This window comes from Ammospiza nelsoni, chromosome 1 (assembly GCF_027579445.1).
Source record: "Ammospiza nelsoni isolate bAmmNel1 chromosome 1, bAmmNel1.pri, whole genome shotgun sequence".
Classification (NCBI taxonomy): Eukaryota; Metazoa; Chordata; class Aves; order Passeriformes; family Passerellidae; genus Ammospiza; species Ammospiza nelsoni.
This window is the reverse complement of record NC_080633.1, coordinates 132,891,146-133,179,503: the sequence shown is the minus strand read 5'-3', so window position 1 is coordinate 133,179,503 and position 288,358 is coordinate 132,891,146. Positions and strand designations below refer to the sequence as shown.

Genomic DNA, 288,358 nt, shown 5'->3' with positions numbered 1-288,358 from the left:
ATGGAGGTGCAGAGTGGCCGAGAACACCCTTGGGGGGCTCGGGAGTCCTGGAATGTTGCCAGAAGTGTCTGGTGGCAGGATTTTGATCCTACACAGGAGACGACGCCTGTATGAGGACTGGGAAGGTTTCACTGGGTGAATGGTGAAGGGATAAGTTAGTTAAAGTGTAAAACACAGGGTTTAGGATTTTGATACAGGGGGGTCTAAAGAAGTAAGATGGAGGAATTGGGGCGTGTCCTGTCCTTCTTCTTCTTCTTCTTGGCCTCCATCTTCTGTGGTGGTGGTGGCACTTGGGGATTGGTTATTACTAAAAGTGCACCGGTTAATAAGGGTAGAAGGTATTGGGGAAAAATGATAAATATTGTACACGTAACTTCGGGTATAAAGATAAGTGACTGCCCAGGGACTTGTGCAGTGTGCCCATGGCTGACTTGCTGTGCAGACCTCTGTCGGGCTGAAAGAAAATCTTTTAGATAAACAATTAATAAACACCAAGACCGAGACAAGATCAGAAGTCTCTCCTCGTCCTTTGACGCGCCGGGCTCTTCAAGGCCATCTCTGGGCCTTTCCAGGCCACCTAAACAGCACCGTAAACCTTACACTTGAGCACCTCCTTCACAGCTTGAAGATCAAAATCTGACATAGGAGATGATCAGTAATGAGGAGATGGAGAGGAAGAACAGGAAGAAGTAAACTTGTCTGCAACATCAGTGACCTTTGTAAAGCTGGACATCCCATGTCCCTGGGCAGGTACATTGAGGTTTTTACTAGAGAGTGAGTGCTGTTTTTTTAAAGATGTTATTTCACACTGAACCACAGAATCAGCTAGGTTAGAAAAGTCTTTGAGATCACCAAGTGCAATTGATGGCCTAAGAGCACCATGTCAACTAGACCGTGGCACTGAGTACCATGTCCAGTCTTTTCTTCAACACCTCCAGAGATGGTGACTCCACCACCTCCCCGGGCAGCTCTTCCTATATCCAATCACTCTTTCTGTGAAGAACTTCTTCCTAATGCAGAATTTTCCACTGGGTAGTAATTAAAACCAGTCAACATGTAGATATATATATATATAACATATAAGAAATATACCTGAAATTATCCTAAGAAGTAAGTTTATTTCAGGATAGCTTTAAGTTCATAGGGTTTATATTCCAGATAGGTAAGAGATGCATTACAGTGCCTAAGTGGAGAAAGATTATGCAATACTTAGCTAGATCTAGCTAAGTATCTATCTATCTAGATCTAAAGTTAGGCCTTTTGTTCTTCACAGTTTAATGTCTTAATTTAAAAAAAAAAAAAAGTTTGTTACAGTATGTGAAAATATAAAAACATTCACAACAAACATTTGTTCTTTGCTTTTAGGATTAAAGCATTATTCCTCTCATTATATAGCTGAAAAATTGGATCATAACATAAACAAAATGAATACTGTAATGCCACTCCTGATTCCAGCTGCCTCCATCTGTTCTCTGCCTGAAATACAAAGTAAAAATCCACCAGTGTAAGTAAATAGCACTTTTGCCTGATCCTTGCTAGCTTCCAAAGCACCTTACAGCACATGTAACCCTTGTTGAGAAGAGCAGCACAAGGCCCTGGTATCACAGGTGTCCCAGCTTTCCCATCTGCTGGACCTCACTCTCAGCTCTGTTTCAAGACACAGATCACTAGAGAAGGTGCAGATGAAGGTTATTCATGGTTCTTTTCCAGATGCATGGCCCTATCCAGTCCCAAAGGATGAACAGCCTCAGCTGCCTCCTAGGCCAGCAAAGCTGCTCTGTTTTGAGGCTGCATCTGACAACTCTCTTAAAGAGGAGATCTTGGGGGTGTATCAAAAACTTAACTAGTCAATCATAATCTCTTCAGCCAGATCATAAATTCTTGATTGCCTCTACTTATAGCCCAGTGGCAGAGCAGGATCCTTGCATGCCCATCCCATTCCTCTGGGCAGTCTCTCACCACATCCCGTCTTGCATGATGTGGTACCTCTCCCCTTACTGAGCTCCATAGTGCATTTAATGTGATGTTCTCTGATGAAGTCCAGACCACAGAGGAGCTTGGATGGAAAACAGCTGAATTTCTGCTCCTGCAACTAATGGAATATTGTAACAATATTTCAAAATAGAAGATATTTATGGTCAAAATGTGTTTTTGTTCCTTGTCTAATGGCATGAACATTTTCCATGGTGGCCACCTATTTCTTTGTGATGAAATTTGTTTACTCAAAACCCTAGTATTCTCAGTATTTTTTTGAAAATGAGAGACCAGTTCCGAACCATTGCATTTGTTTACTATGGACTGCGTTAGTCCTCTTTGTTAAATTTAAGCATAAAAATCTTTGAGATAAGGATAACATATTTGGCCTTCAAATTTTGAATTTAATTCCCTGCTTCACTGAAGGCTGTTGTACTTCCACCAGGTTTTTCCAACCACATCCACTCAGCACAAATACTGTGATGGAATAAACCATGGGCTGCTGCAGTCAGCCTTTTCTGTGGATATATTAGCCAGTCAGCCCCTGTGTGCACTATATAAAAGCATTTTAGATTAAGAGTTTGAGTCTGGACCCTTCTGTAGTTTCTAAGAATCACATAAAACTGAATCATGTTTTTGACAAGTGATCTTAACATCACAGAAGAATGTAAATGTCTGAACGAAACTAAAAAACTTTTCCATTTTTGGAACTCCCTTTCCCATTATGCCTCTGGACCTTTTGTTTTGCTAGTCTGATTGCAGGGACTTTAATAGAATCACAATTTTATTAAGCAATTCCTTTCTTTAAAAAGAAAACCTCTCTCTTTTAACATTTGCTGAGCCCTAATCTTGATAAAATCTTGTGCTCATAAAACTAAGCACTGCAGCACTGCAGTAGGAATTTTTTGCAAGACTGAGTTATTTCTTCCTGCTGAACTTTCAAATTGCAAGAAAAATATATTGCCCTTTTCTAAAAATATATTCTCCAGTTAAATTCAAAAATAAATCTGTCAGCAGGTGTCCTGATAGATGCACACTTTACTGTTACTAGTTAATAGAAAATTAGTTTGTCTTTTTAAGTCTTACAGTAACTTATAAATGGCCTGTTTATTTCACCTCTGAGGTTCATTGTTCTGTTGTTAGATAAGAAATTATAACTTCTGTTTATGTTCCCTTGTAGCGTATTGATTTTTAATACCTTACGAAGGGCACCTAATGTTCACCTACAGAAAAAATTTGGTTGAATCAGTACACATTCCCTTCCCTTCCCTTCCCTTCCCTTCCCTTCCCTTCCCTTCCCTTCCCTTCCCTTCCCTTCCCTTCCCTTCCCTTCCCTTCCCTTCCCTTCCCTTCCCTTCCCTTCCCTTCCCTTCCCTTCCCTTCCCTTCCCTTCCCTTCCCTTCCCTTCCCTTCCCTTCCCTTCCCTTCCCTTCCCTTCCCTTCCCTTCCCTTCCCCTCAACACCACAGGACTCTCAACATTGCCTGGCTTTATTCCACTTGGAAATTAGCAGCAGAGAAACCTGCTGTCCATTTGAAGTGATTTACCTTCTTTTTACAGTGACTACTTTGTGCTTTTTGTTATGAAAACAGGTTGAGACACATCTTGTGTGAGGTGGACACCTCACACCTGAGGAGTTGGAGTTGTTCAGCCTAGAGAAGGGAAGGGAGAGCTTACAGCACCTTCCAGTACCTAAAGGGGGAGGGAGATGGACTTTTTGTGTGGGCCAATAGTGACAGGACAAGGGACATGAAACTGAATGAGTGCAGGTTTAGATCAGATGTGAGGAAGGAATTCTCAACTCACTGGGCACACTGTGACACACTGGAATGGGTTGGCCAGAGCATTTGTGGATGTCCCATCCCTGGAAGTATTCAAGGCCAGACTGGATGGGATTCTGAGCAACCTGGTCTAGTGGAAGGTGTCTCTGTCTGTGGCAGGGAGGTTGGAATTGAATGATCTTTAAGGTCCCTTCTAACCCAAACCATTCTATGATAAAATGGCACTAAATCTCATTTTCATTTCCATATTGTTTTCGTCTAGAAGGACATTTGCTTCTTTTGCTTTATGTAATGTAAATTAACCATAGCAACTATGAATTTGCTTTACCTAATTTCTCTTGTAAAGGTTTTTCCAGAATTCATAAACTGCAATACTTCACAATGGCACAGGAGGTAGCTTGAAAAATTAGTTGGCAGTAAAACTGGGCAAATATAACCACAAAGGGAAAGGCTTTGCAGCGGGAACAAAACACCTCCTTGGATCCACTGAAACCCAAAAAAATGCAAAAAACCATAAGGCAGCCTCTTGAGATCCAACCCACCCTTTTCCCAGCTTATTTAATGATCTTCCTTTTGCCTAGATATGAAAAGTGATAAATACTCTCAATTACATTTTAAGATCTCCCTTTCAATCCTTCATACCTTTGATTAAGAAAACTGAGTATGCCTGAGAAAGTCCCTCTCTGTTTAAATAGCTAAGGGATATTTTTTTTTGTCTCTGCAATTTTTTTAGGAAATCTTTTTGGCCAAGACTTCATTAAAAGTGATTTTCTTCTGGAGCTTATGGTAGCAAAAATAAATACCCTTGTTGTACACAGCTGTTGTTTCAATCTGTCAGTACAGCTCAAAACAATTTCTCATGGAATTAGATATTACAAGGAAGAGTATGAGAAATATCTGTAGATAAAAAATTTTTGTAAGACCAAATGGGAGAGCAGTTCTGTTTTTTGAAGTTGAAAACTGACACGGAAAGCCCTTATCCTTTCTCAGTTTTTGCTTCATTCTCTTGAAGAACCACTGTCAAGATCAAGATTCATGGTTTCTCCCATGGCTGCAGAGGAAAACATTATGTTTTTCATCATCTGATAAAGCTTATTAAAATGTTTATCTACAGCACTTTTCTTAGATTGTTTGTTCTGAGTGGCATGTTACACCATTTTAAATTATTCCCAAGGGAAATAAGGGCCGTATTATCCAGCTGTTGCAATGAGTTAAGAGACATTCCAAATGAAGGGAGATATATTAACAAGAAAAGAATGGACGAGTGTTCTGATTCTCACTAATCTAAGGCTCCTTTCCATTGTTCTTTTTGGGAATAATATTTGATTAAAGACTGAAAGACTTGATCCAGCAAACTTCTATTTAATGAATACTCTTGGAGAAGGCAAAATCTACTCAAATCTGTGTTTCTGACTGTACCAAATCAAGGATGGAACCAGTTAATGGCAGGAATAGCCTGGTACTGTGTGGCTGCTCTGAGAGGAATCTACAAAGCTCAGATGTGTTTGCCCCAGACAGTCACTAAGTCACCAGGTACAACAGGAAATGCTGCTGCAGCAAGTCATACACAACCATCAAGGTATTAGTAATAAGAGAAAAATCACAGAAGAATTTTTGAGATATCAGTCACAAAAGCACTTCATAATAGTGCAGTAACCAGGTCCCATTAGTTCCTAAACAAGAATATGTGTTGCTGGATGCAAGAGAACGAAGTATGGGAAATAAATGCCCTTTCATCCAGGATAATTTGGGTCTGTAATTGCTTGTATTATTGTTGATAATTTGTCAGCAAAAAAACCCAAACAAAAGCAAACAAAAAAACCCACCAAACAAACTAATAAAAAACCCCAACCAACTAAACCCTAAAATCTACAAAAGTATAAGAAATGTTTAATTCTTGGTCTTTCAGCCATTTTTACTGCTTGAGGCCAAGAGGGTCACTACGTGCAGATTCAAGGGACCATGACAGCTTGGAGAGAAACAGACTCCAAATGGGATGGAAGAGAGTATGGCAGGGAGGGTTACTCATGCAATCCTACTTTTGTATGTTGGGGTTTTTTCCTGTAAGTCATTGGTCATAACATCTTAAAGTGGTGTTTGTCTAAAGTGGTGTCTTCATTAACGTAAGTCCTTGCAGAAATAAATGTTGAGCCAGAAAGTTTTCACATCAGGTGGCTCCTGAAAGAATATGCAAGCTCCAGGGGTGGCATTAGGTCTGCAGCCATGGCCTTTAAATTGTGGGGCCTTGTCACTACATGGAAAATGTAAAGTTGGCCCTGGCTTCCTTCAAGGAGTTGAGGCCCAGGATGGACGGAGCTGGCACTCAGCTCCAGCAAGCCAAGGGCACATGAAATTCACATGTGCATCTTATTGCTACAATCCTTGAGAGCCTGAGGAGAAGAAAGAGGGCTGCTCAACGAGACCTCTGACAGGAGGTTTGTTCATTCCAGTTAGATTTAGTACTAGATGTCTACCAATGTTGTTGTTTCCATCTGCGAGTGTGTCCCAACCCTGGAATACGTTTGGTATTGTCAGGTTTTAATGTCAAATTAACTTGCCTCGAGTTGAAGCCAGGCTCTTGTGGTATCTAAGCAACTGTTCCAAAACAGTGGTTAACAGGGGGCTGGGATGTGCAGAGCTGGAGGCAGGCAGCTGCACATCCACTGTCTCTCCCTGTTCTGAGCAAGGTCGTGCGTACACGTGCACCTGAGGGGCTGCATGACCATCTTTGGGCTGGAGTCAGCACCCTGCTCACTGCAAGGCTTTTTTCTCCCAGCTTCCTGTAACAGCCTTTTCATGACAAAGCACATTTGGAAAATGGTGCTTTCACATACGACAAGGCACCGAATCCAGGATCAGAAGCTATAAGCCAGAGGCAAGTTTTTCCACCCACACACAATTCCTTTGCCCTTTTGCCTGGAACCTTTCCTGATCCTGTTTTCCCTTCAGTTGAACCAGAAGAGCCAGAAAATACCTATGAACTGTCTCTGACCTTGAGAAGTCCCCTTTTACCCTGTTGATCTGGCAGCAGACATGGGATGTTAATGGGTGTTTCTGCTGTTCTGTTGATCCTGCTGTTCTTTTCAGGGGTGATCAAACTGCCTGTTTCAGTTTCCAACTGTCTCTGAAGAGTAGAGCTGATTTAAAGGGGGGAAAAAAGCCTTTGATGAGCAGTCAAAAGAGAAAGATGAAATTTGCAGAAGGTAATGTGGGATGCCAAGGGAAGGTGACCATCTCTGTACATATTACCTGGGTGGGAAACCCAGTGTGCAACATCCCTGTCAGTCACTTGGGTTTCCCCAGGTTGCAAATTCTCCCTCTTTACCTGGCAGTTTCTTGCTCATGATTTACCTTGCTGACTCATCTTGAAAGCCTTCTTGCTCCCTAAAATGGATGCATGGATGTATTGTTTAATTTAATCTACACTACATTAAATTAGAAATGGGGCTTTGATGTGTGGGTAAGAGCAGAGAAAGAACCAGCTAGACCTCAGCTTGCAGCTGCAGGGGCTCACATTCGTTAGTTCAAGTAGTTTGCCTTCATAAATCATACACAGTTGCAAAATGTCATGATGCTGTTGAATGCATACCATGACACCTCATCTGGGTTCATAAGCAATTCAGACCTCACACTAAATGGAGGGAATGGCTTACATCAATAAAATCATTCAGGATCATTTAGGAAGAGAACAGCACTGAAAGCTGCAGGCTATTTTGCTCTCTGCCTAGCCCACAGTAACTCTCAAATAAGAATATTGAACTGAACTAGATTGACTTGTGTCCTGTACTGTGCTCAGTAGACTGCTCTCCTGACTGGCATTTAAATGGAAATATCACTACCCTGCAGCATGGCACAAAGGCTGAACACGACCACGTCCCTGCTGACTGCTCAGTGCAGGTGACTCACCTGGATGATGTGTCAGTGAGCACCAAAGTGCACACACCCCCAGCAGTGATTCCCAGAGATGTGTTTCACTCATGACTATCAGGGCCACAGAAAATGGTCCCTGAACCATAAGGGATTCATAAGGGCCTCATGTTCAGGGAGGACAGTGCCTGCAGAGCCACGTGGCTGCTTCTCCATTGCAGGACAAGCTTCTCCATCCTGCAGAACTGTCCCTGAAAAACAAATAGTTGAGGATAATGTGTTTCTCCAGTACACACAGACCCAGCATGGTGGCTGGACACAAAAAGAGGAGGTAGTTGAGGCCCACTTCCACCCCAATCTGAAGCATTACTGTGCCTAACTACGTGACTAAGTATCACTTTTTCTTCCCGACACAAGAGATCAGATTTAGTTTTGCGTCTGATTCATCCAAAATAGCTGACAAGCGCAGTAAATCCTGGATTTTTTTTTTCTGATTTATTTCCAATGCTGCTGAGTAATTCCCTTTTACAGAGCTGTGTAGTTGAGATACATGTCTCACTCTTAATTTCCACTTCCTTTTACTTCTCTAACTATTTTCTTGCAGAAGATATAAGTGGAAAAGTGAAGTAGATAGGGACATGGCGCAAAGGCAGAGGTTCCTACAAAACCCTCCCCTACTTGCTGTAACTGAAGATATGTGAAAGAAAAGACAAGTACAAAGCTGGGTTCTACACAGTATTCTCAAATGTTGTTGAACTCCCACTTATTACAGTTTTGACTGCATTCTTTCTCCTGCTCTGAGTTTAAACAATTTTTAGTGGGAGTCCTTTACAGTGGATACTTCCAAGTAGCTGGCACTGATTTTGCATCTCTTATATTCCAGTCTCCTATTCATGGGAAACAACATGTCCTCAAAAAAAAGTCTGGGCTGATCTAGAAATCTCTAATTTTAACATAAATTCATATCATATTTACATCTCCTCCTCTGTATTCTTTTCAGGATTTTGTGTCTGAGGTGTGAGTCTTGTCAGCCCCCAGCCTATGCAGGCCTGAAGTGAGACATGGCTAGCTCAGGGAAATGCTAATGCTTGCAACCCTCAGCCCTTGCTATTAACACTGAAACTTTGATAATCAGCTTTAAGTGATCTTTCTGCATGCCAGTCTTGTAAGACATTTGCTTTGGTGATCTTGGTTATTACTTTCAGGGCTGTAGCATTATTGTAACTTGGTTTATCTGTAATTGACACGACACAAGCCAGTCTGACAGCCTGACATTGCCAGTGGGACAGGGATGGCAGCTCAGCCACCAGAAAGCAAAGTTCAGCTGCCTGAGGCTGTCTGTAATAGGATAATTGTGTTACCACATGTTGGTGACTAAAAAACCAATAAGAGAACGATGGGGCAATGCAAACCCCTGCATTTGGGAGAGCCTCTTCCCAAAACCCCAGTGCACTGGCAATGATTTTCTTCACAGTGTAAATGCCCTGAGGCCATTTTACAAATGATTCTATAGTTCCAAATAGAATGGTGGTATTTTGGAAGCTGAACCCCATGAAAACAACTCAGGAAAGTATCTTTAATCCATTAGTTAATACATTTTCATTAGTGCCAGCATCATCCTTAATTATCCTGAACTGTTACTTTTGGTGCCTCTTTGGTTTTGCCCTGTGTTTTGAATATCAATAATCAGATATACATGGTCCTGAGCACTGAAATAATTAATAACTGATAAATTTCATCCTTTCCTTAGAGAACAAAGTGTTGTCCTAAGAACAATAACTTACGACAGCAACCAAAACTTCATAGAAAATGTGAGACATGAGAGGAAAAAGCAAAAAACCTACCAAGCACTGAGGCTGAGCCATGCTTGCTGAGGATGGGTGCCTCCCAGAAATACAAACCCCCATGCCTCCCCACCCAGTCTTTTCAGATGATGTTAGGAAAGGGCTAATAAAACATTCCTGTTGTTGTTAATCATTCCTTCAAGCTCTCCCAGCCAAGCTGAGTTGCACTTCATGAGGTCAGCACACTCCTTGTACTCACAGCCAACATTCCCTTTTTTTATTAGTATATCAACAGCACAGTTTACTCCAGTAACACAGTCAGGGCCTCATTTTCCATGGCATGAAACTGTTCCCCCTTCACCTGCTAGCAAACACAGCCCTGGCTTTTTTTGAAGTAGACAGACTGTTCCTATCTTATATGCCTTGACTTTGTCTTGAAGGTTTCTCCTGACAAGGTGCAGGCCAATTTGTGAGTTATTACCCTGTCCTCCAAAGTAGCTTAATGTCTTTCCCACGGTGAGGAAGGTAATTTGGAAAAAATGTTCTCAAAGCCTGCTTGGTTGCAACTGAGTTATTATCTTCAGTTCTTATTATTGGCTTGTCATATGTGGGCACTGTAAGGCTAACAGCAAACTGGGAGGCATGAGTTTAAAATATGTCAGTATTGTCAGTGTCTAACAAGTTCTAAAATATCAGGGTGGTTTTGAAGGTCTTGGGGCTTTCTCAGGCTGTCAGAAATATGCTAATTAAGAAATCCAAAGGAATTGCAGAATCAGAGAAGCCCCCAAGGTGAGGGGGACAATCCTCCTCTTCCCAGCTGTCAGTGATGGGAAGAAACTAAAAGCAAGAAAGTATTTGAAGGCTGGAAAAAATAAGTAGGCCGAACAGTTCCTCATCTAACAGGCATAATAAAACAGCTGTGGGCTCTAAATGGCCCTGGAAATCTTAGGAGATAGGAGAGATTTGATCCTGGTCTCTGCAAGGTAAATAAAGCCCCAGATCAGCTAAGGAGGAGCCTTGCTGATAACCAGGGTCTGTAAATGCATTTCCTTGCTTGATGTTTTTCACTTGCAATGCTTGCAATTGCAATGACTAAAACATCATTCTTAGCCTGTTCATGTACAGTAAGAAGTGCTAATTTCTTCTGATTTTCATCTAGCATTAAAAGCAGTTTCAAAGAAATGTGACACACAGTAATATTCCTGGAGATGATGTACCCCAGATGCCATTTTTAGTATTAGTCACAAAGAAAGACACATTTGGGGCTCCCCTGCAAGAAAACTGTGTTTGTGAACTGAATAATCAGATGTTTAGTGAAGGAAGGAAGAGAAATCTTCCTCACTGGTCCTCACCATTCTTTCTTCTGCTACTAGGGAAAGGCAACTGCACAGCAACCAAAAACTTTGCAAAGATGATAAAAGCAATGGCCCATAAAGGTGACCAAATTTTTGAAAATTTAAAAGTAGGATCTGTGGGGAAATCTGAAATCAAAGAGGCTCCTAATCAGGCAGAAGACTACCTGAGAGAGACTCAGAGATTACTTATCTCTCCCAAAGGACAAAGATTTTGTGTTTCTATGGGGCAAATCAGCATGGATTCAAGAGCATGGAAAATATGCAGGTCCTGCAAAAAGGCAAGGAAAGTTACCTTGGAGCAGCCTTGCTTTCATGTCTTCCTTCAAACTTAGTAATAGAATTCCAGAAGCCAATAAATATTTGAAGGTCAAAGCAAGTACTCTTACATTTCCAGAAAACATAGAATTAACAAGAACATCACAGCAACTTTTTTCCTAAACTAAGCAAGCAGTGTTGAGTGTTTTTCACGTGTTAGATAATGAATCTTGAAATAAAGGATAATTCACAGACTACTTTTCTGAGAAACCAGTGGGAGGATGGTTGGTTGGTGGTTTATTTTAAAATTCTTTGTATGGGTTACATATATCTCCCTCAGTTTCTGCCTGGAGGGAAGCTGAGAGCAGAATATTCTATTGCAAATTCTTCTGGAACTGTATTTTCAGCATTAGCTTTTTAGGGGAAGAAATTGCAAAAGGGAGGCAAAATTTAGCAATATGTTAAATTGGTGGTTACATAATTTTTTTTAGCTGTCTTTTTATCCCAACATGCAAGACAACACATCAGGAATTCTTCTAGCTTGAAAAGGCTTAGGCTGAGTCTTATAATTTTAGGCTGAGAGAGTCTCACTGGTAAGCATGGAAGTCTTCCCAAGGTCTTCCCAAGTCCCCTGGGTCTTCCCAAGGTGTGTGAAGTGCAGTTAAATTTACATTTCCTAGGGTGCTTGAAGTGGAGGGAAAAAAAGAGGTGATTCGTTTGGAGGGAGGAGAGCAGCCAGACACAGGGATGGCTCTGGGAGGAGCTGATCCTGTTCTGGCATGGTTGGGAAAGAGCTGGGGCTGAAGGGCACTGGGGAGCTGGGCCCTGCCTTGCTGAGGGGCTGCAGGTACTGGGAGCATCATCTCCAGGAATATTACTGTGCGTCACATTTCTTTGGAACTGCTTTTAATGCTGGATGAAAGTCAGAAGAAATTAGCACTTCTTACTGTACATCAGCAGGCTAAGAATGATGTTTTAGTCATTGCAATTGCAAGCACTGTTGCAAAAGAAAAATACCAAGTAAGAAAACGCAAAGGACACATTCTCAGACTGCTTTCCCAGACTGTTTTCCCTCTGTGCTACCAACTCCTTTTCTCCCCAGCATCCAGTTTCCTGGCCCTGGGAGCAGACCCTGACCACACCATCTCCCAGTGTGCCTGGTGTCCCTGGTGGGGATTGCAGGGTGCAGGGCATGCACCCAGCTCTACAACAGCTCAGCACAACCTGGTCCTGTCCAATCTACATGTCCAGCCAGAGCCCACATCTCTGCCAATGACAGATGGAAAATAGCATGAGCTGGACAGAGAGCTGTGCTTTAAAGTGGTGTTAAATAAATGTCCAAAGTGGTGCTTGCATGACTGCCCCCTTCAAGCTCCGTTCAAATTGGCTGTGTGTTGACGGTGGCAGGTCACTAGTTTCCATTGAGATTTCATTGTTGATCAGTGAATGTACAGACTAGCCACAGGGTAATTTCTTCTCCTTATTTAATCAAATGGAAACTTTCAATCCATTTTTGTGTTCACAGAACAGCCATTGCAGTTTATTTAAGTAGGTTAAATATAAACCAACACCAAAAAACAGCCCAGCAGCATAACAATGGACTCCCTTTTATTTCTTGATAATGATTTGATACAATTGGCAATAATTTATATTATCTTTATTTTCCTTGGTCTTGTGACTTTTCAGAAGCATTTCCTATAGTGCCCATTGGCATGTGTTTGCTAGTGCACAAAGCTCTCTGATTTATAGGCTTTGACTTGGTGCTGGGGCTTCAAGGGCAGCAGCTCAGCAATTACAGCTCCAGCCCAGGAAGGAAAAAGTGACATTATCCTCCCCATGTTAAAATCAGGAACAAAGCTCTCCGTGGATTTAAATGGAGCACAATGTGGACAGTTTTATTTTTTCACTAAATATAGACAGCACATTCTGTCCTCCAGATGTACAGAAATAGGAAAGAAGAAGATGTAGGTTTTATACAGTGGGATTCACTTGAACACAGTGTGATGGAAGGAGGGTGGGGGTGGCTTTTCCAATGGCACTGGGGAGCTCCATGTGGGTCACAGCCATAGTGTGCATCCCATAGGAGCGCAGGTCAGGGACATCATAATGGCATAGGGCATTCACCAAAACTGACTGACTGGTGCTGTGGATGATACTGGGATGCAGGTGCAGCAGGGCCAGGCAGATCTGAAAGGTTGGAAAAATTCCTCTTCACAGGAGAAGTTTGGGTTGGGGATTTAGTGTTGTTTTCTCATTTTCACATTCCCTGTAACAGCTATACACATGGAAAATCAAAAGTAGGAAGTGAGGGAGCAGGAGGGATGTCATTTACTTGAGGAGGTCTGGAGAAGATTCCTGTCAGCACCTGACACGGCTTGGCTCCTTGAGTTCTGTAAAACAGAAGAGATGGGAGTAAACTCTTCCCAGCTAGTGAACACTGAGCCATTGCAGAATTAAAAGAAAGTCAAACAGCTCTCAGGAAGATGTGATTGTTTGATAAACAAGAACATTTTATGGTAATCTCTGTATTTACAAACACAAGGATGGATCAAATGTCTGCTCTTGGAAATTTTTTTTTTCCTAGCAGAAATTTCCTTTAAAGCCTAGCAGTAGGAAAATGCTTGTGCTAAAAATAACTTGTAAAAGGGCAATATCCATCCATTATCTTTCTCTCACAAAATTTAGTATTTTGCAAATATTGCTGGTTTTTAGATCACTCTATTTTGGCAAGGTAATCTAAGCTTCTTCATATCAGATCATAGCATCTGTAAATTTCAAAAACCACCTAACTTCAGGCTCATATGGGAAAGATTTCAAATGTAATGTCTGATGCTGAAAACTCAAAGCTACCAAAACTGAAGAGGATGTCAAAGACATCTGCTTCAGTAGCTTTGGTGACAATACGTCCAAGTGTACATACACAAATGGATATATATTGACATTTATGACATTTTCCTTGTAGATGCCATTTTAATTAGCAAAATGTCAGTAACAAATGTCAGAAAAATTTACAAAGCCATCATTGAAATATATTCACAGAATTTGATGTTACATCTTTAATCTGTGATTATTTTGATATACTTTGCTGATCAAATTATAAATAAGAAGGTAGAATTTTAAAATCTATCCTGATTGCTTGGAAAAAGTCTTTACACTTCAGACATCCTGGCTATGAGAGGTTGCAGGCTGCTTAGTGTTTTTCATTATTTAAGAAAAATGCAGACGGATGAAAGGATCAAAATGCCAAGAAATATTCCTCTAACTACCGCGGTCCACATCCCATAGTCTCATTTCACTGAAAATTCTCATTGTCTTCAGTTCTGCAGTAGAAATTTCATGGAACTAGAGGGAATCCTGCATACTAGGACTATGTAAAAGTCAAGCCAACTCGGTAGTGCTTGCCTGTTTTGTTTGCATTATGTGTTTTGGAAAGATATTGGTATTGATCTGAAAGACCTTTATGAAAGTTGCCACTGTAACCAGATATTGAATCCAGCTCTGAATCTGTAGTACACAACAGCCCATAACAATTAAAACTGAATATCCTTTTTGTGTAACAAAAAGGAAAGTCCATTACTACAGAAAAACACTGAACAAGACTAGACATAATGATCCTCTCAGATTTGACAAAACACATTTTTGTTTAGAAAAAAGCTATTTTGGACTGTCCTGCCCTTTCACAATAATTTCTACTTCCAGCTGCTAAGGTATTTTTGTTAGTTCTAATGTTTTGCAATGAGGATTCTGTGTATCTCATAACTTTTAACAGTGAGAGAGAGAACTAAGTGTGAGAGAGAACTAAGCATTGTGACAGCAAGAAATAGCTCAAGAAATAGTGGTTTTTAGTTATCCACTAGGTCTCCCTTGCCATACACCAGTTATTCCTCTGGAAAGGATTTTGTAAGTTAGCAGCTGGGACTAAAATTTTTGGAGGTCTGCTATGAAGTTAAACTACTTGTGCTATATTCCCTCTCAGCCTACTAAGAATGTTGCTGTATTGAAAATATTCTCCTGCTTGTAAATTTCTCCTCATTATTTATAATGCTCAGCTGGAAGATGGAAATAGAACACCCTTGTCTATTGATACACACTCCAGTAGTTGGTGACTTCAGTGAGGCTTAAAATGAGCGTCATCTCCCTGCTGATCACCTGCCTTCATTACCAACATTTTTGAGAGGAAACTATATTCTAAATTGTTACAAAAGCAGAATAAAAAGTGGAAGAATTATGTTTAGTGATCCTGAATACCGTGTGACTTGGAGACATTTGCAGTAACAAAACCCTCTTTTGCTCAGCAGTGGCACTCTTTGTTTTGTTGCCTCCTGAGTCTAAGAAAATAGTTTCCTTAAAGATATCACCAGAGCAACATAAAAGACTTAGATTCTGTGTATCTCATAACTTTTAACAGATTTGTTGTTAATTTGCTATTGAAACAACAAATTATGTCATTAAACAACTATATCACAGCTTATAATATGTTAATTTTAATGTCTAATGTATGAACAAGTTTAGGAGTTAAGTCTAAGTCTTGCTAGAGGGCTCCAAAATAAGATTAATGGGATGAGTAAGATAAATGCTAATTCCAAAATTGCAAATTGCAAGCTTTGATGCAGCTGATGACTCAAGAACATTACCATTCATTTTAATGTTGCATGTAGGCAAAAATAATTACTGTTCCAAATATAGAAACCTCAGAAAAATATCACCCATTTGAAAATGGAGAAGTAGAAGATTGACATCTATGTTTCCCACCTATGTTTCCATGGTAACATTGCCATTGTCCAGAGTCATGGGTATTCCCTGTTTGAGTAATGTTGCCTGGTGTTAACAGTGAGCAGGTAATGTGCCATCACATGCTGTGTTCCTCTCCACACCAGATGTTCAATCACCATTATTTAAATAATATTTTCATGATAAAAATAATAAAAATTATGATCACTAAGCTACTTCTTATAACTGGTGTGGTGTTGGTGAGATGCTGATTTTAGGAAGATTGCAAAGACAAGGATGAGGTTGATGGCAGCTAGATCCAGTCATCATTCTTTTTTGGCCCATCTGGGTACTGGTGTACCTCCAACTTTGCCTGTACTGTAAATTATTTGGAATAAGATTAATTTCTAAGGGTTAAAGAAAAACTGATTTTCCATCCTTATTTATTCTTTCGTGTCTCTTCCTACAGGCATGCTGGTTTTGATGAGGGCAGTGATTTTCAGCTGCAGGCATCTGTATTGTGAAAATGTAGATTCCAGATGCCGCAGCTGAGTTCACTAATTCTTCTGCACAGTGATCAGAGGTCAACACCTTCTGTTCAACACCAGTCTCAGCTGCAGGAGAAGCAATGATGTGGCAGATGTGCTATTATTGTCACCAACATTCAGTTAACTATCACTTTCCAAAAACAATTTGAAACGTAGCCATAAATTGCTTGGATATGTGCAACAGAGAAATATAGTGAGAGGGCGAGAGAGAAACATACCATTCTTCATCCTACTCATAATCCTGCAGAGCTTTATTCACTTCCTTGTTGCCTAATATAGTAGGAGAGCTCAGCATCTCAGGCCTGCTCCTACCTCCTCCCCACAGCCCTCCAGACTCCTTAGCCCTTACAGCTTGAAAGCATGATGCTTACAGAGATAGACCTGCTCCTGCCTGTCATTTCTCTCTAGTGTGGCCAAACTTTTTTAGTGAGATTGGCTGATTGAGGCACTATGAATTTATGTTGGACACCACAAAAGCTAGTTAATAACATTCAACCAGTATTCCATTATATGTTGGTAAATGTTTCCTTTATGACAAAGAAGATCTGAATGACAGAAAACTTCTCCTTTGAAGAAGCCATTGTTTCCTTCTTGTCCCTTGTGAAAAGACGAGAAGAACACACTAGTTTGATTGGCAAAAGCACCAAATCAGATGGAATGTACTCACCTGTGCCTGCTTTTTCAATAAACTTCTGGATGTTGCTTTTTCCACACATTAGGTAGTATGGAGATGACTTCTCTTCTGTGAGGTTCTTTTCTTCATGGGAGGTAATAATCTCTTTTGCTGCTGTTCACCAAAGTCACAGGCACAGGTTTTGTGGGTTTTTTTTCAATGCCACAGCTCAAAGTGTGTTTGATGGTCTTTAGTGACTTAAGAGAAAGGGTCTCTTTGCTAAACACATAGCCAAATCTGCATGGCTGAGCAATGCCAAAAGCCAGAGCTTTGGATTCTGACCTGGCCCAGCTGTGCAGTGTCATTTACAGCAGTGTCCCTGAGCTGTGGGCAAGGAAACCCAGAACTGGAGTCTGTAGCTGTGTTTACCTCATCACAAGGAAAAATAAAGCAACACTACAAACATTACAAGATCTGGGATAAGTACATGTAGCAGAAAACCCCACCAAATCAGAAGGCTCCCTAGTAAAGAGCAATCTTATCTATGAAATGAAGCAACAATCCCACACGTGCATGCATCGTGACACAGAGTTAACTTGGTGAAGCTCCAAGAGTTATGCACAAACACTTACAGTAATGTATTCCCAAAATGTTAACAAGGATTTTGCTTGCACTTTTCACCTCAGCCACTTTTCACCTTGGCCACAGCACATCCCCAGGAGGAAGGGAGCATGGCCATGTGCCAGAGGTACTGGGGAAGAACTGAGAGCAGGCACTGGGATGGCAGCTGCTCAGAAATGAGTGCTGGCCTGGGATCCCCTAGCAGACCCTGAGAAAGGAGTTGGTAAATGAAGACACTGCAATGGGGGGAAGCAAGCAAAGAGTCATTGCAGGAGTGCTTTTGCCACAGGCAGAAGCTTCAGTCCTTTCCAATGACTCCTCTCCAGGATGGGAGCTAGCATGACCTGAGCTGGGCAAGGTAAAGGGGAGTGGTGGGAGAAGTCCCAGACATGAGGCACAAGGGAGTTGTGCATGATTTGCTGTGGGATGAGACATGACTTGTGCCAAGAGGGCCCAGTGACACATGGGAATGGAGCAACCCCAGGAAAGAATCCTGCACAGCAGCAAACTGGCCACAGGGCTGAATGCATTTAGAGAGTTCTTTCCTATAGTTTTGGGCTTTACAAGACTCTGTAAACTAGTTCATATTTCAGAGCCATGGTATTTGATTCTGAGATGGAAGATAAAGTCCTTCACTAGCCTGACTGCCCTACTGGTCTTTCCTTGGAGCACGCAGTGGTACAAAGTCCTAAAGAGTGAAAAGGTCATTGTACTCTTTGACTTTTTGAGCTTGCCTTGAGATTGCTCAGGACTTCAACTCAAACAGAATGAAAGGTCTGATATCTGGTTATGTGATTCAGAAGGATACACTGATTCCCAAAATTAATATCTTCTGCTGTCTGAGACACAGGAAAGGAGGAGCTCTCTGCTTTCTTCAGCCCTATCATGGTACCAGAGAGCCAGGGGAGCAAACTCCCTTGTTCCTATTCCACCACAGGCTGGTACAGGGATAGGCATGACTTTCACCCATAGCTGATAAAGCAGTGACTCAACCATAAAATTTATCTCAACAGCCTTGATTGATTCTTCTGAAATATATAAAATTATCAATCATGTCATGATAAAACACAAGTTCTGTACAAACATGAACTTAAGCATTGCCTGACACACAAGCTCCTATTTTAAGTAGCCCTGAAGAGGTAGAAAGAAAAGCATAAAGACACAGTTGAAGGAATTTATTTTCCCTGTTCTCTAGTGATCTAAGGTTCAATGCCCTACTAACAGACTTCCCCCTTTTAAATAATGACTAACATGCAGGAAGATGCTTCTCACATGTTTTTTCAAGCAACAATTCACAACAAATTAAGTTTGACACTAGTATGTGCATGCAAAGTCAATTAAATTCCAAAACACATTTTGTTTAGGAAAGATTTTGTTTTTTTTCAGTTATAAGTCCGTCACACTCAAAATATTTATTTTTCTCTTTAATGGAAAATTGTAAAGTCACAACCCTGAGTGAAGATCAGCAAGCAAATCTCTCTAAGCTGCCATGCCCTGTGAACAGAGGCCATGGTGCTGGCCAGAAGGTTGAACTGCTGTGCAGAAGATTTTGCAAGATCTCTGCATCAGTCCCAAGAAGTTCAGACCTGGTAGATAACGTAGGATGTTGCAGTCAGTGGATAAGGAACTGGGAAATACATTTTTTCACATGTATGTCATACTCACAGAAACCAGTACTCAATGTATACAGCTTCAGTGTATATTCCTGATGGTTGGGTAACTTAGGATGGTACTGCACAGCTCACAATGGGCCTTGCTGCCCTTTAATTCTTCTGAGAGACCCCATGGGCCAGAGGGAGGGAGATGTACCGCACCAACACACACAGCCATCTGTGTTAGTCCCTGGGAGCCCAGAGCATTGACACAAATGCCCTTAGTGCCAATATCAGTGTCTGTATTTGGGGACCAGTGAAGTTTGCTGTCCCACTGGCTGTTTTCTATTTAGCTTTACAACATGACAGTTCTGGCCAGGCCATTGTTCCCACTGTTATTTTTCCACCAGCTGCATGTTGAAAATTACTCCTTACTATTACACTGAGCCAAAGAAATTCACAGCTGATACAAGAAGTTCCTGGAATAAAAAAAGCAAACTAGAAAGACAGTAGAAATTGTAATGGGGTATCATAAAAGACTTACACCAAGGAATGAGTTTGTTGGGTTAATCCCAGTAGCAATTTCCCTTTGGAGCTCTTGTGGAGAGCATTTTCCACTGCACACACTGCACACATGGTGGACAGATACAATTTCAGCCTCATTGCAGCTTCTGGAGAAGGTCCTTGATGATCTTGGTGACCCTCAGGTTCCTTGCTCCTTTTGAGGTTGGTATGGTTGGACAATGCATGGATACCTGCACGTGCTTTCCATTTCAGTGTCCCCTGGAGATTTTTGTACGGTGAATGCTTAAAGCACAGCACCACTGAGACAAAGCCAGCTCCTGATTTGAGGGCAACTGCTGAGCTGATGCACATTGCAGTGCAGCTTGGGTACAGAGTACCCAGGAGAAAAAAAAAAACTTTAAACTTGACATTAGACAAACAGAAATGGTCATGATAAACATTTCACAGCTATCTCACTATTTCAGAAGCATGTAAATCAAGTCAGTGATGATAGGACATGAACTGGAAAACTAAAAGAAGACTGTTTCAGTGGAGCTCATGTATGAAAGGCTGCCTGGTGTCCAGAAAGTGCTATGCTGGACACCTGATGCTGTCCCCAAGCACAGATCAGTATTACTGCTTTTCTGTGGAAATCATATTCTAAATATGAAAACAAACATGAGGACAAGACAAGATACAAATTAATTTACTCCACGCAAGGCTGGATTTTTGTAATGATATGAGCAGGATGTTACAAACCAGAAATGATCTGATGGTGCTCAGCAATTATTCATCTGTTCAGCAGAGATTACAAACAAAAGAGACCTTTGGCTTTGCTGCTGTTGCTGGCCAGTGCCAGGATAAACTGATGAGCATGTCCATTGACAGAAAGAAAAGAAACACGTAAAGAGAAGGATTTGCAGAACAGGCCCTCTGCCTTCCCCTACTGAATAATCCTGCCAGCAGTTCTGGGTGCAAAAATCCCCTGTGGGCTTTGCTCTGTGCTGTACTGCTGCTGTGTCACTGCAAGAGATGGCAACACACACATGGTTCACACTGGAAATCAGGAGCAGATCCTAAAGCCTGGTTTTGTCTGCTGAGGGCTCCCTGTCAATCTGTAAAACCTCAAGCTCTGCCTCCTCTGCCTCCCTGGTGTTGATGTTGTTCCTTGCATGGGTGATGCTTATGCCCTATCTGGAGGTAGAGGAACGGCACCTCTGAAACAGCCCCCTTTAAGTCCCAACAACTTCTCCTCCTTTCCCTGCTTTGGGGGTGGTTAAGGAGAACTACTGACCCCTTCCCATTGTGCAGGTGCCCAGCTCTTCTTGGAGGTGGCCGGCAGTGACAAAAAAAGACATCACTCATTCTAACTGGGTTGGAGCATCCCCAAGGCACAGACCAGGGACACTCCCAGGGCACGTGACCCTGGGAGCTCTGACAAAATCAAAACCTCTGGTGGGAATGGACTCTCTGGTGCTTGGAGAAGAGACAGCACTGACACAAAGGAGTGCCTGTGGTGTGACACTGATCCTTGAGTGGTGACACTGCCTGTCATGATATGGTGTTTTATGAAGCTTTGCTTTCTTCAGACGGGCTTTCTTCTTTGCCAGTGTTTCTTGGGTTTCTCTTCAAAACATGTACTCAAGGACAAATGCTACAATAAACATGCCAATTATAAGGGATAAATATTGAAAAGCTTTAAAGATTTCTTTTGGCAGAGAAAGCACCTGCTAATTTTAAACTGTTAGAGGATAAGAGACCCTTCTCCTCACATTGTTAAATAGAACCATGAATTGATTACTGAACAGCTCTTTTGGTTTTAAGCAGCTACAGACCCATAAATATTTCTGCCAAGGCTTGTCATCTCCACAGCAGTTCCTGCTGCTGTCCTACCATACCAGCAGCAGTTCCACAGAGGTTTGCAGGAGCAGTGTTTGTGCTGTCCAGCCAAGCTCAGGCAAGCTGCATGACAGCACTGTTCTTTCCCCTCTGTGGCACTTGCAGAGTAGCCACTGAAGAGTGGCCCTCTTGTCAGGGCAGTCACCCACCATCCATCCATGCTGGAGCTGGGGCAGTCCATGAGATGGCTCAAGGTGCTGAGCTGTGTGTGAGCTGGTGAGACATCCCACCCCAATCCTGACCCCCTCTTAATGTCATCATAATCTGAAGCCAAATAGCAGCTGAGCTCTGAGTGTTGTTTAGCTGTGTTTAACTTTTCCATAATAGACATTATAAAATAAACTTCTGCTTTCAGTGCAGAGTTAAAGATCATTCAAGAGTCACATGGGGACACTCAGTGGGCAGGGTCCCCCCCCAGCCCCTCAGCTCCTCGGGCTGAACACAGTTCTGCACTGTTGATGATTTTTCCACTGCATTTACTGGAATGACCCTGTTCTGCACCGGTGCCCAAGCACTCTGTTAATAAATCTTTCTAGAGCCCAGCACCAGTGCTGCCAGAGCTGTGAAGCCACCTGTCTTGGGATGATGAGAAATTAATGATGCACTTAGAGCACTAGAAACTTAGACCTCCTATGTGCAATACCACTTTTCCTGACCTGGTGTACACAGCTTACACAGAACCACCTTGGCTGCTCCTCCTCAGAAACCCTCCTCAGTGCAGAAGCAATTTAAAAATTGCTCAACCCACTTCAGGCCTGCGCTGTCAGTGTTGTTTGTACACAGTATTCCTTTGGCAGTAATCAGCACTTGTTCAGTACTACTCAACTCTGAGGCAGCTAAAGGAGGGAACAGGACAGGCAACATGAAGCACAACAAAACATGCTGTGTTTATTGAGGACCAGAGCCTGCCTGCTCCAGCTGGGCTGCTCCCTCTGGCCACAGAGAGGGTGAGGATGGGCTCTGTGGTTTGATCCTGCCCCAGTGCACGCGTCCTGCAGAGAGGGAGGGGGCAGCTGCCCTGAAAACTGCATGCTGCAGGGTCTTGGTGGAGAAAGGGTTAATGAGAAAGGGTTAATGTGAAGGAGCAGAGGGTGCCCAGAGCAATGCACAGCAATGCACAGAACAGCAGAAGGTATGTTCTTGCTGCTCCTTTTTCTGGTGTGCAGAGCGTTTTATCAGGGGGTAACTGATCAAGACTGGGAAAAGATATTGGGAATAAAGAAAAGGATGTGAATGGCCACATAAGAACTGGCAATTTTTTTGCCAGTGGAAGACTGATGTTTTTCTGTTAAACTGTGCCATTCATGTTAAAACTGAAAGAAAGTTTCCATGGAAACATGGAGTATGTTGGAAGCATTTTATTTTGGAAAAGGAAAACCTCTAGAAGCCTCTCAGGAAGATGAAATATTTCAATTGTTTGGGGGGTTTTTTTGTTTGTTTGTTTGGTAGGTTTTTATTTTTTTGTGGGTTTTTTTGTTGTTGTTTTTATTTTTGGTTTGGGGGGTTTTTTGGAGTTTTTTTTGTTTTGTTTTAGTTTTGTTTGGTTGGTTGGTTGGTTTTTTAAATTTCAATAGTCAATTTTAAAAATGCAGTGGTTTTCTGTTACTTCAGGATAATATTTTTCAAAATATTTGAGGTTTTTCTTAGTAAAAATGAAAAAGTCAATGTGAAATATTCTTATGGACAGAAAATGGTGGGTTTTCAGGATTTTAATTCACTTTGTGAGAATTTCATGGTGCTCTGTTTCAATTAGTTAAAGAAATTTCCCAAAACAAATATTCTGAATATGTTCTTAATCTGACTTCTGCTTCAGGATGGGATCAAAAAAGAAATTTGGTTTGTGTTTAATTTTAACCTGTGTTCCAGCACTGTGTCCAGGTGCCCAAGAAGGCCAATGACATCCTGGTCTACATCAGCAATAGTGTGGCCAGCAGGAGCAGGGCAGGGATTGTCCCCTGTACTGGGCAATGGTGAGGCCACACCTCGAGTGCTGTGTCCAGTTCTGGGCCCTCAATGCAGGAAGGACACTGAGGGGCTGGAGCATTTCCAGAGAAGGGCAGCAGAGCTGGGGAAGGGTCTGGAGCACAAGTGCTGTGAGGAGAGGCTGAGGGAGCTGGGGGTGTTTGGCCTGGAGCACAGGAGGCCCAGGGGTGACCCTTATTGCTCTCCACAACGACCTGAGAGGAGATTGTAGCCAGGTGGGGTTGGCCTCTTCTCCCAGGTAAGAAGTGACAGGACATGAGGAAATGGCCTCAAGTTGTGCCAGGGGAGGTTTAGATGGGATATTATGAAACATTTTTCACAGAAAGGGTTATCAAGCATCAGAACAGGATGTCCAGGGAAGTGGTGGAGCCACCATCTCTGGAGGTGCTCGAAAGGCATGTGGATGTGGCATTCAGGAACGTGGTTCAGTGGTGGACTTGGCAGTGCAAGGCTAACGGTTGGACTCAATGATCTCAAGGATCTTTTCCAACCTCTATTGTACCATTATTCTATGATTCCATGCTCCTGAATGCACCTAGGTGTGTTTTAAGTTTAGCACCTGCTTTGTATGGTCAGCAAACTCTGAAATCTTCTGTAATTTTGTGCCTTCTATTTCTCCTCTCATCCAGCTCCTGGATGGGTGACTACTTCATGTCTTTCTCACTCACTCAGCTTTCTCACTTCTTTTCTTTTCTTTTTCCTTTAGTTGCCATCCGAGGTCTCTAGCAAGATTTCTAGCAAGATTCCCCTGCTTCTCCTCATGTCCTATATTTTCTGCCACAAGTATTGGTTTCTCTTCTTGTTTTCCTAAATCCTGGGCCCGGTGAATCTCAAGTTACTCACACACTTGCAGTTAATGTGAAACATGATCATCTGACTTTTAAGGTCCTGTGCTCTGGAGTGGGCACTAGAGCAAGCCCAAGGCTCTTGGGCACATCCATTGCTGTGCAAGATGAGGAATACACAGCTGCCTGGTTCCCATCAGCCCCGAAGTATATTTATTTGCTTTAAAAGGCACAAACTCTTAGGGAGCTGAAATGGAAGAACAGCAGTGACATATAAAGAAAGAAAAATATTTGCTTCCTGTGCAGATTAGCTTCATCCAAGCTTAGACTTCAAAAAGGTTTTGTAACTTTCAAACAAAGCAGTTCTCCTAATCACATGTCTATGATAAAATGATGGTAGCACCTAATCCACTGTAGGCACTAACTTTAGACTGGTTTTGGTATAATTCACTCGCTGTACTACTCAAGACATTTGCTGTTACAAGGAAAATACATTTTAAAATTTTGCACAGCTTATAGCTTTATTATATAATGCATGACCCAGGCAACTATGATTTTTCTGATTTTTCTGTAACTTTTTCTGTAACAGATAACCTTCCACTGCAAGAAGGTGGTACTTCAAGGGAATACATGTTTCTGGCAGCCAAGAGACCTGGCAGTCCCAAAAAAGGGAGCACAGTATGTATTCCCCCACTGTGGAATGGTGTCAGTGGTGCATGTGCTGCCGTGATATAGTGTAATCACACAAAACATATAATAACAATGCATAAGGCTTAACAGCCAGGTTCACATGGGGAGCTTCTCAGTAAAATGGGAGGAATTAATTGCACTGCTAAAGCAGAACAGGAGTGAGGGGAACTGCTGGCTGCAGAAGGTGAGCACTTTTTGATTTCCACGCATACAGCATTTAATTCAAGGCCTAGGGAGAGCTGCAGGGCTCCAGTTAAGCCAGGCTGACTGCTCACATGTAGGGATTCTTGTGGTGTTCGTGCCACCAGCAATGGGGCCCTGCCTCCTCCTCTGGGAGCACACAGGACCAGGAAGCACAGCATCCTGCTTCTCAGGCAGCCCTGTGGGGAGCAGGGATCCCTTCTTTGCAGGATCCTGCTGCATGTATACCAGGCAAATTTCTTGTTACAGTGCTGCTGCTGGGATGACATGCCAGTCTTGGTCTTCTGAGTCATGAAAGCCAAATTCTATAATCTACATTAATGTTGTTTGTAACTAGTTTAGATTTCCATCTTATGCCACTTTCCCTTATATAGATATTTTCTTCTCCTGGTGTTTACTCTTTCTTGATGTATTTTTAGAAACCTTTTGTATTCCTTTTCTCTTCCCTGCTAAGCAGGCGCCGGTCCCTCCTGTAGGATAGTCCCCATTAGTCTGACCATTGTCTCATTTGCTCCTGTTTCAATTAATCCTTCTTGACAGGGATGCCCAGCAATGTCCACAGTGTTTCCGATTGGACCTCACAGTGTGAGACTCCAATATTCATAATTTGCTGGCTTCACATCTTTGCTTTTCTCATGGCTGTGTGGCAGCAGTGGCTCACTCTCATCTAACATCATACCACTATAGCAGGCTTCCCCTTAAGCCATTTTCTTCTGTTGTTTTAGAATCAGCAAAAATTATTTTTGATCCCCAAGTGATAGTGCCCTTCACAATATTAATGTTCAAAACATTCTTGCTACCTATTTCTTAAGGTCACCTTTTATTCCTTTGTGATACTCTAGTTCTGCATTGTGCTGACAATCACAGACTACTTGTGTCTCTAGAAAAGGCCATTGGAAAAATACAGTATTTGCTGAAGTCTCAGAGGAAAATATTTAATTAGATGAAACCAAGTCTGATTTTTTTATAAATCCTAACAAGGTACTTCAGCCCAGTAATTTCCTTTTGAACATAATCTGCTTTACCTTCTCGTGTGAAAGCCTGCTTTAATGTTTGATCCCATTTCTATCCTCTACCTTTCTGAGTTATATTAAGCTGAGTTATATTTCCCATCTGACAGTGTATCAAATTACCAGCTGATACTCAGTGGAATTCAATCAGTTGCGTTCTGTTTTTTGCTTGGTTTTGGTTGTTGGTGGTTTTTGTCCCAGCACACTACTTTTTCCTTCCTGAAAAATCATATTTGCTATTCTCTACTCATAATTGCAACATTTTTAACTTGATACCAAAACTGTGGCTACCAAAATTGTCATTCACTGTAACTACTTCTAGAATTTAGGAGGCAGAACTCCATTATTAGTTTTGTTTACACCTCAAAGGCTACAATTTTCTTGCTTGTTTCCATACTTTATTTCATTTTTCTAATTGCAAACTAAGTCAATGTATGGATTGAATTTTTAAGTTTTTTAGTCCTTGCTCTTTCTGGCTCCACATGTTTCCTTGTTTTTTTTTTTCTAATTATACTACTGAAAAAATGTTTTCTTTTTCATTTTCATTAGAACATCTAAAGCTATTATGAGTTTTGGCTTACTTTACATTTCCACATCCCGATGTACAAAGCTTGGTTTTATTTGTTCCTAAGAATTTGTTTGTGCTCTTTAAGGACCACAGCTTCATATGCTCATAAGTATTTGTATTCTGAAAGGACTATTCCTACTGTCTTGTTTGAGAGGCTATTCAGTCATTTAAGTCTGGAGTGCTTCCATGTATATCTGTCTCCCCCAACAGAGAGAGCCAGCCCTGTCTTTGGCTTAAAGAAGTAACAAGATTAATTCTCATTCAGGTCTCTGAGTTTTTCAGTTCAGTCAGCTTCACCATGTTTATTTTTTTAACCAAAACTCATGATTTAGGACTTGCATTTTTTGTTTATTGCCCTATATTTGGCAGTCTTCCCAGAAAATATGAATGTTTAATATTTTAGCTAAAGTTATGTTTTATAATCAGGCCTTTTATAATTTCCTCCTACTTACTGAAGTCAAGTCTAAAATAGTATTGCTTTTGTAAATTGATTTTGTTTGTTCAGCAGCTTTTTGAAAGCATCTCCTGGCTAGTATACCCAGGAGCAGCTAAGATCCAGTTCTTCAAGCAGAACTTGGGAAGTTCATGATTACACCACTTTGAGTCACCACATCCTAAACTCTGGTTCAGTTTGGTGACTAAGATAGACACTGATGGTCTGTCTTAGGGATAGCTCTACCTGTTCTCTGCTCTGTTTCTGGAGATCATATCTTTTCTGTCTTACTCTATTTTTTGTCAATGAAATTGCTCTTCTGTTTTTCAGTGTAACCATCTCCTCTTCAGTGCTTTATTTCTGCTTTGTACTCCTGTATAAACTTTTTCCTTTACTCTTCCTTCCTCACTGTTTGTTTTCGTCTCTTGATACCACACTTCTCCTGCTCCCTTTCTCCGATGGCAACATGTGTCCTGTCCACATTCAGTGCTACTACTTGTCTGTGGGTGCTCTGTTCCATCAGCCACATCAGGTGGGGCTTCATGCAAAAATAACTGCTGTCAGGTAACTCCTCTTGCAACTTATGTCATCTTTGTCATCACATCCATTCCTGGCAATATCTCTACTCCTGCCCTAAGAAAATAATTTAAATTGCCATCATTGAATTTCTTCATCCCTTACATTTTTTTTTCGCAGTTGTTGCAGAAAAGTCTAAATACCCATTTTATTGCCTTTATTAATTGTTTTCCTCTTGTTTGGCCCAGTCTCAGCCAAAGAAAATCCTTTCCACTCCCTGTATACTGCAGCTAAGTATCATGATCTTAGAGCTCCTCTCAGTGCCCTCACATGTCCCACAGGTAGTGACAGATCCTGACATGTGAGAAGTTTCCTCCTTGCAGCCTCTCCTGATTCCCATGCAGCTGTTGTTGTTTAATGCCATACCACATTACCACAGCCAAGACACTTGACACCATGCCCAGGCTAGAACGCTCCTTGGCCTGGGTTTAAAACACGAATCAAAACATTATTTTGGGGGATGGGGAGACACTGCAGTTATTCTGCCAAATCTTCGAGCAGCTGATGCATTACCATACATAATATCATGTGGCTCCATTGAGTTAACAACATTAAAGGCATGGCACTCTATGAAAAAGAAAATACCATTCCTTGCTGGTGCACCCAGGGATGTTCTGGAGTTTGCTAGAGAAAGGTGAAGTTCATATTAAGGGCAAGTCCAGGCTTCTGTCATTGATGCAGACAATGACATTCTGCAGCCTTCAGAAATTAAGTACTTCAAAGATAGCAGGAAGTAGTACAACGTAAGTCGGCTTTCAGGGAACACGTCTGCATTTATCAGAGCAATAAATGGAAAACGATATTCTACTCCTCATACACAAATTTTGGCATCTTTATATACCCAAGTGTCTTGGAATGCTTCAAGTATGTTTCAAGTATTTTCCATAATAATAATGTAATATTTCAAATAATGTTTCAAGTATTTCCATAGTGTTTTCACTAAATTGCTGTAGAGCAACAAAATACAATAATCACCTATTTTCTTGAAAAACAGTGATTTTTGTATTCCCTTTGCCCTGGGACATCTTTTTCAATGTAATCTGTCTATCTAATCTAAAGTGACAGAATAGCGGTATAAGTGGTATTTCTGCACAGTATCTACCAAGAGACCATAGACATTCTTCTTCTGGATCATTATTTTGATACTGGGAGCTTGGATGCTGATCCAATGAACTGAAAAACAAAGTCTTTTTGATGTGTGTTACCAGTTCATCAAAGGCTTTTCAAGTGAGTAGCCCCTCTAGTTGTAGTCTCCCAAATGGAGATTTCATGTTTTGGGGAAGTCCATTTTGCCATGGAGCAGCCAAAGCAGCTGATTATTTCACCCCTACATGTACACGTTGAAACCCATCAGAACTCTTCTTGTGGGAGCAGACTCGTCTAAATCTGGGATATCAAAACAACAGGCAGGATGGTCCTTGCTCTCCTCAGTGTTTAGATTTCTTTAACTTATCAGACAAGTAATCAAAACATCAGGACAGATGCTGAGTAAAGGGAAAATGCAAGTTACACTCTTCTGAGACCTCCCATTTCCAACAGTGAAAAAATATGCAATTTACAGAGGTCATTCTGCTGGAGTTATCCCAGTAAGAGAGTTCCAGTAAAACTCCTAGTGGAGATCTGCCCCATTGTGGCAGACTAAAACAGCTACCTGTGATTTCAATTAAGACTTGAAGGCTGTTCTGTTATAATAAGGTGAGCTTTTATCCTGGATGTACAAATTGCATTAGAAATCCTGGAACATGGATAATTTCTGGTAGCCAGGCATATGAACCAGTGATCTGAATATCTATTGGCTCATGTAATACCTGAGATCAGATCAACCCACAAAGACCTGCAGCACTCCATTCCATCCAGACATCAGTCTCCCTGTTTTCAGAAATCATCTTTGAGCTGCCTTCCTCACAAGGCCATACCTGATGACACCATCCTTGGAAAAGGATGGCTGCATGCAAGGATTCCCCACCGCCCTTTAGGGTGCCCTGTAGTGTTGGTCAGAATCATTTCAGATTGATTTCTTCTTCCTGGTGGTAAATGCTTATTCTTCTTAATGTCATCTGCAAATCTCTCTACATTGTTCTGTCAGCTAGTTCCCTGTGTTGGAAATCAGTGTTAGGTGACACCACCATATGCTGAAACTTCATCAGTATGATATGCTGTACACCTAACCCTTGGCCAGGCTTGCCTTGGCCAGGACAATGCTTCCATGTCTTCATTTTCCAAGGTGCTTCTTTGTCAGCTGGGGATTTTTCCTTCTTCCACTCTGAACTTACTGGCTGCATCTGAATCCCCAACAGAGCACAGCTGATCTGCCACTGTGTCAAGGAAATTTGTCAAGAATATTTGCATTGCTTCTCCTTTAAAGCTCTTAATTTTTCAGCTGAGTATTGGAAGTCCTCAACACAGAATGACTTGTCAGTGTTATCTGAACCTGTTTTCAGCTAAAGCACTGGTGTATGCTGTGTTTTCTTGCCTGGCAATACAAGGCTCCAGGAAAGATTGTCCCATTACTCTGCTGAACCCTTTTCTGCCTGGTCTCATCTCCTCATTTCCTCTCCCATTACTCATGGTCGTGACTCTCTTTATATGACACCTCCCATGGTCATGATGGCTTTATAGTTCCACGCATCTTGAAGCCCAGAGGGCACTGCCACCAGCTCCCACATCCACAGGCCAGGAAGGGTCTGCCCAGGCTTTGTGGGCATCCCCAGGAGCTGCTGAGCCCTGCCCTGTAGGCCCACAGGACACTCAGTGCTCCTCAGAGCAGGCTCAGCACTAGGCTCAGGGCTCACAGGCATCAGGGACTGCCCTGACCAGCCTGTTTACCCTGCTCCAAATGCTCTCTTCCCCACCTGTTGTATTCATACTTCTAGAGTCCCAGCTCTCAGGCTGCCATAGCTCTCAGTACATACATTTCCCTAGATCTTCTCAGGCTCCTTTCCTCAAAGGCCATGCTTCTCACAGCTCTCTGCTGTCACAGCTCCTTGATTCAATAGCCATACTTCTCCACAGCTCTCAGGCTGCATATCTCCATCACGTCAGGGTCACTTGTTATATTCATATTGTTATTATCATATTTCTAGAGTCCCATACCTTCTGGGTGGTTTTCTCACACACAGCTCTTCACAGCAGTGTTGTTCCTGCTTCTTCTTCAGGGCTCCTCCAAGGCTCTCCCTAACCACCCCACCCCCTTTTATCCCAGCCACCTCTACGGGCTACAGCTGCCGCCCATTTACAATAACTAGAATTGGGGCAGGGTCACTTATACAATACAGAGATCTTTTACTGCAATACATACATCTACTCAGGCCCCTATACCAACCCTCCTGCTTTTAAGGTTTCCTGACATTTTTGTTACTCCCGACTGCACTCCTGCTTTACCTTTGGATGTACCATGCTCAAGGCACACTGAAGTTTTGAATCATGACCTGATCCTCAAATGTGGACTTACTTTGTCCACAATTCCACCCTGGCTTTGGTCCCATCTTGTTCTGTTGCAAGCCCTGTCTACTTCCATTACCTCGGCTTTCCTCTGGTTTCATCTGGTCCACTGTACATTCCTGGTAGCAGATATAAATTGCCACTTGTTTGCCTGTCTTTTCATGCCACCAATCTCTGAAGGCATAGTGGTGCACCCTGAGAAACAGTAATGCCCCTGGCAGGCTGGTTATAGTCATTCTGCTGTAAGCATTATGTGATGACAAAAAATGGCACAAGAAGTGGCACAGGAAACAGCATGATGACAGAGAGCTGCTTTGTCTCCCTTAAATGCTAGTTTTTACAGGGATGTTTCTTGTGAAAGTGTTTTATGGAAACACTTCTTTGTTAAGACTCCCTGCAGCTAACATTTCCACATGCAAATCTGCACATTTTAAGAGCACCTTCAGACTATAATTGAGTTGTACCTTTTTCTGTTCCTTCTGTTGTGTGCTTTGGTGGCACCCTCTGACTCCTCTGAGGGAGAGGGAAGCCCTGTTTTATACTGCAGTGTTAGAAAATGGGGCTTCACAGTGGGTGCTGGCAAGAAGTCAATTTTCAGATGAATATTTTGTGTAGTTGCAGTGATGATGGTGGCTAATTTCTGAAAATAAGTCATAGGTTCTTCTGTGGGAATTTTTAACTCTCTGCACCATGGTAAAACACCAGTATGCAGTGCAGCAGAAAGATAGCAGAGTTTCTTTAAGGCTCTCAGTAATGTGAAAACTGGTTTAAAACACTGGTTTAATAGCCACAGGCCTGTCTGAGGGGCTGAGAGATTTCCTAGCAGCAAATGAAACACTGGAAAAGGAAATGAATGTGCTTTGTGCATGTGCAGGAACACACATCAAAGGCAGACCAAGGCTGGGTGATAGGCCCTTGCAAATGAAACAGGCTCTGGAGATTGCTAGTATCAATAACATTTACTATCCAGGGTATCTTTCACTCCCAATATTCTGGGAAAATAGCTATCATCAGAGCTCTGTTGTGATAACACCTCCCTGAGCTTCTGGGAAAACAGCTCTTTCCTCTTCCCTGGAATCTGAACATCCTTTACATGGCACCCACTGAGTCACTTGGCATTTCAGAGTCTGGCCAAGCTCAGTCTCTGCCTCCCTCCCTCACTCCCTGGCTCTAATGCTTTCCCAGGCAGGGCTCTTGTCACTCTGGGGTGCTCTGCTGGGGCACCTTGGGCCACCATGGCACTGCCACTGTTGCTCCCTGCTGCCAATGCCAGGCTTTTGCCCAGTCTGTACAGAGCTCTGCCATCAGAGATGGGGACACCATCCACACAAACAGCCTGGAAGGAGCTGGTGGTGGATGAGCTGCTGGAGGCTCTGCCTGAGCCAAGAGCCCAGTGAGGGCTCTCCAGGGCATGTCCACAGCCCCAGGCAGGTGATGGAACTCCATGAGTTCACTTGAAACGCATTTCTTGTCAGGTTTGGCTTTTGCAGATGAGGTGTGCACCTAGCAGAGAAGAACCTGCTTCCAGCTTCCAGGAGCTAGGCCTTAAAAATGGCACTCACACATGGGCTGATGACTGCAAAGCAAAAAAATGACCAATACAAGGGGAAGACATAATAGCATGCCCCAGCTTGGGGTATTCACCTGCTGTCCCTGGGGCCGTCCTGTCCTGCATCATCACAGAGCTCTGGAAAGGCAAGAGGCATTAGCAAGTGACCAAGCTACAGGCCCAGCATCAGGCTGTTCCTAAAATACAAGGTATTTGTGACTAAATTACTTGTTCGCACAAAATGGTTTATTGATGCTCAAACCCACATAGCCAGAAGAATGAGTAAAAACATGGGACTTCACATGTGTCCCCTTCTCTTTTCCTTCCTATTTTAACTAATTAGTTAAAATAATTCATTTAGCTTTCTTTTGGCCTCAGGCCCTTGATGTAAGCACATAAGAATATGCCCTGTTTCTTACGCATTCATCCAGTCTGCTAGCCCACACTGACAGTCAGACTTACACAGAAATAATAAACCCCTCTTAGCTGTGCCTCACTTAAAAGAAGTGCACTGTGCATCATGGAAAAAAAAAAAGGAGCCCAGCAAAACACTTAACAACTGGGACCTAAGACAATAAACGTAAGGTTCTAAAAATTAGACTTGGCAAAAGTCTAATGCAGATAAAATCAATAAGTAAAGGATAAGAATATATTAACACAAAATATTTCCTGGGGAAATGGAAAAAGTTTCATAAGAGTACATCTCAACATCAACAGAGTTATCCAAAGGACAAGAAAAAAAATCTGTAGCCTTTCAGATGTTGGCCAAAAATGAAAGAAAAACAGGCGCCTTCTCGGTCAGGTCTGGCAGCAGCAGCCACCAGCAAAAGGAGCTCAGGAGGGGTGGCAGCTGGAAATCACTTGGCTTCTAAAGTCCCTGGCACTTTGCTGCCTCTAATCCTTCTGCGGCCACCAGATCCAGAAGGATGCATGTGCAGCCTGAAGTTCCCTCACATCCTTCCAGGCAGGAAGGACAGGATGGTTCTGAGGGGCTGCACAGCCTTCAGGCCTGTCCACTCATTCAGGTCTTCAACTGGAGCCCCATTTCTATGCTTCTTTCTGCTCTCATTTTTTCGGTGTATCTTCCTTGGTTCTGCCTTCCTGTTCCTTCTGCCTGCTGATCTCCCACCATTACCTCTGCTGGTAACCCTTTGCTGTCCAGACTGAATGTGTGAAAGCAGCACAGCAGCAGCTCTGCCAGTCCCACCTCTTGTCAGTCTGCTCAGCTGGGTGGGACAAGTTATATCAAAAGTTTTCTTGAGTTATAACTAAGGCAAATCAAGTCAGTAAATCATTACTGGCATTACTCTGGTACTACTTGTCCTCCACTGCTTCTCCACAATGGCCTTTCTGTGTTGAGTGAGCACAGACATGTCACTTTGCTGGAAAGGGACAAGCAGCACAGGTGAGCTCAACTGTACTGCACAGAGGGATGGGATAAACCTTCTGTGAACCTCACAGTAGGAAATGTCTTGTGGATTCAGCTGTTGCATCACTTCAGCTTTGCCAAACAATGGAAATAATTCAAATGTAGGCATGTAGTTCTGCAATGAAGGCCCCAGGGTGTGAAATCTTCAAAGGGGCTGTTTCTGGCAGGTGGAGAAACAACAGGATGTGTGTTCCTGTGCTGGCTGCCAGCACTAGACTGCAGCTCTTTTCACTTGGTGATGGGATTAATGCAGTAGAGGGGTCTCTCCTAGTCTCCATATTCCACCTTCTTTTTGGTCAGTTCTGAGAGCCAGGAATCATGTGCTAGATCTACACCTTCCTTAGAGGATTTTCATGTTAATGTTAGTCCTGAGGAATAATGAACTGGAAAAGGAGGCTGTAGAAACACATTTCTTGACCATATTCAGCATTATGGAATGATTCAGGAATGGTGAGATGGTGCTTGCTTAACCCCCACTTTTAGTACTGATGTCATAACCTGACGTAAGTGGGCAATAAAAGTTGTCATCTTTTTAGCTGCAAACACAAGACACTGCTTCCCCTTGAGCTCATCTGTGGCAGAGTATCTTTTTGCAGCTGTACCCATCACCCATCTGTGGCCCTGAAGCTGTAAACAGAACAGGCTCAGCAGTTTGTGTCCCTGTGCTGTGCAGTCTTTCACTATCAGTGGAGGAACATGCCGTCCAGCAATGAGTTCAAAGAGCTGCTGCTGGTTTGCCTCTAATCTTCTGTTTTTCTTTTGGAATATGCAATCAAAAAACTGGAAGTATTTTTCCTGGCTGAGGTTCCTTAGCATGATCATGCTGTCCATCTTACTGAATGTTTCTGTGGTATTTTACTGCACTAATGGATGCTCATGTACATCATTGCAACCCTTTGGTCACAGCCTGTGGTGCTTCATTTTTCTGAGCTCTGTCCATAGAGGATCACAGAATCAGAGTATTTTCAGCTGAAAGAATGGTCTCTTGCTGTGGCACAGACTTGTAGCTCTGGGACTTTGTCTGGCAATTGAAGCAGCAGATTTCTGAGTCCTCTGCTCAAGACCTAAAGCCAATCAAGAGGGAAGGAGAACTTCTCTGACTGGGTGAATGGCATTGGAATGCCATTTAAAGACTGAGTGCAAGATCTCTGGTGTCTAGAAGCAGTGGTGACTGTGGATTACATTTGCTCCTTGCCCTAGTTTGTATAAGAAGTTAGCTAATTTCAGCTCCCAGTTCTGGCAAATCTGTGGAAAATAATACTATGAATAAATGTGTTTATTTATTTTGAAAGAAAGTCTTCTCAAACTCTTAGAGAGGTGCATTTAGGATTAGCTGCTGCACAGAGGGATTGGAAGAGTACTCATCTGCTTTCAGCCAAAACCAGTTGCTCTTTATCAGTCAGTTTCCCAGTCCCACCTCAATTCCCTCTCTGCTCCTGCACGTGGTGCTTGCCTGCCCCAGCAGCACAGCTCACTGCAGAGCCATTTTTTGGGTGAAAACACATTTCTCTCTGCATTCCCCAGGTATGGGGAGAGTTTGTTCCCCAGACACGGGAGGGGACATGCCGGTGGCTCCAGCCAGCTGCACGGCACAGCCACCCCAGCCGTGCTGAGGGCACACAGCCCTGCCCACCCATCCCCAGGGGCTGCCCCACCTTGGTCCCCGTTACCAGGCACTGCAGTAGCTACGTGAGGTGCTACAGCCTCGTACTGTGAGGGCTGATGGACTCTCCTTCACAGCGTGGAATCAGCACACATTCCCCACCCCCCAAAGCTGCTGTCCTGTGGCATTTGTTCTATAAACACAGATAAAAATCTGTTTTTATAGATTTGTTCTTACTTTTCAAGTTTATATTTACAAAGGGTGGAAAAAGAGGCATAATGACAGTTTAATTAATGTATGCCATTAATTCTGGAGATAATCAAAAGCCTGATAAGTCTCTAATCTTGTAAAAAAGAATTAGAAAGCACTGAAACATCTTTTGCCATCTGTAAACGTTTTAATGAGATGCTGCAGGCTTGGAGGAGGAGCCATGGAAAGGAGCAGTGCCAGAGGACATATTCTCAGCAGATTTCATCACTGGACTTCTTGTGTGATATTATTCTTGGCAAAACTGGAGTCCAAAGTCATCAACGTTGTTTTTAAAATTTGTCCTCCTGTCAATGTATAAAGCTATTCTAAGAATTTGTGGATATAAATCAGGAGAGCTTTCGCATGTCTACCCTTTTCTTGTAAGAATCATATATTTAAAGCACTGCTTCAGCTTTTCCTAATTACTTCCTAGTTATTCCTGCAGGTGTGAAAGTCATGCCAGTATACAATATATATTATTCAAGCTGAAAAAAAGAAATCGAATTAATAGAAGGGAATATTTCCAAGGTGTTTAAAAAGTAATAATGTGGCCAATTTCCAAGAACTATATATTTGTTTAAATCTTTTTAAACAAGAAAATTCTTGCTTCAATGCTGTCCACAGCTTTGCACTTTTATATGTAAAGTGCAGTTTATGCTGTCCAGCAAGTGTTGATGAAACAACTTTGGAGGATGCAGTGACTCACAGACATTGTCCAGATTTTGAGGAGCTCAAAAAGTAATGCTCATCCTTGAACTTGGAGCAAGTACAAGGGCAAAATGTCCTAATGTCTGCCACCCCTGCAGGGACCTGGGAACCAGCTGGAGTTGGTGGGAAGCATGATGGGAAGGAATAATAATAAGTATTGCTTCTCTTCCTCTCCAGAGACCCAAAGAAAACTGAGTTTGTCCTCTGGAGCGGAGGCTGGGGGCAGCAGTCTGACGCAGGGGGAGAGTTAAGGCTGGGTGAGAAGTTTTGTCTGGCTCCCAAAAAAGACTGAACCAGTGAAGGAGCCAGAGCAGGACTGGGTTAAATAAACCCTGGAAGAGAAGTTCTGGCAGGCAGGCAGAAGAAAGTTGAAAAAAATGAGAATATTTGTGTCAGGATTGGAAATGACGGGGTTTTTTTGGTTTTGGTTTTTTTTAAAATTTTGTTTAAGTTTGAACAGTTTGAGCAGCACTAAGAAGCAATGGTTGCCCAGGCACAGGTCAGCCAGCAGCTGAACTGCTTGGGTATGCCCCTGCAAGCATGAACATCCCAAATCCCTTGAGCACAGAGGCTTGTGGCAGGTGGGCTGGGGAAGGGGACAGAGGTGGGTGAGGCAGGCACGGTGCTGCAGGCCCTGCCTGTGCCCTGGAGCAGGCAGAGGTGTGGGCTGTCAAGGGGCCATTGCAGCAGCAAGTGTGCTCAGCCCTGGGAATGTCACCCCAGGGAGATGCCAGAGAAGGAGCGCCCCGAAGGGGTTTCCTTCAGACTCTCCTACCTCACGTGAACAGCATTTAGTAAATACCTGCAGGAGGGCTGATTCCCAGTGCACTGAGACTGAAAGTCTTCAAGACTGAAAATGTGTTCCTGAGGAGGGGGAACATTTTTGCTGGTCTGAGGGGCTCTGCTTTCAACCAGTCTGTGGGCAGGTGGCAGAGGGTGCAGTGAATTACCCCATGAGACACAAGAAACAGAGGAAACGTTAGGCTGGGGACAGGGACAGGTCCTGCTGTCAAACCAGTCCTGAATGTAGGTAAATGAGGAAAAGAAAAATTTTGACCCTTCTCCAGAAAAGAAATAGTTCAAAATAGGAGATGCACTCGAGTAAACTTAGCAAACACAAAGAGAGGTCAGGGAGACAGAGCAAAGGGGAACTTCTGCACATTTTCCCCATCTTCAGATAAAGCCGTGTTGGTATACACAAGTACAACGACTGCTGATCTTTGGCTCCTTTATTTATAAAACAATATACTAATCTTAATCCCTGGACACACTGACGTAACTGAATGTCATATTTTCCAAATATAATGAATTACATTCCCATCATAAAATAAATACATTCCAGCAGTGAGCCCCCCCAGCAAATAACAGAGCTCCAACAGCTGGGGAAGCTGGGGCAAGAGGTACAACAATTGGGCTGTGTTGCTGAAGCCCAAAAGCAAAGTTTTTGCTGGCAACATTCTAGGAAAACCTATTATAAGTGCAACCCTACCAAAAAAGTGCTCTTTTCTTTCTAGTTCTGTGCTGCATGCAAAAGCCATTAAAAAAACCCTGGGTAAACAAATATGCTCTCTTCCATATGACCTTTTCTTGAATGTTTTCAAAAGTATATTGTCTTTTCGGTTTAACACAATATTTTTCAGCTTTTATTTATAGCTTAAAAGAAAAGCCTTCCTCAAACTGTCACCAAAAATGCCCTTCTATAGGCATGCTATCAGGAGAAAGGCTTTTTTCTCTGGGTGTAACTCTGGGTTCAAATACATTTTACTGTAACTATGATAGATGTGGCTCCAGCAATCATTGCATCTGGAATCAGCTGGACACATAGTCTGGCCTAAGAGCCGTTTTTAATCTGTATTAGGTGAAAGTAAGGGTTAAATACAATAGAGAACCAAGCAGCAATGGTTTGCTCTCATGCACTCTCTCATTTTTTATTTATTTTATAAAATAAGCAGGGACTAAAATCTTTAAAGAAACTTTTTATTCTTATCTTATTTGTAAGGGGCAAGAGCAATATTTGCAGCAGTATGATGAAACAGTATATTACCTACATGACTCGGCATAGGAGTTTCTTTTAACTTGGAAACTGTAATGAAAGGCCATGGTACTTCACAAACTTGTTTTACTTTATGGGATATCAAAAAAGAAAAATTGAAATATCACATTGATGGTACAAATTCAGTATAATGTCAGCAGGCAAGGCCCAAGACAGATTACAGATTGCAATAAGTTTGGGATCTCCTTTGCTGAGAGTCAGAGTGATTCCTACAACTTCATGGAGTATCTTCAAATGTAGCACAGGACTATTCCCCAGTCTGCTGTTCAGTGACTTACAGAATTGGAAAGAGACAAATATGTGCAGGTCAACAAAATGTAGTCCTCTGTAAAGTCCATATTTACATCAGCAGTCAGATGAAGGAGACTGGTCCAATGTATAGATCCCTGAAGGAGCTCAGCATTTGGTGCTGTCATAGTTAACACTTTAGTCAAAGCTGATAAGCTCGTTAATGGCTAAAGATTACATATGTTTTATGTTTTGTGACTAAAGACTATTATGTACAAAAGTGAGGCCAAACCCCTGGGAGTCTACTTTTGCATGATTTTTTTGTTTTTGTGATAGCACATCTCTGGGCTTTGGAAGCTTCATAGTTCACTCATTGACAAACCAAAGGGCGGTTTTGTCTCTTGATGAAACAGTCATTAAGTCAGTCTGTTGAGTTCAGCATTATCTTTTGCATCCTTGGGATTGCTCTTTTCTTTTTTCTCTTTGTATCTCATGTGGAAAAACACACCTGCTAAAATGGCACCTGAAAAAGAGAGAGTGTTTGTCAGTAAAGGGGAGAGAAAACTTTCTGAAAAATTGTTCCAGCAAGGGCCATGACACTGCCCTGTAATATCCACAGTGCTCTTGAACAGAAGCAGCTTTGAGGAAGGACCATGCAGCATGAGACCAAGAGCATCAATCCAGTCAGTGCTAGGCAGGATCAGATGCCTTGGGGCTCAGAGACCTTCCCGCAAAGGAAAACTTTTCCTCTAGGGTCTGACCAGATGGCAAAGTGTCTGTTTTAGCCCCCCCCTCCCTCTGTGCAGGGATTTGTATGTTTGTCTTGAGGTGCAGTCCCATACATATATATATATATATATATATATATATATATATATATATATATATATATATTGATATTGATATAATGTATCATTTGATCTTTTAAAATTATTATGAGTTTGTTATACTGTATATAAATTTATTTCCTCTTTATCACTGTTAGAATGAATATGAAAGATGTAAACCTGTAAAGCTGGAATAGGAAAATAAAATGATGACTATAAGCTACAGGTACAGATACTATAAGTAGGAAGCTTCACTATTTTTACTATAATCTGGATGCCCAAGACAAAACTCATATCCCCTCTCTGACAGGCAAAGGGCAGTAAGTAGCAATGAAATGACACTATACTAGAGGTTCAGCAGTTTCTTCTGTCCCAACTGGTTGTTGTGCCATTGGATATTTTTCTTACAACCAAAACCTTAGAAGTTTGCAGCCATCATGATACACAATCATGGGATCTTCTCTCTTTCACTCATTCTGCAACATGCTTGACAAGTCTTCACCCAACACGTGACTTCCTGTCAGAAATGCAGCAGCACCATCATATCTCAGAGGTCTGGCTTCAAATCAGCCAGGAATAAGTGACTTACCAATGATGATCAGGACTGCAAGCAGAATCCCAATTGCCTGCCCAGCGGTTGGCCAGGAGTGCTGACGGTCTATGTCAATAAAACATGAATTTTCACTGGAACACTTGCAGATGCTTACTGCAAAAGGAAATGCCATGAGGTTAATGAGAAGTTTAGTGGTCACATTTGGTTATTTATAAATGTAACTGCTCTCTTGAAGGTAATAGTTGTGTGCATAGAATACCTTTAAGATTCACTTTGTTTTCCAAAGGCGGTTTTCCATTGTCATTAAGTATTATTGGAACATCATACACCTTCTCTTCAAAGTTAGCATGTTTCAGGGACAGGTAAGCGTGAGTAGCTGTAAGTAAGAAATGGGACATTCAGGTCAGCACAAGAAAGAAAATTAGTTCAGCTTTCATACCTGAAAGTATGAAAGTGGACTTTTTTTTTTTTAAGGCTGCTTTGCATATGATAGTAATTCCTGTTTTCCTCAATGTCTTTCAGGATCTCATTGGTTTGCAGACATTAAGTAAAAAGGGAACACCTGCAAGCCTAGTCTGGCTGTCATCATAATATGACTATAAAATTTCCTTCCTAATTTCTACATCAGGCCAAATCTGATCTTGGGTAGTGCTACACTGATAGCATCCCATGTGAACCTGGAATAGTCCCCTATGCACACAGAGACCACAACCAGCTGAATTTGTTCCCAAGGAAATGTAGGACAGACCATCCTTCTAGTGAACTTACACTGTCACATCTAAGACTCTTTAAAAACTGGAAAAGGTAAAACCAGCCATTGGGATCAGATCAAAAGTCTGTTGATGTAAGTATCTTGTTTTCAGAATAAATGGAGATTACGATGAAAAAGAAAGCATGTGTTTTACTTCCTCCTCCTTCTCACCCTTTAAACGTTTTCAGCTCAAGGACTTCTTGAGCAAGATGTAATTTCTTGCTTTGAACTTGTACAAGATTTTTGCACACGCAACATCCTGCAATAGCAAGTTCCCAAGTCAGCTACCTCCTCATTCTATCTGCTGTAAATAACTCCACAAACTTCACTTGAGAGTCCCAGGTTTGTGCACTGGAAGAGAGAGCAAAGGATGAACCTTGGCCACCCTGACCAGAGCATTCATAATTTTATATCTCTCTATTACATTCTTTCCCTACTGTCTTCCATGATTAAAAGTAGTAGCTTACTTTGCTGCTCCTATACACTTCCTTATATCAGGCCATTCTATAACTCTGATTATCCTTGTCACCTTATCTAAACCTGTTTCCACTTATACTGCATTTTTATGATAGAGATAGAGGGACTGGAGTTCAAAGCTTGAAGAAATTATGGATTTATACAGGGGCATAATGATGTCCTCAGGTTTCTTCTCCGGTTGTTTCCTGGTAATCCTCAATATTTGACCTGTTTATTTGAATACTGCTGATCTCACATTTCCATGGAACTGCTTGTAGTTCTCCTTCCTGATTCATAATGGCCAGCTCAGCACCCATGATTTCAAAAGTGAATTTGGGAGTCCAGGGTTCACTAGCACCTGTGAATTTTATTGTTCAACCAACTCAGTCTTGGAAGAATTCTTCACGCTTGGCTCCTACTCAAATAACTTTGTATAATGAGTAAACTTTGCCTCCTCATTGCACATCCATATGTATTGAGTTATGCAGATCCCAGCAAAAAACCTTTGGAAAACTACACATGAACTCCCTTCACTGCAAGAGCTGACTGTTTACTCCAAGTCCAGAATTTTAAATTATTATTTATTCTTTCATAGCTTTAAATTTGTGGCAACCCAGCTTTCTCTAGTGGGACAATTCATCAAACATGTTTTATTAATTCAGACAGGCTCTATCAGCCAAGCACTTATTCATGTGCTTACTGTCCCCTTCAAAAAGCTCCATTCACTTTGTGAGGCAGGACTTCCTTTTGCATGAAATGTCAGAAATGTACAGTTTGCAAACTGTTCTATTTCTTTTTCAGTAGTGAATTGTATTCATTAAATACACATATTTCATATTTACATTCTTCTTCTCTCAAATATACTAATGAAATTATAGCTTGCAACATACTGGATTTTACCTCTTGCAAAAAATAATTAATGACTTTGGTGTTCTCAACAACCCAATTTTTTTTCTATGTGGGACACTGGTTATGCAATAATAACAGTGAAAAGGAATTCTGTAATTCTTCATATTCACCAGAGTACCAAGTGAGTCCCATATCATTGTAAGAACAGCTGAATTAGCTTACCATTGAATTTTGAGATTCCCCAATTATTTCTTGCATTCATGTCATCCGCAAGGGAAAAAGTAAATTTTGAATAAAAGAATTGTTCATCAGCATCAGTAGCTCGAATGAGAGTTCTCTCTCCTCCGCTGACTGGGTAGCAGAAGAAAGCAGGATAATCCGTAGCTATTTGTGGGTAGTTGTCATTCACATCACGTAAGTGTAGAGTCAACAATGCTTTGGATTTCTGAGCTGCATTATCTGTCGAGTTTAACAGAATGCAAAGTTACATGCACATCTTGGATTTACACTCTGGGCTGTTGCATTTGCAGCTATCACACAGGTACATCATCAGATAGGCACTGAAAGGTGGTGTTCTGTATAAAGGTGGCAGAAACAAGGTCTCAGGAGGTCCTGAGGGATTTGTGGCAGCTGCCACTACTTTTTAACGAGCATTGTTTATTTACCACCAGTTCTTGCAAGCTACAGAACGCTAGCAAGGGAAAGGAGGCAGATCTTATCTAGTAATCTGTCATTTCCATCATGTCTAGCAAGCAGTCACGTCCAAAGTGACCAGTGCTCTTTGGAGTGCTCTTAAGCATGAAATGCCTTGAGTTTCCCACCCCTCTTCTATAGACAGAAAATGCAAGCCAAAATTGAAAGATTTAATGGCTGGAACTAGAAGTCCTAATATATTTCAGATCTGACAGATTATTCGTTTTTACTGTAACAAAATGAAATTCTGTAGAAGGTTACAAACTACTCTCTGGGTATGTTTTCAGGAAGCCTAATCATACCTAGGAGAAAGACTAAAATCTTCAAAGCTCTAGAGAAAAAAGCAGCAGAAAATATTGATACTGAAAACAGTGAAAAAATTTGAATCTTCTCTATATGTCATATGGTTCAAGCAAATATAAGACCATACCCAACTTCATGGAAGCTATTTTAATCCTTGTTATCAACAGCATCAAGAGTTCTTCAGGAAATTAAATTCTTAAGAAATATATACTTCTAAGGATACACCACAGGATGTATATCTGAGATTACATGTTCGAGTATTTTTCATGGGTTTAGTCATGGTAGGTATGATAATTCCTCATAAAAGAGTAAGGACAGGGGATTCCTCTGTGTGTATATTTAGTTGTTTCATCACTTACTTAGCTCTGATGCAACAACCTCTATTCGGTATATTTCTTCAGTTTCTCGATCCAAAGGCAAAGCAGTGTATACCTGCCCAGTGGCTGAATCGATTCTCAGCCATTTCCTCGCGTCACCTTCCAAGGAGTACCTTTGGAAAGAAATAGGGAGGGGAAAAAAATCATATATACTGTTCCAAATTGGGAAAAAATTCCAACAAAGCAAATACGTCTTTGGTGACTTTATGTAAGAAGCTTGATTACAGTTGTACTGAAAGAGAAGGTTCTTGGAAGAGTCACAGTACTACGATACTGCAGCCAACCAGGAGACATAGACAGAGAAAGAGAGGCCAAAATCATCCAGAATAAGAGTGAGAGCAGAACTACAGAAATGCCATCTCTGCTGTAGCCTGTGTGCTTGCAATTCCACTTTCCTTCTAAATGGGGAACATGGGATGGCACTGAGATTTCAGTCCAGAAGTGTGATTTGTCCAAGCCCCATGTCCATCTCACCCCATCACATCTCCCATACGTTGGTTTTGATGGGGCCACAAGCCAAGGGCTGGGGAACAGAGGGGCCAGTGCAGCCAGGAACCCTTCTGTGGATTGAGGAGGGACCAGGACCCCAAGGAGAACCATGGTGATTATCTTCTGGCAGTCTGGAGAAGCCAATGTTACTACCATTGGGGCAGCCTTGGAACAGAGTGTGCTTTATGCATCACCACATAATTGCATTTATATAATTGTTTAAAAAATCACCAAGGTCCCTGGGTATTTACTTACACAAATTTAACCATGAACATATGACCCAGTTAAAGCACAGACACTTGCTTGAATAGAAGCGACCAGACCTTCTCATTCAATGTTTTTGTTCTTTCAGTACCCTTTACACTAGAAACAGCATGCTTGTACATCTTCTACTTTTCATACTTTTTATTTTATGCTCTTTAACCTATTTTTAGCAGAAATGTGGTTTATGTATAGCTAAATTCCTGTCATATGTCTCTGTCATCATCCCCCAGAGCTTCTGGACTATGTGGCTCCCTTTCAAACTAGTTTGACAGAAGGCCAAACATGATAAGTTCCCAAAAGTTAGGGCCAAGTAGAAAGCCAGATGAGAAATCTCTGGGAATAAGAACCCACAGGAGGCCTAAGAGTCACATTGTGCAACTCCATTAACCACTTGGTGTTTTGCTGAATTTCAGTTAAATTTCAAGAACTGTTTATTTTGAGCTGATCTGTTCAGAGTTCCAGCTGGGAATTGTACAACAAAAGTCACAAATAACTCCTCCATCTGACTCTGCTGTGTAAGGTACATTTACACCATGCAACACAGCACAGGAGTTGTCTTACACAGAGCTTTGCATCCACAACAGAAAGAGATGCATCATTTCTGACAGCTAGGAAAGAAAATGAATTCTTTTTCAGTTGTAGACTTGAGGATGTGTATTTTGGTGGAGAAAAAGTTGAGGTTGTGCATTTTGGTTGTTTCCTGTGTGACGTGAAAAGCAGCTACTCTCCTACTGGTTCAGGGGTACACAGTATATGCCTTATTTTTTTGATAAAGGCATTGTGGACACGGAAACTTGATACTCTCAGTCCAGCTCTACCTTTTTCCTGGACATATAAATTAGCCTTCCTGGACATATAAATTAGCCTGCTTCCCTTGTGGTTTCCTGTTTCAAGGCAGATGTTTGGCACAGTACAGAGACAAATCTGGTCAGAAAAGTACTACCCAGCTGCAGGAGTGTCGCTGGCCCCTACCCCACCACACATCCCCCTCCTACTAGGAGATAGGAGTTCTGTAAAAGCAATATTTTTCCACATGCCAAGTATTAGGCATCTTTTCCTTGCATGTCCTTTTGAACCATTTTTGAAACCCTAAATTGAATTAATTAATCACAGTCACTGTTTTTTACCGTACAGAATCCCCTTCAGGATCATAGGCCTCCACCGTCATGACCAAGGTATTGACAGGAATGTCTTCAGACACCTCTGTTTCGTAAAATGGCGTCCGGAAAGCAGGTGGCTCATCCACATTTGTCACAGAAACTTTTAACTTGGTGAGAGAGCTCGAGTTGTACTTCACGCCTTCCACCAGCGGCTCGGGGTTTGTGGCATTGATCACCAGGTTGTACACAGGCATTGTTTCAAAATCAAGAGCCTGGATGAATTAGGAAAAAAAAGGGTTTGTGAAGCAATGGCTCTGCTGCTGTGGGGACCTCCAATGAGAAACTAAAATGTCCCCCTCTTCTCAAGGAGGAGATTGCATCCCAAATGCAGGCAAAATAAAGGAGAGCTGACAGGAGAAAATTACATTGGGAATGTTCCATTTAAATGAAACCATATGCCTGTTTAGAGGCCTCCTCAGCAACTGCATTTTCTAATAATGTTGCCACCTGCCCAACTAAGTTTAATAACAATATCCTGTTTACAGAAATAGTATTTATAGCTCTGTATGAGAAGGCCTCAAATGACCTCCGGGTGCCAAAAGTCATACAAGGGTTGTTACACCACAGAGTTTCTCACAGCTTCCTCCTTGGGAAAAAAGGAGGCTGATGCTGATGTTGATGCTGAAGATGGTTCACCAAACGCTGCCTCTGCCTGCACTTGGCCAGCACACAGGCTGGAGGCACACAATACAGCACCCCTTGGAAAATGAGTGGTAGCTTTCTGGAGCCATAGTCCAAGTACCTTTGAGAAGGTTCACTTCAAAGGGAGAGTGATTTCGTTATTGAAATTCATGGATGCAGCAAAAAGTGTTCCTTATATTCCTGTCTCCAGCATTCAGCATATGGGCTGTGCCACCTACTGCAGCACACGCTGTCCTTGGCTTGGTCACAGTTAATGTTCCCCTCATCAGGAACAAACTACATCTCCATGCTGACATTGAGACATGCTGGCTACACTTGCCCCTTGCTTTGCAAAGGCCACTAATGGCCAGAGCAACTGCAGGGAGGAGAATCTGCCCCTTCACAGCCCACCACTACCACCACAGTCGTGGAAGCATTAGCTGGCTTTCTCTTGTCCAGAAATGCTGCTGCAAAATCACTAAAATAACGTGGGGTTTTTTGTCATTATGGTGCATAAAGACCTACTTCATAGGCCAGAATCTGCTCTTCTGGAGAAGCAGCCAGCAGCAGAGCCAGTGGAGGGAGATGCTGGTGGTGGTGAGGGCACAGCAAAGGCAGGAGGGTAGGTGTGTGTGTGTGAGCACTGCACAGACACAGAGCCTGAGTCCAAAAGTAGAGCCTCCTGCAGGCTGCACCATGCTTAGGATGCCCCTACCACCAGTCCTCACCTCCTCACAAATTCCACAGGGCAATAACTGTGTATAACAAATAAGTAACACTAAAGGAGAAGAATAAATCCATCTATTCACCTTGTTAATCCTGATGAACCCTCGGTTTGTTTCCGAGTCTGTCTCTATGATGAACGTGTTGTTTGGATCACCTTCCTTCACTTGGTAAATGATGAGGGAACTCCCTGTGGCAGGCTCATCTCCATCAGTTGCTTCAATTTCTAATATCAGACTTCCTATTGGGATATCTTCTGCCAGAGTCACACTGCCATACTGAAGAGAGAGAGGTGTCATTGAAACATGACATACCGTTTGTGGATAAGAACTTCTGCACAACCATTTGTGGATAAGAATTTCAGCACAACCACAAGCTTGTGACCCACATGTGTGGATTTATTTTAACCCACAGCAGCCACACAAAGGAGGGAAGCTTTTTAGCCACACATTTATCGTAGGTAATGGGATCTATGTCAGTGCCACTAGTACAGCACCAGTCCCAAATCTTTAGTTCCGCTGTGAAAACCAGCCCATGATCATGCAGAAGGGATAGTACAGCTTCTCTGTACCCTGTGAGCACCCTGGCCACTCATTGTTAAATATTTGATTGCTTCATGCACCATAGGTCGTTGCCACATTGGCATCCCAGCTCCTCTGACTGTTTAATGTGTGCCCTTGCCCAGAAGCCTCACCTTGAGACCAGGTCCTGGACCAAGACCTTGAGGTGAGATGGTGTAAAACCTGCGCTGCAGGCACCTTGTCTGCATGAGACTGGGCTGCCATTGCCATCAACTGAGAGACCGGCAATACAGTCTGCAAGGCCCAAAAACCAACACAGCTTCCCTGAAAGGACAACTGCGCCTGACAGGCCAGACAGCTCTCCTGAGCCCACCACCTACAGGGCCTGCAGGAGTGGTGGGAGCTGGGACACCTCTGTGTAAGTACTTCAGCCACTCCAGTGTCTTCCAGGAGGCTTGGGCCATCAGGCAGAAGTCATGAAATGTCTGCAGGTCTCTGCCAGATGCCAGCACCTCCACCAGAGAAAAGGCAGGAGCCTGACACCCATCCCGGAATCAGGTTTGGACATGGATCATTGGACCATTGTTTCTGGCCAAACCACACAGGACTTTTGATTCCCATTTCTCTTCTGGCTGTTTTGGGTACACTAGTGCTGTGTTTGGAAAGGTACTTGGGAGACACCAGCATTTTTTTCCATTTAGCTGTTTGATTAATTTTAAAGCCTTTTCTTCCCCATTTCCCTTCAGAACTTGCATTTCTGGAATAAACTAATTTAATAGAAAAATTTCTTTCTGTACACAGTTTTCCACCGAGCAAATTACCTTAAATTTCATAATTAGCTGTTAATCTGTCCCATTGCTCACTGTCTAGATAGAGCTTATATGCGGACTTGCAGCAATATTTTACCTTTATTTTTACTAGTATTTACTCTATTACTTTGTCTGTAAAGGGCTAGTTTCCTGCTGACATCCTATAAACATTGAAGGCATGCTCAAATCCTTGTCAAAAGTTATTGGAACATCCAAAATGGTGTTAAAAGTACTCACATCTGAATTGTTAAAGATGGGAATTTGATCATTGATGTCGATGACGTGTACTTCCACATTACAGATTGTTTCGAATTCTGCATGGAAAGAGACAAACGATATCACACCAGCCTTTCTGCCAAAACTAACTCTCCTCCAGAAGGGTTCCCTGTGAGCAAAAGTGAGATTGCCAGATTGCCCAATCTAAGCACTAAATTGAGAGAAGCACTTATCTCAGATATCTCTTAGTCAATGACAACCTCACTTCTTACCATTGATCTTCCCCATTTCTCCAGCACTGTCCCATCCTGTTTCATTTCCCTCACTTTTTAAAACCATATCTGTTTTCCAGGATGATGATAGCTATGAATTGTGTTAGCTGTCTCAGTATAACTTTTCCATGTCAAAAAGTAAGCCCTGGGTTGTTAATGCTCCCTTGTCCTCTTGGTCATCAGGCAGCACCCCCAGTTTTGTTACAGGCAGATTTCAGATTCATGTAAATCTAATCACTACCTGAGCAGGGGCACCCAAACCAAAATGGCAGGTTGTGATTTTAGAAGCATCATATACCCATATATAGATGGATTTTAGTGTTTTACGAACATGCCTCATGAGCTGAAAGTTGAGGAAAATTCTAAACAACATTGTTTGGATGGAGTTCAAATAAGCATTCAAGACAAATCATCAGCTTCCTCCCTCTGGAACGTTTTCCACCATCTGCCAAAATGATACCACTTCATTTACAGACATCTTTCCATGCCAGTTCCTTCATGCACAAGTTTTGCCTGACTGTAGGGATTCCAGCACAAAGCTTTAAGCTTTGGTATGAAGTTTGATTTCCTTTCCATTCAGTGAATCACAAAGGACTCATGAAAATTTACATAAGGGACAAGATAATTCTTAAAGTTTTTTTCAGCTTAATATTCTCCTAATGTTTTAAAATATTATCTGGACTGTCTGAGCAGCTGTGTTTAATTTCTTGATTTTTTTTTCCAGTTAAGTCCCTTTGAAAGATCTGGGGAAAACCACAATCATGATCTCTTCATTTTTTTCCCCCTGTGGAAGGAAATCTCCTTCTGAAGTACTTGTTAACAAGCTTCCCAATTTAGCCACACTCTGTCCTAGAGCTGGTTCCCTTCCATGCTTGCATTGTGAATCATGATTCATCTCCCTGCATCTCAAGAACAGGACAAGTACCATGCCAGAGCAAGACAGCTCTCAGTGCTACTGCCTATTCAGCAAATCCTCCGTGTCTCCCCACATCCCTTAGACACTGAACACAAGTCCTGCCAGTGTGGACAGAGTTATTCCAAAGTGTAACAGCAGGCATTACTTACGAGGATCTGTCACCAGGACCTTCAAGAAATACTTGGCTGATTCACGCTTGCTTAAGGAACGGCCAGCTAATAGCAAAGTCCCGGTGTCTTGCTGAATATAGAAGAGATTATTTGTGGGGAATTCAGGTTCCTGACTTTGGATTTGGAAATGCAGACGAGAGTTAAGGCTGTCCTCCTCATCCATGTCCGTAGCAAACACGGTGCCGATATTACTCCCTGTAGCAGAGCAGAGATGGGAATCAGACAGAGTGCAGTGGTTCCATGTCTCCACAGAAATGCACAGTGACAACAGTGATGCCAGTGTAAAGGGTAGAAGGCCAATAAAAATAAAGCTGTATGGAAAACACTTTAATGGACATGCAACCTTTTCACTATTGGGAGTTTTTGCTTTAGCCTCCCAACATACTGGTTTGGGGTCAGGGCAGTCCAAAAGACTAACAGCAGACTCTTCAGTCCTGAAACCAAATAACTGATGTCAAGACATTGGAGGATTTTGGTAATGGTCCATTGAAGTCAGAGGCTTTATGCTGGAGCTGCAGCTGGATGAGGGAAAATGGGCTCATACCACTTTAAGAACAGTATTTCTTGTACTGGTAATAAAAGAGGTGTTTTTCTTTACACAGTCTAAGCAGTTATCCAAATCTGTGGTTGTGGGAAAATGCAGTTTTATATTTTAAATAAAACAGCATTTTTAAAGTAGGTGTTTTGTCTCTGTCCTTCTCAGGTTCTTGAAATCCTTTCCATAGGAATTATTGAAGGGAAAACAGGAGGGCTATTTGCACAGGAAAATATTTCCCTGGGACAGTCATGTTTTAATCTTTGGGATCAGATTTTTTAGCTTCCTTCACACACAGCTGGAAACAGCATGCATACAGTGAGGCATATAAATTAACAGAAATTCTTTTCTTACCTCCATTTTCATTTTCTTGAACTTCAATTATGGTGAGCTCCTGCTGACACACAGGGGGATTGTCATTGATGTCTTCCACAATAATGTGAATTTGCAAAGGCTTCTCCACCAGTTCTCCTGTGTTATCTTTTGACACCACATAGAATGTATACTGCAACAAGAATATGGCAATTAGAAGGTTTGAATGTCCACTGTGACAATATTTTGCATCTTAGTATCTAACTACAGGAATATGAAATATCCTCTCATGAGTTTGCTCAGTGTTTTCTGTTTAAATCAGAGCTCTTCCATCACCCTTTAGCTTCTGAGGGCTGAGTTCTCAAAGGATTTTAAAATCTGTGGTCCCCAAGGTCTGAAGTAGATCTGAAACCTCCAGATCTCCTTCACTCCACTGCCTATCTCTTACTCATGCACCTACAGCCCTGCCATAGCTGGTCCATGCTGTACATTGTGCATATGCTGTGGGCAGGGATTGCTACTGCCAGACCCACTCTAGGGTAAGGACCTGAAGCCTCTTTACAGTATAATAGGTGGATGAATTTTCACATATATCACATAATTTCCAAACAGAAGTGACAAGAGACAAAACTTTTATCTATTCTCCCCTTTCCCGTCTCCCTTCCATTCTGTTGAGCTTTGTCATATTTACTCCCACACCAATAATCAGCTTCCTGCTGTGCTCTCTGCCATCAGTGAAGCTTTATGTGTTTACTTACAGCATCCTTTTCTTCCCTGTCCAATGGCTGGGTCACATAAATATCCCCATTCTCACTGATGGAAAATGGAAGCCTTGGCAGCTTTTCTTTTTCAAAAATGCCATAAATTACATCTGGTTCATTTGACTGCACCTAAAAAAAAACCCCAAAAAATAAATCAGGATAGGAAGTCAGAAGTGTAGAGTGAGATTTAACAGGGATTATTTCTGGACCACAAACAGAAACAACTGCATTCCTGTTAGCTTCATAAACCAGAAAATTAACAGTTTGGTGGGCTCTCAGGATGAACTGCAGAAAATCAGACTGATAATACACCTCTGCTCTCTGAATTGTGTGCTGAAGCTACTTTGCCACAGTTTCTCCATCTGTCCAGATGGGATACAACACATACCTTTTTATAAAAGGATTTGGTGATGTGGAGATAAAGAGTGATTATGAGGAAAAAAGCATTATTTTTGTTTTAATATCTTGATACTAATGATTTCCTATCCTAACACTCTCTATTCCTGCCTGTTGCTTGGTTTTATTTCCTTCAGAGAAATGGAACAACAAAACAGCACTAAATTAGAAGGAGCTGCCAACTCCTTCCAGGACAGAGAGGCCCTGCAGAAAGACCTTGATAAATTATAGAGATGGGCAGTCATCAACTGTATGAAGTTGTAACAAAGTGCCAGGTTCTGCCCCTGGGATGGGGCAATCCTGGATGTACAGACAGCCTGGGGAACGAGAGGCTGGAGAGCAGCTCCACAGAAAGGACCTGGGGGTCCTGGTCACTGGAAAGGTGAATGTGAGTCAGCAGTGCCCTGGCAGCCAGGAGGGCCAACCCTGTCTGGGGGCATCAGGCACAGCATCACCAGCCAGGCAAGGGAGGGGATTGTCCAATCTCTGGGGCAGCCTCACCTCCAGTATTGTGTGATGTTTTGGGCACAACATTATAAAAAAGGCATTAAGCTATTATAGAGTGTCCAAAGGAGGGCCACAAGGATGGTGAAGGGTTTGGAAGGGAAGCCTTAGTAGCAGCAGTTGAGGACACTTGATTTGTTCAGCCTGGAGGAGACTGAGGGGAGACCTCAACATCCTCATGAGGGGAGGCAGAGGGGTGGGACTGACCTCTTCACTCTCATGACCAGGGGCAGGACTTGAGGAAGCTCAGTTGGGGGAAGTCTATGTTAGATATCAAGAAAAGGTTTTACATCCAGAGGGTTCCTGGGCACTGAAACAGGATCCCCAGGGAAGTGGTCACAGTACTAAGCCTTCATTAGTTCAAGAAGCATTTGGACAATGCTCTCAGGCACATGGTCTGACTCTTGGGGTGTCCTGTGCAGGGCCAGAAGTTGGACTCGATGATCCTGATGGGTCTCTTCCGATACAGCATATTCTATGATTCTGTGATACTGTGCAAACAAATAGCTGGTACCTATCTGTAAATAGGTGCATGCACACTCTTTACATTCATCAGCGCTCATGAGAAAGGCTCTTTTTTGGGGTGCCGCACATTTAAAATGAAATTAAATACACAGACTGTTTAGTTAATGGAGTCAGTATTAACATTTATGTTCTATATAGCAGCAGCTACATTTCATTTTCCCCTAGGCAGAATCAACATGACATTGGCTCCCAAATGAAATGTATATACAAGTGACCCCAAAATGGGTGCATCCTTACATGTTAGTCTTCTTTCTACCTGTTTTCATTCTGTATTTCCTTGGGCAGCCACTGAGAATAGCACCAAGCCAGTTACTCTTGTGAACAGGATCCATGGAATCCTGCCATGTTCAAGGGATGACAGCATTAGGGGTGTCACTGCCAAGGCATTTTTCAAAGTCAAATATTTCTGAAAGGCTGTTGGCTTGTTAGTTAATATGTACTCATGTATACACTGCTATTGGTCTGCAGTTATCAGCAAAATATTTTGTGCTTGAACTGTGAAAAGAGGAATATTGGGAATGCAGGATGTGAAGGAGGGTATTTCAGTCCTTTCAAGGTACTTTTGGTGTAGCAGTTGTGTTGCATGATACAAAACCAGTCACAGCAGGCGTCCCTGAGTGTGAGGGACTGTCCACAGCAGGGCTGTTATGGACCTGGTTCCCTGACCTGCTCTTCTGCAGGTGGAAGAAGCTAACCACAAAATAAGCTCTAAAAATCTCTTGGTTTGCTCAAAGCCTGGAGGACCCATAACTGGATTTTGGTCCCAAACTGAAAGGCAAAGTTCAGTCACTCTAGTATTTGTATTGACTGTATCTCAGTCACCTCCAAACTATTAACTTTTGTGCTAACAAAAAATCAATGAGACCTCCACTAACAATCATTTCCAAAGGATGCCATATTAAAAAAATGACTGGGAGGTGTCAAAGTCCTTCTGAAGAACCTGGTGTTGGATGCAGCGGGGACACCTTCACAGTTACTTCTGAGGAAACAATTGTGTGGCACAAGGAGAAGTTTATGGAGTGTGGTCAAGGACCCTACCTTGCTGATGTTGACAGGGTGGACCTGGGTTGAGTTTTCTTTGATGTAGATGGTGGGGGGAGCTTTCCACAGGCTCTCCTTCACAGTGATGCTCACATCAACACTGCTGGTGAAAGCATTCGCTGTTGTCCCTGCCATGTCCCTCACAGAGACAACAAGTATGAAGTTGTCCTGCTTTTGAGGATCCAAGTAAGAAGAGCCTAGAGACAGAGCAAAGAGTCAAGAGAAATGACACAGAGGCTGTGGGGGCTGTTCATCTGCCCATTGCCTCCTACATGCACTATGGTTCTTTAACTGCCTCAGACTTACTCCTTAGATGGTCCTTTGGGACAAACCTCAGCAAGCCACTTCCTCTGGGTTCTCTCAACAGCCTCATGTGCATGGAATCATATGGGACCTCTGTGCTGTGGTCTCATTTTGTGCAGAGGCATCCCTGAACAGCTCTAGACCCAGTTAGGCACTTGTTCAGCCCAGCAGAATAGATGGGAGTTTCTAATCATTGAAATGCAGTTGGGATCACATGTCCAGCTGAGTTTTCTCGGCATTTTTCATGTTACTGCTTTTGGGTTTCTAGATTTCATGGCAGAGAATTAATTCCAAGATATGACATAGTGGAGTCCTGAAGGCCAGAGGATCTATCTCTCTTCTCAGTGTACTTTTAGATCTCAATCTCCATTTCTGCTAGCTTCCCTTGAATTTGGTGGGACAAAACACCAGTCCCCCAAAACTAGGGCTTTAGTGGAGTATGTCCCACTGACTACATTTATTCACAATGTAGCATCAGACCCATGTTGTTGCTTTGTTCCTACTCATATCCCAGAACTCATGCTTGCTCTTTGCAATCAAGAATCTTTTTACGTACCTTTCCTGCTTGGTGAGATTGCTCCGGTTGCATTATCAATCTGGAAAAGCATTTCTTCATAAGGGTTGGGAAAATGATGGAGAATGCTGTAAGACAGCTGTGCATGGAGAGTTGTAGGATCATCACGGTCAGTGGCATGGACATACATGAAGGGCTTGCCTTTTTGGATTGGAGAAGAAACAGTGGTAAGAGAAGAGACTGAACCTTAACACATAATCCATTTGAACAGAGCTCTCAAACCAGGAAAGCAACTTATGGGGAGCTGCCACTGTTCCATAATGCATCTCCCAGGGGAAGCCACGTGCAGAGGTTACACTGCTGTATGCCATCCCACAGTCAGCCCTCCACCAGCTCTGCTTAGTAGGATCACAACAGGTGTGATGACCAGCTGGTGAAGAAGGCGACAGAGTTAAATCAGCAGAGAGCTATCTATCACACAAGAGTGCCTGAACCCAGAAGTCAGCTCACTGGGATCTCTCCTTAAGGCCACTTTGCAGTTCTTACACAAATCAGTGAAACCCAAAGCACCTTGATAAAAATGGTGCATCACCTGTGGCACAGATACAATAAAAGAAGAAACATACAGTGAAAAAAAAATGGAAATACCCAGTAATGTAAGTCAACTTTTACCTTTTGCATACCAGGGCAGCATTCAAAATCTTTTTGACTTGGATGCACTGAAGAGTTTGCAGTAATATGTTTCAGAATAATTTTCGGACTCCATGAAGGTTTATATGCATATTATTTAGCAAAAGTTTTTTCTTGAGTCCATAGCCACAGCAATAACAACTGTATGAGTCCTTTGTTTTATTTCCAATATGTAAGTCCCAACTTACTGATCTTTGATACTTGCATGACTTTTGGTATAGATCAGTACAATTCATAATCCAAGACTCTCTTCTAAATGTTGAGGTTTAGCCCATGTTCTGAGAAGCATCACTCATGGTAAGCACATACCCTATATCTACCCTGGTACTTTCTTTCACTGATATGTAAAGACTCAGATAGTCTTAGCCTTCTCTTTCTGTATAGTCTTTGGTAGCCTTTAAATTTTAAACCCCTTCTAGCATAAGGTTTTGTTATTTTTTGGTGTTTTTTTTTTTTTTTTCCAGAGCAATGGACAGAGCAGCAATATTTGTCTGTTAAATGACACTTGCAAAGAGTAAGTAATAAAAAATATTTCTGACTGCGCTCATCCCTTCACACCATATAGTGGTCACCTCTTTGCCCTTTCATTATATTATAGAAGCTTTCACTCTTATTTTTTACAGTCCTGTGGGAAGAAAAACTGATCTTTTTCCAGCTTGTATAGCAACCACTTTACCTTTCTGCTTAATTTACCTACCTTCCTATTAATGATAATATTTAATTATGGTGGCAATTACCTGGACGAGAGTTCTGCCTCACTACTCCATAGTACTTTGTCTGGTTAAATTCTGGGGGGTTGTCATTGATATCCTCCACATGTATTGTAACAGCATATGGACCTTTAACTCTCTCTCCATTCTCATCCAGACTTTCCACCTGATTTGATAAAAGAAGGAACAGCAAGTAAATATTTTTATGCAGACAGGTTAAAAGGCATAAATTAATATCAAGGTGTCAGATGCCAGGTCACTCTTACTGTCATGGAAATCTGGTGAGAGCCACCACTCGGTAGCTGCACATACCAGGACAAATTTGCCACTGTAGCTCCCTGACAAAAATTTGTCACAGTATACAATGCCAACAAAATAAAATAACCCACTCCTGCTTCTGATAACACCTTTCAGAGGACAATTTCCCACTTCCAGTTTCAGCAGACTATTTGTATTTTTGTACATCTTCGAATTAATGTTTTTCTTTAAATAGCAATATGTACTTTCTAGCAAACAAGGAGAAAATCCAACATGATCTTGCATTTATAACTAATTGCTATTATAAATATAAATCAGAAAAATAGTCTGATATAAGGGTTAGTAAAGAAAAATTAATTCTTAATTCTAATGACATTTTTTCTACACAACTTGACTTATTTTCCAGCCTTCTTTACCTTTAAATCACCAAGAATATATTATATCTGTCACACTTAATTTTGTTTGCACATAATAGATAAAATCATGATTATTTATGCCTAACCAAGCATAACTTTTTCATTCTGTCATCACTTTTTGTCTATAAATGATTCACACGCTTTGGGTTATTAACTTCTGGGGCTAGGAAATTGCCCTCTCTACTTCCAATCCAAGGGTGCTTTAGAGCTGAGAATGTGAAACCATGAAACCTAAAGTGATAGACTTTAGAAAGACTGCTAAGGCTGGCTAAAAAAATCATCATGTACTTTGTCTGTTCAGATACTGATCCTCTCATGATCATTTTTTTCTCAGCTGCTACTGCCTCAGAAAAAGACAGCACCATTTCTGACATGGTTTAAGAGGACAAGGATGCACTGAGACCCAAAGACTGCCCATCCACTGCTCCATTCCCAACAGCGTTTGCACTAGTGAGATCCTCATGAAAAAGGTTTAATAGCAGGACAAGCACACAAAGCTTTTTCCTCTCTTGGAGTTCAACATCTGCCCAACAGCTTTCTGCTGTTATCTGACAGAGGTTAGATCTGTGCCTCTCTGCCTAAATGTCTTTCACTCACATTGTTTCACAGAGTCACAGAACGTTCCAAGTTGGAAGTGACCCACAAGGATCATTAAGTCCAACCCTGAAGTGAATGGCCCATACAAGGATCAAACCCTGGCATTATTAGCACCATGCTCTAACCAACTGAGCTGATCTCAGCTGGTCACTGTGTGTGTTGTAAGCTTTCTAAATTATTACAATAGTTCATTTTTCCACTCCAGAAACAGAATTCACATTATCAGCCTTCAGGGATAACAAGAAAAGCTCGTTCATGAGGTTAGATTTTACTTCCAGTCAAGTATTCCCCTCATATTAGGAGAGCTAAAGGGTTGTGTTGGCATCACAATTTTTGTTTTCTGAACATAGCCTTCTTCTGCTAAGAAGCATTTTCCTGTTCAGTCTTTGAGAGCTACAAAACCGTATGTCTTCCAGTAAATCTTGGTATTAAAATGAAAAACCTGCCTGTAAACATAGGCAAAATTAAGGATTCCAAATTCCAACCGATTTCTCTTACTACCAGGTATACCCAAAGAGGATAAATGTGAATACTTATCCCTTCCTATTTTTTATTGAGTTTTTACCTGCAGCTTGTGCACTTGTTGGGTCTCCCAGTCCAGAGACCCATTGATATACAGGATGCCTGTCCTCGGCTCAATGTCAATAATTCCAGCTTTTTCACCAGATGTTCTGAAACTCACAGCAGGTGGCTCAAGTTTGAACTACAATGGAAAGAAAAAGAAAAAAAAAACCAAACCAAAAACAGAGGGAAAAATCATAATTTTTTCAGCATTTTCACCATAATAAAAATAATTTCATGCTTTTGTGACTTTTAAAATCTATTGCCAGCAATGTGTTTGGCTGGAAGAATGATATTCCAAGAGTCTGCTCAAACAAGTCTGCTCTTTTCTGATCCTCAGCAGAGGAGTTTTCACATTGTTTCCTGAATGCTGCAAGAAATCCCGACTGCAGTTTGTTTCCAAAGCAAATGTCTGCTTAGGACAGACTTTGTCTGAGCATGGGAATGGAAAAAAATGACACACATCCTCCATTTGCCTGGGAGCTGGATCTGTCCTTCTGTGGTTATGGCTCTGGGAGGAAAAACTCAGAGTCAAAGGAAAATGATGACACAAGTTACATGGAAAGAAATTCTCCAGGAATGTTGATTTTATTAATCCCTGTCTTAGGATATCCTCTTAAATATGTGTTTGAGAGGGGGTTGTCTCCTGCTCTTTGCATGTAGCCTCTTGAATTCCCAGAGAGAGGAATTAAAAATTAATTTTGGATCCCCTTGAGGGACTGTTCTTCCCACCAGCACAGAGACAACCCTTCACATGTGGTGTCTGTGTGCAGGCTGTGGGGTGCTTGACCAGAGTGGATAACACGAGACACTTGGTTACCTGGTGAAGGATGCGTGGACCTCCTCCTTCCTGCACAGAGAAGTCCATGTCCTTCAGAGGCCCAGTTACACTCAGGCCCTCCAGACCAAGCCACATGGCCTGTGAGAGAGAGAGGGAGAGAGGGATGGAGGGAAGCACATGAGGGATGTCTGCTGCCGCCACACACAAACAGCAGTTTCCCACCCCTGAGACTCCTTGAGCTCTTCTGCTACAGTACAAGGGCAGAGACTCTTCCAGGCTTGCACTGAACATCTCCAGGCTCTTTAGCATACATAATTTTTAAAAGCAGTGAGATTTATTAATTAATTAGAGAACAAAGGCTTGTGCCCTGCCCTTTTTTGACCACTACATAATTAAATGAGATTGGATCTACCTTCAAGAGGAAACAGAAGAAGAAAATAGATTAAAGTAGACTAAGAGCAAAAGGGAATTCATAAAATCATTGCTGGATCTCCCCTTTGTCCCCAGCAGGACCATCCATGACCTATCCAAGAACCACAAAACCCTGTGAAAACAAGTGTGTCTGGAAATCAAACATCACACCTGGGGATGAGGAGGAGCTGTGGCTGCACCCCTTGTAATTTCCCCAGTAAATCAAATCTTTTAGGTATGGGAATAAGGCGACCCTCTCTGGGTTCCTACAGCACCCCCCTCATGCCACAGCCATCTGGGCAAGCCACTTGGGCCCTGTGCCTTCACATCAATTGCATGTGAATGCAAGCCACAGAGAGAGCAAATGTGACCTTCAGATTTTTGGCTTTTACCTGCTGGCAAATCTGTCACACAAATCTGTCTCAGCCTCTGTCCTCCTAAGGGCTAGCAATGTCCTAACATCATGGGTTTTTACCACCAAATTTTTATGAGGTTTTTAACCCCACACTCCCCAGTGCCCAAAGACCTCCACACTCCTGCCCTAACATTTCAGGGCTGTTCTTGCTTCCAAACAAAAAAAAAAAAAACAAAGCAAAATGGAGCTTCTCAGGGCAGGCCGTGCACACAAGACAATTCACATTATGGTTCAGATAATCAGCCTGTTTCTTCAAAGGAAAGACCAAGATTCCCCAATTCCCCTGTCTTCACCACCTATCTTGACAACACTGAGTGTCTGCCTGTCAGAATAAGGGCTCCATTATTTGGCTGAACAAGTAAAGTTTCTTTTCTTCAATAGTAAAAATTAATTTATTTTGCTTTACAGACTTAGAGTACCATTGCCACCCTGTCCATCACACCACAGATTTGAGTGTGTGTTCTCTGCTGCATGACTTTTCCTCTGGATTTGATCCTATTGCTGCTGGGACAGCTATTCAATTTCTCACAGAAAAGCAGTCTGCATATTACCAAGGGAAAACTTGATTCTGCCTATGACAAAAACACAGCGAAGTTCAGCACAATTCACCCTAAAGCACTGCTCTGTGTGTGTATGTCACAAGTTGTGTTTCAATAATTCCATATTGTTCTTAATAATAGCCAGAGATGCCGTCCCGCTCGCCTACAAGGCTTTGTGACTCCTTTTGAAAATGGGAAAAGCAGAGAGCTGAGGAAGGAGAGGGAAGGATGGTAGTGAATAATAGTGAGAGCAGAAGAATATCAACAAATGCAATCTTATGCATCCAGGAAAATGCACTTTGCAGATACCTTTTCAATATTTTTGCAAAATGCTGACTTCTGGCCTCGCCAGGGACCAGATATCAGGACCCTGAGCCTGACCTGCTACCCCTATTCCCATGTCACACAGGCTGGCACAGCCTGGTTCCTGCAGGCTGCTCCTGGGTCTCTTTTATGGACAGATTTTGCTTTATCATGTTCCCTGTTATGGAGGAACAAAGGCTGATGCTATAAAACCCAACAGGTTCAAAGTGCAGCCTGTGAAACAAGTAAGCGATATCACTTCTGTTGATTAAAATTACTTTATGTGGACCATAAATATTTCCAAACATATTTCTACCACATGAATCACTGTTCAGGAGCTTGAAAGGGAAAGAGGCTTTACCTCTTGGTCCATATGCATTGGTATATCTTCTGAAGATGGCTATAAGGCTTGCAGAGTGACTTCATAGAAGAGCCAGCACTGCCACAAACAGCAGCTTGTGAAATGGGAAGGGAAAAGGAGGTGCTCATGAAGCAGCCCTCAAGGTCCCCATATTCTGAGGCTTTTTTTTTTTTTTTATTAAACTTGAATTTCATGCATTTTTTCAATCTTTTCTGTTAATTTTCATTGTGAAGTAGAAGTCACCACTGCTGTAGCCTTTACAAACATCAGTAAATCTATTGCATTTAATACATAAGGTCCATAAAGAACATAATTAATACATTTCAGTTCCAGAAAATCCTCTGAAATGGGATTCACAGGAATCAAATAATAAGGATACAAAATTAACATGCACAGTTTAAGCTATGAGGCATTATATGTCTTAGAATATATTTAATATGTCAGCACATGTATGGATTATAATGCAGAACTCATGATACTGATGTTTTCACTCTTTGGTGATTTGTTGCAGTATGTTTGAATCTTTTCTAGCACAAAATTCATGTTTTGGAAACAGTGATATCTAAAGAGGAAGTAGAAGAGGGAAAACGAGTAAATTTGTGCTTTCTAGGCTTTTTGAAGTTTTTATTCCCCCAATGACTGAGATGTCTTCTCGACTTGCTGTGGGGGCCACACACCTGTGCTGGGGACACACCCAGAGTTACAGCCACTGTGCTGGCACCAGGGCTGCCTGACCTGCTGGCACACCCATGGATTAGAGCTCAGAGGCTCCAGGCAACCTTTGCCGTTTGCTCACAGATAAACAAAGGAAAACCTGTAACTCACCGAGTGAATGAGAAGCAGAAACTGAAGTCCACACTGCTTAAGCATACTGGAATGTGCTTTGTTTCAGCTCCTGCAAAGAGATGACAGTCACTTTAGCCCCACAGAGCTGGCCCAGGCTGTTTGCACACCAAGGCTGAGTCTTCCTGAGGCTGCAGGGAGAGACCTGAGGAGTCGGTCCCCAAGTAGCAGCTGCAGATCTGCTCAGGACAGACGAGAGCACTGGTACCCCTGGGCTGCCAAGGAAGGCTGTGCCCATCAGGTTCTGCCTAATGGTGCAAGAGAGGCAATATGTGAGATTCCCAAAGAGCTCTCAAAGATTGAACCCAGCACCAAACAGCCGCGCAACCACACTGTTACAATGATTCTGTACGGCAAAGCCACCTTCATTTCTGCCTTACTGAAAGCAATGAGATGTTTACAGGAAATGCTATAACCACAGGACACAAGTCTTGCAGAGGATGTCATGAGGTGTCTGTCTTCTAGTTCAAAAAATTCAAATTCAAAATTCAAAAATTTCCTGCAGATTACAGAGGCAAAGAAAGCCTAATGCATCTGCACCCCCTAAAACTACATAGCTACTGGAAACAAAATTTCCAAGTCCAAGGAGCACTCTCTGCCTCAAATTTCAAAGAAATATTGAGCACACACGAACACAGTTTATGTTACATCCTCCTGAAAATTAGATGGCTTTTGCAAAATGCTATCCTGCTTACTCACTGCCCCCAGATTTTTACAAAGAGGATGGGGCCAGTTCTGGAAGGAGGTGAAGGTGGTATATAGTGCTGCCATCTTCAGTGGTGCTTCATGTTACATGGCTCACACCTACAGGAATCCTTCCACAAATCTGTCCCAGGGAGGCCCCCAGTGGGGAGAACACAGTGTGGAGGCACAGCTCCCTCCAGATGCCTTCCTGCTTGTGCTTCCCATCACCCCATTTCCCCCCTTCTTTTCTTTCCTCAATGGCTGAACACAAAGGGGACCTGTAAATACAGAAACTGCTACCCACACTGCTGTTCTTTTGAGCACCCATTCTAGGACTTGCCACAGGAGTTTACTTTCCAAATCCCATTCTGACCTGTGTTATACTGTGTGTGCAATTACAGCCTTTGAAATACTGGGCTCTTTCCTTGGATAACTGTGTGAGTACTGGAAAATAATATGACACACTTTTGAAACCAGAAGTGATCAGAAAAATCATTAAATTTGTCAGAAGACAAGGGCTGAAATGGAGCCCCCTGTAGATGCTTGGCTGTGCTGCCTCCTTAGTGGGTCCTTCACAGACCTCCTGGAGCCAGAGGAGGTGGCACAGGCAGGGCAGAGAGAAGGAGAATACCCTTTGAACCTCCTGGAAGGACACCTCAAACCAAAACTGTTGCTGATTTTCCGGTTACACAGTCAATGAAAATTCTTTCTGTTCCTCTGCCTATACAACCTCTCCCCTCCCCTCCTGCCACCCTCTCCTGAATATATTGGCCTGTTCCTGCTGCACTTAGTAGCTATGTGGGAACTTCAAAAAACGAATTCCTTATTAATTTGTGGCAGAAGGTGGAACAGAGTGCCCGAGGTGTTCCCTGTCCATCCTGTAAGGCAGGAGTCTGTGCCCAGGGCTCCCTGCAGGGTTTTGTCTGTCCCTCTGGAGGAGGCATGGCTGGAAGTGCCCCTTTGACAGCCAGTGGTGGAGGAACACCAGGGAGCTGAAAGTATTGGGGGAGGCCATAAAAACAGGGAAAAAACAGTATGGGGTGGTCTGGGGTATCATGGTCTGGATTCAGGGAAAAAAGAAGCAGCAAGGCCTTCCAGGGGAGGAGAATGTTTCAGGGGAAACATCCCACTTTACTTTTGGGGACAGAAAATGCTGTCAAATTAATTGCTAAATGTGGCTGTGTCATGGCTAGGTTCTTCTGTCCAGATCCAACTACCAAATGCAGCAGTGGAAATTCAGCCATTTCACAGTTTGCATAACAACTGCCTTTGATGTTCCCTTCTCTTTGAACATAAACATCATTTCCTTATGTCATATCATTTATGGCACCTTTTGCAAGTTTTGATCAGTCTTGAACATTTATTTTTGGGTGGAAACTGTTACCAAGTCTCATGAACCACCTCACTGCCAAGGACTGAAACCCCAAAATCCATACTCCTCTGTCACTCAGAACAGAGTTCCTGTATATATAGGTTCATTTAAAAGTTTTCAGTAACAGGCAATTTCAGGATTAGAATAGCATCAGCTTAACTAAAAGCAGCTTGAGATCTGGATTGAGGACTGGAGCCATATTTTCTCCTTAATTTCTTAGCTTCATCTCAGTGCTATATCCCTAATAATCCCTCACACTTCCCATGACTGAAGAGAAATCTCTAGGATAACCATCATACAAATATTCCAGTGACTTTCAATAATAAACATTAGGAGAACAAAGAATATTCCCGGAGATTAAAGATCAGTAACAATCACAAGTATTTGGTTCCATGGAAAAAATATTATTTTCTTTAGTTGATTGATTTCAGATGTTCAAATTCAGCAAAGAGAAAAGAGAGGAAATTGATCCAAATCAAATATAAACCAGACTAAGCCTTAGCACAGCAGTCATCCATTTTACAGGGACAGCTGAGTTCCTAACACTGCCTGAAAATCCTCTAGCAGAATCCCCGCTTCAGCTTTTAAAATCTTTCAGTGAAATGTCAGTTAGATCATCCCTTACCTGTAACATGAAAAGCTTATTTTGCTCTAAAAATGCTTCTTTCTTTCAGCTGTGTGAATCACCTTTGCACAGGTTGGTGATGTCTGTCTGTGCTTATCCAGTTTATAGTTCCTCAGACTTGCCCTCAGAGATTCAGCAGCTCAAACATTAACTGCAGGACAATTATTGATTCTAATGACTAGGTGTGGTATGAAACAGCAGCCCTGTAAGGAAGCAAGGTAACTCCAAGGTAATTCACAGTCTTCAATTTTTTTTACATCCTTTGTGATTTTCTTTCTGACTTATTTTTTTTTTTTCAGTCAGGCTGTGAGAAAGGAACATGCAGGGCGTGGGTTGAAGACACAGGGTAAAGAGAGCCTTTCTGTGGGAGAGAAGGTGGAGATGAGAGGGCATGGGCCTTGGATGGAGAGTAGGTTTGCTACTTGCCTAGTCACAGGAAAAATTCACATTCAGAAGACAATAATTTGGACATCAAGGTGGCTTGTTGTCACAGCAGATCCTTTCATGGGAAGGAACCAGATGAGTTAAAATAATTCATCAGTCCTCATATTGGAAAGTTCAGATTCTGTCTGAGCTCTGCTAAAAATTTTAGGTAACTTTGGGCAAATCAGTCTGTCTGCCCTTTTCCAGATACTTATAATGGATGCAATAATTTCTTTCCCTTTGTGCCATCTCTCACGTCTGTTTCATGTTTGCAGCCTTCCCAGGAAACTAGTCCCCACTAGTGTCTGCATTACAACACCTGCAGTAAAGGGAATTGAAATCAATTGGGCTGTAAAGGACAATAGTAAAACAAATAATCAATAAAATATATTTGAAAAATAAACTACTTTTTTTTAAATTGCAGTTCTTAAAATGTTATGCTTTTTTGTATGTCACTTTTTAATATAGTGCTTATTTCAGAAGTTTTGGACAGGCTTATTTTGTTGTCTTGAGAAATGTTATTTTTCATCCAAGTTCTAACTTCTGCTGTCAATTTCCTCAGTCTGTCAGATTGCTCTAGAACACTGTTAGATTATTTGTGCAGTCCATTTTCTGAATTATGTATCTAAAGAAAGAAATGTTTAGAACTGATTGCAGCTCTAAGGTGTACAGTTCTGGGAAGTTAGGCCTTCTATTTGGGTTTCAGATCTTTTCCCTTGAAATCAGTGTTTGTTTCTCCAGGAAAAAACCTCTAGGCTATGCTTTCAGCATGCTTTAAAACACAAGTGTTCTCCATTGACTCATACATTCAGAATGATTCAGACTCCCTCAAAGCTGTCTGCTAGCAGTGAGTTATCATTAGAGCACCGTTCAAAATCAGTTTTGAATAAAGCATTAAAACTCATTGCTGTTGATTTCTAAATAAATATAAGGAGAGGAAAATTAACTTTCTCGGAAATATGTTGATTTTAAGTGTCCTACGTGCAGATTAACTATGTACTAGTTGGACCTGAATGAGCAGTACTTTCAACAAGAAGTATTAATTTTAAAACAGAGAGATGAGACTTCACATGGCAGAACCAAATTCACATCCACAAATTCCTAATGACATTTTTAGTCCTCTTTCACATGACAAGTGTAGAGTAACTCAAGTCATGATGTCAGAAGTGCAATCCCTATAAACCAGCATTTGTCTTTCAAGTGCTAGGGTCTCTGCTTGGAAGTTTAATTGCCAGGAAGTGCAGTGTGTTACCTGAAGTAGAAATACACAGAAGTAAGGTACCTAGCATGCCTAATTGAATGTCCCCATTATTTAAAGTCAGAGGTGAGCCTGTCATACCCAGTATCTTCCTCTGGCTGAAAAAGTTTCCCAGGCACAGAGCAACTGCTTATAGGTTGCAACTGCACAGCAGGAAAAAAAAAGTCTCCCATGTCAAATGTATTACAAAGTCCAGAAGCACTTAAGGCTTTACAACAGTCATAACATGGTGCCACAGATAAAATCACAAGAAGAAACTCAGCAGTGAGACTGGGCCCTTGAGCCAGCTGTTTCTCTGAGTAAATCCAACGAAAAAAAGGCAAACGTCCAGGTGTTTATTGTGTGAATCATTGTTCAACGAGTCAGTTTTTCCAGAAACAACTCTTCTCCTATCATTAGTCACATCCTTTTCACCCTTCCCATTTATCAACTTTGTCATTTCTCCCCCGCTCCTTTTTCATTTTCTCTTTTTGTCTTTTTACTTTTACTCCTGGTTTCCACTCAGCTGACATCTCTCCTTGTACCTCTTCCACTTCCCAAACTAGCTGCACCTGTCTGACCTCAACTTCCTTCCCCTTCTGTTTGTTTAGAAAATATTTCTTTTATGGATCTATTAGGGTATGATAATTTCACAATATAATTAATGTGTGTCAACATGAGATAGTACCACTGGAGGAAAAAGAAGCATGGAAAAGTAATGCTGAAAACAAATTTAAGTTTCTATTGACCTAGTTCCTTCACTTCTCATGTGGCAGAATCACCTATACCTGCATCCATCCTCCCTGACTGTAAAAGATGCAAATAATGACCAGTCTCGGTTTCCATAGCTAATGCACTGTGGGACTTTCAGCATCTGCTCATTCACATGGATGCCCTCTGTACATTGCTCAGTCACTCCACCCTTGCTGATGAGTTGTGTCCCCATATTTTCCCAGATGAGACTTTACAACACTGCTGAGGAAAGGTTCTTACAGAAATTATTTCCCAAACAATGTACCTCTTACCAGTGCACTTATAATGTATTTTCATGTTATCTTTGTTGCTTTGATAGTTGCACTGGCATAATTATGGTTTTGTCTGTATTTGCCTACTCTATATACTCAGTTTAGTGGTGTAACCTACTTATAATTGTCTGAACTTCTTTGAGAGACTGAGAACAGTGATGAGCTCTGATTTAGCAAAGATTAGTTCTGATTTAGTTTATTTTTACCAACCTTCCTAATACTACTTTTGCTTTGGGACATATGTCATTCACTCTATTTATAGAGAGACCTAGTCATTCCTGCTAATGCTTTTCTTTGGTTTATTTCTTATGAAATTCTTCTTATCACTAATCTTATTTTATAGAAGTCTGCTTTTTCCAAGTTCACTGTGATTTTTCTACTTTTCCCTCTTTTTCTTTGTGAGGACTGTGGATTCTCATCGTGGTATAATTACCAACACTGATATCATTGCTCTCTCTGGCACCCTGCACTTCAAAATAAGAACGTGCATCCCCATCAACATTTCACTTTTCCCCTGACAGTTCTATTTTCCTGACAATTCTTTCTTAAACACTTTACCCTTCTACACAAACAATTCAGTTTTAAATTACCCTTCTACACAAACAATTCAGTTTTAAATTATTCCGCCAAATCTCTGTAGTTCTCATAATCATGAGAATATATTAAATGTTAAAGGACCACATATTCCTTCCATTTAAAGTATTCTTCAAACCTTCCTTTAACATCTCTCACTCTCTTTTTGTAGCTTCGCCCTTTCTATTGTTTATACCCCAGTTCACATTGAGACAATTTGTCTTTATACAATAGTGTGAGAATTGTGCTGAGGAGAGGGTACTTAGTCAAAAAAGCACAAACCAAGAAAAGAAGATGAACATGTTTTTGTGAGCAATCATGCAAAACAAGAGACATCATGACAAAGGGCTTAAGGGGGTGAGGTAAACCAGGTGGGCATTGTTGGGATAAGACCAAAGCATGGCACTGACTGTTCAGCAAGCTCCGCACAAAAGAGGGAAGGCAGAGGTATCCAGCAGTTCACAGTACTAATGCTTGCTGGCCAGAGTGAGTGAAGCCACACCATTTGTGTGGCCCTGTTCCCCTGTCCAGGAGACGTGGCTCTTTGACTGTTCTGTGTGTGACTTGGATGATGAAAAACTTGCCTCTATCACCCCTGCCCCCAGAACTGGCTCTTCAGTTTTGACCTGCTAATCTGAATTCTCAGTTGGATCAGTCCTCCTGTCTGAGGTAGCAGAAAACAGATGACCAAGAACTCAGGAGAGGTACCTGAAAAGGTTCCCCAACACTGTCTTAGAAGCAGAGACCCTTCCTGCTTGCTTCCTTCCTCTCAGCTGTCATTATGGATTGCCCATCTGCTGGAAGACATGGGCTCTGCTCTTTCTCAGGGAAGTTCACATACAGTTTTAACCCCGCTGAGAGGCACAGTCCTTCCCTGTTGGTGCTTCCATGTATCTCCAGCTTCTGTGTTTGGCTGTCCTCAGAGTACTCCATGTCCATTCTACTGGTGTAATTCTCCTAGCCCCTGCTGTGTCTCAGCCTAGCCACCACCTCAGCAGCCCTTGAGCCTCGTGGTGCCTCATTCTTGGCTTGCAGTGACAGTGATGCCACCTCTCAGCTTGACAGATGTCTCCTAAGCTGGTTTCACTTGTTGGTAGGTGTGGCTGCTCTCAAAGCAGGAGGAAGCTGAACCAGCAGCACATGTGACTAATGAACAGCACATGCCCACCTCCATTCTCAGAGGATCTCCCTGGAGGGCTGGGTCAGCCCCATCCCTGCAGAAGGTGCCCCACACACACGTGGCACTCCCGGGCTGTGTCCCCAGGCGTGGCAGTGTGACCTCTCCCTCTGCACACACCTCACAGTCCTGCCCTCTGCACCACTGGCACAAGAGGCCTGCTGAGAAGTTCCCCAGTTTGCTGCTGCCAGGCCCTGGCCCCTGTTAGCTGCTGAGCTAATGCTCTTGAGCTCCTCAGCTATTAAACTTGCACAGGTCAAGATGATAGATTTTAGTTTTCCTTTTTCTTCTTGCAAGCAATGACATAATGGAACCAAGTGGCTCTTCTGGAATAAACAATGCATATTCTAGAGATTACTTGTGTTTACTCTACATGCAAGACCTCCAAAGGAGATAAAACTTGAGTTGCATACTGTACCATGGAGATATTCCCTTTCTTTCAGGATGCTGGTGTCCTGCAACATGATGTCTTAAGGTGGCATACACATTAAGACTTTTAAACTGCATATTTCAAAATTAATTTTTTCCTCATACATGCAGAAGAAACAATTTTTTACCTCTTGCATCCATAACTCAATACCTATATAGACATGTCCAAATTTGCATAGCTCACTATATATATAACACTGTGTAAAATCTAAAAAGAAAATGCAAGTCTTTCCTCATCTATAGTCTTTTTACAAGGCTTGATAGTATTATGACATGAAATAACCATCAAGCTGGCAGACTGATGCTTCTTTTTTTATTCACACACATACATAAATGCAGATGGTCTTAGAGGAGTCTATCATCTGGGTGTATGTGCCCACCTGTAGGACACTGAAATACGGATGATAAAACAAAGTAGTCTCTAGGGCTTTGTTTATCACTGTAATCACAGATTCTGCTGTCTGAATTATTACATATAGCAATCACTGCATGAAAATCAGAAATAAAGTCAGGAGCAGAGCCCAGATTCCAAGATTTCTCCTTCAAACTGAAGCAGGATTTAGGTGCTCTTCATTCTCTTTCTCTTATCAGAAATCATAGCCAGGTAATCCCCTCAGATCTTGGGCAGGATCTGCAGCTCTGGCTCCCAGGTGTAGGGACAAACCCCAGAGTTGGGGCAGGTGCTCACAGCCAGCCCTGTGCTTAGCTTTCCCTGGAAGGGAAGTCCCCCCTACCGCAGCTCAGTGCTTCACCTCCTCACCTTCTGGGTTTGCCCTCCTGAGGTTTTTGCTGGCCCTGTTAGCTGAGTCAGGAATGAAGGCTTAGAGCTTTAGGAATGAATTTTGCTCTGTGCTTGAGAAAAACAAAAGCCCAGCAGTGTTTCAACTTTTTATTATATCTTGTTCTTAATTTCTTAATTAAAAATTAGTATTATTGTGTATATGAGATATGAAATATGTTTACAGTGACTGACTTACAAAGTAAACTGAAATTCAGTGGACCATATAGACAAATCTGCAGTGCCTGGGCAGTCCATGTCCTTCAGCTCAGAACCTGGAAAACTGATCTTTGAATGAAAACACATTTCAAAACCCAGCATAAATGACTGGAACTTGATGCTCTTTGTGTCCCTCCCTCCCAACCTCCCAGCTGTGAATACAGAATGAGTTTCTGCTGCTCAGGCTTACCTGACTCTCCCTTTGCCATGACTGTGTAAAACCAGCAACAGGAAGGAATACCACTCCAACACCCTCATCTCAACTCTGATGACTCCTCTGAAGGGCAGGGTTTATTGTTACCATACAAGTACAAGCCTCAGAATTGTAGAGCTTGCCCAGTGAAGAAAAACTGGTTGAGGTTTATAGTTTATAACCAACCAGCTTGTTGTCCTGGGATAGGTTAAAAAATATACTTTTAGCCTGAGCACAGATAAGTCAGACGTGGCTCATTTTCCCCTTGGTTTTAGCTCTTCTCTTCCCCATGCAGACAATATTCATACTGACACTGCCTTACATCACAGGGTGGAACTTTCAAAGCTGATAAGATACCAAGTGTTTCCTTGAGCACAGGATTTCTTATAAATACTTGTACCAGCAACCATAACAGCAAGAAGAGAAGCAAACTTCAGGTCATCAGGAGTTCTTACAGGCAATTGAGTTCCCAGAGTATGTTTCTCTAAATGATACCTGCATTTCTGACACTGAAGTAGCTTCCTTGAAGCCTTTGACAAGGGTAGGAATAGATAGCAAGGGACTGAATATTCACATTGATTCAAACATGCAATGAAAGTGCTTCATGTCCAAATATCAGACTTGGAGATCATTTTAGCACACATTCTTTTCAAAAGAGCTTCCAAGTGGCCCTAAATGTGATTTCTGCTGCAAAAATTGCCACAAATCAGTTGTGTTACCACTCATCTCAGCAGGACCATGAGGTCTGATTGCAGCTGTGCCCTCCACTAAAAGTATCACAAACTTCCAAAGAAGTGACAAAATAGGAGTCAAACCTTCTAGGGCTTGGCAATTTCACCTCAGAGTGAAATTACATGGCTCACCTGATAAACCTGAATCATTGCTGAGACTGACCTTTAGCTATTGGAAGCAATTCTACATTCATCAGAGGCCAAGCCAAGCACAAATAATCACACTTATTTCAATTACCCACTTTGGTAATCAAGACCTGGTCATATGGGCAAGCCATTAGAGAATGAGGCCTATGGTCTGAGGAGAGGAGGGTGCACGTTTTGTGTTGCCACCACCTACAGTGAACACTATTTAAAGAACTAATTCCTGTGCTCAGAATAGAAAATGTCAAAAGTACCACATAATTTTAACTTCTGCCAGCTATGGATGGCCAGCTTTTGTTGGCACACCATACACAAGCTAGGACCTCAAGGGACTTTCTGTGAGACTTTGATTTCTGTGACTAAATAACTGTGGTATTGGGCAATCAGTGTATGTACTTCGTGTTCACTTCTGCACTTCCAAAGATTACAGTGCAACCATTTTAGCTCTTTTTCTGTCTCCCTTGTGACTTATATGGAAATGCCTCCCTGGACATACACCTCTGTTTGACATTTATGGAAGCTCCATGACTTAATGCCCTCCATCATCTCCCATCTTCAAGCCTCAAGTGTGCATCTATCTCATTACTTTTCAAGTTATAAGGACAGCCAGCAGGGTAAATTCATCAGTTCAGAAATACCTCCGCCTTTTGCATCTCAAGGTCAGTGCAGCCAGAGAATGAACCAGTGCCTTTAACAATGCCCATGAGAAGTGATGCTGTGGTGCTGGACTCAGCTGGCATCAATATCCGTCCTAGACCTCAGTGATCCAAGCCCAGCAAAGCTGAAACTAAATGCTGTTCATTCAGGGGTTAATTTCATGCTCAAAGACAACAGGACAGACTTCCTCTTGAGGAGCCCAAAAGTGAGGTCAAAGGTTTCACTTAGAGACAGAAGCACAAAGCCGCTTCCTTTTCCCCTGGACTCAAGCAAGGTCTAAGCAGGTTGGGCTGGCGCCAGGGCAGCACCTCATGGCTGCTCTCAGGCTTGCATTCCCTCCCTGTAGGTGCAGCCCAGGCCATATCACCAGCACAGGCACAGCAGGGCAGGGCTAAGCAAACAAGAGTCCTGGCTTCCGGCAAACTCTGTGCCGTGGGTCGGATTCTCCTCCCAGTCCAAAGGCAGACCAACACACTTCAGAGCACATCTATTAAACCAAAACCAGCCTGATGAAGAATACTTTGCCTGAACTTCTTGCTCTTAATGTGTCTTGTCTAAGTGCTGAGAGAACACAGCAGTTCATGGGATATTGAATAAGTTGCATCAATTATCGGTTAATAAATACATTTATATAATGCATTATATGAGTTCCAAGTATTTTGTAGACTTGGATTAATCAAATTCTGCAAGATCTATAAGAAAAACTATCTCCTTTCCACAAAAGTGGTTCTGCCATAAATTCCAGGCATTCAAAAATAGTAATTCAGGCCCCAAAATATCATGGTGGTCTTAAAAAGGTCTCAGTAAGAACAACAATGTGAATGAATGAATGAATGAATGAATGAATGAATGAATGAATATATTTTTATTCACCCGCTGCCATGTGACCCTTAATGTTTCATTACAATTATTACAATTATGGAGATTAGAGTTTTTGAGCAACAGAAATGTTCTCACATACTTATAAATTTGTAGAATCTATCAAACAAAAATAAGACTGTTTCAACACAGTGTGATTAGAAAATAAAAATATAACTTTGTCTGTATTTCCTGTGTACTTTTCAATTGAATTACTGAGCTATTTGGAACTACAGAGATCTTTATCTCCTATCTCAAACTAATCTAAAGCATAAAGAGCTTGTTATCAGCCTTTGAGTTATGTTCATGAAACAGTAGTTCTGGTAGTTAGTTTTTATGAATGACTTGCTGGTAAGTTAAACAGGACAATGAGCAGTTAATGCAAAAAGAGAAGCAATACATTTCCAATGTCTTTGGTATTCATGCAACCTACTGTAACTAGATCGCAGAGAGAAGAGATGGGACAAGGATGGGATGTTGCTCTTTGCGGTACCTGTCCACATTCTTTTAATAAAACCGGAGAGGGTTTTGTTCTTTGTTGCCCATAATGTGTTTACCTACATTCCTATATATTTTTAAAACATTTTACTTTTACTTCAGTCCTAAGATTTCTGTGTTGTATAGTTCTTTGCTGATTTTCCCTTAGAATCACAGAACTGGTAAAGCTGGAAGGAACAGGACCACAGTGGGTTATCTGGTCCAACCTCCCTGCTCACCTACAGTGAGGGAGACTCCACAATGTCTCTGGGAAATCTGTTCCAGTGCTTGGTCACTTGCACTGTAAAGTTCTTCCTCATGGTCAGGTGGAACTTCCTGTACATCAGTTTCTGCCCACTGCCTCTTGTTCTATTGCTTGGCACCACCATGAAGAGCCTGGTCCATCCTCTTGTCACCCTCCCTTCAGAGACTGATGGACATTGATGAGGTCCCCTATCAGTTGTCTCTTCTTCAGGCTGAACAGGCCCAACTCTGTAAAGAGTTTTAAGAAAGATGCTCCAGTCCCTTAACCGTCTTTGCAGCCCTCGGATGGACCTGGAGTCTTAACCTATTTGCATCTTTTGGTTATGGTGCTTCACTACTATAAAGAAGTGTCTAATTTTTATTATTATATCCTGTATTTAGGAGGTGTGTCCATCACTTTTGCCCTTGGTGGTGGTGTAGGGGGACAGGCATTCCCCAGCCTGGTCCACTGCACAAGCACTCCCAGGTGGACACTGCTGTGCACCCTACTCACCCCAGCCAGTTTTGCTGGAGAGAGGTGTTCTCATTAAGACTCAGCTGCAATGGCATCAAGACCACCTTGGCCAGACATTTATTCTTTCATTTGCTCTCTCTTTAACTGCAGTTTTGTTTTAAAAGGATCTTTTATACTAAGAATTGAATTTTATTTACATAAATGCAAATTTTTTAAACTCAGAAAAAAAGAGAGATGGACGAACCTAATTTGATATTCTGGTTGCTTTTAAAAGCAGCCTTGAGAGAAGTAGTAGGTTTTGACAATAGTATAGCATTTCAGGTAAAAATAAAAGCTGAAATTGTGTATGTATAGTTCTATTACAAGGGGATTTTTTACAGTTAATTTCTACAAAGTACTAAGACTTACTCTTAGAAAAGTTACTCTTAGAATGGTCACTTCATGTCTCTGCAAGCCTTTGCTGAATTCAGTTCAGTGAGAATGACAGGAACAAATTTATTTTCTTTATTTTTTGCTGTCTATGGAGTCCTGTTATAAACATTTGCAGACTTCCTGCTACTCTTAAAGAGTGAATGTCAGTTTTAATGGACGAAGGTTTGTCTTTCTTTGCTTTTTGCTACATTGGAAGTTAAGTCCATATTTTTACATAAACATGTTCTAGGTTGCCTACAGAAAGAAAAGCCATTTTTTGAGTAAGCACAAGTATAAGGGAATGTTATATGAATGTTAAATAAATCCTGTTTAAATAGCATATCTTTATTGTCTATTCTAAATAATAAAGAGCTTATTCATATAACATATAAATTCATATGTCCTTAATTAATTTTTACGTATTTGCCCTTTATCGCATATGCATGATACAAACACTTCATATCTTTAGCACAATTCCATTATACCTACATAACAGTACCTGTAGCACTGTTCTAAATTTTTGTAACTAATTTTTACCCAATCTGAAAAAAAATCTTATATTTTATCAGAGCTCTTCCAGAAATATATTTTCATGCCATTGGGGATCTCTGTAAGTGGTTTTTGCTGAGCCTGTGGAGGAATACATTCAATGCAAGTAGCTCAGGCCAGGGCATCTGTGGCACCAGCCAGGTGATCAGGCACTCAGTCCAGCTGTCAAAGAAGGAGTCAGAACTCTTCAGTTCTCGTTCTTAAGGTTGTTTATTGTATCTTATCTATAAAATTCTTTCTACTGGGCTGCCGAGGTCTGCTCAGCAGGACAATCAGAGGCACTCTGTCTGCCCCTGGGCGGTGTTGTCTTTTTATACTAAAAACTACATATACATTATTTACAATTACTTTCCAATACCTATCACCTATGTTAGACAGTGAGCTTCTACTCTAAACCAATCTAAAAATGCCAACATCACCCAGAAGATGGAGGCTAGAAAGAAGAAAGAAGAAGGACAGGGCACACCCAAATTCTTCCATCTTGGGACCCTGAGCCCCCATTCTAAACCCCCCAAAAAATCTATTTTTCACCCCCTGACAAACTATTATTCTACTTAAACTCTTTTGCCTTGTAATTCTTCATATAAAGGTTGGTAATTGTTTTTTCCAAGGGCTAAATCATAGGCACGGGGGTCTTGGGCTCTGTGCCAAGGTCTCTGAGCCCCCTGGGCAGGGGCTCCAGCCCTCCAGGGCAGCCAGAGGAATTTCCTGGGTTCCGACAGCATCCAAGTGTCAGAAAGCTTCCTAACAGGCTGCTGGAGCCAGGGGCTGCTGTCAGACCAGCTGGTGGCAGCTGGGCAGCACCACTGGCTTCATGGGTTTGCTGAGAACTTTTGATGCAAAGGGCTGTTGCAAAACAGCAGCAATTGCGATGGAGAGCAATCCTGCTGCACTGGAGCTCCTGACAGAGCCCAGGAGGGCAGGACTCAGCAGGCAGAGCAGGGCCACAGCGCTACGTGGTCTTCCAGGGGTGTTCAGAGGTGCTGTGCTGCGAGGATTCTGCTACACCAAAATCCAGGCAGGTCTGGGAATCTGCACAGTAGAAACACTGGAGTATTTTCTCATTTAAAGCAGTTTAATTTTCTTTAGCTAGGCTGGTATTCATCATAGATTTTGGCATACGTGTAAGCATTTGACCAAGGTTATTTTATTTCTGTAAATGTGGTTGATATTTCTGAAATGGCTTTAAATACATGTTGCATATGGTATTTTATTTCTGTAAATGTGGTTAATACTTCTGAAACTGCTTTAAATATATATTGCATGCAGGCAACAATGTGACTTCTGAAGACAAGTGTAATTCTTAATCTAATGTTTCAAGGTCAAAATCTCAACACTATATAACTCTATGTCTTACATGCATTCTCTTGCCATCATACTAAATTAGTTTTTTAATTAGAGAAGGGAGAGTTTGCTGATTTACTTGTATTGCATCAAATGTTGGCAAAGATTTTGCCAAGGATAGAATCATTGCTGTAATTGCACAGTGGCAGAGCCTACACGTTGACTGAGGCTACAGTTCTTCAAAAGGGTTTCCTCTATCATGTAGCATACATCACTCTAGAGTGTTGTAACCTCACAGAGGTGGAACAGGAACAAGGATTTTCCCCCCAGAAACCAGGGTTGTCACTGAGAGCTTGTACGTCAGCACTGCAGCAGGTGCCATCCACCAGGGATGCAGATGTTCTGCACAGCCACTGTGGCACTCATAGCAAATCCTGCTTTCCAGGGAAAAGTATTTAAATATTTTTTTTGGATCTGAAGCACTCTGGTCATTTGTCTCTCCTATTTAAACAGAAATTCTCAATCACTACACTGGTGAAATACTGCAAGTAGAAACTATAAAAGTAGTGGCCTTCAGATGTGGAGTTGAACCATAAATAAGATTTGTCTGGACCTCTCCCAGCAGCAGGTCTGTAAGTCCTCAGCCTTCTCATAGCAGAACCCATGTTTCTTATCATCCTCATGTCCCTGCAGAGCAAATGCACCATGCTCCACATGTGGCTGCCAGGGCTGGAGGTGGCCTGCTTTTTCCTGAGGAACATGCTTCCCAAAACACCGCGGGCAGCACTGAGTCCTGCACTGGCACTCAAAATGACATCTCTCAACCACATAAGGCAGTACTGCTCTCAGCATGAAGAGACACAAGTGAAATATGAGTTTCTTTGAACTAGGCCTTATAAGCTTTTGGAGATATACTTCACACTCAAGATAATTCAGCTACTTTAGAAGGCATAAAATCAGCAGAATGGCTTCTGTGGTAGTGCTGGAAACAAAAAGGTTTTAATAAAAGGCAAAATAACAAAACTCTTTACAGAGGAAAACTGAGTTGGGTGTAAGAGCCTTTGCCCTTAGTAAAACACCTCACAAAAGCGATGAGTTTCTTTGTTCTCTTCTTTGTTGAGTAAATTGCTAAAGCGGGACTTTTTGGCTTCTGTCCAATTAGTTATCCTTAACTTTGAAGTCCCCCAGGTCCTATGAGATGTCTTTTCACCTAATTAAAAAGAGAAACTTCTGAGCTTATTTCCTTTTTAAGAAGACAAAAGATAATTTTATCACTCCATCAACAAAAAGCACATTCCTATACATACAAGTTTGTTAAGCAGACTGTCTATAATTGCATCTGAAGTCAAGGAACAGATTATAATTTAAATTAAGACATCATCCTTAGCACTGAAGTTGCTATAAACTCAGAGGGATCTCTTTCCAACCAAATTCTATTAATGAAATTACTTTTTCAGGGAAAATGTGAATTAACTAGTGGACACCATGCTATCACATGGACTGTAGCTCTTTTTAATGGCTTTTGGAAATATGGACCACAAGTTATTAAAGACATTGCCTTTACAAACTAAATGGATAATTAGACTTGCACAGAAATATTATTTTCCTTCATCCAACATACCTCCATTTCTAAGCAGTTTAGAGAAAAGTCTGTGCTTATTCTCAATACAATCTTGTTTCTATGTCTGCCAAAGTACAGAGCACTTCCAGGCCCCCACCCATGGGAGATAAGAGCACACCTTCAAGGAAGTGGTCCAGGTGAAACCATGACATATTTCCTGCTCATGCAGCAGAGTGATGTAACTTCTTACTCACAAACAAAGCAACTGATCCTTTTTTGGCACCTCGTGCTTTCTTGATTCAATAAAAAGGACACAGTCTGGTCCTCAGAAGACCATTACTGTGAGTAACATCAGCCAGACTGCTTGCTTGAGCAAAACTCTGCAAGTGTGTTTGCTGAGGGCATCTGTCTTCCTGCTCACTGCATGATGCAATTCCAAACCCTGGCAGGGGTGACAGAGCTGCCCTTTGCCAACTTGTCACTTCTTTCCAGGTTTCCATATAAGATACTTATCTACAAGGTCTTGATCTGATAACACTTATGAGGAAAAATCTTGTTGCACTCAGCATATAGAAGTTGTAACCTGTAACCAAACATATGTATTTACATCCCTAATTAGGACAAAAGCTGTGCATTACAAATTGGTAATTTTCAAAATATTGCATGGAGGAGATGCAGGTGAATGGAGCATAGTTAACATAAAAACTATTTTTTGATGAGGAAGGATCTCATAAGACTGAGAGGGTAGAAAGAGGGAAGTTGAGCAGTCACAGTTCACTGTGGTCTGAACATGGTGTGTCACGGCAGCCAAACATGTCAACAGACATGTCAACACACATGGGACATAGTCAAAAAGTGGACTGAAAGCATGAAAGAAAATTATATTTTGTCACTCTAACACAGGAAAGAAATCTATATTTTGTCATTCTCTAAAATTTAGCATCTAGAGCAGAATGAACTGCAGCCTCTCTCTCTCTTCCAGAGCATGAAAGGAACAGTGAAGGGCACAGTGAAGTGGTTTGAGCAGTTGCCTTAAGGGAAGTACTAGCAGGTTTTGGACTTTTCAGTGTGGAGAGGAGAAGGCTGAGGGGGAAATGGCAGATAATTTCAGTTTCACAAATCTAGTGAGGAAAGTGAGTGAAAAACTGCTTCTCACAAGGTCCCATGGGTGTTATTCCAAACAGCATCTCCTATTGCTACTTTGAGACAGCACAGAGCTAGAAGAACCACAAGTCCAAAGAGGTAGGGCATTTCTTCTCTCTGGGTTCTTAGATTCTTTTTTGATAGTTATTCAGGGTCAGTCTGAAGTCCATAAACCAAGGAATATCAATTTGCTTTGCCAAGCTGCACTGGCAACCTCTGTTCCCAGGGGTTCATCAGCTGGGCACACCATCCCAGCCCCAGCAGAGATGCCAGAGCTGCTTCTGTCCAAGTCCATGTGCCATACATCCTGGTGGGGCTGGGCAACTTCCAAATACTACTGCTGTCAAAAATCCTACCCTGAGTGCTAAGGGAGCGTTCCAGCTCCAGTGGATTACTTTGGAACGGAGCAAGGCAAGGAGGAGCAAATGCAGCCATTGATGACACTAGATTGCACCAAATGGAGGAGGAAAGCACAGAAGACTGAGAATAAAGTTTAAAAGCAACTAAAGTAGCATTGTGGCAGTAAAGCTTGAGAGCATTGCTCAGGGCACCACTCAGGGATTCAAGGTGTGGAGAGAGGGAATTCATCCTGAACAATGTGAGAGCAAAGCTGTGGATTGTAGAAATGAAAAACACAGGTAGACACAAAAATAGTGGCCTGGCCATGCCAAAATTATTGTGGTCCATTCTGAGCTCAGTGGAAGTTCGACCAGTGAGCAGTTCAGTGGAACACTCACAGCAGCAGAGCTGGAGGGCCTTCCTCCAGAGGAGCAGCACCAAGCTCCCCCTCATCCCTGCGTGGGAGGGACACCAGCCCAGAGCCTTCCCCTTGCTCCCCCTGCTCTCCACTGCTCAGCATGCCTCACGTGGGCAGTGCCAGGTCTGGTGGGGGACACGGTGTCCCAGGCTTGCCTCACCCACCAAGTGCAAGTGGGGAAGAAAGGCTGGTGCCTGCATGCAGTTAGTACAGATGCAGGAGCTGAAGTCAGGCATCCTTCAGTGTATCCTTGTGACAGTCTGCATTTTCTCATTGAAATTCCCACCTGCCTTTCTCCTGTTGGCCCAAAGAGCAGTCAGAGGTCAGCTCTGGGCATCCTGTGTCTAACAGGAGACTTTTGAGTGCATACAAGCACAGTATCAGAAACAACTCCTATTTAGAAAGTAATTTCACTTTAAAATGACTCATGCATAATTTTCAAGACTTGGAGGAAGTTTATTACACTAATCATTTTCTCAGCAAATTATTAACCATGTTCCAGGTAGCACTGTAAAATGAGGCACACAGGACCTGTGTGCTCTCTCCTGGATGTGTTGTCCCCACTGTCTGACTGCAGGGAACCTGTTGCAGCAAAACTGCTAAAATCACAAGGAACTTGCACAGTGAATTTCAGTGGCTCCAGGCAAAAACACCCCAAACATTACCTTGATGATTGCACATTTGTGATTACAGAGGATAAATGTAGAAGTATTGCAGGCCCCCATGTGAGGTGGTCACTGAGGGAGGAGTGGGACTTGCTGCAAGATCTGTGAGAGATTTCTGCAGTGACAGTACCAGGAGGGGCAGGTGGGGAAGCTGTCAGGTTGCACATTAACATCAGGGCTCTCTGGTCATGCTGTGTACCAGGATTCACCCTTGTTCCTGCAGCCATCCCTGCCCTGCATTGCATCCCTACATCTGGCCCGTGGTCCCTTCTGGGAGCAATGGCAGAAAGAAGGCTTCTCCACAGCTTTCTGAAGCATAGTGAAGAGAATAACGAGCTATTCCCTTTTTTGAACTGCAGGGAGTTACATTTAGAGAATTAGAAGTCACTCTATAAACCTCCCACAGAGTCTGCCATATTTAAAAGTGCTGGCAGTGTATGACCAGCAGTGTGACATTTTTGCAAGATTTTAACACAAGATGCCATCTATGTCTTGGGTGCTACTGCAAACCTTCTGTTGCATGAGTCCTACAAGTGAGAATACACAAAAGAAAGTGTTTTGTTCTGTCCTCCTTCCTCTGCTACCACAGTGAATCAGAACTGGTGGGACTGCAGGCAAGGCAGACAGGTCTCATTAAATATTATTTAATGTCCTTGGAAGCCACATCTGACAAAACCTACAGGGTGCTGAACACCACCTCAGCCCACAGCGTTTGCCCTCCTAACTGAGCAATGAGTTAGTCCAGGAAAAGAGCTGGAGGAGAACCAGCCCCAGAGCTCACAGTGGCACTTATCTCCTGTGCCTGTGAGTCAGACACAGGAATGGTTTGCATGATGCAGTCAGGTCCACAGTCTTCAGAGGTGTTGCAAGAAATGAGTTGCAGGGCTCACTTTTGGCAAGTCAATCGTTTATTAGTCCAGGGATCTCATCAGTACATTGTCTCTTCTCTGCATGCCACAGCTTTCTCTGAAAAGCCTTCCCAGGGAGAAAGAAGAGCTGTGGCAGATTGTAAAGACACTGAACGGAACTGCCTCCTTCCCCTGCAGCAGCCCCCTGTAGGTCCCCTATCTTCACCAGCACTGGTCCTGTAAGGAGCCCTTTCTCCCCTTTGTATCTGAGCCCCAAAAAGCCCAAGAGAGAGAACTCAGGTCTTTATGGCTTTCCATGGGGTTGATGTTGAGAGGCTTGTATATGTGAGGGTCAAATGCACAGTGCATCCATTGATTTTATTGAAAATATCTTTCTTTTACTTAACTATTATCAATAATTCTCTCAAATCCAAAATCCTGTAGCACTATGCAAATCCACATAGTGCCATAATAACAAGTTGTTTTCTCACAAAGCATAAGTAAACTTTTCTTCATGCAGTTCATCTGTCACGATTAAAAATTACAGAGCTGGACATGCTCTGTAATTCCTCTTACAAACCTGATCTATCCTCTTGAAGAGAGCTTTTTATAACAGCTATTTCACTATAATTGGCATTTTGTGTGTTCTTAGCCTTCTTTTTTTCTGTACTTATTTTCTTTTATTTTATTTGGACTCTGTGAGTTTTGCTGTTTTGGCCTTGGTGCTCTCAGTGCTGTGACTCACGTATTCCACAGCCACTGCCAAATCTCTGGGTCCAGCATTGTAATTATCACATCAGGATCTGTCATTGTAGCCCTGACTTCATAAATAGCAAACAGTGATTAGAATTGCTGATTGATCCATTCCACAGTTTTGGACACTCGCATCTGAGATGAACAGAGGGACTGTTAAAGATATTAAAGACTTGAAATATCAGCGTTCCAGAGTAAATTAGTATTAATCAGTCATTCCAGGTACACTAGCTTTTATATATAGTAAGAGTTGCTGTATTTGGTAATCTGGTGATGATCAGCTAAAGCCATGACTCAGATTAATCTCATGAGCTGCAAGGGAAAGCCCCAGCCCTTCCTCCATGCCCAGCTTGCTGCAGCCATTTAGATCAGAGCATAAGTCTAGGTTCCCTTAGGTGGAACTCACAGTGCCCTTCAGGAGTGCATCTCAGGCACTGCAGCCCCAGGTCAGAAATAATAATTCAATAACTCAATCCACAGGACCAGACCAGGTTCAAAACAAGAAAAGCCCTGAAATGCACAAAGTGTAGATGCTCAGCCCCAGCTCTCTCACTGCACATCCCCAGGTCAGAAATAACACACCCTGGTGGTGTCTGAGCTCCAGCTCCATGGAGGAGATGCTGCTGCTTGTGGATTTTCACCCTACAGCTTCCCCATGCTCTGCCTGAGCACCTGGGGCAAGCATGGAGCCCGCAGGGGGAACCAGGGGGCTGGTGAGAGGTTGCCTGGCACAGGAAAGGTGGAGGCATGTGTTTAAACTGTTTTGGTCCAAAGGCAGTACTGTGCTCTTCAGACACCAGCAGCAGTCCCAGGAGATAGAACTGCAGTGATGACTGCTTGCTGTGAGCAGGAAAAGTCAGGTGACATGCCATGCCCACTGCACAGCTCTTTGTGGCAGCTTGTGACATCTCAGGGGAATGCGCCTACCTCACTGGATGTTTTCTTTGAAAAATCGTATGTTTTAGTAAGAAATTATGTTATCTTGGAAGGAGTGGAAGGAGATGAGCAAGGATAGGAAAACTTACTGGGCAATTCCAAATTTTTATCATGCCATAAATGTATCCTGATATCATAATGATGTTATGAACATATGAACATGTATGAATCCTTTTATTCCTAAGGGCTGTATGTATGATCAACATGGACATTTTGCATTTCTTCAAAACCTGCTTGGTTTAGATTTGTAGCTTGACAGATGTAGAATAGACTAAGGAAATGTGCTGCTTGCTTACAGCTATACTTTCATTTCATAAATACAATCTTAAAACTTAATTTGTGCAATTTTGTTTTCATTTTTGAATGGAGGAAAGGTTTGGAGAGTTTAAAAGTTCTGAAAACTAAATTCTCTAGACTGCTCTGGGCTGACCTTAGGTTGCATGCTGACTGCTCAAAAGCATTCAGCCAAAATGCAGCAATATGGATCTTGTCTGTGCTCCTTTCAAAAGGGGTTTTTTCTGTTCTTGTCAACACTTGATTCTAGATCAGAAATTTCCTTCCAGGGAGATCTTAATACCACACAAGCACTGAGTCATTCTGTAATGGGATGTTTTACCCCTAGAGAACTGCTAGAAGTAATCTCCTCAGCAGAGGAAATTGTGGGCAAACACTCAGCAGGCTCATTCCTGTCCAGAGCATTTGGTACAGAAAACTCTGCAGCCCAAAATGGGGAATCCAAGTTTCACCTTGTTAGTGTTGCACATTTTTACCTTCATCATCTTGGAAGATGAGCTGCCAGGCTGGAGATTTGGCTTTTCTAAGTCACCAGAAAATGTAATGACTGTACCTCTGACCAGCATAGCCAAGAGGAAAATAGCACAAATATGCCCAAGAGCAAGTGAGGATTAGGGCACACCATGCCAGCTACCTGCTTTCTGTCCATGTCACTTCTCCTCATCTCCAAAACCACGGTAACAGTACTCATCTACATTTCTAAAGTGTTTCTAGGCTAAAAGCCAAACACCTTTGCTAGAAGTGATTTATTTTTAACTCTGTCACCCCAACCCCATTTTTATGTGAGGGATATTGTGCACTCGTCTCTGAGGCCCCTGGTGCTTACTGCCTTGAGATGCTAGGTTGCTATGCAGCCTGTGCTCAGAAATGTAAGGAATCCTCTCTGCACCTCTCAAGAAGCAAACTTGCCCAGCATGAACAATCTTTTCTCTGCTTGAAAACATTCTTAGGGATTTTATACTGAGGCTCAAAGGCAGTCATATATTTTATTTTATTACAAGGCATGTAAGTAAAAACTTGCATATCTGAAAAAAAGATATTAGATAGAAAACAGTAATAAAATTAACATTATTATCTTAAGAAAATTGGTAATAAATACATTTCCCCTTGACATTAAAATGCTTGTTATTTTGCACAACAATAAATACAGCATAGCTCTGGCATAGAGAAAGGCCAAGGATGGATACAAGAAGTCCACGTGGTGGCATAAAAAAGCTCAGGTGATTTTTAAAGGTTTGGCATCCTGCACTTGATGCACTTTGATACAATTTGCACTTTAATTTTAATTTTACTATGATTTTTAAACAGTCCCATAATATGAAAACATGAGAGGAAAATTTGTTTGACTGTAGGATTTTTCCTTTAAATATTTTCAAAGTAAGAGATGTGTAAACTCACTGAAACTAATCCTCAAAATAAAGAAAAAATACCAAACAGGTGTCTTTGTGGTTATTCTACAAAAATGCTTTTTTTTTCAGCTGTGGGTGCTCAAGCCTGACCAGACAACTGACAAGGGACCAATCTCCAGTCAGTTCCTCAATTCTTTACACATTTTAAAAAAAGAAATATTAATAGCAAGAAGAAAGAGTAAAGACAGTAGTTTTCACTTCCCAAGTTATGGCGTTTGAGGTTCTTACACTATTGTCCAAAGGTGAGAAGAGAAAGAACAGGTGTATTCCAGAACAGCTCCCAGCATAACTTTGGGTCATTCTGGTCTATGCTTTTCTTTAAAACTACTGACAAAAAAAAAATCAGAAAAAATTTTAAAAAAGGGAAGAGCTATTTCCATGCACTGTGCTGTTCTTATGCCAGCACATATTATCACAATCACAGCTGTGAACCTAAGTCACTGATAGCCCAATCTAATATAGATTGATTGATTGTCCTATGACAAAGTTAGATAATGTCGGCAAAATGCCGCAAGCTCTGGCAGAGTCCAGTGTTCTTAAAGTACTGAGAGGTCATGGCAAGACTTGGACTTGAGTTTGAAGGCCATGTTCTTGTTGTTCTTGGCAACTATTTTGCCCCAAAACCGCCTGGCTTTCTTGGGGATGCTCTCTCTCCGCTTCTGTAGCGCCAGGCGCTTCTCGTTCTTTTCCTTGCTGTCCCGGCGGAGCCGGACTTGCCGCACAATGCCCTCGAAGAGCTCCTTCACGTTGTGCTGCACAGCTGCTGAGGTCTCGATGAACTTGCAGTCAAACACCACGGCACAGGCTCGCCCCTCTGCAAAATCCCAAGGTGGGAACGTTACATGGGGTCACAGGGCCGGGGAGAGCAGGCACAAGCTGCCATGTGCAGGGAGTCAGAGCCACCAGGGAATTCCTCAAGCCTGATATAGGCACAGATAAGCCTTTAATCACCTGGTGCTGCCTGCTAGCCCAGCATCCATCTGCCCTGTGTCACAGCTGCTTCCCAGAGGGAGTGGGGGTGTATGGGGGGGTAAATCCCCTCCCAGCACAGCCCAGCCTGCAGTGCTGGCTGTGAGGGTAGCGCAGAATGATGGACTTGAGCCACTGAGCCACTGAAGACTGGGAGGCCAGCAATGGCTCAGCACCACCTGGCCATCTGCAATGCAGGCTCCCTCAAGCTGCACTGAAGGGTGATGGTGGCACTCTCCAGGCATACAGCACAGCACTGGAGGCAGAGCACTTTCCTCCTTCATGGGCCATGGGTGTAAACCACAGCCCTAGAACTGTGGCAATTTCAGTGAGAACAGACACATGTACAAAACCCTTAACAAAGGGTGTCCATGGCTTTAGGGGTATATCTGAAGTCATAGTTCTTATTCTCAATTACATGAGCCTAAGCTAAACCTGACAGCTGTCTTTCACACAAGCCAATTTCTGGCTTGCTGTAAATTCATTGCCAGGGCCATTAAAGTGACATGGATTCACCTGCCATCTTTCTAAGGAACTTTCAATCTGGGCAAAGAGGAATGAGAGGGCAACCCTGGGCTGCCTATGAACCCCTCAGTTCAAGCTCTTCACTTGGGGCAGCTGTGACAGGAGCCAGAGGAACTGCACACATCCACAAAGCAAAGAAAAAAGTCTAGCTCAACTGGGAAACGGAAGAGCAGAACAGCTGCAGAGAGAAGAAAATGCTGAGGAGAAGAACCCATGTTTCTGATGGGCCAAGATAAGAACATCTAATGCACAGCTGTGTACTACAGTGTGCCACCTCAGCCTCAGGGAAGACTCTCCAAGAAGATATTTTACTGGCTGCAGATGTTGAGAGCCAGCAGCAGTGCTCCCAACAATCTCTCCATTCCTATTTATGGGCCTAGTGGTTCTTCATTTGTGTGCAGCCAAGGGAAGGCTGATTTAGCATCACAAAGCAAGGCAATAAGGAGACCTCTTCTAAAAGGCTGCACAGTTCCTGCCCAGACTAGCAAAACAAAGATGGAGAGGGAATTTTAATTCATCAGGGAGGACAGAGAACTGGTTATAAAGAAGAGAATTTTTGGCAGCAAAATAAAGGGGGCTAAACTTGTTATTCATAAACATGCATTGGGAATACAAAGGATTTCCAGCTACCAGAGAAATCACATATTGCAGTGGTCTTACACTAGGAGCTGGAAGGGAAGAAATCCCATTTATGATGGCACTTAATAAATAAAGAAAAGGGATCATCTGACATATAACAGTATTACCAAGGAAGGCTTAAGGATCTGGCAGACCCTTCCCAGTCCTCTGCCCTCTGTTCCTGTCCTCTTTTATTTTATTACTCTTTTATTGCCTAGTCCTGATCACAATGTACTCCCTCAGCCAGAGCACTGCAGTTTGTCCAAAAGCTACTAGATGACTTTTAATGTTTATCCCGGGTTTATGCTCATCATTTCCTTACCTGCCACTGAAACTTCACGGCACCTGACAAGGTCACTTTTGTTGCCAACCAAAATAATGGGGATATCTTCTTTCTGGCGCGCCCTGCGGAGCTGTATCCTGAGCTCAGAGGCCTTCTCAAAGCTTGCCCGGTCCGTGATGGAGTAGACGATCAAGTAGGCGTCTCCCACTTGCATGCAGTGCTCTCGGATCCATTCTCCCTCCCGCTGTTCAAATGAAATGGTCAGACATCGTTATGCCCAGAGAAGATTTTACTTAGAAAGTAAAACATTAGAGAATCCAAATGCATTCCTGCTGTAAACTGTAATGGGTATGGTTTGAATCACAGTTATACTACGAGTAATTCCAAAGTGGTGATGGTATGAATACTTCACTACAAAGGGGGGCAAAAAATTGCCCCAGATAATTTATTGTGCTGGCTTTAGGCTGGAATGAAAATGGTCTGGAAAAAAAGCTTGAATGTTTTGTTTTATCATTAAAAAAATTGAAGACTTGCACTTCTCAGACTCACAGTGCAGAGCCATTAGGCATGCTTGCCTTGATGTGAGGTAGGGTTAATCCTATATCTTCCCTGATAATCCTGTATCTTCCCTGTTTCTGCTCTATGGAAACACCTATTTTCTTTCACAAAGATGATAACTTGCTTTTTATATTAGCAGTTATTCATATACACTTTCTTGTCAGCATTTGACTGGAACAAATTAAAGTACCTTATTATCCCACATGTCGAGCAGTATAACAGTCGCACTTTCCCCATCCACCATCAGGGTTCTTTCATACGTGTCTTCTGGAGAGAAAAGCAGAAAGGTTGGTGATATATTAATGTGTTTCATCATATACATTAAAAAATCCAAGTTGTTGAATGTGGGGGATTTGTTGGCAGAGTTATTGAGCCATATTTTAGGCCGGCTCACATCCAGTTCTTTCCTCATTTCCATCCACACTGAATCTGCACTCTGTTCATTATTGGTTGCCTTGCTTTCCATGATAGATGAAAGATCAGGAAACAAAATGTTCATTATTTTGGCTGATAGTCTCTTTATCTTATGTGGGAGAGAGAAAATAGAACCAGTGGAAGAAATAACCAAAGGCTGAACATTTGCCCCATGGGAGCAGCAGAGGCCAGCAAGGCTGAGTAATGGAAAATATTTGCTTTCGCTTTAGCATGGACAATTTACGGGTGAACAGTCACTGCAGCTGAGAGCAATACAGCAAACAGCCTACCAAGTGAGGAGGACAGGGTGTTGTGAGACAACAGCTGTTGAGTTTGAGAGAGACTAAGACTTCAGTTGCACGTTCTCTCCCATTACACTGTTTCCCACATCACCTTTCATGTCAAATAGCAGAAAAACGAAAAAAGCACAGGTCAGCTATTTTGTACTGCAGCCATAAAAATTCATACCTAGATTATAAATGCCATGTGGCAAAGTTCTGCCTAGACCTAAGGGGGCTGTTGCCACTATGAATTTTGATCAACCCTTGCTGTGAAATCTGCTTCAAATACCAATCTTTCTTCTTTTTCCCAAAGCTGGGGACATTAGGATGAGCAGTGAGAAGTTTGGACCCATTTCTAATCTCCCACTAGCAGCCAGTGGAAAAAAAAAGCCAGTCTTTAAGGTACTGCAGCATTTAAAGGATCTGTCCCAACCACATTTGTAATATAGGGTATTGTCTAACCTGTGCCTCATAAGACTTCTGCTGGGCACTGATGAAGTGAACTTTCCCCTAAATTGTAATCAGAGCCTTTCCTCAGAGCTAGGGATCCACATCCCAGTAAAAGAATAAGCCAAAAATATTACACATTTAAAACAAAGTCAAATGGGGCCATGCTTAAAATGTCAAGACTAAAAAGACAAAATCACTAGGAGTGGTTTCCCTTGAGGTCCCAAGAGTATGAGGCTTGTGTTCATGAGTTAGCTTCATCTTACACTCAGTAGCAAAGCTTCTCCACAAAAGCAGCTGTACTTCTCTGTAAGCTGGCTACCCTGAAACTGTCCTCTCATGTAATTAAATTTCCAGTGTGTAAGCTAAAGTTCCAGTTTGTAAAGCTAAAGTAAATAGTTCCTTCAAGTGACTGAGTATCTGTGCGAGAACAAGCTCCATGCACACTAGAGGACAAAATCCAGAAGACTCCTTCTGCACTGCATAACATATAGAAAAGCTACAAATGTATAATCACACTCCTTGAAAATGCCTAAATAGTCATATTCAGCACTCATATGCACCGTGGTCAGTCCTAAGGAACTTCCATAGAATATAAAAAACGCTGAAAGTGAGCACTTAGTTCATTTCATGCTGTTTTCGAAGCTGACAATAAAAAGAGAGATAACAGCAAGACTTCCAATTATCTCTTCAGAGCTGGCCTTGAAAATCTTTCACTGCTATACTCCAAGCAATGCTGCTGGGAGTGTGGTGGAAAGAGGAAACCACAAAGCTTCACATGAGGGAAAACTGCCTGACAGGGGTGTGCAAAGCAAATCAGCTGCACTTCCTGATGGCTTGTCCAAGGATCCTACTCTACTTCAGTCATTTAGCACTAGGAAAACTTTTATCAGAGATACTCCAGGCTGAGGAGCTGGTAGAACTATGGAAAAAGCTGATGGCAGAAGCTGAAGGCAGAGCACACCTAAATCAGTGAATTCAAAATCCCCCAAAGGCACAAACCTCTGTGTCCCCAGTCTGAGAAAGCAAGTAAGGAAAATGTGTATCACACCTTCCTGATACTGGGCTTTTTTAAATCCTGGGCAAAACTTCCCCTAACTGGAGAGTCAAACACACAAAAAATAAGCTGTCTTGCCTATGCCCCACTGAAGGCTAGAAGAGAAGCCCAGAAATTCTCTGTGGTAGCACTGGCACCATCACACCAAGGGAATACTGGCAGGAGACAAAAGGGAGAGACAAAGAAAGCCCTGCACAGGGACAAAAAACACCCAGCAGCAAACTGCATGTCCCCTGAAAGCAGCAGCACCTATGTCCTTGGAGACACAGCAGATTTCTGTGGCAGCACAACCCTTCCACATCAACATCTTGCACACAGTATAGCTTAGGACTTGGTGCTACAGCTTCACCTTCAGCATGGTCTGATCTTTGGGATTAAAGAACACTTCGCAATCCTAAACAAAGCAAGGGGGGAAAACAAGGGGCAAGCATCAAAGAGAACCCTACAGCTTGTGTCCTTCCCCCAATGGGCAACAGGCGTTTTCCTACTCTGTTGAAGGACCTATATCTTTTTTCCTCCTGGAGGAGCCCAAACTGTGCAAATAAGGTGAAACAAGGTTTTTACTCAAAATTTCATATATTTTACTCAAAGTCCATATAGCCTGTACTAAAGCAATGTGTTCATACAGAAAGGCTGCAATGACTTCTAATGGCAGATACTTTGGAAGTGACTTTTTGTTTATATATAATTTTAAAGTATTTAATTCTTGTAAATCATGAGGACCTTCAGTTGCTTTCTCTCCCACAAGGAAAGCTGGAGTCAGCCCTGTGATGGTAGTGGTGACACAAATGTTGGACCAGCATGAAAGCTGAAGCAGACTCTGGTGTAGCATTATCACAGGTAGGAATGAGAGATTTTCCAACAGGTATTTTGGAATTAATTAGCGTGGGAATCTGAATTGCTCTCTTTCAGTGGCTTTCACTCATTGTTGGAGAGTATCTTACTCATTTTGTTGTTTTCTTGTTTTCTTAGAGAAGGTGCTTGAGTTCAATCAGTTTTGCTACTCACACCCAATCACTTGCTACTTCTGGTTTACATTAAACATCCTCTCTCTTTTTCTGTGCCAATTACTACCGGCAGAGCTGACTGCAAGCAAACACCAACACCCCAGGACTTAACATCTAATAATTACCTACCTCCCAGCACCTCACAGTCACTGTCAATGCTGTCGTGCACCCCTGCAAAGATGTTGGCCAGCGAGGACTTGCCCACGCCGTGCTCCCCGATCAGCACCACGCGGTAGCAGCTGCTGCCAGACTCGGAGGAGATGACAGAGTCGGATGACTCCGAGGACCAGCTCCTTCTGTAATATTCATCAGGGCTGATGGTGTATCGTTTCTGTGGGTTGTACTCACTGGAGTCTTTCTGGACCAGCAGATTCTTCCCATCAGCAGGGATGCTCCATCGCTGCTGCTGCTGGTGCAGACTGCTGTTGTGGGTGCGACGCATGGTAACATTGTTGAGAGTCATTTTTAACTCCTAGTGAAAAACAGGGAAATCACAAATGTTACCCACAAAATATTTAGAAATGCTCTCTTACTAGCTTCAAGGGGCCACATCTTGCTCCTGTGTAGGGACCTAATATGTGAGAAAAGAAAAAATTAGTTTTTCTGCACTCTAGTGACTTGGTGATGCACAAACAAGTATTTTAGTCATTAGCTAGTGAGACAGAGCCTGTTTCCCAGGGATAATGCCACCCTCACATGCTAAATCCTATCTTGTTTAGCCTTCACTGGCTCCTGGCTGTGCTGGGTGCAGCCCAGTCCTGGAAAGAGGGAGGCATTGCTGTGTCCCAGGAGGAGGAGGAGGGCACAGTGCTCAGCACACCGGTGCTACACAGCAGCTGCAGCCCTGCCGAGACACTGCCTGTGCTGCAGGCAATGGTCACCTCCTTTTGGCATCACTGGGGACAAACAGGGACTCTGGTCTCAGCTGCCTCCCACTGCTGGTGCACAGCATCTTTCTCATTGACTCTGTTAAGAGCTGAAACTCTTGGGAAAGCAGTAAGGCATCATTCACTCTTGAGACAGCCCTGGTACAAAAAGTCACGCAAGCAAGCCTTGCTGCGATGGGGTGGATTTGGGTCTTTTCTGTGGCCAGGTAAACAAAGAATGATTCTGCCTCAGACAGTGACTTTTTGGCTGGTAAGAGGGAGAATGTAGTGAAATCCAACAGGTCTTCTGAGGAGGTACAAGTCATAGCTTCTACAGGAGATACAACTGGGAGTAAAGGCTCATTAATTTATAGATATTAAATCAATAACTTCATTACCACACAATTAATTAGTTAGGTTCACTCTTCTTACATAATCATAGCTCTTAATTATATTTTACTCAGCAAACTCTATTTTGCCTTGCTTGGAGGTAGAGAAGAGTGATGTCATTCTCACAGGCCAATACCTACCATTTTTAGGAAAGTTACTTTGATGCATTCCAGCTCCCAAAGTGACCATTATTTAGACATTTTCTTTTTTGCCCTATATCTGATGTTTCTCGGCTCTCTCCTCCATTTCAGTAAATAAGATAATTGTCCATAAAATTCACCCAAACACTTTCAAACCTCAATTATAGGTCACGAACAATAAAAAGAACAGTAAAGCAACAGGTACAAATTGCTATTCTTCTTCACACAAAACTGTCTGAAAACTTCTATGAATAAATTCCCAGCAGGACCCAGGACAAATATATAGAAAAAGCACTGTCTGAATTTCCTACAGAATACACAATACTTTCTCTGTGATGTGCAGTACTTTGGAGCAAAAGGAGATCATTTACATGGTCCTAGCCACAGTAACTTTGTCAGCAAGAAATACATCTAAAGAAGAAATCATATACAAGCAAAGGCTTCTTCACAAACAAAATTAAATATTTACTGTGATTGAATTCTAAAATGCACTTTTTCCTTGCAGTATGCCCATTGAAAAGACCAGATGAAAAAAGCCAGATCTGATTCAGTCAAACAACAGAGAGTAACTCACAACCTGCAACAAGCAGTCACTCACAAAACCATCACAAACACAAACACTTTACAATTTAGCCTCTAACAAATTGTCATCCCTCATTATAAAAAGCCGAACGAGTCCCTGTCACACACTGTGCTCCAAGCTCAAACTGGTTTTGCTACCACCCCATACTCATTCAGCTGCCTGGTCTGCAGCACGCGCAGGAAAGGAGTGGGTCCAAAAGCACTCTTACTTGTGCCAGGCTCCCGCGGCCAGAGCAGTCCTTTGCTCCTGCCCTTCTCCCTCGCTGGGCTGTGCACTCTGAGCAGCTCTGCCGGAGTCAATCCTCCCCTGCTCTGCGACTGCCTCTTTAATTCTTTCTCAGCAAACCTGGTTTATATTAAGCCCATCTGATCAGAGACAGGGCTTTTCCGTGACGTGGCTGGACTTTCCATACAACAGCCAGCCCCCAGCTGGGGGAAAGCAGACATGCAGAAGAGAAAAACTTCTCTCAAAACAATCTCAAAAGACTTACTCAAAATCATGTGATTGTTTCAATATTGCCAGTAAAATAAACGCTTTTGGTTCTTGAATGATGAAAACAGGAAAGTGGAACAAAAATAAATAATAGATGTCATTTAGCCTCAGAGGGCTTTTAATTCAAATGTTATCAAAATTAATGATGATTTAAAATTTACCTAAGTTTATTTAATGCATGAAATTCTGTAAATGTATTCTGTATCTGTTCTCTGTCTGCAAAACACACTTTAACCCCCTGCTGGACAAAACATTTCTCTGGAATAAAATATCTGAATGTTATTTTGAAATTTTTTAGAATTAGGAATATTATTCTTGGGGCATTGTTGGAGTTTTGTTTGTTTCTTTGTTTTTAAAGCTCCAATATTAAGTAACCTGTTATTCTCTGTCAGCCTCCAAGTGACTGCACCCAGTCTCCTGAACTGCATAACCATCTCTCTCGCACTTCTGCTTCAATATTTTACTACCAAGGGCTTGAAAAGACATCCAGCTATGAATTCAGTGTTACTGCAGCTGGATGTTGGCAAAGATGCATCAGAGCACACAAAGTCTGCACAAAGTCACACAGTGTTGACATTGTGTACAGGGACAATCACTATATAGTGTACATGCCCCAAACCCAGGGTCTGGTCCTTAAATTTTTACAGCCTCACAGCTGACTGGCAGAAGAAATTTTGCCAGGAGGCAAAAAATCCAAACCTGTTGAAACTTGTAACAACATACTTCTTCGTTAGCAAAGGAAGAGTAAGAAACTGTGACAGAACTACTTGCTAGGGCTGCCACAACTTCTATATAAGTATACACAAACCCTGTAGCCAGCTCCCAGTTATCCAGACTCTGAATTAAATATAATGAGGTCCTACTGCTTTCTCTTATATTTACATTTTATATTTACATTTATATTTACAATCTCCTGGTCCCTGAATCTGATAGGACAAGTTCTTATCCTAGAAAGTCTGAACAACTTTGGCTTTAAACAGGGGAATTTTATTTTTTTTTCCATTCTACAGGCAAGAAAATCTTTAACTGACAATGTACCTTTATTGAAGGGAACACTGATGTGCAGGAAACATCTCCTGTTAACACTGCAATTGAAATCTCCTTGCTTTGCTTCCCTTTTGGCTTTATTGCATTCCTGTGTCTTTCATGGGGGTTTTCAGGGACCTCCTGAGCCAATCTCAAGTTTTAAAAGCCTAGAGCTTTTCACAAACTAATAGGTACTCATCAATATACATGAAAATTATGCAGATCTACTGAGGGTAGAATTGAGCAAAAATATGCCCTGATTTTCCTTCACATGTATTTCAGTGCTTGGTAGCAGCTAAACTGGCCCAGGTCCTGCATCTTCACCTCACCTGTCTCTTGCTCATCAGGCTCTGGGCCTCTGCTGCTGAGTGATAATCCCAAAGAGCACAACGTGCCACATCCCTCTCTGTAGGTTGTACAGAGGGACTTGTAACACTTACTGCACAAAATGTAACTACATCTCTGTCCAGGAAGGTTTGTGGCATGGACACTACTTTGCAAAAATACCTTTCCTGTTGGCATACCAACTGTAGTTGATTGTTTTTTTGAAACATGCTGGAAAGCATGAAGGTGAGTGGAGTACTATGGTTTGCATAGCTCTGTGTAAGTTGTCTGTAATTTGTCACTGCTGAGTAAAAAAGCAAAACCTGTCCACTGCAGGACTGGAGAGATTTATGGCCAGATTGATTGCAGCAGAGCTGCAGGCTCTAATGTCTCACCCAAATGTTTAACATATATCACAGCAGAAAGTGCAGACAGAAGAAATAAACCAAAGTCAGAAAAGCCTTTGTGTTTAGTTGTAGTTACTATTAGATTAGGAATTGCTAGATGTCATCTTTCATATCCTCTCCCTAAAATTCAGGACAGACAAAGAAAACACATCTCTCCAGAACCACACAATGTATCTCTTCCCTAAAGCCATCGAGAACAGTTGTCCCACCATGGCATGAAGCACTTGTACTTGGGGAACTTGCACGTGTGTTTTCCTTTGTACTGTCTCTTCTGAGCCTACTCTGGTTTTCCAAGTGGACAATTCACTCTCCAGGTCCCATTTCGCACTACACATCCACAGGATGTGGCGTTGCTGCTCCTCAGGAATTGCCACCAGCACTCATGAACTTCACTCACTCTATCTGTGGGGGAAACACTTTCTTAACTGTTTTTGAAGCTGGGGAGAGATGCAGCCTTTTTAGCCTCCGAGTACTTACTTACAAGAGATAACAGCAGGCTGATCACTGAAATATATGAACTGAGTCCTTCTCAGGGACAAAAACAATCCCACAGATTGCAGTCCTGGTCTGTTCTGCCCTTTTGCACTCTTTGCTGGTCAACACTCCTGTAAGTCCCGTGCCTGCCCAAGACTCAGGCACGAGAAGAGACAAACCATGAGGCCAGCGCTGTCGCAAAGCGCACGAGTGCTCGAACGTAACTGCCTGGTGCAATACCAAAATCAGGGCCATTGTTTTTCTTCCATCTTATCCACTCTCTGTTTCATTAATCACATCTTAAAAGAATTCTCCCTGCAGCCAGGATGAAGTAAACATTGCAGAGTAGCACTCCTGCAATCCTTCCCCAGCCAATTACAATTAGACCAGGTGATGCCCAGAGCAATTAGGCAGAAATTTTCCATTGGATATAAAAGCAGTGCTTTTTAGCTGACACTTAATTAGCCAGTTTGAATTTATGCATATGATGGCAAAAGTAGTTTCTCAAACCTTCTGGTGTAAGGGTTGTCCACAGAGAGGACATAAACCATCTTGGAGTGGGAGGGAAATTCATGGGAGGAAAAAAATTTTTTAAAAAGCAGGAAAAACAAAATTCAGATTTCATTCAATGAAAACTGAATGCAGCATGTTTGAAAGTGCACTTTCTCCCTATACATCCAGCAGAGAAGTTCACCTTCATCTTTCCCCTCAGAAGGCCTGGCTGAGTAGACTTTGTTCCCAGCAGTGAGTTGCCTGCACAGGCAGTGAATGAGGTCTGCCTCTCCTCCAGACCATTGTGGCATTTCACATTTTGTTCTGCTTCTCGCATCTGGCAGTGCTGGCAGGCCCCTGGCTATTCTCAGCCCTACCAAAAACAGCAGCTATGGACAGAAATGAATTTGGGTGCTGGGCTGGATAGTGCTGGACACACTGGGAGTGCCCCCAGTCACTGCGTGCCCTCCCTAGGGAAGCTGCTCCATTGTCACCGTTCATTCCAACTGCACAGGCAGCCACAGGCAGGTTGCTGAGCAATTGTAGTGCAAAAAGCAAAAATAGATGTGGGATGAAGCAGCACTGGGCCCACAGCAGTGGGACCATTGGATTACTTACACCAACTTATGTCCACAGCTTTGCCTTTGCCGATCCCAATTCACATCCAAGGACTCAGTGTGAAGTTCCATACTGACTGAAAAGGCACAAGGGATCAAACACTCTGAGACTGGGATGTATGAGGTAGGGAAGTGAAGGATTATATGCCTTAAGTAAATTACTGAGGGCTTTAAGAGGGGGATGGGGCAGAGAAAGACACTGAGAAATTAAGGAATAATAAAACATTGTTTCATTTTAAGGGATGCAATCAGAAGCACCTGAAAGTGCCAGCATCCAATCTAAAAAATTGCTCTTTTCAGTGGAGTAGATTTGGTAGGCCCTGCTCCTAGAGTTGCCTGCTGGGAGTACTGGATTTGTTCCACCAGCTCCTTTCCTTCCACACCACAGCAGCACTTTTACAATTCTTTAACTGAACACTAAAAGTGGAACATGACCCTTTGGTGATGGGCACAAGGATAGGGAAGAAGCACTGATCTGCACAAGTTAGCTGTAAAAGCCAGCATTAGAGTTCTCAGGGAATAGGATTGCCTTTAATCAGCTGACTCATTGGAGAACCTCTTATTAGTCTATCACTTGCAGATAATCTGGATTCTGATGTACCAAAAGGAACGTGTGTTCTATATCTGTGCACTGCAGAGCTTTGTTGGCTATAACCAGTGTCCAAAGGTATTTTCCTCATTAATGCATTAAAAGCCAGCACAGTAGAAGACTCAGCAGAAAATGAGAAATGAGCAGCCAGGGGAAGCAGTGCAGCTCAGTTCATAATAAAATACAAGTTACATTTTAGTCTAGTTAACTGAAAAGAAATGAAAAGAACTGTCAGCTTTGAGGGGAGAAAAAAGAACAATGATAAAGAGTAAATGGCAGAACTGGATTATTTCAGTAAGAGTTACTTCGCTAAAGGACTGCCTTTTTCCCACTCTTGCACTCAATGACATTAATGAATTCTTCCAATAATTGTCCATGGAATGGGATCAAGTCATATATGACATAAACAAATGTGCTTTTTAATGCAAATTTTAAAAAATCGTAATATAGTAACAATAATTGAATGTGAGCTAGCCATAAATGCTCTTCAAATACTGAGCTAAAAAAACCTTTAGATGAATGGCACCAGCACAGAAGATTTTTTGTAGCTGGGATCCTTGTAGTATGCCACAGTCCTCAGTGCAATCAGGTTCAGTAGTCACTATGTCCTTTGCAGCTACAGGATTCACAGAGTTTTACACCTTGATTTTATACCACTAAGCGAAGGTAGTAATTTAACAATAGGCAACTGCTGCATCAGCAAACCATAGGTTAGGAACTTCAGCAGAACAATGATCTTATTCTGATCTGCAGACCTGTTGAAGGGAGATGCAGGAAAAGGTCTTTTGCTCCAAATGCAATTTCTTCTTCACCTTGCTTTCCAAGACTCTTACACTGAGTGCAGCCAATAATAATTATCAATACTCAGGCATACTCACACAGAAATACAAAGGAAGCCCTGCCAATAGAAGCAAATCTACTTTAAAAATATTCCACATGGTGACCAGATGTTGACTTTCAGGTCCTAGATTGCATTTATCTACACAACAAGCCATACTGGGATGGCAAGAGAGCACCACTGAGCTCTCTGACCCACCCTGGCTTGCAAAACACCTTCTGTTTTGCATAATCAAAAAATGTTTTGGACTCGTTGTCTGAGTGGAGGAGTCCCCCTCCTGGGTCAAGGCTGACATGGGCAGGGTGGAGGAGCCCTGGGAGGGTGGGCAGGGCTGTGGGTGTCCCCAGGACCCCAACCCCCCCTTGGTGCACTCCTGGAGGAAAGGTGGTGGCACGTGGTTGAGGCAGAGCTGGGTTTGCTTGGGCTGGTTCAGTCCAGGCCACACCAGGAGAAAAGTGTTGGGCTGAAACATGTCACACAAAACACATGGCAGTGGCTAAACCAGCTCTTCCTCCAAACATTGGGTCACAGCTGGGGGGTGGTGTCTGGGTGTCATACCCTTCCCCAGCTCTCCTTATTGTGCAGTCAACCAGCAGCAGCAAAACCACAGCTAAATATGGTCTTCTTGGAGGGAGCTCTGATCTCTCCCGTTTACAGTATCGTCCACCCAGAATCCTGGTTCAGCATTCAGCTGCCTGCTTGCCACACTAGCACCTAGTAAAGTGATGCTTCATGTGATTGCTCAGTGATTCACTGCCTTGTTTGGATTTTCTGGCTCCTGGGCTCATGTTTATCAGCAAAACACACACTCTCCAGTGTCAGGCTTTAAGCGGATTGGAGCTATACAAAATGCCTTTGAGCAAGATGCGCTACACAGTCAGGCATAAATAATGTCTACTTAATTGAACAACAGCATCTCTTTTATTTACATGGCTTTACCCTTATGTCATTTATCATGTGCTTTCCATTTTCCAAAATGTAAGATGTGATAACGAACCCATAACTGAAGATATGTTGTTTATTTTCTTTTCAAAGATCTAATTCTTCACCTCTGTTGTACAGTGTTCATGGCAGGTGAACTGAGCACTGGCCCCTGCAGGTAGAATTAATTTCACCTCATTCAAACTGCTTGCCTTGTTTCCAGAGCAAAGCAGACAGGGTTAACCAAGGAGCCCCACGGTGATTCATCTCACACAGGTTGATGAATCATGGAGATGCCTCTCTCCCCACTGACCACAGAGGGTTGGGGAGATGAGTCTCTGCACTAATGCTGATTTTAAACTGCACTGTCTGAAAGCTGTACTGGCACTCAAGTGAAATGAAGAAATCCCTAATGGTCTAAAGGCTAATTTTGATGAAGATTTTACTGATGTCCTTTTCAGGTGGGCAGTAAGCATGACAAGGTTTAAGATTTAATCATTGCACATGGTTAGAACTTTCCTCCTCTCATGCAGAGGGTGCATGAATTAGTTCTGCTGCCATCCCCAGTGACCAAGCACCAACTGCTGTTCCTTCACAGCCTCAGACATATGGCAACATGGCTTGTGGAGTTTTCTGCCCTGCTTCTGCAAGCCAGTGCATGCTGTCAGTGCATCACTGCAGACACGTGCTGCTCCGTCCAGCAGGCCTCCTGAAAAAGGGAGATCACAGCCAGCGTGTTTTTCAGGGAACACACTCAGTAAAACAGCAGCAATTACAATGCTGTCAGCTGCAATCTTATCCTGTGAAGCCAGCTCCTTGGCACTGAAGGCTCTTGGATTCTGTAGGAGCCAGAAAAGGGAGGCACAGCTGCAGCAGGATCTTCTTGAGCCCTCTAGCTAGGACACACACATGCACACGTGTATGATGATGATGATCAAGCATGTAGAGTGACCTCCTACAACAACTTCCAGTTTGTCTTTTAATTTTTCTCTATTGTTTTAATCAAATTTATTCATTTTGAAAGCAAGCAATAAACAGAGGAGCTGGGCATAGAAAAAAAAGCCATCATTAATAACTCTAATCAACCATCTTGATGACTAGCAGAACTTCCAATAATTTCACTGCATTGTGCTCTCGTGCAAATCATGTTTCTGCCTCTCTGTGATAGTGTGAGACAACACCATCCTTCTCAGCAGTGGACTCTGCAAGGTCTCTGTCATGTTTTCCCTCCTTCACAGCAATTAACACATCTTTTAATACTTTCTGAGCATTTTCTACACTAAAATTTCCTATGAATAAGGGAAGACTTTTTCTCATCATCTCATCAAGCATGCTACTGATTAAAAGATGAAAGTGACTAGAAAAGAAGAACTGACACTTGTGTATCAAGCCCATTTCTCAGGTGAGCTGCTCTGAACTGGGTACCTGACATGCATTGTTCTCGTGAAGTACAAAATTTGAGAAACTGGTGGGAAAAAGTTTTGATTTTTTTGAGGCTGTGGAAGTAGCCCTGTTTTTCACTAATCCTCTGTTACTGGGAGTTTACACAACAATCAGGCTGACAGTTTGAGAAGCTAAAAGCAAAATAGCTAATTCAAAGTCACAAGCTCAAAGAATGTATTTCTAGCATGACTTCTAAACTAGATCTGATGTTGATGCTCTCCAAGTCTCAGTTCTATGAGCTCCCATTTGGAGCTGAGCAGGGGAGGCAGCTGCACAGCCCCTGTGTCCCTCCCACCATGCTGTGCCCTCTCTGCAGCCCTGCTCTGACAGATTTTAAACAATTCTGTCACACTGTCAAGTAAGACTCACAAACATGAACTGAAATGATAAAACATATCAACAAAGAGAGAAGCAAGGGGGAACAATACAGACACGTCCCTTTGCAAAAGGCAGAGAAAATATTTTGATCTCCTAGTTACAAGTCCACTCCTGGTTGACTTCTGACCCAATACTCTGCTGCTGACAATTACATCGCCACTGCTGGCCAGTGTAACTCTGCCTCCAGTAGCTCTTTGCCTCATTAGCAGGGTATGCAGAAGAGCAATTTCATCTCAGTGAGGCAGTGGAGGGAAATGGGCTCCTTCAGCAAGGAGAGGAGAGCAGCTAAGGCAGGATTTGGCACTGGATTGATTCCTATGCTCTCCCTCACTCACAGCTTAAGGAAAAGATGAGGCTAAAATGAGAAGCACCCTTAGGGTACAAAATGTTCTTTGGTTAGAGGATCATATGGAAAAACTCTGTCTGACAGCATACCTGAGCATCTTCAAATATCTGCTCCTATGAAATACCTCTTTCTTCTCTCACACTGGTATACATCAGAAACCACCCTTAAATTTAGTCAGAGTCAAGCATAACTGAGATTTAGAAATATGTCCAAGTTATGGAAAGACAAAACAGTAGTAAGTCCATATGTTCCACAGAGAATGAAGACTCTGTGCCCCATATACCTGCACATTTCTGGTTCAACAATACTGCACAGCACCTGTGCTGGATGCTCACACTTCTCACAGAGCACAGAACATTTCTACTGCCTTCACTACCCTGGACTCTCTGCTATCTTCACTTGCCTCATTAGAGGCCTTCAACATCACCACTGGATTGTTTTCTGATTTCATTGCATGCAGCTTGTTAACTTTTTGTCCTGGGGTGGCTTCATGATGCTGAGTTGTATCCCCATTTGTCTGTTTAGCTCAGAAATAAGTTCAGCACCTTTAAAACTAGACCTGAGAGCAAAGGGGGAGGAAAAGGAAAAGCAGTGGAACTCTTTTCGCGGCTGCATTCAAAGCACAGAGATAAGCAGTGCCCTTGGAGTTCTCCGTTCTGCAGACAGATGGGGAGCTTTCCCTTGCTGTTTTTGCTGGTTCTTCTCTTTAGCTGAGGCCAGAAGGGGTTTTTAGAACTGTTCAGCCATTGTTCTGTCTGGGAACACCAGGACTGTGGTCTGGGGTCCCCCCAAACTGCGAGAGACTGAGAGGACAAACCCACGGACACACCCATTAAAGGACTCTGACCTGCAGAAGGGCTGTCTTGGAATTTGCCATTTCTTCAGAACAATTAAGGGTTCCATTGTTTAATATTATTCATTTTCTTGTGTTTGTGAATACTTTGCTTGTTAAATAAACAGTTTTTTCCACTTTGCTCAAAGGATCTTTATCTCCTGAACAGGTCAGGGGGGACGAGCTGCTTCAATTTGCTTTTTAGAGGGACCCCTTCAGAAGTTTCCTCCCAAATTTTCCCTTGTTAACCTTCTATCTGAATAAAAAAAGAAAACCTGATGAGATAAAGAGGTCAAGAGACAGACTGTCAGAGACACATGTCCAACTCAAAAAATAGACTCCTTGAGACCATGCAGGTTCAAGAAGTGTTGAATTTGCAGATAGTATATCACTTACAGCGTGTAATTCACTTTTTACATTGCCAGGATCCCAGGAAAGTGCTCTCTTTGGAGGCCCCTAGACTCCCAGTGCCTCAGTCTCTTATTGCTACAGTCGTGTGACTATACTAAGGAACTAACCCTTCTGAGCCCAAAGGAACTCTGAGAGACCTAAGTGCTGCACCACTTCAGCTTTCCAAAGTGTTCCTCAACCATCACTAACAGAACAAACCCTTTTCACCTAGCACACAGGCAGGGGAGGTAGTTCTTTAGCTTTGTGATAAACCAGGAGTTTCCCTGTGGGTGCCCTTGCACTGGCTGATTCTGAAACCCTTGCAGAGCCACCTGAAGGGATCATCAGCTGCTCTGTTCACATCAGGGGCTCAGGAGCAAATGTACAAAGTCATATGTGGGCTTGTTCAAATTCTACAGAAAAGAGAACCTGCACATTTCTTCAGCTTGAGGCTGAAAGTCTGTGGAACTGGGATAAAGTGGGGATGAGGATGTGGAGATGAGGACAGCCTTCATCAACAGCATTTTATCAGTGATGAGAGTTGAGAGAAGATGAGGTTACTTCTCCCTCACCCAGGATGCAGTCAAGTTTTGGACGTATCAGACACATAGTGCAACTTTCTGTGAAGGACATGCCTGGCTTGCATGCCACTGGTTTTTGGATTTTTTTTTTCCCATGTCTGAAGAACACTGGAAAACATTTTGCTCAGTGAGGAGAAAAGTTCCTGCATTTTAGAAAAGTGTAATAAAAAGTCATGGAAATGAAAGAGCAGACACTCAACAGACAACGTGAGAAGTGAGCTATTTAATGGGTTGCTCCATACCTTGAATGCACTCAGCAACACTCTGCTCTTGGCCTTACCTCTGTAATTTCATCTCCAGACCACACCAGTGTTTCCTCAGTGGCAGCTGCATGTATCAGGTCCCTGCTGAAGGTGCCTCTTCACTTTCACCAGTTCAGCACCCAATACTAAGGGAGCTGCCTTATCCTGGTCCTGGCTTGGTCTGAAGTAATGGAAGTAAAAATCACATATAATTTTTTTAAAAAAATTAAATTCAGTGACAGTGACAGTCATAGTAATGCATGAAGACTGACAGCCACACCAGCTCTGTGCATTCTGTAGCAATGCGAAAGACAGAATAAACCCAAACTCAGACACAAGAAAGTAAGATATAGTGCCTTGCAGAATCAAATGCAATGCACTGTCTCTAAAATTAATTACTAATTATATTAGAGCTGTACAAATCACCTGGTAGTGACCTTTTTATTTATTTAAAGTCTGCGTCACTACTTTAGTTATTGTCTTTCCATGATGCACTTGTGGAGTGTATACTTTCCTGCAAATGGAGCAGCAAGTTCCCAAAACCCACCTGTTCAAATACACAAACTCTGCTATATGCATTTGAGGGAAAAGTGATTTATCAAACACCAGCATACATGGAGAAATTCCTGAGCAGGTTGAACAGACCCTCCTGCTTGCTGTCACCTCGCCAGCTGCAGTGGAGGGAAGGAGCTGCCAAGTTCAGAGCTTCATGGCAACACTCCCGGCTGCCACAGGGGCTGTGTCCTGCAGGGCTCAGGCAAGCCAGGTACTTCAGCTGCCACCCCAGCCAGGGAACGTGCAGGAGGTCACAGCTGAGCCAGGCCAGCCCAGAAAATTTGGGGGTCAGCATTGTTACATATTCAAGCCAATGTGGCTGTAAGTGACAGCAAACATTAAAAAGCTCAGTATAAGCTTTTATTTAATGCAGAAGTCTAAAACATCTTAACGATATAAATAACCACTGCTAATACTTGGTGTTACCCAACAGCTGAACTAGGTTATGCTATTTTTTGGTTTGATTTGGGATAGCCCAATATATAAATAGATTGTTGTTATGTTTAGCTGGGAACAAGCATTAGAGACTGGCTTAGTACAGAAGTAGATCCTGATTTCCTCTTAGGAAATAGAAAGAGATTAACATGACAATCAGAGCAGAGCTCGCACACAGTGATGAACCAGCGCGTCGTGGGTTCCCCTGCTCAGGGATGTTTTCCAGTGACAGCTCTGCTGTTTGTGTCATTTCCTGGGCTTAAAAGGGGCATCCCTTAAGTACTACAAGACAGGTAAATGCTCCAAGGGAATAATGCTGAGGATTAATTATTGCTGACACTGAGTGCATGCGCCAGATATTAAAGGCACCTGCTGTGCTGCCTCTCACTAGCAAGGCACTGCCTTCAGAGCAGCACCACTTGGTGCTCAGTGCCTGCACTGTGCAGCTTTATTCAGACATCTGGAGCAGATCTCTGTATCATTGCATCTTTGGCTTTAAATCAGTAAAATTACACAGGCATAACGCAGTGCTTGTGAGGAGCATTGGAAAAAGCACTTAAATTATTTAAAGAAATCATAACTGATGTGGAAAATATTGTTTAAATAATAATTTGCTTCTAACTGTTTAAAAGAGGACTTCTGAAGACTGAAACAATTGGAAACAACATCATTATTGGTTGACATACACAGTCAGAGACCAAGCTGCACGAGCTGCATTGTGCCAAGCACTACACAAACATATATCAAAAACATAACCATTGTCCCAGGCAACTGTCAACCTCATTATTAAACTGGAGGCATGGAAAACAGAAGGAAACAAAGAGAGAGCACTGGTCAACAGGAAAGGCAATGGCCAGAGCAAATCATCATCACAACAGGCATCAAATATGTGCAGAATAGTCAATTACTTTTATGCAAACTAACAGAGAGTGAAATAGCTTTTTGATCTCGTAGGGATCTTTTAGGCACAAAGGACAGCAGACAAAAAGATATGGAAGAATGAAAACTGTAGATAAATTCTCCTTCATGTCTACAGATAAGAGATTTTTTGGTGGGGGAGCAGAGTTGAGTACATTTTCTAGCAGAATTTTAAACAGCTTTTGGGCTTTTAGGACACCTTTACACTACCTGTAGGATTTATCATCCAGTTTCAGGCCATGTTTATAATAATACAACATTTGGCCTCAGACAGTCTGTTAGTCTGAGTCATGCTTGGATTTCTCAGAAATCACAGAAAAGAACACCTTGCCACTATTTAGATTTTGTCCTTTATTTTTTTTATTTAAAAGAAATATTTAGAACACCTTGATCTAAGTTTCCAGAACTTACTAATTTATTAATACGACTGTACTTTAATACTTTCTTTCATTCCTTTCTTAAATCTTGTACCATAGAAAAAGGAGTGTCAAAAAGCTGGTTTCTTACCAAGCCTATTGAGCTAGGCACAAAAACCTGTGCCTGGAAACATAAAATCTTTCCTATTAAAAGACCAAAGACTTTCCTCTGTAGGAGCACAATGAAACATAAAAACAGCCACAATGGAAAAAATGGAATAGATTTACAGTTTTAAAATAGCTTGCATGATACAAAAGTTCATGGATCTATTTAAATTTCAACAAAAAAGTTTTTTTTTTTTTTCATTACTGCAGAATGCATTCATTGTGGGTTTTAAGTGCCTCGATTTAGAAGTTGAAGGCAATTTTTATTAATAGCACATGTAATCCCAATACAAGAGATTCCTGTGGCAGATTCATTGGCTCCTTAAAACAGACATCCTTTGCATCAGTAGGAAAAAGGGCTGGAAAGAGCTGCTTGGCAAGGGGGATTCCCCATGGCAGTGGGGTCCCTGCTGGCAGTGCCACCTCCCTGCTCTCCCACAGGCAGCACAGGCTGGAAACCTCCTGAGGACAAGGCATGGAAGTGCATCCCCTCCCATCTGGAAGGGGATTCCACACAGGGATGCTCATGAGCCACTAGGCCTCCTGGGTCTAAAGCACCTGGGGCACGAGGACTCAGGATGCTGTGCTCCTCAAGAGGACAGGCTGAGCCATCTGGAGGCAGAGAGGGCACAACACTCAGTGGAATGTGAAAAAAGAAAGGCCACCTTGTTGGCTGTCACTGGCTGTAGCTGACAGCTTTAATCTCTTGAATAAACCCTGTTTATTCTAAGAACTCTGACACAGCACGTGCCGGCAGAATAGGACTGACACCATCACTGCAGTCCCTCTGGTTACTGTGCAGGAATTCAATTTGTGCCAGCCTTTTCATGGAAATAGTTCTCGTGAGCCAAGCAAGAAGAGAAAATATACTCTTCCCACCTTCTGGGAAGGCAAATAGCCACCAGGAAACCCCTCTGTCCAGTACAGCTTGACATGATGGTAAAAGTGTAATCAAAAGAGATGTCCCACAATCCACCTTATCAGAAGCCCTGGGAGTTGTGTTTCCTGAACTTACAGATCCCCAAACTCCCCCTCTCAGAGAAAGATACCTTCCACTGCATGGCCACCAAAACAGACACCAGCTCAGGAGCTGCAGTGGGCAGCCAAGGGTAGTCACACCTCCAAAGGCAGCTCACAGCTAAAAAAAAAAACCCCAGAATTTTATTAGGGAGCCCTGAGGTTAAAAGGTAGCTATTAGTCCATGAGGCATCAGAAAACTCTTGGGTAAAATCTTTAGATGGGCAAGGAAGAGTGAAAAAAAGCAAAGGGAAAGTTTTCAGAAGAGCATCACACAATTACAGAGCAGGGGTGAAAGAGAGCCCAGAGCTGCAATGACACATCTGTCCCTCTGACTGTTCTTTGAAGGAATTTAAAGAATGCCAAAAATTGGCCTGATACTATAATAAATGGTTATTTTTCTTCTTTTATAAACTTGATGCTAGGGTGATTTCTGGCCCTAAGAGATGAATTCCAAGCTGTCCTGAAGGTGAAAGGGCAAGAGCTCTCATTACCAGCAGTCTCTAAAATGAGCTACATAAAGACTAAGACTAACAGATGATAAATTCCAGCTGCTGATGCTCCCAGTACACGGAACAGAGTTGTCATGAGCTACAACAGCTCTCAGGAGAGGGGAGAGACATGCCAGGATTGCAGAGCTCCTTCACATCAATAATTTTATATAAAGTTTCCAGTGGAAACATTTTGGCATATCTACCCTTGGAAATGTCCATAAAAACCTTGCATGAAGTATGTTTATGCTTTTCAAACTTTCCTTTCTTTGTATAATCTCCTAATATCTTGATAATTGCCAGTGACCTGGCTCCAAGGCCATTCCAGTGTTCCATAAACCAGCAAGCAGTGGGAGTGAGGGAGGTTTTCTGTTGCTATTATCACAAAGAGAATTCAAGGTAACTGCAACTCCCTGGCAGGGATCTGAATTAATGTGGAACTCTTTTACTGATGCTCCCTTCCCAGGCATCCTCTGCTCCTTAGCAGCAGTTACCTGCTCTGGTCACGGCATATATTGGCACATACATTCTTGCTTCTGAAAAGCCAGTTCTTAAAACGTGCTTTGGAGGAGCTGAAGGCACAGGGTGACAGAGGGGGGTTTGGAGAGGAGTCACCCTGCAGCCAGGCCTGCAGCAATGTGACAGGGGCTGGGAAGCAGTGACAGCACAGGGAGCCCCAGGGGCTTGCTGGGCAAATGGAGAGGGCAGAAGAGAAAGAGCAAACAGCTAATGGAAAAGGCACCTGCTGCAAACTAAGCATTGCTAAGCATGGAATGGTATGGAGAGCAGTCCCTCCTCACCCAGTGCAAGAACTGGGCAGGGTCAGGGGGGGCCCTGCAGCCAGGCCACACAGCAGGGAACTTGTAGACATGACAAAAGCTCAATACATGCCAGATAAGGCCTGCAAGATAAAAGATCCACGCTGTCATGAGCATGATGCTATACTAAATGTATGCATCATTCTCCAAAGCCTTTCCAAAAATGACAAATGATCTCAATGCAGATGTTTCTTTATGTATTATTCCCTTTTCATATGTCTACTTTTCCTCTTACAGGCATTTTCAGTCGCTTAGGTAAATGATTAAGTAGATTGCAGAACTGTCAAAGGCCCAAGCAGTTGTCATGATAATAGAGATTACAGATATTACATATTCTTTCATCATACAGATGGTCCTCAGGGACCTCGCTGGTGAGATGAGTGTAAAAAGAATTACTGTACAATAAAACTAACTGTTAAAGAAGAAAAAATGGAGGATGACAGAAGGTCAGAATAAATAATGTTGAATATCAATAAAATGTCACATCAGAAACACTTTCCTGTGTTTGTATTTTTATCAACAAACATTTTTACAGGCAGTGAAATGTTGCATCCCCTGGCTGCTTCTGAACCAGTGCTTGAGCACATGGGCTTTGCATGAATTTACATGTGCAGCAGTGAATGTGTAAAATGAGATTTACACACAGAGCTATACTACTGTATGTAGATTTTTAGAGGTTTGGGATTTTTTTTGGAAGGCATCTTTTTTCCATAGTGCTAAAAGACAAGCAGAAGAATCTGTTGACATTATGAAATGAGACATGTAAGTGAGCTCAAAGATCTAAAAGCTGCAACTGTGGGCCAGGGGCTGGAACATATGCAAAAATATTTATGTACTCATGCAGACACAGTCAAGTTTCCATTCTAACTTTTCCTATGTCAGAAAATAAAGAATTTCAACCAATTATATAGGCATTTAAATAGTTGTGCACTTCATAGCTTTCCATTCTCTGCGGTCTTGCTTTATTTCATGTGTGCCATTTACCACCTCCTGTTGCCAATGGTTTGGAACCCAGTTCCAGGAGCTTTCTAGTAGTTCACTGCTGCAGCAGGCATCAAGCAGCAATGCTGGCTGTAACAGCACGTACACTCTGGTCATGATTCATTATTTTTGGTTCCTAGGAGTATACATGATCCTAATCAAATTCATCTGTAAGTGAGTCAAGTGTGCTTGATTAATGCTAACGAGGAAAATCTGAGGGCAGAGAGGCATGTAATTTCTGCTTCATTTAAAAACATGTTGGAAACTGAAAACCTATATTGGTGCAAAGCCTAATTCTAAAACATTAACTATATTTTGTCTTTCTGCATCTGTCAGTAAGTACTGACAGGCTAGGAGCACAGTTTCTGCATTGCTGCTGCAATGTGATTTTTCTTGTGGAGATGTATGTGTGCCTAGTTTTGCAGCCACATTACAGTTTGTCCCTGAGGCCATGAAATATTTATAGGGATCCTTCTATGTATTTGAATTGCAGCAAGCAGAACAGTCCCACATTCTGAAAGATTAAATTTAGACATTATGTCCCCACAGATTTCAGTAGCAGGAACCTAAATAACTTGCAGAATTGGGGCTACCATCACTCACTGAAGAGGTACAAAGTAAAAAACAGTTTGCAGCCATCTGCATTGAAAGCCACCATCGCCAGTGGCTAACAGAACTCAGCAGCAGCACTGATCAGACTTCCACAAGCCCCAGCTTTCCATGACCCTGGCAGACAGCTGATGTCTGGGCAGATGGGCACACAGAAACAAGCCCAGTAGGTGCAGGTAATGACAGATGTGAAATAGAAGCTTGTACAGTAACAACTCTCTTATGCAAACCTTTTGCTAGAAGCTGCAGTGCCCAGAAAGAGGTGCCAGCACCAGTGGGGAAATGTGTTATTCTGGCATCAGCATAACCTTCTTTTCCTGGAAGTGCACATGAGACTCCACAGCCTCATTTACTGTAGCTCCAGTGCCTGCTCTGCAGGTCTGTGGCTGCTGCCTGAGCTATTCCAGTAACTATTCATTATAAATAGCAGAGTGTCACTGCAGGCTGGGAAACAGTTTATCACAGGAGCCACACTGCCACTGCAGTGCTGAGAGCAGTGAGAGCAGCAGCTGGGACAGGATCCTGCAGTGCCTGGGCTCAAACCCCTTGGAGGGAGCAAAACCAAACCTGCTCAGCCTTCCCCCGTCTCAGCTTTGGGCAGGGAGTGTTCTGCACTGAGGCGTGCAGCACACAGGAAGGGAGGTTACTGGGGTCACATCCAGCACCTGTAACCTGTACATGACCGTGAGTGCAGAAAAGGCACTGACTGCCCATCCTCATGTCTAGCAATGGTGCAAGGGAGTAAAATGTGTACATGAGCTCTTAAATGCAACACAAGTGGGAATTTGGGTGACCAACACTAGCAAAACAAGCCACCAAACCACACCACAATGACAGTACACCCCAGGGGCTATAGGCATATAGGATTTTTCCTTAACAACGTTCTCAGGTGTTTACCATTCTGCACTGTGTGCGCCCTCAGGTGCCACTGTTGTGGCCAAGATGATCATAACTCTTCTGCTGAGAATCACAGACTGGTCACTTATCTGACAGCCTGGTCCCTTAGGGACTTCTAGTACACATCTGAAGTACTCAGCAATATCCATTTAGCAAAAAAACCCGAACAAAAATCCCACTCCAAACAGTAGTAATTTCTGTCCTGAAATGAATTCCAACAGGGTTTTCATAATAGTCTTGTGGACCCTGCACTCCTGCAGGAAAGGGAAAGCAGTATGTATTCCTCTCTTTCCCTGGAAGGGACTCAGGGCCATGCACGCCCTGGGCTGCTGCACTGTACCCCCAAGGAAATTACACAGGCCCCAAAGAGGAAGCTCATGTCCTCCCTTCCAAACCAAGTCTTTTGACCACTACTGTACATTCCTGCTTTTATATATCAGATTGTTTACACGAAGATCATCAGCCTGGTGCATGAGTTTTGGCATTCAGCTGCTCTTGGCCACCTGCAGTTCTTCTATGAGCCAGGGGGTCAGGCATAGAGGAGAGGAAGCTGCAGAGCTGAATTTGGAGTTCCCCTATGGAAGAATAGTGAAAGGAACTGACTATTAACCAAAAGGCCGCCCTACCTTCCATGCAGGTCCCTCTTTTCATGGCTGATAGACAAAGATAACAGAAAAGGGAGCACACAGGCATTAGGTGGGATCTTGTGGGTTCTTCTGTTAAGGCTAGGCTCCTGTGCTTCCCCTACAGTGCAGCAGAAGAGTTCATTTCATGTTCATTTTTGGATCCAGCCTTCTCCCTTGCTGACACCCCCACCAAGTGCTGGACATGCTGCTGTGATTGCACTGTCTTAGCTCTCCAGTCAGCAGACAAAGCTGATGGGGGGCTCTGAGCCCCAGTCTCACACAGCCCGCACCAGGCAGCAGCTCTGAGAAGCATGAGAGAATTAGAGTGCTCATCCCTGGTTAGGGGCATATTGAATACAGAACCCTTGGGGCCAGCTGTCTTGAAGTTCCTCATGCAGGGTCACCTGCAAAGGGCTTTTGGAATCGAAGCACTGTGCCTGCCTTCCTTTTGCACTCTTGTCAAAGACCTGAGCAAACACCTGACTTCAACTGAGGGAAAACAAAATATTTTTGTTTGGATAGTACCTCCCAGGGAATGGATGCTTGGAGACAGCTAGCAGCAAGCTTGCTTGTCCAATGAATTTAGTGTCTTAAAATCATTTGAAAGATGTGTGGATTCAGTCCTCTGTGCGCATGTGATCAAGAGAGTCTTGTGTCTACTGCAGTTTGGAGCTTTGGGCATTTATTGGTGTCCAGTTGAAGAGATTGCTCCAAGCTCCATTAGGTTTTATCACTCTCTTCATGGATTTTCTGTTTTGTCTGCTGACTTAGTGTTATCCCATCTCCTTCCCATCTGCTGCCTTAAACCATATGGGTGGAACTACATCAGAAAGTGACCATCTGGGCAGCTCGACCAGCTACAGTAAAGGAGATGCAACTTGAGGTAGCATCCCCTGCTCTTGCAAGAGACAAGCCAAATCTCTTACTGGTGCGCTAAGAAAGTTTGGGATGTTGCTTCAAAACTGGACCAAAAATCTCTGAGCTAAATCTCAGCCTTTTTAACCCTTTAGTGCAACAGGAAAGTCTTTTTGTTCAGCAGTCTCAGCTGTTTCAGTGTTGCTGCTGCCCGTGACAATGTGGACAGAGGAGCAGCCTGAAGCAGACAGAGCCTCTTGTGGGCCCCACAGCTCAGCTTTTTCCCTGTGCAGTGTTTTGCAATGACTAACTTTTGCCACAACAGCCTTAATGTGTGCTTCTCTACGCAAATCTGTCAGCCTGACAAGAGTCCATCACAGCCTTTGGCTTTGAAAACCTCTCTTCTGTATCAGCAATGATGGCAAACAGAAGGCACAACCATCCTGATTAATTAATCCCCACACAGCACCTCCTAGCAACCCAAGGCTGTTATGCTAACACTTCTAGCCAGAGCTTGTAAGTGGATAACTTAACCACATGGGAATGCACTATCTCACTCTCATGAGCTCACAGGACTTTAAAGGAAACCTTACCTACCTCAAGGCTTTCTCTGAGATGCCATCAGTGTCTGGACACACAGCATGACCAACAGACAGTCGCAGCAGGCAGGAAGAGGAGGTCTGATAATAAAATATGCAGTTAATTAGCAACTCTTCCATTCTCCTTTTAGGAGATGAAGCCACACAGTCAGGCTTTAGTTCTGTGTCCACTACAGCAAATGACAGGAAATTCTAGAGATGATTGGCCTTTTTGGAAGGCACCTAAACCACTGAACTTGTGTCAGGGAGTTGTATAGTGTTAAGTGCTGATAAACAACTGGAGAAGTGCTCATCCAGGATGCAGGGCAATTTACATGCAGGACAATTCACAACTTCCATGGATTTTTGTCACTCTGACACACACTATATGTTGAGAGTAGTCCTCAGGCTCCATATTCCAACACCACTGGAGCTTCCACCACTGAATCTTCTCAGATGCACAAGTGAGGGCAGTGTCACATCCCACCACTTCCTGCAATGTTACATTACATCCCTCTGCCTGCCTTGGCATCGACAGGTTTTTAAGGTACTACTTCAGAATGTCTGTAACCTTGTGCTTTTAAAATACAACTTTTACTGGAAAACACTAGTTAAGCAAAGTTAGCAGAGAGAGACATCTCAGCCATCCTGAAGTCTGAGGAGAAGAGATCTGTCTCCAGCATTTACACTTGAGACAAGCCAGAAGACTGTGCCCCCAGTGCTGTTGCTTTACCTCCAGTAACTGCTTTACATTGGCATGCCCATCCACCTGCAGTGCTGCCCAGCTGGGGGGGTCAGTTTACGTCTTCTCTAATGGAATTCATTAACATGAGGAGCAGAAATTTAAACAGTAATTAGTTAAACTTCAGCATGTTACATTACCAGAAAATCCAACGAATGTTTATAACCAATGGATCTCCAGGAAATAAGAATATACACAGAGAATATTCAGGATTAAGGCTCCTGCCTGGCATCACATACTGAAGCATGAAATTGCACCTGGTAGACTGGGACAACTGTAACAGCTGCAGGTTAATTCTGTGAGCCCAGAGTGCATAAAAGGGTGTATCAGGAGTCCTCACCCATAAAACCACTGATTATAAATTATGTTCCTGTTTTAACACTTGCAAATAATTTTTGAATTCTAGAAATCTAGTGTTTTAAGTTTATAATAAAATGCATTTTATTGTCACTGAACTCTTCTCTGGTAATGAGAGGCGTGCCAAAGTGGTCTGGGAGGTGCTGGCACTGCTCCCTGCAGGCTGCACTGCCCTACCCCCTGAGGAGGCTGGCATGGCTCCTCACCAGACTTGTCTCCCCTGAGCAGTGCATCAGGTCGGTAGCTGTAATGCCATCTTCTCTGCAGGGCTCCTCTCACACACATTTCCAGCACCACAAATGTGTGTCTCCCCTCCTAAAAAAGGCAGAGACACCCTTTATTGAGGATAGCCAGCCAAAAGACTGAGGAAAGTTGCTCTTTCCCAAGTCCAACCCCTCACGGCAACATTAGGTGGAAAACTCGAGGTGGGAGTGGGAAGATACTGGGGTGGGTTTTCACAGTGGGGTGTCAGAAAGCAGCAGGCACTGCCCCTGGGCTGGGGTTGCACCAGCAGCATCCCCACGCTGCCCCCAGTCCACTGCCACAGCCACAGGTGCACTGGGACAGGAGCTGGGCTGGGGGACAAGGGACTGCTGCCCTTGCTCCCAGGCAGGGCAAGATCAGAGCTCCTTATCAGCACAACCCACCAGCACGACTGCTGTTCAATGCAAATCACATTCTGCATTCTTTCCTGGCCTGACAAATCATGTGGGAAGCTGGAGGAGGGGGGAGAAGTTACTTTGAATATTGTCTGAGTGAAAGGAAGCCATTACCCTTCCTACCCTGCCTTCCTCTGCCCTGCCCAGGGCTGGCCTGGGTCTCCATACCCTCACCTGGGTACAGCTCCTTGCTGGCCATGATGCCTTAAGCAGCTGGAGCAGAGGCTAGACAGAGTTAAGGGCAATGAAAAGGATATTTATTGAAGAGCCTTCAAAGGCAGTACCAGAGCCAAAGCCATGGCTCTGCCCAGATGGCTCCAAGATGGAAGAAAAGGAGGGCATGGTCACAAAATCTCACGTTTTTAAAAGTTTTGGTCCATTTGCATATTGGAGCTAATTGTCCAGTTACATCCCCAGCCCATGAAGTCCCATCCTTCTTGTTTTTCTCTCTTCAGTCCACCATTGTTTATGCTCTTGGGCCTCAGATCTGGATTGGCTGTCCTTGGGTCCCCAGTAAGAGAAGGAATTGTTTTGTCTACCTACTCTGTGAAGAGAGTTTACTATCCCTGAATATGAAACTAAGACCCACACCTTACTATCCTCTTATATGAAACCCAGACCCACACACCAAAGCAGCACAAAATTGAAAAAAATAAAAATATAAAAAGCTACAACCCGAGGTATCAGCCACGGCCACAAGCAGGAGGGTGCTCCAACAGCCAGAGAGGGAACTGGAGAGTGTCAAAGGAGCTCAGCACTGAGAGTGCATAATTTCCAGTCTAAGAGGAACACTTTCTCACTGAAACTTCTCCTCCTCCTTCCCAGCTCCTGATTTTTTCCTTCCTGACCTATTTCCTTGTAAGAAAGGACAGAGGAGAGAGAAAGGGTTCCTATTGCAGACGTTCTGCAGGGCTCAGCAGAAGCCTGTAGTGGGTCCAGACACAGCTCCTGCCTCTCTGCAGCACAACCACCCTCAGCCACACCAAAACAGGACCTGCTGTTGACAGCTGCTGGTAGCAGCCAGGGGCTGGACACTGGGTAATTAATTCTTAACTTTTCATTAAACTAGTCTGTACATCATTGGCAGAGACTGTCTAAAAGCTGTACTCATTCAAACACAAGATCTCATCAGTCCCAGCTCCAGGCACTCAGGGGTTTGTGCAAAGCAGAGCAGCACACAGCTTTGGCAAACAACGAACAACTTCTGCAAGGGATTTCTGGTCAGCAGAAGTTGTCTGCCCAGCATACTGCCAAATGAAAAGGAAACAGCACCCACTCTGACAGGCAGTTATCAGTGATGCAAGAGAATGTTTCCCCACATTTTCCATGTTTCACAGACTTTTTCCTGTCACCTTTCCCAGGTGGCACTTCGTCAGTTCTTACAAATGCACTTCAGATGGCATCACTTTGGAACCAACCCAGCCAGTTTTGGTTTAGATGCTGTAGAAGATGTGTCTTACAGGGATGTGTACTGACACATGGTGAGCACCTGGAAAGGGAGTTAAGTGGTCATATCTGAAGAGACTAAACAAGCAAGACACAGTGGTTTCAGATACCTTCCACAGCAGATCAGCCACCTGTATCTTGAATTCTGCTCTGTTTGCATCTGAGCACTCCTAAGGTGCAATGGCTCACAGGTAACAGGAAAAAACAGCTGGAGAATGCCAGGCTTGCTTGAACTGACTCTGGGCACACTCATGATTCAGCAAAAAAAAAAAGGCCAAATTTGAAGCGTCGATCCTCAAGCGTTGATCCTCTTCAGCTCAGTTCTTACCCAAGGATATCAGGAGAAGTGTGGCCTGAAAAAAATTTTGTGTGTGGTCTCAAGATTTTATTGCCTAACTGTAATGCAGTAAGAATTAATTACATCCCATGGGACTCTGACCCTCCCAAATGAAACTCCAAGATCCTGGATCCTGATAGAATGATGCAAAGTGGCCAAATTTGGTAATGGATAGAGGTGGGACCTTCCATGGTCTTAATCACCACTGAGGGAAGGTTTGAAGGTTATAATGTTGTGATGGAACAACCTCTTCAAACTGTTATGAGACACTGTAATTCATAGAAGTGCTCAGGTTTAAATCACTTGCAAGATCCTACTGACTTCTGCTGGCCTTGGAAATGAAAGGAACAGAGCAGTTCTATGCAGCCATTTCTACTTTTTCCTCTTGGCTTGTAACCAAACCTTGGAGAAGGATGCCAGCATCAGCCAGATGTGCAGAGACACAGATGCCCCTAAACTCAGTATTATGGCACCAAGCTGTTCAGTGTTCTCCCCAGGTTCAGAAATCATAGCCCCAAGCTGAGTGCAGGGGCATTCTCTGCAATGCCTGGGGAGAGCTGAGTACCTCAGCTGGGGTCCACAGATGCCTACAGCATGAGGAGAAAAGAAAGACACCAGGGCATTTTAATCATGGTGCCAAGACTTTGACAACTAAACAGCAACCTGAGATCATCCTCAGGGAATTTATTGGTTGGGGTGGGTGTTTAGTGTATTCAGGTGTCTCACAGCTCAGGCTGCAGCTGCAAAGAGGTTTCAGGACTCTGAGTATCTCAGTGCCTATAGCAGGACTAGGGCAGTACTTGGGTACCCAAATTCCTTTGCTCCTGTAGCCCACAGTGTCTGCTCTTGTTTCCTGGAGCTGTCAGGTGCCCCAGTCAGGTGTCAGCTGCAGCTTTGATCTACAGACTCTGGTCATTCCCGTGAGTTACCAACCTGCAGGCTGCACTAGTCCTGGCCGGGAGGTGTCATCCCATCATCCCATCATCCCATCATCACTTGGGACAGAGCTGGTCACCAAACCAGATAGCCCTGGTTTCAATGCAGAAACAGAGGCTGTGCTGCGTCGCTGCCCGGAAGGAGCGCTCAGGTTCACACAAAGGCACCTCCCTGGCAGCAGTGCTCCCGGTGCATGGCTGGCCTTGTGTCCCTTCTGCCATCCCGGGCCCGCTCTCCGTGGCCGGCCCAGGCTCGGCAGCGCCGGGACCGTGAGCAGCTGCTGCCACCCTCAGGTCACCCTCCGAGGAAGCCTCGCTCGCTGCCTTTGCTGGAGGCTCTCGGAAAAGAAAGGAAATGCAAAGCGAGCACAGCAGGGCTGCCGGCAGGGCTCTCACACCTCGCTGGCGTGCTGGCTTTGCTTCCCGCGGATGTGCAAAGAGGCTTCATCGAACATGTTCCATGCAAGAGCAGGAGCATCTCTGACATAAAAGGGCAGAGCAGGAGGACCAGCAGGGCTACAGTCATAGAATCATGGAATTGTTTAGGTTGGAAAGACCTCCAAGACCATAAATTCCAACTATTAATGTGGCACTACCAAGTAGAGCAATAATCATGTCCCCAAGTGCCACTCCATCCCTTTCCCAGGCAGACTGTTCAGTGCCTGAGTGTGCTCACGATTGAGTTTCAGGCCCGGGGACGGGGCTGCAGTGCAGGCCTGCAGGCAGGGAGCAGCACGCTGTCTCTCTCTGCTGCACGATGCCTCAGCTCTCCCAAAACCAGCCCAGCACCCCTGGACAGCCACACAGGCAACTCAACTGCATGCAGCCTGCAGGAACACACAGCTCAAAACAAGCTGTGCCTGCCCCAGGAGTGTGATATCTGCAAGAACTGCAACTACAGGAGGGAAACTGGAAACCAGAGCTGAAAAAGGAGGTCCCAAATCACCTTAATTCCCCACTACCAATGCCCCAAATAAATCCCCAGCTGAAATTAGACACTCACACCCTTACGCTTCTCTTCACAGCCAGAACCACTGCTGCAGCCAAAGCTGGACAAGAGCACAGTATCAAGCAATCCTAATTGCTTTTAAACAAGTGTTTTGCTTGCATTTGTGCCACCAGGCACCTCCTACATCAGCTTGTACCAGCTGAGGGGCATAGGCCTTGACAAAGGTGAGTTGAGAGAGAACAGGGAAGAGAACTTCCAGTGCTGTGAGGCAGGGTATCACTCCAGAGGCAAGCAATGCACCTTCTCACTGCCAGAGCTGCTGCACTGTGGGAGGAGGGATGAGCTTGGTGCAGAGAACTTGGCTTGGGGCAGTCCTTTGCAGCCAGGACTTTTACTGCTTAGCCAGTTAAACAAAAAACAACTTGAAGCCAAAGCTTTGCTCTTATTGCTCTCCTGCTATACCTGTGGTCTTTTCAGCACTCTGATACCTCTGCAATTCTCCTATGGAGAGGAAAAGAAATCATTGAATCATAGAATATTGTCTGAGGATAACTTTTACAGGCACATCTCAGTGCAGAACTAAATAAGTCATGTCCTGGGGGAAATTTCATGTCCTCTTGACGATGTATGCTCAAGGTGAATGCTGGTGAGTAATATTTTTCTTGGAAGCTTCTTTCCAGAAGTTGCCTGCATGCCAAAGTAGAGGGAAAGCAGAAATTATTTTCCAAACAAGTTCTATTCATAAGAGTGTCAAGTTCAGCAATATCTTCATCTCCAGCATGTTCTTCCCTTCCAATACAGTGTCTGTTGGTATCTGAGACCTTCAAGGTAATTTCTGGGATGTCTTTAGCTTTCAAATCAAAGGTGATATTTTTTTTGCAACACTTCAGCAGTTTCTTCAGCTTCTGAGACCATTAAAACTTGCAACATCTTTGGGAGAAGATACACAGATTACTAATGCTTTTGAGTTAAGCTTTTCTTTATTGTACAGATATTCAAAACAACACAGTTTGCCAATGGCTAGACAAAGAGTAGAGTCATTGCTAAAAGCATCTTGACAAGTGGCTTTCAGGCTTAGGCAATCTTCCACTGTTCATCTGCAGCTTCAGGCTCCTTGGTATACTCTGGCTTCTGGAAGCTGGCAGCACACAGTTGGTAAAAGACCTCACAACTCTTTTCAGCCTGCTGATTTCATATCCTCCACAAAGCAGGATTTCTGAACTCTTTCTTCATGTCAGGTTTTAAAACCTCACTGCTCCTGAGCAGATTCTTTTGTTCTACATCTATCACAGGTTTTAGAACTCAAGGTACCCTTGACAATAGTTGGTGACGATTAGTCAGTCACATGCCTTACAGATCTGTACTTTCTCCATATTCCTAATACAGGCCAGGAGATCACTTACATTGGAAAGACCCTTAGGAGGTCCTCTAGCTTAACCTTCTACTGAGAAAAGCACCAACTTCAATGTTAGATCCGGTTACTTGGGATTTTGTTTCAGTCTGGTTTCAAAAACTGCTAAGGATAGAGCTTTCACAGACTTCTGGGAGGCCTCTTTAAATGTTGATCTCTTTTGCTGTGTGGGGTGGTTGTTATTATTATTATTATTTATTATTATTATTATTTCCAGTCAGATTTCAGATTTTCTCATTCTACAGTCAATAACTGTCTTCTCTTACTCTTTTGTTGTGCATCTTTGATAAGAATTCAGATCCACCTTCTCTCTAAATGTCAGGTTGGATTACTCATTTCTCCCATAGATAGACAAGTGTTGCACAGAATTTGACTAATTTATCTTCACATCACTGCTATCTGATCAAGAGTTCCTAACTGCACTTATGGGGTGGAGCAGAGAAACTAGAGACAGCAGTTAAAAGTCACACAGAATAAACTGAGTTGGGAGTGAGCATCAAGATCAGCGAGTCCAACTCCTGGCTCTGCCCAGGACCATCCCCAAGAGTCACACCTTGTGCCTGAAAGTGTTTTCACTTTTTGAACACTTTTTGAACTCTGTCAGGTTTGGTGCTGTGACCGTTTCCATGGGGAGCCTGTTCCAGTGCCCAGCCACTCTTTGGTTAAAGAACCTCTTCTTGACATCCAACTAAAACTCCCCTGAACAACTTCAGGCCATTCCCTTGGGTCCTGTCACTGGTCACCAGAGAGAAGAGATCAGTGCCTGCCCCTCCTCTTCCTCTCATGAGGGAGTTGCAGACTGCAATGAGGTCTCTCCTCAGTCTTCTCTTCTCCAGGCTGAACAGACCAAGTGACCTCAGCTGCTTCTCATACAGTTTCCCCTCCATGCAATTCACCAACTTTGTTGCCCTCCTTTGGATGCTCTCTAATACTTTAATATCTTTCATATACTGCTGTGACTAAGATATTGGCTAATTTGGAATGACTGCTCTGAAATTATACCAGATTTCTGTACATGTAGAAAACACCAATTCCGTTCACATCAGCTGCAACACAATTTATTCCCAGGTTGCTGTCCATCCTCTTAGCTGGATGAAGCAAGGAAATAGAATACATGCTCGCACAAGACTTCACTGGGATGCACATGTACAAGGTCTTTAAATGTCTACAAGGCAACATTAATCCTGAATGTCCACGGCTTGCAAAACAGACTGTGTCCTTTAAGAGGTCATGCTGCAATGAAAGTTGCAAACTTTTTCATCTGGATTATACTTTCAAATTTCCAGTGATGCACAAATCAATAGCAAAGAAGTCAATGACTCTGGAAGCTTACAGACATGAGCTGAGAGGACACAACTGCTTTGCCAGTGACTCCACGGGTGTATTGGGTTTGAGTATGAAGATTTTGGCAGCAGGGGGCTCCAGGTGTAGCTTCTGTGAGAAGCTGCTGAAAGCTTCCTCCATGTCTGACAGAGCCAATGCCAGCCAGCTCCAGGACAGAGCCACAGCTGGCCAAGGCTGAGTCAATCAGGAACGGTGGTGATACCTCTGGGATAATGTGTTTAAGGGGGAGGCAGAAAGGGAGGGCCTGGAAATGTGGAACAGCAGCTGGAGGAGAGGAGAGAGAACATGTGAGAGAAACACTGTCAGAGAGGATGAGGATGAGGTGTTCCAGGTGTTGAAGCTGAGGCTCCCCTGGAACCTATGGTGCAGAGCATGGAGTCCAGAGTGGAGCAGAGATCCAGCTGCAGCCTCTGGAGCACCCCAGGCCAGGCCAGGGGGGAAGTGAAGGAGGCTGTGGCCCCATGGAAGGCCCCATTGGAGCAGAGCCCTGGCAGGACCTGTGGGCCCATGGTGAGAGCAGCCCATGGGGAGCAGGTCTGCTGGCAGGACTTGTGACCCTGCAGGGAACAACCCTGGAGCCTGTTCCTGAAGGACTGTACCCCTCTGCAGCCTATGGAAGGACTCACATTGGAGCAGTTTGTGGAGGACTGTCTCCCATGGGAGAGACCCCATGCTGAAAGATGAGTTGAGTGTGAGCAGTTCTGTTTCTGAAGAGGAAGGAGAGGCATAGATAACTTGTGATGAACTGACTGCAACCCCCATTCCCTATCCCCCTGCACTGCTGGGAGGGAGGAGGGAGAGAAAACTGGGTGTGAAGTTGAGCCCAGAAGTAGTGAGGGTATGGGAAGTCATTTTAGGATTTATTTCTCATTATCCTACTTGGAATTTGGTTTCCAATAAGTTAAATTTATTTCCCCAAGTCAAATCTGGTTTGCCCATGATGGCAATCAGCAAGTGATTTCTCTGTCCTTATCTCAACCTGTGAGCCTTTTGTCATATTTTCACACCCCTGTCCAGCTGAGGAGAGTGATGGGTGAGTACCTGGTGTCCAGTCAAGGTTAACCAACCACAGTGAGCATTTACTGAAAGCAGAATGTGAGACCAGGAATCAAGGAGTCCATTACAGGACTTGGAGGAAAGCACTCTCACTCCTTTCACCAAACTCAATCCTTCTTTCTGTTTAGTAATGGTATCTGGTTCCAATCTTGATTATTTTTTTTTTTTTACCCTTTGTCCCCACACATCCTGCTCAGTCAGCAGGTCACCATGTAAGCCTTTGTTTGCCCAGTCTTTTCCTCTCTCCTATCATCTCCTTGCTTTCCCGAGTCCCCTCCACTTCCTTTTCTCTCTCCATGACAACCCTGATCTCTCCGGTTTCCTTACCCCAAACCACCTTAGCTACAGTGTTACTTAGTGAGTGACATGGTTCTTTTTTCCTCCTGGAGGTGGAGGGAATGGCTGATTTAGGACACAGATGAGACAGTTCCTTGCTGTCAACTGTGGCACTGTGGCCTGCCCAGCAGAGAGCAACTGGAGTCAAGAATTGCAGAAAGGATCTCTTAAACAACTCTGGTCAGACTGCATTTAGTCACTCTGTGGGATGTGGGACATTCAGGGCCTGATCACTGGTAAAAGCTCTGAGGGATTGCAGCTTGCTCAAATCAATAACACTGTGCAGCTGTGAGTCTCATAAAAGCTAGTGTAGGACAAATCAGGGGACATTTTAGCTGCTCAAAAGAAAGAATATTTCTACTGCCTGTGTTTTTGCAAATAATTATAAACTGGTGCAGAAACTAAGGGGAACAGTGAAAAACATGTTAGTGCAGAAGCCATGCCTTTTCCTCCTATTTTTTCCCACCTCTATTTTAAGTCCTTAGCCAAAATATGAAGGCAAGAAGGCATTTCAGCAGAAGGGTTTCCAGTTCTGGAATAAGGACAAAACAAAGTGTTTTTTCCTACCCTGTCTCAGGAACAGATCAGATATTTTTGCTGAAGGTTTTGATGCAACACAAACATAAATCAGCCTGGCAGCAAAAAAATTGATGAGGGAAAAAAGAGGAAAAATTTCATAGCAGCAAAGGAAAGAGGAAAGTGGTGTATAGCAGGAAGTGCTGGCCAGCTTTAGCATTAGGAAGTACTGTTAACCCCTTCTACATTTGTAACACACACTTCAAATGTGACATTACCATGAATAACACACAAATGTTCATCTACTTTACACATTGCTTGAATTTATTGCTGGAATTGAATTTAGATCTTGGGTCTGCAAAGTTTTGGCTAAGTCTTGATTCCTGCACAGAACTCTGACTCAATGAGGCTGTGGAGACCTGTCTGCCCAAACCACCTACAGGATGAAAACTCCATCAAAGGCAACATGTTCTGGGCAGAGGGAGGAAATTTCAGATTGCACTTCTATTGTTGAGCAAATCTATCCCTCAAAAGGGATCTTGAAAAGTCAAGAGCCAAGAGAGAACTCATTATTACATGTCATAACTCACACTCTAGCAAACTAAAACCTGGGGCAAGGTAGTGACACGTGAACAGAGGGAAAGGATCTATGACAAGCTGACAGAAAACACCCAAAAATCCAGCTCACAGGGGCCAGGCTTTTGTCAAACTGACTGACGTTTTGCCTTCTTGGAAGGAAATTAATTAGAGGAGAATGAAGAGCATATGTTGTCAAGTGGGTATAAATCAAACTAAGCAAACAAAGGAGTACAGGGAGAACTCAGGCTGAGAGAGAAGAAAGGGCTGGAAGCAGCAACAGCCACAGAGATGGGCATATTTTCTCCAAATCTGTTTATATTTCCACACGTTGATGAAAAGCCAGGAGAAAGGTAGCAGCAACCAATGCACCCAAGACAGGAAATTTCTAGCACAATACTCACAAGCTGGTTGCAGTGTTCAGGATTACTTACCTGGTTCTGCCTGGTGCTGCTTGTGCAAACATGTACCACCTTGCAGGAGTGGAACAGTGCATCACACATCCTAAGTCCTGTGAGTACCTGTGCCTACAGTCTTGCTTTTGTACCAAGGAAAAGCACACAAGGCTGTGTTAAAAACCATTCTCAATTCAGCTTATTCTTCAGTTACTCCATAAAGCCCAAAGTGGTTTTTCTCATTCTTCTTTATACCCTTCCCAGATCTTCTGGCCACAAACACATAATTTATTTAAGCCACACATAAACAACCCTGATTTACGTCAACTTTTCATTCAATGGAAAGCACGTGAAAGAACTACTTTCCTTCTGTGTGTTACTTGCCTGCAAGGGCTGGAACATGTCTTTCCAAATTCCTGGTGGTAAACCCAAGCAGTTGTCAAAGCTTGTTCCATATTTGGCATTTTAAGAACTTCCCATGAGTTTTTTTCCATTACAGAATCATTCAGTCACCATTTGGCACCTTTCTGTACCACATGATAAGTGAAAGAACTTTATGACCTCTGAAAAAGGCAGACCCTTAACTGGACCTGATGTCAACCTCTTGTCAGAGTGCAAGACATTTGTATGGCAGTTGCCATACAAACTTGTATGACACCAAAGTGAATGGAGTTATAATTCAGTTTGTCATTCTTTAAGAGAATAATGATTAAGGGTTACCGTCTCAGTGACAAGAAAACTAGTGCCAAGATGGTTAAAATCTGAATCAACAAAAACAGTCACATGAAACCCATTTAAAGAAACTTTGCTGCATTATACAGAAATAAATAAAACACCACTCCTTCTGCTTTTTAAAATCAGGGTTGGTCTCAGGCAGGAACACACAGTACACTTGTCTCTCTGGCAGCATGCCCTGCACCAGAAGTAATTGAAATCCTCCAAAATCCCCTCCTCCCATCCAAGACCTGGCAAGGAACAAGCACAGCATCGATTGCTGTATCTGAGGGCTGGCTGACAGGCCTCCCTGCCCAGTGTGATTCACAGACCTGCAGCAGCTATTCTAAGATTAGCAGTCCATTCCCTAAAGAGTGTGTCTTCCTATCTCTCTTTTGACAGGGTAAGCACTGGACCACTGGTGAAAACCAGCTCAAATCAGTGTTATTCCAGGGAGTGCCCTAAAACAGCCTCAGCTCAGCTGGAGCACACCCTGACCTGGTAACCCTCAACATCTCAGAGGCACTAGGGTGTTTAGCTGGCACTGCACTCACCACCTGCTGCATTCCTCTGTACTGGTCCCATAGCACTACCAAATGTCAAATATCAACAATCTGTGCTCAGCTGTTGTTGAAAGAATATGCTGCTTGCCACTGTGCTTACACCTGTAGTATCTGCTGCTCTTCCTGCTGCAATGAAGAGGTAATTTGAGCCCTGTTGTTAGGCGGATTTGCCTGACTCCTTGGCATCTGTGCATAAGAACTACCATTAGGTAATGCTTGCCTCCTTCAAACACTGGAAAAGGCAACCAAGCACATTAATTAACACCTGCTTTTTCAAGCATTGCACTACAACACAGCCATTGCTTCAACATCCCTTGCCTCTCCCTTTCTGCAGAGCAAGTCTTTGATCTAAGACACTGATTTGTCAGACCATGCAACATAAATTACAGAGGGTTCTAGAGCTGGCAGCACTGGCAAGGAATCCAGAAGCTGCACTTGAGACCATCTGCTAGACCAAGTATCAGATCCTCTTGATATTTGTTTTTCAGCACCTTCCCCATTCTCTCAGGTTTCACACTTGTTAAGAGAGAAGGGGCAACTTGGCACAGCTGGAGACTTGAAATCCCCAATATAACTTACCAGTCAACAGTTAGATTAGGGTAAATTCACCACAGGGGCTTTTCCTAGGAGGCATTTCTCTACTAAGGGTGAAGGAATTCACATGTCCACTTGCTGCAGTCTGTATGGAAATGCTGATTATTATATTATGATAAAACATGAACAGGATAGGCTGGTCCCACTATGAAGGCTGTTGCAGACTACTGTGAGAGAATCACAGATGGCACAATAAATTAGAGTCTGTATTCATACTTCCTATCTTTTCCACAATGTATTCTTCCAGTGAGAAACATAATTTTTCAGGATAAATAAAATTTCTGAATCAGATTTTTAGTCTGCATCACGTATAATGCCATGTGCTGTAACCTGTTACTGGGATGGTATTGTCTCACCCACACACCAAGAAGCACATGCACACTTCCCCCATGCCCGGCAGCCGTGACAGGTGAAGGGGGACACACACCTGGCTGGCAGTGACGCACAGAGTGATGCAGGAGGAGCTGTTCCCTGAGCATCACCTTGCAGCTGCCACTGCCAGAGTGCAGCGAGGCGTGGCCTTAAAGTCAGGTGTCCGGCTGGCAGGAGGGCGGCCAAACACCCAGCTGCAAATGTGCGAGCACCCCTCGGCATCAGAAGGCTTCGGGCTGTGCTCACAGCGGACGGAATCGCTGCTGGCTGACGAGAGTAAAGAGTCTGGACACTCACTGGGGACTTGTCAGATTTATTGTAGGACCAGGGAGTGACAGACACCCAGGTGTTGAATCTAACATGTCTACCAGCATGCGTCCCTGAACAAAGGGTGAATCAGGGTTAAAAAGGGAGGAGGGATCTCAGGGAGGGGTTTACAAAGGACCAATAGGGAAAGGTAGGGGAGTGAACTTAGGATAACTGACATGAGGAAAAACCCAATAGAAACAATGTAAAGGCGGGACCCCGGAGCCACAGCCAATCAAGTCTCCCTAAGCACAGAAGATTCTGGCAAACTAGGAGGGGTGGGGAGTGATTGACTGGGCCCAGGGAGGAGAACAAATTTACATATAAGGAAACAGAGGGGAGGGGAAATCATATAACAGAGAGGATTGACATAACTGTGGCGGGGGTAACCAAGGTAACCAAATGATAGACAATACCATGGCGGGAGTTGCCATGGGAACATAATAGCTGACAAAGCTAAGGCGGGAAAAACTGGGAGGGCAGAACCATTACAGAAAATGGGGGAGCAATACAGAAAATGGGGGAGCAATTAAACAAACTAACAGAACACACTACAACACCAGAGGTCTGGGGCAGCTTGGCACAGCTGGGCACAGACAGGGAATTGTACTGAGGCTGTGACTGGCATTGAGCGTGTTTGCATGGGCTGCTTTGGCCTTCTTGACCTCAAAGCAGCATTACTTACTGTGACAGCATCAGCAGAGAAGGTCAGCACGTGCTCCTGCAGACAGGGACAAGAGAGAACTTACAGAGATTTATGGGCAGCACAGATCTAAGTATCATCAGTCTCAGATAATTATTAATTACAATAACTATCATTATACAGAGTGCCTGGAATCTCCACCTTGAGTTCCAGAGCTGCAAACCTTGTCCTTGCTAAGCAAAATAATCTGTGTGAACTTTGTCTGACAGCAAATGGGCACCACAGCAGCTGGATAAGTGTGGCCACCCCACCAACACTCACAGGGTGAACAATGAGCTCTTTAGCAGCCAGCCTAAAATGTTATTTAAACTCTACCTATTAGCATAATTCTAATTATTACCAAGAACACAATACATTCAGAATTTAGGACTTTCTCAATCATTATCTCATTTTGGTCTTCATTACTTCCAGGTGCCAACCTTCATTAGAGTGGAAGGAAACTCAAAAAACCCTCTGAAATAAATATGGATGGCAAGTAGAGGTCAGTGCACATGGCTTTCAAGTTCCAAAACTGCATCAAAATGCAAGGAGAATGTCTGATTGTGGGTTAGGATGGGCTGTGAATTCAATGCCAGTCTAGGGAAAGAGGCAGTACTAACAGTAACACAGAGAATAATTTTAAATGCTTCTGAAATTTGGTTGGGCACTTAGGCTCTGTTGCCTCATATACCATATATCATCATATCAAACACAATGCAGGATTATGACAATGGAGCTCTCTTCTTGCTCAGGGTCCTTCAAATTCTGTAAGTTTGCAGTATTTCTGAAAATTATCCATTCTTCTGCTCTTGTGGGCATTTCAAAGTACTTAAAAGCTACAAACTGATTTTGAATGTTTATGTCTTCAAAGAGGGGTAATACAGTCATTATAAAATAAAGTATAAAAATGCTCAGTACTTCAGTCTGACAAAACACATTCTTAAAAGGAGCTAACAAAATGAAGATAATCCTGTACTATGTATGTCTGAGAAATAGTTTATTTTCCTAAGTAAAAACAATAGGAGAATTTAAAAATATTTTGACACAGTATCAAGCCATGCCCTCAGAATTTTGGACATTAGTGACTATTGCTCTGAATTTCATTAAATTGTAAATTCAACAGAAAAAAAAAATCTACCTTGTTATGAAGCTGCATTTATAGAGACACAACATTGTTATAACAAAATCCAACCAGTCTCCTTATATACATGTATATAGCATTGCCTAATTTATAAAATTTGGCTGAAGAGTTGCCAGCTTTACAAGCAATAAATTATTATGATCAAATGAAAACTCTAAATCAAAGTAGACTTACAGTAGTAATGTGCATAAAAATCAATGTGCATATATGATATCAGAGGAACAAAATACTGGAAAGCAAAGTCGGTTTTAAAAATCTGTATTATAATTACAGCAGGTATGATTAACTTAGTAATAACTGTAACTTTGTATAAACACCAGGAATCACATTTACCCAGAAACCTCACGAGAAACACACAAAACAGAACTGGGCAAAAAAACAATAGTTAACTGCACATCAGTTGTTTACAAGGCCTATATGACAAGGAGGATGCAGAAAAAGACACTCAAGTTTTATTAGGTGGGGAAGTAGGATTGGTTACATTCTGGAAAATGAAAGAAACATTTTCTTTTATCCTTTCAAGGAAAGGATCAGCAAGAGTCTGATGTTGCCCAGAGAAATGCTTCCATTGCATCAGCTGTGACATGGAAAGTGGCTTCTTTGAATTAGGCTTCCCATGGTTTTGTTCAAGCTGGCAGCTTCTAGATACGGGAGGCTTTTCTGAGGAAGTATCTGAAAAAATGATGCAGTAGACTAATCAGAGAAAACTAAGGCAGAAAATTTCGGTCTGAATCAATAAGACAGCTGGTGATAACAAACAAGAGAAAATAGAACAGCACATATAATCATTCTGTACCAACAAAATCCAAACATATATCCACAGTAAGAGAGGGAAGGCTGCTTCTTGCTCAGTGATCAAGGTTATCAAAATTACCACATGCTAGCATAAAGACAAATCCTTTTACACATGGATGGGAAAGGAATATCTTATTTGCCAACTTCCCTTCCCCTGTCTTCCTAATTCTGTGACATTTGGCCTGCTCTCATTCTTTGGGTAAATCTGAATCTAGCTGTATGTTGCAGCAAAATTCATGATAGCTTCAATTTCTTCCCAGAGGAATCACTCCAGCCAGCTAAGAATAATTTTAGTAGCTGTTTCATTGACTCAGCACACTAGATCTGTACAGTCTGTACATCCAGATTATGCCAAGTTGTTCAATATACACAATAATGTATATCACAGTAAGGAAAAGAGATTAATTCACTTTTAAGAGAGGATCCTAAAGCCCCAAATAGTATCAGGTCATTGCAGTGCACATCACACATTGATGGCTTTATGATTCACCTGATGCATGGGATAAATGAAGAAATAATTTTGTATGGAAAAAAATTGCATCAATACTGTTACTGGTTTAAAACTTGTCATCAAATCTTTTCATAGCAGTATTATGTGCTCGTTAGGAAACACCAGTGATATGAGCAGCATGACTCAGACTATTCCTGGTATTTTTAAGTTTCTGAGAGCCCATAAAGATTCATAAACACAAAACTTTCCTTTTGACTGACATATGATGTTTGAAGTAGACTTGAAATACATTTTTTTACTGGCCAGATGAAAATTTAGAATAGATGCATTTGCAGATTCTGCCTTCCTAACTCCTAAAGCACACTATGATCAGGTAAAACAACAGGCTTGTAGCTTTGTAGCTGATGTGAAGGGCAGCAGAATAGCAAGCAACCCATCTGCATGATCCATGCACAGGAAATATCCTTCTCTCAAGACCCCTATAGTTTCCTAAAGATGACCCTAGTGTGAATGGACCACAGGAGATGATGGCTGTGAGACCTGCATTATATTGTTTGGCTCCTCTTTAGTTCATCTTTTGAATCAAACTTGCTAGAAATGGAGGAGACAAATCATTGGAAATTCTTGACTTTTCTGTATAGCAGAATCTATCCCCAGTAACCTGGAATCTGGTTCTTGATGCAGTAATTTGAGTTTTTTGTTCTTAGGAAAGGCAAAGAGACCAGCTAGTGGTAGCTGCATTCTGGGGTGATCAAACGGAATGCCACGACTCAGAACAATTTGACTAGGGAGACAATGAGCCAGCTTGTCCTCTGCTCTTAAGGAAGTCAAACCTTCCCCTCACACTATCATTACCACCCCTTAAGACTAATAATGGCCTTCAGGATTTTCCTTGATTTATTGCCAAAAGGTTTTGTTCACTGGGAACAGGAACTACCCTTGAAAAAGTCACAGAACCCAAGAGGCCAATGTTGTGATTTAATTGATGAAACCAAAGTATGTTCAAAGCATAAGACAAGAATTCAAGATGTTAAGACAATTGCAAGCTGCTAAATAAAATTGCAAGCACCAGTGTTCATCACAGTAGCAACACAAAATTTCTCTGGATTTCTGCAATCCAGGAGCCACACATGCCTCACTCCATGCCACTGGGAAAATGTGGCCAACATTTAACTCAGAAGGTGCCTTTCCCACACAGATCCTGTAATAGTACTTAAATGGAGGATGATAAATTTAGAAAATCACTTATGAAGAAACAGAAGGTCTAATTTTTCAATCATTAAAGAAAGATACAAAGATGATTAAATCAGCATATGGAGCAAAAATAAAGGAGAAAATCAAATTCTTATGTCTACAGAAGCCCTGTGCTGTCACTAGCCAAGTCTTCCTCATTTTGGTTAGAATGAGATGAGAAAGAAGTACAAGTCTAACCTATTACCTGGGAACATGCAAACCTTCAAGGAAAAAAGTGCTGGGTCTGCATTACTTCTTTTCCTGTCCCTATCTATTGAGAATACACACTCTTGTACCCATTTCTTGAGCTCTTTTTATTGAGGTTTCTGTGTGCATTTAGAAGACATCAGTATTGGTACCACACTATCACCCATGCAAATAGTGTACATGGATATTTCACACCCCAAAAGAGAAACACACCAAGGCAATAGACACTCTTTCCTTTAAGAGACTAGATGAGCTATAAAAACAAAAATGGTTAACATGCAAACATAACTTATGATCATTTATTTTTTTAAATCCTGTTTTCAACTTAAACCTATATACCTGTACAGAGCAAGGTATGAAAACAGCTTTGATATGCCAGAACAGGAGACAGGTCCCTACAGAAAGGATAGATGTGAATATTTGCTACTTGCATGACAAATGAACTGGTTGTTACTGCAAGAAATTAATCTTCTCCTCCTTTTATGAGGGACTCCTATGGATTAGATAAATCAGCCAGTGTGTGGAAGATTCCATAATGAACCTCATTATTTCAATCCTCTTTTACTGAGAATCAAAGTTTTCTCCAGAGACAGACTATATATAAAGAATGGATTCCACAGCAGTGGCCAGAGATAATGAAAAACAAACTCACTTTGATGGTCAACCTTTCCCATACAGTCACACTCAAGCAAGTCATGAGTAACACAGCTGGAATCTTCATGTAAAGTAAAGAGATTTTTAAGCTCTTCAATAGAAAAATGGGTGTGCTCAGATGTCTTGGAAAGGTCTACAACTGCCCCAGAAAGGTCTTGTTTGCTGATCTGTCTTTGATAAATCTTTTCTTCTATTGAACCTGTATTGAAAAGAAAAACGGATAAATTGGGATAATTTTTGACCAGTATTTACAAAGAAGTCAAATCCATTTCTTGATAACAATATACACAGGAAATGCTAAATCACTATTTTCAGTTATTTCAGAAAAAGCAAAGCAAAGGCAAGTGAATCAGTGTGATCTCTGCATCTTAACTGAACTCAGAACAAATATACATTTTTAAAGAACTAATAATATATATTTTTAAAGAACAAATTATTTCCAAAACCATTTCCTCTCTTTATTTTATGGACAAAATGTCAACATCTGTCCCACTCTGGGTAAGTTGAGCACCATCTCTGACCTGTGGTTAGCAGCCTGTAGATGTGGACAGCATGTTTCTGACCATCTCTCCACACTCTAGCCATTGCCTGAGGAAAGCAAGAAGATGAAGAGCATTAACAGCCTGCTCTACAGGGATACTTCACTAAAGCTTGTAGCCTTCACTGACTGAATTACCAGTTCTGCCCACTTCTTCAAAGAGATGTTGCCTGGATAATGCATTCCCCAATAGTTGTCTGTGATTGTTTCTATAAGTTTTCTAGTATTAATTGTAAACAGTTTTGAAAATATATTTTACTTTCTGCCATTTATGCTTCTCTTCCTTTCTGTACACTAAAGTAGGAAAGTGGGTGTTTCAATTATTTCCTGAAAGAAATCCCCTCTTCATATTTGTTTTCCAAGCATTAACAACTATTTAATATTTCAGGAATACTGATCATTCTCCCCATCTTCAAAATTGTTTTTTTCCACAATATGCTTTTAAAAGTTACTTTTACATTTCTATTGAAATTCTAAAAATTATTGTTTGCACCTCTTTTATTTCTTAAACAAACAAGATGTGAAACTGAGTACTGCTATATGATCTTTTTTTAAAGATGGGTTACACCTACATCCTCAGTACAAACACACACAACAGGCTTGCAGTCTCTGGCAACCTGTAGCAATTTTGTCTGATTTACCAGACTTTTTCAAGCAACAAGACAAGTGACCACATGAGGGTACTAATTCACCCTGGGAAGAGGAGCAAGGGCTTATTTCAGGTATTAAGGACACAGCATTACTCTACAATAAAAAGTTTCTTATTGAGTTCATAAAAAGATTTCTTTAATTGTTATTTTTAAGGACTATTTTAACTGAAGACTCTTATGCCAACTAAATAATCCCTTGAGGCCAACAGTGCCTTTACAAGAATAGCACAGCATTGGCTTTCTTTTCTTTCTTTTGGCATCACTGCCATGTGATTTTCTCATTCTTGCAATTGTGATCAGAGTCTCTCCCTTTTTCTCAGGGATTGCAAATCAACAGCAACATTTGCCATGCAATCTAATCCCATTTTCCTTTTCTTTTTAGAAACACAGCAACTCTCCAGATAAAAAGACATCAAGAGACAAAGAGGATACGTGACTCACTCCTCTGAAGAAACTAGAATTTAATCTTTTTATTTTTTACTGCAAGAGGGCTTCTACTGATCCCAGTATATATAATATGACAGAGAAATATTTCTTCTTTTCTTCTCAGGAAGAGTTTTCCCTCATTGTTGTACTTGTCCAGACACAATGTGATAATTGGTAGCAGTAAGACATGTAAAGTCAGGCAATTCAAAATCAGTCAAGAATTCATTTGATGCCCATCCCAACCCACATGTACACAGTTGTTACCAGACCTGAATATCTGTAGCTGGATTCCAGTCAATATCATACAGGATCAAATGAGATGCTCCAACCAGGTTCAGTCCCACTCCACCAGCCTTTGAACTTAGCAAAAAGATGAAAGCTGGGCTGAATTTGCTATTGAAAGCATCCACAATATGTTGTCTCTGGGAGACAGGAGTATGGCCATCCAGTCTGGTATAGGAGTATCCATAATGTTTGCATACATCTTGTAATACATTTAATGTCTGAGTGTAATTGGATACCAACACAACTCTGTCAAACAGTAAAACAAAGTCATCAACACAGACCTTGATAAAATTAAAGTCCAACAACAAATCACTGAACACATAGAAGAAAATAAAATTAAGGTGAAAAATTCCACATCAACTCAGGGTTAGTTTTACTTTCTACAATATAAAACATTTCCAGTTAATTAAAAGCACATACCAGATCTGGATGCTTTATACTTACAGTCAAGCATTCAAGTGTTAAATAATTAATGTCTCCTTTTGCAACAGAATATGGCATAATACAGATTGCAACATTCAGAACCAATCACAAAGATAGATTTTTTTTTAAAATCTGTTTATACAAAATAACTGTTGTTAAGACAGCATTTGCAGAGGATGTTGTAGGAGCTAATAAAAAATGTATATATAAAACTCTACTTACTGAAAAAGCTACTATGAATTCCTACAGAAAACCTCAGAAAATTCTAACAAAAATCATAATGAAAGTCGAGTAGGACAGCACAGAGACTTTCCTACATTTTATGGCTGAAAAGAACAGGGATGACTAGTGAAAGGTCTGATCCCTTACAGTAATGGCCCAAGCTATGTTGGTCTATTTTCTCTGAAATTTTGTTTAATTAGGTTTCAAAGGTTTGAAAATCCAGCATTTCTATCCTCCCAAATATTGAGGATGATTCTACTAAGTAGACAAATATCTTTTGAATATAAGCCATAAGTGAAAGAACAGGGCATTTTCTGCCAGATCTCACTTGGAGGTCTTTAGTCATCTAAATTAAATGCAATATATTTCATTTTTTTAAAAGTAATGATACATTTTATTATTTTTTTAAATAATTTTGATTAAAAACAAGTTCTGAATAGACAAATAATTTCAGGGGAAAATTAAAATATTAACATATTAGAAGTGTTTTAGAATATTTTTATTATTACACTTTACAGCTGAACTACATCCATGATCTGTTTGTAAAAGCTTTGCAAGACTTATTTTTTCGTCAATCAACATTAACAGTCACATCTTTGTCTGCACTCAAAAATAGAAGATAAACTTCAGATTAGGACTAGAATTGAGTTTGTATATTGCAAAAACTATTCAGTACCAACGAAAGCAGAGAAACCAAAGAAAAATAAACATGAGCTGCACTGTATTAATGCAACAAAACTTTAAGGCATAAAGTAATGCCTCAAATCAGCAGCCCCTAAAGTACTGCTAAAGAGTACCTGATGCAGGTTTTACTGACACTCCTGGTTTCACTGACCTACACAAACTAAGGCCAGTACTTTTAGATATTCAGCTGTCACTGGTTTCAAGGGATGCTAAGTACATAAACTCCAGCAACAGGCTCAACTTTCTGATTTGTGAAAAGAAAGTATCTTCAGATTCCATTCCATCAGTGTCAAGAGATCTGCTCTTACTTCCCACTACTGAATTACAGTGTGTCCTACTCAAACATCACTTGAAATAAAAGTTAAAAGTTAAATACTTTTGGAACAGTTGGGCTTTAAGGAATGAATCCATAAAAAATTATCCTGGGACACTATATCATGTGAGATTCCCACAAATCAGCAATTGCACAGAAATTAATCATGTGCATCCTATTACTCCATGATAGCCAGAAGTTTTCCTACAAGTCAGTGGCATTTACCACAGAGGAAATAAGTGGTTGCTGGGCAAGTTTATCTGTGGAGAATGTTTGCCCTGAACTTTAGAAAAGACAGCAAGCAGTGAGCAGTTAAGCGTGATTAAAGAGGAAATAACTTATAATCTAGCAATGAAAATATTTCAGTGCAATTTCATGGATTAACACATCTTCTCATGAAGATACAAAGAACTGGAAAGCCTCTGCAAGTACAGGGTGCAGCACAAGGGCTGTAGCAAACCATCTTACTTGCTTTACAGTGTAAAAAATAGAAGTATCACTATCTGGAAAAAATATGAAGACCATCTTTAAAAATTATGTCAGCTATAAGTTCTGAATTCACAATTTAACAAGAAAGCCAGGACTGCAAGGTTTAAATTAATTTGGCACCCCTGCAAACAGCTGCAATACCTTTAATTTGAATGTTATACCCCCATGCATTTGAAAAGCAAATCAATATCCAGAAGGTCACTCCCATTACCTCCCTTGTACCTTTCTTTCACACTTGCCTTTCAGAAGAGTTGAGCTCATGGATTGCTGCCAACAGCTTCACCAGCACCTGCAATTTTCCTGAATCAGTTTCACAGAAAGTGTCTGAAGTATAATCTTGTGGGAAGACATCTATTACACCTTCATAGAGGCTGGACTCATCGTATTCCTCAGACATAGGATCACAGCTTTTTTCCTGTTGAAAAGAAAAGGATTAAAATTCCAGATCCCCTCTAACATAAATTTTTAAGATTGCTATATTTTTATCACAAAGACAAAAGGAGGCATAAAAAGCTGCCACAAAGCAATGTATTATGTGAGCATGACAACCTTCCAACACAAGATTGAAAGTAAAGTTTTAAAATACTTACAGCTTATATTAGTTTACATTCTCTAATCTAAGACATTGTTTGAAGCTAAGGAGAAAGTTGAGGTATTTGGAACTGAAAAATGTGTACAAGTTTTCTACTTAAACAACCATACAAATGTATTTCCACAGTAAAGATATATCTAAACCTTGGGAGTGAGGAGGAAATCAATACATTGCGTATTCTTTCTAAATCCCATAATTATTATGAAACTTCCCAATCATTCACTCTGTTTGGGAAAATACTGTAATTAATACTAGAAAAGAAGAAAAGCTGGCAAACAAAACCAATAAAATAGTAGAAACACAGGTAATATTTTGCTGTACTTAGAAAATCAATGTTTCACAGGGAGGAAAAAGACCACTCAAATGCCAAAACCACAATGGCAATAAATTATTTGCACATACAGTCCTCTCCATCCCTATATTTAATAAAGGCTTGTGTTTTTGCATATGAAAGGTTTCTAATGCTTATACTATGAAGTAAAGGTAATGAACTTTACTTGGCAGCATTGAAAGCTAGAGGGATACTGCACTGTGCATATTACATCTTTAAAGAAAGATTTACATTTCCACCCACCTTACTTGGACTTCAGCTAGTGGCCATTGAAGTTACTATTACCAAGTTCTAATTATCATACTATTTGTCTATGGGAATAAAAACATTTTTTTATGTACAACCCTAGGACAAGTGGTAATGGGGGCATCTAGTACCACTGACATCTTGAGCCTGCAGCTCCCAGGATCATTAAGCTTGAAAAAGTGAAAATATCATGTGGACAGGGAGCTTTCAGAGAAACCAGCAGACATACTAGTAATACTAGTAATCTAGACTAGTAATCCCTAGTTAACAGTGCTCTTTGTAAAATTCACATTTATATGTATTTTTACAGATATTCAGAGACAAGGTTAAGATGGAAAATACATTAAGAAACAGAAAACAGCATAAGGCAATAGGAAACTGGTGAGATATTCTTCCTGAGCACATTCAGATTTCCTAACACTTGTGCTTTTGAAAGCAGACTTCCTAGGGCAAGCTGTATGTGAGAGTATGAAAATGACCTTAAGCAACATGCACATTGATAACAGTTTTAGTGACACGTGTCTGCTGAAATGACTAATTGCAAACACACACCCCCGTGCAAATAGATACCTTTATAGCTTTAAACAGAAGACATGGATGATTGCAAAGTTTTTTCAGAGCTCCTATACATATCAGGTGGGGAGTGTTTTCCAGCCTGCCTTGCAGACAGGATGTAATGACACGAGAACTAAGCAGTTTTCGATACAATTCAAGCTGCAGCGCTGTGGGTCGGCAGAAGATTATGCTCTCCTTTTTGGGGGGCAGAAATTTGTTAATAACCTCCTGTGTTCTTCTTAGAATAAAGAGTCCAGTGAGGCGTGTGAGTTCTGCTGCTCTTTTTTCTCCTAATTCCTTTTCCTCCTAAAAGAATAAAGTACAAAATTAATTAGAATCTTGCATTTCATCAGAACAATCTTCTGTATGATTTTAATTAGGTATTTAAACAACCTTTTAAAAGTATGATACCATTTTCTGACATCCACTGTAATGACCAATTCTTCTCCAATTACTACCACTGCATTAATTCTACATCTGGTTTCTAAAGTCTTAAACAAAGGAAAATAATGTCCCAGATGACATCCAAGGCTTGAATTATATTCTAGAATTCTATTCTCAAGATGCAATGAAAGCATGCAGACTTTGCAGTGGTGTGGAGAAGCTAAGAATGGATAAAGTATTGTCACATGGCAATGCACATGGCCTTTTGGGGAATGTTGTTGTCTGATAATTAATAGGCAGCTGAAATGAGGTGATTTGAACATGTGTGTTCTCCTTCTGCTCCCTTTGAAAAATAAGTGACTTCATGTCAATAGGAAGGTGAAAAGCTTCAGCTACTATTAGTAGTCCTGAGCTTCACTTTGCTCCATAGAATACAAATTTCATTTTACCATGAATTTTCTTCTAGAACTGATTTTTTAACCAAATACCTCTGTTGCTGAAGGTTCTCTAGATCTGACAATTGGTTCCTCATATATCTTTCTATACGTGGATAAAGAACCAAGTATTCCTGGATTCACAAACTCTATTAATGCATAAAATTCTTGCAAGTCATTTTGGATTGGAGTACCTTGAAAGAGAAAAAAAAAATTCTGCAATTGGTTATTTTTACTTTAAACTGATGGAAGTACATTGAATGCAGGGGTCAATATTGACAATGTATCCTGAAAACAGATGTTTTATTTCTGTGTGAATGACTCAGAGTCCTGAATTGATCTAAAACTTTACCATGAATAACAAGATACTGTACTCCTAACTAAACAGACTGCAGATATAATTGTTCTGACAAAGGAATTTAAAGAATCAAATTCTAAATAAATTTAATTAAATAACTACAAAGGAAAACATTGAGTGCAGAGTCCCAATTCCCTTACAGAAGATCTAAGGCTCCTTGCTTGCCCCTGAAGACTGACATATTTATGTAAAAACAATTGGAAATAACCTGTTTTTAAACACCTGAGATTTCTTCATTTAATTCTCATTGCCAAAATTTCAACTGATCTCATGCTTTTCTTTTACCCCAACCCAGCACTATCAACATAAAAAAATACTGAAAATAACTATAGATACTAACCAGTAAGGATAATTCTCCTCTCACAAGACAGACTAGTAAGGGCTGTAGTTGTCTTAATAGTGCTGTTTTTCAGCCGATGTCCCTCATCACAGATCAGGAGGTTAAATTCTACAGCCTGAATTTGATCCAAAGATCGCAACAGCATCTCGTAACTGATTATCATAACAGAATAAAGTGGAGAACTGATGAATTCTTCTACTTTGTGGTCCTGCAGGCATAAAGGAAAATACATTATACAACTATTTCATTGGAGATCACTCCCTTAAAAATCATCACATTCCTTAAAAATACAGTAATTACAGAAATTTCTTCTCACATGACACAAGGTATTTACTGTCTCCTACATGACTTCAGATTATTGATTCTTTCCTAATTTGCGAAAGAGATCTGATACAGCAATTTAGAATTTTACCACCTCATTAAAAGAAAATTTATTATTCTTTTAAGCCTTTAAATCCTCTGAGATACATTACCATGAAGGTGAAAAGCACAGAGTTCTTGTAATAGCTTTCCACTGCTGGCATTTGGGTAAGCTTCAAATGAATAATTAAAGCCAAGATAATGAAGGGCCACAGGTAGCTCCTGGTACATTCACTTTGGATCTCAGCCTGTAATGTCCAGTAGGAAATTACCACAGTCTACCAGAATTCCTTTTGTAGATTTTAATTTAATTTTATATTATTGAATATTATATCCTATTGGTATTATTTAACCTACTGAATTGGTTCTAGGTCTCAGGACATAGAAGAGCAAAGTTCAGCTTGCTTGGAGCTCAGGTGGGAGGGATTCTGCAGGGAGCTTTCATGGAGGTCAAAGGAACTCCCAAGTGCTGGGATTTTTTCAAGGATGCTCTTCTGGAAGCGTGAAAATAGTTCATCCCCTTTAAAGATAAGGGAAACAGATGGAGCAAGAGACCCCTTGGCTTAACTGAGAGCTTCTGAATCAAAATCAAAAGCAAAAAGCACCAGCGATGGAAATGTGGATAAATACCTGTTGAGATCTACAAGGGCATTGCCAGGGCCTGCAGAGATGCAGACAGAAAAGCAAAAGCTCAGCTAGAAATTAATTTAGCCAGAGATGTTGAGAACTGCAAGAAATAGCTCTCCAAGTACGTAAAAAAGAAGCAGAAACAGAAGGAAAATATTGGCCCACCAATAAACAGGAGATGAATTAGTCACAGCACCTTCTTTACCTCTGTCTTCACCGGCACTGCTGGGCCCCCATCCCTGGGAACAAAAATCCAGGCTAATTACAGACCCACCAGGGTCAGTGAAGGAAGGTGGGGGTGAGCTCTTACATGAGCTTGACCCCTATGGATTAATGGGCCTGACATTGCCCAGGGGTATTAAGAGAGCTGACTGACATAATTGCAAGGCCAATGCATAACTTCTGGAGAAGTCAAAGAAGAGCAGGGGATGTGCCAGAGGACTGGACATCTACAAGTAGGGTTTAAAGGGGTTTAAATCCCATCTACAAGTAGGGTTTAAAGGAGGAACTTCTAAAGTTATGGAATGAATCTTCATGGGGATTGTCAGAAGAAGCAAGGAGTTGAGAAAAGCCAACATAAACTCAGCAAGGACAAACTGAGCTTGACAAACCTGGTCACCCTCTGTGACAAAGCAAGCTGCTTGGTTGGTGTGGGCTGGGTGGACATTGCCTCCTGGATTTCTCCAAGGCTTCAGAATGGTTTCCCACAGCCTCCCTCTGAAAAGCAGATGGGCTGTGGTGTGGATGGATGCTCCATGTGGCGGTGGGAACTGGCTGAGAGGCAGCACCCAGCGGGTGCTGGTCAATGTCTCCTCCTCAAATGGGCAGCGTGGCACGAGTGGGGTCCCCTGGGATTGGTGTCAGGCCCAGCTCTGCTTAATATCCTCAGAAAGTGATTGGGAAGATGGGATCAAGTGCGCCATGATGAAGTTTCCCAGCAACACCAAACTGAGTGGGAAAGTGGATGCTTTGGAAGAGAGAGCCACCCTGCAGGAAGATTTGGATAGGCTGGAGAGTGGCTAACAAGAATCTGATGAAGTCCAGCAAGGGCAATCATCAGGTCTTGCACCTGGGAAAACATAACCCAGGTGTGCAGCACCATAGGGCTGGCATCCACCCAGCTGGGGAGCATCTCTGTGGAAAGGGATCTGGGGATCCAGGTGGACAATCAGAGCAGCATGAGCAAACAGTGCTGTGCTGGCACAGAGAGCCAACGGGGTGCTGGGCTGCATCCACAAGGGCATCACCAGCAGAGATCCAGAAGTCATTGTCCCACTCTGCTTAGAGCTCATCGGGCCACACTGGAATGCTGTGCTCAGTTTTGGTCCCTGCTGTGCAGAAAAGATGTGGACAGGCTGGAGAGAGTTCAGAGAAGAGCCACAAACTGTGAAGCCTGTGACAGGGGAAAAGGCTGAGAAAACTGGGTTTGTTCATTTGAGAAAAGAGGACTTAGGGGAGACCTTATCACCATGTTCCACTATTTAAAGTGAAAATGGAGACCCTTTTTACAAGAAGTCACATGGAAAAGACAAGGGATAATGGGTACAAGGTTGCTCCTGAGGAAGTTCCAATTGCACATGAGAAGAATGTTTCAGAATGAGAATCACCAGCCACTGAAATAATCTCCCCAGGGGGAGTGGTGGAGATTTGTCCGGACAGGATGCTGGGCCATCTTGTCCAGACAGTGCTTTTGCCAAGAAAGGTTGGACTGCATGATCCTTGAGGTCCATTTCAATGGGATATTTCACGATTATTCTCTGATTAACTTTGTTACTAGCCCTTAACATTGATGGGTTGGCCAACAGGTAAGGTCACCCTGGTATTCAGAAAATAAAGAGTCCATAATGAGCCCCAGAAAACATGTCTGTCTACTGATAGATTTTTAATCTCTGTATTATTGGTCAGAAAATGACTGCAACCATCCCCTCTCTTATATACCCCTCAAGCCCTTTTCCTTCAAAAGACACCAAGAATTTTCCTGTCTATTAAAGGAAATGCACACACTAAATAGTCACTGTAATGGCACAGAGAGCTTCCTCCAAAAAAGAAACAGCTGTATTTCTGTGCAGACTTGTAAATGTACTAGCATTGTCTACCTGTCTTGCAATTATGCATAAAACTGGAAAAATCAAAAATCTCCTGTGGGCATGTCCCTTACCTTTCCACTTGGCTCCAGATGCTAATTTTCTGAATGCTTCTTCCTATGTCCTAAAGGTGTTCACTAACTAAGCAGGCTATGGGTGCAGCTGACAAGCTGCAACCTCTCTAATTGTGAAAACAAATCAGTCTAGAGCCTTAGAAGGTTTTTTTATTTCCAAACAAGATCAGTTACCAAACACAGACAACTAAGTCTGGAGCCAGATGGTGTAATACATTGTAAAAGCAGCACAACTTAATTATCACAACCTTTAGAGCCTCCTAGCAGGTGATTCAGATGAATCCATGGGATGAATCCAGCACATTAATCTCACAAAGTACCGTGCAGCAGATCAGCCCACATGCTGCTCACAAGGAGGCCCAGCACATCAGAGGAAGGAAGGAGTAGTAAGGACCAGGTAACAAGGACATGCACCCATTTTTCCAGGTGTTTGGGACTGGACTTGAGCATTCCTGTTGTTTCCAGGACTGTACTTAACTGCCTGTTTTCTTGTTGTATTTTTACTGCTGTTTTCAAAACAGAAGCAGAAAATTTCCCAACACAGGAACAGAGACACAGAGGAGCCCTGTAGGGAAGACCCAATGTTGTCCCAGCCCAGTATACAGGCTCCACATTGCAGCCTTGAAGACAGAGGCAATGCCTCTCTGGACTTCTCCTGGCATGGTCAAGCACCAGAAGATGCCCAGCATTCAGAAACCATTTTCTTTTTGTACACTTTCAGGCTGTGAGCTGAGATGGGGAAAGTGGCCTGAGGCACTGAGGAACAGCCACCAACATCCCTCCCCTGGAAAAATATCAAGTATGCAGAGGAGTTTGAACTCTTTAAAAAAAAAAAAAAAGCAGGAGAGTCCCTTACAAGCCTCCTGCAGTCAAATATAATGTATTTCCTACTGTATGTAACAACAGCAGTGGTTGAAAGATGAAAAATTAAAATAAATTTACAAGCTAATTTCAAGTAATTAATTCATACTCTTAACTGGCTGCAGAATATGTCTATATTATAGCCTCCATTTTAACAATTACCCAAAGTGACTTGACAGATTTAAGTGAGCTGCCTGGAGCCACATATGGAGCAATTATCAATCAGTATTAGAGGTCCATAATGTCCCAGACTTCCTCTTTGAACAGGCCTTTCTTTGCACTAGTTCAAATCCAATGTAGCTGGTAAAGTGTGAATTCAAAAATGCTGAATCATAAAGCAATGCAAACCTGTAATTAATTATTTTTCCAGATATTCTGACTTCAAAACCAAATCAGAACAACTCCAGTAGGAAGTGATACTCTGCAGACAGATAAAGGAATTATTCTCTCAAACACATTGCAAATGCTTAAAATAGGAATTAACAAGACCTAAAAGCAACCTTTGTGGAGATACCTTCCTTTTAAAAGCAATGTTCTCCACATGGTATTTGCATATTAACATAATTAAACTGCAATCACATTTTAAAAGATAATATCATGGTGTGTTAAAAAGTCTGTTACTGAAGGGTTAGGATTAGGTTATGGCATTTCAGTGTGAAAGTGAGGAAAACATTTTAAAAAGTCTAGCAGTTCTTTGAATGCATTCCTTATAGACAAGAACAGAAGAAAATGCTGGAGACAAGCTCTTTCTTTAAGTTATACTGGAGAAATAACAGCATGGTAATTGCTGTTTTTCCAGAGAAGATAGACAGTAAGTTATTGTGAAGTACCTCATTATACCCCAGGCAAGTCATATTGTGTCTTCCTTTTGCATGACAGTGTATTCTGTGTTATTTGGGAACACAGCTGTTAAAGCTGCTGAGTGTCCCCAGTCAAATAGGTCCAATGAGATGAGTAACAGTTTTAAAGTTATTTAAATTTGAAGAAAGTGAAAGCTACTGTCATTTTGGGTCATAGTAACTGTCATCACATTCAGGCTTTCTCCTCCCAACATTATTCATAAGAACTGCAAGAAAACGTTTCATTATCTCTAACTAGCCTTTTAGGTTAAAATGTTGCCATATTATATTTTGCCTTGTATCCATTTCTTTTAGGAAATTTCATTTCTCCCATCCCACCCTATATTATATTACAGTTCCTGGCAAGTCAGTTTGCTTCAATTCCACAACTTGAAACAAGTTACTGAGAAAAACAAATTATGCACAATGCACCTATTATACATGCATTGTCTTCAGTGGAAGACCTACAGTTTCAGGAGTTTGGCAATAATGAGTCAAATTTAAAGAAATTATTATTGTTACAAAATTGTGCATAGTTTACCAAGAAGTAAACTTCCATTGAAAACTTCTGCTTCACCTGCAATATTCATTCTTCCATTAAGGATAATTCAAGAAACTAAAGGCAAATCTGGTTGGTGTAACAAATTGATAACCTTTAGAATGAAGTACTATTTGTTTAATCAGTCTACCTGTATGAAATTATTAGATTAAAAAATAATTTTGGAAGATAAGTATCTTCATCTTTGTTGCAAGCACCCATGGAGGTACTACAAGCTCTCTACTTCTGGAACTTGTGAATGTTAATAGCAGCGAGAACAGCTTCACTACAGGAGGGGACAGGGACCAGCATCATCCTGCTTCTTAATAAGATTTGTACTTGTCTGCATTCTTCTAGAGACAAGAGATAGTCTCATTACCTAACACTGAGACTCTAGGCTTGGTAACTCTTGAGGCTTTAAATCATCCCAACAGAGATCTAACTCTTGACTGTGATAGTAAAGGGAATAACCTTCTGAAGTACCCCAAAACAGGCAGCCAAAACAAATTAGAAGTTTTCAATACAGAACAAAAGCAACTACCACAGAAACAGGTAGAGGCTTTGGTATGTAAACAGGGAAGGTGTGCACTTTGATACATAACAGAAAATTCCTTAAGCTGAAGAGGCACAGGGAGGAGCATGTCACCTGTGACAACTCCAAAGGGGAAACCAGAAGAAAGGTGAGACAGACATATGCTACATGTGAGCTTGGGTTATGACTGGTGACTGACAGCAAAATACCCATATGGACAATTATCTGAAGAAGAAATAAAGTATTACAAATTAATATTAACAGAGATTTACTAGGCTTTGTCTCTAGTTAAAAAAAAAAAAAAAAAAAAAAAGACAAAAAACCCCATAATTTCTATATTCTGAGCCAAAAATTACCTAATCCACTTTTGGAAATAAATCTTACCTGATCAACTGTAAAGACTTTGATCCTTTCACTTCCCAACCATTTCTGAAATTCTTTTTTCCAGTTTTTCACCAGACTCCCAGGGGTGACCACCAGTGCTCGCTTTAGCACAGGTCTGCATCCGTAGGGCCCCTGGCGCAGGAGAGTCCACACAAGGGCAATGCACTGCAGGGTTTTGCCCAAGCCCATCTCATCAGCCAGAATAGCTCCAGACCTGCCACTCACTCTGTAAGAGGGAACGAGGTGCTGGTATCATTTTAAAGGACATATCTGCAACTATCCACAACTGCTTCAGGGATTTGCTTCTGTGATTGTTTTCTGAAGTATAAAGAACCTATTTATACTTATTATGTCTCCTGTAGGTTTTTATTCAGTGGTACTAGAAGATCTTAGAATGAAAATTCTCATTTTCTACTGTAACTCATTAGTCCTCTAAAACTAAAGTTTAAATCTACCTGGAACTAGAATTATCCAATATCTTACAGAATCTATGACTTGAGAAAACTCTTTTGAAAACAATGCTGTATTTTCTTTTTAACAGGTTGAAATAAGATCTTTTTTATTCTAAATGCCAGAATTATAAATTACATGAATAATTTTGAATTATGAAATATAAATCCCAGAAAACAGTGTTTTTCAGCATGGTTTTGATTATATCTGTATTTACAAAATTTGGTATGTAGAAATGACAGGCCTTTTGGTGCACTAGCTTTTCATGACATCTGGCAAAGTCATGGCAAGTATGATGCTACATGCAGGTCAGAGAAAACTTGTGCAGCCGCTTTTGGGAGAAAATTACTAACATTAATTAACTGAAAAATTGCTCAACACTTCCCAAGATGTCACATTTCAAACACGGGCAGGAAAATATTATAGGTATTAAAAGCTATAAGGATAATTATTACCTTACCTCATTCCCATTACACATTCATACAGAAATATAATTCCTTCTTTCTGATGTGGGCGGAGATTACTTGCAATGTAAGGATCTACAACTACATCCACCACAGGTAAACCAGCCTTATTGAACATCCACTGATGACTTGCATTTGGTCGTGGCATAACCAGAGAATCTTCAAGTTCAAAGCACAATCAAGCATTACTTTTAGTCTGTTAGCAAAACTTATTAAAGTCAATGATCTAATTACTGTTAAATATACTGTTTATTATATTGACCATTCTCAGACTGAAAATACATTTATAAGTACCTAGATTGCCTTCTACAAAAAAACATTCTTTTAAAGAGACTTTCCAAATAGTTTTTTTCTCAAAGGTAAAGATGATTAACTGAGAAATATGAGGAGGTTTTGTTGGATGAGGTGAAACTGCCTACCTAATAAAAGCTGCTTGATGACTTTGAATTCATAAAGTTAAATTCATAGAGATAAATTAGAAGAAGTTCCAAAATACTTCTGAATTGAAAATCCAAGAAAAAAACCAATGACCTACATAAAATCTAAATACTCTAAATAGTACATTTCAAGGGAATAGTCTTGCAGTAGCCCAGAAAGACTTCCCTGCCCAAGAAACAGAGGTAAAAGCCACTGATTGAGCGTGAGCTGACAAAGACTGCCACAGTGCATGAATAAAAGAAGTTGATGGGTTTGAAGACAAGCAGAGGCAAAGACAGAATGAAGTATTGAGCAACATCTAAATAACAGTTTTGCTTGCCATAATCTGTTTACAAACATTATGATTTGGCTAGACAATGTCCATTCTTGGGTTGCTCCTGCTGCTGCTACACACCTTCACTGAAAAACTGTATTGTCAGAGGACAGAATGAGAAAGCAATTTATGGCTTCTGGTATTTTTATGTCACTAGAGTAAACCTATACTGATAATTTATTTATGGGAATAGGTTGGTTGAAGGTTTATATCAGTCAGGGAGATTTTGTTTCCTACTGACAAAGGGTTGAGTTCTGATGGATTCAATCAAATTGCATGTGTATATATTTAAAAGCCAGGGGAGACAAAAAGATAACTTTTCTGACAAAAATCTGCATTAAAATGAGGAGGAAACAAGGCTTGGATAAACACTGGACTAAAAGCTTTAAAACTGTATGTGGAAGATGTAGCTTTATATCTTTGCCACTGTGCTCTGTTCTGCTGGTTTTCCATTCTGTAGAAGCTGCATTTTAATCAACTATAATCACAGACTCCATGGTGAAGTGAAAACCTCTGACTGTTCCAATATCAAGGTCCTGGTCTTGTAAAGTATCTCAGTAACTTCTGCAAGAGTTAATGCAATCAGGCATTAAATAACATGATCCTCCTGTGTAAGCAAACCTAAAGCCTGAGAGCCTGAACATTGATGTGTTGAGAGCTCCCAAAATATGATACAAGGTATTCAAATTCACTACAAGTCACAGAAGACAACTAGAATACTTTTAACTCTTTAACAAACTAGTGCAGAAACAGCAAAGTTGTTAATTTACATGCTGAATATATTGGCCTTCTTTGGTCAGATTTTCAGTTAGAATGCTAATGCAGCATCATCTTGCAATCTCAGGAAGGAGCATTCTTAGATAAAATGTAATCAGGCTAAATTAAGACCAGAAGTTGGTGTTAATAAGGATGCTCTTTTATAATTACCACTTGACTAAGATTTCATTGTTTATTTACATAGCAGCCAGGTAACAGCTTCCAGAAGTCTCACAGTATCAGGAAATGATGTAAGAACTCAGAGGGAGGTATTATAGTAAGAATATAGAAAAAGAGTTTTATTTTTTTAAATAAGCACAGCTCTGCTTAGCAACATTTTTTTACACTCATTTTTATCTTCCATCTGAAAGACAGAGCTACCAGCAGAATATAGCTCCTATATGGTTTGTAGACAAAAAATAGTTCTGCTTAATAATCAACACCACTTACACAACTGCTTAACCAGCCTGTTCCTATACAATATGTGAACTCTCATGGCTCTTCAGCACAAAACTATAAACATTTATTCCAAAACATATCTGGTTGAGTTTTAGTTACACTCACTGGGTGTGAAGCATCAGGCATTGGCAGAAGCAATTCTCTCAAAGTGGCACAACTTTTCTATTGCTGATCCTCCACTGCAATTACTGTGCTGTCACATTATGGCTGTATGTCACTGACCCCTGTGGGAAGCTGGAACTTATCTAGAACTCCTAGTATGTGTCAGATTGTTTCAATGATCAGTAAACTCATTGTCTTCGGCAAAACTTAGAAACTACTCTGTTTCCATAGCCATCTGTAACAACTATGAAAAACTTGGTTCAGTGTAGAGTATTTTACTTGTTAGAAACACACATGACAAAATCCTAGCATGGTTAGATAACAGTACTGCATGTCAGAAATACTTCAGTAATACATTGAGGTTACACATTCAATATTTTTTGAGAGTCAGAGGATGTTTAAAGAAACTTTAAAATTTCAATCTTACTTGTGGCATTTGGATCATGGCGAGGTTTGCAGCTTTGGGAACCTCTGAGCATATTCTCTTTAGTACTGGGTTGACAGACATTTTTGAATGGTTTACAGAATAGTTTTGTACTAGTTTGAGATAATGCAGATGCATCTGTTTCATGAGTCCCTATTCCAGCCTGAAAACACCTGCCACTGTTGAAATCATCTGCTGAAATTACACCCATCACTTCAATTTCTTTTCCGCCAACCATCAGTGTTTGACCTTCATCAAGGCTGTCTAACTCTTTAGCTTTATATCCAGTACCTAAAAGAACATAAAAATAAAATAATTAGGACAACACAGCAAGTACTACTTCCTTAAAACCAGTACTCATCTGCAGGAAGGAAAAACTATGAAAAAGTTACTCATTCTGAAACATTTAATTGTTCCACATAAAGCCTTTCCCTCCTTAACAGAGTGACATGTGAGTGCTAATAATCAGAATTAGCAAAGTATATGAGCAAAGACTCAGTCATCCTCATCACCAACCAAGTCTACTGAATGTCAAACAACTGTTTAAGACAGCTTTTAAAAAGTAGCTCCATGTGGTAAAATCCAGAAGTTTCCCTTAATAACCATCCTAAGTCCTTTTCCCTTTCTTTCATGCCCCCAAAAGAAGTCTCCTAACCCCTCCTGCTATTGATCTAAATGGTGTATTCTACTTTTTAAATAATTTTACATTAGTTTTCTTACACATAAAGATTAAGATGCCTCTGAAATCTTCACTTCTACATATGGTCTGGAACATGTTCTGATTATTGCCAAGATTTATGAGTAAGTTAAGTTCAAAACTTGTTAGGCTTGCTCAGGTGGGCATTCTCACTGCAGCTACAAATACAATTCCAAAACACAGCTACAGCTGGTGTCATTACAAAATACAGCTACAGCTGCCACTTCCTTTTAAGAGTACAGTGTAGGAAAGACTGGGGGTTCCTTCTTTTAAATAGCAGTCTACTGGTTGAAGCTCTCACATAAGAATCAGAGGACATATAATTTATTTTCTTAACTCAGAGAGGTCAAAGCCACATCTCTGTTTCAGAATTCTTTACTTCAGTTTTTGAATTTGTATAAATTTGGATAAAGAGCCTTCGATCCTTAGTGAGACCAAAAAAAAAAAAAAAAAACAAAACACCTCAGACCCTCAGACAAAAAAAATGTAAGATTGTGTAGACCAGCAGTTAAATCACTCAGCTATGAAGAAAGAAGCAAGGCCTACCAAGGCACATTTTATCCAACAAACACCATATATAAAGTATAAAGACTCCTGGAAACTGCAAAGCTTGGGTCTGCTACTTCTAGGAATGTGAAAGATTGGAAGGTGAAACTATGCATCTGAATTCCTTTAAGAGGAAAAAATTACCAAGGTGTTTCACAGTCTAAGAGTCTAAGCACGTGCTGAAAAACAGTCTGGCCAAAAGGGAAAGGGAGATACTTTTCCTCCTCTCCTCTGGAAGTATTCAGAAAGCACACAGTGAACCTTGTTTGGCTCTTGAAGGAACACTTGCTTTCAGGAAAGAGCTGAAGATGCCTGAACACAAAAGAATACATGTGTCTTCCTAAATAGGATGCTTAGGGAGGGCATTTATGATCCTCTTTGCTCTGCATTTTTGTTTTCTGTTATTACCTCTACATAGCTTCAGGCTGAACACACTGAATACAGGTGTATCCCTGTGCAGGTTCTGGTCAGAAGAGTCTAATTCTAATACTGGATGGGCTTTAAGGGTAGATGGAAACTGAGAAGGCAAAAAGCAAAACTACAAAGCTCAACTGTTTATGCAGCTGCCAGAAATAACCGTTTCTGTAACATACTGCAATTTACAAGAGAGCACGTCCTAAATTCTTTGCAATGCATTATTAAGGAATTAGGACATTGCAGAGGAGAACAGTAAGATGTTCTGCTGCCTCAAAAATGAGCTATAAGCTGTGCTGATTTTAGGTTCCCTTGTGCCATCCTTGATCCTGCCCTGGTAAGCTAAGGAAAAAAAGAAAAATTCTTCCTTTGCCTTTTTATTCCCATTTAAAAATAATAATCCCAAGGGCTCATGCACACTATAAAATGCCCAGTATTACATACAATTTTGGAGGCAAGCACCACTGCTGGACCTTTCCTTCTCACTCAGTGAGTTAAATAATTGCAGAAATTTAACACTCACACTGCTTAAATTGGTCCATTTATTATCTTCTTAGAATCAATATGAATTGAAAGCAATTCTGAATGGGCAAGTTAGCACTAATGACATTGGTATTGTGCTCTCTGACACCATCAAACATGGTAAAAAAACTTTTAAGTTTTTTTTAAGTGAAGTTTTAAGAGAAAATCACAATGTTCATTTTTCTATTGTGTTTGCTGCTAATTCAAGAAGACAGGACTTGAAAAAACAGAAGGACAACAGGGTGGTGGCTGATGCATTCCAGGCATTACTCTCTTTCACTCTGCCTTTTTCAAAAACAAGCAAGTCTGTACATATATTGCTTTGCTATAAATAAATTCAAATTAACTTCTAAGTCACAGACTGATTTGCAAATCAAAACAGCCTGGTCCTAACAAGGCTCACAATGTCATGAGATCACAATGTCATGGCTGTAACAAAAGAGCAGAGAAGCCATCTCTGACCTAAAATAAATTGAATTATGCTTAGCAAAAACATTGTCCAATCCTACTCCCTTACAGAATATCTTTGGCTCCATTAGCAAAGTTAATTCTTGCTTTGCTTTCAGTAAAAAATTACTGCTCCAAGTTGATGGCAGCCTATGGTTTGCAAGTCTTATTTTTAACTCTGATATCAACCCAAACTATGTCTTACAGCAGCAGCTGCTGCTAAAACTACAAGACTAAAAATTGCTACACAGTTGACTTTGGCTGGGCAGGAAAATTTTGCTGCTTGCCTGTCTTTCCAACAAACATAATATTTTTAGCTGTTTGACAGGCTGAAAAGTAAAGATCCAACTTCTGAAATTTCTGATCGCACTACTGCTGACCAAGATATCTACAAGAAAATTACCTGTATTTTTTCCCTAAATTTTAACTCCTTCACTTCTGTATTATGTGAGCAACCAAAGCCAACTACTCATCCCTCATTTAGCATCGCTGCTGAATTAGTACAGCCATTGATTTCCAGATTCTCTCTTTGGACTAGCATTTGGTGTTTCTGTGAATTATGTTATTCAGCCTGCTCCAGCCTCCCCCATGCATCTGCCTTATATGTAATAAATATCAAGCTGTCTTGCAGTCTTCCCCCCCCACTGAGAAAAAAAAGACAAATCAAAAGCAAACCCAAAATCTCCACTGTTTTTTCATCCTGTGGTCACCATTAGTATGAAGAACTGAAATATCTAAAGAGCTGGGTCTCTGTTAATTCAAAGCACAGTGATTTTCTGCCAGGTGTTCCTTTGAGCAAGCATGCAATTCTACAGTACCTCTGCCAATGTCTTTGCCTTCCATATCTTTCAATATTACTGACTTTCCTTTTGTAATAAGAATAGCATCGCCTTCCCACTTCTTGTGCTTTTTCTTTGATGCCTTACACCACACGACACTGAAATATTTCACAAGGCAGTCAGGTGCTTCCTGAGCTGCTTCTTCCTTTGCAGTCCCTGATGTTGGCAAATAAAATGCATCTAAAAGGGAAATAAAATAACAAAGAATATCTCAGGTTCTCCCAATAAAGTGTACAGTCTTTTGCATTTCAAAAAAATCAAGACCAATCTATAAATGTCGTCTTATATAAACAAAGTGGTATATTTCCTGTCCTTATCGTAAATTTGGATTGAGACAGAACACCGCACAAGGACCAATCCTGAAAAAAAAAACCAAAACAACATTACATTGTTTCAGAAAGTATGTACTTCCAGAGAAATAAGATTACTTGTTGCATTAGTAAGTGACCTCCTAATTTGACATATATACAAAATGTTAAGAATGGAAAAAGAATAAAAGGAAAGGCTGAAAAAAAAGCAAAAGGGAAATGACCACAGGAGAAAATGAAAACAGAGTCCTCGTGAGATGGTGCTGGGCAATGTTCTGAAAGCAAGCACAGGAAGACAGAACTCAGAAAAGGGAACAAAGGAGTCCAGGAACCAGATCTGGAGTTGAAGTCATCTGTACAAAGTAGCAGAATAACCATAACTGTAATAATACAAAATATAATTTTAACTTCTTTCCTTGTACCCTTCAAAAATAACTAATTGTGCAAATCTTGAAGCAGACCATCTCTTGAGTATGCACCAACTCAAACACTGTAACTAGGCTTAGATTGATTTATATTTGTCAGCAGTTACCCAGTTAGAAGTGCCATGGATGTCAATATAAATAAGCAATATTTAGGTTAATAAGGTTAATAAATGATAACAGAACAGACAGCAGTTGATTATAACATTGATTTAGAATAAACACATGCTTTCAAGAGTTAGCAATCTGAGACAAGTAATGGTAGAGAAGTCACCAGCATTACCTAAAGGAATATCTGCAGCATTCCTTTTCAGCACATGCACAGCTTCAAAAGGAGAATCAGACTAATTTTCATTAAAATACCCTTGCATGCTGGTTAAAATCTTAAATAGGTTTGCTCCTTTGATTCCATCTGGGATTCAACACTATACAAATCTGTTACAAAAAAGCGCTTATGCCACAGACTAACTTTTCCAAAATTTGCAAGTGTGCTGGTATTTAAAGGAGAAGCAGCAAGAGGAAATTCTTGCTCACAGTAACAGTCCAACAAAGAAGCAGCTTTACCACTTCCACATCAATATTCCTAAACTGCAAAATAGTCCTAAGTTACACATCTAAAATTAGTTCAATTTTTCCGACTGGTGTTTACTAAAAAGGCATTATCTAAGTGAAAAATGCTGTATTTATCTAGTTGAATATTTTTTCCAAAACACCCCAGAAGTTGTATTGTCTGTACAGAACTCTATGCTGACACAATGCCTACAGCAGACAGGATTTTCCATACGTAGATGTTCCTTAGGTGCATTAGCCAACATCTGTAGTTTCATGCAGCAGATGCGTCCCCATCTCCAAGGAATAACAGAGCAGCTACTGAACACTGGCATTTCACAGAAGGATAAGAATATGGAACACAGTAACCCTTTTTGAAATGTAAGGGATTCCTTGTAGATGAGTCTTGGTAAATGAACCAAACAGTAACAAAAAAATCCTTGCAGCTCTGTAAAAGAGTTAAAAGGCTCTATTGGATCCTCAGTAATCACAAGTGGTAAGATTTAGAGAAGTGAAAGAGAGAGAGGGGAAGAGAGGAAACCTGTACCTTGCAAAAGATTAATTTTATTCTATATTGAGCTTCTAATTGTAAATTGATTCAACAGATAAATAAAAGATGGTTTTCTTTTTGTTTTTCAAAATTATTCTCTTAGTTTATTCAACAATGACTTTCCTTATATTAAGATTTTAAACTATTACTGCAAGAATTGGAGATTTCACTGCAGGATTTTCTTCTTCTTTCTTGAAGGATGGCAATCCATAAACAAATGACCACCTCTTTGTCTCCTTCACTGACCTCCCACATGAGTTTGGTGACCCCTGAGATCTGTGTTATGGTCATTGCTCTTTTAGTCAGGGCATCCTGATGGTATTATCTGAATTACCAGTAGCTTAACTTTCAATTCAATGACAAGTGTTCAAACTTTTCTTATCCCTGCTTCATTTAAAACAATTAGAAAACAAATAATTTAGAAGCAAAGTTGAAAATTAACAGCCTTTTGTTATAGTGACTTTTGCTGAAGATTTCCAAAGCATCCTGTCCCCAGTAAGAAGCAAACTGGGCACCAATATTCCATGCAATACTACCATGTTTCTATGGGGAAAATGAAAAATTATAGCTTCTGCAATGTTCACATTTCTTCCCTCAATTTGTCTTCTGAATTACCATAACTTCTGTTTACAGAAATATTCAATAACAATTTGTTTCTATGCTACATAAATTATCTTCCTTTTGCCAATAACTACAGTATATTTTCAGATAAAAATGTAAGGTTGGATTTTTTTATTAACATTTCTATGTAAAAGTAATTACATCCTCTCAAAATTATCTTTCACATAATTTCCTTGCATAGAAAACTTAAACCTTTTCACTAGCAATGCTGATTAGGTACTTGCATTCAACATTCTTTTTATCTTATCAGTTTTGTTTGTATTCAGCTTCACACCTATTTAACTTTAAAGATTATTACAGTGCAATAGCAGAATATTCAAATTCAGTAACTACAGTGTCATGAGCTTTTCAGGAATTGAAATGAGAATAGTATGTTATGCACAGGAACTAAGTTCAGTGTTTGATATAGGGGTACAGTGAGCAGTGGATTCAACAGAAACCCCTTACTGCTCTGAGACCATAGACAGCATCTGAAATAAAACTGGATTTGCTGAGACCCTGGAAGACAAACTGCAATTGTACCTTCTGGGCTCTGCTGTTAATGAGTTTGGAGTGAAACTAATAAGTAACAGCAACCATGCATACCCTGTGGAATGAGAAACATCAGGAAATCATGCCCCCTCATTTCTCTCCCAAGCAGCCAAAAGCCCAGCCTGACAGTGAGGTTCGTTTAACCATGAAGAACCAGCAGCAAGAGGCTTTCCTCCCAAAGGAAGGGCTTGGGAACTTTAAAGACATGGCTAACAAGGCTTTGAAAAGCTCCCACAAACAAAGCTTTCTCTCTGTGGTTGAGAAAACAAGGGCTTAGGTTTCAAGATATAAACCATAGCCTCGCTGATATGAGGAAAAGTTTCAGCAGCCTCAGGAAGGTGATGATTTACAGAAATCGGGACGGGATCCAGGAGAGGGGACGGGGAGCATTCCAATGGCAAACCAGTTTAACCAGTTTCTGATGAGCAGGATTTAGAGAAAATGCATCGATTAAGTGCATTAGGCTACTCCCAAAGCAGCAAGGAAGCAGCTGCACTGTCAAAGTCCCCAGGGTAACCCCAGCGTCCATTTCCAAGCACTGTGGCTCAGCACCGTAAGCGCACGCGTTGCCCTGAGGAGCGAGGGGAGCACTCCAGTGAGCACTCCAGTGAGGCACACTCCAGTGAGCACTCCAGAGGGGCACACTCCAGTGAGGCACACTCCAGTGAGCACTCCAGTGAGGCACACTCCAGTGAGCACTCCAGTGAGGCACACTCCAGTGAGCACTCCGGAGGGGCACACTCCAGTGAGGCACACTCCAGTGAGCACTCCAGTGAGGCACACTCCAGTGAGCACTCCGGAGGGCACACTCCAGTGAGGCACACTCCAGTGAGCACTCCAGTGAGCACTCCAGTGAGGCACACTCCAGTGAGCACTCCGGAGGGGCACACTCCAGTGAGGCACACTCCAGTGAGCACTGCAGAGGGCACACTCCAGTGAGGCACACTCCAGTGAGCACTGCAGAGGGCACACTCCAGTGAGGCACACTCCAGTGAGCACTCCAGAGGGGCACACTCCAGAGGGGCACACTCCAGAGGGACACACTCCAGTGAGCCCAGCACTGGCACCTTGGCCTGGGTGTGGTTTCATGGATGCCTTAACCCCATCCAAGTGCAGCCTGCTGCCAAAGCCCATGAGCTCACCTTTCCTTCCCTCTCCTGCTCTGCTTCTCATCCACCAGCTGCAGGAAAGCCAGGCCAATGAATCCCATCACTACAGCCAATACAGGGAAGGGGTATGTGCAGCTTGGACCAAGGAGGCTGGGAGGTTGCTCATCTTTCTTGTAGCAGCTACTGTTAGGTTGGGGTGATTTTCAAACCATGGGTCCTGTGTTACCCATCACCTTCACACCTGAACTTCCATGACATAAGCACGTATGAAACAACAGGTGAGTTTTCCCTCAACTGCTCTGAATCTTCTCAATCAAAAGTACTGGCACAATGCAAAAATTACAGCTTAGAGAAGACAATTTTGATTCAAGTTGCACTCTGTAGCACTAAAAAATAATTAAGTAGAGGGAGGCAAATAAAAAAATCTGAACTGCAGTAAAAGGAGACTGAGGCTTTGAATGAACCACAACCCAAACTCAATGCCAGTGCTCTGCTGTAGCCTCAGCAGTGACTCTGCTCAGGTGCCATCAGTCTGCTCCATGGAGCCTGCACCATCTCCTTCTCCTGAGCTGAGGAAGCAATCGAAAAGTTCCTTAATTAATTTGTAACATTTTGAGAACAGACATTTACACAGCAGTTTAATGTCTAGTTGCCTATGGAAGATCTATATGTCACACACTCCGAAGATATCCCAGGCATATTTAAAGAAATATGAGTCAGATAGCATTATCTTTCACTTGCAAAGCTATTTCAGTCTAATAATAAACTTAATACTATGCTCACATGTAAATGTATATCAGTGTGCCTCCAAGATGGGAAAAAAAATGTAATAACTCTTCCCATGGCACTTCTGTGAGACCTCAGGAGGAGTGCAAACAGTAAGAGTCAAGCTGGCTTGACCTAAACCTCCAGGAATCAATGACAGTTGGGATTACATTTCAGAGTAATTTGATTACAAGCCAGTGCTTTGTACCTCTCTTTCCAAGACAAAATGCATTTGTAATGCATTTCTCATGCATGAGCATAGATAACAAATTCACCTAAAGACTGATTCTTCAAGCAGGAATATTTTCTTTGGAAACCACATAATTGTTCTAAATCCAAAATTATTTTTAAAGAAAAATGCAAATGATAAAAAAATGTTAATATTTTTAAACTTCTGTTTCAAAGTCTCTTAACAATCTGAAATGCCAATCAAACTAGCCTCTAGATTCCTGACCATGCAATACTATGGGGATTTCCTTTAACAGATTTTATTTTACAAAGCTAATAACTTTGCCAGGTCTTCATAGCTAATAACTTTGCCAGGCCTCCATGAGTCCATAGTACATCTTCCATGCTAGCTGTCTCAGTTTAAGCACACATATTCACACACATGCACAATGTTCATAAAAACTGGCAGTGAAAGAAAAATCACTGTTAATAAGAAAAAAAAAATCACAGATTAATCCAGTCTTAGCCACAATGAACTCTTATTTCTTTTAGAAGCTCTACTAACTCAATGCTCTGGTAAAGAATCTAAAAATCTGTGGAGGAGATAACACTTTTTTTTTTGCTAAGCTTAAACTTTTTCCATTCCTGAAAGCTAAAATATCTTAGAAATAAATGCAGTTTGTACAGTATCTACAGCTTAATTTCTTGAGGATTACACACTGGACATGCTCTAACTGAGGCTGAGAACAGGTTTCTCTGTAGTCACAGCTTTCACTGCTCAGACCAAAGTTGAGTTTCTTCCACAATTCCAGCAGAGAATTTTTCCATGGCCCTCTCCTTCAGAATACCTTCCCCCCTCCTGACACCAAACAAGTAAGGATGGCAGAAGGGACACGGACCAGCTACAAGGAAAAGCAATTTTGGAGATGAAGCCTGAAAACAAGACTATTGCTGGAAAGGAAGGCTGAGGTTGAACCAGTGGAAAATTGGCAACTGGGTAAAAGATTGGAAGTCTAAGCTGGAAGCAGAGCATGCAGGGAAAGGCTAGGAACCAGACAGGGAGTAAAAGAGTAAGAAAACAACAGGATATGTTAGGAAGATGGTTAGGGAGAACCACTCAGGCAGACTGGGTTGGAGTCCAGTATAAGAGTCAAGGACCAGACAGAGAATTTTCTGAGTAGGACGTGGTGCAAAAAAAAACAACTTAGTGCATCTCATCTCTGACCCTCAAAATGCAAGATTCACTAGGAACATGTACAGCTGGAAAACACTGAGGGAAATCACAGGACAACTTGGGAGGAAAAAATGAGAACAGGAGCTGATTAGGCAAGGACAGGGAAAATAGAAGTGGAAAATGACAACAGAAGAAACCAACTAAAGACAACACGGTATTGTCACATAAAAAATGGCAAGCAGTTGGGCACCGAAGGGCACTGATGGCACAAAGACATGAAGGGCACTCACATTAACACAACATCCTGGTAAACAGGGCAGACTCAGGTTTGGTAGCTGCTCCTTTGGGAATGGGAATAGGAACAAGGCTGCAATGGAAAGTTTAGATGCAATGTAAGAGATGGAGGTAATTAAGCTCCTGAACCAGATCCATTTCACAGATCATTCCCTGCAAGACAAACCCAAATCAATTCTGACTCTAGGACAAGCAGAAGACCCAGAATCAGACAAATATCTTTTAGTGGACAAGTCCACATAGGCAAAGCAGGAGCTAGAGCTTCAATCATCATATCACTTTCCCCGAAGTCCCCTCAGTACCTTCTGCTCTTCAACACAAAAAATTATCCGTCTTTCAATTTCTTTGCTGTCATCAAACTTGGGAAAAACTCACTGGGCAAACCACTGCATGCCTTGATATTAATGGTGTGCACTGAATTCAGTGACGTTTTACTGCAGTAATTTATTACTTTAAAGGGGAAAGATAAGGTTCTCAACCCTGTCTTACATAGATGAAAATACCAAATTATATGGAATAATCTTTTTAGAAATGTTAATTTGCTCCAAAACCCAAAAGATTAACAACCTTATGGTAAGAAACGATGCCACCCATCTGCCCACGACTCCTATGACCCATCTTCATCAAGTGAATAGTTCTAAGGCTGCGAAGTCAAGCAAAGTTTGAAGATGCCAAAAATAAGGTGTTCCAGTGATCTGATCTGCCCCACTGTGCATAAATATCCATGATAAAGTCTTCAGAGAAAGCATGTTGCACTACACTGCCATGGGACCTCTTGTTCATCCAGTGCAGAGAACTGAACTGCTGGAAAGGCAGGAACAGTGGTAGGAAAAAAGGCTGCTGCTGTCTCTGCCATCCCTGCACTGCTTTATTGTAAATTGCAAAAGGTGTGGGATGGACAAAGCTGCAAGGACAGATAGTCAAATCTTGTGGTTAGACAAGCTGAATAATATCTTAAAGGACTGGACTTTGCTTGAATGCCTTCTGGAGTTTCTCTGTGATGTAAAGAAAGTCATTTAACCCTAACTTTCAGCAACAAATATTTGTCTGAGCGCCTGACTTGTGATTCAGTCTCATTTGTATTAATAGTGAACACTCATGGGTGTAACTGGAAGTTGTGGTTGGGGAAGATTAACTGTACAGTATCCTAAAGCACTGGGACAATGCAGCCCTCCATGATTCAGTCTGCACCATCCATAAAAGTAGAGCCTTTTGGTGTTTTTCTCTCTGCCTCAACTTGCACTTTATCTCCTAGAAAGTGGAGGTTGCATCAACTTTTTGTCTCACGAGGATGTTGTGAAACGCAATTACATCTCGTAGGCACTCAGATACTATCACAATGAGCAGCAGAGGGAAAAAAATTTAGCTAAATAATTCAAAATAGTTTGAAAAATGTGCTGAGAACAAGGCGTAGCTCTATAACTGAACAAAGAGGTGGAAAGAAAATACGGAATAGTGACTCACTGAGTTGACACAGTCCATTCTGTGAACTGGCAAGGAAGCCCACAGAAATACAATCCTTAATCATGTACCTAATGGTGATAGCCAACAGAATGTGAAAACTGGGTTCAGGTTGTGTTATTTGTGAGTTTTTGAACACTTGAGTAGTAACCTTTATTTTCAAACAGGACCCTTCTATATACAATAACAGAGCTGCCAGATGTACTTAATTCAAACCTGTAGGAACAATCCTCTCATCGCCATTTAATGAAACATTTACCTCTTAAGGGTATCAGCTGTAGAGGAGGGAGGATGGAGAGCACATACTTTCAAAATTACAGCTCCATGGCAGAAAACTATTCTTCCTAAACCTCTCAGCTGTGTAAAAATCCAACTGACTCCAGCTTTCACTGTAAAAATTTAATGAACTAAGCTGAAAGCTTCTGTCAGATCTACAGAAATAGATGTGCAAGTCCTATTATCAAAGGAAAAAGCAGCATCATTGAGAATTCTGAAAGGCTGCAGGCATCATTTGGTGCAGTGAGCCAGATCAGCTCAGTAAAACATTGGAACCAGTCAAATGCCATCCAAATCGACTGTTTACTATACTTTTTAATATTGCCATCCACACTGAAAGTTGTTTTGATTAATTTGTCAAGTAAAGGGGTTTTTACTTCAAAAAATAAATGCAGAAGTGAGACCCAAAAGCAAACTTTATTATTGGATTCTGTAAATATTGAATGTTATTGCAATAATTTAGAGTGTAAATGTGATATGAAAATATTCCAAATATTTAAATTACCAAAACCCCCACATTATTAAAAAATAGTTAATAGACTATTACACAATCACAGGCTAATTGTAGCCTTCTCAAAAAGCAGTCATTTTTGGAAGCAGTTTGCAGAGATGTAAGTGCTCATCCTTTTGTGTTTAAGTGTAAATGGAAGGTATTCAGCTAAACCCATATGTGGTACTTTGAAAATATGTGGTTTGGCATTCTCTTAAGCATTTCTTATTACTTCTGTCATTTTTTTAAGAAAACTATTAGAAAACTATTTCTGTACTGTACAAAATCTCTGTTTCTGAAATGCAAAGACAGATCAGTAACAAAAAGCAAGCAGGCAGAAAAGGATTTATTAAGATTACATATCCTGCATATTAACATCTGTTTTAGCACATACTGGAAGTAAAACACTTTTAATGTCCTGTTTGTGTTTGTTAATGGCCATCTTTGATTTTCCTGGATTGTAGTAGAGTCCTTCAAATACAAATAATCAATAAAACTTATGCCCACTGTCACAAGCATGAAACACAACATATTCCTGTCCTAAATTATTTAAACAAAACTGTTTAAAATTTATGACATTACCCTGTGAAGAGGCACACAAAGGATGAGTCATATTTTTTAGAACTTTCATGTGTTATGCAGCAATGATTACTTGCAGAGTGGCTGACGAAATATTTGGAAAGGGAAAAAGTAATCTTTCCAAATCAAGTTACATAACTTTGATTTACATAAATGTAATCCATTCAGTACTCCAAGCAGAAAAGTAATATTTATGGCCCAAACACAAAAACCTAGAGCTTCAGTTGTAATTCTTACCAGGAAAGAAAAATAGAACCAGGAAAATGAAGGAGGGAACAGAAGAAATTCATCACTGTGGAGATACAAGGTGTTTACTGTGCTGCCTTTGTTGGCTCTAGATGTAAGAAAACTGAATACAATTTAAACTGCATTGAAATTCCAATGCAATTAATAAGATGATTCCATGCAGGAAGCCCTAAATTCATGATGCCTATAACAGATCCTACTTTATGTCAACCCTGCCTATTTTTGGTCCTGAGCTGACCACTTATATAAGGAAACGCCAGAAGACATGGAGATGTGGCAGCTTTCCATCAGCAGCCCAGCTCTCCTTGCTGTTCCCAAAGGACTGCTTTGACCCTTGGTGTCACTGGAAAGCCTCTGCAGCACGTGCAGCTCTTCTTACCAACTGCCCCACGTGTATCTCACTGGGTAAATGAGTGCCTACGAACATAAGTGCATGGGCATGCTCATGAGAGAAGCATGAGATTTAGAAAAAGATTAAATTTATCTCTGTTTCCTTTGAAAACAAGCTTTAGAGATGCCCACTAGATCTTCAGAGCTAAAGTATCTGAAACTTTCTGAGTAGATTTGAGTTCTGCCCTACTGAAAAACATCTTTAGTGCCATCTCAGAAGTTCACTTAGGAATTGTGTATTTTCAAAACTCAAGTACAGCAAATTAGCACATATAGTTACATAACAAAAACTATTCTGAAAGGAATATATTTTATCTAGCAGAAATAATTAGAACTAACAGCAAAGGCTAAATTCCCTAAATGAACTTAGTCCAGCCTTTTCTGCACACACACTATGCAGCACTCTGAATCACAGAGCTACATTCTGTATTTTCCAGGCTACTGCTGATCTTTTAGCAAAAGAGCTGGGGCCATTATCCATCCAGCTGGACAGCCCAACAGCTCTGAAATCTTTACTGCCCCAAAAGAAGGGCGCATGTGCTTGAGATCCTTGTTGTCATCTGCAACCCTCTGGACCTAAACAAATGGCTCCTTCACTGAGGCTGTCTGTCCCATTATTGGCAGAACTACAGACACATTTTCTTGCTTTCACTCAAGGTGTTCATAGCTAAGAACTCCCTGATCCACTCTCAAGAGTGCCATGTGCTCAGGCTAGACAGGCCTGACTCCTAAGAATCAGCTGTTATGGACAACATCCAAAGTGTAAAAAACTTGTTCTGAAAATGACCACCTTCTGCGTTTGTTAATGACTTACAACTTAAGACAAACTTGAGTGAGGTTTTATATGAATGCCCAAAGACCAGCTTGATGCCAAGTTTCAAGTACTTTTTCAAAAGCACAGGGAAACTGGAACACTACAAAGGAAAGATGAGAAAAATTCAATATATGCTAAGCAGAGTATTCTCCCTGCAATTTGCTTCACAGGAAAAAGATGAGTCATCAACAAACACATATATAGAACACACAGACTTTAGCCTGAGAGGAGGTAACAGCACAAAGTAGCTTGGCCAAACTGCCAGTTAATGCTACTAAGGTCATCTTGTCATGTACAACCTTCTGCCAAAGCCTCCTCACAGTGCAAAGCAGTGCACGCATTACTTGGTGAAACCTGCAGAGCTTACAATTCAGTTTTGTCTGAGGGTGGCTTACAGTGCAGCCTGAAACAAATGCCATATTAGAATGGAGAACACAGCAATAGCAATATAACATACTGGTTTTAATCCTGTATCTCTGTTAGGTACCTCAAATAAAAGCTTTGACTTTACAAAATGGTGTTCTTTATAGCATCAACAAGCGGCCTATGGAAAATGTATCTGCAAACTGCTGCTGAGTTGTGATGAATTACTTCTTTCACATGACATATGCAGTGATTAACAACAACTACAACTTGACACTACTGCAAGTTGTTATGTGATGCAATGCAGGACAAACAATATTGTAGCAACTAACCACAGGCAGTCCAACATCCCTTCTCCCCATCCCCAAGTGCTTCTGCTAAATGAAAGCTAAAAAATAGTAAAAAAAAATCAGTCATTTATAAGCTGGTTTACTTATTTCAAGCATGTAGAAAGTTCCAAGCTTTGAAAATGTACATATTTTGAGAAAGTATTAGCAATAGAGACAAGACTCTTTCACCAACACACAAAGCAAGCAAATGGCAACACAGAATACTGTAAACAAAATGACAGCCCTAACCACACTGGGCTCTGAAGTCAACCAGATCTGGAGGGGCAATGTCAGCCAGTGGAATTGTTTTTCCATTATATTTATGTCAAATTATGCTAGTTATTGTGCCTAACTATAAATGAAAATCAAGAGCCAAAAGGGAATGGACAGGAAACAATGACTCCTTTTCCAAAACTATATAATTGCATGTGTAAAACACAAAAAAATCAGCAGCATTTTCCAAGTCTGCAATTCTGTTAAAGAGCAAATAGAAATCATATTTTATGTGGAGTAACTGCTGATTAAGTATTCAATTAAAATTATATTATATTCTTCTTGTGTGAGTAATACAGAGTCAAACAAGGTGTTATACTGAAGAGATATTTGGATGCATCAACAAGTCATTCTGTGCAATCACTGGGATAAAACAGAGTGAAAATCCCATAGCATGGAAGAAAGGCAGGGGCAGTGGGGAATGCCAGTGCCTATAGATGGCTGAGCTCTCCTTGGGTTCTCTGACCCTCATCCACCTCCCCACACACACTAATCAAAAGCAAGGTTTTCAACTATCTATTTTACCACTGAAAAACTGTAGGTTTTACAAGGAAGAATCCATATTTTGTTAGCTAGCATTCAATGGAACTTCGGGAAACTGCATCTTTAGCTGGAGAAAAACTTTACCCAGACAAACTGGATGCCACTCAAGAGCAAGCATCACTACACACAGGTTGACACCAAGGCAAACACTTTTGGTTTCAGCAAGAGATAAAACACAGAAACAGAGGTCACAGAATGATTGAAATTTAGTCCTGTATTACACAGACAGCTAGCAGACATTATTTTAACTACTGTAAACAGCACTTTTTTTTTTTTTTTTTACTTTAAGACACGGTCAGTAAGATTTCTCAAATTATTTAAGACCTGGATATTGAAAACAGAATAATGGCCTTCCTTGTTAGGTACACACACTGAGGAGCTATATTTAATGCATTTTAATGCTGAAAGTGTTCTTTTTAGAGGCCTCTTTTTATTTTCATAAGCAAAATGGAAAAGTAATCAACATCTTAGGAAAACAACACTTTATCATTTTCCTGAGTAACTGTTCTACTTTTTTAGTGAAGTTGAAATTGACATGGGAGCATCTTAAAGCACTTTTAAAAAAGACACAGGAAATTTTAAGACACCTTTGCCAGGCAGCCTGGGTAGCACAATTTCTTGTTTCTTCCTCCCACTCAGAAACAACTATCATCTAATTGCAAGGAAGTTAATGGCTTTGACTATTGGAAATCCAGTGAGCACAAGTTTGCCCAAAGAAGACAGTATGCAAGCTCAAGTTTTAATTGGGGGGGGAATCCTAAGTCAGAAAATGTGTAGAAGTATAAATGAAAGAAATAAATTTAAGCTAGTTAAGTAGAAAATATTAGAAAACAGGGGTATGACAATTGCAATTAGCTACAAGCAATCTCTTGCAGTCTTGGAGTGTTCTCTCTTACCATTTTTACCTGATAAGAATTCTCATCTTAGGCAAGCATTCCACAGGAATCAAAAGCTTACAGGGGGAAGCAGGAACAAAAACAGCAAGATAATTAGGTAGCAGCAAGGAAATGATAGACTGATTGCTAACCAGTTACTTGTATAGATGAAATGACACAAGATGCTATCACAATCATCACAAAGTTATCATAGGTACAATTTTTATTCTAATCCTAAATATAAATCCATTAGATGTTGGGAATTAAGTTACTCCTACAGCCTGTTTGTTGCAGTTATATTAGTAGAAGGACATGAACATATGGTAGAAATTTGTCCTTGCCTAAAATTACTCTGCTTGTACTCTGTACATTATAAACATGCAGACAGGGAATGGCACTGCCAGATGTAGCAGAGGGAGTAAGAGGATAAGAATGAGGGTGAAGGAGGGAAGGGCTTCCTTCCACCCCTTTCACACATGCTAGCACAGTATCATTTGCTGGAACAGTAAAAATTCATAGCACTTCATGGTCCAGAAGGACCAGCCACAGCTGTGGTGCATGTACCCAACATTAGGAATACATGGAAAAAAAACCAGGAACAGGCACGGAGAAGTGAGAAGTCTGACTCAGAAAGACAACCTGATACTGCAAAGCAGATGTGGAGTGGGAAAGAGATGCAAATCCACCAGCACAGAGAGGTGTAAGATCTAGTCAGCACCACACTGAACTGAGAGGGCAATATAATGGCACTGAAGGAAGAAACATTTCTCTAGTGAAAGGAAATAATCATCTCACTAGTAAAGGAAGGAGCGAGCTCCATGGGCACTCAAGAGATGTCTCCCCCTTTCCCAAGCTCCCCAAAAGTCAAAAGAAACAAAACTGAGAACACGCAAATGAGAAACATGAGGACTCTGAACTAGAGGTGCTGCTTGCAGAAAAGAACAAAAGTCTTCCACTAACAAGTGACACAAAGTCAGAACAATGAAACATGGAAGAACACCAACTATAAGGGGACAGTGCATTTTATTTCTTCACTCATTTGCATCCTTCCCCTTCCAACATCAAGAACACAAGGGAGACTTTGCTCTGTGCAGGGTCCTATTTTTGCAACTACTTTGCCTGCCAGTTGAGAAAAGACTATAAGCTTTCCAAGACTGAAAACTCCTCTAGTTCTAGTCCTTGAAATAAAAATACCGTGCTAGTAGAAGCCCTGGAAGTCACCTCTTCATATAGCATCAAAAGAAAACACTCTAAAGTCTCCAGAACATTTTGATGGCCAGTGTTAAGAGTACCTAGAATTCAAAACCACTGCAAGACAATAAGCTGTATGGGAATTATTTTATGAACTCTTAAAAACTTGGTCATTTGCATAATATATAAGAAACTAGAAATTAATTCCTTGCCACTAGAAACCAGAATTCTGATTTTCAACTGAAAGGAAAAGATCAGACACTTCCATATTACAAGACAAGGGCAGATAATTTAGTACTGTTTCCCATTTCTGAGAAGCAGAACAAATAAAATCTATATTTATTTAGTAAAGCCAGCATTTTGATTCTTGTAAACTCAGAGAAGTGAGTATCTCCTTGAAGCATTTCCAGCTACACAAAAACAGATCAATGTCCTTGAACTAAGAAACACAGCAGAAAGCCAAGGACTGTACTGGAACAAAGGCCACTTATCCAAGCATCATCATTTTCAGTACACACAAAAATTCCCAGAACACTTACAGTACTCTCTTCTCAAGAAAACCACTGAAAAAGTTTTGAGGAACTCCAGATTGTCAACACCTGTTTTCACTGTTCTATAGTTTTCCTCAGTTTGTAAATAAAAGACTTGCTTCCCTTTACTTTTCCTACTTGAAACTTGTTAAATTTATCCTGGGCAGTGACAGTCAAGATTATTATGTCACAAAATTTAACTACAATTCTTTAAGCTCCATTAGCTCCTCAGCTATGCTTACATGCTTCCAGTCTTCAGTTTTTACTAAGTACCTACCCCTGTGGTGTCTGATTTACTCAGAAGACCAACAAGGTGTGAGGCTTGCCTCACTGAGAGTCTGCTGATGCAGACCACTGCCCCATGCTTGCATGCAGAGGTTTGGGGGAGTGGAGAAAGAAAGCAATTTGGGAAAACAGTGATGACAGGAGCAAGGAAGAAATAGTCTGCTTCCTATTGCTTTTTTTCATTCTGTTGTTGGGGGCCTCTGAGATAGGAGGCACCAGAGGAATTATATTTCCTTTGTTCTTTTTCCTTGGTACTGTCCTTCATTTCCTTTTCTTGCTATAAAGGTTAGAGGAAGGGGAAAGCATTGTTACAGGGAATAAGGAGCCAGAGGTCTAAGGCAGCTGTGGATACATTCACAAGAGGCAGGAGACTAAGAATTATGAAGAAATTAATCATCTGGGACTGATATTTTTCATGTCTTTTTCTTCCAGTTATTAAAGTTGATCATAACTACAGAGGAAACAGCTGCTACCAGGACAGACAGAAGAATCAATTTTGTTTTCATTTGGGGCTTTTTATTTGAAACTAATCGAAAGATGGGAACAACAGGATCTATAAAAGGGACCCAGAATAACACAATCTGCTGTTGATTTTTGATTTCAAGTCACATGTTACTTACATACAGAAACTATTTTATTTCAGTAGCTTATAGTCATAGTGATATTGATCACAGGCACCTGCAACTGTCTTGGTTGCACATGCACTGCAGTAATTATGCATGCAAATGAGCAAAGTAGATATTTATATGCTTGATCACCAGTATAATTACTATAACTGAATACACAATCATGGTAACTGTACACACAAATTACACATGCATGCAGTTTTAAAAACCAAGTGTTGCATTCATTGTCTCTCTTTTGATAACATCCTATGGAAACACTTCTCCACATGGAAACAATTAAAAAGTATCAACTTTTAAAAATATGTACATTTATTCAAATGTCTACTGAACATTAAAAAAATATAACAATCCAGTAATTTTGTTTTCCAAGCTGTTATATCAGCAAAACGTCACTACTGTCATAAGATTTACCAACTTGAAAAGAATAAAACATTTAAACATGGCCTCTTATTTCTCCTTCTTATATGCATTTATTTACCTGCAACTTCATTAAGATATTAAAGGTGATTATTTGAAAAAACAATGTATATGACTAAAATTTTTAACAAGAACTGAATTAAATTTCCATTAGATCATCAAAACTCTAGAGATAAGTGGAAATGTTTTTAAAGTTTGGATTTTTATCAATCTAAACACTTAAACATGGATTTGACTATACTTTAGACCAGAAGAGTTGGTGCATTCAAACCCACACGAGGTATTTTTCTAAGGTACTTAAACAACATATGCTTTCATGTCTCAAGCCCATATTTTGATTCATCCATATTAACATAAGAAACAATTTTGCATTTATTATTAAGTATTTCAAAGAATATGACAGAAGTAATAAAATATTTAGATATTGTTGTATTCTGGCAGATCACGGCGTAGTTGTATTGCCTTCAGCTTCTCTACTTTGATTTTTGTTCGCAACAGTTCTTCTTCCAGTTGCTGCTTTCTTTTCAAACCATCCCTTTTTTCTTGGACATAAAGACCAATTTTTCTTTGGTTTTCTAATATTATTTGATGCTCCTCTTTCAGCATTTGCAACATCTGTGGGTCATAACCACACATTGGTCTAAAGCGTTCTCCAACCTCAAGCCTAAAAAACTCATCTCTTCTCGGTACAGGGGAAGGAGACATCATCAGTCTCATATCGACTGAAGACACTGATGTTGAAGGAGACCTTTCCATAATATGCACCAGCTGGTGTTCCTCCTCTTGTTCTAAGTTCTCATTTTGCTGGGAGTCTATGATCAGAGAAGGAGGAGGTTTGACATCCTCTTCTGACTGCAAGTCCATCATGACTGTTGCAGGATGGTGATCCAACATTGCCTGTGGTGAACTGGTACCAGCAATTGTTTCTTTATCGATACTAGCACTAGAACACACAAAATCACATTTAAATAATCCATTAAAAACTATTTTAAAAGGCATAGCTCTAAGTAACCAAAGCTTCATTTGAATACTACTCTGCTATCTATGCCCAGGACTCTATTCCATTACCTGAACACCACTTGTGCCCCTCTTTGTACCACACAGACACAGCCCTGTCTTACTCAGATTTTATTGCTCTAAAGGCAGTACAGAAAATAGAGACCTCATCTGGTAGGCCCCTCTGACACTGAAGAAGTAAGAAGGGCTATTAATGACACATGAAACTATATTAAAAAAAAAAGCAGCACCAAGTCATGCAAGTAAGAGAGGAAAATGTTTATATAATGTAAAAGGTGATTTTAAAAGGACATTAATTTAGATGGAGTGAACTATGGCAGAAACATTCCCATCTTCCAAATTTATTTGTCTCCCCCTGTTTTAATGGGCTCTATTTCTGATTCATGCACCCAAGTATTTAGGGTTTTTTTCCAACATAAAATAATCACTAAATAAAATTACACAAAGAGCCTTGGGAAAAGAAACCAGAGCCTAAAGGACAACCCTTGCCAGTAGATTTGGGAACCAAGCTAATCCTTGCTCCTTCTCTTTGAATCGTCCATCTTAATATTTCTTCTGAAGGTTCAAGACACAGAAATGTTTCCATTAAGAACAGGCTATAGTCCTGTGCATTTCGTTTTTAAAGAACAACACCCACTTGACTCATCTGTCTTTGTGTAAATCCCTGAGTCAGCAGCATCTCAAATCATGATTTGGCATTGCCTTGGCTTTGATGATAATAATGGCTCAAGCTGTTCCTGACACTTGTCTACCATCAGTTGTGTTTGAAACCCTACACTTCTGCACATCACTCCTTTATTCAGGTAATGCTTTTTTAAGCCAGATCAGCTTCTTGATCTATTACTGTACAGATCTACAAAGAATACTTGCAGCATGACTGGGATGGCAGTATAGAGTTACATGGGAACACGAATATATTAACTTGGGATTGACAGCCAAGTCAGCGCACTCTCATGGCCAGGACTGTCTAAAACAGAGGCTGTAACTGGTGCTTGCAGACTAAAAACATTTCTGAACCCTTCAAAAACTGCTGCTAGCAGTCAAAGGCAGCAAGTGGATCCATGATGAATGTAATGCTCACAGATGCTCCCCAATCCTGGAGGACTTGAGTTGCCATCTTAAATCTGAGGGTGAGCCATGGCGTTTCTCTACAACTTAAAATGCCTTCAGAGCCCTACAAGCCATACACTGAGAAACTATCGGATTATTGAAACACCATCCTGGTTAGTAAGAGATGTAGGTTCAAATTCCCAGAAGCAAAGAAGAAATGTAATTTAGACATCCTGTTCTCACATAAATGCACTACCTCCTTAATGAAAAGGTAGCATGATCCTAACTTCTGGTTCTCCCATGGTCTTCAAAACTCTGGGTTTAAAAGAAATAAGCAATCATAGTTGCATTTTCTGAAGGACCCTGACCTAGCCTGCCATCCATTAACATGAAAATGCATTTTCTATAATAAAAGCATGAAAGTTTCTCAATGCTTATTTGCAAAAAGGCCCATGAGGGTCAGAGCAATATATTTTCCAAAAATAAAGCCTGTCAACCACACAAACTATTTAATCTTAAAATTCTTTAAAAAGTACTGTCCATCTGAAGCAGGTATTGAAAACTGACCTTTCATTAATCCCCTGAAAAAAAAACCAAGATAAGCTTCATTCTATTGACTGTTACCTGAGCTGCCTATAGAGAATCAATTATATCACCTTACTCCCTTCTACCTCATGCCACAAAGCTTCACTTTTTCCTACATGCTTCTTTCTCACATTGTTTTAGTTCTCTCAGCATAGGAAGCATTATCCTGCACACAAATTTTCACTTGTTTTCCCCTGTGCTGAGTGTAATTCTGAGTTTTCCCCCTTTTCACAACCACAGCTTCTAATAAAGCTTCTCTCCTTCTTATTTGCTGGCTCCTGGCCAGCTTCTAGCCTGAGAAAAGTGGAAACAACCAGCAGGAGAAGCAGGTCATTCTGACAAAAGGAAATGGAGAGAGAGCAGAAAGAGAAAGTAAGAGAGGTTAAATAGAAGAAAGAAAGGTGAGATTTTGTGTAGCATAGACTAAAGCCTCTAAACAGTGGAAAAATAGCTCTTAATAGTGTAATCCACAGAGAACTAGAAAAATTACCAGATCTTCAGGTAACTCTGATGAGGCTTGTTTTTTTTTTCCCCTTAGTCAGCCTCTTAAGTGGAAAACAATTAGACAGCAAAGAGAGAAAGAAGGAATTGAGAAACAAAAGAGCTGCCTGTATGGTGGTTACTAATGTTGTTTCTGACAACTTGACTGAAAGAAAGACAAACAACAGTTACCACAATTGGGGCATGGTGTTTATAAGCCTGCAGGCACCCATGATTCACCAGGTTTCATTTAATCACAGCAAGCTAGAAATTCCTTAAAGGTGCGATTAAGAATTTGGGCTCCTTATAAGTCATATTTCCCTCCTCCAAAACCTAAGTCATATCCTGGTGAGTTAAAACCCAACACTGGGTTTATAAAATTAGAATAAAATGCAACTCAGAGAACTATCAAATAATTATGTACTTGGGCAGGGAAAAAAATAATCTTGTAAATTATGTTCTTTTCCTTCAGCCCACAGTGTAGTGGCTGTTCCTAGGAACAACCATTTTGGGTAAGCAGTAATCAAGTCAGTGTTCCAGGACCCATAAAAAACTGCAAAATTGTTTAAATTACAGGAGACAAACTATGGAGATCATTAGCTCAATCATTCACTAACAGCGTCAGTGCTTTTTATAAGCTGATCTACAAACTAAAGTTCTCACACTATGGTTTTTTCCCCCTCCTTACAAAAGTTGGTAGTCAAGACACTGCAACCTTTATTAGAGCAATTAAAAGCCTCATTTTGTTCCAGAGAATTCTTTGGAATGGTTCCTCCAGGGGCATTCATCAGGAGCAGCAGCACAGTCCAGTTGCTTTAGACTTCTTTACGCAAAGGACCCACAACAGAATATTTTTAGAGCATCTGGCATGTTGGGATTTAGACAATTGTTACCATTCAGCTCAACCAGTGGCACCATGAATCCAATTCAGCGAGTGTGCGCATGCCAGCTTTTCTTAGAGCGTTACGCTGCTGCACTCACTATCAGTATATCTGATTAAAATACGGAAAGTTCGCTTCCTATTAATCTGCTTGGGAAAATAAGAAAAATCAGAGCTTTCTCAAGGTTGCTGGGGAGTTATTTGACTTCCCTCCCCCACTCCCTAGCTCAGTTTTTGTATCTGGAGGAACCAAAATCCGACCCAGGCATTTTTTGATCCCTCAAGGACCAATACAGAACCAGCAGAGTGTTGCAAGTCAGATATGAGGGGCATTAGCCAGCTGTGGGAGAAAGCCTGCACAGTGCCTGCCTGTATTATGTCTGGCTCAAATCTAGACAGTGTGTCTCACTTTACTGAGCAGTAAAAAAAAGAAACATGGCAAAAAAAAAAGAGAAAACTTCTAGTGCTGTACCTCTCAGTTTCTCTCTGTATTTAAACTACCTCACATATGACACAGAACTGCTCGGAGTTTAGACTGCAATTAGCTTTGCTCCAGCTTCAGGGAACCATCGTCAGTACAAGAAAAGTATAATTTAAAAAAACATTTGCACTCACAAAGGCACTGCAGTGTGGAGAATCAATTTTTTTTTTTCTTTAAAGGTTCGGGATTAGCTAAAACATAACATGCAAACACCAAAGTAAATGAGAGAAAAAAGGTGAATAAGATTTCTTGGCTCTGTGAACTAACTTTATTAAAAATGCTATATAAACTGCTAACAGTTTCATATGTTGCAAAATGACTGCAGTATTACCTTAAATGGAGGAGAATAGCCATCACTTTGCCAGTGTTTGAATAATCTGCCTATTAAAAGGTAGGGGAGGGGTAGAGGTTGGAGCTACTATTTCCCTTTGATTCTCTCTTAACCCTCACTTTCCAGAGTATGACAAAGACTCTGAAACAAGCTTTGAAAGAGCTGAAAAAAATGAATGCAATGCTAAGTCAACATAAAGCTTCTCATAAAACAACAGCAGTATTATTTTTGTCATTGTTTCCCAATTGGGAATTTTCTCTGATAAACACTTCCTTTAGGAGCCTGAGCACAAGCAAAAGCATTACAAAGTAGATAGGAGGCGCCATAATTTTCATTCAGTAACAAAATAAAAAGAATTGTCTCACCTTTGAACACCGCTCCTGTCTCTTAAACACACATTGGAAATCTGTGGAATCATTTCCACAACTTTCTTGGTTGGCTCGGAAATGCTGCTTTTACAATCTGAGTGAGTCTCCTTTTGCTGCAATAGCTCCTGTTTGGCATATTCTTTGAGCCTCTTGTACAGCGTGCGCAGGCCCTGTGCAGTACGAGGAGGGCGATCTACTCCGATGGCATTGTAGTTATCAGCTATAATATCCCAGCATTTGTTTTTTTCCACTATTACAGAATGCTTATTGGTATGTTCCTCGAGAATTTTAACATACGGCTTCACGAGTTTTAGCAAATCGAGCTTTTCAGATAAGGTAAAATTAGAAGATCTGGCCTTCCCAACCATTGTTATCTTTGAATTAAGGAAGCCGTTCCTGGAGCCACCATGCAGTCCCTAGCTCTGCTCAGCTCTTTTTCACAAACAGAAAAAGATCAGGCTTAACTAGGCTAGTCTCATTTAGGCCCACGCCTACAAGGGAGGGTTTATTAAAATTCCTTCAGCTTAAGCTGACGCAGGTTCAGGAAATCTGCTTAAGCCAAGCCTGACCTACATAAGGCTTCAGACTGAAGAAGGCGAGAAGAAACAAGCAAAATACACTTTTGTATGAAGAGACCAGACATATGCAGGATTTAAAAACATAAAGGTTTAAAGATTAGCACATTACCCAGCTAAAAATTACCTAATTTAGCTGGAGTAACAAGCTCTGACACATCTCCCAGCTCCCTCTCACAATCTCAAACTGAAACCGTGCTGGAGATGATTTTACGTGTAACGACGTCCCCCCCCAAAAAGCAACAATTGCTTTGTGCGAGGCAGGGCGCGTTACGGGGAGCGGGAGGCGAGAGGCGGCGGCGCGTGTGGAGAGAGAGAGCCCCGGCAGAGCCCCCGGCGCCATTTGCATAGAGCTGGTCCTGCTGTCAGTCACTGCGGGGCGGCATCTCCCCCAGCCGGCTGGTTACGCTCGGGCTTCGCCGCAAAGCTCGGCTTCTCCCGCACTTGGCAGCCAGCGACAGCCACCGGCACGGGGGCTTCTTAAAGAGCCCGCTGCGCTCCCCGGCCGAGCTCCGGCGCCGGAGGAGCGGCGCGAACGCCTCGGTGCGAGCGGGCTCCGAGCGCCGCCGCGCCGGCCCTGAGGCGGCTCCCGGGCGAACCCCGGCTTCGGCCCGCGGCCGGGGCTGCAAGCCGGCCCCGCAAGGGCTGGGGCTGCCCGCGGCCGTGACAGATTACCGAGTGCGTTACAGCGTGTGGATACTGGGGTTTTCATAATATCCACCAGCAAACAACTGACTTTTATTATATTTATCCAGACGTTTTTTCAATATAAAAAAAAATCTGATTTTTATTAACAAGATGTGCCTCCATTCCTAATGTTTGCTCAACAACGTATCACCTTAAAGCAAGCCTTCACATAAAAACGCATGCAAGGCTTTAAATTTCTGTGGTCTAAACTAAAGCAACAAACTGGAAAAAGAGAAGATGTAGTAGATAGAAGGAAAGGTGTTCTCAAGTACAAAAAGCAAAAACTAAGTTTGAAAAATGACGCACTCCACTGAAAGCGTCCGGAGGGTGGAAACAAACACCACTTGAGATAGTGGCAACAGCTTCCTAAGCTTAACATGTCCAGCCTTGAAAACAAGGGAGCCTAGAAGCAGGGGGAAGGAAAGAGAAATAATTATAGCTTGAAATATCCTAAGGCTATAAAGATCTAGGTATAAACTTGTTTGCTCTAAGGGGAAAATTCCCAAAGCAGACACAAGCCGCATTCAAAACAAGAAATTCACACTAAACAAAGGGAGACTTTTAACTGCTAAAAATCAATTAGCATTTAGAATAACAAGTACTTTTGGAACCATTTCTAAGACTTGGCTTGTCAGTACCACCTAACAAAATTGTGACCAGTCCACTTCGCTGGCATTGCTTTCAAGCCAAGATTAAATAAAGCATTTTATAGTGTGAAGCCTATTACACTTAAATTTGAGAAACAAAATACTCTTGTGGTTAGAAGCACTGTATGAAAACCATTACTTATAAACACCTAATCCTTTCCTATTTCCCCTCCCTTTGCACTTTACTAATATTAACAATATAAAGCTGGTGGTTAGAGTTTTGAGGTTTTTTTAATTTATGTTTTTAGTTGTTCTTCAGTAACTGAACAAGAATTGGATGTGCTTCACATAGTTCAGACTCTGGCAGTGTCAGCATTGAGGAGTCACAGGTGAGCCTACGCTGCACCCTCCACTGTTGGAGCAGTTGTGCAGTGCCCACCCAGAGTCTTGACGTTTTAGAGACAAAAATAAGTTAGTGATTAATAAGTTAGTGCCTCACAGACACAAAGAGCACAAATGAACAGTGCGGGGCAGAGGAACCTCAACAACCCAGATGAAAGAAACCAAGCCCTCAGTCCAGCTGCTCCCAGACCCCAGGGGCGAGAGAGACCCAGAGTCCACAGGAGAGGCTCTCTAGACCACCTCGCAGACCTAGAGAGGGGGTTACTGCCCACTGGGTATGGGACTCATTGTGAGATGCCTGAAGGAGTATTTTGGGTTTGCAGAGGGCAGTACTGGATATTCAGAAGAAGAACTGAAGGCAACACGAGGGACAGTGAACCATGAAAGTGGTTTGGGAAAGAACAAGCATAGGAGGATACTGGGAAGGGGGAAAAGGGCTACCAGGGGCCAGGTGTATGTAAGCAGTGGCTGCCCAGTATGGTGGTTCAGCCATGCCCTGGGCCTGAGCACTGCAGATTGTCCTACCTGCTTGTTAAACTACATTTGTAACTGTTTTCCTGGGTGAGGAAAATCTCCATTGGGTGTGACAATGTACAGAAACAGAGATGCCAAGCAGCTGGAGCTGTACCACCACAGGTGGCAGGGGCCCAGAGGCACCAGAAGGCAGAGGCTGGAGCCCAGGCACACAGCCTGGGTAGCTGTGCCAGTGTGTGACCTTGGGCAAACCCCAAGCCAGACCAGCCATGCAGAAGGCTTGGGAGCTGAGCAACCATGAGTCTGGGCCAGATGCTGCAGAGACCAGAAAGTCTGAGATTTGGCTACTGGAGGGACACCGGGACACCAGGACCACCCAGTGCATGTTTGTCTGTTAGCTGGGAGACATGGGGATCCAGGGACCAGTAACTGAGCAGAGTAAGAATTTAAGGCCTCTTGCTGGAGGATCCATGTTGTGTACATAAGCACTTCCAGAAGCAAGCTTTCTTCCCAGTCAGCCACTGAATGGAAAGGATGAGGCCATTGAAGCTGCTTGTATTTGCATGAGTGCTGAACGTGTTGATTCTGTCTGTATATGCACATACAGCGTGCACGTGTGCCTCTTAAAGATACATCCTTGTGGTCCTGGCACCAGGAGCTGCAGCGGTCTCCTCTATAATGGGCTACCAGATACAGCAACTCCCAGTATTATCTAAACTTGTATTACTTTATTACCTTAGTGCTTAATGTTGCTAGAGAAACTAAGTTTCTAATGTAATGTAGCAACTACAACAAATGTAATTATAGCAAAATACTGCTATAAAGTTTTCTTTTGAGCAAAAGCTTGATAAAATGCCTGAATTGCATATTGTTCTGCATGAGTGTAAAATAACCCTTGTAAAAAATGAAGCTGGCTGCCAACCAAGATGTTTTTTCCTTCCTATTTTTTTTCCCTTTTAAAAATAGTTCTGCTCATCAGCCTAAGGTTATATCAGTGCTTGGATAAGAAATCACAGAATGTGAAAAGCCTGGATATTAATGATACATACAGACATCTTCAAGCTAAAACAGCAGGTGTAGCTCCAAGACAATTACAAAAACCAAAGATGTTGCCACAATCCACCCTTCATCCTACACCTTCCACCAAGAGTTGCACTTATGCAACACAGTGCACAGCCAGTTCAGCAAGATGATCTAGCTACAGAATAATCTATTTATTTTGCAAGCATAACAATTTAATGTGAATTTAATAATTGGTTTAAGTCAACATAGATGTGGTACATTGTCAGAACAGTAATTTCTGCCTCCCCCCAACCATGTCATGTTCCTGCTCCTTAACTGTGCTGATATGAGCACTCACAAACCTGGACAACTCATATTAATCATTTTTTTCTGAGCCGGGTTAGTTTTAATCACCAGCAGTTCCCTAATCCAGTATGCCACAGGACAAATAACTCACAGAAAGAAATATATTGAAAAAGCTTCTTCAAACTCTATTTGGATCATTGTAGGGTGAATTGCAAACCATATTCCTAAAGACTTGTATTACCACAACCGAGGGAACAGCAAACCACAGGTAGGAGAGAAATTCTGCTCACCACTGAAGAAAATAAACATATATGCACCCCTTACATCACTTCACTGCCTTCTATACCTTCTGATTTTGCTTTGAAAAAGTATAGAATTAATACCAGAAAATGATACAAACAGTGCATCCTGGAGAACTGTTGAGAGGAAAGAATCACAGCTATGATACAGTCAGGAATTAAAGTAGCCAAATCACTATGGATTGCTGAAAGAGCTCGATGGCCACAAATTTGACAAGTGATAGGTTTGTATCATAGCCACTAACTGCATCAAGTGGCCCATGTAAATTTAGATACTTTATAAGACAGAACACCCTGAGAAGGAGAATGTCTTAAATCAGGGGAACATTTTGGAGGGAGAGGGAGGACCTTTTGTCACACAGAACTGAGGAAGAATCTCTCCATGACAGTCTTAAAAAAAGAATCACTCTAAGGTACATGAAAAAGACATTTGAGAAAACTGAGGATGCCCTAAGAAGGAATGTGTCTTGAAAGATGCCATTTGGAACAGAGAACAACCATGAATGTTGAAAGGAAGGACACCAGTTTAAGTGATTCAGGCTGGGACCTTCTAGTGCAAAAAATATCAAATTGCCAGACTGCTAAGCCCTGTGAAGGTGCTGTGCCCACAAAGTAGTAGCCCCAGGATAAGTCTGAAGGACTTCTGTTCCTGTTTAGTAATATGCAAGCAAACCAGCTCTGCAGAGACCTGTGGTTAGCATTTGCAATCACCTAGCAGCCTGAAAATCCTTGACAAGAATAGGATGATAGCAAGATCTGAATCAAAGCTAAAATGGAACCCTGGCACCCCTGTGCTTACAAAAAATGTAGAAAGATTCAGCAGCTAAGATGGGGTATGTTACACATCACTGAATACACTGGGCTATTATGGCAGTGGAAACATTTGGCAAGTATCAAGGCAGTTGCTTAGCCTTGCAAATGAATTTGGCAGCTGCATAAGATGAGAGTGTCTATAGGTAGAAAGGGCTGCAAAACTTCCATTAGATCATCATATAGTCCTCTCTACTGACAGGACAGCAAGGCAGTGCCAAGTCATTCGATCTGCCTGTCTCTAAGAGCCTGCTGAGCAAAGGGTGCCTAAGAAAACTTCCCACTCAGAAGGTTTCTCACAGGGACAGTTGTTTCATGAGCAGTGTCTAAAGGTAAGGGTTGCAGGCATTAATCACTAGGAAGAGGGTTGAAGATGACAAGGTTTTGTGATCCAAAAGCTGTAATTTAACTTTACCTGGAAGTTATAGGGCTTAAATATATTCACACCAGACCCTTTAGAAATAATACTTTTAGGTCATTTGTGTTTCAAATGGCTTTTTTATGTCACTTGATTTTTTTTTCTCGTCTTCATCAGCACTTTCACCATCAGTTTTATATTTTATTGTTTTTATCTTTGATGTACCTGAACCTCTCAGACTACTCCTTTCCTTTCTCCTGCACAATTATTTCTAAACCTCTGTCCTGCATGGGACATGAGACAAATAAGTGAAGTTTTACCTCTTTTCTTTGTCCTGCATCTATTTTTGTGATCAGCATCTAGCATATATTAATTTCCAACCTCTAACAGTTCTTGAAACTGCTGCAAGAACAAGGGTTCCAGCCTCCTTCAGAGCTCTTATCAGCTAAAATTCCAAGCATAAAAGATAAATACAATTCTGTCCCCTCTGCTGATATAAGGTACTCTCTCAACTTTTAGCCCACTGAAATGGGGAATATATGACTTAGCCAATTAAAATGCCCTCCATGCCAAATTTTAAAGAATTTATCTTCATCTCAGTGTGCCATTCCAAGACCCACACATTCAGATCAGTAACCACCCTTCAAACCAAGTTTGGCTTAAATACAGGACTCTATAATACTATGTGACTGTACAGCTCCATGAATTAGCTCTTCACTTTATAAGCTGTGTCCTTAAAAATAGAAAAGCTAAGAGCCCCATTACTTACAAATTAAGAAGTGCATCCATTCCTAATACATGCTTATACCTTCTCTGATCCTCTCTTCCAACAAGCTTTTTGATGACTAATCAGAAGCAGCTGAGAAATACAGAAAGGCTTGAAAGTATGATTTTCCCAGGGTATTTTCCCTAAATTCTCACTTCTTCACTAGCAAGATAGCCCCTAGGAAAAGAAATAGTCTAAGAGAAGCTAAGTTTCTGCAAGTTTCCTGTTTTGTTCATAGAGATTAAAATTTTTGAGATTATGCTTTTACATACTATCCTGAAAATACTACCCTGTGCACTATTCCCTGCATTTGACAGAGAAACAGCTTTCTCCATTCTTCTAATCTTGCTCAGTGGATGTTTTGAAGACAGTGAGATAATCATCTTATCATTATCTTGTTGGCTCAAAGAAAGTCATATTGTGACAAAGCTTCTGTTTGAAGGAAAACTTAAGGCCCAAAGCCAAAAGCTGGGACTGAACTCTAGTTAGGCTGACATGGCAACAAAGGGGATCCAAACAATGAGCACAGCCACAGAAAGATTTGACAACTAGCTTTGAAGGCATTCAGGCCTAGTCTGTCATAACACTCATGACAGCTCAAAAAACCCCTCCCAGGTCCCTTCAGTAAGGCATTTCTTGTCCTCCCACCTAAAAGCTGTGTTCCCTCATCTTCTCTTAAGTCCACCTTTGTATCTATTGGAGACAGGAGAGCTGGGAATATGCACACTCACCAAATCCCCACACTCCAAACTAGAAAACAAATGGTGAGAGAAAGGAAAATAAAGACATGTGAGAAAATGTGAATAACCATGCATTTCTCTTTTTCGCCCATCTTACATTCGTATAGCCTGGTAACAGATTTTGAAAATCAAAAAAGAAGTAAGAAGAAACTATGTCTACAGCTCCCCTCAGAATGGATGAGGGAATAGAAAGAATTATTACTGATAAACCTGAATTCTTTAAGATAATCTCTCTGCAGGGTATTTTTCAAGTAACTAATTTTAAAGTTACAGTATTAGATAATTTATTTTTCTGTATATTGCAGACTATATGCTGTGTGCTTGCTTACCACTCTAGGGAGCTAAATGTAATAAATATATTAGGATAGTAACTTAATTTCCCAACATATCCCCTTCCAGCCCTTGGAAATGGGTATTTGCTTTATATATGCAGTTCCCAAGTAGACCTCTCTTTCTGCAAGAGTATTTAAGTCTTTCTGCTTGTTTGTTTATAAATGTTATAAATTTTCACTTTCAATAACTTAATACCTTTTTTAAAATGCATGAAAGACTATCATCTTTACATGGAACACAGCTTTCTTCAATCATGGATGTATCACCGCTCAAAAGTAAAGAATCTGAAAATTTTTATTTTTCATTGTAAAGAATAACCCACAGTTCCATTTAAGAGACAAGTTACTACTGTGAAACTTTCATTTTAATCCCTCCAATTTCCTTGGAAAATGTTGAATATCTTACATCTACTAGAATTCTTTTTCTATATTTTCTGATCATGTAATACCTTTCTGATTCCTGGTTTCCTTCCCCTCTCCTTCATTATCTTCATTAGCTCAAATGCAAAGCACATTTAACTGGGGCAAATGAAAAGTACATTTCTCTGCCAATTCACTGCTCTTTTCTCCAGTGTGAATATCCTGGTTATATCATCTATAATTACATAAAGCCTAGTTATTCATATCACAGCAAGATATGATCACACCAAATTATAAATTAACTGTGGAAATATCCCACTAGAATTATGCAAGTCTGGATTTGTCTTACAGCAGCACTGCAGACGGCTGCCCCATCCAGGAAAGCAGTTTTGCAGTTGCTGAACATTATATGAGATGTTCCCTTTGGTGGTGAAGCTGCTGTAAAGTTCCTTCTTCCCATCTCACTCTTGCTTGCTAATTCTACAAGAATTAGCACTTGCTAATTCTACAAGCACTCAGCTGGTGGGCATCCCAAATTCAAGATGAATCAACACATTTAGGATGTGACAACAGCCCAGGAAACACCCAGTGTGCACAATCAGCTGGGGAAACTCTAGGGAAGGCCTTAGGACAGCAGCAGAGTAGAAGACATCATTTCACATGCCAAGGAAGAGCACCAAGTAAAAGGAGTTGTCTTGAGGAGATGTCAGAGAACCCCAAAGCTACAGAGCACAAAACACCAGACCCACTGTGACTGATGTGTAAATGAACACTTCTGGAACCAGCATCCAGCCTGATACAGACAATTTATCTTACAATGTGTTTACCTCAGCCCAGTTTTATTAACCAGTCCCCATCTCTTGAGATGGGCTGATCAAACAGGCACACATGACACCTAAACAGTAAAGAAACTGTCCTGAATTGAGAACAAACTTGTCTATAAATTTGTCTGTTTGCTGTTATAAACTATTCTTCTAGAACACTGCAGGGAGAAGGAGAACATTTTAAATCATAAAGATCTGTTAGACTAATTTGATACTATTTTGAATAAGAAATTACAACAAAATTTATAGACTTGTAAAATATTACTTGCAAACAATGCAGTAATAAATTACTTACACTCAGGCATCCAATCACATCTAGCTGTTCTAAGATGTGCTTGGTAATTATTAAGAGCTACAGATGATTATGGAGTATCTTTTACCCAAAGATTTAACTGCTTTACCAGCTGTTTATTAAACATTTAAAGGACACAGAGAACTGCAACTACACATGCAGCTCCACCACGAAAATAGACTGACTGAAATATCTTTTCTAGTTCATCTGTGAAGTGCAACAACAAAAATTAAATTAATACTTGTACTTTTGCAGATATCAAAGTAATTCTAGGAATAATCTGCTTCATTATGAGATGCCAGGCATGAATGGTTTTAGTTCTGTTACTAGAAACAGTAAGTACACATTTAAGACTGAAACTAGACAATATGAAACTCCAGAAAATAAAATTTTTTAATCCTGTGATTAAAAGTGACAGGTAATTGCTTGCTACTGTGGTAAATGAACTGTGGATTTTCTCTTAATATTCACATTAATTGGTTAAAAAGACTTTACTGATATCAAGTGATAAGAGGTATCAGACAGACCTGTAACCATGTTCTAGAAAGCTGAAGGAACCACATTATGAAAAATGAAGCTTAAGTATGCAAAGCATCCCAATCTTACAGACGAATGTAGTCAGTAGACATTAACATTCCAGAGAAGATAGAGAAAATATATTCAAAGCTGTATGCAAATAATAAGTACAGCTGATATTATCAGAAATATCTATTTAGAGACATGGGGTGAGCACATTAACCACATTATGAAATACAGTTACAATTTGTCCTCACTGTTAGCTCAAAGATAGTATCTGCCCATGACTTCTGGCAAAGTTCCTCTCGGAAGATGCATTAGCAGATGTTAGCCATGGATGAAAAACAAGGTACTCTTGAACCAAAAACCAACCTAACAGGTGGTGAGCTGTAACAGAAAAACTCTTTATCCATTCTTTCTGTTCACCTACATCCGGTTCAAACAATGAAATCTCAGTCCCGCTGGAATGCTGTGTCTAAGTGCTCAGGTGAAAGAGTTGTTCATTTCCACACACAAAACAGTGAGCCCAAAGGGCAAACACAGCAACATTCTCCTAGGTTAAAAGTACCAACAGAAAGTAAGCTGTAAACTCAGACAATAAACATAAATTAAATTATGTTTGCTGCATACAAATAAAATAAATATATGTTAAATCCTTAAATTGAAGGCAACATGGGTAAAAACCTCAGTTCTTGCCAATCCCGCTCGCTACTAAGCATAGTTTAGGGATCTGCCTGTCCATTGTTTCTTCAAATGCAAATTATTTGTATTTTCTTGTTATTGCTAATAGAACCTCAGAATGTCACGAGGACAAGTAGTAAAGAGCATGCACACTTAGCTGAATTCTTTGGAAGCATGTGAGAAAAAGTATTACTGACAATGTCAAATAAATCACCTCCCTCCCAAAGATCCATTGTGTGAACAAGTATTATATTCTGAATACAAAACAAAGGTACCAAAGAGATTGCCATGTTCATTCCTCTTAAAAAGAAGCAAATACCAATTCTTAAAGGAGTAGTAAAGTTCATTTTCCTACAAAGAAACATGTAACATTATTTTCCAGTATTCAGAACTTATAATCACAAGTCATAAACTGCCCAAGGAACATGTTCAAAATCTTGCAGTTCAAACACTCCTAAAATTACAACACATACATAGGTTTCATTCAACTGTTGCTACAAACTTATTTAATGTCTCTGGAAATATCTCATCTCACAGAATTTCAGAGTCCCTTGCACTTCACTTTCATTAATGACGTTTTAGTGCAAAAGGTTTTTTTAAAGATGCATGAAAAAACAAATATCTTTTAAGCCAGATATGCTCTGTTTTTAAGATTGATTCCATCTAATAAAACTCCTACTTGTCTGCTCTAAGAAATGGACACCATGTGTCAGATAACTGAGTTTTGTTGGGGTTTTTTGTTGTTTTTTTCTTTGAAAGAATGTACAGCATTTTCAGGGGCTGGGTTTCAGAAAGATTAGGTCTGTGAACAGTGCAGTTGTCCAATGGTTCACAGGTGTTTCAAAAGAATTTCAATGGAACCTAGGGTATTTATTTACACATTCCACTGCTGCACTGGAAACCCAAACACAGCAGCTTTGAGTGTGATATATAACTATCAAACTGTTTATCATCTGCATTAAATTATATGGAGACCGAAATAATGCATATACACAGACTTTTCCAATCTTAAAATTATTTTAATGCCCCTTTAACAGAGAAGTATGAGGCTCCAGAGACTGACAGTCAAATATAATTCCATTACAATATTAATAATAATAAAAACCCCCAACTGACTGTGGCTTTTACAACTGGTTTCCATTACTTCTGAATTTCATACCAAAGCCAGCTCTGACAAAACAATTTAACTTCACACTACAAAGAAGGTTATGATTTACATAATCAATGTAATCGCTACATTAGCTGTAATGAATAACTGACAAAAGTGATGTAAAGGCAGAAATTGTCTTGGAAAGTCTAAGTTATTAAAAAATTACTTAAGATTTAAGGAAGACTCAGTACAGGTTTTTTTTTCCACTACAGTGCTCTCCTCACCAGTGAACCTGAAGACAATAACTAACACAGACATTAGACTTCCTTCTTTTATAGCACATTTCATGGCAGCTTTTCAAAGGCTTGCAGGGTTAGCCTCATTCTGCATGCATAGAAAGGGTTTTGGCACAAAATGCCTTGTTCAGAAAGGCAACAGCACATCAACAGAAGCAGCTCACCCAGTTTCACTCCACAACTTTTTGGTTATTTTTCTAAAGTCATCACAGAGGACCCATACCAGCTGCACCCAGAATTCATGATATGGAAAAGACATTTAGTACCTTTTCTACTTAATAACATTTTTTCTGGAATGACTGCTGATTTCACAGATTATTTTGGAATTAAATCCACTATTTATCTTTTAAGTGCACTGCTAAGCAGAACTAGCAGATACAAATTCTTGTACCTATAGGGAAGCATTACCCCTCAATATGTCCCATTGACACTGAAAATTTTCTTGAAGTCTAGGCATCAACTGGAAGTTTCAGCACGCAGCAGAAACACATGAAAGCCATAAGACAAAGACATGTGAGGAAGCTGAATTTCCCCACATTAGCTCTGCCAAACAGAGTGCATACACTCTGGGTCACAAACCATGCAGGGTATCACATTCCCATTTTCTGGGACTGAAATCCAGAACAGTCAATGGGAAAGGCTCTCCAAAGCACCTTACAGAATGGAGGGGGTTGTTGCCTACCAGGACCTGGAATTTGTGCAATCCCCAGATGCTAGAAAGGGCTTTGATGGAGAAAAAGAGAATCAAAAACTACACAGACATGCGGAAGGGACAGACAAAGATGGTTCAGGCAGGAACAAGCATGTAGCAATACAAGGGAAAAGGCAGCCACTTTTAAACAGCTGAAGGTCAGTAAGCTTCCTCAGCAATGCACTACATCCCACTGCCAGACCAAGTCCCATCTTCCTACCAAACTACACTTCTAAATATTTTCCCAGGTGCAAGCTGGAGTTGGACAGGTTACAGAGCTCAGGTACCTGCTATGTCAGCTAGCAGAGAGGCCAGAAACCAAGTGCACTGCCTGGACACACTGTGTGAAATTGCTAACAAACACCAACGTGGACTAGCTGGCAAGTATGATAAGAGGCTTGAAAGCCAAATACTGGAGCAGCCATAAGTCTGGACCAGATATTGGAGAGACCAGAGGGTCTGAGACTTGACTACTGAAGGGACCAAAAAGTCCATGCAAGTTACTCAAGAGACCAGGACATACTGGGGGTTGGCTCCTGGTAAGTTCAGCAACCAGCCAGAAATGTCTGTACGTGTGCATGTCTTGGGCACAAGGCAACTGGGAGATCACTGAATCCAGGAGCCCACCACTAAGTAGACCAAGGTAAGAAGGCTAAGACAAGTTACTGTGGGACCCACAGTGTTCTTGTACCTGTGGGAGTGCAGGTCTGTGTACCAGGAGCTGGACTGGGAGCTGTGGGCCTCTGTGGCTGATGTGCCCACAGCTGGGGCGTCCAACAAATCAAGGAGCCAGCTACTGAACAGAGGCAGTGCATAAGGTCAGTTACTGCAGGGATCTAAATTCTCTGTGTGCATGTATATTTACATATAAATCCATTCATTTGTTTTTCCACAAACAGGCTTTCACCCAAGCAGTCAGAGAAGGGAAGGGATGTGTCCATGGGCACTGTTTGTGCTTGCCTGAGTGCTGTGTTCCATATCTGTGCTGGCCTATGTGACCACTCGTGTATGTGTATATAGGACATATGTGTGCCTGTTGGGAACAATTCCCTTCTGGGAATTAGCCTCACTATTGGCTGAACCTTGGGACAGTTTTGCTTCAGTGAGGCTTCAAGATTTAAGAGGTCTTATTATAAACAAAATAAAATGCAGCTGTTAAAGCCTTCCAATAATTCAAGGTGATAAGAGGCCCTGAAATGCTCTTTTAAAACTTCACTCACTACACAAAGTGTTATTAATTAAATGAACCTTAAACCATTATTATCAGTGTAATTAATTGCAAAGATACAATAGTGAAATAACTGTAAGACAGGTGTTTTAAATGCCTGAGCTGGTTCCAAAAGGAGCAGTTTTCATCCATCAGTGTCAGTAATCCAGTTCAAGTGCCAGGCTTTCAAGATATACTTGGCTCCTGAGGTCATACACTTGCATTCACACAACACAGAACTGTGCTGCATCTGTGGTCAGGGCACACCAAGACTGGGAAATTAAGACACTCAACCCCACAATGTTGTTCAGGTCCATCCAAGTGCACTTACTATAGTTCAGACACTTCAGTGTCTTTGCAGAGCTTTCTACCCTGGTTTGTCAGAGGCATTCATTACCAGGGCACAGCTGATGAAGTGCACACCCACAAATGAGCAAAGCCAGTTCTGCTCTGTGGCTAAAGTTGGCTTAAACCTTAAGTGCCCACTGGAGACACTGAAGAAAAGAAAACCTCATTAATTCTGAAAAAAACCGGAATCCATTCAGAATTGTTAGCTTTCTCTGCATGAGGTCAGCAAGGTCTCCAACACTTCCCCACTATTTAAGGTATTACAATTCCTGCATTGCACCAACTGTAGATTAGAGTGAGTTGACTAAAAGGCTTTTCAGGAAGACACAAACCTGAATAGCAGCACTACCAAATGGCTTCCAAAACACCTTGGTTCTTTCCTTTTTTATTAAAAAATTTGTTTAACACTTGTTTCCTTCACTCTAGCCAGTATAATACCAAATAATGCCACCACTGCACAATGATTATAATAGTACTTCACAAAAGTTTGGTATATCCAGTCTATCATTCATAAGCTTTAAAATTCTGTTATGGTACATAGTAGTGAAAAAGAAAAGGCATCTTACCAGCTTTGGGCACATTTAGTGCTTTCTTTTCTGCCTTGCTACACTTGTTAATGCTGAAACATGCTTTTGTCTTTACTTTTCCAGTTGACTCCACAGACTGTGTAGAATTTTCATTTTGATTCTTGATATTTATTTTAGATAGCAATGAAGCACCTCCCTCTTTCTCATCTATCTGCAAAAGAGAAATAAGTTCACAATAGCATTTCCTGCATGCAAGTGAAGAGAAATAGAGAAAAGAGCAACAAGAAGGGATTTCAAGACATACTAACTGTCATTATCAAATTGTTATATAAATATGTCCATCTCTGCAAAACTATATGTATCACAACCTGTGTGTGTTTGGCACACAGTTTGGCACACAGTTTGGCACACAGTACCAAACACTTGTGTAAATAGTTTATGAATTTAGTTTAATACAAGTCTTCTGTAGATAAATAAATTTAAATTGTGCTGCTTTTCTGTGTCAATATTAAAGGTTTCAGAGAAAGTCCCTTTGCAGCAGAACTGCAACTCAGCATATTGAGACTTTATGACAAGTATCCTGGCTTTTTAACTGCTTTTACAAAAATCCAATAAAGCCCCTGCCAAGATGCAATCCCCACCTCATTTACACTTGAGAATTGCACTTGGACTCAATACTGATTAATTTTACTTATTTGAAAAACATTTTTCTGCAACCACTCCACAGTGAGAGAAGCCTAACCTGAGAAGCAAGGTCAAAGGTACTTACAGCAAAGCTGTCAAAATTTGTTTTAAATAGATTCTTTAAGCAGAGATTGTTTGCGGTGAGCTCAGATGTTATCTTTTAATCATAGCACTGTAAAAAACACTTTTTAGTGCACTGTTCAGTTTACCTCCTTTAACTTAATTTCTTGGTCCATCTCCTTAGTTTCATTCTTGAGACAAACAGCAGTGCATTTTCCTGGTGGTGTAAACCTTGGCTTTTTGCCAGCATTTCCTAGGACTTGACTGGGAGCTGCAGATCGCCTCATGGTCAGCTGTACTGCTCTGCAGGGGGGACAGGAAGGAAGGAAGCAGATAAAGACAACTGTAGTCAGGATAGGCTCTAAATGTAAAAATATATCCAGAAATGACAACAAAAGCACTATTTCAAAATATAAAGGAGCATACAAGATCTTCAAATAACAATATTAACTCACAAGCATAATAACATTTAATAAAAAGTAGTATTGTTGCAACGCTTTGTTTAGCTACTAAGAAAGATCAACTACAGCAAACTCTGCAGCTGAGCACCTCCAATTTCATTTAAAAAGCCACTAATGCAGTTCCCAATAGCAATAAATGCTCTAGAGATGCACAATATAGGGCTACTTAGCAAACTTACACCAGTTTACGAAAAGAAAGACAGTTTAAAGCAAAACTTACTATTCTATACACTGGAAACATAATTTTGAAAAGCTCATTATTAGTGCACAATGAACAATGAATTAGTGCACAATGAATCCTGAAGGTATGTCTCATACCTGGGACCAGCATTTTGCATTAAACAGTCAATTACATTGGTCACTCAGGTTCACCATAATAAGATTAACATTCAGGAGAAAGTTATCACTGAATTACAGTGGATATTATTGCTCCATGTTATGTCCACTTGAGCAGTGGAAGGACTGTATTATAGATTTTCCCTCAAAATATAACTATTATTCCTCTGAGCAACCATAGGGCAAAACCAAACATATGTCAGTGTTAATATGACAAAGTTTACTTTGCAACCAATAGAAAAACCAGTTATAGTCTTAATCCTTCAAAGTAGTAGACAGAAATCAAACAACAGAAGAAAACTCCAACAGAAAGACACAGCAGCCAAAACGAAGAAGGCAAGCACAACTTACACTGCAGTTACAGGTTTAATTCCCCATTTACACGTTTATTTTAAATTATCCCCCCAACTACTGGGTTAAAAATAAACCATAATACAGATTGCAGAATCAAACTTCTGTACCATCTGAAAAGCATGTTTGCATCCTGCTGCAGCAGACTGTGTGGTTCTGCACCTTTTTTGGTGCTACTCTGCACTCCAGTGGCTTCCTGGGGCACAACCACCGTTCTTCCCAAGGTTTGCCCTGAAGGAGTGACAGAGCACTGCCAAAACACTTTGCAAACATGCAGAGACTGCTAGCAGGAGTACTGCTCTCCCCATAGCTGCACAATTAGCATATATATGATGCTGTTACTAGACATAAATCTCAGGGGCAAAATGGTCTCAACTCCTGTCACTTCCACTGTGGCTGTTATTACAAATACAAGGAAAGAAGCCTCTGTGTGTACAGCTGTTCAGCTGTTCACTCCAGTTGGGCTTACCTGACAACAGTGATAGCAAATGAGTTTTAGTTAACCCTATGCACTAAGGGAGTAGCTTGGTTATTATAACAGGAGTATCTGTAGTGTGAAAAGTCACTGTGAACACTGCAAAGGTGTCAAGAACCTTCAGGGGGAGCAGACTGCAAGTGCCAGTGCTCAGCAGAGCCAGCTTCAGCTGCCACAGGAATCTGAGCAAGCTCTCTACCCAACCCTACACTGCAGAGTGACACTTGGGAAGACAGCACAGGACAGAGGCCTGTGCATGGCGTGGCTGCAGTGCTACACTAACCCTGCCCACTGCACTTGAGGTTCTGTGGGACAGAGAAGCTGCACAATTCATAAATTGCACATATCCATGATTAAAGTGTTCTGCTTTCTAAATCCACTTGACCATTGCACTGTCATTTGGTCTAAAACCATAAAAACAAACTCATTAGAAGATCTGAAAATTACTAAGACATTTGAAGACACCATCCTTGATAACTCAGTAACTTCACTATTACCAGTATTACTTACTTGCAACTACAAAGACCTTTATGGGTTTGTGGGTTTTAAAATAAAACACTGCATCCAGAAATACATATTTCTTTTAAAATACAAGCTTTCATAAAATATAGTAAAAATATGTTAAAAAATAATAACAAAAATGTTTACATTTTGTTCCTTTACACTACTACCCAACAGGAATAGAACATCAGGGATGTACAGTAAACCACTGACACCAGGTCGTTCAGATAAGATCAGAGTGAGTGTAGCAAGGCAAGGAACAGCTCCAGACTACAACAAAATGAAAGAATATGCAAATATGCCCTTTCCTCAGAGACATCACCGATACACCAGGGCACACTGCACCTGCCTTGCTGTTATGTCTGGCAGGGAAGCAGCTGCAAGCCATGCAGAAAGCACTGCTCCTGGCTGTTCTCAGCAACCATGCCTGAGCACACCCGGCTCACCACGAAACCACAGCCCAAACCGCCTCACGGCTGCCACTGGGGTGTCAGGCACTGAATCCGCTTCAGTACTTTGGTCCTAAAGGTACATTTGTAGCTGCACTGAAAATTAAATATACATACAAAGACTGTTTCAAGATTTTACACATCCAGCTCAACGCGGTGTGCACGGAGCTCTGCTGAAGGCAGCCGCAATGCCCATCTCAGCCCAAAATTAAAAGCTGCTCCTGCAGTGTTTGAAGAGGCACTGCCGGCACAGATGCAAAGGCAGAACAGGGGCTGTGGGCAACTGCAGAGTGTGACACAGCACCGGCTTTACTCAGTTAATTTGCAGGCAGCGAGTGCATCGTCTTGAGCATCAACATTACTGAAAAATCGCTTCAGACCAGGAGTAGCTGTAAGGAACTTTTACAAGAGCATGTAGTGAAAGGACAAGGGGGGATGGCTTCAAACTGAGGGAGCAGGTTTAGATCAGATGTAAGGTAAAACTCTTCACTCTGAGGATGGTGAGGCACTGGAACGGGTTGCCCAGAGGACTTGTGGATGCCCCATCACTGAGGGCCAGCCTGAATGAAGCTCTGAGCAACCTGGTCTAGTGAAAAATGTCCGTGCCCAGGGCAGAGGGGTTGGAGCTAGAGCATTTGTAGGGTCTTTCCCAGGGTAGCTTCCACCGAGGCCCGAGACCCCGCCGGTGCCGCCGGTACCGCCCGTACCTGCGCTCCGGTCCCGCCTCCGCTCTCAATTGTCCCGCCGCGCTCTCCCGGCAGCCCCACCGGCCGTACCGCGCGTGCGCGCTGCGCAGCCTTCCTTTCCCGCCGGGCGCGCGTGCGCCGGGGCCGCGCTGCGGGACGGGACCCGGGACAGACAGACGCTGCCGTGCGCGTGCGCAGTGCCGACCTGCGGCGTCTGTGCCACACACAGCATGGCGGAGCAGCCGCCCGCCGCGCCGCCGTCAAGCGAGAGCGGCCGTAAAGGGAAGCTGGGCTGCGCGGCGGCGGGCGGGGTGAGTGGCGGGGCCGCGGCTCCGAGCGGGCCGGGGGCAGGGGGGCCCGGTGGGGCCGGGCCCGGGGCGGGAGGCGCCGCGCGGGGTTTGTGCTCAGCGGTTGTCAGGGCCTGCGCCGGGCCGGCGGCGGCATCGCTGCCGTGTGGGGAAGGGAGCGGGAAGGGCGTGTGCAGCTGTAAGGGTGTTTGCCGCTGCCCGCGGCAGCGCAGGTGCTCTGTCTTGGTGTCGGGTCGCTCCTCCAGGTGTTTCCAGGCCAGCTGTGTGCTCTGTGACCGGGATCGTTGCCCGTCCCTGAAGCGCCTTCCCGGGCCGAACCCGGGGGCCTTTCCCCTGTTAGCTGTACCGAAATCCGAGAGGAGAGAGCTCCTCTGACCCTGGGCTTGGCTCGGGGCGGCAGAGCCCGGCCCTGCACCTGTGACCGAAGGTGGTCACAGAATTAATTAGGTTGGAAAAGACCTCTAGGATCACCAAGCCCCTTCCAATGGCTGACCACCCTTTCTGTGAAAACATTCTTCCTGCTGTACAAGCTGAATCCCAGCCGTCGGCACAGCCTGAGGCGCTGGCCTCTCATTCTGTCACTGGCTGCCTGGGAGAAGATACCAGCCCTCACCTGGCTGCAGTCTCCTTTCAGGCGACCCATAAAGTCCCCTCTGAGCCTCTTTTTCTCCAGGCTAAACAACCCCCAACTCCCTCAGCCGCTCCTCATAGGACTTGTTCTTCAGATCCTTCACCAACTCCATTCTGCAGATCCTTCGCCAGCTCCATTGCCCTTCTCTGGACTTTGGTCTGTGCCAGGCATGTCATGGATGGCATTGTTCTGAGTAGGCTTTGCAGGACAGCATGTGTCGTACAAAAATGTTCTTTGACAGAATAGCTATAGTAGTTATGTAGCTCCTGGTACAGGCCTTAAATTGGCTCATAATTTTTATATAAGCTTTTTTTTGAAAAAAAAAATCCGTTGTTTGCATCAGTGTAAGGTGGTGTTGCTGTTCATTTATTCTTACCCTCCTCTGTACCTTTTCTCTTACACAAATGTTCATCCAACTCCCCAGTGTACCAGTCAGGGGAGCTGAGCTGAGGGAGTAGCATCCCTCAGCATCCTTGACTGCTGCTGTCTGTCTTTCTTCCCTTTCTGCCCTGGCTGCAGTTTCTTATGCCTGGTCATGCCCTGCTTACACAGTCCCTAGAGCTTTTGCTGAGCCATCTACAAGAAATTCTAGCCTAACTAATCAAGTCAGGGTATGGTTGTCTGTATGGTGAGTTGCATGGGCCAGTTCAGGAAATGGGCAAATTAAATGTTCTCACTGATTCAAAGGAGGGGGTGGAGGGAGGTGGGGAGCACATTTATTTGTGAATAGATAGGCTTGGACTACTATAAGAAAACTGCTAAAGTTAATTTTTTTTCCCCCAGTTCAGTCTTAAAACAATTCAGTTACTGAGAGTGATGCATCAAGTGCCTTGTACAGTCACAGCTGAAGGGGTGAGTCTGCCCCTTTGGGCACTGATGCTGGCTTGAAGTGGCTTACAGTGTCAGAGTGGCAAAAAGCACACTGAAATATTGGGTCTGTATAGCAGAAGTTGTGAAAATAAAGACTGAAGAAATGTGATATCTCAGTGTCACCTATCCCTGGGCCCTGCATGGACTCTGTTCCTGCAGCATCTCTGAAAATGCTCTCTTAGCCATGCACATCTGTAGTTCTGGCGTGGTTCACTCCAGACTTTCAAACAGTTTTGCTTTGTTTTGTCACATGAAAAAGAAGCATTTTTTAAAAATCTGAAGCTACTGCAGATGCAAAAACGAAGGTCACTAATTTCATTTCAGTGCCCTGACTTTCACAGTGGAATAGCTTTGGTTAGTGCCAGGCATTTAGCATGCTATGTGATGATGTGGGAAGTACATCCCACCTGTATTCTCCCTGTTACCCTACCCACACCAAATCTCTGTTTGAGGGCAGTGAAGTCTCAGGGCTGGTTTTGGATGTGCATCTGCCCAGCAAACCATGTGGGATAACAACTGTTGAAAAATCACTTGATACCTCTGAAGTCTGGAGGAGATTTTTGCTTGTCCAGAACTGCAGGGAAAAATAAAACATATGAAACAGGAAGAGGCAAATAGCATGTCAGAGTTTGTGTGCTTTCTCTCCCAAACAAAGAAATCTCTGCACAATGATACCCTTACAATTTATGCACCCTTCCCTACATGATCTTCACATGGCCCTTGTCGTCCAGTGGTGATTTTTGCTCTGGTGTCTTCTAACAGCTTATTGGGCTCTCTCTCCATGTCCATGCAGGCAGTTAACTGTTCTTATCTCGAGTTGCAGCTTCTGCTGATGACCATGAGCTCCTTATCTCCTGCTTTGTGCTGCTTGTGCACCTGCTCCCTGGTAGAGCATGGGAAACTAAAATAAAGTCCTAGACTCAGGATAAACATTACTTAGCAACAACTAAAACATCGGTGTGTTGGCAGCATTCTTCTCATTCTAAAGGCAAAGCACAGCTCTGTAGCAGCTACGGGAAAATTGCTAAGGAAATTAACTCAGTTCCAGCCAAAAGCATGTCCAGGCAAAAGTCCACAGCTTTCAGCCTAAGGCTTCCACCAACCCAAGCTACATATGCTAAGCAAGTAGATATAAGCAAACAGCATTCTAAATCACACAGTATTATTAGTAGTAGTAGTATTATAATTCTAAGTGACTTACTCTATTTAGAAGTTATTTGCTTAAGCTAAGCAACTGACATCTCTCAACAAAATAATTTCTAGGTGCAATCAAAAAAGGAGTGTGACAATTGGTGAATTGCAGTACAATTGGGAAAATAAGTTTGAGGCCAAATGGAGAAGTGAGAAGTTTCTGGGGATAAGCAGAAGCTGAAAATTATCTCGTTTTGTGGTAAAGATACTGGGTAAAGTGATCTGTACTGCTAAAGTGCATGACATTCATCAGATGCTCTGCCTCTGCTTATTTTTTACTAAGGTGCATCTCTTGAAGTTGATAAGAAAATAAAACATCTCTGATTATTCAGGTCAGGAAACTTCTACTGGAAGAAGTCTGGGACTTCAGTAACAGCTGCTGGCATAGGTCCCAGAGCCATGGCCACAAGGGTTCCAGCACTGTGTTTTGCTGCTCCAACATGAGTCTTCAAAATGTCCTGAAGAATCCCCCTTGACTGTATTTTTTCCTCAAAGTTCCCATCCACTCTTCATTTGAACTTCAGTTTGGCTGGGGCTTTATACATCCATATATATTTATATACTGATGCATATGTATATAATATATATATTTTGTTGTTGCTGTTGCACTTCATTTCTTGTTAAGCACAAATAAAGTTTTTTTGTTCCCCATTTGATAAAAATACTCTTTCTTGCATTCTGTTAGTTTTCAAACTTGTTAAAATATGCTGAAGAGTGTCTTGAAGACTTGATCCTCAGGGACTAGTAGTGTTTGTGCAAAATGTAGCTCACAGAATCCACAATTCCACTATAACAGTAGAGTAGAACTCTAGGACAGTAAAAGTGCTTAGTTTTTCTCTTACCTGTCCTTCAAAGTTTTCTAAAAGCAGAATCCTCTGGGATTCACCAAACCAAATCAAAGTGTTAGGCTTACAGTTCATATTATCTAATCTGTATATGCAGTTTAAGTCCTCTAGCATAACTGAAAGGGTTCAGTAATGGCATTTTTTATGATGTTTTAAGTGAGCAACTCTAGTTATGCTACACAGCAATGATATTTGCCAATGCAACACACTTGACTGTAATAGTTTTGTTTTAAAAATGAACTGCGTGTCATGACTGGGTTAGAACAGGTCAATAAGGAACTTCTATCTTGTTCAGGAATATAATTTTGCCAGATTTCAGTTGCTACTTTTCAATAATACTAATTCTGTTGTCTTCAGTCTTACAAACAAAGCTGGCTTCAAAATTGATCATCAGCAGGGTGTTCAGTTTTTTGATAAATATCTGCATCAGTAGTAATTGAAACAGAGACTGATGATTATTTTTACCCTAACCTAGTCAATTCTCCTGTGTTGAATTATAGGTTTTCAGTGGCTTGCTTTGAAAAATTGGTTTTAAGGGGCTGTTAGGACAGCATCTATTCAGTAGCTGGCTTGTTAGGCATAGGACTCAGTCACTTAGGAAACACTACTGAGCCTTACTCTTTGTAATTTTTCTCATAGGCATAATAAAGCAGTGAAGAGAAACTGAAGGAAGCATTACATGCCTTACTGGTCAGAAAACTGTTTCTGAAGTATTTGGGCAAACTACATATATATGTAGTAAAATCTACAAAGGTAAGATATCTTCCTTTTCTATTTTATTTAGAAAATCTCATAACTTATGAAAACCTCTTTCATGAGGCTCAGTGGGTTTACAAAAGTAACTTTATATGTCAAGTAGCAATGTGGAACCTAAAACTTATTCTTTTAAGCAAGTTCTGTGGAGTCTTGCCAAATTCCACAAGGTGTTTCATTATAGGATTTAGATGAAGGCAGATTGACCATTAGTTCTTCTTCACAAAGCTTTCAAATCCATTCAAAAGCTTCTCAGTTTTATAAAATAGATCATGTAGGAAAAGACAGTAGCTCTTCATGATTTCAGGGTTAACTGCAGTTTTGATTTCTTTTACTTCCTGAATATTAAGTATGTCATTAAGCATGTGGAGATTTCCTCTGAAATGGAGGGCTACAGTGACTAGAGAGTCTTTTTTTCAGTATGAAAACAATATCTTAAGTGATGTGCAGTTCATGAATCCAGGATTTGCTAGCTGAAAGTGCCACAGCTATTGTTGGTAAGAACACCATTTTGTAAGTTTGTTAGGCATTATATCAAAGATGTTAAAATGGAAAGCAAACATTTGCTTTTGAACTTGTGTGATGTTTCTGCTTCAGGTAGAATTCATGTTAAAAAAAAGCTGTATGTTTCAGAGTGGCTGCTACAGTTATGTTCAATAACAGCATTCAGAAGAAGTGCAGCTCCACTGTCCCAAAGTCTTTGCTTTCATAGTTCAGAATTTCTTGATAGAAAATTGTGATTCTGACATCCAGCAGTACAATTCTCAAATTCCCTTAAATCTGAAAGTCTCTGAAGTGTGTAAATGTTTGTTTGCATTCACACATTCACTTCTTTATTCACTGTATGGTCTCCATGTTTTTAGAATTGCTGTCAGGCCTCTTTGTGGATCTACCCATAGAGATTCAGCACAAAGATTGCTTTATTTCTCTGTGCTTGGGGTTTTTGAGCAGGCTGAAGGTGTGGAGAGCATGGGTTACGACATTGAGCGCTTCGTGGGCTATGTCAATGAGGGGCTGCTGTGCTCCATCTGCCGAGACGTGTTGGAGGATCCGCTGCAGGCTCCCTGCGAGCACGCTTTCTGCACTGCCTGCATCCATGGCTGGCTTGTTCATCACAGCAACTGCCCTGAGGACAGACAAGTCATTGATGTGTCTTTGCTACGACCTCTCTATAGGTACCCAGTAATCTTGCTGTGTGTTGAAATTACATGAATTTAGGATTTCTCAGTTTTGCTTGCACAGCTTCATCTCCTGTCAATACTGTTGCTCAGGCTGTCTTTATCCAGTATGCCTGTGGCAGACACCAACTACTTACTTACAGGAAAGCATTAGCATTTTCTATTTATTATAACTGTTAGGGTATTAGGATTTCAAAGCTGAAAGGACACTTAGTTTGTTCTCTACCTTTTTATATCTTGAATGTTGATTCCAGATGCCTGTCTGGATATTGTTCTGAATGTCCTTTATGGCACCAAAACTTTTCCATACTTGATTTTACAGAAAGCAAGCAAAGCGACTCTTGATGGCAGTCACTACACATTCTGTATCTCTTTTCTTTTCAGACTTAGTTAGGTGCTGTAGTGGGGTTTGTAATTTACAATTCCTGGAGATATTAACCAAATTTATGACCTTCAAATCCTTTTTAAAAAAGATCTTTAGACATAGGAATGTCTGTTGTGAGCCACCTTGTCATGTAAAGTGGGCTGTTCTCACTAGTGCCTTCTATAATTGGTCAGGCAGTTGGACCATATGATTGTTGTTGGTCTTCCCCAAACAAACTGTTCTATTTTAAACTGTAATTCCTGCTACTGTCAGAACAAAACAGTTTCAACAGTAGATGCTGCTTGCTGGTTAACATCTGCATTATCTAATCTTGCTCAGATTAACAGTTATGTATTTATAGTCTCCAGCTACAGTAAATTTAACGTTGTTAGTACTCATAACATAATTTTTCATTCAGGAGATTTTACTATCTGGAAGTTAGCTATAGTGTAGACAGAGTACTAGAGTTTCATTTTTAGATTGTTTTGTCTGTACTCACTGTAGTCCTTTAGTCTGGCGTGTTTAGAAACACAGAACTTAAATAGCAAATGAGTAGCCCTGGTGTTTGTTATTGATAATATCTGCTGAGCCAGTGAAAGGTCACAATTAAAAATTATTCAAAAATAAAGATTTCATTTGCACGTTTAAATTTGGAGACTGAATATTTCATTCTTTCTTTCAAGCTGTTTTTTTTTGATATGGTGACTTGAATTCTTAAGCAAATATATAAATTCAGCTAGTTACTCACAATTTTTCCTAATGGAGATTAGAATCTTGCTTTCTTTTCCCAAAAGTTGAAAATAGAAATTTTTCAATAATGTTCCCAGATTTAAGAACAAATTCTTTTCTTTGCATGTAGATATATGAAAAATGATTTAAACCGTCTTCAGCTACATTGCAGAAACAGAGAGTATGGCTGTGAAATGGTTTGTTCTCTGGAGTCTATAGACAGGCATGAAAGGGAGTGTGAGTACAGTCAGATACCCTGCTCCAATGCTGGTGAGTAACATTCAAAGAAGTTGAATCCTTTATATTAAACAAACACGTTTGTCATCTTCCTGTCAACAGAACTGCAATAATGGCCATTATTTCCCAACAGAAATTCAAAGCTTTGGCACAATCTGCCCTTTACAGCAGTGTTTTTGAACAAAATATAGTACCAGTTTATAGCAGTCATGATGATTAGCAACTGTTTCTTATCCAAAAACTAACCAAAATGAATATGATGAACTTCAAATGTATGAAAATGTAGTAGTGCATTAGTTTTGTTTTCTGTCAAATTATGAGTTTGGTTTCCAATTCTGACTGCATGTTTTGATGTTTGAATGAATGCAGTAGCCCCTGCAGAAGACCTGGGGATCATAATTTATTTATAAAATACCTGATTGCCTGGTGCATGTGAAGCTGTCAGCTCTGTGACATAGCATTAACAAGAACATATCTTGGAAATAAGAATTACTCTAAGCTAAATTCTAGTTAGAATTGTTCATGTTGAGATTTTTATTTAAAGCAAGACTACACCTCCTGAGAAAGAAACATACCTCTAAAAAGGAACATACTGTTAAAATTTTCCAGTTGAATTCATTTGAAATGTTGTCTGTTCCTAGATAAAGATAAAATCTAATTAATGATGCTAAGGGCTGCCATTGTAATTAATTATGAGATGACGAAGGTACTAGAATTGCTCTGCTAGAAGTTATAATTTTTCTCTTATAATTTTATAAGTTATTATAAGTGACTTCTGCAGATAATTGATTCACCTGTTCTACTTCCTACAGAAACAGCAGTGTTTTACAGATTTATGTATTTTACTGTGTTTTACAGATTTATGTATATGTCATATTTCATGTCCTAAGGAAATCACTTCTCTCAGCTTCCTTTCTGGAGTGATTTTGTTTGGAATGACTGAGAGTGCTTTTGTTGTAGATGCTGTCTTGCCTTGCTCCCCCTGCTCAGGTTGCACGGTGCAGATCGAGCGGCGTAACCTGGACGGGCACCTGGCGGTGTGCGAGTACCGGAGCCGCGAGTGCCCCAACGGCTGCGGCTTCACCATCCTCAGCGCCGAGGACACACAGCACAACTGTGTGGCAGAGCTGAGGACTGAGCTGGAGCTGCTTCGGTACAGAGCTTCTCTTTCTCTCGGGGCTGGGCTGGGCTGGGCTGAAAGTCACTGCATGAAGCACTTTGAAATACTAGCACTGCATTCTGGTATGTGTTAAATGGGCCATTAATTACTTGATGCTAATGGGCCAGGACTTTATCATGTGTCAGCATGGACTTTAAATTCTTGCTGGTTTGATTCTTTTGTTGTTGGGTGTTTTTTTTCAAGTTACCATAAATCTTAAAATACCATTGCTTGCAGTTGAGCAGAATTGCAAGCTTACCATTTAAAATGACAAAAAACCTAAGAAAATGGAAGCTGGCAATTTAATTTTTCCATTGGCCTCTTATACAGATGAAGCCACATTATTTAAGAATTGTATTTAGTTTATGTTTTTACAGATTGAGAAGATAAAAATCTATAAGTATTTTGGCAAGTACAGGTAGATTCAACCACTGAAGCTCTAATTATGATGTTTTTTTTTAAGTTCTGGTAGATAAACAGTCAGTGAATATGACTCTTCTTACCAGCATCATTGTTTTCCTCTTACGTAGGTTTCTGTAGCTTTCCCTTTGTACTATATTCCAGTTGTACTTTGGTTTTTTCCCCCACTTGTGCTCCTTCCCATTTGTATCTTTCAGCTCCTAAGTGTTGTGCTTTTGAACACTGCTGTTAAGTCAGGCTCAAATATGGTTTAAATGCATTTAGACCAAGTGATTCTGCTGTCTGGTTTCTGAGCTCAAAAGGTTAATGTAGTGCCATCTGGTTTTGGCTGTGGAGCTGTGTGAGTGACTAGGCTGTAACAGTTTACTGCATACTGTCATTTAGTGTCCACCATAAAACTGAACGAGCTTACGCAGAACCATGGAATCATTTAGATTGAAAAAGAGCTTTAAGATCATTGAGTCCAGCAGTTAATCCAGTGCTGCCAGGTCCACCACTAAACTGTGTCTGTAAGTGCCTACCATGTCCACACACACAGGCTGTCTCACTTCCTTACATGTTTAGCAGCACTATAGGATTCAGACTTTTTATCTTGGCTGCTTCTTATTTCATAACACTCAGCAAGCACATACTGTAGGCAAACACCAGAAAATCACTTAAAGTCATAAATACACCTTCTTGAGCTCTGGGAATATTTTATTTGAGGAGTATGATTTGACTGTCCCTCTATAGGCTCCTCATGGGCACTTTAATGCCCCTGGGCACAATGCACTTCTTTATGCTGTTTTTCTTTTTAAATTAATAAATCATGCCTCTACAGAGGCATCCTGTAGAGCTTGATGGGAATCAGTTCAGTCTGCTTGGCTGCAAGAAGGCTTTCTGGATTTTGAAGATCATTCTTTTCTCTGCTTACAAGACTTAACAAGGAGAAATAAACTTTTTAGGTCAGAAATGATCTGCAGAGTGGAGGAGGCAAAACATGAGATGGAGTCGAGGTTAGATTCACAGAGAAGGCATATGGTCCAAAAAGAGAGTATTCTGCAAAATGAAATTGAAGAACTAAAGGTAAATACAATTTTTTTTTTCCTCTTTTAACAGTCTAGCTTTTTGCTTTTCCCAGTTGCAGTTTCTTATTTTGTAAATAAAGTCTCATACAGAGGAAAATGGCATTAAGTATGGGGAACAAAACCATCAAAGCTTTGCCAGGTTATCTCTGTGGAGAAGCAGGCTGGATTCTGTATTCCTGTGGTTTACTGCTTCAGGTTCACTGGAGCTCACCTGGGTACTCCACCCGTGTTCTGTGCATGCATAACATTGTCAGCAGATCAATCTGAAACTGATTTCAGTGTCTAAATGTAGAGTATGCATCACAAACTGGATGTAATTAAACATTCAGCCCCATTTTTAATTGCTATCCAAAGTGGCTTAATCCAGAGCTTACACAGAGCCCTACTGCCAAGAGTGGTATTTGCACTGTGATCAGAAGGTTGGAAAGATTCACAACAAACTTCATCAAGTAACAAGCAAGGCTGTCTTATCCTTTTATTCATCCTCTTTTTATTATATCACAAAAAAATTATTTTTAAAGCAATCATTTTTAAAGCTTTTAAAAAGTTTTTTAAAATTTATAGTTCACAGTTTTATTTTTACTGGATTTGTTGTTATATCCTTGAAGAATGTATCTGAACATAACCACAACCATATTTTGTTTGGATTCTTGAAACAGAAAATAAAAGCAGCACATAGGTAAATTGGCTGTTTCTTATCATACTTCATAAGAAACAAAATATGCAAACAAAATGTTTTTGAGAAACATATTGGAATCTTTAGAACAAGACCATCCCACAAGGTGAATGCTGGATTGTGTCTCAAATTGTTTACATTTGTTGCACTATCAAAAAAAAAATTTGGTGGTTTTTATTCTGAAGATTCCATCACCCAACGCACGTGGCCAGCTCGACTTCATTGCAGCATCATTAGAAGAGAGTTTGTTTCTTGCAGTAAACTTGTGTTTGCATTTCAGAGTCAGATGTCACGGCTGATGTCAGATGTGCGGTCTCTGATGGCTGCAGAGAGGCAGCACCGCCAAGAGCTGGAGCAGGCAGAGCTGGAAAAGCGGGAGTTAATGGAGCTGCTGAAGGGGCTGCAGAAGGACTGCAGATTGACTACTACAGAGGGAAGCAGGAAGTCAAATTTCCGTCCTTTGACACGACTAGAGAGTGTGAAAAGAAAACCTAGGGAAGTTACAGTTATCTAAATAGTACTAAGCTCAAAAAGCATTTTCTTCAAATACTGGCTTCTGGCAAACTACTTTCTTTGAATGATTGGCAAACTTTATATAATTTCTGATTTACTTCGGTTTTTTTTAAGTCTTAATTAGAACTGTATTTCCTTTGGGGCCATAAAAACAAACAGAAGATTTTTTCCCCGAGGGAATACCGGTCATTAAAACCAGTAATTGGAAGACATAATTTTAGCTAATGTTTTTATAGAAAGGGAAAGGAGTCTTGTTCTCTCTTTACTGCATCACTTACAGGAATTTTTCAAGACTGAAACTACAGCCTTTTAAAGTCAAAGATATTGACTATTATGGACCAGGAAGAAAAAAACATTTCAGTATCTCTTTCTGAAACAAAAAAGCAAATGTGACCATTTGGGATGTACTTAATTTGGGGAAAAGTAAATAGTAGAATCAGTAAGTCAGTAATAGAAATTAATAAGATTTTGTTTGTTTGTGGTCAGTAGAAAGTCTTATTTCAAAGATGGAAAGCAAGCACTTTAAATTGTAATTCTTCTGCTATGTAACAGCTTTGGGTGAGGTTGACTATTGCTTTAGAGCTTCTTCTCATTTCTGAGGCTGATAACACACTTAAGAGACTAATACTGAAGCCTGAGGTAATAGAATAACCTTTAAACATATGTGTGAATAACTTTGAGTTTGTGGGAATGGATCTGCTTCTTACTTAAAACTTTGAAGCTTTTATATGTGAAACTATCAAGTATTTCTACAGGAACTTTTAAGCATAAGACCAGTCATTTGGTACTCAGTGTCTTTAAAGTATATATAGATACCTCGAGTATCCTTAATTTTCTTGTGGCAGGTTTAAGGCTACTTGATATGCGCAAGAGATGAATATTTGCACAGTCACTTGGGCTTCAGACATCTGTGTTAGTGCTCAAGCAGGCTTCAGGGAGTGCCAGAGCCTGGCTCTGTCATCAGAGGGTAACAGAACACCTGGGTGGAAGTAGGTCAGTGATCTGCTCTACTTAGCAGTACAACTCAAAAGTGGAGGTGGAAGGATTAAGGGATGTTAGAGCATCTGAGGAAGAGATTGACTGATAGAGCATTCTCTGCCTCCCCTGAGGCAAATGTACCAGTCAAATGCACCTCAGAAAGGGGAGGGTCACTAGAGATGAACCTAGGGTAGCAGGTCTGTGATGCAGGCAAAACCATTGGCCCGGCTAAAGTGCATCTACACCAGCACACAGTGTGGGCAGCAAGCAGGAGGAGCTGGAAGCCATTGTTCAGCAGGAGGGTTTTGATGTTGTCACCATCACAGAAGCATGGTGGGATGACCATCATCATGGGAATGCTGCAATGGCTGGATATAAGCTCTTTAGAAGAGACATTGGCCATCGTGAGTCAGTGAGGAGCAAGGGGTGGAGCTTCTTGTGTTGCTGCTGAGTGGCTGATTATAAGAGGTCTCTGGGGAGTGCAGCGACCAGAGCGGGCAAATGGGTGTGGTGAGTCTCTGGGGCGTATACAAGGCAGTGTGCGCGGCAGTTCGCGCAGGCAGGGCAAGCAGGCAGGGTTGCCAGCTTTCTTGCTAATAAGGAGTCCTCTGTATCGTTTGAGGTCTTTCTGCTGCCTGGTTGTGTTTGAGGTGTCTGTTAGTAATGGTTTCTACACGGTCAAAACTGTGGCTGGTATAAGTGTAAATGACCAAGTTGAGCCCTCCAAAAAGGATGTGTCTGTACAGACCCATCCATGCCCAGAGTGTTTGAGGTTATCAGTGGCTTCAGGGAGTGTTGTGGAGGAGACCTGACTGCAGTGTGAACAAGTGAACGACCTCCTTTCATTGGTGGCTGAGCTTAGGGAGAAAGTTGAAAGGTTAAGGAGTATAAGGGAAAGTGAAAGGGAAATAGACTGGTGGAGTTCAGCCTTTCCATCTTTAAGGGAGCCCTCTGACCGAGAGACTGAGGACTTATATGCCTCCCCGTCTCAGACAATAGAAGGGCACCTGGTAGATGAAGAGGAGTGGAAATGAGTCCCCATTTGGGGACGTAATAACAAAAACTCCTCCCCATCCCCATCATCCAGCCAGGTACCACTTCAGAATAGCTATGAGGTCCTGGATGATTTAGGAGAAAATTGTCTGCCCAGTGAACCCGCCAATTATGACTCATCTGTAAGATGGATCACTACCTCTAACATCAAGAAGAAAGGAAGGGTAATCATAGCAGGTGATTCCATCCTGAAGGAAACCTAGGGCCCCATATGTCGACCAGACCCATCCCACAGGGAGGTCTGTTGCCTCCCTGGGCCTGGGTACAAAATATCACTGAGAGACTTCCTGGGCTGATTCAGCCCTCTGATTATTACCCACTGCTGATACTCCAGGCTGGCAGTGATGAGATTGAGAAGAGGAGTGTCAAGGCAATTAGAAAGGACTTCAGGGTACTGGGTCAAGTAGTTGATAGGGCAGGAGCACAGGTAGTGTTCTGCTCAGTCCCTTTGGTGACCAAGGAAAACAAAGAAACAGGAGAATCCGCATCATCAACAAGTGGCTTAAAGGGTTGGTGTCATCGACAAAATTTTGGATTCTTTGATCATGGGGAAACTTTTACAAAATCTGCCGTACTGGAACCAGATGGGGTACATCTCTCTATTAAGGGCAAAAGGTTTTTAGCTCATGAACTGGCAGACTTCATTGAGAGGGCTTTAAACTAGATTTGAAGGGGGAAGGCGAAGCAGCTGAGCTATCTGGAAGCAGGCCCAAGGGTTGCAAGGCCAAGTTAGGGGTGAAGTCAGTAGCCCAGCTGAGCTGTGTGTATACCAATGCACACAGCTTGGGCAACAAACAAGAGCTGGAGGCCATGGTGCAGCTGCAGAGCTGTGATGTAATTGCCATCACGGAAACGTGGTGGGATGACTCACATAGTTGGAGTACTGCACTGGATGGATACAAGCTCTTCAGGAGAGACAGGAAAGGAAGAAGAGGTGGAGGGGTGGCCCTTTATATTAAGCAGGACTTTCAGTGCCGTAGAAATTGAAACTAATGATGATGGAGTTGAATGTCTATGGGTAAGAATTAAGGGGAAGGCCAACAAGGCTGACACCATACTGGGAGTCTGTTATCGTCCACCCGACCAGGAAGAAGAGGTAGATGACTTATTCTATAAACAGCTAGGTAATGTTTCAGGATCATCAGCCCTTGTTCTTATGGGTGATTTCAACCTACCAGACTTCTGCTGAGAACTTAATACAGCAGTAAAGAGACAGTCCAGGAAATTCTTAGAGTGTATGGAGGACAACTTTCTGTTGCAGCTGGTGGGTGAACCCACCAGGGGAGGGACTATGTTAGATCTGCTGTTTGCAAACAGAGATGGGCTGGTGGGAGATGTGGTGGTTGGAGGTCACTTGGGGCAGAGTGATCATGAAATAATAGAGTTCTCAATATTTGGTGAGATCAGGAGGAGCACCAGTAAAACTCTTGCATTGGACTTCCGGAGGGCAGACTTTGGCCTGTTTAGGAGACTTATTCAGAGCGTCCCTTGGGAAGCAGTCCTAAAAAACAAAGGAGTTCAGGAAGGGTGGGCACACCTCAAAACAGAGATCTCGAGGGCACAGGAACAGACTGTCCCTGTGTGCCGAAAGATCAGTCAACGGGGTAAACGTGCAGCCTGGCTGGGCAAGGAGATTTTGAAGGAGCTTAGGAATAAAAAGAGGATGTTTTAGCTTTGGAAGGAGGGTCAGGTCTCTAAGGAAGTATTCATGAAGGCTGCTGGAGCATGCAGAAAAAAAATTAGGGAGGCCAAAGCTCAGTTTGAACTTAAAATGGCGACTTCTGTAAAGGATAATAAGAAATGTTTTTACAAATACATTAATGCTAGAAGGAAGGGTAAGACCAGCCTTTGTTCTTTATTGGACAAGGAAGGGAACTTAGTATCTGCAGATGAGGAGAAGGCAGAAGTGCTTAATGCCTATTTTGTCTCAGTTTTTAGTGGGAAGATGACTTGCCCTCAAGACACCTGCCCGTCTGGGCTGGTTGATGGTGTCATGGAGCAGAATTGTCCCCACATTATCCAAGAGGAGGCAGTCAAAGAACTATTGAAATGCTTGGATATTCATAAATCTATGGGACCAGATGGGATCCACCCCAGGGTAATGAGAGAGCTGGCAAACGAGCTTGCAAAGCCCCTCTCCATCATTTACCAACAGTCATGGCTCACTGGTGAGGTTCCGGATGACTGGAAGCTGGCCAATGTGATACCCATTCACAAAAAACGTGCAAAGGAAGATCCTGGTAATTATAGACCAGTCAGCCTGACCTCAGTACCTGGCAAAATAATGGAACAGTTTATATAAAGTGCCATCACACAGAATTTACAGGATGGCCAGGGTATCAGACCCAGCCAGGATGGATTTAGGAGGGGTAGGTCATGTTTAACCAACCTGGTCACCTTTTATGACCAGGTAACCCGCCTAGTGGATGCAGGGAAGGCTGTAGATGTTGTTTTTCTGGATTTCAGCAAGGCCTTTGACACTGTCTCCCACAGCATTCTCCTAGACAAGCTGGCAGCCCGTGGCTTGGACAGGAGCACTCTTTGCTGGGTTCAGAACTGGCTGCATGGCCGGGCCCAGAGAGTGGTGGTGAATGGTGCTGCATCCAGCTGGTGGCCAGTCACCAGTGGTGTCCCTCAGGGATCTGTGCTGGGGCCAGTTCTGTTTAATATTTTTATTGATGACATGGATGAGGGTTTAGAGTCTTTCATTAGCAAATTTGCAGATGACACTAAGCTGGGAACGTGTGTTGATCTGTTAGAGGGATGTAGGGCTTTGCAAAGGGACTTGGAACAGTTGGATGAATGGGCAGAATCAAACGGGATGAAGTTCAATAAATCCAAGTGCTGAGTCCTGCACTTTGGCCACAATAACCCCCTGCAACGATATAAGCTGGGGACGGTGTGGCTGGACAGTGCTCAGGTGGAAAGGGACCTGGGGGTGCTGATTGACAGTCGGCTGAACATGAGCCAGCAGTGTGCCCAGGTGGCCAAGAAGGCCAATGGCATCCTGGCCAGTATCAGGAACGGTGTGGCCAGCAGGAGCAGGGAGGTCATTCTTCCCCTGTACTCGGCACTGGTGAGGCCTCGCCTGGAGTATTGCGTCCAGTTCTGGGCCCCTCACTTTAGGAGGGACGTTGAGATGCTTGAGTGTGTCCAAAGGAGAGCAACGAGGCTGGTGAGGGGCTTGGAACACAAGCCGTATGAAGAACGACTGAGGGAGCTGGGGTTGTTCAGCCTGGAGAAAAGGAGACTCAGGGCTGACCTTATCACTCTCTTCACCTTCCTTAAGGGTGGCTGTGGTGAGCTGGGGGTCGGTCTCTTTCTCCAGGCAACAACAGACAGAACAAGAGGACACAGTCTCGAGCTGCGCCAAGGGAGATACAGGCTAGATTAAGGAGGAAGTTTTTCACAGAAAGAGTGGTCAAATACTGGAATCATCTACCCAGGGAGGTGGTGGAGTCACCATCCCTTGATGTGTTTAAAAAAAGACTGGATGTGGCACTTGGTGCCATGATCTAGTTGAGGTGTTAGAACATGGGTTGGACTCAATGATCTTAAAGGTCTCTTCCAACCTAGAAATTCTGTGATTCTGCTCATCTGCTTAAGGTTAGGAAGGCTCTGCAGACAGACCTGGACAAACTCAATGTGTCAAGGACAAGTGCACGAGGTTCAGTAAGGTGAAGTGCTGGGTTCTGCTCTTGGGTTGCAGCAACCCCATGCCGTGCTACAGGCTGAGGGCAGAGTGGCTCAAGAACTGTTCAGCAGAAAGGGACTTGGGTGTGACAACCAGCTTAATATGAGCCAGCATGTGCCCAGGTGGCTAAGAAGGCCAATGGCATCCTGGCCTGTATCAGAAATAGTGTGGCAGGGATTGTCCCTCTGCACTTGGCACTGGTGAGGCCACACCTCGAGTACTGTGTCAAGTTTTGGCCCTTCACTTTAAAAAGGAAATTGAAATGCTGAAGCATGTCCAGCAAAGGGCAACAAAGCTCATGAAAGGTCTAAAAAGCTTGTCTTGTGAGGAGCATCTGAAAGAGTTGGGTTTGTTGGTCTAGAGAAGAGGAGGCTCTGGGAGGACCTTTTCACTCTCTACAACTGCCTGAAAGGAGGGTGTAGCCAGGTGGGGACTGGTCTCTACTACTGTGTCCACAGGGAGGGAATAAGAGGAAATGGCCTTCAGCTCAGACAGGGGAGATTCAGATTAGATGTTAGAGAAAAAAGTTCACTGTTATGGTGGTCAAGCATTGGAATAGGGTGCCCGGGGAGCTGGTTGGAGTTACCATCCCTGGAGGTGTTGAAGAGTTGTCAGGATCTGGGGCTGAGCAATGGTTAATGGTTTAGGGGTTGCAGGGCTAGTTCTGGGCTGACAGTGGAACTTGGTCTCTCCCACCCTTGATGATTCCATGATTCAGAGTTTGCAGTTGGATTTTTTAACAGACCCACAAATAAAGGAGGGGTTTATCTGTAAGCTCTGCATGAGAAATCTGTTCAAGGACTTTCTCCAAACTTTTTACACAGCCTGTTCATGTTGCTTTCAGTGGTGTAACCAAGCCATATTCTCAGCTCACCAATGGAGTAACTATAGAGATACCTGGCCTTCTGTTTGCTGAATGTATTAAATCAGTTTTGGAGGCTCAGGAAGATGTGTGCAGGTTCAACAACCCGAATATGTTAATTTTATCGTTTAGAAAGCAACTGCATTACAGTGCATGCCTTGCTGTTGCTCAGAGCAATGCTTTTATAGCTAATAGCATAACCAAAGAGAAAGGCAGCAATCTTCTTTAGCACAGTCTGCATTATGAAGATCTGTGGTTAGAGCTGTCTGAATTTCAGGCATTAATAAATCCTTCTAACTTGCCCTTTCGTTAGTACCACTGAGGCAGATGTGCACATATTCAGGTCTTGAGTATTTAAAAACTGGTCTTGTGTATTTAAAAACTGACATAAATAGCTCTTCTGTAAAGTAATTGAGAGTATTTGGGGCACTAGCAATCTCGCCAATTCATGCCATAGCACATCTCTTAAGCAGCCATATTTAATAACCTAAAGCAGTAAACCTGTAGCTATAATTTGGGAAGACTTTCATTCACACTAAATGTTCAGGGGCCACTTCACTTACATCAGTGTGTATTAAAGCAATAGGTAGAAAGTAAGAATGCTGTTTATTCTTGTGTTCTGAACAAGCAAGCTGTGAGTGTCTGTGCCCTGTGTGACATTATTGCAGCATTCACACTAATTTTCAAGCTTTTTCACAGCACCAGAGATTTCATGCTATTAGATTCAGTTAGTGCTTTTCTGTGTACTGTAACTGTGTGGTTGTGATGTGACTTTATCTACTTTGCCTAATGTAAAGACAAAAATTACTTTAGAATCCATTAGAACTTGATGAGCTGGATCATCTTTCCTGAGTCAGAGGGCAGTAACCCAATCTTTTCTGTTCTGACCACAGAAGAAAGCAAGCTATTTGCTCTGTGCGTTCCCCATAATGGGATCTCTGCATTTGTTTGCTTTAGAAACTTCACCCACACATTTATGACTAAATTCCTCCTAGTATGGGAAATAGGGTTTATTTAATGTTTACCTAGCATTTGACCTGCTGTCTTTTTCCTAAGTGATGGACGTGAAACTGTGAGAAAGCATGTCCTAGGTGCAAGGAAGGACTTCCTGCTGTGCTGTTGAGCTCTGACAGTCTGAACTTCCAATGTGGAAACGTGGCAGTGCTTTGGGTCCACAGCTGCAGCATGGGCTGTCAGTTTGGGCTTCCTTTAGCAGCAAACAAGCACTTTCAGAGATGTTTTAAATAGGCACACAGTAGCTAATGGCATCAGGACCCTCTGGTGACTTTAAGCTTTATGCCATTCTTCTGGGTTGGTAATGGTTCTGCACTTCAGATTTTCCTCTGCTAATGAACCCCTCAGAGGGTGGCATTGCTGAAGTATCATCATCATTTGACCTGTCTTACAATTGACTAGACTGACATTAAATAGCCTGTTATGTTAATATTTCATCTACTTCTTGCTTTTCCAGTCTCATGTATTATGCAGCTCTTAATAGCAGTTGGCAGCAGCAAGGGATTTTTTTTTCTGTCTTTCAAATAGTCTCTTAATCCTGTTCACAAAAACTAAGAGACTCCAAATATTGTACTAGACTTGACATAAGTTAAAGACATTCACTTGAAAATGATACTTCCCTAGTCATGATCATACTTTAGTATTATATGAGACACCGCTGAAAGTGCATTACAGGAGGATTCCAGCATGGAATTACTGGTATTACTGTCCTCATACTAAATCACACTTTAATCAGTTCCATTTCCTCACAAGTGGAACTGCTGCTCCAAGTGTACCAGTAACTGTGCAAATTGTTGTATTTTGAATTGCTGCTTCTGTCTCTTTGCACCTGGAAGAGGGAGAGCAGAGAGAGAACAAGTGTGGTGTGACTGTTCCTTCTGCCCAAAAGCAGAGATGTGGCCTCACCAGCTTGTGCCATCAGCCAGCTTACCAGTGTGAGCTGCCAGCCTGTGGCAGGGAGTTAACATGGCATTAGAATTAAATGGGGATTAAATCATGGTCCACAGTTAGGTGGATACACAGTATCACAGTACCAAGCCTGGGAGATTCAGAAACAGAGCTCAGAGCAAGTGGTTAAGTAAGGTATGTGGAACTTGTATAAACAAGAGTTTCTTGGCAGCATAGAAGGGAAGGGAATTGCACAGTCAAGCAAAATACCTGCTATAGTCATGTATTTTGGCTGGCCAAAAATGCTTTTATCTGAACCGTTCTTAGGTGTTTGTATGAAGTAACGTTTTAATAGTCCCTGGTTGCAAAGAGTTCCTACAATTTATAGAAATTGGTAGCCTTGCAAATGAAATTTTCCAGGTGCTGTCCTCTTGGATGTTTCTGGCATGGTGCTTCTCTACAGCCACTTTCCTTCGAAGTGCTGGGTAGTATTGACAGGAGCAGTACTAGCCTTGCCTTTCTCTGTACTGTTGTCAGGTGGAGTACGGTAGGTCAGGGAGATTTTAGCACGCAGAAGATGCCTTTATCAAGACCTACAATTCTATGCAACTTTCTATTAACTGAGTAAACACTGAACTGTCTTCCAGCATTATGGGTCGCTGCCAGTCTATTTACATTTTCTACCTTTATATGCACAAGGATAAACCAGCAGTCAACAGATCTTAATCTCTAGTGTGTATAAGAAATGGTAACACTTTGTATTACTTTGAAGTACACTTTGTATAAAAGTTGAACTAATAAAGGGTCTACACCATAATTAACACACTTTGGTTCACTTCATTCTGTACAGGAGTACCTCTTTATGACATTTAGGTACACTGGCCTGCAGAGCACAGGAGTCACAAACGCACTGCAGTCACAGGCTTGCTGCCCTGGAATAGGCAAGGCTGCATTTTCCCTCTTAGAGGAAGCAATAAACAAAGCAGGTGTTCAGTCAAACTATCCCTTCTCCAGATTTCCCTCCCACCTCAGATGGGAGTTTCTGAATCGGATGAGCTTCGAAGGCAAAGCACTGGCAAAAATTTGAGAATTCCTGGAGTACGACACTCCAGTCCTGCACAGACAATAGGACAATGAAGGGGCAAGGGAAGAACTCATTCTCTGTCCATCAACCGCAGGAATCTTACCCCTAATGCAATTTTTTTAATGGCCACTACAAACACCCTGGTGGAGACATGTAAGAACAGCAAAACAACAGAGCTGTTGTATTGCTTAAACATGAGCAATCCAGACTTGGGGCACTCAAGCAGGAATTTGCTGCATGCATTCCTCTGCCCTCACTGACTAGACCCATTCTTACCTGCTGGAGGAGTTACTCAGCAGAAAAAAAAAGGCTGAAAGCCAACATGGCACAGAGACCAGCCCAGATCTGGGCTGATAGCCTGTTTATCTCCTACACCTCTCCACATGCACCTGGCCCTCAGCCACATTACAGACTGCACAGCAGCTAAGGATTCTGGAAGCAAAACCAAATGCACACAACTGGTCTCACCCTTATGCCACACACAAACTGTGCCTTTGTCTGTCCATGCTGCATTGGAGATCTTTTCTGCCTCACTCACTCTTCCAGTCAGGAAACAAAACTTGAAAATGTCTTTTAGCCAGAGTATCAAAAGCAAAATTGAACACTTCTTTGAAGTGTTATTTACTTATGGTAGCAATCTCATTTTAAAAAGCAAACCAAGTAACACCTGAGTTTTAAACAGCATTATTTCATGCTGAATTTATCCATGAAAGGAACCACTTTGTATTGAAGGGTCACAGAACTAAATTCAATAGTAAAAAAACCCAAAACCAATAATATACACATTCTTTTTTCAAGTTTAAATTTACATAGCTTTCATACACCAATGTAACCAACCCTTTATTTCCTCCTAGTTTGAAAATTTCTAATGTGACATGCTGTATATTTTAAACTTTGAAGAACCAGTACTGAATATTTACATATTTATTCCATGCTTGATACTTTACTTTTCATTTCTAATTCCCTGACAGAAATCAAATTATTTATATCCCTGCTAGTTTTGAAAACAGTAAAATTCTAAAAAAATAACCACCTTAAACACATGGTATAAAGGAGTGAGTCAGCTTTAAAAATATTTATGCAGTGCTCCTTAAAAAAATAGCATTAATAACAGTAATGCCTGTGAAAGCTCCACCCATTTTAGTCATTATTAGTAAAATTACATCTCCCTCGTATTTTACCATTCAGAAAATTGTTTAGCTTCCAATCCAAATCCGTCCATGTTATTTTAAACAAGGTTAAACCCTTTAAGAACTGATATTGCTCCCCACAGGTGAACCCAGTCAGTTCATGGGCGTTCCCCACTTTCACTGGTTATTCAATCACCTCCCAGGCAGTGGGACAGTCTCAGAGTCTCCATGCAGGAAAAATACAGCTATAGGGGCGTTCTGTCTATCAAATGAAAAACCTACTTAATTTAGTCAGGCAGTATAGAGGTAAAAAAAATGTCAATTTAACATAATACCATACTTTAGAAACACCTGAAATACGATACGGGCAGTATTTGAGTAAGACCCCTCTTTAGCACTTCTGTAGTGTCAACAGACCAAGCATAAGTGAAAATCAAACTAAGTCTTACAGTGGAGCTCATTTGCAAATATTGCATGTGGCCTTTAGGCTATGCCACCCTGTCCAAAAATGCAATGGCTACTGAAAATCTGTTAATTCTATGAAACCCACGGAGCCCAAAGGAATGCAAACACATAAAACCTTACTTCACTGAATTCAATATGAAAATTAATTCAGAATTTAATCGAGTAGTGATATTTCTTTATGAATTCCTACTCCTCCTTCTTCTCTTTGCACTGTATCTCAGTCTAATCACAGGAACAAAACTCCAGTTCTTTATAGACTACATGTTGGCTCAGGTTACACACCTGTCTCTCTGCCCTCTTCTCAACTATGTTAGGCAGAGAGGGAGGGAACAAATTAACTCCAGGTACTCTAAGGGTATGAGTATTTACTTTTTAACTGAAAGTATATGCTGCTTTCCAGTCAAATAACTCCTGTCCTCCTAATGCATGAGATGGAGTTGTAAAGTAAATGATGGAATGTTGACTTATTCTTCCTGAAGTTAGTGACAGACTTTATTCAAATTTTACCTGGTGTGGGACTTAGAAGTTTCTAATCTCGTTTCCCAAGATGTACAACAAAACCTACATAAATTACATTGACATTTGTATACTTTAACAGATTAATTATTTTCAGTTATTCTTCCTTCCATCACTGGCTACTGCACCTCCTGGCAGACACACCTCATTGATTAATAACCCAGACTGGCTAATAAAGTAACAAAGGAAAAGAGGACTAATGGCTCTAAACCTGAGAGAAAAAAAAAAACAAAATTGCCTTACATACATATTTTTTAATTTTCTTGCAGTAATAAGTCACACACAAAACACTTGCACCTTTCTTTTGGCACAATGAATATTTAAGAAGTTCTTCAAGTCTTAACTGAAAGAGGTGCTTTACTGAGTATAGTCTACTGAAATCCACAAAAAAACGGAAACATTCTTTCAAAAGGAACAAAAAATTTACAATTGTACACAAAAAGTCTTGAATTTTATTGAAATTTCAATTCTTGTATCAAACAAAAGCTTTTTCTTCGGACAAAAATATTCTCTTGGTGTCCTCCAGATACCAGAAACTGAATTGGTCCGTTAGTGACGCTGCTTTCTTTGTCATCTTCACAGAAGTCCACAAGGTTGAGCTGTTCCACCACTGGGTCTTATTCTATCGTGTGAAGGAACGTACATGACGGCCTCTTCCACTGCCTCCACTAACAAATTTCCCTCTTGAGCCACCACTGCTACTACTATTAGCACTTGTCCAGGACGGTCCAATTCCTCCACGGCCTCTGGACGCACGATCGCGAGGACTCAGTCGGTAGCCTTAAAGCAAAGAAAAGTATACTCAGTTGGAAAAAAAAAAAAAAAAAAAGCCCTAGGCGGAGTAGCTGCTGCCAAAGCGTAAGAAACAAAACCAGGATGAGATACAAACAGTGTCTGTTTCCTCCTTTTAATTTTCACTTTTCTTTTAGGCAAGCATTGCTGCTTTAATTGCGCTATGATTACCATGGAGGTACGAAGAGAATCGAATGACAAAAGTCTGAGTGCAAAATTAAGATTCTGCGATCAAGTGTTCAATTCAGCAAGTTTTATGGGTTACAGGGCAGCTCGTACGAAAGCGCGCATTTGACATGGTCTCACTGACAACTGTTCATATATGCTTAAAACATTTGCTGAATTTCAAGGTGTCTGCAGCATCCTTGCATGGTTTCATTTGTAAAGCAAAAATGAAATTCAAGGAATTCTCTATAGTTCGATGCCCATATGAATACCATGTACCTGCTGAACTTAATGGTCTCAGTGGTGGCAGTGGACCCCTGTTAAAATTGCTTTGACCACCTCTACTGTCATTGTAGGTTCCCCTGGGCGTACTCTGTGCACTCCAACTTGAGCCTCGAGCACCTTCACGACGACTGTAATTTCCTAGATAGGGAGAGAAAAACCAACGCACTGTTGAGCAAACATCACTGGGTTTGGGGATTTTTTTTGCCATTTGAATCTTCACAATACTCAGGGTGGTAACATAATATTTATACAATTCAAATAGATAAAGATACTCTGTATCAACATACCTGCAGTATTCCAACTTGAAGTCTACAAGTTATTCTGCACAGAATGAGGGAACCGAACTATTTATCAGGCAAGGACTCAAGTTGAAAAGAATTCACATTATCTAGCGTATCAAGACAACTCTTATACTTTCAGATTTTGTGGTGAAATAAATTCTAGTATTTATAACTTTATGAATAGAAGTATTTTCTGTTTCTACTTTGCAAGGACTTGCCCTAATTATGGGATGGAAGGAAAAGGAATGCAATCTTGACTATGTATGAAAGAAATTTAACACTCTGCAGGTTACAATCTCCAGGTTCACTGAAGACTGCATCGTATTCCTGTCAGGATCTTCCATCCTTTTATTCCAAACCCTCATTTTAACCCAAATATGTACTGTGGTGCTTGATCTCAGTAACTACATGTCACAAAAGGCAGGGAAGCACTCCAAGAGTTGCTGAAACAGCTGACTCCTTTTGTAAAAGAGAGGCAGAAAGGCAGCATGGGAATTCACAGCCTTGTTTCACTTGAAAGGCATTTGTGATCAACAGGCTGTGACGCAGTTGTTTAATGGCCTCTCTCAAATTAGCTATCTACAATTTTGGAGGTTCTCACCTTCAAGAGAACCTTTCCTGGTGCTAAACAACTCATTGCAACAACACTGCCTCAGGAAGATCTCACACGGGGGACGATATACTGCTAGGAAATTGGGTTAGTATTACTGAAGCAATTTTAGCATGCATCTACTCCAGTTCTAATACAGGAACCAACACACCTTTTGAAGCAGGTGGTGTAAAGAACCTGTTCTGACTGTGAAAAGCTCCTCGTCCTCCACGGTTCCCTGAGAATCCACCACGCGAAGAAATCTTCTGTGACACTTTTGGTGGCCTTTTGGCTGGTGGTATCCCATCTGGAGCAACCACTTCTTTGCTCTCTGCAGCCACAAAATCATCCACATGCATGGAGGGTGGCCTGCTTGTGTTCTGTTTCCTCTGACGGAAGATATCGTGTGGTCGAATTCCTTGTCCAAATCCTCCCCTTCCTCTTCCTCTGGGTGGTGGCACAACATGAGCTCTCTTTGCAGGCTCTATGTACTCAGATTTCCCACTGTCGTGACAAACCATGATTTAGTTAATGTAACACTGTACTACTGATGGTCAGGCATTCTCCATACTGGAGATGCAATTTGAAAGGTATCTGACATTTGATAACATACAAATCAACGCTAAAGACACTGTTAACTCATTAAGTTCATTTTACCTTGAAGTTATGAAGGTCTCATGCTTGTGCTTGCCAAGCTTGAACCCTTTTGTGGTTTTTGTGCGTCCAGGAGATGATGGTTCTGACAAAAATGACCTCTCCAATTCAGCCTGCAAGTCAAAGTCACTGCAGCCCTTCTCTGACAGTTCAATTAAGTCAACTTTTACCTTCAAAGAGAGAATTTAATCAAAAAATCATTACTAGCACCTCCAAAAAAAAAAAAAAAGAGCAGCAGTAACAAAACAAAAACCGCAGCACAGCTGCAGCAATATTATCTTGACATATCTGAACACAAAAGGAGTGAAGGGCATAGCTCTCAAATATGAACACCTATCTTGCCACTTAATGACCCACAGTTGAAAATTCTCTTGCTTAAGATAAGAGCTCTATAAATTTATTAATGTCACTTTTATACAGTTTTGGTTTTGCTAAGGAAATTAAAACACAACTATCTTTGAATGTAAATTTTAAAAGTAAAACTAAAAAGGAATTAATGCAATGAAGTCAACAGAAACTGATTGTTTCTCACACAAGAAATTAAGACACTGCCAATTCCTTAGTTCTAAAAAACTCAGAATGTTACTGTATTTTTCATTATTAGCATTAAAGTTTATAATCCAGAAGTTTCAAAAACTCTGAAAAGCTTTTGTGCAGGTAGTTTCATTTACTACTGCCACGTTTCCCCCTTCTGTTACCTCAGAGCAAATATTTAAATAAAAAAAAGTGAACCTATGAGGCTCTTGTGGATATTACTGCAATGACAGAAGACAAGCAAGGAAAAGAAACTAAATAACATTATTTTCTTCCTTTAATACAAACTGATGAAAAGCCTCAAGAGCAGTGCAAAAGCAGTTTAAGACTGACACAGCAACTGTTCCCCTAGGGTACTGCAAAAGATCCCAATTTTGTAGCAGCTTCCAAGTCAATCTGAAAGCATTTGATAACCCCTTTAACAAATGAACCTCTCTATCTGGGTCAAGTTAGAAAGGTGAGCTCAGGAAAACAATCCATTTGGCCACATGAATTTCTGATGCTACTAGTTCAGATTAACCCTCATTTTTAAAACCACTTCAGATACACTAATGAAGCCTTTTACCATATCTAGGTCAGTGTCTATTTCTTCAGCCTGAAAGGGTGAGAACCACATGGACTTCAGCTGGTCATCCATCACATCTGCCAACACGTACGTAGTCCTACAACAGAACAAGGCCAAAGGCCTGCTTGGTTATGAACCACAACCACCTGCAAGCATACACAGCACCACAGGACCCGGGGTGAACACTGCTGCCCTACTCTTGATACTCACATGACATTAGATACACTGGGACTCGTGGGTAGTAGTGACAACAGTGCTCTTTAGATCCTGTTTTTAATATACTTCATTTACGTATGCATAAAATACTCAGTTTTCACAAATAAATCACTGCTGACACACTCAACCATTTTACCTGTTGTTAAACAAGTTCTGAAGAGAGTCTGGTGCAGAAAGAGTAGGCTCAACATCTTGGTCACTCAGTGGACAAGAATCACCTGCTGACTCCAACATCTGCCTTACTCCAACAATGTTGTCCAGTAAGGATTCAAGGCCATCATCTTCCTTAGAATGATCCTATGTCAACACAGAACAAATCAGAATTTTCTCCCCTCTGCACAGAAGGAATAATGTTTTGCTTATTTATTAAAAAAGGTGGAGTTACTATACAACAGTCTACCCAGCCACAAATAGTGAAAGTAAGACACCTGAGTACACAAACAACAGCAGAAAGCTCCTAGGTGTGGTACTAAACATACCATGCACCTAGGTTCCATTCCCAACTGATGCAATATCCTTTATAACAGTCCCAAGGAAGACACTATGCCGGGTTTTATTTAAGAAGCTCTCTATTAAAGCATTCCAATGTCCTGTGTCTGCTGTTCCTCATTCAGAACAACTTTGGCTTTTTAATCTCTTAGTTAATAGATGTAGGCAGCCAGGGAAGGGACAGGAGGGAATAAAGCACTTGAAAGGCATTTGTGATCAACAGCTGTGGAGCAGCTGTTTCATGGACTCTCTTAAATTAGATATCTATTGCATGGCTGCCATCAGGTACACAGAATCACTCTGAATATCAGAGTTAAGTTTGCAATTATAATCACAGAAAAGTTGGATGCATTGAATTCTGCATGTCCTCTAGTCCAGTCCACACCATCACAGCTTGAAGCAGGACTATCATCAAAGCCAGGTCAGGTCAGCCATAACTTTATCCAGTCATGTCTAAAAAAAAGTTCCAGTCACAGAGCCCAGAGCCCCACTGACTTGTTCAGTGCTTCACTCTCCTTCTCTCTCAGTGGGTAACTTTTTGTTTCCTAATGTCAACCTGAACCTCTGAAGCCCCAATCTGGGGGTATTGCCCCTTGATTTATCATCTGGAATTACCAAAAGAAGTTTGATTCCACCATCTTTGTTAATATTTTCCCAAACAGCTGTGGCAAACTGTGAAATAGTTCCTGAGCCCTCTTCACCAGGCTAAACAAGCCCAGCTTCTTCCTCCTCTCTAGCTAGCACATGTTCTTTAGGTCCCTGAGCACCTTGGTGGAACCCTCTCCAGTTTCCCCAGGTCTCTCTAGAACTGGTGAGAGGGCAAAGCTGGTCACAGGTGAACACAACACTCACATGAGAGCTCAGCAGCCACACACACAAGGCCCCTGGCTGTGCTGACCATGCTCCTTCCAGGATGGCTGAGAACACACTCACTCACCTGTTTCTAGTGACCCCTCACTGTTGGCCCACCTGTAACCTATCAACCAACACAACCACCCAGCCCTTGTCAGCCCAGCCTGCAACGAGGCATGGGACTATCCTGCTTTCACTGCAGACATTTGCATTTTTCCTAATGAACCACACAAACTTTCTGCTAAAGCAATCCTAAAGCACTTACTGAGATCTCTCTGGATTGAGGCTTTGTTGTATGTCAGATTAGTCACTCCCCCCATCCTACTGGCATCCACAAACTCACTGAAAAGGTATCCATTGTTCAGGCCTCAGATGAAAACGCCCAGCAATATCCAGCCCCGAGTATTAATTCCACTTACCAGTCACCAGTAACACTGAGCCACTGCTAAGCTGGGGTTCCTGCTGTGTATTGCATTAACAATCTGCTTCACCACTACCCCACACCCTTTGCTTGTAGGTATGTGCTGCCTTCCATGATGCCATCAACTGCCTGGCTAATAGGATGTGCTAACAGAAAACTGCAATATCAACTTGATTATTTGAACTCTTTTACCATAACATGTTTCTCCAGATCAAGAAGCAGGCTTTCTGGGGTTTCTTCTTTGTTTTGTAGTAGATGTTTTAACTCTGCAGTGGTAAGACCCAGCGTTCTGCCTGAATGGGATCCATCTGTTTCCATAAGGCTTCCATCATCTCCACAACATCCCTAAAATATTTGACAGTTAGGGAGCGAGTACTCATAAACGTTCAGCACTTCTGGACTGCAAAACCCTTTGAATTCTAACACACATTAGAGCAAATTAGCAAAATGAGTTCTCTTGATTTAAAAATATATGATGTAAATTATTTTAACAAAGTACACTTCAACAAGCAAGTTTATATACTGCATCAAGATGAATGCAACCCTTTCCTGTACTAGATGAGGTCTGTATCACAGATTCTATAGTTTTTTCTATACTACACATCAGTACAGCAGCTCTCTAACAGGATGCTGTGAATCTAAAAGTGGGACACCAGAGCACACTATTCACTTAGGAAATCAGTGTGAATAAATATGCCTTTCTTCCTCCTGAAAACCCCTCTTGCTTACTAAACATACATCCCTGCCCAGCTTTCACACATTTCATTAAAAACTAAAGATGGCACTAACATTACTGATGGAAAAGCCCCACCCAGCAATCTGCAGAATCAACTGCTTTCTGAAATAATTGTTCCTGAGCGCGTCTCACACTGCAGATTTCAGAAAATGCAGCTGAGTTCAAGCATTCAATACATATTTGCTTACCAGCGTATCAGAGTTCAGAATCTGTCGCATAAAATCCAAAAATGAAGAGGCCAGTTCACCTGTGTCTTTGCTGAAACTAGTTATCACTCGCTTCAATACAGTGTACAGAGCATTGCTGTGCTTTCTTAGAGAGCTGGTTTTAAAACAAAAAGAGAGCAAAATCTTTGTTAGTACATACACTCTGACTGTTCCACCATAACTGGTTAGAAGAAAATGGCATATATGCAAAATAAACCTGGCAAATTTTACAATTATCAAGTTCAGCCTTGATTACAAAGCTGGAGCTTCATTATTTTCTCCACACTGGACTCCTGTTTTCACCAGTACTGTCTGGTGAGAACATCTGCAGATATTTCAGAGTGCACTATATATATATACAGCTATATATACTAGCTCCGAAACATTCAAGACATCACAATTTCATCTTTGGCAGAAAAGGGACTGAAGTACAGAAATATGTGCTTGCACAAGGACCTTATGTATGAAGCAGGATCATGCTTGCAGCTACAATTTCACTCCATCCCCTGATGCCTAACTGCAGAAAACAAACTGTAAAGGCAACATGAACAGAAATAGCAAGGCTGTGCACTGAAGCTGACAGCTGGACACATGGGATCCAGCATCTCTAAGATGCGAGAACAGCATCTGTAACTTGCTAATTTTTAATTGGTGGTTTTATGGCTTCTTGCATCCACAACTTGTAAAGTGTTTTGAACCACCTTATATTGACAAGGCTCCTTTTTCTCTCTGCAAACCTCACCTTTTTGCCTCTGCACTTCAACTTCAGCAAACAGAAACAGGTCCAAATACAGGACAAAGAATCAAGTAGCAAAACAACATGTTGTCCAATACATATATATTCTGTTCAAAGTGAGTGAACAAAAATAGTGTGGAAAAAAAAACCAACTAATTGCTAAAGCCTTAATTGTCTGGAGATCAGAACACTCGGGGAAGTGCAAACTGAATCCCCTAAAAAGACAGGAATTACAGACAGTTCTCTAGTGTTCCAGATGAGAAATTTTTGAGTGTCTCAAAAGGGAAAGAACAAGAACACTACATCTCATTCTAATCCTCCAGCCTTGGAGTGGGGAAACAGAGTGTACAAACCTGTTTCAAATGCTTTGTCTCCTTCTTGAAACTCATGCTTCCATATGCATACTGCAGAAATTATTCAGAGTGTGAAGGAAGACCAAAATACTGAGTAAAATACGGAAGCCCCAATGACAAACAAAAGCTTAGATGCCTTATCCTCAACATTTTCGACTAAACATGTAAAAAATTCCACACTACAGTTTTAAAATAATTTTAAGTTGTCAGTGATACCATAAAATACCATACCTCTTCAAGTGGTAGAAGCCATAGTCATGCTCTGTAAGGAACATCATTGTTCGGATGCATGTCAGCAGACAGCTGTAACTGCTGTCAGAATTCGTTAATGTTTCCATCAGACAGTCACAAATTAAGGGCATCAGCTCTTTGCTTGGTAAGGAGTTGGAAAGCTGCTCTAATTCAGACACAGAGCCTTCTGATGAACTTGGTAAAATAAGTGCAATATCCTAAAAGAATTATTGTTATACATAGAGTAAAAATGCATTCTATATGCCTGCAGTAAATATAAACCATACATACATGAAGTCAGAAGCACTGGGTTCTTTCACTATCCCTCTATCATCTTATTCCAGTTTTTCAGTTATTAGTGACCAGCAAAATACTAATCTAGAATATCTTTTTTGTTCAGTCCTGTTAAGGGTTACAAACCATTATTTATTTCTGAAACATAAAAGCTTCAAATTCTGAAATATTGTAGCAGAGCTAAAATTAAAGCCCAATAGTCACTGGATAAACATACACAGTTTCCTGCCTAGGTAGTCAATGTGTCTCTCAATCTCTAAACACTGGTCAAAGAGGCTGAAGTTCCTTGGCTGGTTCAGCTGGAAAAGAGAATGCTGAGGGGTGACCTCACAGCAATCTACATGTGCCTTAAGGGAACAGGAGAGGGGCAGGTGCTCTCCTCCCTCTGCTGACCAGCCACAGGACACAGGGAAATGGAATGAAGCTGCATCAAGGGACATTCAGGTTGGACATCAGGAAAAGGTTCTTCACTGGGAGGCTGGTCAGTCACTGGAACAGGGTCCTCAGGGAAGTGATTAGGCACCAAGCCTGTCAGAGTTCAGAGAGCATCTGGATGACACTCTTAGTCATGGTTTAGTTTTAGATATTCCTGTGAAGGGTGGGGAGTTAGACTTGATGATCCTTATGGGTCCCCTTCAATTCAAGATATGCTTTGATTCTAAGGTTCTGTGAAAACTAAGAGGCTGCAGACACCACCTATGAAGTTTAGGACCTTCTGTCACTTCCGTGTTTTACATAAAATAAAATAAGATCAATTTTCCCAACGATTTTGTATGGATAGAGATATCTTGTTTATATGCAAATGGCTGATTATCTCTACTGACCAACAACATCCACATGTCTTTTGTGTAACTGAGGAAGCACTGGATCAAATAAATACATGCACTAGTGAGACAAATGATGGCATGCAAATCTGTGCACACATTAATTAAAAACTACAGGGCCAGTCTATGAATCAACTTTCAACGAGCATTTCTTACCTTGCTCTACCAACTTCTGTTTTTTTTTTTTTAATGGAGGAGTTCTACAGTACCAGCATAGCATACATATCATTATATTTGGAATACATTTTCAAGAGGTTTCAGTTAGATCACTAAGAGATACATATTTATTTAACTAGGTAAGAAGTGAACAGTGACAACTCAAGTTTTGTCAGTGGCCCACAAAGAGAAATGGTATCCCTCTCTCAGCTGATGGGACAGGAAATCTTTGTGCCATTCAGTTTCTGGTCTCTAATGAGCTGCCAGAACAGTGCACATAATGCAGAAGACATGTCATAAAATGGAAAGTATTCACATTCAAGAGCAAGAAGGCAGCATATCTGCCAAACTAGCCTAAACCATGCACACTTTTTGTGTTTTAACAATGTTATTTTTTTTTAATTTTGGAAAAAGAGAGGTAATTAAGAAACAATCTCATTTAATTTCTCTCCTACAACAATCAACACACATTATGCATTAAATATAGCCAATACCTGATCACAGAGGGACTGCAAAAGGGAAGTTACATATTCAGAACACTGCTGATGAGTGACATTGTCCCCAGCTGATCGCATCAAAGCCAAGAGCTCCTGGAAAACCTCTCCATACTTTTCATCTCCTTTAGTAGTTCCATTGATAAGATGCAGAATAGCCAATTTACAAGCTTTATGTGAAGCCAGGGCATCCAATAAAGCAAGCAGTCGAGTGGTCTGTCCAGTGTACTGCTTCTCTTTGTCTTCTGTGTTGCTGAAAGGGTATCAGTGCACTGTGAAAAAGCTAGTTTAAAGTGAGCTAAGAAACTATAAAAACAACCATCACAGGACTCATAATTCTGCATTTTAGAAAAAATTCACCTAGTTTGCATACTTAAACTTACAGTTCCATTTACTTACTGCTCAACTTTCACTAAAGAACTTCTGGTCACATCATTAATTAATCTACTGTGCATTTAATATACTGTAGGGTATCTAATTGCATAAGATAAATATGCTGTTATGTAAACAGTATCTAATGGGATAATTATGTTTTAAAGAAAGAGCACTCAGTTTCAAAACCCTCTGAACCTGTATCATTCAACTTCCACTAGTTTACAAACATCTATAACACATATGTAATCCCAGTACAGCAAACTTTACAGGCCTGCTCTTCTTATTTATGTCATACAGGTCCTTAAAAGCTCTTTATAGGAAAGATGAGGCTTTGCAAAGCCAACCTGAAGAAAATCTTCCTGAAATACTTACCATAAACATGCAACATGAAACTGTCTACATCAAAACCTAGAGGTATGAGCTGGTTCTCTGGCAACCTTAAGCATTATCAGGACACAACAGCATACAGCACTGGAATGAGAATTTGTTCAGCCCATAATGCATAGTATTTCCAAAAGTATTTTCCTCCTGCTAAATCTACTGTGCAGAAGCAAGGTGAATTTAACAGTTCATCAACAAAATCTTTGCAAGAGAAAACAAAAATACCTTTGCAGGTCTTCTACAATTAGATCCAATACTGTCCTCATGATGAGCAGAGCAGTAGGTGAAGCCAAGTCACAGAGCTGAACACAAATCCTCCTCAACATGTGCTGAATGGGCTGGCAGGACGAGCTGGAGAAAGAGCGAACGATCTCCTGGATCAGCTTGGCCTGCACGTGGAGGTGCATGCTCCACAGCTTCCTGGTGTTCAGTGCCACTGCAATATCATGGGCTTCAATTACCTGCACAACAGAAGGGCACGAGGGTTCTTCCTGTCAATTTTTATGATAAAATCTGAATTCTATCACAATGTATAAACAAAGTACGACTACTGTCTTCATTAAAAATCTGGAATGCCATTTTCATTGTCACCAGATGACAGCGCATGAGCCAGCAAATTAGGTATTCTTTCAGGAGCATGGATTGCCACACTTTTTATGCTACTTAATAAAGATAACAAATTCAAGATCCGTGACAAAAGAAAGAAGAGCCTTAATATACCAAGTTCAGCATTCAGAGTTAAATTAAAAGCTTCAGAGACAGTCATTTAAGTAACAGAACAGGAGTCTAGATAATCTCACAAGTGACAAAAGAACAACATATGACTGCTAACTTAGGAAAAATGCTCCAAATAATACCAATTTTGTTTCTGCTGAAAAAGACTTATCTACAAAGAGTCTGTGCGAGCCCAAATGCTTTACTGCAACTTTAATTCATCCTTTCACACATCTGTTCTTTCCACCACTACAAAAATGGTCAAAGCGTTATATATAAGTAATAAAAATTCTTTAAAAACTGAATACATCTCGGTTATACCTGAGTAGTCTGCATGGGCAGTGGAAGAGGCAATAACTCTGAAAGCAGTATGAGTCCAGAGAAAAAGCCTTCAGGAATTCTCAAAATTGATGAGAGAACTTCCTTCAGCATTAGAGACCAAGTATTGTTTGCCAAAGTTTCCTCAGAAATGGTAAGTTTTTCATTAACTCCTTGTGTAAAAGTCAGTAAGACATCAACAATGTCATTCTGGATTTTTTGTTCATCGCTGTCTAAGCGGCCTGAGAGCGGAATAGAGCAGAGGAGCATGTGTAAGGAAACGAGTGCTGCAGGAACACGCATGTCCTTGAATTCAAAGGAGCCTCCCCTCAGGAGCTCTGTCAGCATTGTTTTAAGCAGAGTCAGTGTACAGCGGGCCATGGAAATAGTAGTGACTCTGTGCAGCGTGGTGCCCATGTTGACATGGAGTCGCCAAGGCTGAATAAGGATGCTGTTCAGCTTCTGTAACACCCGGATGAAGGTGTCCATTCCCTCGGAAGAGAAGAGCTGAATAACTGCAAGATTCCACTTAAGGTCTTTCTGTTGACCTGTACAGAAAAGAAATAATATTTCTGTATTTCTAATTTCTCCTGGGCAATCACAGTTACACTTTAGTCAGGTTTAAGTAGAAGACTCAGAAAACTAAGATTTGTACTTTAACCTGTACAAATCCATCAGCCATACCTTCTACCATAGGCGGTGGACATGCAATATGACAGAGAACACGAAGTGCAGTGGGAAGACCAACTCCATCTGGAGTCATCAAACTGTCAATATTCTTTTAGGAGAAAAGAAAAAGAAAAAAGGAATGAGCCTGTATTACAAGGAAGGACTTCATGAGTATACCGCTTGCTGCAGTATACTCATGCTACAGAATTGAAATTCTCTATTTAGTTACTGTGTGTCACAAAATTTAAGTTTAACTATTTCACCTTTTGGTAAGCAGTCATAATTAAGGCAGAAACTAAAAAAAAGAGCAACAACATTTGCATTGTGTTTTACAGGAAGCTCAAAGATTTAAATAATTAGATCTTTGCATCATATATTTACCTTAGATTTCGTTTCAATAAATATAACAATGCAAGACCCAGCCTAGATCATAAGCTTTAATAGAAACATCTCTTTTGGATAACAGTATGTATTTTTAAATATGTTAGTACATATCTAAGACAAAACATCAGATTACAAAAGGTCTAAGCTTATAGAACATAAATAAAGATAACATCGACCTATATTTTACTGACCTGTTTGATATATTCAATAAGATTTGGAATACAATTTATTTCAAATCGAAGATTTTTCAAAGGTTCCAGCCACTTGCTGAGCTCTGGGGAAAAAACAAAAGACTTAAGTCAGAGAATTTATGATCATAAAACCTTTTCCAATCAAAATGTACCTAATTTACACAATAGGCACTAAAGCCAAGTGCAAAATTTGTGGGGCATTTAGCACAGCTGTAGCCAGCTGAAAAGCATCAACAAAACCAGAACTCCAGAACAGGCAATATATATTATGCACACTGACAAAATTTGGCTCAAGTCAATCTGAAGAAAATTTTCATCTCATTATCTGTAATCAGATTATTTTTTACAAAAGACACTAAGGGGCACTGTAAGCTAAAGAAAAGAACCAAAACACATTCCCCTTAATGTAAAGCACAGGTTATTACAAACTAAGCACAAAACTTCTATTAAGTGCCCAATTAGAGCCAACCTCTGCCCTGCACTCACTCATGCTAGAAGTCGTTACAGATTATCAGTCTCTCTCTTAGTCTAGAACAACCTGAAAATCCCAAATTCCTGAGATAAGACATTTAAAGATTTAAAAACCATTACTCCTGAACACATTTACAAAAACATTAAGATCAAGTGCATATAAATTGATGACTCAGACTGATTTCATTATTTGGTTCCAGAAGCTAGATCTGGTTCTCATAAAGTGGTCAGGTGAGGAGCAAAAATAAGAGCATGAAGAGGAGAGATTTAAACTAAAACTTTGAAGAACCCTGATTTCTTTCAGTGCATTTAAATTTTGGAAGAGATTATTGGTATGTCTATATGAGTGGGTTAACCAGTGCAGAGCACAACTTGGGACATCAGAGTCTCAATGTTCAGGGGTCAGAATAGTCTCCAGCAGGATCTTTCTGCGTCCCAGGCCTGATCTGTAAGTCAACACAAGCTGGGAAGACACCAAGACACAGCTTGGACATCAAAAGATGGAGTAATAGGGTAACATGGACTATTCCATGTCAGCTGGCCTAGGTGCCTTGAAACAGTCCCAGAGTCTTTAGTAGTAAAGACTCTGACAGACTACATCACTGTCCTGGTTCCAGATGGGATAGAGCTTGTTTTCCTCCTAGTTGTTCAGTGCTGTGTTTTGGATTCAGCATGAGAATAACACTGATAACACACTGATGATTTGGCTGTTGCTAACCCTAAGCAGTGCTTACCCTAAGTCAAGGATTTCCAGTGTCTCATGCTCTGTGAATGAGGAACTGCACAAGAAGTTGGGAGGGAGCACAGCCAGAAGAACAGACCCAAACTGTCCAAAGGGATATTCCATACCATAGGATGTCATGTTCAGTATGAAAACTGGGAGAGTTGCCTGGCAGTGGATGATCCCTGCTTGGGGAGGGGCTGGGCATTGATCAGCAGGTGGGCAATTGCACTGTGCATCACTTGTTTTCTTGGGTTTTATCTATTCTCTCCTCTTTTTTTTACAATTATTACTATTGTTATCATTAGTACTATTAGTATTACTTTTTTTTTTTTTTTCAATTATTTAACTTCTTATCTCAATCCAGGAGTTTTACTTGTTTTTCCCTGATTCTCTTCCTCATCCCACTGGGGTGGGTGGTAGGGTGAGCAACAGTGGTGTGGTACTCAGTGTCCAGTGGGGGTTAAACCACAGCAATAGCAATAGTAAACAAAACTAAGACTCAGCTCACTGACTAGTTAGTCCACTTCTACAGAAATTTGCTCTCCTATTATCAACACAGTTTGAATAATTTCAATTTTCCTGTAATTATCCAGAATTCATGGTAGCCATTTTACTTGAAAAAAAACTAACTATAAGTATTTCCTATTTAACTCTCATTAACAGAAAAAAATTGCACATTATCTCAGTGACTCAACTAATCAGATGCAACTGCAGAAGTAATTTCATTATCCAAGCCAGGCAACTGTAAAGCACTAATTATTCACATAAAAAATATTTCTTCTATACATTCAAACGATTCAGTTGATAATTACACACACTATACCTTGCAACTTGGTGTTATTTTCATCTGCTTTACAGAGCTTCAGCAGAGGTGCTGAGTGCTGTTCCAGCATTTGGACATCACTGGAAGATTGTACCACCAGCAAAACAAGGATGCAGGCGTAATTATAAGCCACTGACTTCTTAGACTTTGAGTCTCTGAAACAACAAGGTTTTCCTTTAGATCTCAGCTAACACAAATGGATGTCTGTCAGATTTTCATTATTTGACCCCTAAAATCTACCTACAGAACTTTTACCTTCAACAAGGATTGCCCCATATAATTATCAATGAAAGAAACCCAAACAATTTCCTCCTATTTTTTGGGAAGTGAACAAGTTCTGCCACATTATACACATTCATATTAATTTCAGCATCAACAAACTCTGAGATCCAGTCAAGTGGCATGCAAATATTTTTATGTAACTATCTGTTTCACAAATCATTTTAAAATCACTGCTACCTAAAGTAGTACAACTGCCTGTCCAGAGAAAACAATGACTGCATTTAACATCTACAAGAACTTGAAGAATTGAGAGATTCCCACCCCAGAGTAGTGTGCAGTACTCTCCATACCCAGTCAAACTTTTTACTTGTTTCACAGACAACATTTTATGCTTGAATAAAAACTCCCTACCTACTGATTTTTCCACATAATCAAAAGTTTGCTCTACATATATTACAAGAACTTTGCTGATGACCTACACAGATTTGGGGTGTTAAGTACTTGAACACAAATTACAGGCCTGATTTTGTATTACATGCTTTGTAATACAAAAGTTGTTTTGGCTTTAAATAAAAACATCAGGATTTAAAGGAAATTTTAGATTTATGGAATTATTTATAAAAGATAGATACTTTTAAAATTAAAAAAACTAAAGGAAATAAATAAATGCATACATTACCCTAAAGCTTCTTTGGAATAGTACTCCATTAAAGTAATAAGACTTTGGAGATTTTTTTCCAGACTGAATACATGAGCCACAGCAGATCTTCCTACAGGGTTAAAGGTGATCAAGTAAAGGTTGTGAAGTGTTCCCAGCAGATCTGAGTGGTCAGTCTCCTCGCTGGCTGTGCACCGCTGGAAGTGGCAGAACAATTCTGAAATGCACTGTAACGTCTGCGTTGAATGCAGGAGCCACAGGGCAAAAGGATCCTCGTTGGCACCATCTGACTGCAGACCTTCCTCTTGATCTGGGTCAGAAAACTGACAAAGTGCTCTAACCAACAAGTTTGTTGCTTCATGCTCAGAAATAAAGAACAGAAGACCCTTCTGTGACTGTGCCAGGAAACGCAATATATCTCGGATAGCCTGGAGCACACCTGGATGTGCACCTGTCACTGGAAGAGACAGCAGCAAAGTAATGCATTCCAAGAAATGGTGACTATGAAGATATCTGAAAAAAAAAAAAAAAAAAAAAAACAAACAAACAAAACACCAAAATCAGGAAAATAATCAGCAAATTGCTACAAATATTTTTCAACACTTCATATAAAACTATGTACCTCCTAGCTTCAGTACTTATTGGTCTGTGGACTACGAGAAATAATAACTAATTATAAAGCAGTAAAAAATTTAAACCTTACAAAATGTAATTGCTATTATATTTACAAAAAATAAGTCCTAAAATTCTGATCCCCATTAAAAAAACTCAAACAATAAAAACCTCAATTATATCTACACACAAAACAGGACACTGTATTTTATTAAATTTACTGCATCTGAATCATCATCAATGTCAGATTCAATGTTTTAAATGTGCTAGGAAATCAATCATTACAGCATATCTAGCAGGCAATTTTTGAAGACTCTTTGCCTGTAGATGCCTATATTCAGCTATGACCTACACCACTGCTACCAAAGAAATCTGTCAGCATTTACAGAAATACTTTCTAGATAGAAACTTGCTAACAGAGTAAGAACCCATGAGATGTTTTAACTGGCTGAAGGCAGGCAAGCCTCAGCTCCTCTCCCTGTGCTGTGAAAGTGAGCACAGTGACACAACTGCATGACTTTTTCATCAATCTGAGACCAGTTTGCATCTTGCCACCTCAACATCCAGACTGAGGAATTCCAGACCTATTTTATCCATACACATAGTTGTGTTCAAAGATAACAAACGGAACACTCTAGAATTACAACCACTTTCAAACTGGACAGCGCTAAGCATAACTGGCCAGCATCTACGAATGCAACTGAAGGGTGAGCACATTACCAGCAATAAGGAGATTAAAAAAGAGTAATAAGGATGTTAACTTCAGGCTAGGTGCATTCTAGGTTGATCAAAAGCCAACAAAATAACAGGCACATTAACTTATCAAACTCTCTCAGACCTGATATCCACAATCTAGAATCTTCCAAGAAAGAATTAAGTGAAATATTTCAAAGTCACTCCTGAAATGAATTTCAATCAAGCTAGTGGAAACACACTAGCAATTGAATTCACAAGTGCTGTACCTAAACAGGACAGGGTAAGGATCATCCCTTTCTGGAGGGCCCGTAATGCGTGCCATGGTTGGGAAAGATTTCACAGGGGGCTGAATCATTGTATGAGGAGCAGTTTCCATCAAATGGAAGATCTCTTCAAGAAGACTAACAAGTTTTTCCATCTCTCCTTCGCTTATATTAGACGATTCCAAAAGATGATCCATATCCATAGGAGCCTCCACATCATTTTCATATTCTTGGTTGGTTCTTTCAAGTCCTGCCAAGTCCTGGTCCTGTTCTGGCTCTGTGTGATTAGGAAGAGGAGGAGTGCTCTCTGCTAACTGATCCACCACCTTTTTAATGTCTGACAGAATCTCGTAGAAGTGGCATTTCTGGAGAATTGCAGAACCAGCTGTAACAACTCGCACAGTCTGATCTAACAGTATGAGTTCCAGGAGTTTCTGGTAACCACTTTTTTCATGTACATCTGTGCCACCTCTTAGAAACATCTCCATTCCCTCAGTCATACTAATGACACTATCCAACGCTTTAAAAGCATTAAGTTTAAGGGAGGATGATACATGATCTGCAAACAACAGTTCAAACAACACATTTATCACTCCTGCCTGCAAGAGTGCTGTTATTCCTTGAGTCCCACATTCTGCTAATGAAGACACCAACTTTGTCCCAGCTTTGAGCTGTCGAACGTTCAAAGCAATGGGCTGCTTGAGAGCCACCTGAAGGTTTAAAGCCTGCAGGGTCCAGTCTACTAGCTGGGTAATGTAGTCTTGCTTTGTGTCTTTCACCAGCAGGTAGCTCAATTCTTTAACTATTAAACTTGGAATTTCTTCTAATGCCGTGACCCACTTTGCACCCCTTTCCTCTTGATATAATTCCAACAGTTCAATTAATTTAACTGAGCCTTCCACTGCCCCCGAATTTTCTTTTTCTGTGTCTTGATCCTTTATTTTAGCAACTTCATTTTCAAATACAGTCTTGTAAGGGCAGCTGAAGTATAAAAGCGGTCCAAGCTCCTTTTCAAAAGGTTCATATGTCACAGGAGGCACAGATGCCAGATCCTCAGGAGTATATTCAATATCAAAGCTTGGATACTTAAATGTTTCACGTTCTAGATCAGCAATTACATCTTCATCACTTGAAATCTGCTCATAGCCATCATCTCCTAAAAAGAGAAAGATTAAGTTACCAAATCAGTTATGAATAAACCAATTCATAACTGCAGAGAATATCTTCCAAATACAAGTAGTGATTCATTTTACACAAATATTATTAGCTAGAGAACAACCACACACTAACATACAAAAAGCCTTCTCTGTCAAGATATGAGTGAAAGCCCCACCTGACAGGCATTTTTTATGAAATAATGGAGTCACTTAAAAGAATGTATAAACCAAGAAGTTTAACTAGAATACACATTACTACAACTATATTGTCCAATTTTCTTCCAGTGATTGCACCTATAAAAACACTTCTAGCCTGCAATTTCTGCATAGACATGGGTGGGATCTTTAAATAACACAAGAAGATGACAATTAAATATATTATATAAACTACTTCACATGGTTTTTGCTTAAGAAATAGTCTTTCACCACTTTCCTACATTTTAAAACAAAACATAACAAGATTGAATATTCATTCTCACCTATACAACTGTATCTATTTTCCTCTATTTATAGAAAGTTTTACTATAAAGGAATAAATATTCGACAGCAAGATACTGCTCTTGAGAGATGCCAGGACCACAAATAAGGCAATGTTGCAATAACCAAGTGTCCTAGGGTGACGCTGGGTGGGGGTGCTGTGCCTGTTAAATAAACAGGTTCTTTCCACTTCTCTCTGAGGAATCCTTCCCAAACCAGCTGAGGGGAGGGGCCGTGTGGGTTTGCTGTCTGGAAGGGCCCCCTTTGGAGGTTTTCTCCCAAATTTGCCCTAAACCAGGATACTAAGGGAAAAAAATTCAGTTCCCTTGCACATACTCATGAAGGTACTGCCATCAAAATGTCATAAACCTCTATTTTTTTTTCTAAACTCTTCAACTTACCATCACCTTCTTCCTCCTCTTCGCCCTCTTCTTCATCTTCATCATCTTCCTCCTCCTCTTCTTCTTCCTCATCAGCAATACTCTCTACTGTATGACCATCATCATCGTCGTCGTCATCATCGTCCTCATCCTCCTCCTCCTCAACATCCACATCATCATCATCATCCCCTTCCTCTGGCTGATCTTCCTCTACTTCTCCATCGTCCGAGTACTGGCTTTCTTGGTGGACAGACGTTCGATCAGGAGAAATCGGCTCAAAGTAATCCTCCCTATGGTCCACATCATCTTCTTTTTCCCCAACCACTAAAAACAGATACAAAGTTTCAGAAATAAGAGCACTTTCCTGAAATACAAAGATATTAAATAGGACTGGCCCTATGAATAGGACCCATCTGGCCCCATACACTTGGCCTGACCATTCCCTCCTTGATTATTGAGGGTTCATTCAGCTCCCTGTATGTGACTTCCAGCCTGGAGAGTAACTGCTTTTCCTACTAAAGACTGAGGCAAAGAAGTCATTAACTACCTCAGCTTTTTACACATCCTTTGTCACCATGTTTCCTCTGCATACAATAAAAGAGATTCTCCTCAGCTCTCCTTTTATTTTTTGCTAAAATATTTTATTGTCTTTAATGGCAGTATATATTTTTTAGGTTTCTACATCACATACACTACAGATGCAAAAAAAGCATCTTGAAAATCTTCTCGTGATTTGACTGAACACAACCACTTAGCTCAGCAAGACTATGAATACAAAGAGTTCTTGGCACTTCTGAGCAATACAGAGACTGGGTAACTTGGCAGATGCTGCAGAACAATGCAGAAGGGCAATGGGTACCAGACTCAACAGAACACTCAGATAAAACACAAGCAGCATGTTTAACAGCGCATTGGTTAACAGCCAATATACCCAATCTACTATCTTTAAAAATGATGCAAATGAACAAACCCAAAGCCTATTTTTCTCCAAATCCCTTTCCTAAAACTGAATCTGTCCAGCAGAAGTAACAGCAGATAAGAAACTTCACACTGGGCAGGAACACAGAATTCTGCCTCCTCTAAGCAGTGATGTGCAGCAAATAAAACACAGTCTCTTCTCATTGTACCTGACACTGGCATGGGTTCATCCTCATCATCATCAGGAGGAGGAGGGCCTGGAGGTGTCCTTGGTCCCCTGGGCTGTGGTCTTGGAGGACTGCCATTGAATTGGTCTTCTTTCTCTCCATCAACTATATTATTGGGAAAATAAAAACTTGCATTTAATGAAACCTCAGGAATAAAAGCAGAAAGTTTTTGGGCTTCGGGGCTATTTTTGACAGGGGAACACAATTGCCCAGCTTTTATTTTATCTATATTCTGCGTTACATGAGACAACTTTCTAAAGTCACTTTTGATGAAGTAATTTTTGATGTAAACAAGAACTACATCAATAAATAAGCTTATTTTTTTAATATAATACTCGTTTAAAACTTATATGAGTAATGCCAATTACTCTACTCATACTGTAACTCTATCAATAATATCTGAATTGCTTTAAAAAAAAGTTCACATTTTACTCAACTGGTTTTTACAGTTTACAATTGTCTTTTACTGCATATAGTATGCAAATTTTTCAGTCTTCCAGCCATACTTTGAACAATAGTTCTAATTTTAAATCTACAACAAAAACTGAAGCAGGAATTTGACAGTGGAGTCTATTCATGGTTGTTCCAAAACCAGCGCAGAGCACTCCTGTGTAATGTATTTTACACAAGTCAGATAAGCAAAGTTAACTACAACTGTGAAATTTTCTTATGACTTTAATAATATTTTAATCAGTTTTTTTAATATTCCAATCAGCTACATTACAATGAGTTCACACAAGTTAAACTGCATTTTTACCATCCAAAGTAACTAGCAACACATCAAATAAACCACTCTCATAAAAGCATTGGATAAGATCCTACTTAAAGCCATTCAATATAAATCTAGAAAAAAATATGAAACTAAAGACACAGCAAAGAAAAATGAAAGCCACTGTAATCTAAAATGTGGAAGATTTGGGGATTTGTTTTTCACATGGGATACTGTAACACTGATTAGTAAAAGAAAAAAAATCTCTTTCTTCTCCCAAGACTCACCATGTTTTGGATTCCTTTTCAATCCAGGCTGTTGCTGGGGAGGTGGAGGCGGAGGGGGTGGTGGAGGAGGTGACTCTCTCTCATGAGTTATTACCCTGTCAATTGAGCCATATATTGCCAAAGTCAGACAGTTGTACCACCCTCTAAGAACCAATCCATCTGTGTTGACCTGTTGGTTTTTCAAAAAAAAAAGAAAAGGAATAAAAAAAAGAAGGGAAAAAAAAAAAAAGCACTTAAAGACAACTCCACAACTCCAAAACAGTTACTCTAGCATCATTGTATCTGTATCTGCATAAAAGCCAAAAGAAAAATTCAACATTAAAATACCTCTTCATCCCACATCTTGAAAACTGAAAACACATTAAACACATCAATCACTGCAACAAATAATCTTTCTCCAAAAGCATTAAATTCCTTGCAGTACATACATTGACTAGATGCTGGATCCACTACAGCCTATTAATGAAAAAAACCCAACAAACAAAAAAACAAAAGACAATACGAAAAACCACAAGAAAACTCTAAAGAGTATCTAAACTACAAGGAGGTTTTAGGATAAGGTTTGAAACAAAAACCACTTTATACAGTGCTAACACACCACATGAAACCATATTTACACCTAAATGACAGGGGGAAAGAGGAGGTTTAAATCGCACTGCATTACCTTTGCATTGGGCCTGAAAATAATTGAAGTGTTTTCATCATATTCAAGGCTGTTAAATGAAAGATACAAGGTCATTTTTCATTAATATAAAGCAGAAGTAAAACACAGCAATACTAATCACACAAGTCAACAATAAAACACTGAACAAATACATACAAGAAATAAAAATCACTTCTTTCTACAGAATTCCTTGCATTAATATATATGGGCTCTGTAAATTTAAAAATAACAGAAATTTTTCTTACTTTAGCATAAACCTCGGTCATTCCCTACAGATCAGAGGAAAAGGATAAAAACACAAGCTAAATCCAAAGTAAACCTGAAACTCATAGGAGATACAGGATTTTATATTGCACATTCTCTGCACTATAAAAATTTTCAGGAAGAAAAGGTAGATAATGAAGTCACACACTAATCTTGAAGGAACTTACCTTCCCAGCCGATCAAAAACAGGGGCACTTGGCTTGCTGACATTGTTGAAAAACAAGTCCAGTTGAAATGAATGGGGGGATGTCTCTCTAGGAACAGAATGAAAGTAAAATTAAATTAGATGTTAATTCCTTATCAGAGTAAGCAGGACTACCACAAAATTGTACTGTTTAAGGAACGCCCGAAAATAATTACACATTCAGCAAACACATAAATACATTTTACATTTTTATGTAGGAAGGTCTACTGAGATACAAAAGTTCAACAAAACAATAAGAGGAAGATTTTCCTGAATCTGATACCTGGTGTCTGTCACTTACCCATAAGCCCTGTTGTCAGGCAAACTTGTGTGAGCTCTCACTCCTGGAGGAATGACTCGGACTTCATTGATGTAAACCACGCACGGAAATCGAACCACGTCAATATTGGTACTTTGCTGCAAAACAAAGAGGAAGCAAAGTCAGGAAATGTAAAAAAACAAAACACATAATGCACTTGTATTCTCTACTAACAGAACATGTAGCAATCTTAATAATAAAATTCAATTCTGTAAAATGCTGAACACTGATAAACACTGTTATACAGAAAAATAGTTTTTAATATAATCTCATCTTTTTTCACATATTTGACACTATTTTTTTCATAGGAAGTGTTACTATTAAGTTTATTTACTTAATTTACTACCTTAATTTGCAAGAATCTTTTTAACAGTAACAGGTTGTTTTTTCCAGACAGAAAGTAGTTCTAAACATTATCAAATTTAATATTTCAAATATAATATTAAAAATTATAACGATACTGTAATTCAGTACATCTGACTTACAAAAGTAAGTACAAAAATCTGTACAAAATTTCCATATGATGCTCATTTTTCCAATTTTGCAACACCTGAAAACCTTTAGCACTTATCATTTCTGTTTACCACACAGAAACAGCAAGGATAAAGAATTCTTCTACTTTCCAAAAAGATGTTTGAGCAAACTAGAAAGTTATCAAATTTACAGTGACTTTCCATGGAGCAGCTATTAAATAATTAATGCTGGACGTCTTCTCTCACTAAATTCACTGCATTACATCCTATTACATTTATCCATCATTTTATCATATATATGCTCATTAAACAATACATGTAACTTCATGTTCAATTGTAAACATATAAGGACTTTCTTAAGAGAAGCTCAGAATCACATTTCCAATTAGCAAGCTGAGTCAGCAAACTGATAGGAAAAAAACACAAGCCACTCATCTGTCTATTAACACAACTAAAAAATGAAAAATAAAAAAATAAGTTGATCTGCAGTTGAAATTTATCTCTTTCACTACAATCAAAGCAATGAAACCAGCAGAAAGCAAGTACTAAAATTTTTAGAAAGCTAGCAAGCAATGAAACAGACAAAGTGGAATTTTAAAAACAGTTTTTAAGATACGGTTTTAGGCACGTGTTACTGTCTTCTAAAAAATCGATGCAGACATTTTTTAGCACACAACACAACAGCTTGGCCTGTGGGCAGGTGTGTCAGAAGCTGGATGGTGGAACCAAAGGAATCCTGCTAGGACAGGCAGCACAGACACACGAACAGAACAGGCTGAGTGCAGCCTGCATGGACTGAGGCTGTGGGAGCTCATCTGTGCCTCTAAAAAACATCTGAGTCATGCAGGAGACTCAGATTTCTGGAGGAAGGGCTGCTCTGGGGAGCTTCATCCCCAGGAGCACCACCAAATAAAGAGAAATCCCTCTTTAAATGATGCTGGATTATGTCCTAACAGCCATGCATCAACATCACCAAAACAAGAAGTGAATTCAACCCATTTCTCCTACAAAACATTAAAAAAGACCCTACATCAGAACTACTCAACAGCAGTTAAACTGCATAGCTAAGCCAAATAAATAATTTTATTCAAAACCACAGCAGTATTTTCCAAGAACTGTAAGTTCCAGGGCAACACTCATAATCCACAAGGCAGAAGCAGCAGTGTAACATAAAAAAGGCTTTCAAGAAACACATAACACAACTAAGGTTCAGGTTTGGACAATGCCACTGGTAAGAATGGAAGTGATAAAAAAATATTTTAAAATATTAAAAATGTTCAACAAGAGAACATAGGGTCCTGGAGAAGAATAAGAGTGGCTACTGTTTCTACCCACACTGAGTAGCACTCCCTACCTAACACTGTTCTAAATAGTGGAATTAAAAACACATTTAGGCCTAGCTAATCTGGACAGCTAGAAGATTCCTGAAAAACTTTTCAACTTCATTTCATTGCATTTCAAAATACTCCATTTTCTTTCTTTAATGCCTATCCATAAACGCAGTCCAGTTATTGTATGAATTTGAAACGCCTTTGTCATGCACACAATCATTTTTCCCCAACAGTCCTGATCCTCCTCCCTGAACGGCACATGGAGCTCAGCCCCAGACAAATCTGCTGCAAGATCAGCAGTTTGAAAGCTGCTCAGGATCCCAACACCCTCAAAGTGCAATATCTGCACGATCTACCACGGCCTGACACACTCATTTTGTGTAAAGTGAACAAATCTAAGGGAGTATCTCACAAACACACAAATATCCCTCCTCGTCATCAGCTATACAAGAGCATCAGGAATCTCACAAGCGGCAGGGCACGGCCGCTTCAGAAGTCAACTTCTTCCATGAGATCGGCTCCTCGAAGCACGTTTATCCCCTTTGTTCTCCGCTCGCCTCTACTCCCCGCCACCTCCAAACCCCCGCTGCTTTCCCACCACCCTCCGCCCCTGCCAGCAGCGCCTCGGGCTGCCAGGACAGCGGCTCGAGGCAGGCTTCGCGTCGGGCGAGGCGGGAAGGAGGCGGCAGCTCCCGCTTGAAGGCACCAGCCCCGGGGCTGCTCACGCCCGACCGCCGCCGGGGCCCGCCCGAGCGGGGCTTCCGCACTCCCGGGAGGCCCCGGCGCAAGCAAAGGAGCGCCGGCAGCAGCCTCGGAGGAGGGAGAGGAGGGGAAGGGAGGTGAGAGGAGAGGCGGACCCGAACCCCGTTTTACCTCTGCGCTCTGGTGCTTGAACGTGTCCAGGAACAGCAGCTCGGTGGCGGCATCCGCCGCCATCTTGGCCGGGCCGCGGGGGACGCGCTTCCGGCGCGCGCGAGAGCGCTTCCGGGCCGCGCGGGGCGCGGAGCGGCTGAGGGCGGGGCGGGGCTGAGGGCGGGGCTAGGGGCGGGGTGCAGCTGAGGGCGGGGCCGAGCTGAGGGCGGAGCTGAGAGCGGGGCGGGACTGAGGGCGGGGTGCAGCTGAAGGCGGGGCTGAGAGCGGGGCTGAGAGCGGGGCAGAGGGCGGGGCTGAGATGAGGACGGGGCTGGGCTGAGGGCGGAGCTGAGAGCGGGGCGGGACTGAGGGCGGGGTGCAGCTGAAGGCGGGGCTGAGAGCGGGGCTGAGGGCGGGGCTGGGCTGAGGACGGGGCGCAGCTGAGGGCGAGGGCCGGGCGGGTCGTGCCGCCCCCTGCGCCGTCAGGGGAGACGGAGCTTGGGTTGCTTCAGCACTCACGGAGTCATAGAATTAATTAGGCTGGAAGAACCCTCTGAGATCGTCGAGTCCAACCTTTCATCTGCTAGAACTCGGGCCGCAATCGGGGCTGGGAGCACCGGGGCGGTGTCCCCCGCTTTCCACAGAGCCCGGTCCCCGCTGGGCGTCACCGCAGTCCGCGCCGAGCCTTTGCCTCCGCTCGGTTTCACAAGCTCGGTGCTGGTTTATTTCAGCCCCGCCTAAGAAATTTCCTTTGTAGCTTTTCCCCTGCTTAAAACAAACTCTTTTCAGGTGAAGAACGTGTCGCTTCTCTCAAGTTCGTGAGGCACAATTCCTTTCAACCTTTCCGCAGTGCCAGACGTACCCATTTAGCATCCATGGCCCTTCTGCAACAGCAGCCAAGTTGGACAAGCACTGGGGACGCCACGAAGCCAAAGCCTGCCCGTGGCCAGGAGAATGATGTGGAATTAATCTTACGCAAGCGATGTTGGTTACACAAGTTTTCTGTACGAGCTCTATGCCTGACAGCACAGCTGTACCATGTGTCTTTGGAGGAAGCTGTAAAAAGATGTGTTACATCTCTAGATGGAAGCCTTAGCCAAATACCTGCATTTTACTTAACGGGGATAATTATCCCTTGCTATCTGCCTCTTGTGTCTGAAACAGCTGCTTATGAAATACACTGGTTTATGTGTGTATCAGGACTTCACAAGCCCCTTTTCTGTTCCAGTAGCTGAGCTTGCTGCTCTCTTAGCACTCCAAACTTTCACTTACACCAGGAGCAGCAGTCCTCTAGGTTGTACTCCACATGAAAATGGTGCATCACTTTAAGCAAGGCTGTGGTTCAATATATCCATTTGTGGTGGTGAAACTAGTTCAGGAAGTTCCCATCCCCACAGCACGTGTTGGGGAGCCAGAATGCAATTCCCCAAAGAGTTCTACTGGCAACCTGAAGAGGTGTTTTGTGGCAGTACAGGGATACTTATCAGCTAGAATTTCTTCCCAGTTCACTGAAAACATGGTTCTGCCTCATGCTATTTGAACAGATGTAGTTAAAGTACAAATCCCTTTAAAGAAATATTTCACAATTTGAAAAACAAGGGGCATCCTTTGCCATGCTGGTAGATTTCACTGCTGTTATTCTTGCCCCAGCATGGATCCCTCTCTCATCCTCATGAATTACCAGAATAAACTCCTGAAGTAAAATACAATATCTTTATGCAGAAAAGAAGAAAAACCCCTTTATATGTATTTTACTAGAGTAGCACTATGCCTTTTTACAGTTGGCATAGCTTGCTTTGATCATGTTTAGGGGTTCTTTGGAGACTTCCATGGGGCAGTAGGTTCACAACTACTCCAAATGTGGTCATCACTGTGTGTGCCATTGTGCCAGAGGAGCGCAGTCCCTGTCAGATGGCCTCTCTGCTGGGACAGCCTGCAACACTACTGCAACCAGGTCAGCCTGTGAGTCTTTGGTAACTGGCAGGGGAATTCCAGCCCTGCGTTTTTATCTGCAGCGACTCCCTCGCTGCTGGGAACAGCTGCAGCTCTGGATGTGAACAGAATCAGCTTTGCAGGATTCCATTTAGATGGCTCTGAATGCAGTGTCATTGACTTCAGAACATGACTGGGCTTACAGGTCAGACATCTCCTTGCTGCAAGAACAGCAGTGCTTGAATGTCACACAGTTGCATGATATCAAGAAGTAATTTGGGCATTTTGGGGGGGTATTTTCTCCACTGATGAAAGCAGAGATAACAGAATTTGGTTAGGAACAGCAGTTATCTTAGAGACATTTTAAAAACTGGTGGCGAACATTAACACATTCAAAAAAGAATGACAGAGCTGATTCTCCAATTTCAGTCATAAGAAGCTGATATTCTGGAGGGAAACTGGGGAAAAGTGATAAGGGTGGGATACTTGTCAGAGGCCAAAGGTCTGTGCTGGAAAGGATAACAGCTGCAGGTAGTATTGGGGTGAATTCCTGTAGAGGAATAGAGCAGGGCGGGAGATGCAGAACTGGCAGAAAAAATCTGGACATATTGAGGAGTGCAAAGTCACAGGTTGTTTTTTAGGAAGAGGATCGATGGGTGAAAGAAGGAAGCTTCAGAAAAATGGAGGAAATAAATAAGAGTCTCTTGCAGTGTTGGGGGCGGGGGGGTGTGAGCTCCTTGGCAAGAAGAAGGGTGTGAGTTGTTTCAGAACTGTCCTGTTACAGTAACTGGAACAAAAGAACACATGGTGGGAAATCACCGGAACTAATAGAAAAATGACAGAAAAAACCGGTTAACATTGAGATTGGCAAAAGGGCTGGGCAGACAGACAGCAGGCAGGAAACAAAAGGACTGCCAGAGAGGAGATGAGTACAGCAACAGCGTGCTGGGAGGAGCCCTGAGAGATCGCCCTGCTTCAGAGCAGGACAGTACCTTCCTGTACTGGTGCCCATGTCATCTGGAAGGTGACACTTCATGCAAAGACCATCCTTAACCAGTCCAAGGACAACGGAATGGCCTGGGACAAGCAAGTGGAATGGGAATACACAAATACCAAGAGCCTGGGCAACACAACACAGGAACCTGACCCGCTGGTGCATGTTGTTAGACCAGATGCTGCAAGCATGCAAGAAAGAGGGTGGAATGGGAATTATGACTGGAAAACAGGTGTTTTAGGGAATGTATTAGCCAAGAAAGAGAAAAATAAAAGGTAATGGCCCTACAGTGGCAATAGCAAAAGCAGCTTCATAAACAAATGAGTAAATGAAACAAGGGTTAGCCAGTAACCCAAAATACATAATGGGAATTTAAAATACTTTCAGGGTACAGTTTCACTTTTAAAAGGGGTTACTGTACATAACGCAGCCTGCTGTAGCAATATTTTGGGAACTCTCATGCCCCTAGACGGACAGAGACACAGGATGAAACAATAAGGCAGAAGAGAAGAAAAAAAAAGTGCATAAGCCAGAACACAACAAATCACTAGTAAAGGAACAGGTGCCCATCCAAAAATCATTCTCACAAAGACAATCGCAAAAGCCAAGCTGGCACTGAGAAAGAAACTGCCTAAGAAATATGATTAAGTTTCACTGAAAGACAAGCAGCCAGCCAAGCCAGAACTCTGTCTGGCATGCTCCACTGTGAAGTAATTTCAGAAACGTGCTGGATTTTTGTACTAAAGTATAAATGTTTTTCTAAGAAGTTGCAGTAAACTAAGACCTGAAAGGGAAACTGCACAAAGAAATCCTATGCCATTGAATCCTGCTGCTCCAGCCTAAGCAGAGATCACAAAGCAAACTCCCTGTGTGAGGACCAACATCACTCAGATGCTGAGTACAGATCACCTGCAGCCACTACTGAGACAAACACCCCAGACCTTCACAAATGTTTTACTCTGTGCATCAAAAGTGAGAAGACAAATGCACAAAGAAAACCAGGTGCTCTAAACCTTGGACAAATAGGGTACAATTATCTTAGTTGTTTCCTGATACTGGATTCACATGAAAAATTTCAGCTACTGCTTTTAAAAACTGCAGGGATTAATTTGACATTTTAAGCCCTTAAACTGCAGTCTCTGCTACTAGTGAATGTCAATTTTGAAATCTCAGGCCAAAGAGAGTGAAAATTACTCCAGCCATCATGTGCCATGCTGGAATTTGGTAGCAGCCCCCACAAGGAGAACCAGGCTACACCAAACCACAGCAGGGCAGGAAGAGGATGCCAGGCACTATGGGGACAAGTCAGTGGCTGACAGGATCCCCAGCAGTGGTGAAACACATCTGCTCCTTTCCTGACAAACAAATGTGTTTGTGCTAATAAAAGGTGATGCAAGCTGTGAACCTGCAGCAGTATATATAAGGAATAGTGATGAAGAAACACACAAGGCACACCTTCATTGAAATGTCCAGCACACAGCTGAACAATGAACTGACATGTTGGGTGAGCAGCTGGCTCACGGGTCAGGTGTAAAGAGTTATAGTGAATGGGGTGACATCAGGCTGGCAACCTGTCACTAGTGGGGTTCCACAAGGCTCCATCCTTGGCCCAGTTATTTTCAATGTCTTCATTAAAGACTTGGACATGGGACTCAAAGACATACTAAGTACATTTGCCAACAACACCAAATTGGGAGGAGCTGTCAACTCCTTTAAGGGCAAAGAGGCCCTGCTGAGGGATGTTGACAAATTAAGAGAGACGGGCAATCACCAACTGTATGAAGTTTGACAAAGGTTAGTGCCAGATTCTGCACTGGGATGGGGCAATCCTGGATGTACGGACAGCCTGGGGAACGAGAGGCTGGAGAGCAGCACCACAGAAAGGACCTGGGGGTCCTGGTCACTGGAAAGGTGAATGTGAGTCAGCAGTGCCCTGGCAGCCAGGAGGGCCAACCCTGTCTGGGGGCATCAGGCACAGCATCGCCAGCCAGGCAAGGGAGGGGATTGTCCTGCTCTGCTCTGAGCTGGGGCAGCCTCACCTCCAGTATTTTTGACATTTTGATCACTGCAATATAAGAAAGATGTAAACCTCTTAGAGAGTGTCCAAAGGAGGGCTATCAGAATAGTGAAAGGCCTTGAGGGAAAACTTGATTAGGAGCAGCTGAAAAGAAAGGAAGAGACTGAGGCAAGACCTCAACATCTGTCCTGAGACTGTCCTCAACATCCTCACAAGGAGCAAGTGCGTATCTCTTCATTCTTGTGACCAGTGACAAGAACTTGAGGAAACAGCATGAAGCTGAGTCAGGAGAAGTCTATGTTAGATATCAAGAAAAGGCTTTTCACCCAGAGGGTTCCTGGGCACTGGAACAGGATCCCCAGGGAAGTGGTCACAATACCAAGCCTTCATTAGTTCAAGAAGCGTTTGGACAACACTCTCAGGCACATGGTGTGATTCTTGGGGTTTCCTGCACAGGGCCAGGAGTTGTACTCAATGATCCTGATGGGTCCCCTTGTTGCCGATTTCCCAACCTGGAAATGAAACTCAAGATAATTTTAGTAAGGAGGTAATATAAAAGAGGATCTTTAATGAAGGCCTTCAGGGGCACTTATGGAAAACTTCCACAAAAACCTACCCCCTCCAGGGGTGAGTACATTTCTGTAGGTTTTAGGAAATTAGCAAAATTGATTAAAAGCACTAGTTAGAAGGACAAGTGGTGATTCAATTCCCCCCCAGGCCAAGCCCCTTCTCTGGAGCCCCCCCCCTTCAGCACTGGCTGTACTTTGTCCATGAGAATGTATCTCCAAGAGTCATTCTCGGCCTTGGTTCCCAGGAAGAACCAAGAACCAGAACCGCAGGGGCCTTGTACCCCCCGGGGCTTAGAGCTCTGGAGTTTGTTTTGTCTTTCTGCTTAGGGAAAGGCCATGGAAAAGTACTGGGAAAACTAGCTACTAATTGAATAGGTGACAGAGTTACAAATATATGTGTGAAGAACACAGAGAACATATAAAAGAAAAAAAAGGCAAAACTCAAACTCAAAACTCTAACTCAGTATATTCCATGAGTCTGTGATCTCAGTAAAAATTTCAAGAAGCAGCATCTCAATGAAGTTGGAAATGAACAATTGAAGTCCTAAAGAATTAATTATATTACAGGACTTCCCTGCAGAAAGTTAGTGCCGTTTACTCTGCGTTCTGTGATTTGTCATGAAAAAAATTTGTGTTGGAGAATTATGCATTTAAAAAGGAGATTTTAAAATAGAGATTTTACCATAAAACAAGAGAGATTGTCAAAAGAGCCAAAATCACCGGCTCATCAAGGGAAGGCTGCGACAGCCAAACCAGCCAGCTGTTAACACACGACTTGATCCGCCGTGCCAGAACCGTAGAGAAGCTGCGATGCCGCTGCCTTAAGGAGGACAGAGGAAAAGCCATTACTGCCCTGAGCCGCTGGTCTCCCTCGGAGCTGCTCCGGGGGCAGCCGGTCCGCACGCCGACACAGCGCTCCCTGGCACCACGCTGGCCCCTCCGGGCCCGACCAAAGCGGGGGACCCGCCGGGGCTGTTACGAGCGGCGTGGCCATCTCCCCTGCCCGTCCGTCCGGGGGACGGAGCTGCCGGAGCAGGGCAGGAGCAGAAGCGCCCTCTGCGGCAAGTCCCGGCAGGACCGGGCGATCCCGCCCCGTCGCTCAGGAGTTGCACCATCCCGGTGCAGCGCACCTCGCCGGCGGAAGGCGCGGCTCGCCAGGCTCCGGGCACGCTGAGGCTCCTCAGGGGCCCGCGGCTGCTCCTCCACAGTCGCGCCCCCGCAACATCTCCGCAATCCCGGTCCGCGCCGGGCGTCCCGCCCGCAATCCCGGCCCCGCACTCCGGCTGCCGCCCCCGGCGCGCTGCCACGTCCCCGCCCGGCGGGGCCAATGGGCGACGGCGCCAGGTGTGTGTTACCTGCACCACGTGGGCCGGGGGCGGGCAGGTGCTGCCGCGGCCCCGCGCAGAAAAGCTCGCAGCCATTGCGCCTTTCCCAGGAGTGCAGTTAGTGCGGGAGCGGCTACACCCACCTCGGGGAAAAGAGGCTGGGAAAGAGGGGGAGCCGTGCGCCTCCCCCACGCCAGGTCCTTGGGGAGTGCGGCTGCAGCTGGGGGTTCTGCCGCTTGGGTCTCGCTTGGAAGCGCCTGGGGCAAGGAAAGTTTCCGGCTTCTTCTCTTTCCCCTCTTCTCCCTTTCCTTCTTTTTATCCTTTCTGCTGGCCCGGTGGCACGATGACGGCGTCTCCCGACTACCTGGTGATTGTCTTCGTGACCACGGCGGGCACCAACGGGGCAAGGTTGGGCTCAGACGAGCGAGAGCTGCTCCAGCTCCTGTGGAAAGTGGTCGACCTGAGGAGTAAGGAGGTATTTTCACCCGACGGGGGAGCACCCCGACCTGCTGCTCCCTTGGCGCCTGCCATGCTGGATGCGGGCAGGGCGGTCTCGGCGCTGGGCTGGTACTGGGTGTCCCAGGCTGGAGCAAGCTCTGGTGGAGGGTCGGGGCTGGTGCTGCAGGTGGGGACTTTCAGCCCGGAGCGCTGACTCACCCCCTCCTCTGCTTTCTCTGGAGCTGGGGCACCTGCATGACGTGCTGGTCCGGCCTGACCACACAGAACTGACGGCTGAGTGTCAGGAGATCACCCAAGTGGATGTGGAGAGCCTGGCACTGGCTCCACCGCTGGAGCAGGCACTGAGACAGGTGACACCCCATACCTGGCCGCTGAGTGCCGGTCTCCTTGGGGAGCTCCCCCGTGGGGTGGAAGTGGTATCATCGTTTGCTTACCCCCACCATCAGAGCAGTGGAGCCTGGTACAGGAGCAACGCAAACACGTGTGGGCCAGAAAGGCCCACAAAGCCCTACAGTTATAGGCTTTCTCCCTTGCCGTGTCTTTATTTGCCTTGGGAAGAACTGAGCCCCAAGGGAGGAAGGTTAGGGTTAGCTATTTCCCTGCCCTGCTCTCCTGCCATGCTGGACCCTGAGTGAGTTTCAGCTGAGGGTGAGCCCTAATCAGTGTTGGAAGAAGCCAGTTTTAGGTGTCCCCTGTTAAGGCTTGTGCTCGTCAGTCCTGGGAAGATGATGGTGCTGAAGCTTCTAGATTAACAAGGAAGTGTGTGTGATTCCCATTGAGGGTAGGGCTGAAAGCCTGTCTTCTTTCTGACATGTTTGAATGCCCTGTCTAAAAAGCTCTTTTGCCCCAGTACTGCCTCAGGTCTTTGCAATCAGCTTTGTCTCATTGCAATGCTCTTGCAAATCTTGAAAAGGATTTTATTCTGTAGTGTGGGCTGTCTGTGTAGCCGTATCTCATTAAGAGAGGGGGAAAGGGGTGGTTTCCTTGTGAAGAGATTTATCATGGAAGTTAGCATGTGCTTAGCTAGTAAGAAACAAATCTACAGAAGTGAAGAAATAGGCTTATATGAAAAAGAATTCCAGCTCTGTGTTCCTGCTGCCCAGGAATAACATGTTACCAACTGATGACGCTGCCTAGTGGTGCCACTCTGATCTCTGTAACATGTATGTCTTTTCTTGTTCCTGCCAACAGTTTAATCAGTCCGTGAGCAATGAACTGAACATTGGTGTGGGTACTTCTTTCTGTTTCTGTACTGATGGACAGTTGCACATTAGGCAGGTTCTACACCCTGAAGCTTCCAAAAAGGTATGTAGTTGTAGCTTAAGTCTTACTCTTAATGTGCTTTTTATGATTTCTTGCAAAATAGATCAACTTCTCTCTGGTATGAGGGTACCTCCACGCAACTGCAGCACAAACATTGCTCATATGTAATGTGCTTAGAGGCTAAAGAGCCTGTCTGTGTGGAAGGCATGTACAGTGCCCTGTCCTTATGTGGTCTTGAGATGCCTTTTTAAGTTAAATCAGAAGGAAGAGGCTCTTGAGAAAGGTGCAACATATTATATCTATATATATACAATATACTTGTAACTTCTACAGGGTTAACAGGTAGGATGTGAGATTGTTGCTAAATAATTAACCATCTTAACCATAAACTGTTTTTTGAAATTTTACATTTGTGCCTAGTTATATCAACTTTCAATCTTTGGGTATTGAGTTGACACTCCGAGGGCAGTGTTCATATTTGTAAGGAGCTGAACAGTAGAGTGAGGCAGGCTGTGAGTGATGATTGTCCTGTAGTCTGGAGTTTTCCATAACTTCAGAGTTGCCAAATCACGAACAGTGTTATGGAGTCCTGCCTGCGTTTTTTTTAGTGATAGGGTTGCAGCAATATGTGAGTCTCTCTGGTTCTGAAATAGCTGCCTCAATATTAATAACACCTCATTTTGTGGTTTGGTATGAACATGCATTGCTCTGTAACTGAGCTGTTCTGCTCCTCTCATTGTACTTGACTTCTGTGCCCATCAATTTGCTGTCCCATCTTTGAAGGGACACTGCTGCAGGTCTGTGCTGTTACAGAAGTGATACTGAATGAGCTTGGTTGTAGAACTTGTTTGTGCTTTAAGTATTGATAGCTTTGAAGGCTTAGAAGAGAAACAGTGAGCATTATTCACAGTGAAGGGACAGTTCTTATATATGTAACTTACCTTCTATGACATAAAACATGAGAAAATGTGGAAACAGGTTTTTAAGAGACTTTCTTCTTGGCTAATAAAGTAAAATTTGTTATCCATTTAAATTATGTGAGCAAAAGAAGGGACACATCCTACAGTTATTTTAGTTGGTTTGATGTCAGGGATCCTTTTTCTGTATCATAACAGGATTGCAGACAGGTATCACATCTTTATTGAACTCTTCTGTTGCTCTTTTGTTGAGAATGGTTCATTTGTAATTTACTTTGTGCTGCCTGTAGATTAAGTAAACCAGATGCTTATGAGACTTGTAATTGTTTTTTGATGAATATCCTAATGCAGGGATTGGAGTGTGGAATCACTAAGATCCAGATAGGCAGAAATCTGTAGGCTCTTGAGAAGATATTTATTTCTAAGATATCCATTCTGAAGCCATCTAGCAACTCCTGGTATTCAGAGAATGAATTGGCACCAGCCATTCCAAAAGAACATAAATGAAGTACAGAACTTCATTTCACATCAAGGAAGAAAATTGTGCTAAAACTAGAGCAGGAAATGTTGGCAAGCCCATCTGCATTTTCATAAGTCTTAAAAGAGTATAGTTTGCCTAATACACTGGTCCATATGCTAAGATAAGCTCTAATGTTCTCAAAGCAGAATTTGTTTTACAGCCTAAACTGTGTTCTTTGGGCTCTCAAGATGTGATTTCACATAGGCTGCTCTCTGTTACAATGCCAACATGCTAACTAGTTGTTAAATCCCAGAAAGCCTTTATCTGTAGTCCACAAAGGCCTTGCAGGCAACAAACAGCCCAAAGGAATATGTAGGTATTCTGTCTGGGATGAAGAGCTAGCTGAAGGAATAAGGGTTTGCATTGTTTGTAACAGCTGCCCCCAAGACTTTTCCATGTCTTCTCCTTTCCACTCCCAAAAAGCTTAGAAGCACATGGTAGATGTAGTGGTGGGCAAGAAGGGTTTCGTTGACTTCTAGTGGGCTGCATAACTTGCTTCTGGCCTTGTATGCTGCAGTTAAAGCAGTTACCATGCATGGGCTGACAACCTCTGCACCATGTCAAACCCTCTTCTGCACAGTCAGATTTTTTATTTGTTGGAAATAAATATTTGAAGTGTGACTATTCTCTGAAAAGAGCCTTTTCTATAAAGTAAAATATCTGCTATTCTTGTGAAATTTGCTTAATTCTACAAACTGAACTGACTACCCTCTGGCTTCATATAGCTAAAATAGTAATCAAGAACTGATGATAAATCTTGCAATAGGAGGCATTTTCTCTGCTACATATATGTTGGATTTGAAGCTCTAGTACTAATGGCAAATGTTTTTCTGGCAGTGCAAAAGCACATTTCTCTTATTAAACAATATAAAGAGAAAGCTGTTTAAGAAAAAAAGGTTTATGAACATACTTACCTGGCTAAGAAGAGCTATGAAGAGCAATCTGTAGCAAAGAGACTGTTTGTGTTTCCTATCCTAAAGCTATTGTTAGAAGGTTTGGTATCTATACACAAAGTAGGTTAAACTCACCCTAATTGACAGTGGTTACTTTATTCCTTTTACAGAATATTTCACTGCCTGAATGCTTCTACTCCTTTTTTGACTTGCGGAAAGAGTTCAAGAAGTGTTGCCCTGGCTCACCTGAAGTTAGCAAACTCGATGTTGCAGCCATGACAGAATGTATCCTTTTAACAGTGATGGTGTCTCTGCTGCTGTTACAGTCTTGGCTGAATTTTAGGACAGAGGTGTATGAGTAATGCTTGCAACACATGTTTAGGGGTGGTATAACTTTAATGAGTGACTCGGAGCTGTACTTAGTTTTCTCACAAAGATAAAGATAAAAGCATATGAGGATGAATGCTTCCATGGAGAAAATCCTGTATTTCTTCTTGACTTCTGTATGTTTTTTTTACCATCTTGATATTTGTCTCTCTTTAAATGTCACAGTGATGGTGCAGCAGCACTTTTTTTTTTTTTCAGATTGCTGTTGTGAATTGTAATATTAAGTTTGGGGGTTGAGTTTTACAGCATCAGTTAGATTTTTATTTTATTTTAGACAAGAGCAAATATTGGGAGACCACCTTAGTTTTCAGGAGAGGAGATGGTTACTCTTGGTGTGACCTAGTAGTGAATCTCTAACACAGGAATGCTGTTGCAACATGTGGTATTCAGTCTCAGAGAAGGTGCACATGCTACACCTCACAGGGTGAGGCTTGGCTGGCACCAAGATGCAGTCAGTAGTAGGTTTCCATTTTCAATGATAGGGATGTCTAAAACTACTTTCTGAGTAGTCTGAAGGGGTCTGTAACCCCATCCTGTCTCTTCCCTAGTCTGAACTTGAGAGCTGAAGCTGTGATTTGGCTGTGCCTTCTTCCCTGGCAGTCTCCCCTCTTGCTGCAAGCTTCAGTCCTTATCCCAAAAATATTCCTCAACGCAGAGCTACTGAGCTATTGGAGTAGTGGTCACAAAAGTCAAGTATCAAGGAGGAATAAAGGAATTTGAGATGTTTGTCTTGGGTATTGGTGGTTGGTGCTGCTGCTATTGTTTTTAATAACTTTTCTTCTGACTTGCTTATTGTGTCCCTGGAGTGGTTGCCATTAAGAGATGATGTCTGTGGCTTCAGAAATTTTTTGGCTTTCACTGCAGAACTAGTATTGCCTGGGCTTTGTACCTGTTGGGGGCATAAAATACACATATGGGGTGGATTTTTGTGTTTAACCATTCTGCTCTGCTTTGTTGTCTGCAAATTAATCTTAATCTTGGCTAATGAAGGGGCAAAAATTATTTCTCCCCATATTCTGAAGGAAAGCAGTACACTTAGAGTGTGAATGGATCTGAATCTTTATGTAGAAAAGTGACATAAATGCTGTGGTGCATTGAAACTGGATGATGGAGACTTCTTAAAGTTATGGTCAAAAATCTAATACATTGTTTAGGGAATGTTTTGACACAATCTGGAGAAATTAAAGACAATGAGCTACTTTAGCTGTTTCAGAGAGTTGCCCTTGTTTTCTCCTTATGTGAATGTCTGGGGTATGCTTTTCCACTCTGGAAGGAGCTGTATGACTGTAGCTACCTGGAGTGTCACTGGTCAGCCAGGGCATGGTGATGGACTGTGTATTCCCTGCCTGCTGGGAGAGGGGGGCAGACCACTCTGAGTTACCTGTTACCACCCAGTCAGGTAACTGTCAGGAGTTGGAGTTAGTGCTGCCTGAGAGTAGTTTTGGCAATTGCCAATATTTTCTCCAAGTTCCCAGAAGCTTAGTCAGTCTATCCAAATACACTCAGCTTGAGTCCCAGTTCTGGATAAGATATGCTTCTTAAGGTATATTAACCTAACTTCATTCTTGTTTTGCACTTATCTTTATGGCTTATTTTGTTTTGTGACTGCTGAGGCTCTTATTTGTAAACTTGCTATGTTTATGCAACATGGCTAAAATAAATTGTCTCTCCCCTATTAATTGTGTGAGTGTGGTAGCAGAGGATGCAGAGACCAAAAGGGTAAAACAATTTTTGTTCTTTTATTGGCAAATATGATAATTTTCTTTCTCCTCATCTTGCTGAAATATATCAACTTAATCCCCTCAGTGTCAGAAGCTGCACAGTTTAATTGCCCTTGTAGACCAGGGACGTGTATGTGATCTTTAGGATAAAAAGATTGTTTAAGCAGGTGTGGAGTATAAAGACTAATTCCATAAATTGTATGCAGAGTTGTTTAGTTCTTCTTCCTTCATGTATGGATATGCTGGAGCGTGGACACAAAAACAAATCAGAAATAAGTACAGGAGGTTGAAATGAAGCTGCAGATTAGCTCATAGAATCTGATCAAGCTCTTTTTATTCTGGTAGAAAGTGCAGTTTCTTGGCCTCACAGGTAAAGAGGGTGTATGATCCTTCCATGATTTCTGCCGCAGAAACTATAGATACATTAGCATTTGGTGAGGGTAGAGGCTTTGGTATGGAGCTGACTGGATATTTGAGACCTGCATTTACAGACTGGTAGAAGCATGAGTAGAAGGATTTTTGGGCACATCCCTTCATATGCTTACATCTCCATTTATATGTGTATAGCCTGGTTATGATTAGTAAGAGGAAACTTTTACTGTATGAAATAGTTAGCAGAAAGTTGGGTATTAATCTACAGTCATTGAAGTTATTAAATTCTTCAAAAGCTTTTGTTTTGATGGGTCACTTTTGCTCAAATAACAGATTACAGGCAAATGAGAAATGTACACAGCTGTTCCCAGCTGTCAGGGGAGATAACTTCCTACAGCACAGTCAATTCCAGATACATATTTCAGTATACAGTACACTGGATTGTAGGTGCTTGGCTATGTATTTCTTGCAGACAAGGCAAGCACAATCTTGTAAAAGAGCATAGAGATAATAGACTGAATAACTGGCTGGGTTTTCCTTTAGAAAGTACTTTGTGGACTTACTCTCTCAGGAGGCTACTTGAAACTTGTGTACAGCAATGAAACCATGCCAAACTTAAGAACTCAGGTGAAAGCTTTACAAATCTTTACTCCCAATCCTTGCAAGAAGTTATACATTTCATAAAAAAACAGCAACTCATTTCTTTTAGATAAAAGTAAAGCAATGTTTAAAATGCTATGAAATTCAAGGGACCGAGGCAGAACTGAGACTAGTTGTAATTATCTCTGAGTACTACTGCTGCCTAACTCATAGTGTCAAAACAGTTCTTGTGTATGAGACAGCTTTCTGGCAGACTTTGTCAGAATTGTGTAAGTGTAATGACAGCAGGACAATTATGAGAAATTTTGAGTAACAAAACTTGAGGGAAGTGATCATGTTCCAGCAGAGAAAAGAACTTGGGTCTGTCGACATTTTTTTTTTTTTTGTGTAAGCATACAAAGGAGGAGGGTTGTTCTTGCACCCTCTGTACCTCCCATACTTGCTACACTTCTTGATTTGCAAAGCTTGCTGAGCCAGTTTTCAGCTTGTGAGTGCCTTCAGGGTGGAGTGAATAAAGCTTGCATGACTATTCCTATTAGGTTTGCAGAAGACTCATCCTTTGCCTCGAGATTGGGTGTGCAAAAGCTATTAAATGGCAAATAGCTCTTGCTTCCTCCAGTACTTGGTTTGCTCCATTCACTTCTGAACTGGATGTGTGAGGATAACTTCTTACTAGGAGTATCTGCCAGTGTTGTCAGTAGAAACTCAGGGGCACTCCAGAACAGCTTGTTTAATATGCTGGATATTGTAGTACTGAAACTTGATTTGTTGGGGTTTTATTGTTTGGTTTGTTTTTGTGTTTTTACCTGTGTGTCTTGGAAACAATAATATGGAGCACAATTATAACCAATAGTGCTTAACTCTGGCAATAAAATGCCCATAATTGGTTATTAGGTGAGAATCTTGGATATTGCTATTTGTATTTCCTGTAATAGTACTCAGGAACTGGCTAATATTATATTACATTACCTTTATGCAAAGCATTATGTAGAAAGATGTAATCTTCTGTCTAAAGGGACTTAAATAAGAAACAGAACAAAGGGCAAAGCATCAGTGCAGAGCACAATTGCAATGCTATTTCATGTCATCTCAGGTTAAGTTAGTTATTCAATGAGAAAGGAGTTAAGAGACAGTGAGAAGGAATAAGTCTTGGAGGACACTGGCAGTGAATGAAGCTGTGGTGCTACATCTGACAAAATAATTTAGAAGTTTCTTCCATGTTAGAGAGGTCACCCTAATATACCTTTCCTTCCTGCTCCCTTTAACTTGCTGAGTGTTGCAGGAGGTGGTACCACAGCTGCATACTAGGATTAAGTAGTTCCTTGTTTCCCATCTTGCCTTATTTGGGACTGTCTTTTGCTTGTTGCTTCATTAAGAATATACATGTAGATGCTACTGCATATATTAGCTCTGGATAGCCATGTCTGGTTTCTAACACTTCTTTAAATGTGAACTTGGATTATCCCCTGTAATTGTCTTTCTCCAATTGCCCAGGAGAAGCATCCCTTAAATATGAATGTACAGAAACATATATGTGGTCTCCTATCCCTTCACAGAACAAGGAATAGGCTTTATAGACTATTTCATTTCTATTTTTTCCCAAGTACCATAATTTCTAGTGCCTCTGTCCATAAATGTCTACCTCTGTGTAGTCAATCTTGTTCATTAGAATACAGATTTTTACTTAATGTGTTCTTTAAACATGCAGAAAATGATCAATTTTCTTCTGCAGTCTTGCCGAAAAGCTGTGCTAACTAATCAGAGGTGAAGCTGTGAGGTTATGCCTGCAATAATGTTGATGACTTACTTCCTCCTCTCCATTGTGTTTATATTTCTCTAGAGTTTGGCACAACTGACTCCCTATGTTTTACAACTGGTACCAGCTTCTGTTGGCACTAGAGCATTTTCAGGAACTGCCTCTCCTGTGGACTAGTGTTTTCAGAAAACAGTTTCACTGAAGAATATTATGGGGTGGGGTCCTTGTTTTTTTTCCTTGTGTGATGGCTTCTCTTCAAATTCCTGCCCCTCTCACATTGCTCATTCCCCTCTCTAAATGCTGATCACTTGTAGGGATCTTTGGCTCAGCACAGAGGAAATATTGAAATGCCTTTTCAGTTCTGACAGCACAGTCTAACAGCCAAGCACATGTGTATGCATGTCCCCTGCTGGAATAGCTATTGAAACTCCTGCCCCATTTCTCTTGACTTTTGACAGAGGAAACACTTTTCCAAAATCTTCATAAAACTTGGTCAGGCAAGACCGGGGTTCCAACACCTGCACCATCAGCAGCTTCTGGTTCCCTCTGTGAACAGCAGAGGCTCTGAACAAGGCCAGTGTGGAGCTGTTAGGTGCTAAGGGGGAACAGTGTCAGGAAAGGGAGGAGGAGCACTCCTCTGCTCTGATATACAAGGTGCCCAGAAACATCTGTGTGGTGCTGCTTAGGCACCCTCTCTGTCAGAGTCTGTTTGTGGGTTACTTTTTTTTTTCCAACCCCCCCTTTCTGGGGGCAGAGGAGGTAGTGAGCTTGAGCTTGTTTAAAGCTTAGGCAGAGAGACTGTGATTAAGAAATTTTTTGTTGTCATAAATAGTCATAATCTCTTAAACCATGCTTTGGAATTGCTCAGGCTTTTTGGCTTGGTTTTTAAGACAACTATATGATGTTCTCAGTACTTTACCTCAAAAAAGGTACTAGGAGGGGGAGGGTAAAGGCAATAACTAGGAAACTATTTATAGTCCAGCAGTTGGAGGGGAGGAATCACTGGTTTACATATTCTGGTTTTTAAGCTAAGATAATTCACTTAAGCTTCAAATGTTTTTCTAAGACTAAGCATCATCCTCTCGCATTGCGTACTCCAATGCACACTTAAAACCAGCAAAGCTTCAAAATCAAATTAGCCTGAAGTGTATTTTGTTGGCACAGCAGCTTTCCTTTCCTTGCTATGTTAGAGGAATGCATTAATTCAGTATAAGTTATTTTTCACTTGCAACAAGACAACTGTTAAACAGTTTTCTAAAAATCTGTTTCTGTAGGATGTCTTGCTGTCATCCTACAAATAATAGGGAAGACCTTATCCCACAAAGAAATTTGTGCTGGCTCACCTGTTGATGAGATGATACAACAAAGCTGGTATGAGGTGTTTGTTTCTAACAGAAACTGTTCTGTTCCCTGCACTTCATATAGGCATCTGACAACTCAAATGTTGCTCAGATCTAGGTAGAGAAAGCAGGTTTCCTTTTAAAATAGGAGTGCTATCTTGGACTATGTAGTAACCTTTGGACATCATAATGAGGGCTCTGGAGCATTTGAAATGTGTTTAATGTAGTCTGGGGAGCATGTGGGCAAATAATTGATGCCCTTGGCTGTTTTCAATGTGTTGCATTATTGTACCTCCATGTCAGGATGGGTCTTGTTTAAGAAACTCTCATTTTTGTTCTGAAGTCTTGATGCAAACTGATCAAGGGGGTAAAAAGTGCAACACTTATTCCCAGATTTCCTTATTTTTGTTTTGTTCTTGATTACATTTTTTGCCCTTCAGTCCTCAAAGAAAAAGAGTGAAAAAGACCTTTTTAAAAATTTTCTTAATGAAGAATGGAGTAGAACTGCAAATAATCTTGCAGTCCTGTAGCTTGGTGTTGGAGAGAGGCAAATATAATGGAAAACAGGAGATACCATAGTAAACTGTTTACAGTTGTCTGAAAAAAATAGTCTTTCTAAGGCCTTCCTGGGACAGGATGCTTCCTGCTCTCTATTGCAGTCATTTCCAAAATCCTTTGGACTGAAGCTATGGGTTGTGGGGCTCTGTTTTACCTCTTGGCAAAACACATGACTGGTGACTCTAACCAGATTCTCAAAATGCTTCTGTGCAACAGCACAAAACTTGGGTTATAACTTCTAAGAGTGGGCAAGGTTTAGACAAGGTGTCACTTATGAATTTTGTTGAAGTGGTGAGATACTTGCTCTGCTTTGGGATTTTCCTGGTCAAAAAGCATGTGGTACATCCCTCCATTTCTGAAGCTTTCAGTTGATTGTTTGCTTCTTCTCCTGCCCCAAAACTTCCCCTGAAGATTAAAGAGGATGTTAATTAAAGAGCACAGGGCTCCAGTCTCTTCCACATGCATCAGTGTATCTGTCAGACATACATTTTAAATACATGTCTTTATTATGGGGTCTCCTGTCCCCAGATGCTTTCTCCAGTGACCTTGCACTCCCACAGGTGGCAGTAACTCGAGGCCAAGGCAGAGCAGCTAATGTATCCCAGCAGGAAGATGGATTAAATCTTCCTCTGAGAAGCAACTTACAAGGACAACATGAAAGTGTGTTGCTATAGCAGGAAACCAATTAGAAATCTGTTTGGTGATGATGGACTTAACTCCAGCAAAAAGATTTAAATCTTGACAAGAGCAGTCCAGCATTTCCCTATGGAGCCTCTCAAGTTGAAGATATGGGGAATATTATTTTAACATTAATATCTGAACCATACAGTAAGTGATGATGATGAATGAGTTTTCTTTGTTCCTTCTTTGGTTTTGCTGCCTGTCCTGTACATTGACAAAATAGGAAATAACTTGTGCTCTATTTCATAGATCACAGATTTTCAGATCCAGAAAGGGTAAACTACAAATTTGAAAGTGGACCTTGGTAAGTACTTCTTCCCTCTTCTTGTTGCACGTGTTTCAACCCCCACCAGTTTTTATTTAAGGTTACTGTTTAGATCAGCTGTACTTCTCTCTTCCTAATTTGCTGATAGCTGTTACCATTATATTTATTTGCCTTCCCACTGCTAGGGGAATTGATTAGATCCTTCAAGTGGGAAAGGGAACAGGCAATCTATGATCAGATACAAACCTGTTTTCTTGTTAGGCTTCAGTGTTGCCTGTTAGCTGCCGAGATCTGTGTTCTGCTAATAAGTGCTTATAATGGGTACTAAATGTGTTGTGCTATTAACAAAGAATGAGCAGAAATAACCCTGTTAGTTAATAACTACTGCACTCTTCCTGCAATTTACTGCACAGGTACTGCATATACAGAATTTTTTTAATAGGGAAAAAACACTTTTATAAAGATATCGTGCCAGGAATACTGTGCTACCACTCAGTTGTTTAATCTATGGTTATTCTTATTCCCAAATATGTTTTAAACATAAAGCTTTATCTGCTTTTGTTGCCTGCTTTGTTGCTTGGGTAGTTGATTATGGGCTTTTTTTTTTTTTAGTATAACTGCCTTTTTTCTATGTGTAAATACAGATTTTTCTCAGTGGTTTTCTCAATGATTTCTCTGCAATATCACAAGATACTAGTGTTAAACTGACCTTATTTATATTCCCATCTTACACAAACACTTCCCTCTTTCAGATTAAGGATCTGTCATAACAGTAGATGATGCTTATACTTTTGCGTCAAAAAAGTAAGAAAAAATGCAATATTGGTAGACAGTATCCAGAGAGATTAGCTCAGAGGCTATGTTCAGCCTTGTTCTAACCTTTTTCCTTTTCACTAACGGAATTCTGGGATGAAGTGGAAGGTTCACATTTTATTTGAGATAATGAGAAGTACAGAACTAGGAGGTAAGGGGAAACAGTTTGAGACAGACATCTACAGAAAGACCACCTGAGAAATTAAAATGTGAGTGAGAAACATGACCCACCAGGCATACCACAGCCCTTTTGTATGTGAGTCCTCTACTACTGAACAACACTTTATCTACTTAATCAATCACTTAAGCTCTTTTGTGCAAAAAAGCTGTTCCTGTGATGACCAGACAGGCAGGCTTGGGTAGCTGTGAGGTTTTGTTGAACTTGACACTTTCAAGAAATAAGGGAACAAAAGGGACTGTAGTAATGACCAATTAAACCTGGCTTTCTGTGGCTAAGCTATTCCCATGCTAAGCAGCCAATGTAGCCTTTAGCTATGTTAGTCTCTAGTAGCACAGTGATGGCCCCAGCCAGCAATGTTAAGGCTTGACTCCTCAGGCCAGAGTCCTCTGTGTGCTGGTACACCCTGAACAGATTCAGTCTTGGCTTGTGACTGGTTCTTATTCACTGTCACAGTAGAAATAATAAGCACTAATGTCAGTTATATCTAATTGTTCTGCTTCAATATCTTCCTAGCTAGATTGGAACTGCAGGTGCTTGATTTTTATACCAGTAACCCTCTTCAGATAATGGAGAAGGACAAATTATGTCAGGAAAGGGAAATTAACTGGGAATGTGATTGAAGAGATGACAGCTCAAAGAGTAAATGTGGTAAAGCATGAAAGGGGAATTTGGAAAGGGCAACTTTCCAAGGGACAGTTTGCTTTGTTGAGACTTGTACAACAGCTTTCAATTGTTGGTGGCACTTGGGCCTCACTGCCTTGGCATTGCTATCCAGCAGACATGGAGCAGGGACAGAAGCCTGTTCCTGGAGTATAAATGACAAGCAGACAGGTTGGTGTATGACAGATGTCTCTGCATTACCACTTCTTTCTGTGCCTGCAGCAGCAAGATGGAACTTGTGGATGACAATGCTGTTATCCGAGCAAGAGGATTGCCATGGCAGTCATCTGACCAGGACATAGCGAGGTTCTTCAAAGGTCTAAATATTGCCAAGTTAGTAGTGAAGAATTTACTTGTACCTTTGTGGCTCTTCAGCTGCATAGGTCATGGAGTTTCATCTCTTGATTTAAATCTTGCAGAGGAGGTGCTGCACTCTGTCTCAATGCCCAAGGTAGGAGGAATGGGGAGGCTCTTGTGAGGTTCGTGAGTGAAGAGCACAGAGATCTAGCACTACAAAGGCACAAGCATCACATGGGGAACCGATACATAGAGGTGGGTGACATGGTGGGCTTTGACATCCTCTTCTTGAAATGAATGCAAATTACATGCCAATCACATGTTCCTTTTTTTTCCCTTTAGGTATACAAGGCAACAGGTGAAGACTTCCTTAAAATTGCAGGAGGTAATTTTTAGGGGATGAAAAGGGATGCTTTGTTCCATCAGCATCTCTAACTTTTGGCTGCAAAAGGCTCCTGTTGAATGTGGCCCCTTTTCCTGTCTTTGAACAAGAAGTTGGCTGGTGTATTGATTATTATGTATCTTGCTAGCAGCAGTCCAAGATGATCCATGATTTATCTGTCTGCCTCTCTTCCACATTCTTGCCACTTTCAAGCAGCCTGTCAATCCGGATTTGATTGGGCAAAGTGATCTTGTATATGAACTTAATTTGTTAGGTCATCTTCATGATAGTGGGAATCTAAATGCTATTGATTGCTGAAAAAATGAAACCAGAGTAGTTTTTCAAAACAATATAACTGCTGTTGCTATGGAGGCATGCATGTAAGAACAAACAGATATCACAGTGTAAATGCAAGGGATTTACGGAACTGACTTTCTTCAAATCAAATCTTTGCCTCAGACTTAATGGGGAGGATTTGGGGGAAATACTTATTTAAGGGGAATCTTGAAATATTTGCTGATAATTGAGAGGCTGCAAAATTTGCACTTCAAACTCTCTCTTAATCTCTTTTTCTTCCCCTTTGTCTGCAAGCATACAAAATTTGAATTAAGAGCAAATAAGCTGTTTTATCTGCAATAATACTTTAAGTTCCTCTTTGCTTCCTGACTGAGATTTGGGCTGAGGTTTGTAAGTGGCTAACTGGAAATCTGAGCTTGAGGCTTCAGAGTGGGAGATGCTGTTAAGCTGTCACCTCCATAGCTAACTGATAGGTTTGGAAGGAAAGACAGGGAAAGACATTGCGCAGTGACATTCCTGAAGAATGGTGTGTCTGGTACAACCAAACTCTGCAGAATAAGAGAGCTGTAATGAAAGGACTGTATTAAGATATTAATTTGCTTAGCAACTACCTTTGAATAAGGTTGTGTTATTAGCATCACTGGTCTTTTGAAGGTACTGAAAGTAGAATTGTTAGGCTTTGACAGTTCTGTTGAGGTAGGATGAAATCCCTGAGCTGTTTTCAACCTGCCCTTCCAGCTTTCTTTCCCAGGACAATGATCTGGGGACTTGGTTGCCATATAGTATGGCTCCAGATCATGCCAGAGGTATTCCACAGTTAGACAAGGGGAACAATAGCACAGGTCCCGCTCACACAAGAGATTGACAGATTGTGCTTTCCTTGAGCTTTGAATGTTGCAAGTACTCCCTATTTTTCCTTTGAATAAAGATCAATCTCTTCTAAATGATGGGGTAACATGATTTTTATATACTAGACTGAAGTGCTTCTGTACTTTTTCTTGTTAAAGGTACTTCCAATGAGGTTGCACAGTTCTTGTCAAAAGAAAACCAAGTGATTGTCAGGATGCGAGGTCTTCCTTTCAATGTAACAACAGAAGAAGTGCTGACTTTCTTTGGCCAGCACTGCCCTGTAACAGGAGGAAAGGAGGGAGTCCTGTTTGTCACTTACCCTGACAGCAGGCCAACAGGAGATGCCTTTGTCTTGTTTGCTTGTGAGGAATATGCACAAAATGCACTGAAAAAGCACAAGGATTTGCTGGGGAAAAGGTACATTGAACTCTTCCGGAGCACTGCAGCAGAAGTTCAGCAGGTGGGTGCAAACCTTTCAAATGTTGGCTTTTTGTAGTCTAAACTTCTATGCTGGCAGTAGAGGAAGCAAATAATGCTGGGCCTTGACTTGAAAGCTTCTTTTACCTTTTCTCACTCTTGACTCTTGCTGGAATGAGTATTGTCTGAATTTCTGTGGAGACTTTGTTTCCTTTAAATGTAAGATCTTATGGTATAGGGATGTTCTCAATCATATACAAACCTTTGGGATTTTGGCTTCCAATAGCTTTGTAAAATGTAGATGTGGGTCTTGTGCTTTACACTATATATTCTGAATTTGACTAAGTCCAATGATTATCTATTCAGGAGTGTTTAGCAACAAATCTTGAGCTAAAAGGTTTATCTTTGGTCAGTGACACAAAAAAGCAAAGCCTTTTGATATAGTGGTCCTCTCCAGTGTAATGTATCTGAAGAATTCTACAAATTGTCTTTAAGGGCAGATCTCTGCCATCTTCTGCAGATGCACAGGCTACCTGGCAGAGGGTGGTAGGAGTTTCAAAGTGATGAGTCTGGATTAACAGGGCTTGGTGGACTATTAATTGCAGCTAAGCTGTCAGGGAAAGGGAGGAGAGCTGAGTGGACTGTTTAAGTCTCCAAAAATATTTGCAGAGCTTCAGTAGAGGTAGATACCTTTTAGCGTCATGCTGAGAAGTTATCTGTGATGCAAATTGTAGCCGTGTCATTGCATCCAAGAAATTATGCAGTTCTGTTCTCCCTAATATGTAGAGATTTCAGTGTTTTGTTTAAAAGATTACATTAGTGATTAGAAGGCAGAGCCACAGTGCTCACTTGTCATTGCATTTTTCTCAAGTACTCTCATGTGTTTTTGTGTAGTAAAACCTTCTGATGGCTGTATAACTGCAAATAAATATTAATCTTGCTCAGAGAGAGTTCAGGAGTAGTGATTGAATATTCAGGCAACTTTTCACCAGACAGGGTTTTTTTTCTGTTAAAATTAACAAGAAATCTCAAAGTGTAAATGTCATGGGTACTGTGACTTGGTAATACTCCTAATGTTTCTTGAATGGACTATGGCAGGCACAGTTAGGGATGTGAAATGCGCTTCTAGTTCCCAAACTCTCCTAAAGGTTTGGAGATGAGATATTTTTGGGTAGAAGTGTCATTGTGACTCTGTAGATGGTAGAATGTTTTAGGATAGTTGCACAATAAAAATACTGTAGATATACAGGTTTCATGTTCTAAGATCTCTATTGAGACTTGCATTATCCCAAAACAAAACTGTTTTTAAAGAAAAAAAGAACCAATTTTTTTTTAGAACAATAGCATGACTATTTATCATAGAACAACTATAGAAGTCTGCTAGATTCTGAGCTTAAATCATAACACAGTGCTTAGAAATCAGATATTTTGCAGTTAATATTTCTCTCTAGCTTATTTGTATCTTAAAATACCGCCCAGAGTGAAAACAGGTGGCATTGGAGTTGTATTTACTCCTTCTAGATTGAAGAATGAGTGAGGAGGCTTCTGTAATCTGTTCTTGTTTTGCACAGGTGCTGAACAGGTACTCTTCCACACCTCTCATTCCTCTCCCAACACCTCCAATTCTTCCAGTATTACCTCAGCAATTTGTGCCTCCCACTAACATCAGAGACTGCATACGTTTGCGTGGGCTTCCCTATGCTGCTACTATAGAGGACATTCTGGACTTCCTGGGAGAGTTTTCTACAGATATTCGGACCCATGGAGTTCACATGGTTCTAAATCACCAGGTTGGTAGGCACCATGTTTCTACCCACTCTGCCAAATGCTTGTATCTGTGAATACAGTCCTGATGATGATGTTCATAGGGAAGCACCTTTGGGATTAGCAGTAATTGTACTAATGTGCCTCCTGCTCTCCTCTTAAAGTGTGCTGGCAGCAGATGACTTGAGCCCTGCTGTGCAGACTGCTGCATTTGCTGTAGTGTTTTCTTTCACTGAGACCCATGTGCTGAAAGCTGAGCCTGTGTTGGAGGGGTTGGTGCTCCTGGAATAGCAGCCATGATCCTGAGCTGTGGGAGGCTTGAAGTGAAGAGTCTTGCTCAACAGTGTGCATGATTCCTCTTGTACCTGGTGAGAAGTGCCATCAAAACACAAGTGTGGGCAATGTTAGCTCTCAAAGGAGTGGTTTGTCCCTGCCTTGCTGAACAATGTGCTACAAGTATATTTGAGGACAAATGTGACTGCAGTCTTCTAGAGACAGGAATTCCCATGTCAAAAGTCAGAAGGTTTCCTGTGTTCTTGCTTTCTTTAAACAGTCACAGCTTAGCACCAAGATTAATGGCTCATTGATGTGTATAAAGTGTCACATCTTTGCCATTGTTTTATGGAAGCAGTTTCTATGAAAACCTTTTAGACAAAGGATTGTGCGTTCTTGTGATCTTTATCTTTCTATTCTTGTGACTTCAGGGGGAGGAATCCTTTAACTCCATGGAGATGCTCTGAGTGGTTCAATGGAACAAGCTGATTAAAAAACTTTATAAAAATTATAGAGTTTTCTAAAATTGTCTTAGCTTAGGCTGAATGTCAACCAAAACTAAAAAATACTTCCTGGTCCCAAGTAGGACTTCTGTGTTTCAGGAATATGGGGATGGAGAAGGGACTGTAGTTATTTCAGTACTTGTCTATCTAAAGACATTCCTGTGTCTGTGGAAACTTGACCTAGACAAGGCTAAAAATCTAATGAATGTGTAGTGCTGGGAGAGACTAAGAAAAGTGCAAATACTAAAGCAAAAGTAATGATTTACAGTAGTATCAGCCCTTGACAGCACTAATGAAAGAACCTGGATAAGGAAATTGGTGTATGCATATAACCCTAAGGGCTGTCTGCTACTCTTGCTCTGCCCAAAGCTATCAGACTTTTTTTTTCTCCCCAAATACTGCTTTTGCCTGACTACTAGGTTTTTATCGTCCTCAAAGTTCCCAGGTTTCAATCCTCTAATCATAAACGACTGTGTAAAGGATGCTAACAATGTTGTTGTCCCCTCCAAAACGAGAAGGACTGGCCCAGAGCTTGAGTTGGAGCCAGCTTCAGATTTCTCTCTAGCTTTGGCTGCTTCAAATCAGCAGCTGCATGTGGCTAAAATAACTCCTCCCAGTGGTGTATCCCACTCATTTACACATACAAAGATGTTTTTTTTTTCCTCTGTGCAAGCTCATAGTAAATGTTGGGCTAGTTAGTACTCTACTAAAGCATCCCAGCCCATGCTGGTCTTCCGAAAATAAAATTTAAAACAAATTGTTTAGCAATGCGCACTTTTATAATGAATATTAAAAATCACAGGTAATAAATGGGGACTAGATCTTCCAATTCTGCATTCATAGTAAATTTGCAAGAGCAGGTCTCAAAGCACCAAAGTACTACTGAATTACAGTCTCTCCCATAGGTGTCTTTTTTTTTAGATATAGATGTAACAAGTTACAATGTAGCATAATCAAAACAGGTGAATAAATACAATCAAGTTATCACAAGTGGGAAAAACTTTAGAGAGGAGAGCTTAAACATGCTGGTGAGTACTCAGGATGACTGGCTGTACTTGACTTTGGAGATGAATATATTTATGACTGAAGAGACTTATAACAGCACAAATTATTGCTATTCTGCTCCTTCATGGAACCTACAGAAACATTTCTTTTTTGTCTGCCTTGTTTGTAGGGACGTCCATCAGGAGATGCTTTCATTCAGATGAAATCTGCAGATCGAGCCTTCCTGGCTGCACAGAAGTGTCATAAGAAGACTATGAAGGACAGATATGTTGAAGTCTTTCAATGTTCTGCTGAAGAGATGAACTTTGTATTAATGGGGGGCACTTTAAATCGAAATGGCTTGTCCCCGCCACCATGTAAGTTACCATGTAAGTTTTGCTGGGGTCTTGCCACTCTGCTCTACACTGTGTGTGGGTAGGTACTGGAGCTGCTTTGCTGACTCTTGTCCTGGTTCTTGGGTAGTATTATGAGATGGGGGTGTTAAAATAAGGTCTTCTGTCTTAAATCATCACCAGCTTGCAATCATTGTTTTTCCCTTTGGTTATAAATTATTATGACTGAAGAACTACTTTTGCTTTTCCAGTGGCAAATTTTCCCTTCCCTCCTTGAAACTTTAATTGGTTGGGGTGAGTGATGATTCTGAAAAGTAATTTCTAAGCCCTACCTAGACCTTAAAGAATAGTTTTGTATTTTAATTGATCTGTACTTTTTTTTTTTGTCATGGTGAGTATGTCAAGTAAGAGACCTTCCCTTTTCAGTTCCAAAACTTGAGAAACCATAGGTAATGCTCCCCTTTGAGACTTAATAATATGTTCTGCTTGTTGAGCTGCAATTGACTGAACTCTTCCTTTGCTTTTTACTGTTCATATGAAATGGAGGTTGGCTTTGTGGGAGTGAAATACATGTGGCTTCTGCCTCAGAGAATTGCAAAATCTGTATTTCCTTTTAAATTTTGACTCTCAGACCTACTAGGGTGAACACTGACTTCTATGCAAACTTTTGGGGAAAATATTTGAGGAGCTTAAGGGCTAACTTGCTAAGCACCTGTGCCACATAAATCTGAGCCTATGGGAAAAATAATACTTTGTTTCCAAAGTCGTAAATGGCAAGGTAGTCAAGTAGTAGCTTTTTCGGTGTCTCTCTATGTAAGTGTATTTTTTAGGTTGTAGATCTTTTCAGAAAAGTCCTCTACATGCTAGTCAGAGCTGCTAATGCAGCTGCCAACTTCCTTTGGGGTGGTTTTTTTGAGTGCAAGTAGACCTTCAGCTAATCCTTGGGAGAGGGTTTTTTTTCTTTCAACAAAAGTATCTTGAGTAGGGGTCAGCAGTAGATAGTCCTGTATGTGAAGGCTGTTCCAGATGGGTTGGAACCTGACAGCTTCTAGGACAGGTTCTTGGGCAGAGTCACAAACTTTTGGAAACACACTGGTCAGTGTTCCCATTTCCAATTACAAATGCCTGTGATGTATTCCTCAGATAAGGCCTTTTGGCCCTGTCATTCCTCATTTTACAATACAGTGAGATGCTGGCTGTAACTCTGAATAGTAAAATTAAAGGCTTACTTTATCTAAAGCTTTATGTTCAGTTCTGTGGAAATAGGGAGGAGAAGCATTAAGCAAAGGAGGAGGGTGAACTCTCATCAGTGAGAATTCATTTAGGGCCTAACATCTTGCTGAAACAGCACAAAGTACACTTTTGGTTTTTGGTTGGGTTTTTTTTTTTCATTTAGTGCTAACACTTCAAGCTGCAAAGCCATGGCTTTTCTCACTCTGCTGTTGATTTAATTAAGGCATTAGCAGTACCAGGATGAAAGTCTTCTCTGTTTTGTTGAATGTTAAACAGATCTTTGTCACAGACACTTACTTCTTACTGTGCAGAAGTCTTGTAGGTTTTGAATGCAGACTTCATTAAAATATGAGCCTAGAAAAGCAAAACTGACCTATGTTTTAGAAAGGGACCCTATTTCCCAGAGCAAGAGGTGATTTTTTTGTGTATTTTTGACTTTTCCATAGGCTGGATGCTAAGTGTAACACCCTGTAGTCGCACTTGCATTGGTGGCTCACATTTCTTTTCTGTGGTGAACAAGCATGAGAAGGTTCCTGATGTCCTGTGGAGTTGTGTGTGTCTGTATTAGCTCTGGAATTTCAGAGGTCCTAATCTATTTCCATTTGCTCCCTGTAGGCCTTTCACCCCCTGCCTACTCCTTTCCGGCTCCTGCTGCAGTTGTGCCAACAGAAGCTGCTCTGTATCAGCCGTCCATGCTTCTGAACCCACGAACACTCCAGCCCTCCACAGCCTACTACCCTGCTGGGGCTCAGCTCTTCATGAACTACACAGCTTATTACCCCAGGTAAAGCAGAAGAGAACCCAAGCAGCAGCACAGAAGTCTTTTTTTTTTTTTTTTTTTTAATTGTCCCTAGCAAATGCACAAAACTCACAAAAGAACATTGTCTGCTCTACTAAGGACTTGTGATGCCACAAACAGCTTGTTGGTATCTTGTTCAGGGAAACAATTTCAGGATAACTAGGGATTTTCCAAGTTTTAGGGTATTGCAGGTAGCAATGTTTGGAGGACAGGGGGGCTGGTTAGTGTATTTGTTTGTTTTAACCTAGTACACACATTTAAGTGGTATATTTTTTGGTTTTGTTTCACCTAACATTCCTCTCAAACTTACCTGTTTATTTTTTTAAGCCCTCAGTGGGAATTGACATGTGCAGTACTCTTTCCCATGTCCATAAAGAAGACCTTGGCCCCTCTTTAGAATGGGTGGACTGGGGTCTGCCTTAGCAACTTCTAAAATACTGCCTCTTTGTGTTTGTAACAAAATAACTTTTGACCTTTATGATGAAAACTGTTTACTTCTATGACTACATGTTGTATTGAATGCACATGTGAGGCATATAGAGGCATGTGTTCTTCCTGTCCTTCCAACATCAACACCTCTCACAAAGGGCTTTTGATTCTTTTGGATGTATTAGCTACCTGCTACAGAACAAATTCTCTGGATACCTGTTGCCCTCTGCAGTCATGAGGCCTTGGAAGGAGCCATGTTCCCTTTAAGCCATAAACCATTTCTCTGTTAGGAAATCTGCTGAACAACTCAAGTTTTTTATCTCTGCAGCAGGGACCAAATAGCTACTTAGGAAGCTGTTAAGCAATATGAGCACTTCAATACCTGTGAGATAACAAAGGTTTTCTTACTACTTTACCTATATGTCTGTGAAATGACTGTTGTGGTTTTTTATTAAAATGTTTCTTTCACTCATGAGTTAGTTTCTATAATGCCTTCAATATCTGTCTTATGGTTATGATATTACCAAACTCAGCCTTGTTGATGTAAGATTAAGAAAAATAAAATTCCAAACTTGCACTGGCAATATAAAATAAGGTTCTCAATAACAGTTCTATATTTCATGAAAACACAATAGCAGTAATAGTCTGTGGTCACTGACTCACTTCTTAAGATGAGAATAGACTGACCACTGCAAGCTAAATGTCAGGCCCTAGTGATTTCTCACTGAGGGAGTTCCCACATGAGTCTCATCACTGGCTGCTTAGGCTGTGGGCATGGATGTTGGTCACAGACCCATCAATCCCAAGCCCCAAAATATCCTTTTTATATTCTTGTCTAACTGGCAGTTGTTCACTGTTTTTCACTGTTTTTAGGAAACCATTATCACACAAGTTCACTGCCAATTACAAATACTGCCCTTTTAAAGAAAATAAGGAAAAATTTCTGGACTCAAGTTGGCTTCTTTGTTGTGAGATTCAGTGTTTAGGTATTGCTTTTCTATCCAGAATGTTTGATCTACAGACAATTTGTATATACTCCAATAGATGTAGTGATTCTTTGAAGAGGATGTTTTTGACTTGTTTTTTTTTGGGGTTTAGCTTTGTTTTGGTTTGGGGTTTTTTTGTTTGTTTCTCTTTTTTGTTTTTTGTTCTTCTTTAATACTTACTCCTTTCAGGCAAGTTCCTGTGCTTCTTTCAGAGTGCAATAAATAGAGTCCATTTGAAGTAGCAGTCAGAACTCTCCTAAATGTAGCTTTCTGGTTCTGAAGTTTAAGTCAAAAATTAAGTATGTGCAGCAGGAAAGAATGGGGTATCCTCTGTACTAAGTGTTCCATTTAAAAGCACATCCAGGAAAAGTAATATAGAGCTGGTAGGTAATGATCAGACAATGGTTCATAAATCTAACTGGTGAATATTTATTGAAATAAGGAAACTTCTTTGAGCTGCTGCCAAAAGCTTCTACAACTTGTCTTTTACAAGGTCAAGTTGCTTTATAGTGGTCCAACTCCATTTTCTGCACAGAAATCAACTTAAATGGTGGAAAGGTAGGAGATATTTGTTTGGTTTTCAGTACCTATCAGATATCCTGAAACTCTCAGACATGTCTTAATGCTCTTACAACTTTAGGGATGAAACCAGTGGTGTAAAGAAATGGATGCCTTCTAAGCTATTAAAATAGCTTTAGTGAGCTCCTAATGAATAGGAGGGAGAGCAAGTTATTCAGGATCTGTCAGTCTTTGATATCACTGTTCAGCTTGTAATTATATCTGGCAACATGTTCTGACAGCAAATCAGTGGTCTTGCTCTCTGCCTAGTCTCAAGTTTTTAAGAAAGAACAATAGGATTCATGGGAAGAGGGGGAGTTTTCCTTTATCTAATCCTAGGTGTACTAGGTGCTCTAGGTACATTGGAAATAACTGCACTACTTGGCAACTGCTGACACATTCTATAGAAACTTTTACTGTATACAAACTTGAAAGCTATTGCTACAGGGTAAACAGTTTTAAAACAAAGTTGAATCTTATTGTATTTATTAAGTTCTGATGCCATTTTTATCACTTTTAAGCAGTGCCTTCAAAGCCTCAAAAGTATCTGTCAAAATCCATACATGTAGTAATACATTTGTTTTTTCCTTTTTAAGAAAGTATTTTAAATAGCATAGTGGAAAGAGGAGATTCTTAATTGTATGATTCATAGCCAAAACATGATATGGAAACTGAAACGTGGTGTAGGTTCAAACAAACTGGATAAATTCCATGGCAGGAAATTCATTGTGAGTTAGTGAATACACAGAAACCACACCTGGCTCAAAAAGTCCTTGAACTCCAAATAAGTGGAAGAGCGTTCTTGTGTTCTGACCCCTATGGTAAATTCTTGTGCTGTTGAACCAAGGTGGGTAGGTAAATCTGTTTGTTCACACCTTTGTGGGATTTGTCTTGAGAGATACAGGTACTGCTCAAGAGGGTGGGTCTGTTCCACTGTGTTTGTCTAATAGTGGTTAAGCTGGAGTTATCTCTCTGTTGGACCAGTGTGTACAGTTCTCTCCAGTGGAGTGGTTTGAGTTAAAAGGCCTTTTTATGTGATAAAGGTATGATTCTGACACTTGCTGCACAGGGAAATACAGGGTAATGTCTTAGTGTTCTCATGTCTGCTTATGTCCCTTCCTGCTCTGGATAAGGTATGGGTTTTCTCATTATACCTTGTAGGAGCATGCACATTATAACCTTGTAGAAGTATATACATATGCAACATACATATAGCACTGATATTTATGTATGCATACATGCAGATGTATGTGTAAAAGTAAAATGAGCAATCTGAGCAATAATCAAGGTTAGAAAAAAGTCTTACTTGTTCTCTGTGATGAATCAGATTCTCCATAATGATCATCATGGGAAACAAGTGAGGCTTTTCTAACCTTGGTTATTGCTCAAATTCTTATTGAAGCACAATTAAGTTGCAGGGAATTCAAAACTGGCAAACCTAGGAACAAGTGGGTGATACTGTTCAGAGCTGCTGCCAGCAGCTTTGTTTACATATGTCTGTGTCTGGCTAACCAGCATCACTTGACAGAACTGGGTTAGGAAACAACCATATGTGTATTTAGCCTGGGAGCTCTGTCACAGATGGAGAACAGCAGCAGCCAGAAACAAAACCTCTTTTAGTTGTACTCACAGCATCACATCAACACTCTGGGCCACATCTCTTAAACTCTTGTGATTTTGTTTTTATTATTATTTTTATGCTAAGTATGTCAGCTTTGATTGCATGAAATCACATCTGCAGTGATGGACTCACTGGATATAACAGCTTATTTGTGGCTTTATTTGCTGTCCCATAAATGGAGTTCAAATGTTTTAAATTAAGTGTCTGAATTTGGGACTCTTCATTACCTGTCCTTGTTCTGTTGAGCTCGTCTCCATCATGAATTTGTCAAAATAACCTTAACTCTTTAGTTAATGTCACAAATTTGTCACCAGAATGATTGTTTGGAGGGGACACTTAATTACTCACTTTCAAAATAAATGTAGCTTGCCTAGGATTAGAACAGCAGGGATGCCTTTAACTACTACCATATTTCACTGGAGGAGGAGTGCATTAGCTGGGAAGACTAATTGTTGCATGCCTCCATAGGCTGTCATTATCCCTTCATTTGTAGGTTTTAATTAGTAAAACTGCCATGGTGGGTGAAAGCAGCAGAACAGTAATGCTCTGATCAACAGCTATCTGGATATCAGGACAGCAAAATTATTTAAATTAAACCAAACCAAACAAACCCCACCTTTCTTCAAGGCTGGTACATCTGTTAAAATGTTGTTGCTGGTAGCAGTGTCCAAGTTTTTACTCAGCCCACCACAGAAAATGCTGCCATGGAGACTGGTGGGGACTTCTTCCTTTTGTTTCCTTAATATTGTCAATGACTTGATTTTCAGGTACCACCTCTTACTGTCATCTTCTGACTGTTCCTGTGTTAACTAGGGAAACAACTGGATTTTTATGAGGGATTAATTGTTACAGCAGCATTGTGCAAGCTTGCTGCAGAGATCAGTATGAGTACAGTTTTTCCTTTTGTCTATTTACAACACAGTTCAATGGTGGGAGAGAAGATCTGCCTGTTGTGCCTGAAGGCATTTGTGTCATCCACGCAGGTGGCTTTTTAAAACACTTGCAATGATCTCAGGTTATTCATGGCACCAAGGTACCTTGCTGGGTGCTTCACTTTACTCAGAGGCAGCCTTAACAGGGGTGTGTTGGAAGTCCCAGCACTACCCAGGGCAGACTGTTGCAGTCTTCTGTGGCAGAGCTTCTGGATCCATTCCCCCTGCTTATTGCTGTCATGCTACATGGCCTTATCCAGCTGGGCAGCAGGTTGTCTGGTTAAATGTGGGGAAGGTATCTGTATTGAAGGAGCTTTGTTTCCAGGGATAGGTGAAAGGAGGGTTTTTTGAAGGAGGATATTTCCAAGGATAGAGCTGGGTTGATCTTGGAATAAGACTCCTTGGACCTGAAAGTTTTTTGGGTTTTAATTTTAAAAAAGTCTGCCTTGTTGAGTATACCATCTGTAATATTCCTCCATGATTATATAGTCACAGGGATCTAAATGTTTGTTTGATTTACAGGTGACCTGATGGTTTTGTGTTCCTACTTCTACTGTTTGTCAAGTTATGCAGCCTTTCTTTAAATGTGGATAAACATTCCAATGTTGGAACAGGCTGTGTAAATACTTTTGCTAGTAACACATCTTGTAAGTTTTTGTGAACAAAGTAGCATGTTAAAACTTTCAACTTTGGTGATTATACCAAAAAATTTACTATTAACTTTTGTATGAACCACTTCTAAAAAAGCTTTATACTGAAGCTGCATTTCCTCATGGGCTGTTTTCCAGTAGTGAACACTATAGACATTATGCTGTAAGCTTGTGTATGTGTGCACATTATAATCATGTCCCATACCTGCCTAAGGAGTGCTTGAAAATCCCTACCTGTTTCTGAAATGATCTGCTCTTTACTGAAGTCTGGGATCATCTGTCAAATTTTGAGTTTTTTCTGAAGGCTACTTGGTAATGTGTGTCCTTTACTTTTCCTGTTCCTCCTGCTGGCTTCAGTCAGAGGATCTCACTTTGAGGTGCTGCAGAGGTGCTCTGCGTCTGCTGAGCTTCCTAGGCCTCAAAAAGAGGGGAAATAACTTAATCTTGAAACACTAATGGATGAGTCTGACAAGTTCTCTTTCACTGCTAGTGCTCCTCTGAGTATTAGAGTAAGGGTTATGAAATAAGACTAACTTGCAATCAGGACCTGCTTTACATTCCTGAAATTAATAGAAGCTACTAATCAGTAGCTTGATGAAAGGATATTGTCAGTATCTGTCACAAAGCAGGCAACTGTTAATATACTTCACAAACAAAAAACTTTGAGGACTACAGATAAAAAAAGTCAAAGGAAAAATAGGGATAGAAAATCTGCAGGGAGAGAGCTGAAACCTCTAGATGGTGTCTATGCACATATTTGTTCCTATGTGCAAATAGCGCTGGGTATGTTTGTGGTTCTCTTGATGGACCTGCAAGATACTTGGCAGAGATCTGAAAAGCTGCTTGGTTATGTATGCTGACTGCTCCCAACTCACGCCCACTTGTAATATAAACAGCTTCCTTCTGGATATTGGTATCTGTTAACCAAATGTATAATGGAAAAACTTGTTAGGAAATCAGGAGAGACCATGAACCTCAATGTTTCTGCATAATAGTTTAGTGATGAATATTTGGGGTCCCTTGAGCTATATAAATGCTGCTTGAATGCCAATGTCAACCTTTAGAACATGTGAAAACTTGTTCTTGCATCTAAAACTGATTTCTGAAATTAATTGTTTTATTTTGAGGTTCTTTGGAGAATCCAACAATCTCAGAAATACTGATTGGAAAAAATCCAATCTGCCTGTTGATGAGATTCAAGAAGAGGGATCAGTTCATAAGGAAAAAAGGTTTGCATTGGGAAACACTTCAGTTCATATTTGATTTCAAGAACTAAAGGATATAAAAAGAGTTCAAGCTCTTGCACTGCATCATTATATAGTGATATACACCTACTAAGAACAACTGTAGAAATTCTGTCTGGCCTGATGTAAAACATGCAAGTATTTGTTCCTGAGGCTTGTTTGATTAGAGAATATAGACTGGAATACTTGTCTTGTATGCCTGCCTAGGCACTTTTCAATGTTTTCATGTGTCTTCTATTGACTTCTTTTCCATCTGGAGACATGACCACTCTAAGTCACTTGCTGCTGCTCCTCTGGGAGGTTGTCACCCCTCAGACTGGGTGAACATAGAATGGGCTGGGAACAGTCCATATGTTATCTTCTTTTAGGGAGTCAGAACAGGTAGCACCCTTAGCCTTTGAGAAAGGTTATGAAAGGCCTGAAAAAGAATATCAAAGTTTCCAACATCTACAGATTGAATATTTTGGGCATAATAAAAGATTTTTCTTTATTACTCCTGTATAAATTATATTATTGCAGCATTAATATTGCTTTAAAACAAGACAAGCCTGTCCCTTTGTGGCACTAGCCTTTAAAATCTGGCAGTTGCCATTGACCACAAAAGATGCTGTGTCTCAACAGTCCATGAAAGATAAGTAATTGGAGGCAAATGCTGCCTTGCTGGCAGCTGTGGGGAGCTCCATCCCCAGATGTATTTGGCAGATACTGACCTGGAGCTTGCATCCAAACTGTGGATGGGCATATCTGCCATGGATTCATATCCTTACTCTATAGCTACATTAAAAAAAAAAGGTTGAAGACAGCATGTGATGGCTATAAGTTCTAAAGCTGAATGGTGCAGTGGTGGGGAAGACTTATATTGGGCTTCATTAGTGTCATGAGCTGACTCTTGGGTATTATGTTTGAGAATCTGAGTAGTACAAAGGTGTATTGACTGTTTTTTAGGGATTTGTATTACTACTAGTATAACAGAAAAGGCATACAGGAAATTATTAGTGAGAGGTGTTGTGACAAGTTTGCATGAAGATGGTTCTCTAGAGCATAAAGTCTTACCTTCCAACAGCTGTCTTTTCTGATAATAGGCTCCAAATTGACAAAAATGATTACAAGTGTTGTCCTTGCCACCAGGCTATCTCTGCTATCTAGTGGAACCACCAGTGAAGATGTTGTCACAAAGGTGCCCAGAGCACAGTTGTGGGGATAAACAAGTATCATAAGCAGTTCCTGTGGAAAAAGGAAAAGCAGCTTTCTTTCTAGGCATGGACAGCTGTTCCCTGTAGAAGCAGCAGTGTTAAACCTCAGTCAGTTTCATTCACTTCCTGAAACACCTTGAAGAGGTTTCTCTGCAGGGAGGCTATAAACATCTATATATTATGTCCAGGAATGGCTTGGCTGCTGGATTTATTTGCTACTTGTTGTGATGAAACTCTTCCATACTCTGCTGCATAAAGATGACTGGGGCCTTTGCAGATAATGGGAACTCAGTGAGGTCAAGACTGCAAACCAGTGAGGACATATGCTTGGGGGCAAATGTGCCTACTGGACTTGGAAGCTACAGAGGCACTCAAGAAGCTGAGCTTCAATTTAGGGAGGTGCAGTATAGGCTAGGACTCTCTATAGGACTCATGTGGAGGGAGGAGGACTCCACAAAGCATCTTATGCCAGTAGCCTTTGGGCTAAACTTAGTCTTCATGAACACTAGTTTAGCTAAGGATTGAAACACTAATGTAAGGACACAAAGGGAAGACTGATAGAGCCCAGTAGAATTTTTTTCATTATATTTTCATAGTCTTGGGCTGGGAGCACAGAAGTGGAGGTCATCTGAGAGCTATCTCTCTAGTGTGGTTTGGAGAGGTTATTCCAGGTCTAAGGAACAGCATTGAAATAGCAATGGAAATGGTTAGGTGCTTGATGCCATGCTCAGGAGATAAAGGAAAATTATTGAGGTAGCTTTGAGCAAGTATGGGCTCTTGGAGGAGTGAGTTCTTAATTTTTTTTTTACTTTCACCAAATTCTTGAGTAAATAGGAGAAGCCAGTGACATCCTTCAGTATTAGCACAACTTTAGGGGTGAGTGGTCTATGCAAATCTATTTAGTAGTGAGCCTGTTAACTTTTCCTTCAGAGATTTTGGGCATGTGTGACTGTGCAGGAGATGTTTGTCTCCAGTCTCCAAGGACACTGTCTTGAGGTCAGACAGTTGGGGCTGCCAGAGTCTGGGAACAGTGGTCTTCAACAAGATCCTGTGTGTACAAATGTGTTGTTGTTAGGGAAAGCTGGTTACCCCAGTGTTGTTTCTGTTGTTGAATTGCACTTAATGCCATGGTGGTGAGAGCATTATGAATGTCTGATTCTGCAGCCTGAACTTCAATATCTGCCCAGCACTTTAAGAAAGGCTACGGTTGCACAGCTAGCTGCTGGCTCTCTTCTGCACTAGTTTGGCTTCTGATTGCTTCTATCTCAACTTGTGTTTGTAGTATGCAGCAGAGGATGGACTTGTACACACAAATGATGCGGCCAGGACAGTGTCCAAAGAATGGATTTGCATTTAAAGGCCCCAGCAGTTAGACTTCCTTAGTGAAGGTAAGGATAACAAACCCCAGGAGATAGGGCTTGTGGGTATCATAGTGTTTTATTCAGATAACCACCATACTCAACATAATTTGCTGCCCTGAGAAGGTGGCTACACTTTGCTGTGTCCAGAATGTCACACTACAATATGTAAAACCCTATGAAAGCCATAATTTAAAGGATTTTAACTACTCCAGTCATCTTAAGGGCTGCTGCTCTGTATGTTTCCCAGGGCTTCAAATGCACACTACTTTAAGCTTTAGTAGCAGTACTGAGAGCCTGCAGGAAGCTTCTCAGAGCCAGTTTTCTCTGTGGAGCAAAGTGTGGAGATGATGTGTCTCTCCTAGCAATGCACTAAATGAGGTGTTGGTTAGACAGAATAAGCCACTTTCTTAGGTAACTACAGAATCTAATATCTAAGCTTCACACTGATGTAAAATTGCAGCAATGAAGTAGATTGTATAATAGCAGCTACTCTCTTGCTTTTGTGAGCTTTCTGATCAGGCTGCTTCAGCCTTTCAAGTTTGGATTACTTGATCTTCTGTATAGGAACAAAGGGTGAAGTCACCCAGAAAGCATTTGTGCAGAAAAATGCAAGTTGAACTGCAAGGCTCATAGTCTTAGAGGAAGATCTAGAAATGTATTAGCAAAAAATGCTTCTGTAATCTCTAGTCTTTGAAAAAAATATGTAGTTAACAAAGTTATTAGATTTTTTTTACCCCCCTTTCTTTCCTCTATTCCTTTTTTCAGCTTTCCATCTGAAAAATAGCAAAAAAACTGTCTGTTTTTTCTAATTCTTCTGCTTTTGACACAGACATCTTAGCCCAGGGTATAATCTACTTCTGGTCAAAAGCTTTACCTGCAACATCACCTCACTGTCATCTGCTCCAAGTGTGCTACTCTTGCATGTGTCTAAGTGACCATCTCAGCTTGTTGTCTAACAAGCTGGCCTTTGGCTGGATTGATGAAGCTAAATCCTGTCCCTGCACTGACAGAGCCATAATTAGCTGCTTAGTGGACTCCTGGCCTAAACTGTGCTACATCACTTCCCATCCATTTATTGTGTTGCCATCCAGTGACTAGATCAGGAAGCTTCCTGATCCAGCTGGAAAAACTCATGGGGTTTGTGTTTGTTTTCAGCCAGTGTACAGCTTAGCAGTGCTAGTTGCCTGTGTTGGCCCAGAGACCGGAAAGTGGCTCAAACAGGCTCTGAGACATAGGAATGGCATTGCCATGTTAGACTTGATTTTAAAGCTTCACCTCCAAAGGTGAAAGGTCATGTAATAGTGAATTAATTCAGGTATACTCTTATTGAAGCACTCTTAACTTCAGTAGAAAATGTCGTTAAAACTGTGTGTGCGCAAGGTGAAAGCAAAAGCTTTTGGTTCTTCTGGAAAGATCTTTAATTTAGGAAATCAAGAAATTAATATTTGCTTTTATCGTGGTGTTCAGTGACCTGCACAACTCTTTCATGCAGATCCTTCTACCCTTTCTGATGTTTTGAACAAACACAGCAAGCCTAGATGGAGATTTTGATTGTTTCCAGCTTTTCTGCTTCTCAAGCCAGTTGTGCTCAAGAGAAAAACCACCAGAACTCTGGAAGTGACCAAATTGATCTGTTACTGTTTTAAAGTTCATGCACAATTTTCAGACATGCACACACAGACCACTAAGCCCTTCCCTGAGAGCACAGGTGCTGAAATTGTGCAGATCCTTGAGGGTTTCTGCTTGGTAAAGTATTAAGCTGCTCTTAACACAAAAATTGTTCAGCCTGAACCTACAAAGTCTGATCTCTTTTGTTCTTTGAAATAGCAAAAAAGTCTTTTTTACATAATTTTGCACACAGTTTAAAATAGTTCTTTGTAATTCAAGTGTTTTTCAACCTCTAATTTTTGCATTTGACATTTTAATAAAAAAAATCTTTTGTCTTGTATATATTTGTCTAATCTCTGCAAAAGAAGTCACTGTAAACTTTATATGCAGGCATATTTTACACAGTGCAGAAATAATTAGGAATGTAAAATGGATTATCTAAGAAAAAAGCTGCTGTAACTTTGTAAAAATGTGTGGGATGTTAAATGCTTTGTCTCTGATTCTTATCTTGTAGGCTTTTTCTATGCACTGAAGTATTTAAATTTTAAAAGGCTTACAGGAGTAGGCATTTTCAACTTTGATCACACTTCGTACTCAGAAAATGAAAAATGCAGTTAGCCTCTCTCCTGTGCTCCTACTTTCATATTTCCACTTCATGTTCTCCCCACCCTTCTTGGTGTCTGACTGTCTTCTATGCAAGAAAAGTAATGTGAGCTGTAGTTAAGACCCAGTGCCTTGTCTGCTCTAAGAGAGGGTCAGTCAGAGCTGGTAGTTTGAGCTCTCAGGACTATACCAGTAACCCAGCACCACAGCTCTTACTCTTACCAGAGAAATCAGATGCTATGCATGCTCCTAAATAACTGCTGTCCTTTAGCAGCCCTGGCTCTCCCTGCCTGCCCTGGGACTGGGCTTCAGGCACAGGGGTAGATCACTGCACCTTTCCATGGCAATTAAAATCCTCATTTGTGGTGAAGAAAGGGGGAAGGAAACCCTGAAACAGAGATGTATGAGGCTAAATTTGGATTGGTTCTTTGGCACGTTCAAAATAAACATTGCAGAACTGAGGAATACAGACACTTTAGGTAGGTGGTGCTGTAGGAGTTTTTTAGTGACCATGAACCCAGATCCACAATAGTGCCTTGGTATCACTGAAAGTAAGTACAAGGGAAGAAAGAACAAAAGAGGGTGGTGGGGTGACAAAGTAGAAAAAGTCTTCCAGACAACGAAAGTGATAGTCTCATTTCTAGTGTCTAATTCAAAAAAAACTCAATGTTTCCTCCTTTAGTTCTTCCTTGATTTTTGCCCTTCTCTTTCCTTGGTGCAACCCTCCCCTGCTCACTCCAGCCACAGTAATATAGATTTACATTTTATCCTGGAAAACTTCATACTGTTACAGTCTGAAGTATTTGACAGGGCCTTTTTTTAAAATCACTGTTTGTAAACATGACTACATTGAACATGATTAATTGATGCAAGATACTCTTCAATAGTATTTTCAACTTTTCCTTCTGAGAAAATAGTTCTGCCTTTATGTAGCACAATTACAAATTAGTAGTTATGCATAAGGAAAATTAGCCTATATAAGCCACTAGGGAAGTGATGGGGAAATAGAATTTTTGCCTATTAACTGTGCAGGAATATCTCAAGTGTGCAAATAGAGACAGACAATGAGGAGATGGGAAGCAGTAGGCTGGAAGATGTTTGGAAATATAAATCACAAACTGAATGCAAAAATAATGAAATGCTTTTGCAAAAGCAAACTTCATGTTGGGTTGCACAAATGGGCTTCTTGTTTGGGATGTCTTTGTATTTTTCCAAGTGTTCTCTACAGGGTAATCATAAAACTTCAGCAAAAACTTATAACCAACAATTTGCTCAAAAACTGCAGAGTGAAGAGAAGCAATGTGAAAACAGCTCCCCCAGGCCTGCTGAAGGCATTAGCATTACTTATTTGGGTGAAAGGAGGCTGGGGACAGGCATAAGAACAGTATATTAAAATTGTGGCTACAAAGAAAGAAGGACCAAATTCTTCCCGTTGTGCATGGGACAAAGTGAGGGATGGAGTTAGAGGCAGGGATTAAGGGTTCAGAACACACCTCCTCCTACCAGCAGTGGCTAAATACTGATCTGAACAGCCTGGACAGGCTCTGCAGTCTCCACCCTGGTAATCTTTTGGGACTGGTTGGCCAAGCACTTATCAAAACTGGCACTGGTATAACTGGTCCCACTGTCAGGCGCAGATGTGGACAAGATGTCCTCTTCAGATGTTCATCTGTGTGATGATACTGCTTTTTTCTTAGGACCCTGACCTCAGATATTGTAAAGTTACCTGTACATCTTAGCTCCCAACTCAGATTGTATATATTTTGCTATTTTTCACAAGCTCTCTCGTGTTTTGGTATTTTTGTATTCTGTATTTTCAGAACTGAATTCTTTATATTCCTTTTCAATATGTCTCTGTTGAAATTCATTACAACATTAAATATAATTTAACCTAAAGCTGAATAGAATATTATTTCCCTGTTATAATGTATGTATGGTTTAGAAAACAAACTAGAAATGTTTCCCGGAGAAGGGGGAAATGTGTATGTTGTTTTCTTTTTGCAAAATTAGTTGGCAAATCTCACAGTTTTGCTATCCCTTAATATCTCCATTATCTCAGTTAGGCAGGTTCTCAGCTAGAGGCAATTTTATTTATTTAAGCAGGAAAGGCTGAGACTCCATCAGTAAAGATGAAAGTCCAATTTCACAATGTAACTTTCTTGAGGTTAAGAGTATTGATTGAACTTGAGATGGGAATCTATAGCTCATGTGTTTGAATGTGCAAAGAATTTATAATATGAAGGTGACTGGAATTAATCTGAAAAAAAAAGTTGAAAATACATCATACTTTCATAAAGACTATATTTAAATTTATTGTGTTACATGGAGAAAGTTTTTCTTTTTTCTATGCTCCCACCTCTGCTCTGTTCTACTTTCCCCAGGGTCACCTCCTTGCAGCTCCTCTCTGGAGCTGGGAATAGGGTAGAGCTGGGCTGTGCCCCTCTGGGAGGGAAGGGGATGAGAGGGGACCCAAAGCACCAACCATCCTGAGCAAATGTCAAAGTGCTGCCTCAGAGAGAGGATGACAAAGGGCATGGTCTGCTCCCCAGCACCTCCCATCCAGACCGTGTCCCTTTCTGGAGCCTGTGTTAGCTGGGCTTGCCAACCCCTCACAACAACTGGTTATTTCAGCAGGTGCTCAGACAGGCACACTCAGCTCGGGGCCACACAAATTCCTTGCTTTGTTGTCATTTAATCGTTAATCACTTGAATGGAGACGTAAACAACTGTACTCTCTCCTGTCCTCCCCCAGAAAGGAGCCAAGTGATCCTTTCACACACTGTAGGTCACTCTGGGCACTCAGAGCAAGTGTAAGCAAGATGAGTTTTTTTTCCCCCGCCTTTGCCACCTCTGACCTGCTGAAGCTGATGGAAGGTCATGCACTAGTAAAGGAAACAAAGAAAAAAAATTGTTTTCATGGTGTAAATGGAATGTGGGGATAAAAACTGTTCTCCTGTGGCTCTGGCATGTCATGTGGCAGTTCCTTGGTGTAGTACCTGCATCTCCCCAGGGAATGTGGTTCTGGTCTGCTCTGGGAGCTCCTGTAATGAGACACTGCAGGAACAGAATTACAGCAAACCCTGCTGAAAGGATATACAGCCAAAGCACTGCCTACAGAACCAAGCTGGAAAACAGCTGCAAAAGCTGACTGTGACTGCATTGAGAAAAGTTATTAAATGCCAATTTTACTTCTTCATTTGCTCCTGTGAGAAATGTGGCTGCACACATCAGCCTGGCTGGGCTTGAGGGAGATTGATTGAGTGGCCGGAGCTGAGCAAGGAGCCCACATGAACTCCAGTGAGCCCTGCCCTGACTGCCCCTCATTGCCTGTGACAAACTGTCTGAAACACAGAAATATCATATCATCTCACACTTGAACTTTGGGGATTTTTCAACTTTACCTCTTTAGTTAATGAAAGATATCACTTCTGCCTACAAGATATGCCCCTAATCGTATCCTGGGGCTGTGATTTCATAGTATGAAAGCAACCCCCTTTGAAAATCCCTTCTCCCTCACCAGCCATGCATGCACCCAGCCCTGTGCCACCACACACCACCTTGGGTCCTGGGCATAGTCTGATGCTCCAAGGGTATTCTTGGCCATGGAGAAGCAACAGAGATCTTTAACTACTCTATAGTTGGCTATTACTGAACACAGTTTGGAGCTGGATCAACAAGGTGGCTGCACACATAAGAGAGCCAAGCCAGGAATGAGCAGTGCAGAACCAAGGAGCACCATCAACAGCACAGGTCTGTCACTGGAGCATCACAGGATCACAGGCAATGAAACAGCCTGAGGAGATCTGGGGGGAATTTGGGGCAGGCCAGCTGGAGGCTCTCACCCTGATGATAGCACATCAAATCATCCCACACTCAGTCAAGACTTCCTGTGATGGGCAAATGGGAGGAAGACACTTTTCCCACCCACTTTTGTTGCACCACAGAAATCAAATGCGGGAGTGGTTTGGACCTCAAAAGCTACAAATCTTGTCTGCCCAAGCAATTAATGACTACTCTCATGCTGATTTGTGAGCCTGACTGGTGATAAAAGAATGGACCTGGGCTCACCACAGTCAGGGAGCCTGGACGAGGAGTGCTGAAGCCCTGCTGTGAATTGTTGCTGGTGTTTGGGAGGCTTGGGCAGGAGCTGAGGCTGTATGAATTCAGCTGCAGTGAGATCCTTGATGGGGAGAGACAGAGGAGAGTCCTCTCTCAGTGGCTGCAGTCACATTTAAGTGCACTTAGCAGGGAGAGCCCCCCATAATGGCACAGGAATGAAATGAGAATATACAGAAATGAGAGCAGAGAAAATTAAAGATGGCTTACGTTAATCAGCAAGCCTGGTTTGCTTTTTTGAGAGCTGCTACACATTGGTGCCTGCAGAGAGAATCTATCCATCATTGTCTAAAGAAGCATCAGCAGCAGAGTGGGATTTTGTGAATGCTTGCTCTGAGATCTCCAACACCAAATCCCATGTCCTGTACCTTTCCATGCACAGGAGCAGTTGCATGGGCTGCCGCAATCCAGAGGCTGCTGGCTCTGTCCATACTGTCCATGTGTCCCTCCACCTGTCCATCTGGCTTCCAGGAAACAAAGGATCACCCATGGCTTTGCTCAGCTTCCAGTCTGAGCCCCTACATCAAAGGCAGCATCAGGTTGCAGAGGAAGGTGCCTGCTGCGAGCTCCCCAGCAGCCCCAGCTCTCCCAGGCAGCAGCAGCAGCAGCATCTGGCACGTGCTCGCTGCATGAAAAGGCACACAGCAGTGCTTCACCTGCATTAGGAGACTGATGTGTAACTTAGAGTGCAAGATTCAGGCCAAGTACAGAACAAAACAGCCCATGTATTAAAAAGTTTCAGCCCATGCAAGTCTGCCTTCAGGTGAAGTGGGAAGGGATATTACATGGAAAAAATGTCACTTAAAAGCTATCACAAAGTAAGCACAAAGTGACAGAGTGACATTACTAGAGCACCCCACTGCTTGTGAGCCATCCCTGAAATACAGTTACAACCAGATGGGAAAAGCTAGTACAGCAAAGTTGAGACATGAGCTTTAACACTTGATTCTTTTTCTGACAGTGACTGCAAAAATAGTATGGAATGGCATGACATGTTCATTATTTCTTTCTGACTTCAGGTTAAAAAGCAGCCTGTGTTCAAGGAGACTGTACCCAAAGCCAAAAACCCAACCTGATCTCGGAGTCTCGGGCAGGCTGGGTCTCCTTTCCATGTGTGGTCACCAACTGCAGCTGCTCTCCAGGTTCAGTAACACCCTCGCTGGTGCCTGATGAAGGCTTCTGTAACCTTGGGTTACAACCAGCTGGGGAGCTCAGGGGCTGTGGAGCCCTTGGTCTGCAATGCTGCTGGAGCATCACACAACATCAGTGTGGATGTTCTTCCCCCCCCCACCGCTCTCCAAGCAGGATCCAAAAGGTATAATGAGGTAAAAAAAATAAATAGTGACAATGTAAAGCTGGGTGCTGTGCTTAGCTGTACACCTCAGGGCAGTAACAGCATATTTGAGGTCATTATTCAGATCTTCATCCTTTGTCAGGAAAACAATGTTTGGGAAAAGCTGGGAGTTGCTGGCACAGCCACCCCATCTTCATGGGCAGCACCTTGCTCGGCAGAATCAAACCACCCACCCAGCACTGTGTGGCAAGTGGGAAAAACTGCTTGAAGAAAAGCTCTTGGCCACAAAAGGTTTGAGAATAAACTCCACTTATGGCCTATTGTGCAGGTGAATTTTTCACCTCCCAACTCATTATAAAACCTATGAGCTGTGACCAGCTTTTTTGTTGCTACAAGCAAGTAATTCTGCTACTGCCATGTCTGTCTGTGGCACAGTGAGACCTGGCATCACCTCCACCAGCTGAGGAGGTGCCACAGAGAGCACTTCCCAGCCTGAGAAGATGGAGCCTGGGAGGTGGAAATACAAAAACGCAGTGTCTTCCAAATCTATCTCTGTGCTATCTATGTGCTCTGGGATAAATGTACAGCAGCTGAACCAACTGGAAGTAAGGCCATTTCTGGTTTAATTAAATGAGCAGACTGAGGAACCAGATGCAAGAATAAAGAATAAAGAATAAAGAATAAAGAATAAAGAATAAAGAATAAAGAATAAAGAATAAAGAATAAAGAATAAAGAATCACTACTGCTTCTCCAGGAGACAACTTCAGAGCTGGGGGTTGGTTTGTAGATGGGCCACTTTCCCGTGCTCCTGTCTGTCAGAAATCCACTGTATTGTCTTGGCATGTAGGTGAGTTGAACTGACATCAGTGATGATCATACACTTGCACTGGAGGGGAAACTGAGCTTTTCTTGATGGCAGACGCTGGCTCTCCCTGCAGTGCACACCAGGATCACCTGACAAATCCCACCGGGGTGATGCACAACACACTTGGGGTACTGACAGATTTACAGAATGCTGCTCAAGGTAGAAGGCAGCTGCACAGCAGCTGTAAAAGGTGCCTGCACATGATTATTTTGTTGTGCTCAACTCAACTGAACTAATAAGACAAAAGGCAATTTCAAAGCACCTTGCAGATTACCTTGTCCAAGAGCTTCTTAAAAGCTCACACAATTAAAATACATTTGATCTAAAAATAAGCCATCAGTCTTGACAGTGTGTAACAGCTACAATATTTTAACCCAGGAGAATCAGCTCTGTTAAGTGTATCACGTTACAACTGCTGGCACCTGGGAATAGCGTCTGTGTTTCTGGGTCAGACTTTCAGACCACAGTTTGTCAGACTAGAAGGGACTGAACCTTTCCTACCTCTCTCTGTACTGTGCACTCCAGTAAATCTAATGGCCAGCAAAGTGCAACAGAAGCCGTGTGTGTGCGGCTGCTGGGAGCGCTGGTGTCTGTGATTTAGACCATCCTGAAATCAGTCTCTGGCACCCCATTTCACTGCAGTTTGGGTGCTGTGGAAGTGTTTGTGCTGCTGAGTGACTCCTGTTGTTTCAAACCCGACAGTGCTCACTCTGTACCTCCTGCCCACCCTGCAGAGCTTACCCTGGTCCCACTCTCTGGAGGCTCCAGGACAGCAGAGTGAGCAACCACTGGCCTCAGGGAACCTGAGTTTCACCTTACTCTTTGCTAGGGGTCTGGCTTCTCTTGGGTTTAGCACAAGATGGCTACAAGCATTATCTATAAGCAAGTGAAAGTGCAAACAGCTTTATCTCCTCAAAGCCAGGCAGTGTGTCCCCCACCGGCTTGGGGTCAACAGCGTCTATCTGAGAGGTTAAAAACTAACAGCCTCTTATCTACAAAGCCTCTTGCAACACCGAGACCTGAGATATCCTGTTTTCTGGCTCTGGAGACAAAGACTGTGGCTTAGGTTGACACTTTAAAGTTTCATTTTGCCAGTTGGGAGTTTGCAGGGCTGCGTGTGTACCATCCCTGGCCAAACAGCCACATCACGGGGCTGCTGTTATCACAAAAGTGAAACCTGCTCAAACTGTCATCCTGCTATCGAGTATCCCAACCCCACTATGTCCAAGGAGAAGCACGTAGTCAGCTACAGCTGTTTGCTTGATAAATATTGATGGTGTGGAGCAAGGAGTATTGCAACACTGCAAAGGGTCCTTAAAAATGTTCAGAGATTGAAAATTGCTGGCACTGTTGTGATTTTGAAGCTCAAATAATAAATGATTCAACAACTGTACAGTTACCATGGGGATGAATTCTCATTGAGCCTAAAATTACCAAGCTGCTGACAAGGAGCTATTTTTAGTATCAGCAGATGTGTATCTTTAAGAACATCAGCACAGACCTACTACTGTGTGTTTGTGTATGCATGCCTGCTGTAATTGAGTTTTCTCGTGCTAATAATAAAAGCAAAAATAAGTAAATGTCTGACCGCTGCAACAGACAATGCAGTGATTTCGGCTGAGGGTGATAAGTGGAAATTGCAATTAATACCTGATAAATAAAGCATGCAAAGAGGCTTGATTGCCAGTATGTAACTGAACTAGTAAGCAAAGCCCTATCATTGCTGTCAGCTAGCATGCTGCAGTAGTGGAGCATCTATTTTTGGTGTCTGTGAGTATCTAACGGGAAGTCCTGGCAGAGCCCCACGACACAGAACACGGAGCCTCAAAGCTGACACGAGCCGCTGGCGCAGATCCTCAATCCCCACGCTCAGAGACGGCGTTTGTAAGCGCTCTCCCTCTGCCTCGCACTTGAGGGAGCTGCAAGGATAACCGCGCGAGCAGTGCCCGGCTTAGGAATGTGGGAATCCCTGCCGGGCCGCGACACCGCGCAGCCGGTGCCGGGCCGTGCTGAGCCGTGACACCGCGCAGCCCGTCCGGAGCCGAGCCGAGCCGGGCTGTGTCACCGCGCAGCCGGTGCCGAGCTGAGCCGTGACACCGCGCAGCCGATGCCGAGCTGAGCCGTGACACCGCGCAGCCGGTGCGGAGCCGAGCCGAGCCGTGACACCGCGCAGCCCGTGCCGAGCCGGGCCGGGCAGTGTCACCGCGCAGCCGGTGCCGTGCCGAGCCGTGCCGTGACGCCGCGCAGTCGGTGCCGTGCCGAGCCGTGCCGTGACACCGCGCAGTCGGTGCCGTGCCGAGCCGTGCCGTGACACCGCGCAGCCGGTGCCGTGCCGAGCCGTGCCGTGACACCGCGCAGCGCTCGGTGCCAGTGCCGGTGCCGCGGCGCGTCCCCGCGCTGATTCACGCAGCCCTGCTCGGGCGCCGCCGGCCCGGGAGCGGAAAGGCCCCGGCACCGCTGACTTGCCCCGAGCGCTCCTCATTGACTCTCACAGGGCGGGAGGGAGACCTGCCTTTTTTTACAGCCTCGTCTGCTGAGGGAGAGGCCACCAGAGGGTGACTGTAATGGCATCTCGTTGGTGCTAAAGGGATTGGTTTGTTTTGGCCAAAGACGCAGCAGGACAGACGGATCTCTGCTCGCCTCGTGGCACGCCAGTGCAGTACATCTACATGCAAAAGGGGCTTGCTAGCCAGCCAGCCAAGCAAAAATCAAAAGCAGTATATTGCAGCCGGATAGGATGATAGGGTATTACAGGAGATAGTCCAGCAGTTTTGTTAAAAAACCAAACAAGCTCTTCTCGTTTCTGAAAGGCAGGGATGGAGACAAGGGCGAGGACTGTGGTGGTTCACAGCAGGCAGCAATGCTTCTGGCTACACTGCCATGAGGGGCTCTGGTCACACCTCCTACAGAAAGCAACAGAGAATAATGGCATTTCACATAAGAGAGGGGAGAATTAAGCATCAAGAAAAGCCCTTGTGCCGGGACACATTTGGAAAAAAATGTGAATGGTCT

General features: G+C 41.7%; 7 protein-coding genes across 14 annotated transcripts; 2 read left to right on the top strand and 5 right to left on the bottom strand.

Annotated features, from left to right (window-relative positions):
- Window positions 1-38,736: 38,736 nt before the first annotated feature.
- Window positions 38,737-61,781, bottom strand: CDH17 (cadherin 17). The gene is made up of 17 exons (XM_059481216.1): window positions 61,737-61,781; window positions 58,922-59,020; window positions 58,106-58,243; window positions 56,297-56,435; window positions 54,912-55,070; window positions 54,050-54,249; window positions 51,584-51,715; window positions 50,868-51,018; window positions 49,958-50,173; window positions 48,642-48,718; window positions 47,161-47,352; window positions 45,698-45,942; window positions 43,800-43,930; window positions 42,667-42,903; window positions 40,648-40,764; window positions 40,425-40,541; window positions 38,737-39,531 (listed from the first exon to the last, which is right to left on the bottom strand). Exons 1-17 carry the CDS (start codon window positions 61,779-61,781, stop codon window positions 39,425-39,427), a joined length of 2,502 nt encoding a protein of 833 aa, XP_059337199.1. The 3' UTR covers window positions 38,737-39,424.
- A 22,461-nt stretch (window positions 61,782-84,242) lies between these two features.
- GEM (GTP binding protein overexpressed in skeletal muscle) lies at window positions 84,243-93,183 on the bottom strand. The gene is made up of 5 exons (XM_059474111.1): window positions 93,031-93,183; window positions 90,973-91,315; window positions 87,828-87,904; window positions 87,119-87,323; window positions 84,243-85,498 (listed from the first exon to the last, which is right to left on the bottom strand). The coding sequence occupies exons 2-5, from the start codon at window positions 91,304-91,306 to the stop codon at window positions 85,221-85,223; spliced, it is 894 nt and encodes a 297-aa protein (XP_059330094.1). The 5' UTR covers window positions 91,307-91,315; window positions 93,031-93,183; the 3' UTR covers window positions 84,243-85,220.
- A 34,649-nt stretch (window positions 93,184-127,832) lies between these two features.
- RAD54B (RAD54 homolog B) lies at window positions 127,833-191,349 on the bottom strand. 3 transcript variants are annotated; one of them, XM_059480647.1, is made up of 15 exons: window positions 191,292-191,349; window positions 188,161-188,314; window positions 187,307-187,478; window positions 151,706-151,906; window positions 148,265-148,552; window positions 145,766-145,928; window positions 144,856-145,081; window positions 138,557-138,764; window positions 137,913-138,052; window positions 137,056-137,346; window positions 135,556-135,731; window positions 133,170-133,431; window positions 131,808-131,874; window positions 131,285-131,485; window positions 127,833-128,618 (listed from the first exon to the last, which is right to left on the bottom strand). In XM_059480647.1, the coding sequence occupies exons 2-15, from the start codon at window positions 188,296-188,298 to the stop codon at window positions 128,392-128,394; spliced, it is 2,760 nt and encodes a 919-aa protein (XP_059336630.1). In that variant the 5' UTR covers window positions 188,299-188,314; window positions 191,292-191,349; the 3' UTR covers window positions 127,833-128,391. The 3 variants fall into 3 exon arrangements, with proteins under 3 accessions (XP_059336630.1, XP_059336639.1, XP_059336647.1); XM_059480656.1 differs by lacking the exons at window positions 187,307-187,478; window positions 188,161-188,314; window positions 191,292-191,349 and adding an exon at window positions 155,850-156,022; XM_059480664.1 differs by lacking the exons at window positions 151,706-151,906; window positions 187,307-187,478; window positions 188,161-188,314; window positions 191,292-191,349 and adding an exon at window positions 148,982-149,074.
- On the bottom strand, window positions 167,357-173,517 carry FSBP (fibrinogen silencer binding protein). Its single transcript, XM_059480677.1, has 2 exons — window positions 173,095-173,517; window positions 167,357-168,848 (listed from the first exon to the last, which is right to left on the bottom strand). The coding sequence occupies exons 1-2, from the start codon at window positions 173,463-173,465 to the stop codon at window positions 168,323-168,325; spliced, it is 897 nt and encodes a 298-aa protein (XP_059336660.1). The 5' UTR covers window positions 173,466-173,517; the 3' UTR covers window positions 167,357-168,322.
- Window positions 191,350-191,479: 130 nt separating the features above from the next.
- On the top strand, window positions 191,480-211,517 carry LOC132083781 (RING finger protein 151-like). 4 transcript variants are annotated; one of them, XM_059488787.1, is made up of 8 exons: window positions 191,484-191,581; window positions 192,993-193,061; window positions 195,755-195,868; window positions 196,820-197,043; window positions 198,270-198,409; window positions 199,337-199,529; window positions 200,900-201,020; window positions 201,979-211,517. In XM_059488787.1, exons 4-8 carry the CDS (start codon window positions 196,838-196,840, stop codon window positions 202,210-202,212), a joined length of 894 nt encoding a protein of 297 aa, XP_059344770.1. In that variant the 5' UTR covers window positions 191,484-191,581; window positions 192,993-193,061; window positions 195,755-195,868; window positions 196,820-196,837; the 3' UTR covers window positions 202,213-211,517. The 4 variants fall into 4 exon arrangements, with proteins under 4 accessions (XP_059344920.1, XP_059344690.1, XP_059344854.1 ...); XM_059488937.1 differs by lacking the exon at window positions 192,993-193,061 and having other exon boundaries at window positions 191,480-191,581; window positions 199,367-199,529; XM_059488707.1 differs by lacking the exon at window positions 192,993-193,061 and having other exon boundaries at window positions 191,480-191,581.
- A 2,612-nt stretch (window positions 211,518-214,129) lies between these two features.
- On the bottom strand, window positions 214,130-239,617 carry VIRMA (vir like m6A methyltransferase associated). The gene is made up of 24 exons (XM_059479572.1): window positions 239,533-239,617; window positions 236,838-236,953; window positions 236,520-236,606; window positions 236,089-236,137; window positions 235,425-235,593; window positions 234,411-234,533; window positions 233,305-233,607; window positions 231,273-232,425; window positions 229,720-230,211; window positions 228,819-228,973; window positions 226,801-226,883; window positions 226,241-226,334; window positions 225,560-226,104; window positions 224,750-224,985; window positions 223,769-224,021; window positions 222,001-222,218; window positions 220,663-220,795; window positions 219,931-220,083; window positions 218,113-218,273; window positions 217,761-217,857; window positions 216,665-216,831; window positions 216,180-216,511; window positions 215,132-215,275; window positions 214,130-214,675 (listed from the first exon to the last, which is right to left on the bottom strand). Exons 1-24 carry the CDS (start codon window positions 239,593-239,595, stop codon window positions 214,518-214,520), a joined length of 5,484 nt encoding a protein of 1,827 aa, XP_059335555.1. The 5' UTR covers window positions 239,596-239,617; the 3' UTR covers window positions 214,130-214,517.
- A 6,854-nt stretch (window positions 239,618-246,471) lies between these two features.
- Window positions 246,472-279,028, top strand: ESRP1 (epithelial splicing regulatory protein 1). Of its 3 annotated transcripts, none has more exons than XM_059484406.1 (15): window positions 246,472-246,823; window positions 247,029-247,157; window positions 247,999-248,112; window positions 250,571-250,685; window positions 257,864-257,962; window positions 258,065-258,119; window positions 259,957-260,067; window positions 260,154-260,286; window positions 260,374-260,416; window positions 261,718-262,019; window positions 263,548-263,766; window positions 265,691-265,877; window positions 267,702-267,870; window positions 276,781-276,886; window positions 278,352-279,028. In XM_059484406.1, exons 1-14 carry the CDS (start codon window positions 246,692-246,694, stop codon window positions 276,869-276,871), a joined length of 1,899 nt encoding a protein of 632 aa, XP_059340389.1. In that variant the 5' UTR covers window positions 246,472-246,691; the 3' UTR covers window positions 276,872-276,886; window positions 278,352-279,028. The 3 variants fall into 3 exon arrangements, with proteins under 3 accessions (XP_059340389.1, XP_059340382.1, XP_059340398.1); XM_059484399.1 differs by having other exon boundaries at window positions 265,691-265,889; XM_059484415.1 differs by lacking the exon at window positions 276,781-276,886 and having other exon boundaries at window positions 265,691-265,889.
- Window positions 279,029-288,358: the final 9,330 nt, after the last annotated feature.

What these genes read in the sequence shown, in the direction of transcription:
- VIRMA (XM_059479572.1), bottom strand. Translation starts at nt 239,595, where the DNA reads ATGGCGGCGGATGCCGCCACCGAGCTGCTGTTCCTGGACACGTTCAAG. An exon ending in TGCAGTCCCTCTGTGATCAG is followed by an intron (nt 222,219 to 223,768) that starts GTATTGGCTATA and finishes TAATTCTTTTAG; the next exon opens with GATATTGCACTTATTTTACC. An exon ending in TTCTGAACTCTGATACGCTG is followed by an intron (nt 220,084 to 220,662) that starts GTAAGCAAATAT and finishes CAAATATTTTAG; the next exon opens with GGATGTTGTGGAGATGATGG.
- LOC132083781 (XM_059488707.1), top strand. Translation starts at nt 196,838, where the DNA reads ATGGGTTACGACATTGAGCGCTTCGTGGGCTATGTCAATGAGGGGCTG. An exon ending in TTGCTACGACCTCTCTATAG is followed by an intron (nt 197,044 to 198,269) that starts GTACCCAGTAAT and finishes CTTTGCATGTAG; the next exon opens with ATATATGAAAAATGATTTAA. An exon ending in ACTGAGCTGGAGCTGCTTCG is followed by an intron (nt 199,530 to 200,899) that starts GTACAGAGCTTC and finishes TAAACTTTTTAG; the next exon opens with GTCAGAAATGATCTGCAGAG.
- GEM (XM_059474111.1), bottom strand. Translation starts at nt 91,306, where the DNA reads ATGACTCTCAACAATGTTACCATGCGTCGCACCCACAACAGCAGTCTG. An exon ending in TGACTGTGAGGTGCTGGGAG is followed by an intron (nt 87,905 to 90,972) that starts GTAGGTAATTAT and finishes TTTTCTCTCCAG; the next exon opens with AAGACACGTATGAAAGAACC. An exon ending in CCGTGAAGTTTCAGTGGCAG is followed by an intron (nt 85,499 to 87,118) that starts GTAAGGAAATGA and finishes GGGATTTTGCAG; the next exon opens with AGGGGCGAGCCTGTGCCGTG.
- FSBP (XM_059480677.1), bottom strand. Translation starts at nt 173,465, where the DNA reads ATGGTTGGGAAGGCCAGATCTTCTAATTTTACCTTATCTGAAAAGCTC. An exon ending in GACAGGAGCGGTGTTCAAAG is followed by an intron (nt 168,849 to 173,094) that starts GTGAGACAATTC and finishes TGTGTGTTCTAG; the next exon opens with TGCTAGTATCGATAAAGAAA.
- RAD54B (XM_059480647.1), bottom strand. Translation starts at nt 188,298, where the DNA reads ATGAGGCGATCTGCAGCTCCCAGTCAAGTCCTAGGAAATGCTGGCAAA. An exon ending in AAGAAATTAAGTTAAAGGAG is followed by an intron (nt 187,479 to 188,160) that starts GTAAACTGAACA and finishes TCTCTTTTGCAG; the next exon opens with ATAGATGAGAAAGAGGGAGG. An exon ending in GAGGAGAATTATCCTTACTG is followed by an intron (nt 138,053 to 138,556) that starts GTTAGTATCTAT and finishes TTCTCTTTCAAG; the next exon opens with GTACTCCAATCCAAAATGAC.
- ESRP1 (XM_059484399.1), top strand. Translation starts at nt 246,692, where the DNA reads ATGACGGCGTCTCCCGACTACCTGGTGATTGTCTTCGTGACCACGGCG. An exon ending in ACATGGTTCTAAATCACCAG is followed by an intron (nt 263,767 to 265,690) that starts GTTGGTAGGCAC and finishes CCTTGTTTGTAG; the next exon opens with GGACGTCCATCAGGAGATGC. An exon ending in TACACAGCTTATTACCCCAG is followed by an intron (nt 267,871 to 276,780) that starts GTAAAGCAGAAG and finishes TTGTGTTTGTAG; the next exon opens with TATGCAGCAGAGGATGGACT.
- CDH17 (XM_059481216.1), bottom strand. Translation starts at nt 61,781, where the DNA reads ATGCTTAAGCAGTGTGGACTTCAGTTTCTGCTTCTCATTCACTCG. An exon ending in GAGGCAGAACTCTCGTCCAG is followed by an intron (nt 55,071 to 56,296) that starts GTAATTGCCACC and finishes CAATCCAAAAAG; the next exon opens with GCAAGCCCTTCATGTATGTC. An exon ending in TCAAGAAAATGAAAATGGAG is followed by an intron (nt 50,174 to 50,867) that starts GTAAGAAAAGAA and finishes GCTCTGCTACAG; the next exon opens with GGAGTAATATCGGCACCGTG.